This window comes from Falco cherrug, chromosome 12, assembly GCF_023634085.1.
Source record: "Falco cherrug isolate bFalChe1 chromosome 12, bFalChe1.pri, whole genome shotgun sequence".
Taxonomy (NCBI): Eukaryota; Metazoa; Chordata; class Aves; order Falconiformes; family Falconidae; genus Falco; species Falco cherrug.
In genome coordinates this window covers 21938734-22191409 of record NC_073708.1, presented here as the reverse complement: position 1 = coordinate 22191409, position 252676 = coordinate 21938734, and the positions used below count along the sequence as shown (strand labels likewise).

Genomic DNA, 252676 nt, shown 5'->3' with positions numbered 1-252676 from the left:
GTCCCCAGAGCCCAGATCCCAAACTGAGTTTGTCTGAAGGGCCTTCAGGGAAAACGAAAAGCTTACTAACTTTAAATAAGTAAATAAATATACAAAACACATTTACAGGCAATTCTGTGAGATTTCTATGCTGGATTTCAGACTGTAACTATTCAAAAAATAAGTTATCATAGTATAGAAAATACTGTTTCCTAAGTGTAGCACAGGGTGCTGTACAGTGACTCTGAGAACAATCTATTTCAGCTGCTCACTTTGTGCATGTAAAAATGTTAGAAATGCCCGAAGCATAGTTTGCTGCATCCCAGTCAAATTGTTGTTCTCACTTCAGTTTAATCACCTTCACTGGCACACTTACTGAGTGCTTCTATTCATAAATTGCATTTTAATAACCCACCTAAGTGCCTCCTTATCCCCAAGCAGGTAAGCTTTTGAAAAAGCAGCATCTTTGGTACCTTCTGCTACTTGCAAAATTCCATTGAGTTCTGTAGATGCTTCTATCTACCACTTCCTGCAAAAGATGGCTGGCTGAAGGAGGGAAAGAGAAAAACTGAGTAAGGGCTGAGGAGTACAATTAAGTGTAATTGCAACTGAAAAGCTCCATCAACTTCACTTTAGCCACTTTTTAAAGGATGAAAATACATGCCTATAAAATTGTAAAATTGATGAAAAATATTCATTACAATTTAAAAAGAGAATCAAAAGCTGGATTAAAACCTGAAAGCTAAGCAAATAGTCTAAGAAATTCTGCAGGATTCATTTCTGTATCATGTTTACACATATCTATAGTGTGTCTGCATTTCTGTACAGTCTGTCTACAACAGATCTTAGTTCACTGTTGCATTAGGAATAGCTGGGGTGGAGGGGGTGTCTGATTTTAAGAAAAGTCACCGTTGTATCAGATTTTGGATATGAAGTCATTGCTTTTGAAGGGTGCTACCCAGAAAACCCCCAAACCCAACACACCAACACCTTGTGAAGAGACCCAGAGATCCAGCACTAGGAATGCTGCTCAGACCTGTTCAACTCCTCCTCTCTGAAGGAGGCACTTCCAGCAAGCAGAGCCTTCATCCTTCACATCACGTCGCACCGTTGTCGTTTGTGCAGCAGTTATACCAAAACTTCTCATCAGCAGACTGGGAAGAAATCTCTGTTATTATTTATCACAGAATATCAGTTTACACAGCTATAGGGACAGTGGTGTAGGAATGCTTGTTTTAAGTACAGATTAATTCCTATTCCTGATGCTTAGCACATGCTACTGAAAACAATTCCTGCTGTTCACCAGAAAGCACAAGAGGTGCAGCAAGCAAGTGCTTACCTCCTGATAATGGATCATTTTGTACCTTTATCTTCTCCAAGCCTAGAAGATGTATGTAGGAAAAAAATAATAAGGTTTTAATACTCAAGAGATGTACTACACTGCTGTTTCTATTATTTTCTGACATCAGCCCTTAGAAACAGCTGGAAGCCTCAATGGCTGCCTTCTCTGCAGCCCTCCCAGTCAGTGTATACACACAGCTCTGACAAGTTCGCTACCCCTAACCCGAGGCTACAATGCCACAATCAATCTGAAAGAGAAGAAAAAAGGACAACAGAAATGTTTATGCACTCAGATTTCTGTTCTGTGCAATACGAAAATGCTCAATACCATACTCTTAGAAAAATATATTTGCTCTGATACTATGTGATTACAAGTAATTCCTAATAACTTCCAGAGATACAAATCTAGCATTTACATCAAGTATGCATCATGTAAGCTTTATTATGATTAAGCTAGAGAACAGGTTCCAAAAGCATACTGCAAAATCTTCTCCCTGCTGACAGACTCGTTTCTATACATGCACAGAGTTGCTCTTCTCTTCACTAGTATCAGTCTATTTACACACAAAATCCTTTTAGCATACGCTCATCAGTAAATATCCAAGAAGAACAAATCAATATGCCAAAACAGAATTTACAAGACCTAGGTGATAAAGCTTATTTTCCAAGGGCTCAGAAACTACAGAAAACAACAGTGCAATTTATAACATTTTTCATCCTCATGCCAGAATCTAATTTCTTCTGTGCAAAAATCCAGTGCACTGAAAATCCTGAAAATATCCAATTCCATATTGTACGGAGTGAAAATACAACGCCTGTGAAGGGTCTGTAATGGATATGGTGAAGTCAGTTTGACTTTTTCTGGCATTTTTTTAAGTAGATTCTGTGAGGTCATATATTTTTGTTTCACTTTTGCCAACTCATAGAATCCTAGACTCAAAACTGCCTAAGGTGAAATGACTGATCTAAGGGTTGTATTTAACAAGGAAGAAAGAAGGAGAAAAAAAAAAAAATCAATATATTCTAGAGTATTTTTATTTTTGTGAAGAAAGCTTTCAATACATCATGCCAAAGTCTGCAAAGTGGCTTAAGTTTTTATTGATAAAATGACATCTTAAATAATGTTCTGCACAATGTCTAGTTCTTTAGTGATAGGTTGACTACTTCTAAGATTTACTTTGAAGTACGGGAGAAAGAATTTGCCTATTTACCATACGCAATCAACCTCAGAAATTCTGTTACTATGTTTAGGTCCCTCCTCTTTTTCAAATTTAGCTGGAAAGAAAAATTGCTCAGAAAAACATTAAAATACATTTAAAACAAGACAAAGTAAGGAAAAAAAGTCTAACAATAAAATCATCTGTTAGACTCTTTACAAAAAAGGGGCAGAAGAGGTGACTTCAAAAGAACCTTTAGTAGAGAGATCTCAACACTGTTCTTCACTGCAGCCATAATAACACATACACAGAACTCCGATGACACCAACAAATCCAAAGTTCTTGCTTGCTTGAATTCAGAAGATGTGTTTCATGTGCTTTATTCCGTATGTTTTGAAGAAAACCATGATGATCAATGCCCAGAGTCCTAAAATAAATCCTCCAGGAGGATGCCAGTCCTTTTGTTTTGGTTTCTGAAAAAAAAAGAAAAAACCAGAGAAATACGAAGAATTTATACTTGGTTTTCACAATAAACAGGCACTGTCTTTATCAAGTCCAACAAGGAAGTTAATCCTTGCAGTACAGAAAAATTCCAGTAAACTGTATGTCTTCGTGAAGTAGAAGCATCTTCTCGATGTGGTGGAAAGGCTGATGAGGGGTGAAGCTGTCACTCAAGCAGGGAGGTTAAGTACCACAGAAAGGCCACTAGAGCTGTGCCTGTGACACCACTTTGACGGTGAGTGTCAGTGTTGTGGGACATGTTCACACTCATTTGTTTGGACAGAATTTTTCATATCTGGTCTCATGTTAATACAAGAGAAAAAAATGCTGTGAGTATGAAAAACAGTTGCTACAAGTGAAAATGTGAAAGAGAAAATAGCGTTGTTTTTCCACTACCTAGAGTGTTTGCTACAGTTTCTTTTGTACTCAGAATTATGTGAATAAACAGATATCAAACCACATAAGTTAAGATTCGCTGTAACAGGAATACCATAAAACAAAATAGGATTGTTTTTAATGTCAATCACGTTTCCCAGGGGCCTCATTGAGTCTAACTGCCTTTCCTTAATGTAGAAATATATTCTGCAATTCAAATACCTGTCTCTTCAACAATTTTTTCATCTTTGGTAAAAAGCAATACACTGAAATTTGTTAAGGCCTTTTCTGTCTCACACTTAGCGGCAAGGCAAGATAAAACCTATCTGTCCTCTTCCTCCTCCTCTTACTTAAAATTTCAGACACTCCATATTCAGTGAGAAATGGATTGCAGAAGATAAGAGCTGCTATGTGTCCCAAGATCTGTCTCCAGGGCTAAAAATAAGGTGAAGCTATATGAATATAAAATTTTAGTTAAGAATATCATAACAAAAATATCAGAATTACAATATTTAGAAGTATAACTCAGTCCCTCGTACCTCAGCAGGTATGTTTTACAGATCTTCTACACAGACAGATGATTTACTATTACAATAATAAATACTGAAGTGCTGGCTGAGCTTTTTATTCCTGCCTTGCTGAAAGATTTGCACTATTTTGTCCTTGTACAGAATGAGAAACAAGGGGCACAGAGTATTTTGGTTTTGTTGCATTTAAGTCAAATTTAAAATTTCTACCATGTGAATAACTATTACAAAAAAAGGTACTGTGTTCGATTTCTGCATGAATCTGCATATGGAAGCTTGTCGTTCTCCACTAAATGTACCAGGTGGCTGGTGAACTTTAATGCAATAAGGAACAGTTTGCAGCATCTGTTCTTTCAAAACAGCTTTCCTATCAACAAGAAAACAATGTTTGTTGATTGCTCAGCTCCTATTTTCTAAGCGACATAGTTTTAGCTTTAGGATTTTTCTTTAGGTACCATGCTTGTAATTAAAAACTGTAACAAATAGCCACATCACCTGAGACACCCAAAGAACTTGGCAGTCAAATATTAATGATTTTACTCTGATACAGGAATCACAGAACCAGCCTTACGATTTATATCAACAACAAAACCAAAGATACGAGCGACAATGGTGTCTATATATGCAAACCACTCCATTTCCTAAGGAGCACTCATCAGCTGCAGTGTATGTGCTGTTGGTAATCTGCCACCTCACAGATGCTCACAACCACACATCTCTGTATAAACATCTCAGAAAATCAGCTCTGCATGTTCAAAAAGGCTGCCAGCACACCTCGCTTCTGAAAGTAACAGCACACGACACTTCTCACACAAAGGAACTTTCTTGTTTAAATCCTCCTAATTAACCCCTAACTTCGCATGCATATTGCAGTGCCTGTTTCATCAATCTCTTTGTACTATCAATCTTTCCTTTCTTGGATCTCAGACAAATTCTTTACGACAAAGTGGCACCTGACCCTTCTAGACAAATGACTTCAATTTGCAGGCAGTGACATTAAAAGCCTCTCTCTCCTATTTTGTATAGAACACGTAATTTAATTTCTTTAAAGAATTTATATCAATAAATATTTATAAGGTGATCTATGAGTATGGTTTTACATTTTGTCATGCCTTGTACTGATGCCTCCATGGAATTCCACAAAGAAACAGAGGTGAGTGCAGCAATGGCTCTGTGCTGGGAAATCAAGGACACATATAGTTGGTTTAAAGCCATGGGACACAGTGTTAAAATGTAAAGGATTAAAAACATGAAGATATGACAAAAAAATACATATGAGGCTATTAAAGGGCTACATACTTAGTAATCTTAAAAATAATCTCAATGAGAAAGATTTACAGGCCCAGAAACTGAGATCTACATAGAAATATTAAACCATAATAAAAGGGCAAAGACATGCAACTCTATTGTACATCTGTAAGTCAATAGCGAGGTTAATTGAGCACAAAATTATACTGAAATATGCCAGTATCTTCCACCAGGGACATACAGACATCAAAACCTTATGAATACCTAAAATGGGATTAAACAGATTCCTGTTTAAACCTACAAAGTATACCTGTTAAGAGCTGAAATATGTCATTTTCTTTAAATTAACTTGATCATAGATTCCCAAGAAAGTTCATCACTGAATTAAAAAATGTAATTAGTGCTGAATTGACAAGTTAATCCTTCTAAAATTGTAACCTGTATAACACAGAAAACTTCAAAAACAAATCTTTGTCCAGCTGGGCACGTCAGCTAAGCAGCTAACAGCACTGGAGTTCCTTTACAAAAAGCTGTATTTTGCACCGGTGAATCACACCCATCTACATGCAAGACTTGAGTTGTTGCTTCCATGAATTATGTCAGCAATTTTTACGTATAACATAGGCTGGCAGAGAGCTTTCAGCTGGCACCATTGTAACACCAGACCCAACATTTCTTTCTTCTTGCTACAATTGTGTCACTGCCAAAAGCACTGCCAGTGTAGCCACGTCAGCAAGGAAGCGCGGCATGACGCGGCACCGCCACCGCTATGCCAGCAGTGCCGCACAAGGAACGGTGGCCCAGGCAGGATGCCTCTCCGTAAACATATGTCAGCCTCAAGCGTATCGCTGCAGAAGTTGCTTTGACCACTTTGCGTGGGCAGGCAGGGAAGAGTCACAGAGATCTCTCCTAATGGGAAAAATTATTGAAGTAATAAAGCAGCACTCTAATAGCAAATGAAAAAAGTTTCCTTTTTAGATCCACATACTGGAAAAAGATTTAGAAAAGACAGAATTTCTTTCTACACTTATACCAGTTCTGTGGCTATAAGCAATCCCTACATAAACTGTCCCTTTATAACAATTTTAGGATTGATCAGAAAGCATTAATGAATACAAGTTTTTCCCAGATTCCTAAAAAAAAAAAATCCGATATTTATCTGATAAACAATGCCTCATACAGAGTCTTATTTCAGCAAGTTTCTGTGCAAGTCAGGCGATTTTTAGAAGTCATTCATTTTCTCACTTGCGAGAAAATGCTAAATGGACAAAAAAAAAAAAGTTGTGTTGAAGTATTTTAATTTGCAATTAATTATGTATCTCTATTATGCCTAAATTGATGTGAGAACGTGTACTATTAAAAGACTACAGAATGGCTGTAGTACTTACAAATCATGCAAGCTTTCTCATATTTGGGACTGATGTGGAGGAGCAAAAGCAGTAGCTCTTTTGGCTACATTATTCTCAATTTCATTGTTGTTGTTCCCACCTAAGAACTTGGTATACCATGTACCGCTTATGTAACTAACGTACTCAGGTTTTGTGAGTTACATCACAATGCAACCCCATTATAAATGCCCTGTTTATCCCTACAATAATAGCAGTAACACACAGGTGAAAGGCACATACAAAACAGTACAATGTGTCATGAACAAATACATTTCACAGCTTAAGGGCTAGTCATTATCGAATTGCTGGAGATTCCAAATTAAAAAGATAGGTAGCTAAGCAACAGCAAGCTTCCTCCTGTGAACAGTATTCTGTTGTACGCTCTCTAGTTCTGGTAGACTCATTATCCTGTGGAACTTAAAAACAGTTAACAGAGAGTCGCTTCAAGTACTGTAATTAAGAAGAGGATAAAACAGTGTATTTTCAAACTGGATAGGTCTGTAGGGACCCGAATGGAAAGTATCCAAGACTTTCAATGAACGTGTTTCATGAAACATGCAATACTTGTTACTCCAATTAAAATGAGTTTTATGCAAAAAATAATATAGTATTAAAGCTTTAGTGCTAATTAGATTGAGAACGGTTTAATTTTAAAATGTTACATAAGAACAGAAATAAGATTTAATACATCCTATATTAACATTGCATGTGGAAAACACGTTAAATATCATTATAATGCAACCCTACAGTCCTTTTCCAAGAGAACACCCTTTGCATTGGTGTCCTCAGTAAGGACAAAAATATCAGTACAGAAAACTTTGGGTTAAACTCAGAAACCACATTTGGGTGGTAGCAGTAGAGAAAGCAGTGTAGTAATGTAGTAATTCCCAAATGGAAAAGGGATACACAAATTCTTCAGTCTCCTCCAGTATCTTATTCCAAACAGAGCTTTAAGAAAGTGGGCAAAACCTTAAAAATTGATGTGCATATTATCCCCGGTATGGGGGACGTCCTCCCCAACCTGAGGCAGATGGTGTGTATGTGTACCACGAGTGCAAAATATCCGTATGTAACTGCACAAAAATAAACCATTAGAAGAGCTGTGTTCCAACGAGTCCATTAAAGTGGCAGCTATTGTATTACAAATTAATCCCTGCTTAATTCTCTGGAGTTTCAGTGCAGAGTGCCCTAGACCCAGTTTTGGCCTATTTATTGCAGCACACGTGGTAGGCGATGTCACCCAGCATTCTGGGGCTGCCTGGCACACAGCAGCAGCTGCGGCACTGGGGGGAAACCCTGTGCACGCTCCTCTGTGGAGTTTCTCCACCTCTACTAGTCCTGGGAGTCAGCAAGCACTCTCAGGGAAGTGAAGCGTGCTTGTCTGTGCAGTGCTTGCCACTGGGGTGAATTTTATGTATTTTGGGGTATAAATTTCTAGGTTTTCTTCTTGGTCATTCTCCATTTAAATGAATGTTTGTATTTCTTCCATTGCAACACTAAAGGTTTTCTTTCTTGTTTCTCAAAATACCTGATTTTATGTTAGAGTATGTGTTAAAGACCAGTACTGAAATCTGGAAAAAGAAAAATCCGCATTTCAAAACAGGTCTTTGAACTCCAAGGCCAAACTCAGATCCAAGACTGAAACGACCTGCCTGCTTCTCCTCTCAGAAAAAATCCCCACTGAGCTCAAACCGAAGGACAAGGAAACTCCTTGGAAAAGCCAAATTCTGCTCTGCAGTGCACCGTGCACACTATGTATTTCCTAGAGGCACTCCATAACAATTCAGGTTTACCTGCAATTTAAAATCTCAAACTGGGCAATCCTCTCAATTCTTATGACAAAGCACACAACAAAGTTTTAATTGCGGAATGAATTTATATGTATCACAAGCAAATCACAGCACAAGGTAGGTCCTCAAAGCTTTTAGTGGACGTATGCACTTCTAACTTGTCAGTTACAGTTTGGATTTGGGGTCCTCACAAGGGGGTGGGCGAAATCAAATACCTCCAGCCATCTAGTAATAGTTTAATCCTCTTTTGTGCCCACAGCAGATTAAAGTCATAAGAAAACTCTGACAGAAACAGTGCCTGTTAATCTGCAAAACAATTTAAAGCACTTTTGTCTAATCTCCCAGTCTGTATTTATTAACCGCAGCGCCATGATTACTGATATGTTCAATATTAATAAAATAATGAATAAAGGTCACTCGCCAACAACAAAAACTCACGAAAGATATGGGAAAGGACAGCAGTTAAACTAAATTAACATATCAATGCCAACAACTGTATTAAAAGTATTTAATTTGAAAACTGTGTAATCACTGTAATATAAACTACAATACTGTTATGATAGTTTTTAATTTCCTTCTAAAATATGTAATCTATAAGTCCTTTTAAGAAATTAACTACTAGTTATTATTCTCTACTTCCAGTGTTATCTCTCAGCATTTCATAGCACTTTAAAGTGCTTTTAGAGGTTTAACAATTATTCATTGATTTCCCAACCTGTGACACAACACACAATATACTACTTCTAATCAAAGGGAGCTTTCCCAGCACCTGGGACCCAGCGCAGTTTAAATCCCAGACAAGCCAGTGCTCAGACGAATGATGCCCGCCTGGCAAATACAATAGGGATTGTACCAGGGGGCCTCCAAACCAAGGCGTGTGATGTGCTACATCCAAAGCTAACACACACAGCTCCGTACGGCAGCAGTAACCATTTGCATCCATCTTCGACAGAGTGGCACAGCACAGGTCTTGCCTCTGCTGAGGTACAAGAGCTGAGCTCTTACCTGCTCAGGTACCAGTGAGTTCCATAATGTAACTCATGTATGCTTTAGGGTAGAGATGAAAAAAGTCACAATATAAACTCGTATTTAGGAAAACACTCAACTACATCTATTTAAGGTATATTAAGCAGACTGGGGTTTTTTGTATTTTAATCAAATTCATACTATTACATGAATATATTGTATGATCATGATTTTTCACAGAATGGCACGTAAGACCACAGCAAATGTATGAATTACATTTGCAAATACAAAGCTTCGTGCCAGCTGAAGCATGCAAAAATAGAAGATGAGCAGCTTAAGCAGACTCAGCATTCAAAACTTGGCCACCCTTACTTTGAGAGGCATCCTTCTTTTTTAATATGTTTACATTTAATTAACTTAAACAAGAAAAGGAACATTAGCAAAAACAAGACTAAAGGCATTCAGTGCACAGTGCCATGCCACAGACAGAAAGATAAACTGCAAGGTCCTTACGCTGGAGGGGATCAGACAACGGCAAAAACATGCACTAGCGAGGCAGACCTCAGTGGAGAGGAGCATCTAAAAATGACCAGATGTAAAAGCAACTCACTCTCTGCTACCAAAACTTTGGGTGAAACAGACAGAAACAGCAGCTGCAAAGAACAAAGGAGACTAAAAGGGTGTGTAGGAGCTACTAGAGGGAGAAAAATATTTCATAGTCACAAAAATACAACTGTAAATAGGGCCAAGCTATTCTCAGAGTACTGTTCTTTTAAGCACGACACCCAGTCTTTCGAAGGAGCACAGCACTCCCACCTCCTCCGTGGAAATCTAACTTGGATTTCCCATAGCGTCTCTCTGGAACAACTCTCACCACAAGGTGAGTCCATTCAAATGCTTTTAAATCAATATGCTTTGAGGCAGGTTTTTTTTCTTAATCTTATAAAATTAACTGTATGCCTTAGAACTTCCATTATGAAGTATAATTTTGACCATTCGAATTCAAATGAAGTTGTTCCTGTTTATATGGAGTAACCATGATGTTCATAAATTATTATGCTATTCCTTTCAAGGTAGTAGTAACGCTTCTAACCACACATTTTTTTTCTGGATATCCCATGTGTATCTATTAATTTATTTCCAGGTGACAGGCTGTATTAACAACAGATGTTAGACAACATTAGATCTTACATTCAATATGCCATATTGAGTAAAAGACCTAATAAAATCTCTCAACAGCAACATTTTAAGAAACTGAAATCCAAATAAATATTCCTTATTCACACAGTTTTTACTGCTCGTTTCTTAAATCTCTACAACTATAATTTTAAAAGTTCTCCTTTGCCCTGAGCTGTGTGCTACATTATACGTGTGTGCAGCAGAGCTCCACATTTTCTAGCTCCAGCTTGCAAAACTCAAAACAGCATTAGATTTAAGAGGCAGGCATGAAAAAATGGATGGAGGGAGAATCAGGGCTGAGGCAAAAGCTGCCTGCACATTTATATGAGCAAGATCAAATATGGCTGTTTATTGCAAAACATTTTCATTTTCAGTGAGAAATCAGTGTGTTACAGCTGGTGATAGATTGGTTTGTTCCCCACTACCACCCAGCTTTTAAAGGCAATTTTGTATTCAGTAGTTTTGCACTGGTATGCCAGACTCAAGTTTACATTGTACGTACACTCTGTGTGAGCAGAGAAAAAGTAAAAGGAAAAAACTATTCTGAAACATCAACCTAATACTTTTGGCTACTCTAGCTGCTATACAACCTCAGAAACAAATCCTAAAACATGGACACAGCAGTAACACAGACACTTATTTAGTGGTTGCATGTAATTACACCTAGAGCAGAAAGCTGTTTCATTTGTGCTTGGTACGTCAAAGAACAAGGAGTCCCAGACAGCAGATCCATTCCTGCAAAGTTTTTGTAGGCAGCTGCCATTAAGGAAAAAAAAGCAAATTTATGGTATCGTAAATGTTCACTGTTCCTGCATGATATCTGCATGACACTAGGTTCATCAGTCAAATACCATGTGGGGCTCAACAAAGACCATCTTTCTGGAAGAAGGAATGAGCGTAGCTGTATACACACCCTCCCAGACTACCACATGCAATAGGTACAGTATCAACATCTTTCCGAAAAGGTAAGTCTTTAAAAAAGATAAAACCACAGATGGTCTTACCTTGTGGCAAACCAGTTGCACCTTTCCTGCCTACCATCTAAACTATCCACAGGTTACTGCCCTAGTGATGTCACGGTGTCACTCAGTCCCCTGTAAGTACTGCTCATCATCTGTTTGTCAGTCAGGTATTTGTAGACAGTCTTTCGTGTGAAGCACTCCCTGCTGAAAATATGCAAACACTCACTAGTTCAAAGAGCCCCACCACTGGAGTCACACTTCTCAAGAAACACTGAGCCAGAGGAGACAGCTGTCAACATCCAGGGCCTCTCACCCCGGAGGGATGCCGAGGGGAGGACAGAGCTGGCTACAGCAGGGCTCCACAGCCGAGTAAGAAAGCAGTCATTACAGAAGTAATCACTTGCACAAAGTCGAATCACAACCTCATACAGAGAATGTGAGCAGGAATGACAATGCGGAATGCTGTCTTGTCTGTCCAACACAACTGCTCCATTACTGGAGTCTTCATTCATTTACCCCTTCCATTCATTCTTCAAATGGAAATGATTTCATCAAATTTCAACCCTCTGAATTATTTAGGAAAACAATTCCAGACAGAGCACTAGAGAGCAGCCTGCCAATATCTCTATCTCTGGCCATTCATCAGTCCTGTCAAGAGCTTGTGAGTTACACTGCCATGCTCCACACAGCATGCTATTGAAGAGTAAACAAAACATAATTAACACAAAAAAACCACCAATAACACCTCACTAAGTTTACACGGTTAAGTGGGATAAATGTTTGAATATATGTAGAGCTAACATTGCCTTCACTTGAGGAAAAGTGTTCAGGAAGGTATCTGCCATCACAGTATTGCAAAATCCGTCAAGCTAAAACTGATAACATTTATGTTTTTTCCTTATCAATGTGAGCTTATTGGTAACAGCTACTTTTTATGCTGCATAAACTCAGAAAAAATATAGTAGATGGAAGAAAAAACCTAGCAAAACTGTTACTGCTAATTTTACTAGTGACTGAAAAAACATTTAAATAAATACTGTCTATCAGAGAAGCTTTCATGTGTAAACAATAAAAAAGTAATGATTAATAAAAACTGTTCAAGGTTATGTGAGAAATGAAAACGTTACAGAACACTGAACTGACACCAGAAAATGGAATTAAATCTTTCATCTTGGACAACCTACTATAACATACTTCAGTAATCTGCTTTATATAGAAAGGTCCTGCTCCTGCATATATTTAGTGACAGGTAACACAAACTAAGCCAAGCATTTAGTCTTACACTCAAATTACACGTGCTTACACACACACTGATGTTAATACTGATTGCAGTGAGCACAGAAACAAGCAATAAAATAAAGAATAAAAACTAAGAAATACTTTGCCCTTCACCTAAGGATCTAACAGCAACCCCGCCTTTCCTCTCCACTCCACATGCACATCCATCACACACTTGGCTTTCTTACTCCTGGCATTATTATTCCAGGGACACAAATACAAAACATCAGAAACCTGTAAACTGGAAAACTAATTTAACAGCCAGAATGGATGCTGACCCTCCTATCCAGGCCTCATCTCACAAAAACTGCATGACACTATTGTACTTTCAGTGAGATAGTTCCTGTTCACAGCTTTTGGGGAAAGAGCAGCTAAGGAAGAATCAGGCCACTCTAAAGTACACGTTAAGAGAAACTGAAAGTGGATCTTGACAGAAGCCATTCAGCAGTGTCAGGAAAACTGATAAAGCAGAATACACCTCATCCTTGTAATACAGCAGACCTGTCTTTTCACTAGTTTCTACTGCAGACAAAGCCAGAAAAATTCCAAACAAGTTAGGCATAATTGGGGGATGCCAAAGGCAGCTCCTTCATAGCCCCAAAGAGACTTCTACAGAAAAATTAGCTGCAAGCTAGGAAAGAAGCCCTTCCTCTGCATATAAAAACAGAAGTCTTACTAATCAACGACCACTTTAGGAGTATTGCTTACTTTCACATTTGCTAGTAAGCCTCATTCCAAATGCAAAGCTTGTTCCATCAAAGACGACTCCTATGGAACTGCAAAACTGATCACTAAAATGAATGCCACTCTGGAACAGTATTTCTTCTGTTAAATACTGTATTTACTAAAAGAAAAAGTGATTTAATTTACCATTAAAAGGTTTTGCTATATCAGTGTTCCTTTAATCAGGGAAGTCTTAAAAATTTATTCTAGGTCAAGCATAAATTTTAAATTACTGCCCTAGCACTTTACAGGCTGTTATGATATTGACAAGATTTATAATTTTTTAATTCAATAAAGATTAACAAAATAAACGTAGCAGTAGCTTTTCATTCCATGATATTTTCAGCTTTTAATTTACATTAAAAGACAATGAATAAAATTATTAAGTAACATATTTTTTTATGTGGACTTTTACTGCTACTGTTTACTATAATAATAATGAACATGATAGTCTCCACAACCCAAAATTCTACTGCTAGGAATTACGCTTTCTCACTAAGGTTTCTGTGGTTTAGTTGTCTTCATCTAATATTGATATTTGGTACTTGGATGTAATTAAGAATAGGGGAACCATTCTCAGAATACTATTCCAATCCATTAGGCAAATTTTCTCACTATGATATGAAAATTTTCATCTACTTAATTAGCACACCTACTTCTTCCAAGCCGAAGTGCACCTAAGCTATGTTTTATGATGGCCCAAGGAAATAAGAAAAGAAACCACAACACATCAATTACGCCTCCACTCAACTGTACAACTATTTTAAAATGTGTGAACAGTTAAGACAAAATTGAAAAATTACCATAATAGGCTTTTGACACTTCCCTGCTTAAGCAAAAATTAATTCTAACTCCCTGTTTTTATGCAAAGCCTTTATAATTTCTCTAATCTCAAGTTCCCATGACAGGGAAACAATACTTTCAAGTACAAGAGTGTAAGGCTTGGCATCTTCTCTTTTTAGTTATGCAGTTTATTTGATGGAAGTCTAAACCGCTAAGCCTCCCTTTGTGCTTAATTTAAGCCATCCTCGGTGGAAATACAAGTTAATTTAAGTAAAATGAAGTTTTAGGAAGAATGTGTTCTTTTGCACAGAAAGCTTGACTAAAGCAAAGTTTTTTTTAAAATGCAGCATCTGTTTCCTGAATTGCTCTAGAACCTGTAATAAAAATGAACTAAAAAGAAGCAAAATTTTGTAAATGCTAATTTCATGTGTGACACATTATAAACATAAAAACAGTCTAATGGATTAATCATTTTACCAGTTTTCAGTTTCATCTCGCATCATGCACGAAGACACTCTACCAATGTAATGAATTAGTATATTCTAAGTGTAAGACATTAAGAATCTTCTGCTTTATTAATGGTGACTATTATTAGAACCTACTGCTTATGTTACAGAAGTAAATCAGCTATATTGCTTGTACACACTTCCATACGCAATAAGGTGTGTGGATCACATACGAAATTCATGAGTTATTTCATACATTTCTTTGCCCTGAACCACATTTAAAGTATTCGTACATCAGCTACTATAATACAGTAGCACATGGTGTATTATGATGCCTACAAACCTATTAAGGTCACAGAAAGCTTGTGCATATATTTAGTCTATTCCCATGTGTGGCAAAGGTATATTATTTGCATACCATTATGCACTGAAAAACCTATTCAATTATCCCCACTGGAGACAACTCACCACAGTGACCTAAATACTATTCGCTGTTCCAGTATCTGAGGGAACAGCAAATAAATGGGACCCAGTGCAGACAAATCCAAAAAGACTCAGAACATGTAAGAATCCAGGCTTATAAATGACAAATGCAAATGAATGCAGAGCAGTGTATCACAAAAAAATCTCACGGAAGCAAAGAATAATGAAAAAAGTGAATTATAAGCTTAATAGAGGGCTGGAATGTTGAGAGTGAAAATGGCTGGAGAGATAATTTTAGCAAAAAAGCTCTGACATTAGCCAAGCTTATTATGACCACAAAGGACAGCGAAGAGTCTCAAATCACAGAATTCACTTTAAAATAACCTCCTTACATTTGCAGTGGCAGCAGCAGTTCTAGTATCAGCTGCCCAAAACAAAGTGAGACAGCTATTGATATTTTATCTATGGCACTGTGCAACAGTTCACGTGACATTAGCAACTGAGACCCAAGGGACACGTACATATTGCTGCTTCAGGAACAGCTGCAATATCGTGCATACTTTCTGTAATCACATATAGGTACTAATATGCCATAATTGTCCTCCTCATTTATATTCCCCCCGTAATTACAATATTTTGATTAAACATTTACCAGCTCTACTCACTCTCTTTTCTAGTTATCCTTCCTAATTTTCAATATAGCCACAAAGAAGGCAAAATTATAAATAAAGTATCTTAGGTACTTTGTGCAGAAAGTCAGAAGAGATTAATGTAACAGTCCTTTATGGTCTTAGTCTACAAATCAGAATCTCTTACTGTTAACCTCGTTTTGCTTTTTGCCAGCACAGTACGTGGTTTACTTTAAGCTGTAAACATTTTTGAACTCATCTCTCTATAAAGCTCTGAACACAGCTACAGCACAACAGAAACAGTAACTACAAAATCACAGTTGTGAGCAGGTTGTAAAGCACAACAAAAAGGAATCATGGCACAATCTGTCCAAAGCCAAAACAGAGACACAGAAAGATCAGTACGGCATATTGAAAGGTTTGGGCATACAGGATCTTCAAACACAGGGATGATTCAGCTGAAAAAAACACTTTTTTTTTTTTTAATATAAGAAATCTAATAATTTTTAGAGTTCATGTTCAGATAGCTACTACCAACCCTCCAAATGCAGTTATTTGAAGTTCAGATGAGTAAACCACAAAGATCTACAGCACTCAACAAAGCTTGACATGTTACAGTCACTTCCTGGACCTCTTCCTTCATTTTACATTTTAGATAGTGTTTATTAAAAAGAAACGATTACAGGGATTACCTCTCAAAGATGCTGTAGATTCAACCTGGCACCTGTAACAATGATAGCTACTACAGAGCCAGGGTACCTTTTCATGGATTTTGTAACAGTACAGCTGCTATATGCTGGTGGGTATGAAACTGATGTCTCATAATCCACGAAATGGATGACACTACATTCACATATAATGCCTCGTATTACCAGTATGCTCAAGGGCAAACTGGACAGTCCCATGATATGCACAAAAGCCTTAAATTTATTTCCATTTCAACCTTCCAGAGTAACAAGTATTTATACTCTTACGTGCTCATGAGAAAGATAAACAAACATTTTCTGGGACTATACATACACTTTATCAATTTTGGCTGATACTACCTGTTCTAGCTGGCTTCAGAAATTCTGTAGTCATGCACCCAGCCAGGCTGAAAAATGCCTTTTTTTTTTTTTTTTCTAAAGCAGTATTTTTCAGCTCATTGCTGCGCTTAATGAGCACAGGACTCTTAACAGGAATGGGTGAGAGCAGAGTGTGGCCACTTGAGGGGCAGCCCCTAGTTAAATTACTCCAAGCTGCCTGTCAAAACTGATCTCCCATCCTGTGCCGAAGAATAAGGAAGATACAATGCCAATCTTTAAATATGAGGGTTTTCATAGGTCAGGGAAAGAGAAAAGAGACACGACCTCAGAAAACCTGAAGTTTGGTGCTATACTCCTTTGTCCAAACTGCAGGACCTGTACAGCCTAGAATAGTCATTCTGAAAACACTACACCAGTTGCATCCGTTTCTGCTATTGCATCTCTCTGAAGAAGTTATTATTTTTGAAGGAGAGTATGATCTAGGGGTTACTATCATCTTGCTGGGTGCCACTTCTGTGAAGAAGCAGTAAATTTACATTCCAAGACATGACAGCAGAGACTGGACCCTATGGATGCCCAGACAAGCTAATAATGTGCACGCACGCCAAACAGAACATTTTGACAGTAACTGCTCAACTATCTGTTCTTAACAGAGCTGTGTAATAGGAAAAAAAGAGGAGATAATTTTATTGTTTTTAAAATATACTTTGGTTTCATTTTTTTAAAAAACGCAAGGAAGGAGGTAAAGTTATATTTTTTCAAGCAAGAACAGTGAAGAAATGATGGACCATGCCCGCAACATTTGTGGCAACAAAAAGCTACCACCCATCTCCAATGTCTCAGGGCAGCTGGAACAGGCAAAGGTTCCCCTTCTTGGCTTACAGAAGATGTTCAGTGTGGTATTTCTAGTAGGAAATCGTTAAAAACAAGAACCCTACAGCTGACTGTTCAGGTTCCTCATGCAAGATACCTTTCAATGCTTTTAGTTATTCAATCCATTGTATTCAGCTGTAATGTGAAGAATTTAATACCACATTCAGTTCCCCTGTAATGCTTGGTCAGCAACAAAAACACTTGCACTTCTTTTCTGGCTCTGCTGAGCAGTGTTGCGTGCAGACGAAGGAGCTCCCTATGCATGAATATTTTGGTGGTCTATCCTTACAGAAATGAATTTTCTCATAACTACTGCTAAATTTTTTAAGATTTGGGAGGCAACATTTGAAAGAAAAATAATTCTAAGGTACTTACTGTGCCTTGAAGACTAAGAGAAGAGCTTTCATCTAATATTTCATCTTAACAAAGAGATAAAGAAGCAGAACTTTCCCTGTGGTTGAGAAACAGTAAAATAATGACCCTAGATAAGCAGAAAGTGATCACCCACAACAGTCCTTTAATGAGAAGATGGAAGAACAAAGACTGCTTTACTAGGTCTCTGCTTCCAGAGGGTTTCCCTCATGCTCAGATGAAAACCACAGCAAAACAAAAGCAGCTGTGCCTTGTCTGTAAAAACAGATCATCAGTAATTTACACTAACTCCACATCATTGTATTCTGTGATTGGAAAGAACTAATGAGAAAAACAACAGCAAATCAAAAAAATTACAGTTTAAATCTTTTACAAAAATACTTTATGCTACACACAGAAATACATGCTATTCAGGAATGCTAAAACTTTGCTTATTAGATTTCATTAGGCTAACATGCTACTTCATTTCTGAATAAGAAAAAAAAAAAAAAAAAAGAGACACACAATATTGTGCAGACTACTGGCTTACATATGAACACCCTGAACACCACCACTGACTCTGCAGTAGCTCACTAGATGAAAAAATGCCTGAAAATGTTTCTGGTTTAATGTTTTGCCACCAAAAGATAAGTACCGTCTAAAACCAGGTCAAGATTATGTTTGGTGATTTCTTGGGAGTTAGTCAGAGAAACAGGCAACTATTCCAGTCTTAATTTATTATTTATAGAAAACAGTACTATCAAAATAATTAAACATTAATTCTCCAGATTTAAAAGTACACATTACATACATTACGTGACTCACACAGCCAGACTCTGCTACTCGCAATTTTTTAAATCAACCTTCATTTTAGAAGTAATACTATAGAATGAACTTCAAAGCACCTATATGCACCAAATGGCAGAGCGCTGGCAGGAATATCTCTGCTGCTCTATGACATATTTGGTGGTTGGCAAAACTGTGCAGTAATAGCTTGAGCACTGAGTTTTCTGCTAGGTAGCATTCAATTTAAATGAAGTAAAAAAAAAAAAAATTAAATAACCTCTTGCAACAGTAAGAGAAATTAAACCCACATGCTGTATATAATTTAAGGAAAGAAGCAAGTTCTTATTTCCTGGATAACATCCAGTCATGATTCCACTTGAGCCCACTTCATTAAGAGTGCTAAAATGCAAGCAAACCACCTCTAGGTTACACAATTCACAAACCTATTTTTAATACAGAAAAGGAATTGAAAAAAATAATCTTAGTAAAACATATTAATTTCTAACTACTATAGATCCCAAGTGCCCTAGACGAAGAAAACCCAGACCAGCAAAATGCGTAAAGCACACCTGGATTTAGTTCTGCACATGAAAATAGTCAGAATGCCTGAGCCCCAGAAAGGACTTCAGGTCAGCTTGTGAGGAAGAGGATGTCGACAGATTCCCATGGCACGCACCAGAAACAGCTTTTCTCACCTCTAGTCTGGAACAGACAGACATGAACTCTGCCAGAACGGGCTGCTGTTCTCCATATACCCCAAAGTGGCCACAAAAAGTGACAATGGTAAGGGGACGACACTGTCTTCAGTATTTTGATCAGAATTGCAAAAGTAAAGCCTGACCAGGCAGGGGTCCTAGTGCAAGGTGAACATGACACAAAGCTTTTTGTTGAGTAGCCACATAATGTATTTTGTTAAAATAAAACTAAATTACAAAATGAGAGTACTTTCTAATCTTTGGTACAAATATTTCAATTTTTAATCACCCTGAAAAAAATCAGTTCTGACAAAGAAAAACAATCCAGAAAAGATGTGTGTCTGGGCTAACAGGTACAGCAAAATTTGGACCTTTTGATGAAAGGTCATATTTTATCTCTGACATCATCTAGCTGAATACCATGATCAGAGTTTTAAAAAGCAAGCTATGCTTTAAAGTTATTTTCAAACACAGCTACAGGAATGGATTTTCATGGAATGTATAAATAGCTGTGTCTAAAACTTTACACATCCAACCTGACACGTCTAAGTATCACAAGTTGGGTTTGAACCTCTTAGCCTGTAAAGACACAGTAAAGCGTATCAAGTATCAAAGCACTTTAAAAACTTTTAATAAGTTATTATCCATAAACCAAAATTACTGTCTGCATCAAAAATATCAAAATCTGGGTAACTGCTGTGCTATTAAACACCCCACATACTTGGCCGAAGTTCTGAACACCACTACTAGTTTTTATAAAACATAAATAGGAACCAAGACTCCACCACCAGCACAGGTGTAGCCAGCATGAGAGGACCTCCTGAAACATAACTGCCAAAGGGCAGCTACAGGCCAATGGGCAAGGCACCACTGTGATCCCTGAATGTTCAAGTTATACTTTCAAGACTGTATCAGCATGTGATGGGTTAATTTTCATATCGAGCAATTCACAGATCACAAGCCACATAAAATCACTTTAATTTAACGTTTGTGAAAACATTTAAGTCTGAGAGCTAAAACTGTTGTATTATAGATAATCAAATAATACTTCAAAAAATCTATACAACATAGTGTTCTATTTTCTTAATACTGTTTCAACAATTTCTGCCACACGCTGCTGAAGAAAACCTCTCTCAATTAAATCAGTGTGAAACAGGAATAACATCAACAAATGCAATAAACTAACACCCCTCTATTATATGAGAATGAGGCCCCAAGAATGAACAAAAACTAATCCTCTAACCAAAAGGATATCTTTTTTTTTTTTTTTGGGGGGGGGGGGGGGTGAGGGGGGGATGAGGAGGGCAAACTTGTTACAGAAGCACAGAAGTTATGGAAACAAAAAGCCTCTTGCAAGACTTAATACAGAATTGCAGCTCTACAGTCATGTTATAACTCTGGAGATCCCCCTCTCATCATCTTTCTTAAATTTCTTACTTAATTTCCCTTAATGTGGACTGCAGTCAACAGCCTCAAACTAGACTGGATGTGGCAACCCCCTAACATCCTCTGAAGAGACTCAGCAAAGCTAACGGTGCTCACGCGGGTTGCTCAACTAGAATCAGGAATAAACACACATATTAGTCAACAGGGTTAGCATGATCTGCCCAGTAATCTCCTGTGATTACAGAAGGTATTTTCCACTGAGGGATCTACAGGGAGGCTACAGAAAGGCACTGGTTAAAAACTCTAAAAAAAACCCCAACAACTTAACACACACACCTCCAAAAGGAAACGCAATCTAATTTAATTAGAAATTACATCTAACATCCCATCCCCTCATACATTCCTCTACAGGAGAAAATACCTAGGAACTCTTATTTATAAGTAAATGTGCATCTGTAATTCATGTCAAATTTTAAGTCAATTGTGCGTGCAATCGCCACTATGGGCTGGATCTTAGTTTCCTGCAATACCATCCTGTTTTAATAGCGTATTAATTTATCTGCTTAATATTTTACAATGGACTAAAGTAAGTATGCAACTTCACTGTGGTCTGAATTTGCTGTTTCATTTTGTTTTCAATTATAACAACACCAGGAGATTTGGCATTTATCCACTGAAATGTGCCTCTCGTCCATAAAACATTCTTCCATCAGTAAAACAGCTGTAACAACTTAAATCTCTTCAGTATCCTAAATCCCAGTTAGTTAAAATACGTTAACGCATCATGACATTCAGAACATAAGCAATGGCACTAAGGTACTTTTATTAAAATACCTTGCTGAATTGGAAGGCCAGCAATGAATATCCTTTATGATAAAAGAAAACAATCTTCTCAAACGCAGTTTCCCCTGTTCTTTCACCAGACCTGTTTCAACTAAAGATAAGTGCAGAATTAAAGTAGTTTTTCCTTTTTCTGCCCCCTTCCCTTTTTTTGGCCTTACTATTCATAAACTTGATTCCAAATAGCTGCATTGTATGCATGGCTGTGCACAAAGAACCTCATTAGAAAAGCTGTCTTATGTGGGTGTTCCTCTGAAAGCTTAACTTTTGCCAATTTTTCCCCAAGTTTATATTATGAAATGCATTCTTTTACCAAGCAGTAACAGTTTATTTCAATTAAAAGCACCCATTTTTCCTTTTTGTTTTTGAAAACTGAGAAAGCTACTTTACTTACAAATGTCTGATTTTAATTTGTGTCTAAAAACTAGCGGCTTAAATGATGGCATTTGTTTTCATTCTGCTATTTAATTTCTTCACATTTGTCTTTTTAATTAACCATGGTCTAATGCATTAGATGTAACACATTTCTGAGAGTTAGAACTGTGAACTTTATAGGGTTGTTACGCTTTTGTTTTTATACTACTATAATAATAAATAGTTCCTAGTGCTATAAAGTTTAAGATCAATCCCAAAATCAGATTCTGCGTCTCCTTTCATTAAACAGTTTAGATGTACCAAATCTGAAATTTTCTTGTGGAATAATCAGATTAGAAATCAAAAGGTTATTTCTGGTCATTAGTATAATATTTTCTAAAGTACCAGAGATTAAGCACTCAAGAGAACATTAGAAATCACATATAAATGCCCAAGGAAAGCTTGCAAACTTTTAGTAGTGTTCAGGAGAATAAATTTACAGTGAAATTTGGATAGAATTAGTGGCCATGTTGGTTGCTAACTGTAATTAAAATGTACTTTGGCATTATACTGATTTAGGACACCTGTCTATGATTGTGAAATTTTGATGTATATTCATGCTATAAATATAAAATACTGATGCCTTTATTTCTGCCTAGAGGTAAACAAAACATGGGTTAACACGAAAGAAATCTTGCGTATGATACAGAACCAACAACAAAGGCCCAGGCTAAACCACAGGGATTACCCGTTTGGATAGAGGATCGTAACACCACAAATACTATTCACTAGTTTTACTCATTTTTTATTTCTTGTAATTTCTTTCTTTTTTCTTAACGCAAAAAACACTTGCTCGTAAAACTTACTATGGCCCTTGCACTGTGTCCCAGTTGTCACAGGTCCCTCAGAAATGATACATTATGATCTCTGCAGTACTCATTCACCAGGACACTGATGCAGAGAACACTTAACCGGCAACAGCTCCTAAAGGCTATAAAAGGGCATCGCCATCATACATCACCAGGGCATAACGCCCGACTCCCTGACACTACAGCTACAGTGGTCATTTTATTCTGTTTCTTTACATCAAAAACATTTGCAGTTCTGTTGGGTCTGGTTTGCTGCCTTGTGCAGACCACAGCTCTATACTACTGGTAAATATGTTTAGCAAACAGATAAGAGCACATAAAAACAGATTCTTGCCTTTCCACAGTGCAAGATTCTATTGCAGTATAACATACAGTAGCCAAATGAACCCTCTGTGGTTATTACCCACCTAATGTTGTAAAAATACTACTATGACATTTCGTCTGGTCGACCATCTTAAAGGTTAATTCCGTTTCCTATTTGAGATTTTCCTCTAGGTGAGCCATTCCATGCACTTTCTATTTACTGATTCCAAACAACCCCCAAACTGTTTCATTGCTCACTCTCACTGTTAAGAACATATTGACTGGCTGCCTGCTCTGCTGTTTAATTCATTTATGCTGAGAGGCAGGCATGAAGACAGAATTTTAAATGTGACATTTGCAGGCTGTTGGGTCATTTGAAGCTCTGACAACACCAGGGAGCTCCTGACATACAAACTGGTCCTGATTTCCAATCTTCCATGTTCTGAACACATCAGAGATTCTTCCTGGAGGTGCAGATTTCAACCAAAAGTTTTAAAATCCCTTGTGTTTACATCTTGCAGAAAAGACTTGTACACTTTAAAGTTCTAAAATAAAGCTTATGTTTCCTTTAAGGTAAAACCAGCTCTGCCTGCAGCGTGCAAACGAACTGCTTAAAAACACTGATTGACAAAGGTATTCAGAAAAATCTACAGTAATAATTAATACTAATAGGATTTTGTAAGCCACTTTGACATGAAGTGGACTTTAATTTGTTCTTGTTGATCTTTAAGCATTCAAAAAGAGTCCGATACCACAGCTTTATCTAGCGTTGTCTATCTGGCTCATTGCTACTCTGATCAACACAAAAAGTCTCAGTTTTCAGGCTGTAAGCTTTATCTCAAGGCAGTGAATGGACTGTACCATTTTATCTTCCGTGATGAAATGTTGTTATCTTCCCCAAATTTCAGGTCAATTTTTCAGACCATACCTGATTACCTGGAAGATTCCATACTGGCAAGGTACCATTAGGAAAAGAGTTATCTGATCTATTCAGTCATGACTTAGGAAAAATGTAGTTACTTCTCCCTGAAGCAAGTCTCATGTCTACAAAGTTTAAAAATATTTTTTTTAATAGAAAATTCCAAATGACTGCAACAGAGTAGGTGTTTGTGCTTTCTCTAAATCATCACCAAGCAGGGAGATGCTAAGTCTCAATACTCATTTTTTACAGTATATCACAAGTTTTATGTATATTATTTGGCCACGAGTGTTTCCATGAAATAGGCAGAGCCACTGTGGCTAACGGCAAAGAATAAGGCGGCACATGAATATAGACTGGGCATCTAATCTACCAGCAGGTCAGACTGAGAATCAGACCTTGAACTTTTAAAAACGAGCAAGAAGGGAGTACAGAATCTTCTGCACAGGAAAGATTTCTTCCTCCTCCTTGCCATAAATTGGAAGGGGAAAAAAAAAAGGGGGGGGAGGGGCACGCTATAATAAAAAGTGTAGCCTTCTATTCAATCTCAGCTCAGATGTCCACATCATCCCTCATTTGTTTACCTAAATCAATGGAAGAGTATTGATTATAAATAAGGACACAGTCAGAAAGCACAATCTAGGTGAAATCTCGACCTCTGGGTTTTTTTATTGTGCAAAACAAAAAGGAAACAAAAAACCCTGTGCAAAGCAGAAAGTATGATGACACTGCTATAGTTACAAATAGAAACAGTGATAATTCAGAACCGAATTAGGAGGGGAGATTGTTTTCCCAACTCAATCACCACGACAATTATTCCACAATAATGATTCTATACTTTGGCTGCTTTTTCAGGAAAGGGAATATGATTTAGGTCAAGATGCAAATTTGAAGTAGTTAATGTACTTTTTTTACTTTTATATCAACAGACACAACAATTTTAACAGCAACCTCCGAAGTGTTAACTGTGTCATACAGCAAGCATCTTTCCTTGCCATGCTCTGAATAAGACTTTTATAATTTAATAGTTGTCATCTGAACAAGAATATGTTGCTTTTACATACTTCCAGCATGAGGACATTGATTCTGTGTCACCTAGAAAAGCAGTTTAAGTATTACAGACCTTGTTTATTCTCAAAGAAAATATTTACATCAGAAAGACATACCTGGTGTATTATCTGAGCTACAGGAAGTTGTTTGGCATATTTTAGTGGTTCCGTTTCCAACTCATCCTTTGGAAGCCTGGGAAGAAAGGAAGTTAACATTTATCAAAGTTAGTACAACATTTACCAAGTTAAATTGCTGGAATGTAAGTTTCAGGTACGTTACTTTTAAAAGTATCATATCTAGGAGGTTATTTTGCTTAAGATGAAGAAAAAGTGCATTTTAAGACTTTAATTGAATATATTTCTTACAAAGTTGACTGACAGAGTAAATTCATAGAAAACAGAAATCAGTGTAACGTTGTGAATTTTCTTCCTCGACCAAAACACAAATTTAGCAGCAGAAACCTAAGAAAACCTTTAAATTTAGTTTCAGGCAAACAAAGTGCTGGTGAAAGCTGGATTGAAATCCCCACGGAAAAGAAGTCTTATGCATTTACAGAGCAGGTTCAGCGCTGCTAACAATACAAGCTTCTTTACTAAATCCTGCCAACATAATTCAAATATGACCATTGCAAAAGGCCAAGAGGTATTATTCAGCATTTCCCATTTTTGCTGCAAGTGCAGATCAGTGTTAGCTGCGGTAGAAGTTCAACATCACAAACATTTGTGCATTTGCCAGCACAGTGGTGTGTACTACTGGTTTCAAAAAAGCCAAAGAACTAGTGTGAACAAAAAGAGAATACTTCACAAAGAAAATGCATCACATCCCTTTAAACTTTGAATAAACTGTAGTTGCAACTGAATCCATATCAGAATCCATAAGCAGTCTCTTAAAAGGATATTTAAATGATAGTAAATTAATATGAAAGCATGTTTTAAACCCTTCAACCATAGTGCTTTCATCTACTGGAACTGCACAGCATGTGCTACATTTTCAAAGTATCATTCAAGGTTCCATCAGCCATTCCTCAGTCTTTTTGAAGAGTTCTGAATATAGGAATTTGAGTAATATGACAAGACAAGAAGGGGCGGGGGGAAGCCCCTACAAAAACAAGGCCTTTCTCTAAAGTTAAAGCAGAATAACTTTAGATAAAAACTGTGTCCAAGACATTATTTTCCAGGTTCAAATCACTACCTTATACCCATTCTAGTAAAAAATGATTAATGCTTGCTGGGTTAATTTACCTGCAGACCGACTGTCAGGTAACAGCCAAAAACTACATGCTCAGTCACTGCACTGGGAGTCAACAGGCTGTCGTAAGGGAGACGACAATAAATGCACATCTCTTCCCTTCTCCATTTCTGAATTTGTTGCAGTTTGAAATGCTTTTAATCTCCAAATAAGAGCCTGAATACCCAGAAATTTGTAACGAACAGAGTATGAGGAAGTAATGAAAATCTTACTGTATAAGAAATCTAAAAGCAGAGAATGAAAGAAACATGGCAGTACTTCAAAAGACCACAGTGACAGCCCATCTAGAACTGTTTAACATACTTAAGAAAAATTAAGTCAGCAAGCTCTTAATTACTGAAGCTGGTATACTGGAAAAGCTCATTTACTTATATGATTTTTAGAGGTTTTGGACCATTATGGCAATGACGAATTTGTACTTAAAACATGAAATAGACTGCCATTATAGTCCAATGCAACCATTAGAGCTTAGGGTGGGCTCAGCAACTCCACCACAGTGTGCAGAAGGAACCTTTCCACTCGTTTCCTTTCTGCTTTCTACCATTTGCGGGGTCCTGACTGGCAAACATACCCTGTATAGCTAGCCACGGTCTGTGTGAATCTGGGATGGCTTCTGCTCTTCTGGGAGCCTGTTAGCTGACACAACACCTTGATTTATGGATACCACCTATGTAAAGGGGTTTCTTAGCCGTAGTTCTAGATATGAAACCACTGTACACAGAACAAAATACTCATCAGTATCTTGAACACTTATCTCTTCACAGGGATGCTGCAAATCTTTAAAAAAACCCAACCACCCAGTATCTCAAATCCCAAAATTAAATACTCGAAGCTGCAAGTAACAGCTACAATTATTATAAACTGAAAGTTTGCAGAAGAGGGAAAAAAAAAAAAAGAAAAAAAAAAGGCTTGTCTGTTCTATCAAGGACTGTGCATATTTGAAAATGTTTTCTGTCTAGACAGCATCAGCATTCCCTTGCATACCCAAACACTCTCCTTGTCGATTGCAGAAAAAAGACCTTTCCAAATATCAAACAATTAAAAAAAGGTAAGAAAAATTATCAAAATAATTTTGAGCCTTAGGAACGTTTACTAAAAGAATAAGAAGGCGAAAACAGAATAAACATGTATGTTAAACTGATTAGATTTAAATTGAAATTAGGCTGACAGGAGCCTTTCAACATCAAGAAAGATTTTTTTAGTTTTTTCTAATTTACTTTCCGAAAAAAAAATCAAGTCCACTGAACTACACTACATTTTGTATATAAATTATAAGTTATAGAATACATAGCTGCACATTATAATATATATACATACACATGTCAACATATATATACACACCACAATATGCATACATGCACACACAGGTATTTTAAATTAAGAGTTCAAAACTGTTCTCTCAAAACTTTTGCTTCAGTGCTATGAACAAAGTCTACAAAAGAGAGTTTTGATTCTTCTCTCCTGCATATAAACCTCCTCAACTGGATGAGCACGTATCTCAGTCTTTTATATCAAACTACAAAAATTAAAGCATGGAAACTCAAAACTCTTGACAAAAAAGATGCATGAAGTGTTGCCCAACTGTACGCTTTACCTGGAGCAAGTCATAAACTTGAGCCAGCAGGTGTAATAAAAGTGTATCAATAAACTTTGTACATTTAAGTTTTCTAAATAAAGAGCAAGAATAACTCACAGTACCTCTGCAAATTTGACAATAATAGCATAGTCTTCATAATCATGATACTGCAATGGCCTTACTGACTTTGATCATTTTTTTTTTTTTTGCCTGAATTCCTAAGCATACATATGGCTTCACAAAGTTTTTTCTAAATGCTTTGTTCCCAACTCTTTCTCTGATCAGCTCTCAGAGTATTTCAACCCATTTTCCTAGGGTTAGTCTCATCTGCTACTCACGGTTCTGACCAAGAGTCTTATCTGAACTGTTTTTCTATTAGCTGTTCATAGCTATTTATACATTGGAAAATTAAAAGTATCTAATACTAGTGAGTCTTTTTAGCTAAAAAAAACAGAATTACCCTGAGAAGTTATGTTGTATTTTAATCAAATAGAAGTAAAACTTCCATGAGAAATCCACACTTTTTGCTGATTTATCTTTCTCATTTTCCTATCAAGTGATGATACCGATGTCAGAAATTGAACTCCATGACAGAGTGTCTTCCAGGCCTCAGTTTTCAAGTACTTATATACAGTCAGTTTGCAAAATGCTTCAAAATGTCCAGCATGCTAAGTTCTACCAGTATGATACATCAGTTAGGCATACCACTTTCAGTACTCATTTTAACAGATATAAGCAATATAAATTCTTCTGAAGAGAACTGTTTTACTATGAAGGCTCCATAGGTCAGCACAGAAGATGTTCTGCTTCCTCCTCTTTTCCAGGGTGGAAGAAGAGAACGGGTCAGGAAAAAGACTCCATTACAATCATCCTGACTTTGCCCCTCCTTTTCACAGAGGGATGCAAGTAATTTGGTTACTACTCGCCTTCCAGAGATAGTTTACAGATGCCTGAGCTGTCATTCACTTTTGTTCAAAACCAGTGATGTCGGGGGGGGGGGGGGGGGGGGGGAAGCAATTTTAAAAAATTCTCAATTGATCGAATTTGTGCTCAAATCATGTGTGGCAATTTGAGGCTGTAATTTCACAAAATTAGTTGGTCTCACTGTTTAGTTCATTTATATTTGACACTTAAACCTTTATAAAATTAAGGGCTAATTTGTTGTAACACAAAATCCTTTGTATATTTAATTTCTTTCAAAACAATCCTATTTATTACAAAAAAGTCATTTTTCATCAATTAATCTTCCAGTAAGAAATGGTCCTTTCTGTCTCAATTGAGCATGATAGCAGAGTGCTGCCAACAGTGCCAAAGCAAGCTAACACAGTGGCATATCAGCATATATGGCACCACGCCTGACAGCTGGTAACGTAAAACGTCAGGAGATCTTGATTTTCAGGGAGAAAACTAGAAGGAAACATAAAATCAGAAGAGAAGTGGGAAGCAGTAAGAGATAGAAGAGGAGGATCTTGAAAAATTCAATTTAGAAGTTATTTTTATACTGCCACTGTGATTGCTCTTAGATGATGGAAAGTAAGCATGAAACAGAAACTGTGGAAAGTGAAATCTAAATCCAGTAAAATGTGTCAAGATATTTAGTGAAAAATCTTATTTATTCTTTATATTTGCATGTTCGCTCTTATGGGAAAAATTCTGAGAGAATCAACGTGTGCTAAAGAAAAATAAATCCCTAGCATCAATAGGTGGCACATTTTGCCACAAGTGCTAATCTAGCCTACAGTCTGCTACACAGAATAGCTGCAGTGGCTCTAGGGCAGAGACGTATTTTATCTCATGCAAGTATTACAAAAATACAGGGGAAAAAATACCAACACGTGATCACTAACTGGTTTGCTCATGGCAGAAACGGGCTGTTAAAGACACTTCAAGAAAGAGAAAAGTCTAGATAACAGGACAAGCCATAAAACCTGGCACTCTGGGCAAATACAAACATTCAGTAATCATATGTGGCAACAGGACTAAGGCAAATACTTCTTTCTTCCTACAGAGTCTCTAGATTTGATGGTTTGGACAGGTCACATTCTTTCATGCACAGGTAATACCACACCTCTTTGAAACTACTGGTCCTTGATGATAAATCCTAATACATAACCACCTCTCTTGGAATTTACACAAAAACAAAGAGCGTGAACAGGGTATCAGAGACAAAAATGCATTATGGAAAAAGGGGTTTGGGGATTACCTTCTGTATATCCTGTGGATGTACATGACTCACACTGCTCCTAAAGTGCAGCCTAGTTTGACACAAATTCTACATAGTATGAATGAAAAAGTATGAACAAACAGAGCGTCCTACTTCTTAGAAGTGGCTTGAAAGCAGAAATACTGCAACTGATCACAGTCAGTATGTGACCAAAGGATGCAAAAACACAGCAGTGGCCTAAATCAGACACCCCAGACAGAAAGGTTGAAATTATAATCTAAATCTGTGTATAGCACTGATAATTTTATTGACTGTAAATACATGAACATGCTTGCATCTGGCAATAAAGAGAAAACAAAATACCAGAACTTTATGCACCACATCAGAAAAAGTTATTAGGTTTCCTATTAAGGAGAGGCTGAATGGGCTATATCAGGTTTGAGTGAACAGTTTTTAAAATTGGCCATTGAGAAATTTATCTACCATATCCATACTACAGAAGATTTAGAATTAGACCTTGGATTAATGCCAGGTACTTGATCTATCATCTAAATCCTACCTTCACACATATTTAAGACCAGAGTATGTTTAAACAACAGAAACACTAATGTATGTGGAAAACACCAGTGCTTGAAACAGATGAGATCATGGTTAACTCTGCTCTTCTCCAAAAAGCATGCTAATCAATCCTTTTCTTGTATTTTAAGGGCATGCAAGATTTGCCTATAAGCATGTTTACCAAGTGGATAGTCACAAAGAAAAGAAGCAAACACTCGAGAGCATAATCATTCCAGGGAACTTCCTCACATCTCTTTCATGGCATCAGTTTCTTCTAAGGATCAAAACAAGTCTTTTGGCTACTTAAGAAGCCATTCAGCATACACTTTGTTGCTGCAACCTTTGCTCAGATGAGTGTGGATGCCCCCCTCTAAAACCCTGTTATACCTAATAATGCAAACAACTTCACTCAGTACCACAGTACTGAGCTTTGGTAAGCTGGACAGCTGGCAGCTTACCTTGGGAGACCTTGCAGGACTGTCTAGCAGAACACTAATGTGCATCTTTTGCAGTTCATTGCTGTGGAGTCTGGAAGTCATGTCTTTGAATGGGTAAGCGATTAGTGCATGTTCAAAGATGAGGAGGGAGTTATGTCTACAGTAGAAACACACAGGCATTTCACAAATACAGCTAAGCACACCAAGATTCTTTGGTCCACAAAAGCTGTGGCCTCTGCTTCATGATGCTTGGAGAGCATAATACAGCAGGCGGCATACTATCAAAGATGGCTTAAAAAGAAGATTGTACAAAAATGAACAATACAATATGAAGATAAAGAAAAAAATAAATTGAAGGCAAAAATTATCTTTGATGCAATGAAAACCTAAATCAGTGTTAGACACAATCAGATTTATAATTACCTGAAGAAGGAAGCTACTGACATGCATTGAAAAGAAAAAAAGTATTACTTCAGTGTGCTGGTCTTTACAGAGAAACAGTCCTGTAGAATAAAACAGCAAAGCATCTTATGGTTTAGAAATGCAAAATACTTTCTGTAATCTGCATTTATTTTCAAATAATTGTGATGGATTTTGACCCAAACTAGTTGTACAGATTTATTCTTAAGAGTTTAAAGAAATATCTTAAGTCTCTGAATGCACAGTGATTTCTGTTAGACCTGATCATAAATGGGTCTGCTGATGTTCCCAGACTCTGCCAGACACATTGAGCTAAAATCTGTTGCTTCAAACTGGATAAAACCAGACTGTAACAAGTGTTTCCTCTGCCTTTCTGTGATCCACACATAATTTCTTATCTAAAAAATTCCAGGTGATTAACCTTTGTCAAGCCACATATTCTTAGCCATGCCAAGATCCTAAAAAGAGGTAATAGAAGTCTACAGTGTTTTAACCAATATTGTCTCTCTGTTCTTTTCAAGCCAATGACTTTTGTCAAAATATGTTTAATCGCTGAAGGGACTCTCTGTTCTTCCTGCTCCTATTTTTACACTCAGGCAAGACACAGGAAAGGAATTAAAAAGAATATTAGCTTAAGTAAGCAGAACTGACTTTGCTGCTACTGGAAAACACATGACCTGTAGGGCTTCATTTTGTTATCTCAAATATTCCACATTCTAGGTAAATTAGAAAACCTCTTTTGAATTAATTTAAGCTTCAACATGATGATGTTGCTGAAGCACAAAATGCTAATCAAAAATTTGAGATAAAAAGACCAGCTAAGTCTCTCCTCTATCACTGAAAATCACCATTTGAGTCTACAGCTAAGTTGGTACTCATTGCTTAATGTTAATTCATTCTCACAGCAGGCAGAGCCGGGGGGGGAGGGGAAGTGTCTCCATCAAATTTCCCAAACTTGGGGCATGTTTATTGCTGTGGTTTAACCCCAGCCAGCAACTAAATACCACACAGCTGCTTGCTTGCTTGCCCCCAGTCCCTGGTGGGACAGGGAGGAGAGTTGGAAAAAGGTAAAACCTTTGGGTTGAGATAAAAACAGTTTAATAAGTGAAATAAAGTAAAAATAATAACAGCAACAACAATAATTGTAATGAAGAGGTGAGGGAGAGAGAGGAATAAAAATCCAAGAGGGTGGGATGGGGAAGTGATACACAGTACAACTGCTCACCACCAACTGATGGCCAGCCAGTCCCCAAGCAGCAGTCTCTCCCGGCCAACTCCCCCCAGTTTATATATTGAGCATGATCTTCTATGGTATAGAATATCCCTTCGGCTAGTTCAGGTCAGCTGTCCTGGCTCTGCTCCCTCCCAGCTTCTTGTGCTGCCTGCTCACTGGCAGAGCACGGCAAACTTCAGAAATCCTTGATTTAAAGTAAGCCCTACTTAGCAACAGCTAAAACATCAGTGTGTTATCAACATTATTCTCATAATAAACCCAAAACACAGCACTGTCTCAGCTACTAAGAAGAAAATTAACTCTACCCCAGCCAAAACCAGAAGCCCAGCAATATCGGTGCACTGATGGTCCAAACCAGTCAGAAAAGAACATCGCTCACCTCGCTGAGCAAACATTCAATCTCATTTGAAGTGCATATGTGCTGTGTCTAGTAACTGATGCTGAAAGATTTCCCCCTTGGCCCCAGACCTTCCTAATTGCAAGGGAAAACGTTTACAAGTGTTTAAAAAAAACCCTACAGATTATTACTACTCTATGACTAGTAGTTTGGAAACCTGTGACTGCATTTCACAGAAATTTCAAAGAAAATAAAAGCAAACTCTCCCCTGCCACCACATCACACATCAGTTCAAATATTACTACCAGGACATGTCAGAACTATACTTTCAGCTGGATAAGACAAGCTTGTTCATTTTTCATAACTGAAATTTTACCAGCAGTGCCTAATCTTTACTTAGACTAATTCAACACCACCTGCCAGTGCACAGAAAGTCAGAAAAATCAGCAGGAAGACATTTTAAAAAGCAGAATTAACATGGGAATGTGCCAGGATAGCAGTTCCATTATTTAGAGACCACAATTAGTCTTTATAGCAAAGTTCATGTTTTGTTTATTACCACTGCTCCTTCCTGCTTATGTTGAAATGAAACAATGTATCTGCATTTGTTTATATTGTTACACTTTTCAACAAGCACCTTCTAAAAACCCTGCAATACACACATTTTAAGTCCCAGTATTTTTACACCTACAGTACATATTTCTATTTTTTCAGTTCATGAGTCATGTAATGTACCATCCAGCTATAATTTCTCACGAGACTGCTTAGTTCACTACAAGAATCTGTCCAAGCAGCACTGGCAACATGTTCTGCCCAACTCCATCCTCAGAACTTCTACATGACCCCCTCCATTTCAAGCTTCCTACTTTACTTTTCTGCCACTTTAATTAATCAACGTATTTAACTACACAGGATCACAGAAATGTTGTTTCAAAGGGACTTTCAGAGATCATCAGGTTCATCCTCCCAATGCCAGATCAGGTCAGCCATGGCTTTGCCTAGTTCAGTCTCCAAAATCTCCACAACCTCTCTGTGTAACACGCTCTAGTGCTACTTTACCCTCTTTGCAAAAATATTCCTCCTGATGTACAGCCTGAACCTCCCAACCACAACCTACAGACAATGCCCTTGTTACTAAAGGAGTTTAACTATCTGTGTAACTGTAAAGTTGCAGCCTGCTATTACATTTCCCACCTTTTCAAGGCTAAGCAAACCCAGATCTCTCCATCACCTCTCACAGGTTGTGTGCTCTACGCCCCAACCACCTTGTCAATCTCTCTCCACTGTGTCAGCTCCCTCCTTGAAGGGGAAGGCCACAAGTCCCATTTCAGGTGGGACTTCGCTAGCATCAAAGAGAAATAACGAGCAATACTGTTAACCTGCTAATCCTACTCCCCCTCATGTAGCTCTGTAGGCAGCTTGCCTTAGTGATGACGATGGCACTCCCTGTTGGCTCACATTGAACATAGTGCCCACCACCGCCTCCAGATCCTTTACAGCAAGGGCTGCTGAACAGCCTCTCAGCTTCCTGCCCCTACCGATAGAAATAAGAAGAAAAGACATCCATTGAACTTCTTTCCACAAGTGTACAAAAGAGCACATACTGGTACCAATAACAGACCCAGGTTTTCTTGGAAGAAACATGCTATACACTGGGCACTTAGAAAATTAATAATAATAACTACAGTTCTGGGATTTTGAGAAATGGTTTACTGTGCAGTTCCCCTGAACACTAGATGTTGTTTTTGAAGTTTTTGGATACAACATGATCAGTAACAAACTTCCATAAAGCAGACAACCAAGATACACCAAGAATTGCAAAACACAATACTACAAAACTTAACCAACTGTCTTCCCTTCTTTCACAGTACTGTTCCTCTCCGTAGCCGACTCCAACAGTCCAAAGAGTGGCCACAGCAGACAAAATGAGCAGCATTTCAATCAGCTAGCAGTAAATGCTTTAGATCTCCTGTCAACACATGTACCTAGGTAATATATTACTAAACATATGAGGAGGTCTTTTCCTGACAGAAAGCCGCACAGCATGTATGCAGCTCTTAAGTGTTTCATCAGTCTTATCCTCTGGACCATGATTTTCTGTTATTTAGAGATGAGATGACTTTGTGCACTTTTTAGGTCAGGATTCTGGTTCTGTTCTTGATAATGGCAGATGAAACCTCAAGTTCAAATACAAACACTTAGCTAGATAATATTCTCTGAGGTCAAGGTACTGCAGGTTACCGAGTCTGCTGATGTTGAACAATGACTCTATTAATGTTTGACCCTGTAAAGCAGTCACCCTTTTTCTTCAAATTGGTTTTTTATGGGTCCTCACTTATTTCATAGCATTAGGACTAGAAAAGACTCATGTCCTGTCCACTGCAGACCACTGCATATTAACCAGAGTGTCCTATATGAAGTTCAGTGACTTTACAAATTTTATAGCCTTTAAGCCTGAATGATTTTAGTGGTCTGTTCCCAGGAACAAAAGCAACAGCAGGAAGTCATACTTTTCCTGCATCAAGTACACGGCACACCACTTGCCAATATCCTAGCAAGCCTACAAAACTGAGAATTCCCCTGCTTAGCCAGGTAAGCCACAGTATGAGTCTGTGGGACAGAAAGGCAAACTATCTCCTTCCACTCAATTGGATGCTTTAGCAGTTCCAGCATAAACCAGCTATACCTCTACAAGAAACATGCCTGGATCTGAGATTCCTGGTTGCAAAGCCAAACAGTAGGCTGGACAAGCCAGTTCTCCAATGTTCCACGATGATTTCTAATCCAAATACTTGACATGAAATCCAGCATCTCGGACACCTGCCAAATCCAGATTTCTGATTACCTCACCCCCTCCTTGCTGGGAAGGGACAGATGCAGTAGATTGAAGAAGCTATCAGCTCCCTTTCTCTCTGCAGTCTCCAAGGGACAAGGCTCAAGCAAGAACGGAAGCAGTTCCGAGGGCTACAGGCATGTCCCTCTCCCATCTTTCCTTCTCAGTTACATTAAATTCTCTGCAGTGTTTTATTTGTCTTACTGCAAGAATGAAGAGATAAAATCATTTAATACGAAAAAAGCTGTTTTACAGAAGTTTCAGTGTATTTCCATACTATACTGATATGAATTCTGCAACATCTTAATCCTCAACATAAATGCTAAGCAATGTTTAAGCCATCAGAAATCTTCTTTACAATGTAATAAAGCAAAAGCTACTTCTATGAAATATTAAGTTCCTAAAATATTAATAAGTGCCTTTTTCAAGAACACCTATTTAGGTTGGACTTTGCCCACAGTAAAACTAATTTATGAGTTAGGAGAATTATTATGATAACAAAAATGTCTAATGAAGACTAGTATTAAATAACTATCTTTGAAAATGGGACTAACTTCTAAAATTAAACCTTCAGTATTCAGTCATAACATGCCCAAACTTATGTTGACCATGACTTCTTAAGACTGTCTTGCAGCAGAGTATATACATTAAATGGGTTGATTTGTTTTTACTTTCAAAAACAAAAGACAGAAAAAATCCACTTCACACTCTTTTCAGAGGATTATTCATGTTTTTTTGTTGTGGGTTTGGTTCTTCTTTTTTAACAGATGTAAGGGTTTACATAAAAGTGATTTGCAGTTTTAACTAAAATTGATGTTCTAGTATTATTAACCTAATCTCCGCCTTTATGTCATTCCAGTGGTAGGTTCTTCCATTATTTAAGTAATTCCCTGCAAATGTTTACCTTCTACAGAACATTCTATCAGTTACTCTGAACGTTAAGTATCATTATCAGTAGATACTACCAGCAAGAGACCGTGTAAAGCAGAAAACATCACAATGTCGATCTGTCACTCAGCTTTTAGAACTTCAGGCTGTCAATACACCTCATATAAAAAGAAGAAAATCTCCAATGCTGCTAAGGTCATTCACAATCCTATATATAAAATACATATGTGTCTGTGTATGTGCATACACATACAATATAAAAGGCACTTACAAAACAAAGAAAAGAAGCCAAAGTTCCTTGGTTCATTTAGTACAGATAATGAGGCCACCTGCACATGGAATAACTAACACAGAAACAACTGAACAGTTCTAATTGCACAGTAATATACTCAAGAAAAAAAATCCAAAGTGAGGGAAGCACAAACACAAGCAATAGCTGAAAGACATCCTTCTACAAAATTCTGCATGCTACATTTTATTCAATATATGAAGTCTAGTAAAGAGTTTGCATTCTGTCCTGTACCTTTTGACTTCATATTTTAAACGTTTTGTGGGACACAAACTTGATTTGTAAATCATCTGTATTCTCTCATACTTTCCTGACTGTTCAACGGATCTGTCACCAAAACTGTCAGAGTACTTTGAATGTAAGCACCATGGTAGCAGGTATGTATCTTTCTCATATACGTTCCTTGCTTACCTACAGTGGATCCTCAATTATGAGTGGGACTCCCACACCCTATTGCAATATAAGTAACCAAAACAATAGGCACTGATTTTTTTTCATCAGGAATATCGAAGCATTTTAATATACATATGATGAAGCCCTTCTACTTGCATCATCATATAATTCCACTCTGGTTTTGCAGTTAATGATAATCAAAAGTTTATGATGGCAATTGAGTATGCTGGTCTTCTACCCAAGGGAACCAAGAAAAAAATATTTTATTTCTACTTTTTAAGTCTAATACCTCTGCAACAGTATTTCTATGCCTACCCTATAGAGGCTATACACTTTAACAAAATCTTACTGTAAAACTCAGAGTATGTGTTGACTATTTGTGGCTAGTATATGTATTCTTTATGGCTGCTAGACAATTGAAATTTCATGGCACAGGCTTTTTATACTTTAATGTCTCCCTGCCTTATTTCCTACAAAAAAAACCCCCAAAATCCAAAAATCTGCTTCTGCTGCATTTATCGAGACTAGGATGGATGCAAACACACTCATCCCCACTGATGAATATATGTCACTTTGAAATGAAAAATTTCCATTTCACTGAATATACTGCACTGTAAAGTCACTACAGAGCTGCTAGTGGCTGCAGTTATTGTCTTATTACAGAGTCCTGGACTGAAACGTGATAATATAGTATTTACTGATGCACTATATTCATTGAGATAGAAAGGCCTGAAAGACAGATACGGTGGGGAACACAGCACCAAGAAGAACATCTGCTATCTCAGGCCGACTGCTATGCAGCCAACAACATTTTCACTGCAGCACTCACCCTTCAGCACAGGCAGGTGTTTCCTCAGTATCACAGCAGAACCTTGGTGCCACTGCCTTCTCAGAAGAGTTGGCAGTCTGGGGTCTGCTGGGAAGCCATACAAAACCTGGTAAAATACGATTTATGACAAGAAAACGACACTGCTGATGGCTCTCTGTCAGTGGAAGACCCCAGGAATTTCTGCTTATCTCAAGAATGTGGGTTTGTTCCTTATTCAAATACTTTTGCTACTTATCTCAAGGCTATAAACAGATGTTGACCAACTATCAGTCAGTGCAACTTAGTAAAACCACCATTACACAAGAGGTCTTTTTGGGGGGGAACAACAATAACAATTATAAATTCAGCTGCTGAGATTATATAGTCTGAATTCAAGACAATGGTATAGCAAATGCAACATAAACTGACAATGTTTATAATATAATCTCCTGCAGGAGTACAAGGAAGGAGTTTTTCCAGGTTTGGGGGTTTGTTTTGTGGTTTTCTGGTTTGTTTGCTTGGCTTTTTAAACAAAACATAATAGAACCACTGATCTATTAGACATACCACATTAACCCTTACAGACAAACCACATACATTATATTTAAAAAATATATTTTCTACCAGAACCTTATTCACTCCACTTCTATCAGGACAGTAAATTGACAGTACACTATTGTAACTTCCTATTTAAAATCTGTTCCTCGGAAACACATAGTTTGAGTCCTATGTACACAATACTGCTGTAAAAATAAACAAACTCAAAGTGAAACTGGCAGAGGATAAACCGCAACAAGAGAAACCCTGACAGAGAATTCTCCAAGCAGATGCTAAGTCTGAAAATGCCTCTGTAAGCCCCTAGGAAGTGTATTTCACAGCAGCCACTTCCGATAGCACAGCAAAACACAGTAGAAGTCCTCTGCATTGTGACACCAGCCTACACCATAAGAAAGGCAGGCATGCAAGTCAAGCCTAAGCCAAAACCAGAACACGCTTCTTTCTTCTATGCAGAAAGTGCAGTCTAACACAAGAGTTAAATGTTAAATTTTAATAACTATTGTACATAATCACAGATGAAAAAACAAAGATTGTATTTCAATTTAGTGAGACAGCCTTTCCCCACATTTAATCTGGAGAGAAGTACTTTGCAAGGTGATTTATTTGCTTGCACCACCTAGTGGGGTTTAGTTTAACCTACCAGAATAGTCCTGGCTCAGTCACGTTCCTGCCTTGTGGCATTAGTAGTGACAGACCACATTTTCTCACAACATGCTTAATACTTCAAGCCTGCATGACCCACTAACAACACTACACTTCCAAGTTTCCACAAATCTATAAAAACATAGCATAAATAGAATGCTAGAAAACAATACCTACTTTGCTGGTATTAATTCTGCAGGAACTTAACAGAGACGTCACAGAAAACTGTTTCACAGTGTAATGAGTTTCTAATTTGAAGTACGTGTCAACAGTACCTTGTCAGAGCGTACCATTCATAATCTTCAGAGTCGTAAGAAGTTGTGTTACGTGATAAAAAGGCTGCACATTGAGATTTGGAAGATTTCTACAGGACTGTAAAAAACTGATCAAACCTCTGGCAGAGGCAGGCGCACAGCACAAAGGCCGCTGTGTGCAGAAAGGAGGGCTCATCAGAGAGCAGCAGCTACCCCTGATGAAGTCCAACTGCAGCAGGAACAAGCACCTACACTGCCTTTGTCATAACGCTTCCTGGCTTTACACTCCAGTTTGCACTCACAAGCTGGCTGTTTATAACGCACTGCCCCAGCACAAAACTGTACTACGTGAAGTCCAGCCCACTGGAACAGTTCTTTTCTCAGGTCAAAACCCAACTTGATAATTCTTGTCTAAGAATTGATTAAACACACCATTTAGGACTTGTATTTAAACACTGACATGATCCAGAATACATTTTTCTCATAACTATTCCTAAGCAAAAATTCATATACTCTAGTAAGGAATCTGTTGAATTTAATCTGGAGCAGAAATCATGCTATAAGAGGCACTACAGAATGTTTTTTAGATGGGGCAATTAAAAAAACGAGATCAGTACCAAAGGTCTTCTAGATCTTCTACCTCAAGTTTCCAGAGTAGGGACCTTAATTCTTTTCTACATTCATTATTTCAGCAGAGCGTGGCAAACTTCAGAAGTCCTTGATTTAGAGTAAGCCCTACTTAGCAACAGCTAAAACACTAGTGAGTTATCAACATTATTCTCATACCAAATCCAAAACACAGCACTGCACCAGCTACTGAGAAGAAAATTAACTCTACCCTGGCCGAAACTAGGGACACAGTATCAGAGGGTAACTGTGCCACAGCCAAGCAGACACTAACATAGTCCTTTGAAGAGAAGACAAGTGAGGTGGACTGTATTTTAAAGAAAAGATAAAGTGCTTTTTGTTTCTCTGAGTACTCAAACTTTTGTATTGTTTCAATAATCATTCAAAGTACTCTTTCAGGACAGAACATTAAAGTGCATTTTTCATAATTTTCTTATTTGCCTTAAGTTCCAACATGGACCATTTTGCTCCATGAGGACTAAGGTAAAATTTAAGACTTAATAGCTGCATAGGAAGTAGAAATGATATTATGCTTGCAATTTTAGCCCACGTACATCTGATGATCGCCTATCTAAGTCTGCACAACTGTGAAGCGATACATAGGAAAACACTAGACTTCATACCCAGTATCAAATCACTGCAGAATGGTACCTCCACTCAGAAAGACGAAGACGGCAAAAAAACCCAAAAGCATCAAAGCTCAGCCTTTAAATCGGTCACTGATACTGGAACATCGGTTCAGACACAAGGACACAGGCAACTGGCTATAGAGGTTATTTTACGTAAACTTGCCATGTATGGGCAGCTTGCACCCCTAAATTTAACCAACACTGCTCTTTCTTGAAACGCTGATGTCAAGAATTTTAAAGCTGCCTTTGCCACTCCTGTACTGAAGAGTGTGCTATGTGGTCAGTTGACTCAAGGTACCATCCCACGAAGAACTCACAGTACCCCCGCTGTGGAACTATGTTTAGTAAGATGACTTTTGGTCGTGTTTATACCATGAAAGGTGTTTTCAGAGTCTATTCCACCACACAGGTTAAGACTGCAGTTACTCAGAAAACAGTCTGCAGAGAATAAAATTTTAAAAAAAAGGAAAAAGAAAAGAAAAAACCCAACTTATAAAACTTTCATCCATTTTTCACCAAATTCACAGAAGTATCTCCTTAACAGGGTCCAACAGACTCCAACACTAAAACTTTTTTATTAATAGTGGTCCTCATATTTTTAGTTTAAAGACAATCAGGGATTTCCAAGTGACAAAAGCTGAGTATTAATCATACTTGCCTTAAGATTTCATTTTTATTTTTAATGCTTTATGAAATGGCCCTCATATTTTCTGTTACATTTCTCCTCTTTTTACTTAGTTTCTGTCTAAAGCACTGGTGGTTACTATGGTAACTTTGGCTTTTTTCCTCCACTGTTCATGCAGGTTTTCATCAAACCCAATGACTTTTTTTCATCTTATCTGCTCTGTAACAATAGTTTCTTTACTAAGGTGCTGTATACTGTACCAGATGTGAATCCTGGTATTTCACAGTAGCAACTGGAAAAATGATGAGTTTTGCTAAATTCTGAAAACTAGCAATTGAAGTGGGGTACTTTTTTTTAGCGGGTTCATTTTTTTTTTAAAATGTCTGGGTACATTCCTTTCTTTCAACCTGGGTACTATTCAGGTAAAATATACTAGTTAACACATCAGTGAGTGCAAGTTGCAGCAATTTGTAAAAACAATAACACTTAAGAACAAAGGGCCTTGTGTGGTAACTTTTTGAAAGAAAATTGATCACAGTTGTTTCATGTAGACTAAACAGGACACACCTAAACAAAACGACAACTGAGTCATCCTCTACACTACCACTCCAGATTAACATCAGTTCAAATCTCTCTGTCACAGAAAAAAACCAACTACCTCTGGTCAATTAATAAAATACTTCTCAAGTATTTATTCTTTCAATTACATTCAGTTCTTTCAATTACATATACATTCAAGTATATGTGCTTCTCAAGCACATAGTCTGTTTTCAAGTTGGTCTACAACCTAAAGGAAACAAACCGCATATGCCAACAAACAAATGAAGTAGGTACAAAGGCTTGAGCCATTTCCAAACACTCTTCACTAAGATCCTACTTCAAATTATTTTTCCAAGAATATTTTAGGGCTAAATTCTTCAATGCAGATTTATTCTTCAAGTTTTGCTTTTCCTGGAATTAATGCACAGGAGATGCTCTCTTCATACTTTCTACAGGATAATGTCATCTTTTTCTGCTCCAGATGGGAAACACCTCTCAGGAGTACTTAGCACCTTACTCAAACACAGGGATTCAGTCAGACCAAGCTGATAAAAAAATTACACAAAATTCAACCAACATACAGGACCGAGCATCAAAAACATAAAACCACACCAAGCCATAAGCAACAAACACACTGGCAACTTCACATACTAAATAAGGTCCAAATGTAGCATTTCTGGACTAAAGTTTTACTTGATTACAATTCAGATCTGGCCCCTAACTTTATACTCCGTAATGTATACAGGCAAGGCCATGCTGGAGGCAGTTTGGTCCAGTTCAGTAGAGTAGGTTATTGAAACAACCTCTGGTAAAATTAATTCCCCTTTAATACTGTTGTCCTCTTAAGCAATATCAATAATATGAGCAAAAAAAAAATAGAAAAGCTTTACAAACTAAGAAAATTACTATTTCGTATTATTCAACCCTGAGAATGATTTTGCATTACTTTCTTTGGGGATGTATTGCATTCAATATCCATTTGCCTCAACAATAATAATTCACCTTTTTGTCATGTATTATGGATATGGAAATTTTTCTTAATTTCAGGTTTTATAACCAGACGCATATTATGATTTTTGACTTGGGTAGATGGCTAACGTGTATTGCTGTTATTTCCGATTATACTGATTTCCTGATTCCCTCTCCTCCTATTAGCTTTTTTCCCCCTTCAGTTCAGTTTGAAAAGAAGCACACCTTAAAACTACTCTTATTTTACAAGGACAACTACCAATGAGAATAAATAATCTACAATTTGCTTCATTTCAGCAATTTTGTTTCTTTTCAAATTTCTGGTGAAGTTAGCTTTATTATGTAATTATTCTTTTGTACAATTCTGATTACATTTAGCAAAATAATCTGATTACTAGATGAGCACAGTAGGCACAAAATGCGTTAATACATTAATTATTCCCTGTTTCAATTTATATTACACTATCTTTACTGAGACTTCAGTTTGTTACCACATACAGGTTGCATATTCGCTTGGCACATTAAAAGATCCTGAGATTTCCTCAGTAGGTGGTATTTCCTTTCTAATATCTTTACCATAGTTACTACAGCTTTCTGTTATGCTCACAGCCAGATATAGGCAACAGTTGCATAGTGATTAGGTCTGTTCCATAGCTGCATTTTATGATATAATCACTGACATGTAAAATGAGCTTCCCCCCAGCTTTTTTCCCCAGTCTCAATACGTCTTGTAAAGAACTTCATTTTACATCCAGAGAAAGTGGAAAGAAACAATTAGAAACAATTATCTAGGATATCTAAAAACTCGATTGTACTACCATAAATAAATTCCATCTCACACTATTAATCACTATTATTCTAAGTCATCTCTTCCATCTATTATTAACAGCCATAAAACTCACATAAGTGTACACAAAATTCAATATAGTGACAATGATAATCTTTTAAGAACTGCACTGTAATTCTAAATGGTTTATATTTACTATTAGCTGAACTTAAGAAGAGTCATCATTTGGCACATAATTACCAAACAACTCATGTATACTCTCTCATGGTGTTAAAGAAATTGTTTGCATAAAGCCCTGATAGTGCAATGTAACAAGAAATTTGTGACCAGTAACAGAAGCCGCCTGTTTGCAGAATACATACACCACCAGTATATATTTTTTCTGTCCCATATTCCATCACTAAACTGGAAGGACATCCCCCTCCATAACCTTTCAACAGCTGCTGGAAGCATCCCCAAGAATAGCAACTGGGGAACCTGTTTTAATGGTGCTGCTTAGACGTTTGCTCATTAGTAACCGAACAGACAAACACACATCACTTAAATACAATTATCACTATAAAATACTTGGAACAACCACTGATGTAAAACACCTACCACAGCTAGAATAATACTTTCTCCAATCCTAAATTACTTTATAAACCCACAGATTAATATGTAGTCTAATATTTTTCAGTAGTGCCATTAGATTTGCAAACCACATAGAAATATTCTGTTTTAAGGACAATTTTCCACCTAACCACATTTTCTGTGCACATACACAGTTTCCAGTTTTAAAACATTACAGCAGAGTCTAGATTTATTCATTTTACAGATACACCATATATTTTTATGGAGACATTTGTAAAAGCTCCTAAACATCTAATAAGATAGAAGTCAGCTCAGAATATTTTGTAATAAAGTACCTATTAGTAAAAACTGTATCAGAGGGAAACCACACACAAAGGGAAAAGGAACTAGGGCATTCAGTATTTGACAGCTAAGGAAGAAACAGAGGTTACGTCCTCTATGGCTGAGATTTAGAGCAGTTTCACTTAGTGGCTGTTCTGCTCCAATTCCCCAGATAAAATTTAGACCTACAGCAAGAAGTCTTCATTCCTATTTTATTCTAGTGGGAAGTCATGGTTCAGACTCTTAAGTAACCAATAGAAAAAAAATACTAGTCAGCAGGGAACTATGAAGTTTAAATATTATGTTACAGTTAAATTGAGATAAACCTTACAGTAACTACAGGGTTCATTATATTCTCACAAACTAAAATGAGCCATAAATTGCTAAATATGTAGAGATGTAAGTTTTGCCCTACTATTTCAAACAGAAAATATTACTGAGATTTTAAAGCAGCTGAAACATGCCTATGGCAACATGTCTCACTTGCAGGTAACACAGGACCAGAAATCATCCAGGAATACAAGTAACCCTTTCTGATTTTTATCTCATTTGAATTATTTCATACAATTACAATACCATATTCACTACCCCACCTGTCAAATTTAAATACATCCTGTGGAACTACAGGAAAAACACACTGTTATCTGCTTCTTTCACACAGTTTACACTGAAGTAATCTTCCCGATTGCATAGAAAATCTAACCATTCCTATCTTTCAGAGCGCCACGCTGCTCAGGAGGAAATTCAGATGTATAATCTGCAAGCCAGATTTGTCCCTAGTTTAGGAAAGCTTCTGCCAGCAGAACCATCACCCTGGGCTGCAGTTCCAGGAAGGCAGCCATGAGGAAAACATATTGGCACCAAGCAGCCCCTGCCCTCCTGTCCTTCTAAGAGCCCATATGGGCTCTGCACAAACTGAAAAGTGAGTCCTGCCACCCAGCAGGACACCTCCAGCCACTCTGGCTACAACGTCCCAGCCACAGATTAACTCTGCCCCCTCCATGATACAGCGTCCTCGGTGAGGAGCAGAAAGACCATCTGTTCTCTCCTTGCAGTTAATCTCCCTCCCAGTGAGGGCAGCAGTCTTTGCTATGCCAGTGGAGTACAAGTTAAACTAACAAATGGGGCCAGCTATATACCGTATACCAGCTACGGTATGGATATGTTATGTGGGATATGCATTTTAGTGGCTTACTCTGATAGCCAATTTGGATTTTCTAAGCAGAATAAACAAGCCCAGCTTTGGCTTAAGAACATGCCAAGTCCCAGGCCAGCAAACCTACTTTCAGTAACAGTTAAATTGATGGGGTTGCTCAGATTCCTCATGTTCAATGTGAATTCAAACATTCTGCAGAGCAAGGACAAGATGCAGCCCACTGCTACAAAGTACCCTTCCACACACTTTCTGAAGCTGAATCCGAACATCTGTCATTTATCATTCATCACTGAAAAATCTAACATTTTTTTTAATATTGAGATAAGAAACATAACAGTGAAAGCATACCATCAATTTAAAGATTATAATCTGTTGAAGATTATTCTGAAAGGTTAGCAGCATTTTTCCTTATCCCTCAAACAGTGTCTACAAACGTACCAATACACGGCCAATGTCATTGAGTCTTTTCCTCTGCATCTGGTCCCTACAGAATTGATTTTTTGTGGGTTTTTACGTAGCAATTACACAGAGAATTACACAGAAAATATCACTGTAATATCAAAAATGCAGCAACAAGAGGCAGGAGGAAGGTGCAACACGGTTAACTGTTTCAGTTTCTGATCAACCATTCCCTTCGCAGTGGAACAGATTTCTATGTCAGCTAGACTTCAGCAACAATTTCTTTTTAACCAGCAGGAATAGAAACTTAAAATAGCTATCATATAATTCAAGGAATTTATGCTAAAGCAACTACAAATACCAATACTCAACATTTATTCTTCCCTTCACCACAGGAAAGGAAATCCTAGTCTTCACTGTCGTCTTGCCTTCTCTTGGGAACTACTGGATTGAACTACTCATGCCACAACACGAAACACCCTCCCTCTACAAATCTGCTTCTAAATTCTCACTCCTACCAGTCACCAGAATGCTATTCAGGTAATGCTGTGCTCTCACTAATTCCATATACTATGTACAAAGTGAAAGTGGAATTCCCTAAACAATACTGGTGGTTTCAATCTATATTTTTTTGGAGGTCCAATGACTTGAACTAAGTCATAAGAAACATAAATATAGTTTGGTTATATAAAAACCTAGTAATTTCATTTTGCAATGAAAACATGTTCCATTTATGATATAAGAATATACTGCTTTTAGTGGCAATAAATTCTGGTGTTGTATTACAAAATATGAACACGTCTCTACACATGCACAGCAGGAACTTTCAGTTAATTTCGTAAAACAGAAACCCTGCCTGTCTTCATGTTCCAAGTTAGACCTGACCTCTACGCCAACAACTCAGGGGTTTTCATGCTTTTTCGTTCTTTTTTCAATATTACGTAAAGTTGTGGCCAATGAGTTTTGCTTTTCACAGTAACTGGCACAACAGAGATGGGCTGTCACCGTTCTATGAAAGCTGAACATCCACAGTTGCCACTATATTCCCTTGCAGCCCCAGGAACCCCTAAATACTAACTACACTGCCTTAAGCTTACTAGGATTCAAAAGACACTACAACACATCCAGCCCCTGAATACCTATTCCTCTAACTCCCCTTTGTATCCTACTTTTCTCTTTTTCCACATCAGGAGATGCAAAATGTTGTACTTCATTACTTCTTGTTTGTTGCTCCTGTTATTTATCAATACAAACCTTTGGTGCAATCATGGTTTCCTGCCTGCAAAAATGCTGAATAAAACCCATTTTGCACTAAGATCTTTGTTTACAGAATAACTTTCTTTTCCTGAAAGATCAATCTTACCACGCAGATAATGTTTTGTTGTCCTACAGATTTCATACAATAATCTTTGCAGTAGCTCAGGCACTTTGGTAGACATATTCAGCATCTGTTGTTTTCCTTCCTACAGTTTCTATAGATTTCTGATACCTTTGACCAAGCACATAAAACAATCTCATTTTATGAAGTTTAATATTAAAGTGTTCAGCAAGCCATCTGTAAACACCATTTCCTTATGTGATCAGAATCACCTTCTGTAATCACCTCTAGTTTTCTCTCCTCTTTTGATGCAGTTGTGGCTTCCTTGCTCTTCTGTTGCCAGAAATTTGCACTACTTCATTCAAACAGCTAGCTGAATAGAAAAGAGATACCTAGCAATTACGCAATGCTTTTTTTGGAGTTCAGCTTTTCTCCTCTCACAACTCACATTTATCTTTTTTTTGCTAAAGAACTAGGGCCCTTAGCATGCTCACTATGAAGCGTAACTTCTCTTAGTAAAGCCTTCAGAAGTAAGCAGTGCAGAAAGACATCTTACTACCTTCCAGACCATCATGCATTACCAAAATCAACAACAGGGCTTCAAGGACTTTTATTTAAGTAATAGATTTAATAGCTATATGACAAGAGCTGTGGTCCACCAAACACCAGACTTGAGAATTTCTCAAGTCTCTCCTATTGGAAGGGCTGTGAAATGCAGACAGAGATCATGTTACGGTCTTTTAGCCATCAGTTATATAAATGCGTTGTGAAGGCAGAACACCCCTTTCTCCCCCACAGCTTTGCACCAGACATGAATCTTCAGTGGCAGAAAACTCTGACCATCCATAAGGTAATCCCTCAGGTACTCAAAAACAAGTGTAAGCTTTCCTATGGTATCAAAACAGGGCAAGACTTAAGAGCATTTGCATATGCCTTAATACCATATTAAAAAAAAAAAAACCCACACGTTAATGTTGCTTGAGTCCCAGATACTTAGTGTGCCCACATTATTTTCTGGCACATAAGGAATGCTAATGTGTGCTTGGCCACTAAATTTCAAAGACCTAACAGTCCCATAATCACTACTTCAAGCTGCCTGTTTGCTCTTCACCACCAGTTTTTCTACCTCCTAGAAATTTTCTTCTTAATCACACAGAAAGTGTATCCTAACTAACATCAACAGCAGTTCCAGTAGTTCTCTACAGGAAGTAAATAATAGCATGATAATTTCAATACAATTCTATTACTATCTCTAAGTGCTGAAAACATACTAAAATTACATTAAAATATTTCCTGGTCAGACTTATGACAAATACTACAGCTGTCTGCATGGTCTTCTTGAGCAGTAACATACAGTACACAACTACAGAAGTACCTCTAAGAACAGACATTAACTTGTATTTAGTACCTGGACAGCAAAGCAAGATCAAGCCAGGACCTCCATATAAAGAGCACTAGAAAGACTAACGAGCACTTCAGAAGCCTAGAATTACAGAGCAGCCCATTCAACTGCAAAAACAGCATGTAAAGATCACACAAGGGAAAAGGGGTGAAGAAGAAACAAGGCAAAATGAGAGTGCTACATAGGAAAGGTATAAAAAGTAGTGGTTAAAGGAAAATGAGATAAAAAACCTAGATTGATCATCCTATGATTTCCTTAAATTCTCAGCTATCTAGATGACATTAAAATCTACAAGATTTACTTAAGACCTCGTTCTAAATCTGCCATGCAACAGTTTTAGACATTACCTGTCCATTACCTACCACTATGAAGTGCACAAGTCAATTGGCATATGCAAGTCATTTACGAAGAACATGCGGCTTTTGGACTTGATTCAAAGCTGAAGTTGATAAAAATACCGCCACTGACTTGCATGTGCTTCACAACGCCTCTACAGACCAAGGGATTTCTTTTGGTATCAATGCCTATTAAAGTTATACATAGGAATAACTATACACAGATTCAGCAAAGTACTGTTCTACTGAAAACAATGTGAAATAATAGAAGCACAACACGGTACTAATAGTTGAAGGTTTCTCATAGAACTAGTAGAAGAAATGCAGGATGTCCCACAAAACTTCACTGCAAGTGGAGGAAGAAGGGGGAAAAAATAAACAGCCAAGACCAAAGAAAACCTGACACAAGAGCCACAGTTTTGCAACAAAACTCATTGGGGTTTTGTTTTTTCAGTTTGGTGGGTTGTTGTTTATTTGGGGTGGGGGGGGTGGGGGATGTGTTTTATGGGGTTGGTGGGATTTTTTGAGGGTTTTTTTTCCCAAAACATCAAAATCTGGCAAAAAGTATGGTCAAAAAAAACCTTTCCAGTGAACAAACAATATCTTGTTCAAAGCTGCTTTTTAAAATATCTTGTTAAACAGGGACTAGGATTACTAACCGTAACACTTTAGTGTATTTAAAGGCTTCCCAACACAATTTGTACCTGCAGTTTCTTTTGATGCTGTCAATCATCCTTGTCTATTTTATACTGATATTATGTTAGTGAACTTGTACTCCCCTATATATTTTTTTCCCTACTATAGCCTTCATTTTAATTTTACTTGCATTGCTTTGAAAAGTTCTTCTACACTAACAGGTATTACAGCATATGTATATATTGATCTAGCTTTAGGCAAGCAAAGAAAAGCCAAATATATTTACAAAACACTTGAAGAAATATAGCAGTAACATTTAACAGCAAGTATTAGTTCACCCATCTTTTTTAATTTCTTGTAGACTATTAAAATACACTCAAAAAATCCAATCCACATTTAGAAATTCATTGTTTTAACGGTAAGACAAAAAAAAAAAAAAAAAAAAAAGAGGAAAACACACTATACGTGTAACATTACTATGTTTACTAAAGAAAAATAATAAATGAATGATGAAATCCATCTGAAGATGTTTCTGGAAAAACAATGCTACCTGGAATTAATGGCTTCATAATCCCACTGATAATTCAATGCAGATTAGTAGAGGCATGCTAATTTGTAAGTACTTTTTCTATTTCTACACGTTACATCTCCACAAGGATGCTGTCAAGTGGGAAAAGTGGGGAAAAAAATAAAAATCTCACATTATCCCCTCAAATTTATACCAAACAAGAAAAGTTGAGCTCCTCCTTTCCATCCCCATCCGAAGCAAGTTCAAACCGGTCACGGGCGGGGAGCCCCAGGACCCCCCACGGCCAAGCCCCCCTCCGCACTCCCCCCCGACAGCCCCGAGCCGGCGGCGGCGCTCGCCCGTGCCGATGCTGCCACCTGCCGGCGGCGGCCGGGAAGCGCCGCGGGGCAGCGCCGCAGCCTCCCCCCCCCCGGCGCCCGCCCGGCCCCGCGGTGCCGCACCGGCAGCAGAAGCCGCTTTCCGCAAGGCAGCGCAGGTGCTGCCACCAGAACCCAGCAACCGTCATCTGTCACAGTCTGCGCATAAAGAATAGGTGTAAAATACAAAGCGTGTGTGTGTGTGTGAAGCCAATGTGAATTTACCGCTGACGTAACAGCAAACAGGGATGCAAACGACAACTGGGAATTTCTTGGAGAACAAGAGCTTTCAGAAGTGGCCCTAAAAATTATTTATAAAACTTACAACAATTGCAAAGCTAGAGGCATTTGGTCAAGAAATGAACGGTGGTCTTGCAACAAACCCAGCCTTTTTATTTTAAGAAAAGCCCACTGTGCTGAACAGCATCTACTAGCCAAAAGTTACCTATTGATTCACAAACTCGATCCCCATGGATTCAGGAACACACAACAGCAGCTTTACTTATTAAGTACATCAAACTGAAAATAACTGGTGGAAAAGAAGAAAGGACAGGAAAGAGATGGAAAAGAGACACTAACACAGAAAGATTGAGAGAATATTAGCTATTAACATAACGAATCAATTACAATTACACTGTTACACAAACATCCTTCCTAACACAAGTGGCCAATTTATTTATTTTTAGGAAAACGGTCACTGCCAGTAGTACTACAATTCTTAACAGAAGTACGAAATATGAAGCCCAACTCTCAAAAGCAATGAAACTAGGATGGTTTTATATGACATTGTCTTTAATTCACTTCTTACTACCCTCAAGAGAAATATTCATCTCCATTTTTACCAACCCTTTCTGCTGACACACATCTTTCTCTCATGAAAGGAGCTGAAAAGGAGAGAGTGTTTCAACTGGCTGTAGAGTTAGAATCCAACTTTAAGAGACACACTCCTCATTTGTTAGATGTGCAAGGCTCCTTCTCCAAAGATGCACGATTTCTTCTACTCCTGAATCTGTACTTTTTGCTGTTGCACTGGGATTTAGACAAAATATAATCAGGTGATGCCCCAGAACCCCTAGACTGTCAGATTTTCTGCTAAAATTGGCAGCTACAAAGCCAGTCACAGCTGCAGTAGCTTCAGAATGAGCCCTCTGAAGTGAATATAGCTTAGATTGAAACTGCTATGAAGACAGGAAACAGCAGAGGATTCTTTTTATTTTTTAAGCCTTTTACTCACAATTATTCACCTACCACTATGTGGATAGAAAGAAAACCTTTTCTTTTGGTTAATTAGTAGTTGTTGTTTGCAGGAGTCTCAGCCCAAGCCAAAGGTAACTTCAAAGGCCTCACTCATCAAGCATGGCTTGTGCTCAACGTGAAACTGCCAGTTCTGATCTGGTGGCACAGCTACAGCTCATGCTGAGCTTGGGAGTGGATCCATATTATAAAGTAATTGCTAAGCAATTGTGTAACAAAAGAACAAACTTCTATTGAAAAGATTTGGCAAAGTCACAGCAGTGGGTTAGATGAAAACTTTAACAGTCTGCCAGCAGCAGTACTATCCCAATACATGTTCAGATCCCAACATTTGTTCACATCTCATATGATAGCATCTTCTTTACCCATTATCTGTGTATTCGGTGGCTTATTGCCTCGTTAATCTGTTTTTTAATGCCCCTATCTGCACATATGACACCTGTAACTTTAAAACAAACAAATCAGATCTAATGTGGGCTACTTAAGACTGCATCGCAAGAGTTGAGGTCTGTATTTCATTTTCTGGTTATGCTCCGTAACATGATTCTGAAGCATTCTACTGCCAGCAGTATGTAAAAGGGGGGAAAAAAAGGGATCAAGTCAACACTGAAGGAAGAATAAAACAAAGAAAAAATGATTGATAAAGGAATGAAGCCAAGAGACCATATCAAATATTAAACCAATAAAACCTCTGCGTATTAGCTTTTAGGAAAAGAAAGTAACTGGAAGATAATACAGAAAAAAAGGAAAAGACTTAAGATTCTGCACAGATTTTGTCAGAATAAAAAAAGATCTCCACACTCAGTGACCAATATCATACATCAAAATTTGTATCAGTGGTATATACTTGTGATCTATCAGATACTTCCTGGTAAACACTTCTTGCGAGCCCTTAGGAGGCACAAGTACAATTCTACATGAGTTTTTTCCTCTTCACAAAGGCTTTTAAAACAGTATTAGGCATGAACAAAAATAGAAATTATTAAAAATCCTGACAAATTAGTCACAAATAAGCAGCTTGGTTTAGATCTCTCCCAATGATGCCAAAAAAAATAAACCAGGCTGTGCTAGCCCATCTTCCCTAGCAGTTTTACATGGAGTGCAATCTGGGGTGTCAACGGCCGTCACACTGCCAAAAGGCACAGAATGGTTTAACTGAGCAGGTTAACAATACGCACTTACATGCTTTCATTCAAGGGTCATTCTTACATTAATATGGAACAATTTGGGTAGTATCTATTCAAAAACCACATAATTTGTGAAGTGTTCTGACTTCTTAACACCCTCAGAAAAGACGTGTGTAACATTTATAATATTCTTTAAATAAAATCAGAGTAACGAGTTCTTGCAGAGCAGACCCTCCAAAACTGCATTTTTAAAAATCGTTAACATTTTTAATTAATAAATTTGCTTCAAGCTATAATCCTTAAATTTGTTGTAGTGAAACAGATCTGTCATAGCAAGAGGTACTGACTTCAGAATTCTGTTTAAGGAATTTATTAAGCACTCCACATCACTATCCATACTGCTATGCTACAATTTTCCAGCACTCTTACAAAGTCCATACTTCTTCTCCATTAAGAACACATTCTCTATAAACTCTTCCAAAGTGCTAACAAAGAACTGAGAAATGAAGTACTTTGTTGGAAAATTGTATCTGAATATAGTGCAATGAGTAACTTACTCTTTTTACACAAGACCATTTGAAAACGATCACACATGTTTACAGACACGAGGCAGTGCTCCATAAGCTGCTGCTGTGTCCTTCTGTTCCTAGGCATACACATTCTCAAACTCTCTCAAGCTAAAGAAGAATTGGATTTAGCTATTAAACCAGCATGTTCCCATCCCTTCCAATTTCACAGACTTAACGGGAATTGCCGTTATAATGCAATACAGCTTTCATTAAATATCAGAACATTTCACCAGGATAATACTCCTCTCTGTGCACGAATGCCCGTTTCTCAACACTGCTTCCATGTGTCAAATTCAGTAGGGTGTCAGATATCTAAAAAACCTTCATATATCGGATTGACACCAAAGTAACTCAAAAATAAAAGCTAAAAATCCCAACCGGTCATTTCCTGTTTCAGAACAGTGAAGTCATCCGAAGTCTAGTTCTCCTTTTTATCATCCACAAATTAAATCCCACATAGGTCAGTTTTCATCATAGTTTTTGACTGGTAAAACATCTGTTATTTGCCAAAGGCTTTTTTTATTCTTCAGAGAAAAAACACATTTAGTGTCACTAAATACTGTTCTAAACTAAGGATTCACAAAATTAGCTTAAGCTATATATGGTTAGTACTAATGTGCACGATGCAGATAAAAATACAGTATGAAAATAAAATACATGAAATACACTAAACCATGTAGGATAATTATGAGAACCAGAGTTACTGTTATTTTTAAAATTAATAAAACTGCTATCCACTAACTTGTTCTTTGGTTTTAGCAACAGGAAACAAGGTAGACAATAATTTCAATAAATGTATGGATTGAAAAATATTTCATCCCTGGTATAGCAGACTATTTCAATCTTCCATCCCCCCGCCAGAGGACAGTATCACGAAACATAAAAGATGCAACAGAAATGGAAGTACAATGACAAATAAATTCTACAGAACAAGCACATCTTCCTTTACATGTTCCCAATAGGTGGCAACAGAATACCAAAAATATAAAGAAGTTTGTAATTCTTTCTTCAACCACAAAGTAATGGAAACTGTTACAACTTCTATTGATGAACCTGCACCAGCAATTTTACTCAAATGAATCGCTGCATCTCAGCAACAGAAATTCTCCGGACAGTTAAATGTCAAAAGCCAGAGAATTCACAGAACAGAAACAAAGCATTTATTAAAAGGCTAGTTGTTATGAAACAACTAACTGATGGCTTATACTCTAAGCTTATCCGAGGGAGTAAACTATTACAAGCAGGAATTTACAGTAACAAAATGTTTCTGCACATTAAAGAAGAAATGTTAAGTAAGAAAGTAAATTTTAGACTAATTTTTTTGTTGTTGTTGACATCCACACCTTGGTCTTTAGCAGCATTTGTTTACAAGCCTGAATAAAGGGGTGAGCATATTTAAACAAAGTTTTCAGCTGACAAACCCCAACTTTAAACACAGTAGCAGGTCCCTGCTAACTAACTCCCTGATTCTCTGTAAAAAATTACAGGAAATCAGATTTCTTCTTTCCTTGACAGTTATGGACTATTTTGTTTCTGTGGCACAGAGCTATACAAATCAAGTCTAAATAATGACTACTTACTTGCTTTCAAAACCAGCTAAGTCACGGTCCAAAGAAATTGTCTCTGTCGTAATTTCCACCTTCCTCACACTGCCAAAGAAGTCTGTTATCAGAACATTTTGAGGGTCTCGCTGAAACAGATCAGTTCGGTGCCCAGGCGTGGAAACGCACAAACTTTTTGGACAGACCTGAAACTAGAAACCAAGATGGATAATCATATCCTGTCCCACATCCATCAACAGTCCCTACATACACCTTCCAGAATGAAATCACTATAAAACTAAATACCACGCAGAACTTGCATTAAATTCAGTACAAGCTCCACAGCTGAAACAAATGATTGAACAAAACATTAAAAGGCATAAACATCTTAATTATGCTTTTCAGAAAACCTTTATTTCACAATTATGCCATTTGAGTTCAGAAATGCTTCTGTGAAAACCAACCATCAGTTACATCTGATTAAATGCACAAATGTATTTCTGAATATAGATGCAGCAATGCTGCTATAACCTTCCAAAAAGCAGAAGTGGGTATAAATTCTTCGTATTTACCAAAGGGAGGCATTAAAGATTAAACAAGCCTTGATAAACAGGTAATATTAAAGGCTTCACAAGAACGCAAGAACTAACATTTTGATCAAAAAGAAAAACATCTTAGCCTTATTTCCAGTTTATAGCCTGCAAATCAATGCAGAATTAGGATCTTCAAATATCAAAGGTGTTTTATGTACATTAAGTTCACAGAGACATCCTGTAAAACCTAAAAATTAGCTATATACTGTATTATTTATTTTATCCATGTATTTTGTGTACATATCGGATCCCCTATGTCCAGCATACACTGCAATGCCTGCAACAATACTAACAAACTGTTTTCAACTGACTCAATTCTGTATAAAGGTACATTTGCAGAGAATAAGACAATGTAACAGTGACAAATTCGTTGTAGCATTTAAAGTATCTGACAAGACAGCATGCCTATTAAATAACAATATTGTCCTGTAACCAGCAGATACTCAAGGCAAAACCAATGCATTTTGGACACAATGCTATTTTGCACAAGTCCTACCACACTTGCCACAGAAGTCTCTAATTAACTTCCCATATGAAGAGATTCCTTATTTCAAGGGATCTTGTATGACACAATGTAATATAATAAATAATAATTTGTCTGTATTTTTATTAATAATGCTACATAGCTTAAAGTGCCACGAAATGCAGCCCAAGGCCTCATCCTCTCTAGCCTCCTTGATGAGCCTGAAAAGTGAGTTCATGTCTTGATCATTAGAAGGCACTTCAGAACCCAATACTCAACCCTACTAAACACAGCAGCTAGACACACAACCCTGCAACATAGTGCAGCTAGCTCTACAGTGCTCGGGACAGTTCCGTAAGCAAATGTTGCTGTTCATTCAACTGTCTCACAGGCAGCCACAGACCACTTCGTAACAGCGTAGGTTACGCAAGTCCGGGTATATTGCAGCAACATAGAACATTTAACAGAACAGATTAATACATAAGACTACGAAGGAAGCTCTCCACATGGGTGCTTATCTTCCTTAATCTTAAATTGTCCAAGTGATTTTCACAAGCAGATCCATCAGTCACTGGATCTAGAGCTCATATACCTAATCACATCATGGGTCAGCTCTTAGAAGGCTGCATTCTTAGGACCTGTGGTTTGGTCCTAACTAGCTCCAAGCAGATGCAACCTCAATTATCCCAGATTACGACTAACAAAATCTGCAAGTTTCAGTCCACACTTCCAAGCAGAAATTCTGTGCTCCGTCTTGACATGAAATGCATGGGTTGTGTGGCTCCTTCTCTTAGGACAACAGAACCCTACATTCAAAAAGTTTCCCTGGCTTTTCTTCTTAGAGGACAGACTCTATCTCCCCGTTCCTCCCTTCTGCTCCATTACAGTTTCCCTTTCATGTTTGTCTTTTTTGTCTAAGCATATAGCATTAAGCTGCTGGTTCAGCTCACTTTCACCTTTACCTTAACTGAAGCACACAAGCACACAGAACCACGGAGCTCTTTTTAATGATTCCCAACTTCCTTGTTGGCAAGAGTATCACACAGCTGCTAAAGAAATGATAGGGGCATAACAAATCTTTCTGTTATCCTCCCTGTGAAGTGAAAACGAATTAGACTCATCAGCATCATGCTTCCCATACAAAGCCACTTGTCAGTGCTTAAGTTTCAGTTTCACCAAAATGCAATCAATTTTCTTCAACTCTACTCCAACTAAGGGCACAAACATAAAAACTAACTCTCTGAAGTAAGCTGTAATAGCTAAGTATTTATTTTAATCCTGCTATTTGGTACATAAACCTATGCTGCAGTTATACAGTTAAGTCTCTTCCAAGCTTCCAGGAGAGCACGAATGTCCCAAAACAACTGCATCAGCACTAGAAGTGGGAAATTGATACTGCACCCAGTTATTTCTAACCTGTCCCACAACAATTTACTACCATAAGATGTTACCATGAATCTTGGACAGAAGTGCGCAATGGCACTTAGAAGACCTCAGTATTAAAAATCTACCTATCCAGTACCAGTGTAAGAAAGGAAGGACTACAAAGCAATAACACCACAGCACACTAACACCAATACCTGAGGTCTTTTGGCAAAAAAAGGCAAATGCTGGCTAAATGAAACACATTTGTTCATGTGCTGATTTTTCAAAATTTGTTTACAATAATATACTATTTAAATAAAGGTAAACAGTTCCCCAAAATGGGAACTTTTTTCAACTTTTGTAATAACATTTTTAGCTATTTTATGACAAATGATATCTCATTTAAAAATCTATTTGAATCTTATTTAAAAAGTTCAAATTCAATTCAACGTTTCAATTTAGTCTTTACTTTTTTGGAATTGTGATCAGACTGGAAGTCAGACATTTGCACAGCTTTATGCTATCCCTTAGCAACACAGATGGAGCACTTGGGGAGTAGGTGGAGTGGATTATGAAAAAAAGATGTCTCATTCTTTGCAGGAATGCAATATCCAAATCTTAGGTGCATGTGAAAAGAAGCTGTTTTAAGAGTGATTGGAGAATAGTACAGAGGTGATGGGATAGAAGCAGTGTAAAAAATACAGAGTACTTCCAAAAGAGCAGACATCTGACGCATCAGAAGATAAATTAAAAAAGAAACCCAAAGATTACCTAATAATTTTAAAGCTAGTTAGTGAGCCACTTAATATGTTATCTTGAGTTTGGAAAGCATTAATTTTACAAATATTGGACTTGGACAAGCAGTAGGTCTTTGTTCTTAAACCAGCACAAAACAGTGCCTTTCCAGTGCCAAAGTATCCCCTGTAACTGTTGGCAAATAAATGGGCTTATAACCTTACCATGGACTAACCATACATCATTTTGGAACTCTTAGATGAGGCCCTGAAAAGCACCAACTCAAGATCAAGTGGTCACATTTGCTGAAGTATGTGCATATTATGAGTCAGTACGTGACCATCACAAATCATGATATATTTGAGTCCATTCCCTTCCCAGAGCAACAATAAGCAGATGGATGCACAACAAAATGACTTATATGATGTAAGGAATTTACCAGTATGAGAACTTCCCACGGATCCTCCTGAGTATTTGGCACATAAGCAAAAAAAAAAAACGCAAAGGAGTGTTTAGATACCTTCTCCAAAGAGCTCAAAAGGTAAAGCACCTAGCCAGCTAACAAGTTTTCTACACTTTCCACAACAATTGGATTAGGATCTAGCTGGCTAGACCAGTTATACCACTTCCCAGATGGTGTCTTATACAGTAGAAACTACTGTTTATTTTTTATGACTTCTTTTTAAACATGTATTCATTTTCTGATGTACAGAATAGAGCTCTTAAGTGCTGTTTTAAAGTTATCTGTATCCCATGATCAGAAGGTATTAAAGGACAGAATTTCATTCTCATGGTAGCAGAAGAATCTTGAATCTTAGTCACTGAATCAATTCTGTATCAACATAAAATCTGTCAAGTGTGGGCTGTTAAGAGGGAATGCTACTACACATCTAGCAGCCAGGCTAACACCATCCTCTGTAGACAGAGGGTGGCATAAAACTTTTGAGCAGCTGCTCCTTTTACAGAAATGAATCAAAGACAATGTGTTTTGTAAGTGGTGGCTCTTAGACCACTGACACAGCATGTCAGGATTTACAGCTACAAGGCACCAAAGCATAATGTATTACTACAATGAAACTAGTACTGGGACAGGTATAAAGGGTTAACAGAGTAAATAAAATATGGTTATTTTTAATGTCATGTCACCAGTGTATACATCTAACAGTTACAGAGGCATTTTCATAAATTTTGTCATAGGTTATACGGTTGGTTTGTGGGGTTTTTTCTCCTGTCTCATACCTGAAAGCTACAATTAATATTTACCTAAGATATAATTAACACCAAACACTGATGGATTCGGACATATCTTGCTCTGCAATCTATGCAGATATACAGAGAAATTACTCTCTGCAGGCATTTGCGAGTGCATGGCTAGAATTTTAACTGTTTAATCACCTTTGCAACACAGTATCAATAGCTGCCTTTCCATATCTGCAAAGCAGCTGTTATCCATGAAGCTGATTTTAGAAACTTCCTATAATTTTTCACATACAAATATTTCATTCTATTGAAATGCAACGTTTAATGAGTACTTTATCCATTTTTCAATGAATTAAAAAAAAATCTGGCTAATTTTGATTAATTTTTTCTGTAGCCAGCAAACCACTTTCACACTGAGGACAATCCTTGAAGCGTTACACTATGACAAATTTAATAATGGCAAAAAGACCCTTCCCCCCAAAGCTGCTTCCAAAAGAAACCGCAGGAGAACAAAAAGCATTTGGAGAACCCTACAGACAAAATAAATTAGTTTTCAAACTGTTAAGTCATTAGCATATTCATGAATGCTGAGTATTCTACTTACTAGGTCATTCATATTTGTCTGACTGGCTGGATGAATTTCTTCCAAGAACTCTAGCACATAGAATGTGTATCTGTCCATAAGATGAACTCCAATCCCAAGATCAGGTTGATGCTTAAAAACAACACACAGCAGTTATTGGGCATTTGCAGGACAGAACTCAGTATTTAGGAAAGGGAATAGAATGTTACAAAACTTAAGCATAATGGGGTTTTGTTCTTAGGCAAACTATGCAAAGAAAATAACCAGCCATGAAGAAACATACTGTTGACAAGCTGAATAATTCAGTATCTTCATTTTTCTAGACTATATCCTGGTAATTATGTTTGCCAGAAGGAACTCCTCCTTCTTACCACTCCAGTACAGATTTGTGGGCTGCCCTGGGCTTTTTAGGGCTTGAAAAACAGGGCTGGGAGAGACAGCTTATCTTACAGTACTGCACAGGTTCAAGTAATCCTGACCTGCTGGTTTTGATCTGGCTAGGATCTCTCTCCTATCACTCCTTCTGTAATTCAGCTGGGATATAATTACAGCAGGTAAAAGCTAGTGGGGTTTTTTTTTTTTTGGTGTATCAAGTGTAAGAAGTCCTAGATTCAGTATTCACCACACATATCTCTAAGCAGTCTTCCCATAAAATTTCTTCCTATCCTAAGCAATGTATATTTTGGCCAGCAAGCACAGAAATCCATCATTAGCCTGGTTCTTTGGGACAGCGCGCAAAAACAATCCAGAAAAGTACACTTACAGGTTTTGTCAAAACCATACTTTGTAACTAAATACCTTACACATTCAGCAATCAGAAGGGAAATTTTTAGCTAAAAGTCAATAGAACCTGTGCTTTTAACTCTGGCATTCTGAAAACTGTCTTCAGGATCACAGAAATCTACTTACTGATAAAGAATCCTCTCCTACTTGGCTGCTAGCCAAGGCCATTATATTAGGTGAATAAAATCGTTCATACATGGATGCTCCTTGACAAGTATCAATAATAAACAACAATTCATTGTACCTGAAAGAAATAAAACAGCCTACTTAACCGTCTCTCTTTAACCAACATATACACATACATGTTTTTTTAGTTACCAGGACAGCTGCCAGGAACCTAAGGAACAGAAGCTTTCACCCTGATTGATTGTAAGATGCAAGTTTAGTCAAAGCAATATATTTGAGCAGCTGTAACTGCAGGAAGCTGAAAAAACCTAAACCTCTTACTTCTGAATGCAAACTTGTACACAATTTTATGGACAACAGACAGTATCACTGCTGAAGGTAAGCAAGACCTACCAGTAAGGCTTCAGGTAAGCTTGAGAAATACAGCATTTAATCTCAAAATAATGCTTTTTTTCTTACCTTCTTTTCTGCCACATTTGTTCAAAGGCATCAGCAAGTTCTACATTTGTTATTTCTTCAGAATCTTGAAATTTTAGGAAACCATTTCCACCATGGCCTGACAGAAAAATCACAAGTTAGGCAAGCATGTAGATTAAAGAAAGATATTTAGCCCAGTTGACCATTTTGCTAAAAAAAGGCAAACACAATTCTCTTTCTCCAAACAGACTCCAGCAAAACAAAATATTAGTACAGTAAGAACAGTACATGTACATAATTTAAAACAGAAACTATACTTGCTAAGTACTGCCTTACAGGTTTTTTCTTAATTAGTATGACATGCTGAAAAAAAAATATTAATTCCTTTTGTTGATCTTTTTGTTTGTTTGGACTCCTGATGGGATCATGCTTTCAAACAGGCCCACCCCACTGAACTACAAACATCAGTAAATTGTACACAGAAACCTGTAATTACCCGTCATATATATCAGAATATTGCTTCTGTCATCAGAAAGAAGACGTTTAGATCGCGGTGTGCTTGGTGGGATTCTTCCTGTTAACACACGCAAGAAATTTTCAACAGTAACCTAAGAACAGAAACATAAAGTAGTTTTCTAAAGAGAAAAACAGTGATTAACAACTACAGTCTGGGTTACATACATTAAATAATGGAACACTAAAATACGTGGTGTATCTAACCAGATGTAATATTACAAGGTATAAACTGCACAAACGGACATTTTCTGCTTAAGGTTTTAGTGCAGGTTCACGATCGCATGCTACCTTTTACTTTATTCCATTAACATCACCCTGTTGCTTTATTAAAGCCAGTAAGTCTACTACCGTTACAATTTCTAAACACATTGTCATTGATCTGAAAACCTGTCAGTGTATAGCTTTATTCTGACAAAGCTGCTCACGTACTCACAAAATGCTCCAACATTAGTGTGTGTTACCATGGAAAAATAAAAGTTTAAATTTCCTTTGCAACTCAGGAAAGGAAAAACAAGATCAATTTTGGTTACGTAAGTCTGAGTAATCAGGTAAGACCCATCTGGATGGTAACTGTAAAACATCCTATGAAACACCACTTCCTCTTCATGCACATGTACACAGCTCAAACATTAACAACAAATCCATACTCAGGAAAAAACGTGATAAAAGGAATGTTCCTCTATTTCAGTGTTGTATCTTCACTTCTTTATGCAAAGATTCAGAGAAATAAAACATTTTCCATATACTTAAATATGCTCCTATAAACTTTTATTAATGATTATATAGCACTATTAAAACATGCAATTGATGCCCAATTTAAGACCAACTGGTAAAGACCCTGTCTTTTTGAAGGAATACTACACAAAAATGAAAAGGTGATACAGATTTCTATATAGTAATTTCAGTAATGATTAGGTTATGGCTTTTGTTTTGTTTTGATAAAAGCATACGTTTAAGGTTAGAAATTTAAGTAGGTCTTCCTAATAAACATTTCAGTTAAATGCCAAACTTTTCACAATGGTGTTAAATGTTTGGAAGATGAGACACTGAACAGCCATGTCCAAAGAAGAGAAATTTCAGTAATATGTCTGTATTCCTAAGACATACAAGGAGTTCCATATATTCTTTTAACCGTGGAAATGCCATTATATAAAATAGCCAACACACAACATATTTTTGTTATAGTAAACTTCAAATACAAAACCAAGTATCAAGGGAGAGAAAGGGTGTATGTTTTAAACCTATCAGTTGATAACAAAAGCCCAGCCCAAAACCACAACTTCACAGATGTTGCATAGATCTTTAAATGAACACTAAAAACAAAGACACGGTAATTTCATTAAAGTGCCAGTCACCTCGTAGCTTCTGTAATCCACTTCCACATCATCTCCATAGACATTCAGCTCCATGTTCTTATGACTAAACACAGTAGCTGGTTTGGGATTTCTGGGATTACATGCCATATCATCCGCCAGCATCAGGACAATGTGACTATGAAAAGTAAGACAAAAACATTTCAGCCATTCTACTTTCACATAACAGTCAAACAGAATCCCAAACAACACATCCCACAATTACAACAATAGCTTCTAACATTAAGAAAATTCCTGGAATTGTAAGTGAAACTTTGCTTGGTTATACCCTATTTCCTTATGTACATCCTCACTATTACAAAGATACCACACACAGAAATGCAGCTAGCTGTTATTTATCTACAGGATTAAGTGAGGCCAAAGATGAGCATGATAGTAGTTGACTTGAGCATACAGGCTTGCCTGGACATAGGCTGGCAGACCTCTTCATAAAACACCTGGAGATTTTTATGGGGCACTAAATCATTTCATGCAGCTCCACAGAAGAAATTCCAGCCTGTTTGCACGTTGTCAGACAGATAAATTAAAAACATTATGACAATTTTTAATTAAATTTGAGGAGCTCCTGAACATTTTTTAAACCATTACACATCTGATACACTACTGTATGAATACATGTTAATGGAATTTTCATGAAGAACACAAGTGGGTTGACACCAGACATTGTCTTTTTCATAGTACCAAGCAAAAAAAAAAAAAAAACCCACAACACCCAGCATTTTATAGTACCAAGAAAAAAATGCCAGCACATTATAAAGCTGTTCCAACTTGCATGCAGCCGAAGATCTGTATTTCACCTGCCACGGTCAGGTTTGGGTCAAAATATAGAATAACAAGTAGTCACTAGAGACTGTAAGCACTAGGAAGAATGTGCCAGAGATGTCTGGAACAAAGTGAAGTTAGTTCTTTCCTTGGATAACCCTGTCTTAGACACAGTTTCTCCTTGACTGTGATCTTTGTGTTCTTCCAAACAATGCTACAAAAGGAAAGCTCCATATCCTGTAAAGAATGCTGCTAACTCAAGAGACCCAGGCACAGAGTTATAAATTAAACTGTACTGCTATTTAAAAAGGAATTTAAAAACACGTGGATATGGCGCTTAGGCATAGGCGGACTTGGCAGTGTGAGGTCAATGGTTGGACTCTACCTTAAAGGTCCTTTCCAACCTAAATGATTCTGTTCATTTTTAAGATATGATTTTTAGGTTGGTTTGGTGGATTATTTTTTTTAAGTCATCAATATTTCGAATGAAGTTTTACAGCAAAGAAAGAAAAACAGGTAGAGGAGGAAAGAGAGAAACACTCAAATCCAAGAAAAATTGCTGCAAACAGGAAAAAATACGTGCTCTCTCTAGGTCTTCTCCAACATCTTACTCTTTACCTCAGCCTAAAACATTGCTGGCTTTTTGAGATTCATTTCCAAACTCTTGGGTATGGATAAGAAATGAATTAGGCTACTGAACAACAGAAATCTCCAGCCATGCTGCAGTTTTTGCAGTATTTCTAAAAGTGTCACCTATTTTGACCTTAATAGTGATGACAGATGGATGCAGAGAAGATATAAGTTCTCTGGTAAGGGCAGAACTAGTGAAAGAATTTCTAAGGTAGTGCCTAGGGCGCCTATGCTTCAAAGGCCATACAGGAGACAAGACAGATGCTTCTGAATGAGATGTGCAAAAACCCTGCCATATTTCTGCAGCTTTCAGCCCCACAGTGCTTAAGCAGTACATTCCCTTAGATTTATAGCCCCTCACACGCTTCCAAAAATTGGGTTTCAACACCCCCTTTAAACAACCAAGAAATCACTCACTCTCTTCTTTTTACAAATAAACATAGGGAACAGGATTATACTGCCTTTGCATTCACAGTTGAGTGGAAGCTGATTGGGGACTCAATACTATGGTTCTGGACTTGGACAAAAAATTGCCATACAAATTTAATCGGGCAGAACATGCGCTTGGCAATGATGAAGCGGGCCATGTTTCTTTAACCAGACATGCTGGAGAAACTAACATTAAAAAGCAGGACCACCAGGATTCCCATAGAAGGCTATGGATACATATAGCCTGCTGTTCAATGGATCTTGGTGCCTGAAATTCACTTCCACAGTTGTTACAAGTAAATTGCACTCCAATGCATCCAACCGCTGGATGGAACTGTGCCAATACCCCTACAACTTCCAGGAAGACCACAACCAAAAGACACTGCTGAACAGTTTAATCACCTTCCTAATCCTGTTGCCAAAGAAGGGATACTATTTTAACCATAGTTAAAACATAACAACTATTTTGCGCTGTTGCTATAGAGAAGCACAATTTGTACGGACAAAGCTTCTGATTTCTCAAAGAACATCAGGCAAAATGGATTTTTCAAGGCTACTCTCAGTGTGTAGGAGCTGCTTTGTTCAGGGCCTTTAGAGACTGTCCATGTAGTTGCAGATGTGGAAGTCTTACATTTTACTACAGTTACAGTCACTAACATCTCCACACTGAGAGGAATACAGCAGAAGCCATATCTCAGAGTAGTATAGTCATTGCTGAATACATTCAACAATTTTCACATTATGCTTTCACTGATTTACTAAATGGCACATGTTAGTGGGCAGATAGCGCCTCATGTTTTGATTCTAATTAGCCTATTCCAACTGGAAGTTTTATCATCTAACTTGTTGCTTTTCCTTTTCAACACTAGTGCTGCACTTTTCAACATACTGATGTGATAACATCCTTCCTTTTTACTTTTACCCAGTTAAACTGAGAAGAGAAATTTATTTTTATATTGCTTCAAACAGCAAGAACACTTCAATAGCACATCTCCAAGGAACTGTTTTCACCAGTATTCCCTCACCTATCAGGAATGCCCAGTCTCTTGACACTTCTGTATACTGAAAGCGTATTTGCCACATGACGGTAATTAAACCAGAATCGAGATGTACACACCTTGGGGGGGGAAAAAAAAGCATATTAAATAGAGTAAAAGATACAAATTGGCCTGGCACATTGCATCAGAAGACCGTGATTAAAGGAGTATCAACAAACTAGTAACAAATCAGAAAAAACATAGCAACACCAAGAAACATGACATAAGCTATATAAATCTTTGTTGCACCAAAGCAACAAATATAAATGAAATAAAGTTTTTTTAAAAAATCTTAATATAGTGACTCATGAAAAATTTATCATAAACCCCAACTAACTACAGAAAGCGGCACTTCAGGGAATAATTCAGCAATAGTAAGTGGATAATATAATTTTTTTCATTTGCTTTCCCCACATCAAATGGAGGAAAAATCAAAGAAAGAGTTCTCACAATAGCAAACCCATTCTGGGAGCATCCTTGCACAACGGCATAAGCGAATTCATGCAGAAGTCACACACATGGGAAAATACACTGAGGACATTTGCATTTGAGGAATCAAATACAATAAAGCAGCTAAGTGAGCTCTAACCAAAACCTGAATGCAAATTCTCAAAAATCTCAAAGGAGTTCAGGTTCTACTGTTCTAACAGGTGAAGGGCTGGGGAATCAGCCACTCTTGTACTTAAAAGTATTGCCTAGGTCAGATACTATTTCATCCAACCTCAAAAGCCTCAAACCAATGAGATTTCAAAAACCTTCAGAGGCAATGTGCTGTAGCTCCTTACTGCAGCATCTTATCATTGTCCTGAGTTCAATTTCAGTTTGCTGTTTTGTTTGTTCCACACCAAGGACAGCAATTCTCCTTTGGAGACAAATTTCCTTTGCTTTTACATGTCTCTCAAACAAAGGAAGAAGCATTTTAGAAGTTACTTTAAAACCACAAAAGTAGAGAAGCCGGAACAAGCATTTAAGACAGTTTTTTTACTTGTTCAGCTTTAAACGTACAGTTCTAATGAAAATACAAACATCTTTAAGTTACGCTATGTAACGTCTTTCTCTCTAGCCTTTTCATAAAAAGAAATTAGTAGTAGATTAAGCAATAACAAAAATTCATCCTGAAATGATCCCCTTGTGTCTTGATCATTCCATCAGTTAGGAATTCCAAAAAAGCCTGCGGGAATCGCTCCATGAGAACATTCACTCTTCAGCAAGATTTAAAGCTCTGAAAACGAACCGTGGCCAATCTAGCTGTGACATTTCAAAGTATTATCATCTGCCCCTTTCCTCCATTACCTCCCTTACAGCACGGTGAAAAAATGCATCTATGCTCTAAATATAGCTATTCACACTGCAGTGTATTAATTCAAAGTACTGTATGAGGTGGGATTGCAGTACGATCCCAGGCTTGAGGTGCCTAATAGCAGAAAAATGCTCCTTATTTTACTGGCATTAAAAATTAGCAGCAATTGTTAAAACGATTAATCATGAACTACTGAAAAAATATAACCAGCAAAGAATCTGTTGAGGACAGAAAGCACAGGTCCCTGGACCTACTTTTCCATCTTCTTGGTGTGTTTTATGGGTACTAATAAAAGCACCTTTTTGTTAATAGCATTGAAGTAGTACTTGGTATTTTAATAGTTTCAAGTTTCCACACTGTAGAATATAGAAATTATTCCTCCTAATTCAACTAATTACTATTATCTTTCCTTTTATGTTGCTCAATTTTTGTAGGTGTAAAACAAACAGCTGCTGAGCACTTACAATAGTGTTCTGAGACAAATTATTCATAAGACCTGAATTGTGATTAAGAACCAATTGTGCAGGATGATTCAAAGGTAATAAAAGATTCGTGGCAGAGAAAAAAAAAATAAGAACAGCTGATAGAAACATTATGTTGCCTAAATTTATTCTATTCTAAACCTGTAATCACCAGTTAACCGACTGAGTAAGAACAAAAATCAGAAATAAACTGTACCTGTCTGGTCAAAGAAATACACTTCTCTGGTATCAGAACTACACTTTTGTTCAATATGCAGTATGGTAATTTAATTGTTTTAATGCCATCAGAACTTTTGTTTTATGAATCCTGTCATGCAGCTAGATGTTTTGAGTGCCTGAAATGCAGTCATACTGAAAAGATGATTTTATTATAGTGTAATAGGTCTGGAGGCACCATTTCAAATATATTTATTTCCAAGTCTTTATCTTTCCACTTCTTTCAAATTAACAGAATTCTGAGTGACTGTTGCAATTATGGCTCTTGATGAAAAATTGCCAACTTTATTGGAAGAGAACAACCTGGACCATGCTTACCAAAACTGCCCAGTTATTTGTATGTCCGCTTCTGAAGAATTGTTCTGCTTGATCCTGAAAGATGGAGACAATATTATATGTTTTTCAGCAATAAGAAAGAAATGACCGCTTGTACTTTTTGTTGTTTGCACAAATCAGTATTCAATGTATATGTTTACCACACCTTAACACTGAATAAACCTTACAAAAGCTTCAAGAGGTAGTTTTTCTTATTCCGTTTTGCACATTTCATGCAGTTAACGACTCCAGATCTTTCCCTGAAACTTGCTAAATAACAAAGTGGAAAAAACCTATTAGTCACTTGCACCTTTGTCAAAACAAAAAACAAAAAGCCCACACCTGCCTATTTCAAAGTACGCTCAAGGAACAAGATAAAGTGATTTATCAACCTACAGTTTCCTCCTTAATAAGAAAAGGGGCTTGGATTACTTTCTATTTTCATTGTTCCTCTCATCTTTTCAAGAGCAGGTAAGTGAACCTGCAATTTTAACCCATTTTAAATCTAAGATGGGCACATTTACCTTCAAAAATCAGGAGCCATAACTATAATAACCTTCTCTATAATGTGTTCTTCATAGTCCCCACTGTGCTTTGTAAAGGAGCGGGCCCTTTGTCTTTAACAGATAGCATAAATCGGGACACAGAAAGAGGGTAAGACTTCCCAGAAGTAAAGCAACAACTCTGTCACAGCACAAGAATTCAGACTTACTGATTCTTAATCAGACTCTCTTAACTCTGAGGGGCACTGGGCAGATGATGCTTGTGGTCTTACACAAAAAAAGAGTAACAGAAAAAGTGTTTCTTAAAATATATGTAAAGCATGGTGTACTTCAAGTAACAATTTGCAGTTTAATTAGTAATCCAAAGACCCTACAAATATTTATATTGGCTATTTTTTGTCCTATTTGTAGTTTATTTCAAGTATAACCATTTGTTAATAAAGCAGAATACAAAGGCAAACAACACTCCAGATGCAGTGTGGGTACTGTGCAAAAAAGCGTAATTACTTAAATATTAAATTATCCCGCCTAAAAAAATATCGTGAGCTCCTCCTCCTCCTCCTGCACGCCTCACAGCTGCGAGCAGCTCAGGGCAGCGACGCCCCAGGAGCGCGGGCGAGCGCCCAGCACCACCCTGGCCTTGCACCGGCGGCTGCCCGTGCGCACAGTGCCCGGCCACGGCACACGAAACACCGGCTACTGACAGCCGCACTGCGCAGCCGACGAGGAGCCGAGTTTCAGGCACCCGCAATCGCCCTAAGAGCCTGGGCTTTTTTCAAACTCGAGGCGGTGTCAGCAGGCCAGCCTCCGGCCGCGCCGCGGGCACGTGCCGCCCCAGGGCCCGCGCGGGGGACGCGCAGCCCGCGCCTGGCGCCCGCGGGGCAGCGCGCAGCGAGCCGGGCCGGGCCGGGGCAGGGCAGGCACCGCCCGCCCGGGGGAGGCAGCGCGGCGCCGGGCACCGGCCGCTTGCCCGCCCGGGACAGCCGCTCGCGGGCCGCGCCCGCCGAAGCCAACGCGGCTCCTCCCCGGGCACCGCAAGTGCCTCGGGGCAGCCCCACCGGCGCGGCCCCGAGAGCGGCGGCGGAATGGGCTTTGCCTGCGGAGGGGAGATGGGGGGGAACCAGCAGCACAGAGCCTGCGGCGTGGCGCGGTTCAGCGCCGCCCGCCCTCTCTCCCCGCCGCCGCTCCCACCAGCTTTCGTACCTGGATGCCGCTAGCGAGCGCTGCGCCGCAGCACCCCAGGAGCAGGGCGGCGGCGCGGAGCCAGCGGACGGCGGGCACGGCGGCCGCCATCTTACCCCGCCTGCTCCGCGGGGCCGCGGCCGCCGCAGCTGCCGGAGCTGCCGGAAGGGGGGCGTGGCCGCTGCGCATGCCCGGCACCGCCCCCGCGCGCTTCCCGCGCCCAGCGTTCGCGCCTCCGAGAAGCTTCTCGGCGCTGAGGGGAGCGGTGCTGCCGAGCTGAGCCACGCCAGGCGCCTCGCCGCCTGCCAGTGCTCTCTCGAGCTTGCCAGCCCCTGGAGAGCCTGCTTCACATTCGATTTTTAAAGAGCTGAGGCAATAACATTAGCAGACCTCACCACTGCCCTGAACATTTCTGTTGGTTGTGTCTCTGTGGTGAGGTGCAATGCAGCCCTGCCCAGCCCTTGTCCATCCCTCGGATGGGCCCGGTTGGCATAAGAAAACACCATGACGGGACCTCGCATCTCACCATCGGTTTGGCAGGCCCCTGGGGGTGTAACAACAGCCGTTCCAGCCGCTTCACAAAAACGTGCTGAAATCACTGGGCCTTGTCACCACAAGGGCAGGGCATGCTGAGGTGTGGGATGAGGGTGGCCTCAGGCTTTGGTGGCTGCAAGGCAGAGCTGTCTCGGAGCAAAGCAGAGTACTGGGGAGAGGGGCCGTCTTTGGTGGGGAGGAGAGAGGGATCTGGAAGTAGATCTTTTTTCAAGATGCCTTGCTGTAGCCTTGCCTTTGGTACATACATCCCTCAGCCGATGAATCTTCAGGTTTCTATTTCAATCTGTTGAACCTCTTTGTATGATTCTTTTACTCCCACCAACTCATCTTGTTGCCACCTTAGTTCAATTGCCTGACGTCTTCCATTAGTGAAGATTCAGAATCTGCCCCAAACCATGGAAGCTGTTTCCTACTCTGTGTACTTGTCATCAGTAATGACTTTCTCAGACAGGAGCATATTTCTTCGTATTGATGTTGGAATTTCAGTAACATCATGTTTGCTGTTTGAAAGCATCACTGGTTTCCTCGATAAAAATCATCGCTTGTAATTAGATTGCCTTTTCTTTTTGTGCCTAAAGCTAATGAACTTAATCCCTTCCGAAGACTATAGCCACCAGCCTCTGTTGCGTCTGAACACATCTCCTGTGTGAGCCTTTTATGAACCTACTGAGAAACATAACAGGCGTCTGTGTCACTTGGTGCCTGTTTCTAAACTGCACTGTTTATCTTGCTCCAGAAAACTAAATGTATTTAAGATTAGGGCCAAGCTTAAGCTTTTTCCTTGCCCTTTCAAATGCCTCCACTTTGGGCTCTGATCATTCTCGGATGTGTTTAAGGTGTGTGAGTAATTCTAAAGGATAGGCAGCTGTCTTTCACAGTGTGTACTCAAAGCAGTTTTATAAACTGGTGAGTTGATCTCATGTACTTTGACTTGGTTAGCTCCTCATTACCTTTCAGCTCCCATGTGGAGTTGGTCAGGTAACATGGGACAGAAGGTCTCAACCTTTGACTGAAATTCTTTCTGGTAAGCTTCTTTGCTCTTTGCATTTAGTGCAGATATTCATCCTTTATATCATGCATTTTGGTCAGCAGCTTTTCTGGTAGAAATAACATCATCAGCTGTGTGCTGATGATGCATCTTTGAACCAGGGATAAGTTGTGATGTTGTACTGAACGAAAACTTAGGTCAAATGTTACAAAGATGTAACTTCAGCTTACCAAGAAACATTCCTGACATGAGACGTAACGATCATCTTTACTGTGAATAAAACTTCAAAGCATTCTATTCACTTAACTCCTGAATGTTCTGTAATTTGTGTCACAGGTGACCTTAATTTTGTCATTCTCTGGAATACTAGACTTTGTAGTTTCAGTAACATTCTTTTAAGGTCACTGCCTATGATTTGCTACGTAAGAAAAAAGGTAATGGAAAAAAAATTTAAAAATTTTCTGTCATGTAGCATTGGAATGATGTAAACATACATTATCACTTACAGACTGTCCAAGCAGACATCTACTACTTCTCCTGAGCAATTAAGAACTGTAGCAAATTTTCCTTACATGAAAGATCATTTGTAGTGGATGAGACATTTAAAATACTAGGTTTCACCAATTATCAGAATAGTTAAAGCACACTTGTCCTGTCAGTATTGCCGCTATTTCTCATGGGTTGTATGTAGTTGGTTCAATCTACAGGAAGGTTTAGCTGGCTCTTGATGTAAAAGCATAGCTACAGACTCGTCAGTCTTGTGTCACATGCTGTCTGCTGCAATGTGTGAGCAATGTTTGGATCAACTACAGTCACACTGCAGGGTGTTACTGTTACTCTTCAGTTGTTGGTGTTCAGGTCATATTGCTGCCTTTCCATCTCAAGGCAGAGACAGCACTGAGTCAGGGCATACTCAGTTATCACAAGCTCATTGGAATAGTCCAAAAGAATGGCCATTATTCCCTCTGACTTATTTGCTGTGTAATACAGTGCATAGTTCACTTTCTTTGATCTGTCTCTGGTTTGCCTTCTGGATTCCTTTAGCCTGCTTAAGTGTATTTTGTAACAAATCTATTTCTTCTTCTACTTCTGGCTTTTCTTTCCTTAGCGTCACAGTCTTTCACAGGTGTTAGTATTCATCAGACATGCATGAGTGTGCCAGGGCTTCAGAAATTATTCCTGGAGGTGGTATCACTTCCTTTTTTTTTTTTTTTTTTTTTTTTTTTTCCCCCCTGGTAAGAGAGTACCAAAAGCTTTGCCTTCTTTTTTTCCATCTTTATTCCCTTAGGCAGCTCTCAATACAGACCTCGCTTCCATGCCTGTACAGGATTTTTTTGGTCTAGAAATTAAGCTGTATGCTGCCTGCTTCTGTTTCTTCGTTCTGCTTTGTTTTCATGCTAATCACAGTATTTTCATGCTCTTGAGTCTCTTTAGCTTGACCTTTGACACAATGTTTTCTTGTACCTCATGCTGAGTAATTAGAAAGGGCACCAAACATATATCCTGAAATGATTTGTAATTAAAACAACTGTTTAAAAACCTGCTGTAACTGCAACTGGTATTGACATTGGTGCACATATTGGTGCCCTTCCAGATTCTTTCCTCCTCCAGCAGGTTGCTCGGGCCCTAATCCTCTATACCCTCTAACAATGGCCCTCTAAGAGCCATCTGCCAACTTGTTCCTGTCCATCATGGAGCAAATGAACCTAGCCTTCCTCTGAGGGTGGGGCAGCAGTCCCAAATGTAAACCCGTAAGCTCCTACAACAGGGATTTGTGCCTACTAGAGTTTACCTGACACTTTTTGACCACAAAGGGTTTTTTTCTATACCAAAAATACCAATTAAGTATCTCTAATTTTGTTGGTATTAGCCTTGATTATGTTACCTATATGTATCATAGTGTATGTCTTCTTCCTTCTATATTCTCGATCCTCACTCTGTGTTTCTTTTCTTGTTTTTATCAGACTTGCATGTACTGGTTGATAATTTTCTACTGTAGAAGATAAAGGAATGCATCTTCTCTGTATTTATTATGCTTCCAAAAGAAAAATGAAAAGGAACTCTTGCAATGAAGCACATCAACAAGACTGATTCTTAAGGAAACATCAATAATAGCTCAACTGTATTTACCTCACTAAAAAAATGCAGATTTATTACTTTCTTCATTTTGACTGTCAATACAATAGATTAACAAATCTGTACTGACCAAACAAGTCTACCACGGTTTGGTATCTGAGCTGATAAAATGGCTGTCTTCAAATATGGAACCTGAATGAAACCACAGTAATCAAATTAATGATTGATTGTATTCATTTGGGATTTTTTCCATTTCTTGTCCATCCCCTTGTTAGGGGAGGACTGGCTTGACTACTAAATGTTTGTACCTTGAAAAGATTTGGAATAGCAAAGTAATACTGACAAAAAATATGCAAAAAGACTATGGTGAGAGTAAGAGATGCAGAACTTCCAAAGGAAAAAACCATGAAGTCCTGCTTCTAATATTATTGAGCTGAAACAATTGCATTGAATTGTGTTTATCAATAGATTCTTTTTGAACACTCGCTAAACACATTGGAACCCACAATTTTGTTCCTCCATAGCATCAAGTTGCTTACCTCTACATCAGAATCAAACTAGACAATATTTTTTACTGTTATTTACAAAGTGAGATTATAGCCATCCTTGTTTACAGTGCCTTTTGAGACCAGAACACAGGCAAAAACCTGGAAACTTACAATGAAATTCAGTTGACATTTGTTCTTAATGAATTAACCATCTACCTTGTCATTGGTTCTGTTCTGTCATTAATAACACAAATATCACCAGGCACGGAGTTTATGTAATGTTGAATTGTGTAATAATCCAGTATTTCATCTAAAGAAGACGTGAGGTTACAAACTATTCCAACAGCTTATACTGTTGGTAAAATCAGTAAAACATGAGAAAACAAAACATGAAAAAACAGTGGCAGCTTGTTTACATAGTTTGTTAGGTACAATGTCAGTCATGAAATATGAATGCACATCACATTTGGTCTCAGTGCATCAATATTTTTCTCAACAGAAAACAATGCTGAAAACTGCTGTCAAAGCATTCTCATTTGTTAAAATAACAAAATATGGGGGGAAACAGCAGTAAAAAACCACCTCCAAAACCTTGTATCTTTTTAAAATTACCCTCTCCATTGTATTTTTCCACTAATATTTAAAATGGGTTCATTCTCAAATAGGAAATTCATGGGCTTCTTGATTAGGAACAAGGTAGGAATCTTCATTAAATTGCCCTAAATAAAGCTAAGTTTATAACCGTAGTTTTACTCTTGATTTCAAGCAGTGGATATAACACATTTTGCCTTAGAAACATTAAGAACTCCTAATTTTTATTTCACTACTAGTTCTGACATCTCTATGATAGATCTGTCGTGTTGCAGACACACCAAGTATCTGAATGTCTCAGGAAAGTCCTCCCTGTGGTGACTGAGCTGAAGCAGTCCCAGCTCTGCTGTTTAAATTAACTCAGGTAAAGGGCTGTGTTGCTGATGGACTCATTTTAGCTCCCAAACCGTTACTTAAAGCTACTGTGTGTATTCTCAGACTGCTCTACAGCCTGCAATCTAAATATATCCTTTTGTCTTCCAAGTAATTTTCTTTATTCGCAAGCAAGCGATTTTTACTCCATTGAGGACTAGTCATCAGCTGTATGAGAAAACAAACACCTAAGTTTTGAAAATTAAAGGCTGAATGAACGCACATCAGCTTTAGCTGAAAAAATACTAGATTTAATATTATGAAAATTTTATTAGAAATAAGATCTACAGTGAACACTGAATCAACTTTAAAAAAGGTTACTCATACACCAAGTACAATAACACTGATTAACATTAAATATTTGAATAGTGACTAAAACTGAATGTAGTAACTTGCCAGAAACGGTTATGTAGATCACTGTGTGATGAATACTGAAATGTTACTAGAACTGATTAGTGGAAGATTGCACTTGAGATGCAAAATTTAAGACAAGTCCAAAAATAGGCCATTAAGAAATTTAAAGAAATATTCTCAGGGGAAGGAATAATTTAATTTTTAAAAATTTAAATATGCACAATTATTTCTGTTTTTCCAGGAGTTATGGTGTTGAGTAGATCAAAACAGCCCGAAATATTTTTAGACAAAAGCTCAGTTGTACTTTTTAGAGCAGCTGCTAGGCTATGAAGAAAAGTGGCAGTGGATCAGCAAACCTTAATGATTTCCCTGACTACTCAAACCGTATAAAGCAGAGCATCTGGTTCCCTCTTTGGCTTCAGTTAGCAGGACACTGTAAAAGCTGCTCTGGATCAGGTGGAAAGTACTTAATGCTGAACTAAGCATGGAGTATCTATCCTTCGACATACTATAAAATCTGACTCCATGCTCTTTGAAATTTTACTTTTAACCTATTTCTTCAAGCACATTTACTGGAAACTGTTCCCAAGTAGAAATGCCAGAATAGCTTCATAAATTGAAATCACGCTTGGGAGCCAGATTTTGCTATGATTTATAGAAATGCAGTCTTGCTGAAATTCCTGTGCAAAAGCTCCGTAAAGGGCCTTTTCACCATTACAGTGCTGGCACTCGGTGCAAGGTGGAATTTTACTTAAAAAATTAAATGGACTTTTGCTAAGCAGAAAGTCTGGATGAAACCAAATAACACATTCAGCAAGAAAGTTAACTGGTGACTAAGCAATCCCCCAAATACTTTCTTTCTTAAAAGCCAAATTGCATGGCCTAAGCTGATCAGTATATTGTGCAAACTAAGAACTGCCCACACAAGAAGGCATTCAGTTACAAAATCTATGAAAGTTTTTCTACATTGTTTTGCAACACTTTCATGAATAAAAAAATCCAAACACTTTCTTTTTACCTGTCTTTATCTTTGTGTTAAGGAGTATATCCTGATGAGATTTTTCTAACGGAAAGAGACTGTCAAGAAACAGTCCTACATAACAGCAATTACCAATACATAAATATGTGCCTGTCATTTCTATGAATTTGTCCTGCTCTATGACCTGAACTAATTGTTTTAGCTGCTAAATATATATTACATGAAATTGTAAAAGCTACATTTACTGCAGTTAATGACCTTTTACATTTTAAGATAGGCATTTGAATTTACATGTTCATTCAAGGTGATTGATTTTTATAGGGAGAAAAGACACCAATGAGTCAATCAGTTTCAATAAATAGTGCCTTAATGGATGCATTTGCAAAAGTATTATCTCAGCGAAAATCACCTTCCTGCACTTTTAACTCTGATAGTTACCACAGATTTCCTTAAACAAAATTCCTCTTATTATAACATTATGTAAGTGCTGGGGAAAAAAATCTTGCACTTTAGCTGCACATTCATATTAAATATATATCTCAAGGAAATTAACTATATATATTTACCAGGTACAAAAATGTGTGCTCCATTTGTAGACTGTAAGAATTCCAGATTGAAGTTTCACAAACAGTACCTTAAAAAGAGCAAATTAAGATTATCCTTTTCAGAATAATGAAATCAAAATCATGATACAAGGTGAAGTGTACATAACGTTACTTGCCACTTAACTTTGGAATAAAAATTATAATAATCAACTTTTTAAAATATAAAAATAATAAATGCTTTGCATGTTTACAGCACCTCTCACTGAAGGATCTCAAAGCATTCAGTGTTAATTTCACGTTATCTTGAAACCAGGATACTTCGAACACTATTCGAAAATTTGGGGTGTGGCTACTATGTATTCATTTTTCTCTCATCTGATTCTGTTTGCCTGCATATTTCTGCAAGATAAGGAAAACAATTTCAAATTTTTTTGCTTGTTACATATTATCATGTTATGAGAAGCATTTTTAATACAGATTCTTTTCCATGGATGGATTTTTATCACAAGATTCTGAAAGAGTATTTAAAATTAAGGAGGCTGAACATATTTTGCCTGCCTTATATCATCAGCTAGGAACCAGAACAATATAAGCCATCTTTACCATTTCCTTCAGTAATTCTTTATCTAGTTATGATCTAAAATTGCCATATTGGTTTTCAGATCCTTTTGTGAAATAAATTCATCCATTAGGCTATTTATCTGCTCAGAATTCTAGAACCCAAATGTATTTTCTCTCTCAGAGGGTATCTTCCTAGGTTCATAAATGAAAAATTTGTTTTGGAAAGGGAATAGTCTGTGTGTGTATTAGTAGTATTGAATGGTAAAATCAGTCTTTTTCCCAGAAATTGTTCATAATGCCGTTTCCATAAAAGAAGTCAGCTAGGAAAGCTGAACAGTCTACCTCTACAAGTCATGATTCTCTTTTCCCTAGCCCAGAGGCTGAGGGAATAAAGTTTCAGCAGAAAGCCAGGAAAATGCAGTAGAATATCATTAATTGTCAATCAACTTACATAGAACAATAAAATGTCAGCTACGCTACAGGGTAATTTTAAAAATTCTGTCCAAAACTGACGTGGAGGTGATTTAGCTGTATAATGTAGATAAAGAAGTAATTTAAGAGATCTTTGAATATTCAAATCTTTTCCAAATAGTACCAACTCAGCTGTAAGCCAGCAACAAAAGAAACAGCGAAGACTGTAGCAAAATACCTGAAGCTGATCCATTTGTTATCCTGTAGTGGGTTCATTCTGTATAAAAAACAATGAAAACAAAACGTCAAAGGAAAAGCAAACCCAAGAAAGGATTACTTTCTTGTTGTTATTGATAATAAAGTGATTTCTGATTTATCAGTAACAAAATATTCAAACGTGGTAAACATAACATCGTAGTTTCTCAGTGTCTCAGTGTAGTATAAGAGCTGTAAAAGCCATTTTAAAGACTGCAGACTTCAAGACAGCCATACTTTCAAATTTTGTAATAAATCAGGACAAGGAATATATTAGTGGTTCCATTTTTATAAGATAATTTCAATAAAAGGAAACAAAAGAAACTGTCAAGGCTTGCATTGGGAACCCGCCAAGGTCCAGCATATACAAGGAAAAACACTTGAATCAAGTGATCATTTTTCAAATACATGAGTCAAAATAATATTTTAAAAAATTCCTGAACATTTGTGGATAAATATTAAAGCTGCAGCCTCAGAGTTTGTCGCTTGTACAGCTGTGTCATTTTCTAGTAACTTGCCTCTTGATACAACGAGTTCACACAGGAGCAGAACTTTGTAAGGAGTTCTCCTGAAAACAACTATCCATAACAACCTTCTCCTGACCCCTGCCTTGTGCCATGGCCTCAACACCCAGCTGGGGTGTATTTGCTTCCCAGAACACAATTGCCTCACCTCTTAAGGGACAGCGGTAAGACAGGGCCAAGGGTCCCGTTCAGCTCTGCAGTTGAACGATGACTTAGTTTTTATTGCATAGCATGGCAGGAAAAAAAATGTCTTTGTCATTCAAGAAGTGCTGATGATTATTAATAATGTCAAGTGTTAAAAACTATTTGGTATCAAATTATCCGATATCAGGCCAAACTCTTCCATTCAGCCAAAAGTTTTCAGCCCATGCTTTGTTGAATCTGAGTTCAAGTTCAACCATCTTACGACAGTTTCATCAACTGTTCTGTTATCTTTGCTAATAAGCCATCTGGCAGGGTGTCGTCTTCTACTGAAAACAGGTGTTTGATCCAATTCTCATTTGTTATACTGTCAAGAAAGCATTCACTGAAGTTAGTGACTAAATTCAGGCAGTGTTCTTGCACGTCAGCAGAAAGTCAGGTTGAATTTCGAATTAACATTAAAACATTTCCATGGTTAAAACATTTGCCAGTTTCTCTCATGTCTCTCAACTAATCCCATTGTGTCTGAAGATGCAATTTCTTTATCTTGTCCTTCTTCTGTATTCTGATTTTTATATAATTATTATGTAATATGCATACTTTAATCTCTATATATTGCCTGTTATTCATGGCAATGCAAGAACAAAAAGTTAAATGAATGAGTTCAAGAACTTTAGATCGTTGAAAAATTGCTTCTGTCAATCAAAATTAAAATTACTCCCACAGAAAAAATTGTTCCTCACAATAGAATTCAGAGTTGTGAGCCAATACCTGCCTAAGTTACAGTCTTCCTGGATTTAAAAAAGAGGGTTTGGACAGTCATTTCCCAGTTTAATATGAAATAAAAAAAACAAACAGAGGTTTAGCTCTAAAGAAACTAAAATCTTTAACAACAAAACAACAAATACTAGCGGCTGGCTGACATTTTGACAGCTACTGCTTTGTGGTGAATACTGAATACACACTGAATATGGAAATAGGTGACTCTTCACTTTTTACCAGAACGCTACAGTTACGGCCATGTTCGCTCTCAACAAGAGCACATGCCAACATTATTCCATTGTGAATCCTAATAATAAAAAAAAGGCTATATCACAAACCACGATTTTTTTCTTAACAGTTCGCTTATTCTTTGGCATACATGTGCAACCTGACCAAAATTAATAGTAATTTTGTTTGACTAAGTGAAACAAAAGTCTGTATTTGTAAATGTCCTCTGGGCCCTTTTCTGCCTGAAAAAGGCCCAGTCGGGAGCACTTCTTGACCCTAGGTAAAAAAACCAACGTGATATCAAACTAACTGGCACCTCTGTAAAGACAGAAGTATCAAAAAATGTTGAAGGTTTCTCAGTGTGAACAATCCTTGAAATCATGATATGACTCTTGTAAGCCCTGCATATAGGAAGCTGACGTTACTTTCAATTCATTTAGGTTTCTATTAAAGAAAAAATCATCAAGAGGCTTATTTTTTCAAGAGCTGTACTTTGTATCAAGGTGATTTTCAAGTAGGGAAGATTTTCACTGTATGACTGAATAACAGGTTATAGAAATAATGTTGTAAGGCACTAGTCCATTATGCCACTGAAATAAAACCCAAATGATAAGTAGCAGGGGCTCATACTTTCTAAGAGTCTTACGCCTTGTAGCATTCCCAAGACAAAGTCTAAATGCTGTGCTTGAATTCTTTTCTATTCCCACCACCACGCACAAGTCATTATTCAGGTCAGGCCTATTTTATTAACTGAATTTTGCTGTGTTTCTTTGTGGATTTTTTTTTTTCTACAGCTACCTGCATTTTCTTAGTTCATAAAGAATAAACACAATGAACTGAAATTTCTTTATTATCAGTATCTATCTGGGGACAATTCATAGATTAGAACCTTAAAATCTGTGGTTGGATCCCTAGGATGAAAAGGCAAGGAAATTAAGACTTCATTGGAAAAAATAGCACAGCATTTCTAAGTCATTGAAAATTCAGTATCAAATTATTTGGAGCGTTTATTAATCAGTTACTGAAAAATGGCAACTGAGGAAAAGAAAGTAATCCTCCCAAAGAGCAATTTCTGTAACATTGGGGAGAGGAGGGAGGGAATTTCAGTTTAACTGCCATAAAATAAAAGCCAAAAGGATGAGGAAGCTGTGACAGATCAGACTGAAAGTCTGTGTAAGCCCCCGGTCTGTGTTCTCACCAGTAGTGACCAGTCTTCTAAGTGACTGAGTTAAGAACAAGGAAAACCCCTGCAGGATCTCCTGCCTTCCATCTCACAGAAGCTTAAAGACTTTCTGAGGTGGTAACCTTGAATTTATTAAGTTACATAATACCTGTACAATATCCTCATACTATCTAATTACGATGAGCCAGATCAATGATAAGGACTTCAATATGCATGATAACTGGGAATTATTTAAGAAATGCTAACAAAACAGCCAAAACACTAACAACCTATGACTGAAAAAGCACTGATTAAAAAGTGATTTGGCTTGAAAATAAAGATACATAAGAAAAACATCTATAACAAATACTAGAAGCTGCAAGAAATACATGCAAGAGATTTAAGAACTGTAAAAAAAAAAACCAAGCAAGGAAACAAAATTACATAAAACCCAATAGTCAGACTGGTGGAACAGAATTTAAAAGAGCTGGTTTTCTGAACAGAAGAAAGAAAAGGGTCCTAACAGCATTATTGGAATATGCTTGCATGGATGCAACAACAGCAATTGGAAGACTTCACTAAGTATTTCTGTTCTGTATATACGGAAATAATCAGATGATGTAATTATACCATAGGATGATGATGAAACATTCTCCATTACAACTGTAGTCAGCTAACCTTTATAAATAGTAGCCGCTAAAACCAACTGAATAAATCTGCGTATTTGGGTAAGTTTTATCAGAGGTTTATTTAGCTGGAAAGGACATCTTGGGCCTCTAACAACCCTTGAAATATTTGCTTTCTGGTAATACGTTAGACCAGTACTTTAAAAGAGTGGTGTCATAGGGAATTACAGGCCTGTCCATCTAAAATGTAGCAGTGAAAAAATCAGAACTGGTAAGAACATACCGGAATGTAGTTTATATGGAATTTAAATAATGCTAGTTAATGCCAGTTTTTGAAAATTAGATCCTCTCAGATTTATCCCTACACAATTGTTCAAGAAGGTTTGTTTTGGCTGATGAAGAAAAAAGTGATGATCTGATGGTATTTATTTAGCACTGCGGGATATCTTGTTCAGGAAACCTGAATGAATCAGAATTCATGCACATGTATTTAATGAGTAATTGGTCTCAAAAGTGAAGTATAAATGAGAAATATTAAGTTTCTGGTTTGGTCCCATGGGAACTGTGTTTTGGCCATGTGCTGTGTAACAGTTTTATTGATTACCAAATAATAATACAAAAAAAAAAAGAAAATCACTGGTACCAGTGATACTTGGCAGATAACAAAGACTAGGAAAGTGGTAACTCACAAAGGGTGCTGAGCATGCTGATCTCTTAGTAAATTGGCTGCAAGCAAATATATGAAGTCATGCATCAAAGAATAAAGAGCAGGTGTTGATCTTAGAGTCGAGGCATCTGTGTGAGAAAACCGTGGAAAGCAGAGCTGCTGGGAGCCTGCTAGATAACCAGCTAAAGGTGAACCCCATTGCAACACCAAGGCCAGTGCACAAATTCAGTCCATCGGTGTGAAAACAACAGAATGAGGACTGTGAGGATGTTATAGGCAGGCTGAATCACGTCAGCACCTGGCACTGGTGTGACCATTTCTGGAACAGTGTGTCCTGTTTGATGCCTTCACTGAAGATGCCTGTTGATAAATTGGAAAGAGTTCAGGGAGGGGTCATAAGAAAGATTACACTGTAACTGGAAAATAAAAGCTACAGCTATGTAGCTTATCCAAACAAAGGTTAAAGGGACTTGATCACAGCATTATTTTTTTCTTCAGCAGATTGCAGTCTGCATCCTCACACTTTTAAGCAGCACAATTGTCTTTCTTCCAGGTTTTATTCATGCTGGTGTCCTCAGAACTTACATAAACTTACATAAAATGGCAGTTCTAGGGCACAGTGAAAATTAGATCCAGAGGTTGGATTTTTCTAGGTAGATTTTTCACTATCTTTCAATTAGTGATTTAATTCACTTAAGTCACATGTTTAGGTATCAGTAGAAAAGATAAAAAGATTTAGCAAAATGGAAAAGAAAGGGGAAGGAAAATAGCAGGTTTAAAAAAATGTTAACACCACTGTAGCAGAAGACTTAAAATGAAAAGTTTGTTTTAGCAATCCTGGATTAATTTACACCACACTAGGCTCAAATATGGGGCTGCAACTAAGTTCTGCATTTACATTACAATGCATATTATTTCTGGATCATAAGGATGTAATTCAGCATATTCTATTAAAAAGGCTGCACATAATTGTTTTACTTACAGAATCTACACATTCAAACTGTCCACATATCTCACACCAGCCTGTGTAAGCACATCAGTACAAGGGCATCGGTTCTGATTTAATAAAGACATTCAGCAGAGCTTGTGTGAAAAATGCCAGGCACTACTGCTTGAACAGATGCTAGACAAAAGACTAGAAGATGCATAAAATACTGGGGGATTCTGAAGTGATTTTTGAAAACATAGAACCTAATTAAGCTTTGACTGAAGGCTATGGGTGTTAGGTAATTGATTTTACCAAGAAGAGAAGGCCCAGAACAGCATATTCCAGCTGATCCCATATAATTTCATATTAGTTCAGATTCATGTCGTTACTGGAGGAACCAATGAGAATGGAATCAGCGCAATGGGATAGGATTCATGTAAGTTTTCAAGATGAATTTCCTGAAATATTATCATTTTGATAGCAAAATTTTGCTCTTTCTGCTGTAGTTTCTTCCCCTCCAAAAGAGATAGGAGGTGGCAGAAGTATAACCAAAGTGATCCTTCAGCCTCACCCCAGTACCATGAAGAGCTGCCTGTACCTTCAGGAACTGGCAGTGCTCTGGAACTCAAATCCATGTTCTCATTTCTGTGAACTTCCTTTGCATCCCGTGTTCTTTTCCAAGGCAGTAAAACCACTTCATTTCCAGCCACACTCTTGATCAGACACTGTCAAATGACAGTTAACCTTCTAACAGCTGCCTTTACGTTACCTACACACCTGAAATGACAAATACCCCAGCTTTGTATGCCCGTTCAGCTAATATATTCTTAATCCTTTGCTGCCAATGTTCTTCAGAGCCTTTGTGAAGCGTCCACCTGTGACCCTGTTTCAACACAGGGATTTTGCCAAAGGCAAACACATAACAGATCACTTCTAGAAGGAGGTACCATATTATTAGATCCAAAAATATCCTTTCCAGATACATTTCACACATTCAGTCTGACAGATTTCCTAAATGGACATATTTTTGTCTGAGGCAGTAGTTTCTGCGACATAGAATTTGATTTTGTGCAACAAGAATCATATTAGCTTGAAATCACTCTTTTTTCGAACAATAATTTAGATGTGCATAATGATAATAGTTTTATGACAGAACAGTCAGAATTTTTATTTTCTGTTAGCATTATCTAACTGAGCAAAATGCCTGGAAGCCTACTGTAAAAACCAAACATGTCAGACAAGACTTTACACAAAAATTTTTCAAATTCCTGAGGAGGATGCTATGGAAAGCATGTGAAAGGAAGTATTTTTCTCTTATCACTCCAGGACATTGGATGAGATACTAATTTACCCGTAAAATTGATTATATAAAAATACACATGCTGAAAGCCTATACACGGAATTTCTCTGAAACAATGATAATACAGATGAATTTTTCTGGATAAACCAAAAAAAAAAAAAAAAAAAAAAAAAAAAGAAACACACAAAAAACCCCCACAAAACCAAAACCACAGCTCTGTCTTCCTGAATATAATGGCATCTTCCATTAGCCGTCCTTAGGTAAGATCTTATTTCAAGAAAATATCTCTTTAATTTAATTCAGTCTTCCTCTTGTCAAACTTCATTTAAGGTCTTTTAAAACCAATTGTCTCTCAGATCTTTTGATTAGGACTTTGGAGCCTACCCTAGTTTTTACTCAATCAAAATGAAGATACTGTACTTTTACAATGAATTTACATTTGGATGTTTTAAAATCTTAGCAAGAGAAAGTAGGGTTAAAGCCACATCCAGAGTTCATGGGAGGATCAGAAAGACTGCAGATGAATGCTGATTAAGTTCTCCAGCAAAGACTAAAATCTTCCTTAAACATATAAGCAGTGCCAATTCAGTGACATTACTGCAGCTTCCCTAAGCGGACACCGCTGTATTCAGAGAAAATGGAACTGGAAAGGTCTTAAGCTGACTAATCCCAACTACTTTCCAGAGATACTTCAGCTGAAGTGGAGACCAGGCCGTCCATCAGTTGACTGCTGCAAAGGGACGTTAGTGGCTGCCCTTCAGGTGGAACCTGCTGGGAGAGACTGGATGCCTTGCAAAACCTTTCAGTCCAATTTATCAGAATAAGATCACGGCACTACCCCTGGGGCAGTGTTAGCAGTTTGGGGAATGGACAAGGACTGGAAGCCTCTCCAGGAGAAAGGAAATGGTCTTATATAAAAAGCTGGAGGCAGGGCAGAGGAAAAAGAGGGCAGCTTAACTACAGAAGCAGCAAAACAAGGAAGACGGCTGCAGCTGAGAGGGAGAAGCTCGTCAGACTGGTATTGATCCACAAATAACACACAAGGGGGAGAAGCTTCTAAAAAGACTCCTGAGAAGACCTGTCCTATGTCTGAAGAATACTGAGATACAGAAAGCTGTTGCTCGCTGTTTGTTCGTAAGCTTGCAACTTAGGTAACCTATTTCTGTTAGGCTATGCGTGAGACTACGTGGATGTTGTGTTACAAAAGATCAGCAACAAAGTTAAAATCTAATTGGAACATCAGACTTGATACAGGACAATTAAGCAACTGAAATAATTAACCCTGACTTCCAGTATGCTACCAAGTATGACAGAAGACACCTCTCATGTGGCACTTCTCGGAGCCCATCTAGAATAACGCATCCCATGTTGGGCTCCCCAGTAAAAGAGATGTTGATAAACTGCCGCGGCTCGACTGGACCAAGATGGTCAGGGATGAGAGCCACTGCCCTTGAGGAGAGGGCTCAGGGAACTGGGCTTGTTCAGCCTGTGGCAGGCTGAGGGGACATCATAACAGCTCTCCAGTGCTGGTGAGGAGGTTATCATGAAGATGGAGCCAGGCTCTTCACAACGGTGCGGTGGTGGGCAAGAGACAAATTGAGACAAGGGAGGTGCCAACTGAACAGAAGAAAACGTTTTTTCTGCATGAGGCCAGCCAAGCGCTGGTTGCCCTGAGAGACTGTGCAGTCTCCATCCTTGGAGGTTTTGCAAGATGATACTAGATGAAGCCCTGAGCAACCTGGTCTGACCTCAGGCAGGAGCTGTCCTTGCTCTGAGCAGGAGACTGGACCAGAGATTGTCTTCAGGTCTCCTCCTGTGACCCGACCATCGCTGACCACAGAAGCTCATGAGCTATCACAGTTCGTGGCCTTTTACCAGCCATAGCACACGAAATGCCTCGCTCTCCAGAACGCCGACAGACGATGCCGAGGGCAGAGCCCGCCGTGCCCTGGGAGGCGCCACCGCCTCCGCGCTGCCCTCGCGCACAGCCCCCCGCAGCCGCGGCCCCCCCCAGCGCGGGGCGCGCCTCGGGACCGCACGGACAGACGGCGCCTCCCGGGGAGCCGGGGCCGCTGTCCCCCGGGGCAGCCCCGCCCGCGGCCCGCAGCCAGGCACAACGCCACCGCCTCCGCTCGGGTGCCTCACCGCAGGCACCCCCTGAAACTTTGCCCGGCAGCCTGCGCACGCTCGTCCTCCCCGCCCGGGGAAAACGTGCTCTCGCTGCCTCCGTGCAGCGAGGACGGGGAGGCGGGCAGCCTGCCTCCCTCCTCCCCCCCCCCCGCCCCGGCTCGCCCGCCCGCGGAAGCCTCGCCGAGGCTCCCGCATTGCACCGCCGCTCCGTGCCGTGCCGTGCCGTGCGCGGGGCTCGGCGCTGCCCACCCGCGCCCCGCCGGCGCCCCCGTCCCCGGCTGGCGGTATGAGCGCCGGCGAGGCGAAGGAGTATCTGGCCCGCAGGGAGATCCCGCAGCTTTTCGAGGTAGGGGCGGGGGGCGCGTTTGGCGCCCCGTCGGGGGGGCGCTCCGCGCTGGGACCCCGCGGCGAGCGGCGGGGCTGAAGGTGGCTGGAAGGACGGAGCCGCCAGCGGCTGCGGGGCGGGGAGCGGCGCCGCGGGGAGCCGGCCCCAGCGCGGCCCGGGGGGCTCCGCCGGGCTGGGAGCCGCCGGGCTGGGCGCCGCCGGGCTCGGAGCCGCCGGCCGCGGGGCCCCGCCTGCCCCGAGCCTCCGCGGGCGCGCAGGCGGCCGCGCCCCTCCGCGGCGCTGCGGGCGGCCGCGGCTGCCGTCCCTCAGCCGCCTGGGAGGGAGCGAAGTTGGGTGTCCGCAGGGCAACGGGCCGCCGCGGCGTTCCGGCGGGGGCTGGCTGCCAGGTTTTCTCCAGATTTTCGTCGGTCGGGGAGAAGGAAAAACCCGCAACTGTTTAGTGGGGGTTTGTTTGGCTTCCTGCGAGTTACCCGCTGCTAATGGTTGATAATCACTTCTCTGTGCAATGTGGATTATTTTTCTTCCCCCGTTCTCCCGAATCAGACATCCTGCCATCTACATAAAAGACACACACACCGGGACACATAGGTGTTTTCCCTGGTCTGTTCTGGAGCCAGGCGTTTTTTTAATGTAATTGGAAATTACAGGACATAGACCACGCTGATGTTTTACTAACACGTTTAGAATGTGAATGGTTTCACAAGAGATGCGGACAAAACAGTTTTTCTGTAGAGGCTCGAAGCCTGAACTAACAATTTTTAAGAATTGATGCGTATCTTCTGTGAAAATACATAGCCAGTTGCTGTGATCATTTAAGTAGTATAAGGGCATAGGTGCATACAAACAATAACCGATTTTATAAATTCAAATGGGTGTAAACAACAGTTACTGTATAAATGTAGACAACAAGTAACTGAGCAAATCCTGAATCGGAGCTATTTATGTTTATTACTAATAACAACTGTGACTCTCAAGTTAATTTGCACAAAAATTCGGATGACCAGAAAGGAACAGAGATCATCCTGAAAGACATTTATTGTTAAGAGAAGGTTGGATGCAGTTGCCTTGTGGAGAAGATGATGACTTATGTATCACTTTGTTAAGGAAAATCAATTACCATGCGTCAGAGGAGGGCCTGACATTCCTCCCCATAATGCTCATAGGTACAATGGGTACAGAATTAAATACCGCAGGCAGGGATTTTCTAATAGCTGGGAAATTCCAGTCAATGAAATCTGGAGGAACCTATGAACTTGGGGTTTGGGGTTTTTTTCCAATATCCAATCAAGAAGGTAATTTGAGTATTCCTCTATTTCTCGTGATCTTTTAAAAATCTTTTTTTCATTATTCGTGTAAGCGTTGACTCAAGAATATGGAGAAGATACTTGTGTGTGCATTGCTCTTTAAGGAAAAGGTACATTTTAGTGGTCTGATAGGCTACACAGAATATATAACTTCTGGGGCTCTCTAGTTTATGCATTGGTCTGCGTATAGTTGCCAGTGGTAGTTCTAAGAAAAATGTAGGGAACTTTTTTACTATTTTCAGTTTTTATTACAGTGTGAACAGAAAAATACAAAGACATAGCCACAAGCTTCCAGTTCTGAATCCATTTTGTGACATTGGCAAACCAAAATCCTACAATTTTTGCAGGCCTCACGCTCATGCATTGGCTTGAAGTAAGAGTCTGAATATACAAGGAATATGATGTCTCTCAGTGTAAAGTAAAATGCAGAGTAAAAGTGCTTGTTTTTCCTGGCATCTGTCATAGTGTGTATTTCTGATCTTACGTTGCAGAGTCTGTTGAATGGATTAATGTGTTATAAACCCGATGACCCAATTGAATATTTGGAAAACTGTTTGCAGAAAGTGAAAGAGCTTGGAGGGTCAGAAAAAGTGAAATGGGACACTTTTGTCAGCCCAGAAAAGAAGACCCTGCCTCCACTCAATGGAGGACAATCCAGGAGGTCTTTTTTCAGGAATGGTAATGTATTAAAGTATAAAAATGTTTGTATTTCTTATCATGTGGGTGGTTTTACATCCACTGCTGAATTATTTTATACTTCTATAGCAGATCATGCCTCATGCTGATTTTCCTTAGGCAAAGGACTCTAGGATTCTGTTTCCTTGCATTTTGGCATTTTTCTCCTCCCATAATGGATGCTGTGCAGGAGAGGAATTTGTGACCATTTTGCAGCCTAATGATGGGTATTTGCTGTGTAAATGTTTAACACATCAGTGGAAAGATTTATTGTCTCCTACTTAAAACATTTGCAAAGATAAGGGCAGAGTTGATCCAGTGCACTTGGCTTCTATTTTTAGTTGGTCCGTATGGATGATGTACATACTAACTTCAATGCAGTTACACTAGACTGTGTTTCTAGTTTATATTGGAGCTCTATGCTAAATACAATGTAAACGATAAACTCTTTGAAAAATGCACATCTCATAAAATCTAAGCAGATGTCATACCAATACCTGTAATTATTTTATTTGTAACGGTAACAAAGAGTAATTAGCTCATCTTTCAGTTGCCATAGTTATTGTTCCTTGCCATCCAGCATTTCATTAAACTAATTAGCAAGAATACTGTCTCTGTCTCTCTGGACAACATGTATCACCAAAAGAGTTCAGCTTAACAGTACAGGTTATCGGCACAATACAAGGCTTTTAGTTGCAGAGGACACCGCCGAACTGTGGGTGTTATGGGCAGATTTTCACAGGAAAGCTGATGTGCTTGTAAAGAAACACCAAAGAAAACTTGACTCCTAGTGGTTCCAATTTAATAACTGGGCTAAACAGAAGGAAGAAACATTTAATATAGTAACAGCAAGCACATTGTAAAATTAGGAGATATTTATACTTTATGTTTATTGATTATACTGATTTAAATTTGTGTACACAGTAAATTTTGAGTTTTCTGTGTATTTTCATAATTCCCAGTTTGTCTTACTATTTTACAGTGATGCCTGATAATTCTAACTTCCCATACCGACGGTATGACCGACTCCCTCCAATCCAACAGTTTTCCATAGAAAGTGACACAGACCTCTCTGAAACTGCTGAGTTAATTGAGGAGTACGATGTGTTTGATCCTGCAAGACCTCGACCAAAAATTATTCTTGTCATAGGTATGAAGGCAGAGTCATTTTGACAAGATCTTATCTTTGTTACTTTGCCTTTTTATTTTTTCTGCAAATACATGGAATGCCTATATGTATTTAAATACAATTTTCCCATCTGCTGTAGCAAGTGGTGCAGCCCAGTTAAGAGTGTATCAGATGAAATTGTTAGTGCTGAGGATATAACATTCCAACTGTAAGCATTTTAGGGGTTGCAGTGAGCACCTGCGGTCATGTTCTGTAGACTGGATGCCTGTTAGCAGCTGGAGAGCTCATGGTTTGCTTATGGAGCACATCTGCCAGTTTGTTTTAATCAAAACCAAACCTGGCTCATGAATTTCGAGACAACTCCACCATGTGAACCAAAGAGCTCTTCTAAAGTGTGCTGCAGATCTGAATTAAAACACTATCGTAGATGTACTCAAAGCTGCTCACAAAAAAGAATATTTAAAAATAATGCATGAGGCACCTCAAAAAGGTTATAGGGAACAGTTGTCCTTTATATTTAGAACCTTGAAAACTGATCGATATGTCCAGCTGGAGTAAGCATACATCGTCACTGGTCCATTGCACTGATTAATTAATCCATAGATCTATTTGGTGAATTAATCCTGTGCCAACTTCATGGAGAGTAAGCGATCAGCATCAGTTGATTCTTCTGTCTCCCCCGGTTCTCTCTTGCGTCACGTTTAGTGTCCTTTCTAAGCAACTTGTGCTTTCCACCTCAAAGCAGCATACTGTTTATTAAGAAATAGCTGCAGTTTAAGTCTAAGTCAATGTTTTATTTTGTTTCTGAATTTAATTTCTTTGAAATAGTTTCCTTGTCATCTGGGATGTTTGTCTTTCAAAATTTTACCACCAGGCCTAATTCTCTGACTCTCTGGACTGTTTAAATAGTTACAGCACAGGTGCCAGGTGATGGAGAGTCACATTTTTAGTCTATAAAGCATTATTCATATTAAAGGGAGATACTGCTTCCGTAACATAGTATGTAGTATAGTAAAAGAGAATAGAAATGTCTTCACTGTGATGTAGAGTGGAATCTCCCTTTACAAGAGTATGTAGTGATAGGACAAGGGGTAATGGTTTTAACCTAAAAGAGGGCAGATTTAGATTGAATATTGGAAAGAAATTCTTTCCTGTGAGGGTGGTGAGGCACTGGCACAGGTTTCCCGGAGAAGCTGTGGCTGCCCCATCCCTGGCAGTGCTCAAGGCCAGGCTGGATGGGGCTTGGAGCAGCCTGGTCTGGTGGAAGGTGTCCTTGCCCAGGGGAGAGGGCTTGGAACTAGATGGTCTTTAAGGTCCCTTCCAACCCAGACCTTTCTATGATTCTATGATCAACAAGAACAGCATGTCCTCTATGCTCTGCATCCAGCAATTATCCAAAATGTGATACTGGAATATACTGAAAACAGAAAGCAGACATTTTTCTAGATATTTGTGGTATACCACAAGAATTGCCTGGGCATTTGAATTTTCTTAATCTTTTGTTTCGGAATTACAAATCTGAGCATGAAAATCTCTCCATGCACCATTGAACTATAAAGCTTGCATTAGATGGAGAAATAACACGTCTGTCTTTCATCTTAATTAATTAGCTAGCCTTCTTTTTCATAAGGAAAAAAACCTGGCTCCTTTACAGTGACCACAGAAGACTTAATGCATTGAAATCCATGTAGCTCTGTTGCAACAGAGTGATGAATGAAAGTTTGATCTAGGTGGGATGAAGAGGGATTGGCTTTCACCTCTGGAACGGAGTGCAGGGGTGTTTGAAGTGAAATCCTTGAACGCCAGCATGTAGTGAACAGACTATGGATTTTATAGAGCTTTTCTTTGCCCCCATTTATATAGGGAACATTGTAAACATTCCATAAAGGCTATTTCACGTTTATTTTCCAACTAAGTTCCTTTGAATCTGTCCATTACAGTGTGATCTGATAGAAACACAGTACTATATGTAGCTTAGCAGCTATTGTCCAGTTTTGTACGGTATCAAGACAATTTCTCCCAAATTCAACTTCCTGTTGAGAATGCATGTAAAAACACACACCGGCAAGAATAAAAGAATGGCTAATACATTGAATGAAAGAGAGAATATGAAAAAAAGTGTACTATTATTTCAATAGATAAATGTTCTACATAAACAGTGTGTTGCATATTTTTCTGTTTGCATAAAATGCCAGAGAAAACGTCAGTTAAAAAAGGTATTTATGTTCAGTGATAACTAACCGTACTGCCTGACTCAGGTGGTCCTGGTCCCATTCATTGTTGGGGACTGAAATTAACAGAAGTTAAAGACCTGTCTTCTGCTTTGCCTATTAGGTGAACTTTTCTTTAATAATGCATTAGCCCAAGACCTTTTTAATGCTCCCATAAAGGTTTTTATAACTTCTTTGCTTTATGAAATCTGTCATCCTTATAATGAACCAGGTAGCTCCAAGGCAAAAGAGAGGCCACTTATTAAGCTGGGGGTTTTTGTTCTTTTCTGTGTTTGCAGAAAAGGCTTCTGGTGGCATGTAAAGCTATAAAGCTGCAAAGTGAGTATATGACTGGACTTCAGAAAGTCAGGTGGAACCAGCCAAGATGGCACACATCTGAATCACTGGAAAATTAAGTTTCTAAGGCATTATAACACTAGGAAACTAGATTGTGTCTAAAAATGTGTTTCCTAACATATTTTGACAAACACATTTTTACTACTGGTACAGCCTGAGTACAAAGATGTTAAAAAATTAATTACCTTGTGTCATTAGCCTCAGTTCGGTATGTTTTTAAACTGCACTTAATTAAAAATATTAGTTATATTAGAAGAATACATTTTCCTTTTATAGTCAAAGTTTAAAGGATACACCTAGGATAGTGCTGTCAGCAGGTGGCTGGTCCCTTGGTTCATCATATCCAGCCCACAGCTAGATTTTAAAATCATAAGTCTTTTCATAAATTTTATTATTATGTGAATTTGGTTTGATTTTACAACAGTATAAGCAAAATAGAAATTTTATACTTCCATTGACAAAACTAGATTCAAACAACTGCTTTAGTAAAACTTTTTGGGAATACAAATCTTCCCTTGAAACCAGTTAGCAAACATAATTTTAGATGCAACAAGTGTTCTCTAGCCTAGACATCTTCTAAGAAATATGTAAAATAATCACTCTTTTCTTGAATAATGTATAATCTCAGAATAGGTGAAAAGAATAAAAACCAAAAGTGATTTGATTTTCCTTTCTTGTGAACAGTTTGTCAGTATGATTTATCAAAGAAGCGGGAATGGATACATTGTTCAATAAATTATAATGGTTTGCTGTGGGAAGTAATTTTGTGTTATCACTTTTCACTTATTTTATTACCTGAATGTTTTCCCCTAGATTGTAAATGGATAATCCCATTTTACTATGAAGGGATGTTTTTGGATTGGGAAAAACAAAATGTATGAGAAGTTTGTGAACATTAAAGTAAATACTTACTAGGGTTTTTTTCTGCTTGCAATTCAAATTCAAATTGAAAGAACAGAAGTGCCAAACTACACCACTTCTGCGCCACAAACCCTGCCCCCCCCCCCCCCCCCCTCTTTAATGGCAAAGCAAAGCTCTCCCTAACAGAAGTGTGAAGTCTACGTAACTGGTTTCAAAACCTTTTTTTTTTTTTGGCTATTGTATGGTTTTACAGAGCCTGATGTTCTGGCATCTTTTGTATCTCTGCTGGAATGCAGATACCATTTTCCTTGTCAAATTTTAAGTTTCTAATGTGCTATATGTTACCTATATATATATTTTGAATCTTTATTGTTTCTGGGGTGCAACATAGACTTTTTCAAACTTTTCTGGAGTCTCCAGTGAAATAAGCTGAATTTCCTTCCTTGGAAGTTTTATATCTGCAGGAATTAAGCACAGCATTGGCTTCAGTATGTTTTATAAACCCTTTGCTCTGAAGCACAGTCACAACCTGCTGCCCCTTTTTTCCTTGTAGCTAGGATTTTTGACTGTAAATAAAGCCACATAAATTCATAGTAATAAATGTTACACATATGTTTAAACACACATATATGAGGTATATTATGTATATGTTATGCTTATTAGATTGCAATATGTGGCTCTATATATAGTAAGAGGTTGCTTATGGAAATCTTTACACGGAGTGAATAGATGTTCCAGTAATGACTAATAATCCTATTCATTCATCTGGCAAACTCTGCTCCATACAAACTGTCAGCAATCACTGAACAATTAGCTGTACTTCTTTGTGCTGTTGTTTTCATCAACGTAAGAAAAACGACACTGGGAATCAGTTACTCCAATTCTGCTGTCATTCTAGATTACCAAGAGCCTGTAATAAACTGTAAACTACATGGAATTATCTTTTTTGAACATTTGTATCAGGTGTGTGTTTGATACAGGAGTGAAACACAACGTAAGGTTTGGTGAAATGCAGTTTGTCGTGGGGAAGGCTAAGCGTCCTGCCAAAGGGAGCGAGGACAGCTGAAGCAGAATTGCTTTGTAGCCACTTTAGCGGAGGAGATGATTCCTAGTATATCAGATGCTTGTGTATCTGCAAAAGGGAAACATCCTTTATTCTAACAAAGAGGATAGGTGAACTGTCTGTGAGAGAAAGAGTTCAAACTGAACAATCTGAGCCTATCTAGATCACCTAGAAGAACTGAAATGGAAGAACACTTGCAAAACCTAATATAATCTGCCAACAGAAGAGAGAAAGCACATGCCTTTTTAGGAGAGTAGCAGCAAGCTGAATGAGGGAAAAATATTTTTCAGTTCTAACCTTACTGTGCAGAGATAATGTATAGTTTTTCTTTCATTTGTGTTTTGTGAACATCTGTAGCTGTATTGATTGTTACGGATAAATGCTTGTATTTGCATCTGTCTTAACCTGGCTTGATTTAAGCATTATTTAAACTTAAAAAACCTTTTTTCCCCAAGAGTATAACTAAACTGTGGGCAGGGTATGGGAACACCTTAACAATACACAAGTTTCCCTGGGCATTCTGTTCAAATGGTTCCCGATCTGAGTTACAGAGGCCAAGTGGAGTTACCATCACAGCATCAAGGGTACAGAACAGTTCCTGGTGACTAATGGTGACACTGAAAGCTCTCTGAAATGTAATATTGGGACACAGGTTTGAACCTGGTTACACAGACAGTGTCATAACCTTATTGAAGAAATATCCTGCAGTCAAGTCTGTATTAATTATATAAATGTCTAAAAGCTATTTAGGGGAGTAATACAGATAATATGAGAAAGAGTTCCATGATTACTAACAAGAAGCTCATTCTATTCATATTTACTTTCATTACATTGCTGTATTTTTTAAAGTTCATAGAAAATGTAATTTTATTTTTAATAAATCTTAATTCTTTATCTGTTGAAATAAAATTCAATGTTCTCACACACAATTCTCCAAAATATAGCTACTTAGTGTTGGGAATTAATATAAAAACATTTGTTTTGATTTTGCTTTGTTGTGCTATTCAATAACGTACACTTTTCCACATAAAACATTTATTTTTTTCAAAACAATTCCCTACTTCTACATACTGGATTCCAGTTTCTCTGTTCTTCACATCATAATGTGTCCTTTCGGTTGAGGTGTAGTCTGACTTTTTTAACATGTGTGCTTGCTTCTGCTGTCCAGAAGCATTCCCTGCTATGTAATGGAGCTGTTTTCTGTGATTTTGACACCTATTCTGTCTGTGCTATATTGAAGGGTCTCTTTATTCTTCAAGTTGTCCAGAAAGGTGAACCTAACAAATTGCTTCTCTATCAGATGCTTCAAGCATCAATACCAGAAGTATGTGTGGTTCAATAAAAGTCCTTGTACCAAATCACTATGGAAACGTCTCAGCTGATTATTTAATTTTATTTTTTTTTTGTATTTTAAAATTAGAAAACCTCAGAAACTCATGCAAGCATATTTAGAAGCAGATTTTATTAGTTCCATTTCATGACTACTCCATTGATTTAATTGGCTTATCTAACCAAGCGTGATTCTTTCTGATATGAGTACACTTCAGAGTATCTGACTATCTTTGGATTAACAGATTTCAAGAAGGGACCAGTTCATTTGTCTGCTCCTCTACTAGCAATGAAGAAAAATTCCTTTCCAGGAAGCTTTAGAATGAAGTCAAGCCTAAAAGAGTGTTTTATTTTTAATTCACAAGTAGATTTGTATTCTTTTGGGTTTTTTACTTCATTATACAAACTGTTACCTTTAAGATCAGGTAGATGAAACCTATTTCTAATGGCTGGTAAAAAGTCATGCAACTGCAAGATTTGGTCTAATAATGGTTGGAAAACTGGTGCTGATAGCAAAGATTTCAGGTGTGATTGGGTACTTCTGATGAAAGGTTAATTTAATGTTTTGCTTATCATTAACAATAGGTGGCCCAGGAAGTGGTAAAGGAACACAGAGTTTGAAAATAGCAGAACGTTACGGATTTAACTACATATCAGTTGGTGAATTGTTAAGGAAGAAGATCCACAGCACAAGCAGCAATAGAAAATGGAGCCTAATTGCCAAAATAATTACTACTGGAGAACTGGCCCCTCAGGTACAGTGTATCCTGTGTTAGTGTTTACTTTTGAAGGAATTGTACATGCTGTATTAATGTGCACCAAGAAAACCTCCTTTACAATATTAAATAAATAATTTCTTTTCTCTGTGAAAGGAAACAACCATAACTGAGATAAAGCAGAGATTAATGCAGATCCCTGATGAAGATGGTATAGTGATTGATGGATTTCCTAGAGATGTTGCCCAGGCAATCTCCTTTGAGGACCAAGTAAGAGATTGTTTTTATTCTTAAAATAACTTACACATCTCTACAACAGTTAAGCTTCTTGAAATCATCAGTCAGATTCCAAGAAAGACTAGATGTTATTTCTAAATGAGCATTGCTCTTTAAATCTTTGCAGATCCATAATTACAGGTTGACAAAAGGTTATTCTTTTGGTTTATGTTATATTACATCCTGTCTGAAGGCAGAGTATTTTGTAAAAAGACAATGTGATAATAAAACCAATAATCCAGGCCTCTCTTCTCAGTATTGAAAATTCTCTCATGAAGAAGAAAATAACAACAAATCTAACCATATTTTTTTCTCTTAGTGATTTAGGAAGGAAGAAGACATTACATTTCCATATCTATTTGTTCAATTTAATCTACATTAAGAGAAACATACCTAAATCGATTTATATCTTCACAATGCTTTTAATCTCACATTTATTACAGTGCATTGAAAAGGCTGGAATAAAGTAAGGGATAAAACTGCCTGTGTTTTGCAAGTTTTTGTACCAGAAATGATGCTCTTTTTTTAGAAATTTAGATCATTTTGTTTATTCTAAACTACAGTTCTAAGGTTTAGTCAGCTAAAGCTGCATTCCCAAGTTCTATTCACATGTTGTTTTTCATGTGTGTATTTTAAACTAATCTAAAAATACTTAAATGCAGTGGAAAAACAAACAGCTTATGTCATTTTCTGATCAAGTGCTGTTAACATAACAGTTACGGTCACAAGTAAAGGTTGCAGTTTCAGTGCTGAATTTTTAGAGTGCCTTCATGCAGAGCATTTCAAAGTCCTTCACAATTGCTGGTGTGCTGCCATTTCTGTACTTTGAATTCTAAGTGGCATTGCCAAGACAGAAGTAACGAAAGAAAGCAGCTAATGAGGCATTTCATTAGTGTGCTTTTATGAGGTATTATTCTGGGCAAAATTTAGAAGACTGAATTGAGGAAATTAAAGGAAACAGACAAAACAGTTATTACAGAAAATAGCAGTGACTGCCAGCTATATCTCCTTATAATTAACAAAAGAGAAAATTGACTATTTTATAAATGAAACAGCAGAAATTTAGGCTTAATGGTCATTTCCTTGCCTTATGTTTTTGGTCCAGTATATATAGTGACCCAAGTGCATTTCTTGGTGTTACAATTTCGTGCTGATGTTGTGTTTGATGAAAGAATGGGGGATGTGGAACTGGAAGAACTGACAGGAGTTACATTGAGTGCTTTGTGTTATGCTAGAGTCAGAATCTCCTTCTACAAAGAAAACCCAGTTAACGCTTGAGCACCCATCATAGGGTCCATTAGTAACACCACTCAGAAGTGGAGTCCAGGAGGTAATAGAAAAAGCTCAGGCGGTAAGTACTGTGCCGTAGAAGGGGAGAAAGATGGACACTGTTTCATGTGTGTTTGAACCCTCCCTTTGCACCGATTTAATATGGTTTTATTTTCTTTTTATCTTTTAACTTGAACTATTTAACTTGAAATATTCCCCTCTGCCAGCCAGGTTAGCTCCTGTAGAAAACTACATGGAAAAAAGATTGATACAATGACAGATCATAGAAATCCGAAATTTGGCTCCTTCTTAGTATCTGCTGTTGCTTCAGGGATGCTGAAGACTGGTCTTATTTTTTTTTAGAGAAATGAGAGGATGGATTTAGTCATTTGAGACCTGACTACATATATTCCTTCATATATTCCTTCATTTTCAGTCTAATGGGATTTACTAAATCATACTCATCAAAACCTGATTCTGCCTGAAAGATGTATGACTATACGATCTCTAAAGAAATCCCAGAACACTTCGTATAGGGCCACATTTCAATCTTACCTGTTCTAAAATAAATAAGGAAAAGGAAAGAAGGAACCATAGAGTTTTTGTAGGAGCGTGGGAAAGAAAATTTGGTATGTTTAAGCTCGTCATTTTTCACCTATGTTTGCAGTAAACTCTTACATGAGCATATATCTAAGGCCATGGAAATAAATTACAAAGATGTACATATTGCAACAGACAACATCTATTTAATCCTGTGGGATAAATGAAGTGTTTTATCTTGGGTTGAAATCTTAAGACAATAAAATACACTTGTTTCTTTAAAATTCTCTGTTTAGTAAGCCGTAATGCTACAAACAAAAGTAAAAAGGTCTTGTGGTAAGGAAAGGGGTCTATCAGCAGACATGGCACCCATCTTCACAGGATGAGGCTGACAGTAATCCGTGGCATGTCAGGTTATTTACATTAACATGCTAACATTTTTAAGGCATTCAGGGAACCCTTAATGGGAAGTGCAGTTGAGTTGTGGAGAATTCAGTAATTAACTGTTATGATAATTTGTCCAGGTCTGCAATTAAAGATGCTGCGGGTGTTTTCCACAGCTTATAAATGTTACAGCTTTCTTGCTAGCAGTGTGTAGGAGAACAGAACGGAATTGTTCTCATTAGCCAGAAGTGAGAGGAGGAGAAATAATGAGTTGAAATTTCAGCAAAGTAAGTTTTGATTAAATAGTAAGACACTTTATAATTAGAAGATCTATTAAGCAATGGAACATCCTTCTGAAGAAAACGGTGAAATCTGACAAAATGCAAATAGTTAAATCACATTAATCTGTAATTGTTGTGGTTTAACCCCAGCTAGCAACTAAGCACCACACAGCTGCTCACTCACTCCTCCCTGGTGGGATGGGGAAGAGAATCAAAAGAGTGAAAGTGAGAAAACTTGTGGGATGGGATAAAGAGAGTTTACTAAGTAAAGCAAAAGCTGTGCACACAAGCAAAGCAAAATAAGGAATTCATTCCCTGCTTCCCAGCAGCAGGAAGGTGTTCAGTGGTTACTTGGGAAGACAAATGCCATTACTCTGAACGTCCCCCCCTTCCTTCTTTTCCCCCCAGCTTTATATGCTGAGTACGACATCATATGGTATGGAATATCCCTTTTGTCAGGTGGGGTCGGCTGTCCCAGCTGTGTCCCCTCCCAGCTTGTTGTGCCCCCCCAGCCTGCTCGCTGGTGGGGTGGGGTGAGAAGCTGAAAAGGCCTTGATGCTGTGTGAGCACCGCTCAGCAGTGGCTAAAACGTCTCTGTGTTATCAACACTGTTTTCAGCACAAATGTAAAACATCGCCTCATCCTAGCTACTATGAAGAAAATTAACTCTGTCCCAGCTAAAACCAGCACAGTAATACACATGCCTTATTCTTACAAAGATATCCCCTGTAGAAAACTTGGGATCTGTTGATAAAGAGTTCTGAATAAGAACTGTTATTGTTGTCACTCATTTTGTCATGGGTGAAAACTTATTCTTACAGATGTTCCCTTTGAGACCGCTGCATGCTTATGTGCCTTAAAACAGCAGAAAAGGTTGTATGACACAAGCCATTTCAAGGCTACATTTAGGGCAACTGCCAAAAGATCCATGAAGTAGGGGTTAACTATTTATTTAACTGTTTTCCCTCATTCATGATGCCTTCACCAGCTGTTAATTGTTTTGATTAAAAGGGTTCTAAAATGCCATTGTGTGCTTTTGAACAGTGACTTTACATTATTACTCATTCCATAAAGCAGCTAGAACACTTTCGGCTTTTCACAGAACCATAGAATCAAAGAATGGTTTGGGCTGGAAGGGGCCTTAAAGATCATGTAGTTCAAACCCCCCCCTGCCCTGGGCAGGGACACCTTCGACCAGACCAGGTTGCTCCAAGCCCCATCCAGGCTGGCCTTGAGCACTGCCAGGGATGGGGCAGCCCCGGCTTGACGGGAAACCTGTTCCAGTGCCTCACCACCCTCACAGGAAAGAATTTCTTCCCAATATTCAATCTAAATCTGCCCTCTTTTAGTTTAAAACCATTAACCCTTGTCCCGTCATTACAGTCCGTACTAAAAAGTTTGTCCCCATCTTTCTTACAAGCCCCCATCAGGTACTGGAAGGTCGCTATAAGGAGCCTTCTCTTCTCCACGCTGAACAACCCCAAGTCTCTCAGCCTGTCTTCATAGGAGAGGTGCTCCAGCCCTCTGATCATCTTCCTGGCCCTCCTCTGGACTTGTCCCAGCAGGTCCATTTTATGCTTTATTTTATGATGTAACTTAAAATAATGATGGTAAGTTTGTATAAGGGTAAACAGAATATGCTGGCTTTCTCAGTTCTTTCAGCCATATAGGATATAGAGCAGGTGCCAGTGGGAGGAATGAGCAGCAGGGACAAGGGTGACTGTTGATTTATCCTTTGTCATATGTTGGGATGCATATTCATCATCTGTAATCCCATGGAAGTTTGAAATAAGCAAAGCAGCATTCATTTTAAAAGTCGTGTTTCCCACTGTATTGCCTTTCTCCTTTGCCTTTGTTTACACAGACAGAAACAAACTCCAAGAATATATGTAGTAATACCAAAAATAAACTGTGTGGGGAAAATGTGAAGGACAAGTTATTAAACTGAATGGAAACTGAGATGAGTAATACAAGATATTGAGAGAGTAGGTAATGCTGGAACAGAAACTTAACAAATGTGAGGAAAAAAGGAGGCCTATAAACAAAACAGGCTACAGAACCCTATCATTGTAGTTCAAGAAAGCATGTCTGGTCTTTGTTGTTGTTCCTGTTTTGTGAGGCATGATGCAGTTGGGGTCAAGAAAGTATCTGGACCCATAAAGAGCCAAAAGGTCAAAACTTGGACTAGATGTGAGCTGGCCGCAGTGGTCAGAGAAAGGTGGACCAGGAGAGAGCCTGTACATTTTTTCATCTAAGCCATGTCACATCCCCTTTCTCCACCAGTGCGTGTTGTGGAAAGCAGGTGATGAACAATGGAAGGACAAGGCACAAAGGACATGAAGTCTGTCTGGGTCCCAAACATTAACACTGTAGTTCCTGAACGCTACTTAATGAAACTTTTTGGATATATTACTACATGGCTTTCACCAGCAAGAACTGTGCTGAGTTATTCGAAAGACAAACTAATTTATATTGGAAATAGTCCACCATAGTAGTGGCTGTCCTGGTTTCAGCTGGGAAGGAGTTAATTATCTTCATAGGAGCTAGTGTGGTGCTGTGTTTTGGCTTTGATGTGAGACTTTTCAGTTCCTCAGGCCTTGTCAGCGAAAAGGCTGGAGGGGCACAAGGAATTGGGAGGGGACACCGCCAGGTCAGCGGACCCGAACTAGCCAAAGCGGTATTCCATACCACGGGGCGCGTGCCTGGTGTATGTGCCTGGGGGGTTGGCTGGGGTGGGCAGGTCATTGCTCAGGAACTGGCTGTTGTGTACCATGTGTTTCTTTCTTCCTTTCCTTCTGGATTTTATTCTTTACCTTCCCCTTCTCATTATAACTGTTACTGTCATCGTTATTATTGTTCTTTCATTTTTATTCTGTTTCAATTATTAAATTGTTCTTATCTCAACCCTTGGGTTTTACATTCCTTTCCAACTCTCCTCCCATCCCTGGGGGAGAGGGGGCAGTAAGCGAGTGGCTGCGTGGTACTTGGTTACCAGCCGGGGTTAAACCATGACAGTAGTGGAAAAGGAGAAGGTCAGCTAAGGTGCCTGGTTTCTTTCGCAGGCCCATGCAAAATCTAACTGGGCTGTGTTTGCAGACATCTCTAATGTGACAAACTTTCTGCTAAAATAATTTCTTCCGGTTTATGGCTCACATAGCTGTTAGTGAGACTTGACACTATTTGAGCTTTCATAATCTCTTTATTTTGTGAAAATATCAAATGGATAACGTATGTGTCTGAACTCTAGTTACAGTACGTGTCGTGTATAATGTTCTAGTATAGAAATACTCAATGATAATGAATTCTTGTTGAACTTTGCTTGCAATTGCTCTTGGTACTACCAGCACATTTTTATCCCTTTGACTAATCCAGAAGCTGAACTTTTCTCTGGGAAAAAATGTTATTTTTAGTAAACGAGTCAAAGCAAACCAACCTATGCTAACATTCCCAAACATAGGTATAGATAAAAAATGACAATTTCTTCCTTATTATGTTGCCAAACTCTCATGTGGACAGTAAGTTCTCAACGTGTTGCTAGGCAGAATTGCATTAAGACGCATCGCATCTCAGTGACTAAAGTCCCTAAGATAACGTAATGTATCATTTGAAACACTCACAGTATTTCTCTTTCTGCTCAGATCTAGGAACCAGAAGTAACAAACACTGCTTCCAAGCAATAATATCACTCTGGAATAAGTGGATTAAAAAGCACTTTACGTATCTGAGGAATTTTACATTTGAATTACAAGCTTTTCTTCCCTATCTTTCACTGAGTTTTGTTAATATCACTGTTCATATCATCCACATCTTTTGAGCAGGAAAGAAGCCTTTAAGATGTATTCAGTGATGTTTTCAGATTTTCAGCAGTGCTTGCCAATCAACAGCAACTCTGCCATTCTGGTCACTTACACCAGCTTCATTCCTTAATGGTCAGCTACTCGTTGCAGACTCATTGCTGCCTGTGAGAACCCATAGCCATGAGCACTGCATTTTTCTCTCAGTTTCAGTTTTCTTGAAGTTGTTATCTAAGTTAAAATAAATGGCTTTAAAATAAAAAAAATATTTTAATTATTATTAATTGTAATAAAGTAATAATAAATCTAACAGTAATGATTTTTAATTATTATTTCAAATACAGCCTGTATTTTTCTCTTTGAAAACTAAATACATGACACATAAGTTCTGTCATTGGAAGTCTTGGATTGTTGCCAATTCCTGACTCTTCCCATTCCTTAATTCCAGAAAGCAGAGTCAATACTGCCAACGCTTCCAATAGGGGTACTTTTAATAAAGCCCTGAAGTCATGTGACTGTGAGAATCTCAGTTCTCTCTTTAAAACAAAGTTCCAAGCAGTCATGGTTGTGAAGAAAAAATGAAAACATGAATTTAAATGTCTTAAAAGCAAACAGAACTTCCATTTTATGTATTTGTTTTAAATATATGTTAATTTCTGGATTTTGATAATTTCAAAATCCTTTTGCCTAGTAGTACAGATTTAGTATTAATTTATTTAGCCTTTCAATTTGAGCCTAGGCATAAAGCTATCCTAAATCACAAATTTCTAGTGTGTCCATGATCTCTGCTGAGTGCAAATAGTAGTAAGGTGTTTAGATTCCAAGCACACTTGAAAATGCCAAGGAGAAAATGGTTTATTTACCATTAACCTGTCAGCTTGAAATTCAGCGAGTCACCTACAGTACCAGCATGCTCGAGCATGCTAAATATCTTCCTCTCCAGTAAGACTGTAATGAAATGCCTCTGTGTGTTGAACTCAAATGACTTGTAAAGAAGAAACTTCAGTTTGACTTTCTGCGTAATCTCTCACATGGCAATAAGTTTTTACTATTCCCAGGAGAAACAATTTTTTCACTTCAGTATTTTACAGTTAATTTCAATTACTGCTTTGGTTTAGTTGGTTTTTTTTCCCACTTTCAGTCATTCATAGTATAACTTTCAGTAATTCCTTCACCAACGTTAACCTTGTTAGTTTCAATAGAGTTAAGTACCGATTAAGTTTGCTTAAAAAATATTAATTGTAAATTTTGTTACTAGTGAAAGGAAATGTGTAACAGGTATTAGAATTAATGACTATTCATTAATGAATATAATTTAATTCCCGGATAAAAGATACTGTTTTTTAAAAATGATCCTAAAAATATTTTTGTATTATGTGGTCTGACTGACAAGACTATATTTGAAGAAGTAAAATCTTAATTTAAATGATAAACAGAGGCAGTAAATTTTATCTCATTCTTTATGTAAAATGTCCTTAAGAATATTCATAAATGCACTACACCCACAAAGAATAACTAGTTCATCTTGGCTGTGATTCAAGTTAATTTTTTAACTCCCAAATATATTCCCTATGAAAATTATTATGGGAATTAATTGTGCTAAAGTAGAACTATGTAGACGGCACAGTACAGGATGCTGGGAAAAACTGACTTGTCCTCTCACAGCCTCACAGGCTAAGGACAGCAGTACTCCAAGTCTGATACTTAAACCTCCAAGCAGAAATGATGTCTGCAGTCCCCTCAAAGTTTGATATAGGTGTTTGTGGCTGCCTGACCTATGGCAGTCCAGCTGCCAAGCTTAAGCTCTGCTGAGAGCTCATAGGAAACTGCTCTGTCACTGGCCAAGAGTGTGTGCTCTGGAACAGCTAGGAAAATGAGTGCAACCTTTCTGTGAGTCTTCTTAAGGGGAAAGGGGAAACCTTTGCAACAGGTTTTTGTTCTGGTAGAGGTGTTTCTTCTGCATTATGGTCTGTGTGTCTTCTCCATTTCATTCCCTGCTAAACTTTATCTCCCTTTTCCCAAATCTCCACTTTATTGTTCCAGGCTGATAAGCCTCAGGTACAGTCCTCTCCACTGGATAGATGTACTCAGTCATCTGTATGGGGAGTGGGAGGGCTAGCACATCAGCAGGCTGCATTGCTGTGGTTCCTCTCATTCGTTCTCTTTGGCCCTGTGAGTTTTACATTGCTTTCTTAAAGCCAAGACTGAGCAGGAAGCCTGTGGAATGGTCTTAAAATTGTTTCTCTCCTCCCCTGGAAGCTACACAGTCTCCTCAGAAAAGCAAGCAGTAGTTCAGTTTGCTGCTGGGTAAGAGATCCTAGACCTCAGGTCTCTTATTTTTCTGGACAAGGGCTCTTCTCTGTTAGCCAAACTAGCCAAAGGAGAGCTCATCCATTGCTGTTCTTTAACCCTCAGGAGAGGGCCTGATGTTCTTGAGAGCAGATGGAGGTGCTTGGTGAGCAGTTCTGAACCAGAGGTCTGCTTAGACCTTTGTTTATAGCCTTAGCCTTAGTGTTTACAGATAGGGCCTATTGACTAGCTGTCCTACACAGGTGAAAATCTGAACCAGTTGTCCCTAAAGACACATGCCTCTCTTACCTAATTATGTAGTCTGAGCAGTTTGCTGGAAGTTTATCTCTTGAGCAGTGTAAATATAGTTCAAAAGCAGTTAGCAGAAAAAAATCTGTCAGCAGGATTCATTCTTTGACAACATGATTAATGATTTTGTTTTACTAAAACAAGAAAAACTTATGCAAACAGTCTAGTAACCCAGCAGAGATGGAACTATAAAAAGCAAATCAGTAATCACAAGGGAGAGCACCCATGCAATGGACATAAACTAGCTTGCTAGTAACCTTTACCAATTAGAATAAAATGCAGTTAAATTAATGACAATTGTTCATGAGCTGTCAGTTAAGTTTTCTCTAGAGTATCTAGTAGAACATACCAGGAATTAAGAAACAGAGCAATTTTGTCTTTTGCCTAATGAGGCATAATGAGAGAGAGTGTAATCATCTAATTTCTAGCAAACAGCCACACTACTGTCACTAACAAGAGAAGATGTAGAAGATGTCCCCAGAGAGAAGAGAGCATCTTTCCACTTATACTGCCTTATGTCAATAACACCACTGACTTGCATGGAATTACTCTCAATTTACTCCTAGTTCCAGTTTAGGAAGGAGATCTAGACCCAAAGAGAATAGAATTTACTGTTCTAAAAAATGAGAGGATGTACCGACCAGTTTTATTCTGAGTTGTACGCCATATGCTCTTTGTCGCATTTAAAATTCAGAAGGTTGTGAATAACCAGAAAGCTGTCTGCTCACACAGGCAAAGATTCTCCCTTCTGCTGAGTTCCAGTTATTAAGTAGTCAAATTCACTTCCCTGAGCCCCACAGTCCTTCCTCACCTGCATTTCTGGACATGAATAAGACCTTGTGCCTTCAGCACAAGATGAGCGTGCTATGGGAAATCAGCATGAGGGAATCCAGTTCTTCTGTCTGTGCTGGTTCTGTACACCTTTTCTACAAGCTGAGTCTGGGAATAAAACTGATTCCCTAGTCATAAAACTCAACAACAGTTAGTTCTGAGTTTAAAAAATAGGTTTGTTTCCAAATGAGTAATGAAAAAAACCTTTCCTTTGTTAGGAAAAAGCAGATTGTACTTATATTTACGTAGAAGAACTAGATATGTTTCTGGAGAAGTAATCCCAGATGTCCATATGTTCACGCTAGCCTGTTACATTCCAGTTTAAAGTATTTATAAGCATGCCTTGCAGGCAGGTGCAATTGAGGTAAGTGGAAGCAGGGTGGTTCATGAGAACAGGAGTGAAACATCAATAGCATTTCAAGGGTTTACCCTGAAGGCTGTAAATACATGTAGGAGAAATATATTTAAGTGATGTAAGGTCTGTATGCCTATGGATATAGAAGAGATGTTACACTTTTATGCATCTAAAACCAAGCAAAGGCTTCTATTTATTAAATGGTTTTCAACTACTTTCTGATGATAAAGTTGCATATTCTGCAGGTAAAGGATGAATTTATCACATAATCAGAATCTGCTTCATATTCCTACCAGAAACATGCTTGAATTACTTTTTTTTTCCACTTCAGAAAACCTTTCAGACAACACTGCATTTGAAACTAGACTTCTTGAACTAAGGATTTTAAACCATTGTTTTCATTGACATTTTATTTCTGTGAGTGAAATGTATTTCAAATTGCAAAAGCCAGAGTGGAAAAAATAGTTTTAGTTTCTTGGGTTTTGATACTATATTTTGGTATTGTTGCCATTACTAGTCAAAAAATTAAGAACAACAGTACTCAGCTCCTGTAGAGAATTTTCCATTTTAAAAAGCAATAGGAAATAATTAAAACCTTATTTATTTCACCCGTAATTACTGTGCTGTACCTCATTATTATCCTTATTTTAGAATTAGAGAAAAAAGAAAAATTAGGCGCAGGTCGTGCTTTCCTATTTTCTTAAAAAGGAACTGACCTTTGAAGCTGGTGCAGTTTGTGGGAACTAAGCAGATGAGGACCTGCACACCTGGTGGTGTCATGGTGGCATTCAGATCCTTTCCCTGCTGTGGGGCTGCACTTACTCAGCCACAGTTTCTTTAAAGACCTGAGACTGACTGTGGAAAGCTGCACTGTCATGTTTGTGTGAAACAGGAGACCTTCCCTTTGTCTCCTTCCTCTTTTTCCTTTTGGGTTAATAATTTCATAAATGATCTATTTATTCTAATTTCTCTAAGGTTTGATGCTGTATGTGAAGTTATTTAATATGCAAAAGCTTAAGTTCTATGCTTGGGGAGGTCTGGTATGACTGCACAGACCTCACAACGTGGTAGATGCTAGTCCTGAAGACATTTGGGAGTGAATGTTGAAAGTGAGAAGGCTGGCTACAGCTTGAAGCATCTAAAGATTTCTTAATTTCTTCACTGTTATTAGGATCCATGGAAATGGAAATGCTAAATAAAATTACTCACTTGTATAAACTCCTTTTGTCCTTCACTTTACTAGATCCCTGATTTGCAGTTATAATCTCTGAGTCCCTGTGTAATGTGTGTTAGGAAGCTCCAATAAGCTGAATACCCACTCTGGGACTTAAGATGCCTCCGTCCTCAGTCTGCTGCAATGTGCATCAGCCATTCCCTTTCATGAGATAGTGTTCCGTGACCTAAAAGGCTTTGAAATCTGTAGCATTTTCTTTCAGAATCTACCTGTGTCATAAGTTGGATTTCTTTACTACTGTATGCTCTTTACGTTCCCAAATTCCTCATTATGCTTCTACTATTAATGAAGCAACCTTAATTTAACAGAGCTACTTTTAATAATGCCCATATTGCATGAAAGCCTTACATAGAAACTTACTTTCATAGTCTTCCATGTGAATAACTATGTGCCTTAAAGTTCTTATGTAATAGTAAAATAGTCATAATTAATTCATCCCGTGAAAGGACAGAATAACTCTATCAATTATGTATTTAGAGTAGTCTGAAAAGGGGAGGAAATATACTCTGGTTTTGTTGACCTAGAGGTACATGTGTTAGAAGTAGGAGAGAGCTTCTGTCCCTCTGGCAGTTATTTAAAAAAAATAATTTCAAGGTTAATTGTTTCAAAATCTAATAGATACTCATTAAAAATAACCAGAATTAGTATTTTGGGGGTTTTAGTTTGTGTCCTCATATCTGCGATCATCTACAAAGTGTGCAAAAATGATTTGGTTTTCTTTAAAGCCCTATTTAATTATCTGTAATGATAGAGGCCACCATCCTGCTTGCTAGTGCTGCTTGTCAAACTGTCCTTTATTGTCTGAAAATGGCTTAGCTTTTTAGCCACTTTCTGCTTCCTAATCTCTGTATTGTACTCTGTCAGTGACCTCCTTTGTAAAGGCTAATGACCATCACCCCAGTTTTGAAAAGTTGTTTTGTTTGGCTTTAGAAGAACCTTTTTGTGTTCAGACTGCCAGGAGAAAAGTCCAGACTGTGCTTCAGGTTATGTTCCCTCAAATGACAGAAGCCCAGCTAGATGGGAATTTTTTTATTAAACTTGGTTATTAATTTTTCAGATTTTCCACCTGTGAAGTCTTGACTATTCACTCTAGTATATGGTTGTCTTTAGGCAATTCAACATCCTTGGGTAGAGGGACCTAGATATAAAGAGTATTCAGAAGCATAATTGGTTTGTTCTGGCCCTCAAAAACAATGTAATAATAACAACTGCAAAATGAGCATAAAGATATACATCAGTTCCTTCTTTATGCAGTGGTAGTTAGAATCCAAGTAGATGTTTTGCTGATTCTTTTGTTTAGCTCAAATTTGACTATCCAATTTACATAGTATCAAGCTGAACAAAGACAAAATTATTCTGTAGATAGGAAACATGAGAAAAATGGCTATTTAGTATTCTTGGGCATCTGCCGTCATTTGTAATGTAACTAGATTCTGTAATTTCTAGAATAGTAAGCTATTTTTTTTACTGATATTAGTTAAAGTATGAACTTTTTTTTAGGTAAGTAAAATGAGCAGAAATTACTTTGTGCTTGTATGTGAGAACAAATAAACCCATTTCTAATCTGTAATCAGATAAAAACTTGCTCAGTACAACAGAGTTTGTTTTTATCTCAGATGCTTCTTACAGAGAATTCTAATATGTCTTAAAAGGCAAAACTAAGCTAGCGAGAAAAAAGTTTTTTAGATGAGTTTTTAAAGAGAGGTAGATTTCTTTATAGCAACTGGGTAGAGGAAAGAAAAAAATCTTACGATCTTACGAATATGGTTAATATATACTTGTAAACCCATTTTTTAAATCCTGTGAATTCAGGTGTCTGAGTGACTTTACAACAAGAGGAGATGACCTCAAGTTGTGCCAGGGGAGGTTTAGATTGAATATTAGGAAAAATTTCTTCACAGAAAGGGTTGTCAAGCATTGGAAGAGGCTGCCCAGAGAAGTGGTTGTCTCACCGTCCCTGGAGATCTTTACAAGATGGGTAGATGTGGCACTTAAGAAACATGGTTTTGCGCTGGACGTGGCAGTATTAGGTTTGTGGTTGGACTTGCTGAACTTAAAGATCTTTTCCAGCCTAAATGATCCTATGAGTTGTGGTTTTTCCACCACATGTCCTAAATAGTGGTGACCTCTGAAGATTGCATGTGAACATTTAGCAGGATTTCTAAGAGAGCAGGCCTATCATTGCTTTTCCCCCTTCAGGCACCAGAGGTATCTCTTCTGTAACTGTTTGATAGCATGAGTAACCAAAATTTATGAACACTGAAAGCCATGAAGGCAACTTGAATTTAACTGGGAAAGAGCTAAACTTCCACAAAATTGTTTTCTTGTTGCTGTAAGGATGTAATTCTTGAACTTTTAAGTGCAGGCATGGCTGTGACATAAAACTGCTCACCACACAGACCAAAAAGGATAGGAGAAAATAAAATCCTCTTGACTAACACACCTAACCCCGTGAAAAGTGCACTGGGACAAGATTCAGAGAAACAGAGAAAGAATTACAAGAAACTGTGGATCTTGAAACCAGGTGTATTTTCACCTGGTCCTAGGCATCAGTTAGCTTCATAGTGGCCGCTGGATTTTAAATACCACCTTACTTAAAGGCTTTTTAGGTGGTAACCACACAACCACTTTCCTGCACAATATGAAACATTTATATTTAGCTTGTTTTAAAGATTTTTAATTTTAGCTAGAGGAACTTTCTGGTAATGCAAATGGTGAATGTAGTCTAAAGAAGGTTTCTGGGGTGAGGTAAAATTTTTTCATTAAACTTCTTCCTTAACATCTCAGGTGAAACAAATTGACTAACCTTCACATAAGATAAACAAGCCCCTCCTTAAGTCTTCCTATTTCCCTTAAAAAGAACGACAGAAAATGAATGACTTGACAATCAGGTTCCAACTTACGCAGAAGTAGTGTATCTGAGCTTCACCTAATAATGGAATTGCTCAGTCCTGTTGTGCTGGGTAGTCAGCTTAATCACAGACTTCTTGAATTGCTCTTTCCACAGATTTGTACCCCAGATTTGGTGGTGTTTCTGGCATGTTCCAATCAAAGGCTGAAAGAAAGGTTACTGAAGCGTGCTGAACAGCAAGGCAGACCTGATGATAACCTGAAAGCCACTCAAAGAAGACTAATGAATTTCAAGCAGAATGCTGTCCCGTTGGTTAAATATTTCCAGGAAAAAGGACTAATCATCACAGTAAGTCCTTTAGTATATATACACCTCTGAAACCGGAATTGTTGTGGTTGTACTTGGCTTCTTGGACCTTTTGCTTTAAGATAGGCTAGACAAGTCAAATTATGTTTTAGGTATACAGCATGGTTATTGAATGCAAACTTCCAGTTTGCTGAGAGAGTATTTTCTGCAAAATGCAGTAACAAGCAGAATTAATGTGCATGTAGATGACACGGTAAGCACTATGTCAATTCTTTGCTGCAAGCATGAATTGCTTCACCAACTAGATGCAAACCCTTTGCTCAGAAATTACTTGTGTGAAGGAAGAGCTTGCTTTGGAACACTGGTTGCTATTCCGGTGCCAGCAGTTTCATCCCTAGCAAATAGTAATGTACTTTTTGGATGGTTGTCTTGAGAGGGGAGGAAAGCAGAAAACAATTACATTCCAACAGAAAGTGCATCTTGTCTTGGATTTAATCAATACAGATTCTTCAAAGAAATAGATAGATCTGGCTGTTGACTGACTCCAGTAAATAATAAATCCTTAGGTTATCTTATCATGGTTTAAATATGCCATATAGTGTGGTCTCCTACAAGCTTTAATGTTTCAGTTAAAAATTTTGATGACAAGAAAATGGCAATGTAAATTGACCACTTGGATATCAGCAAGAATAGTCATTTCTGCAATATTTGGGACATGAGAAATTATCTCTAAACACAGAAGATACCAAAAGCTGCATTCATTAATAAAGCCAGAAGTATGTTATGGAAGTAGGGCTTGCAAGTACTGCTGAAGTATTTAAGTGCTTAATGATGACAAATTCAACGAACAGTTGATAATGGTTGCAGTATTGACATGTTCTACATTACAGACTTGTCTTGTAATGGTTGTAATAGCTCACAGAACTTGGTACCACATATGGTACCATGAGAGCACAGATGGCAGATGGCCTATTTTTTTTTTTTTTTTTGATAGCCTAAATAACCTAGGTAGTTCAGATTGTATGTTCTCCTCATGGCAAATAAGACTCATTCTATGTGCTGATCAGATTCATGACAGGCCAAAGCATCCTTAATTGCAAAGTCATCTAATGATGTTGGTAACCCTAATAATGCAGTTCAACACCTTTCTGAATTTCAGAATACAAATCCCTGCAAATTATTGTGTTGTTTTCTCCAGAGAGTACCTGTTCTGGTTGAGGATTTTGATTAACTCTGTTCACAAGGAGGAAGGGACTGAATTCTTGGAAGTCGTTCTTAATTATTGAAGAACTGCGTATTTTGTGACATTTCTATACCCTCTACAAGTGCTCCTCGTATAGAAAGTGTACTTAGCTCTTCAGGGAAAATGTACCTTTGTAGGTAAAGCATATGGGACATTGGATAGAATTACTTCTCTCTGATAAGACCTGTAAACCAGATGTTTTTCCTGTTGAGGATTTATCTTTTACTTTTTAGCTCTGTTTCTTGAGAGTTCTAAAGATAATTTAAATTGCAATGTTTACTTTAGATATCTCTTTTCTTTTTGAAGAAAGCAGATGTTTGTGATGGGTATGGAAATGGTAACATGCTATGTGAACATTATATTACTATCGATTACAAGACAAGGAAACAGCATATGCAGAAAATACTGACTTGTCAACATGTCAAAAAGTCTCTAATATAAAAAATCTGTAAGATTTGAATTTTCTCCTTAAGTATATGGTGTCTACTCAAAGTATGTTAATATAATTTCATAGTGATCTAGAAATTACTCTAGTTCTACATCAGTGTAGAGAATTAGACTTTGGAAGGCAGACTCTGTTGTTCACCTGTCATTACAGCTGCTACAGTGTCGTAGCATTTCGCTTGGTGCAAAACCAGGATGCATTAGTATAGCCAAGCCCTGAGGGTTAGATGCATAAGTAATTTCACAGCCAGTGATAAAATGATCCGTTTCTGTAAATGATGAAGATGATGTATGGCAGACCTAGTTTCCAAAGGATTTCACTGCATATGGAAGATACGTTTTGCAGTTGCCCAAAGCAGCTAAATTGGTGGGGGATAAGTGAGAAAAAGGAGTAGCTGGGAAAAGAGTGAGAAAAAGAGATAAGGCATGCATGCTCCAGAGCAAGTCAGCAACTGAAAATGTCTACAAAAGGACATTTTTAAAAATCACGTGATCTTGAAACAGAGGAAACTTAGGATAAATCCACATAGAAAACTACAAACTACTAGAGTGAGTTGTAAATTTAAAAGTAATGTTTTTTAAAAATGGTTACTTTGTCACCATTTGTTCCTTCTCTTAGTGCTCAGTTTATAGTTCAGCTTATTTATAGAGTTTTGACATTGTTCTGACAAGGTAATTTTTCACATGTTCATTCTGTTGGAAATTCACTCTTCCAATGGCAAATTTAAGTATGTCTCTGCCAACTTCCTGTCCTATTCCTTTAAGCAAACATCAATGGAGATAACAGACGTCTGTTTTCTTACTCCAAATGGCTTTGATCCCATTGTCTTCTTCACTGGTGAACTTGAGCTTTCTTTTTTTTTTTTGAAAAAAAAAAAATCTTACAGTTTTTCATAGCCTTCCATCACTGGATGAGACAGTTTTCTTAGAAAGCCATATGATCTAAGAACCATTGCAGTCTTCATCACCACCTTCTCTGGATGGAAGCCTTTTATCTTCAGCTTGCCTTTACTAGTGTGTATCTGTATAATACACATGTAGTATTAACACTTCTACATACGTTTGATGCACTTGTGCATGCTATTTCCCTACAGAAGGAGGAAGCAAGAAAGAAAATCCCATGCACCCTGCTGATCATAATGTTGAACTTGGAAGGCACTGAAATATTATGTGGATGAGAGCAGTGTAAGAAATAGAACAGCATAAAGTAGAATTACACTAGCTTAATTCCTAGAGGACTGAATCCTTGAGGCAAGGTCAGTGTTGACTAGGAAGAAAAACCCCATATCTGCATTTTTCTGAAATCCCTATCTGCACCTTGTCACTGCTATTCAAATCTCTAAATCTCAGACACTTCTTCTATCCAGCATCATGATTCTACTCAGGGAAAAGAAACAGAACCATTTGTCTTAGGAGGAGTTACAATTTTAGAACCACAACTCAGTTTTACACATCTACTTAAATATGTTGTTCTTCATCAATGAACAGACCAAAAAAGAAAAATTCACTGAAATCTAACTAGATAAGATTGATGAGGAGACATTATATGTATAGTCTACTGTTAGACACCGTATGAGTGATAAATCTAAATTCCCAAAGAATATTAATTTTCCTGCTCCAGCAGTTGTTCCATACTGATTTTGACATATTTTTGTTAATAGAATTAAAACCCACATTCTTAATTTCAGATCTTACTGGTTAGGTTGCTTTAGGTGTGTTTCTTGTCCTTCATTTTTTTTTTCACTTGGTCTTTGATAATTTTATACAATACGTAGCTTGTACTTGTTTGCTGCTCTGTATGCCTTATGTTTTCAGTATGTGCATGGTATGTCTGCCCTCAGAGTCTGATCCTGGTTTCTGTTTTCAAGGAAAGAAATGAGGGCCCCATCTACAGTACATCTAAGAGTCGGGAAGATATAACTCTGTCCTTTCTGGAAAACTCCTTCTTTGGAATAATGAAGTTGGACTATCCAAGATTTTGAATTGTTGTTCAAATTGAACAGACCTGTAAACTTCATTATAATTAAGAAAGAGAAGTAAATATCTGATATTTTTGTGAACACACAGTCTGTGTTTAAGATTCTCTTTAGCAATCTTGTCAGTAGGTCTAATAAATCAAAACCTGACTTTACATGAGGTGAATTTGATTTCAGAAGGTATCAAGACAATAGTAATAGGTATCACAATGTTGGACATGGAGTATATAAATAGATGCATATGCTTGCATTTATTTTATCAGTAACTTTTAAATCTTAGAACATTATATATTGTTTATCTAGATAATAACTAAGCCACAAATTACCAGAGTGGAGAAGATATTAATTAGATGAAATTATAGAAGGTAAAAAATGTAAATGCCTAGATGATCTGCAGGTACTCTAATGTTTAGCAGAGGACTTCAGTTCTGAATAGTTTAATCCATTCCCATATCCCTCCTGCCATCTAGCAATTATTTAGATTAGTATTATTAGAATATTCTATATTTGGTCTCAGGTGCTGACATGACAATTGGTATGTATACACAACCATGCCCAATAATCCAAGGCTACTATTGAGGTGTGGCCATGAGTAGAGAACTCCAAAATAAAAGGGTTTGTGCATGCGAACTTCTAGACAGTGCTTGCTATTTGATTAAAAATACTGAGGTGTTTAAAATGATTAAAAGGATTAAAATTTAAAAGCATTAAGAAATCATTCACCTATGAGAATCATTGTTAGGTATTTTGTTGTTTTGGCTATAGTACTCCTGGAGATGGAGTATCATTTCACTTTCTAACACTTATTTTCAAGAGTTTCTCTTGGTTTTTTTAATGATATAATTGTGAAAAAGTAGGGTAAAGAAAGAAAAAAGGCCTAATCCCTGTGTAACTAATGTGCTTTAATGTTTTTAGTGTGGTTACTGCCCTGAGAGAGTGCTAGCTTGCTCTAAAAATTGTGCTGTGAGTTAAAATAATAAAAAAGTTAATCCTCCTTACCCCTGGATAAACTATTTTTCAGGAGAAAACTCGTTTGTGTTAGCTGAAGGTCTAGTCCAGCACATCTTTGTTTTCTGGTGAGAACTTGCTGTGAAAGATTACTATTAGAAGAGTTCTTTAAGAATCAGCTGGAAAATTCAACTGAAAATTGTTTTATTGTTTTGTTAATTTCAAGATATATTTCTCTTCTGGACATATATTTCATCATTATTAGACCTGCTGCTGTGAACTACCTAGCCCTGAAGAACTGCAGGATAAAGCTCAAGGAAATCATATTTACTGACCTTTGAATTAACTACAATGTAAAAATATTATAACTAGAAAACCTCTTCATTTACATCCCATCAGATGTAATTCATCCTACTGCAGGGAAGTTTAGAGAACACAATACAGCATGGTAGACCATAATGAACAAACCATTGTAGCACTTGTATCATAATGTCCCTAACTGGAAGTTATAAACAAAATCTCCCACAGAAAGCAGCCTTTTTGCCTACAAGAAATGTGTTTTTTTCCACTCAACTGATTCGTTAATTTGTTCTCAGTCACAGGGATGAGCTATATTCTGGAGAGAATGGAATGAGAATTCAGAGGATAGTACATGGTGCCCACACAGTGAAAAATACTAGAGTTGTACTTCTTTTACTGCTAATTTACTGAGGAAAATGCAAGGAAAAAAACACAGCTACATATTTTTATAAAGTAAGCCATTGGTATCAATCAGCCATATTCGGTAAAGTAAAAATTTTGACCATGCTGTGGTTATTGCTGTTACATTTTTATCTGAGGAAAAAATAGCCAGAGGTGAGAAGACAAAGACAACATGCAGGACTTGTATCTCCAGATAATCTGTATTTCAGAAACTAGTTATTTGGATCAAACCAAAACTAATTGTGGGAAGATGGTAGGATAGAGGAGAAGTTGCGTAGAAAAGAAAAGGCAATTAAACTTCCAAGTCTCTACTCCTCCTTGTTCATATGGATTTTAAATCTCTGCTGTTCCCACCCCAGTGATACCCATCACCCAGCTATTGGTTATTTTGAAAAGGGTCTCTAAATCTCCACTTTATCTGGACTCTAATCTGGCATAGATATTGGGATAGTCATTGGAGCGGAGATCATTGGGTTACAAAAGTCTTTCAGTCTCAGTTATTAAAGCTGTTCTCGGAGAGCTTAGCTGTTCTTTGTAGAACATATCCATTGGTCTAGACGGAAGAAAAAATTAGAGCTCATTGCCCTAGCAGCGGAAGTTTCTCTCACTGGAGACAGGGGTAGACCTGGTCTGCCTTATTTATAATAATTCTGTGTAAGCACAATACTTCAGTGTCAACGTCATTATGTTAATAAGTCTGTGCGTATTTAAAAAAAAAAAACAAACCTAAAAATGACTGCCTTTCATGAGACAGAAATGCTAAACATCAAAAGAAGGCTCTGGACCTTATTTAAACAGCCAGAACGGGACAGCATCCTGTGACATAAAATGCTGATTTCACTGATATCTTCATTATCTCACTTGTCCTTTTAGGGAATTTACCATGCCTGTGCAAAACATTAGAATGACATTCAGATTAGTCAGAGAAGTAAAGAGAACCCAGAAGGAGCTGAAGCTGGAAATGGATTTTGAGCACAAATTTAGAAGTTAAATAGTTGTGGGTGAGGGAAATAGCTTATATAGCTGTCTGCCCTCATTAGCATCAAACAAGCCTAGTGGCTGTCAACTGTCACAGAAAAATTCCCCACGGAACTGTGTTACATAAATTTTATCTTGATTTGGTTAAAAAAGGGGTTTTGCTGTAGCATTGCACACTGATGTGAACTTTAGCTATTAGACTTACCAATACACTGACAAAAATATCAGTTATAATAAATTTCTAAAGTTTCTGTGCTATCATATAGCTGTCCAACTTGAGGGTTTGCTTTGGGCTTTTTATTTATTTATTTATTTAGTGTGAATGCTGATTCCAAAGTACTTTCAGTTACTTGTTCCTCCTTTGATTCTGATTGTGATCCTCCCCAGAGAATGTGGGTCCTGCATCTTTTCAGCAGTTCTCAAGGTCAGTCCAGATCTTATCGATAGCACCCATTATGCAAAGGCATGATCTGAACCTCTATGATGCTTCCAGGTCCTGATGGCGGCCACTGCCAGGCATCTCTCCCAAACCAGAATCCAGCTGCAAGAATCATTTCCTCAGTGGAGGAATGTGCATCTGGATTGGCAGAATGCAGAATGAGTAGCTGCTCTTGTTTTTATGGTGGTGATATTTGCTCTCATCCATGCAGTTTTGCATTAAACAATCCTTAAAAAGAAAATTTAAAAAATCCCACACCCCCTTCCCTGAAGTAATGCTAGGAATAGAGACTGTTAGCCACCACCTCCCCCGCATGCTCTCACTTCTCTCTTGCAGGCTCAGGATCTCATTTACGTGCCATCTGATGCCTTGGATCTTGCATTTTTGGCTGCAAAGTGATACAGACTCTGCAGGAATAGTTTGACTTGAACCTAACCTTATCTGTATCTGGGCATAGCCTTTTTCCCTACAAGTCACAGATGTGGGTTTGAACTTGCTTTGCTTTTTAGAGGGTACTGAACTGAGATTTCCCATTGATAGGCCCAATGCCATCAATGTATTTTTAAGTGCCTCTCAGTTTTAAAAACAGAGCAGTCATGAGCACAGTCTTGTAGGAGCGTGTTAGATATGCTTTTAACATAATACTACACTGGCTCTTCAGGGTACTTCTGGTTGGGGTGTAGAGAGGAACCCAGGTAGGTTTGAATGTCAGCTGGAGCAAAACTGCAATGTTTTAAGAATTTTTCAAATCAAACAAGGAATGTAGGCAGCTATTTGTAGGAACCTCAAGACCAGAGGTTTTGTTTGGGGTTCAGGAGTCTTCCTCTTTTGCTTCATGGTTCCTAAGTCTTTATCTGGCTTCATGAATGTATATGCTTATACAATATTAAAAAAAAAAATCTAAACATTGATAAAATGAGATGTGGGATACGAGATAATCACTATCACTTTTTTTGTGTTTTGGTGAATGATTCAAAGCATGAAAGCTAAGTTGAAGCCTAGAACAGGTAACCAGATCTCTGCAAACACAGAAAGTCAGCCGGCTGTCATTGCAAATTAAGGGTCTCTATCTCTCCTGCAGAAAAACTGGGATATGAGAAAGAACCTGGAACTTCTTCCTGTGGAACTGCTGAACTAGAGAAAGTTTATGCATGCTCTCACTGCTGCTAAGTTTTAGGCTGTATCTCAACACTAATTAAGTGTTACTATTTTTTGATATATTTTGAAGAACACGCAAAAGAAGGTATATACATGAAATTTATGTACAAATGTGTCTAAACAACCTTTGTAAATATACACACATTTTATAAGGGAAGGATAGATGAGTAATTTGTGCATAGGTGGAAGCATGTGCACAATATACACTTTACAAGCTTCAAAATATTTTCAGTCTCTGTTTATATGATTTATGTCAACAAGTTAAGTATATCAGAAATATAATGTCTGCCAGAGAATGACCAAGCTTGGAAACTTGCCATCCGTGTATATGCAACCATGTACAGAGAAACCCTGAGGGTGGGAATTCTTTGCTGAGGTGAACAGCATTGGTGCAATACTATGTTCTTTTCTAACTTTGGAAGCAGGATGACTTAAGTAAATACCAGCTTTTTAAAATCTGCCCTGCCCCTTGTACACCCAGTAGCTTGAATGAAAAGCAGACTTTGAAAAAAGAAATAGACTTTGACAAGTCTGGCAATAGAATTAGCCATTGATGAGTGCATGGGCCAAGCTGGTTTAGGACCTCCAAAAAGAAAGAGGGAATGCTGTTTTGGACAGCCATACTATCCCAGATTTTATACATTTGTGGCACTGTGAAAGCTGATAAATATTTAAAATTAACAGCGAGAGTTTTTACAGATCTGAAGCTAAAGCTGAGATAAGTAATTAAGCCAAGTTATCATGCAGAGAAATGAACTGTAAGAGATATTTAAAATAACATACCCTACTTATTCTTCAAGCTTTTTTAAACAGTTCATCTTAAGGTAATTAAGCTGTGTCCTTTGGGTGAATACTGGCTTCTGATTTCGTTTTTGTAGTTAAAGTGAGTCTTAAAGATTATTTTTCTTACTTAGAGGAGACATGTTAAGAAACCAGCTTGGAAAAAATACCTTGTCTCTGGGAAGTCCTTTTGTATTGAATAAGGAATACTTGGCATCCTTAAGCAAACTTTCCTTTCCTATACCACACCTGATTTTGTGAACATCCAGCAGAAACACCAAAGCTGCATTTCAGCCATGCTTTGCTGTAAATGTTGAGATACCACTTTCTTACCAAAAGTTCCATTAGTGATTTCCAGCTTTGATTACCACTGGTGGATCTTACCTGTGAAAATTTATAGTCAGTGACTTCCCAATTTTATGGCAAAATCATTTTGCTGCCATTTGATGAAACATTTTGGATATCAACTCATGCAAGTTGCCACATCAGTAGAATCAGGACAGTGTTTCAGCTCTCACTCTCACAGTCCTAATAAAATATTATTACATCTGGTGGCTTGTGCCCTACAATTTCAGTATTAAACATCCTTATTTCCTGAATCTGAAGTTGGTATCATTATCTATTGTTAAATATTTCTGTTCCCTTATGCACATACCAACTGAATATTTGTTCTGATATCAGCCATTGATTCAAATGGGTGAAACAAGACTGAGTGAACTAACCTCTAGTCATACAATCTAGTATCATTCTGAACTTATTCAAGCATTTGCTCCTGTTCCTCCTTTCCTATAGTAGTAGTAGTACATGAAAGAGAGGGGAGACTTATTAAAAAATTACACTTTCTTATTTTTTAATGCATCATAAAGATAAATTTATTCACATTTGGGAATGCTTAGGTATTGTAATGATGGAAGCCATTTAAGTATCAAAATGAAGAAGAGATGCTCAGACTGTCAGCAGAAAGTCTGATGTAGTTAATCTTCTGGACCTGTTGTGGCATTTTTCTCTAGTGTTCTGGAGTCTTATTTTAGCATTTAGGCTCACCAAGACCTGCAGCTACAGTGTTGGTGAAGAACTGAGAAAGCTGAAAAGCTACTCATCCATTGTGTGACTCAGGGAACATATCACGTATCTCCTTTGCATAATATCCTTTTGAATATTTCTCATAGCTCTTTGGAGGAATTATTTTATTTCTAATAGAATTAAAGAATATCCACCAAGCATTGAAGTGCTTTGAAGAACTGTGTGAAATACTTCAGAATTAGGAAACACTGCTATTGTGTTAACTTAGCACTTCACTGAAGCAATATATCCTTGCTTCTTAAATTCACTGATATTTACACATCAGGTAGTCACTAAGAATGGCTATTTTGTTCTTGTGACTGTGGTACATCATTTAGTGTTAGCACAAACATCTCTGCACAGCGTTTCCTTATATCATGTAGACATAACCTAAAATTCTTGGCAAAGAATCTCCTGTGAATCTTCTGCACTTTGTCTTTGCTATAACTAAGCATGTTTCCTTTGTCCTTTTGCACAGTTATCATCTTTCCTACTCCCAGGGGTAACACCTGTACCTTTCCATCTGATACAGGATGCAGTTTATTTCATTAATGGCCAGTGAATATAGCTAATCTGTCCACTTCGTTGTCACTATATCATATACTGCAATTCAGTAGTCTACTTAAATAATAAAATGCAAAAAGAGGCCTCACAAGACATGACCATAATACTGCAATCACAGTTATCATTGTAATTTTCTGTGAAGTAAGAACTGTTGTCACCATTCTCAGTCGTTAATCTCTTTTCAGTCATTCGTGCCAGTCACGGCATAGCAAACAGAGGACTTAATGTGTAAAATGTGGCATCTTTTCAATGTAACATGCTCTGATCATTTATTTATGTATCTAGGATTGTTCATACATATGTTACCCCTTGATCCATTTTGTTAAAAGTATTTCTTAAATTATATTGGATTTAGGCAGATCTTTGCATTTTTTCATTTATATCTTCCGCTAGATTTCTCCTCCTGTCTTTAACCAAAATGTCAAATTGAAGCTTCACATTCAAGTTTTCAGTACCAGTACTTCAAAATTTTTTGCTCTGTCCGGCATGTAAAGTCTTGTCTTTTCTTGCATTCTACCATCCATAGTGTTTTGGTAATAATACAGTTTTTGTAATGCCGAAGTCATCTACCTCTCCTACCACTGCAAGGTGCCAATTAGGCAATTTAAAAATATACTTTCCTCTAGTTGCCTACTGTGTCCTGCCTTCTGTGCTTTTTTGGTCTGCTCCACTAAAAAGAACAGACTTCTGTGTAACTGTAGAGTCCTTACTAAAGGGAACCTAGAATGTGGGACATACAGTTTTTAGTCAAGTTGCTTATTAAATTTATCAGTCCTTAATATACTGAAAAAAAAAATAATCCAGTAATCATTTTTGTGTCTGCACCTTATTGCAAGAATTTTACTATGTAGATTCTATATAATATAGATTCACACAAACCCAAGGCAGCTCATTTCTGTTTCTTTTATGAGAACATTATTTCTGCTGTCCTTCAGGCTGTATGTCGCCTCAGTCTGCTGTAATGGCCATTAAAGTTTTTGTGGGTACTTTAGCTTTCATCTCTGACCCTGTTCATGGGGTGCAAGACACAAATGAGCTCAATTTCAGTACTGTGAATAAAGGCTTTTCTTAATTTATGCAATTCACGTTCTCTCGTATCTCTTGAACTTTAGAAAGAAGGTCAGGAGCCATGTGAATTCTGAAACGAGTTTGGTTTGAAGAACTGTTCATTATTGTCGTGGATGGAGTGACACACTTTGCTTGTAAGGGAAAAGTACCAATATGTTTATTGGTATGAAACAGCAATTTACCAAAGTTTGATAGTAAATGTGACAGTGGTTTAACAAGATTTGATGGCAAGGTACCCTTGATATTTACTGCACAGAGGACAGGGCCAGACGGAACTGTATGGGAGACCCTCCCATTGAGTCATGTGGTTCAGAAAAGACCCTCTTGCATTCTAAACTCCTCCTCAGAGGGAAGATTAGGTGCAACTAGATCCAGACTTAGTCTCAGACTTGGTCAGTGGTTTAGATCTAAAGGATTATATGTGCACAATCAATCCTTTATACCACTTGGCTAACATTTTGAAGTTTAGCATGCTATGAATCACTTACCAAGAATCTATTGCAGCAAGGAGTCTCTCAGCCTGAAAAAGTAACCTTCAGAGGCATCCCTACTCTAGGGGAGATCCTGGCACGCAGCCTGCTGCCATGCAGGAAAGCTCAGCGGGCTCTGGGCTGTCCACTATTAATTGACTCAGTCATTTTTGCATACCGACTACAGAAGTTAGCTTTTTTCAAACTTGGCTTGAGTCAGACCTTGACCAGCACTGTTAGGTGGGCACATTGTTCAAATTAGCCCTTGTCTATTGTGTTATTATCTGTCTCCCCCAAATTCACTCTGAGTCAGATACAGCCATCCTGACCAAACACATCCATTTTGACCACCACAGGTGGCTATCACTTGAGCATTGCCATAGAAACAAAGGTCAGGAGGGGAGGGGGAATACACTGCCACAATTATATACTTGAACTACAGCCTAGAGACCACTCCTCAGAAAAATCACTGAATTTAGCAGGGTGAGTGTAATACAGAATAAGTTAAACATATCTGGATATTCTCTTATAGGTTAGGTGGGGACTTGGTAACAGAGACCATGTCAGTGTTTCTTGGAAGGATGTCTCTACTAAAACCCTTAGCTTAACAACCAGTTGTGTTAGAGAGAACTTTAAACAGAGTTTATTTGATAGCTTCTTATTCAGGCTGCACAACAATTTGTTATAAGCCCGTTCTGATATCATACCTTATAAATTTTAATTATTCTTTAAGTTAAAGGTTACAGTTGCTCTTTTTGCATTGAGCAAAGTTCAAACAAAATTGCAAAATTCCTTTTTCCCTGTGAATTGCACAAGCATGGTAAACTTTGTGGGTTTTGTTGTGGCTTGTTTTTTTTTTTAAAAAAAAAAAAAGCCCTGAAAAAAGATTTACTGGAAAATGACTGACATTTGACTCATAAATCAAGACCTAAATCTAACCTTTTTCAAGCGCATGATTTAGCTTGAGGATGAAAAAGAACAAATAAAAATGTCTTAAACAGGGATAGGAAGTTGCAATAGTTTATTCACTGGAGTAAGGATGGGACATAACTATGTAGAAAGAGTCACTCTCTACCTCAGTGACTATCTATGTGTTTACAGAAGTTGTACAGCTTAGAGAAGAGTATGTAGGAAACCTTTTACAAATTAAATCACAAGCAAGTGCCCAGGATCTTCATTATGTAAGGTAAGAGCGGATTGAGTTCACATCAGGGAATCAGTTAAAACTTATTAATAAATTTGTTCTACCCCTATAAGTGGAATCTTGACACTTCCTTCATTTACTGAATGTATTAAAAATAAAGACTAAGTTGCTTATATGCATTCACATTGCAACTTTTTTAGAATATCTTGGCCGATATGAACTATAGATAATTTTAGAATTTTTCATATATATATATATATTTATATTTTCATGACTTGGAAGCATGCAAGAATACCCGTTTACAATTTGAATTACTTTTAACAGTGCTTCCATAAGCTTGTACTGAAGTAGTTTTTAACCACTAACATAAACATGCATTAATTCTTAGTCATAATTGTATAGCTGTTCCTTAACTGTTCAGAAGCAGAAAATATAATCAAATCAGTGTTTTCTCCTAAAGCCTATCCTGAATCCAAACCACACCTCTTTTCCAGGGTCCATAAGTGTGTCAGAACCTATGCCATTCACTCTGTCTGGATAACATGAATGGTTTTGATAATACTTTTATCAACAGTAAAATTTTAAGAATAAAAGGCAAATATAAATGAAACATTTGTTATACGAAGGTAAATAAAAAACAATGGATAATTGCTAGATGTTCTAAATATGTATTCTAGTCACCATTTGAGTTCTAGTCAGTACGACAACACTGGTGACAGTTGAAAGAGGTACAACTTCTGTACACTTTAAGCTGACTTGTATTATGCAAGCAGATACTTTGAAAACAAGTTTGTAATTTGCTGCCCATATTTTGCCAGAATCCTAGTAGAAATCAGTATAACTGCACAGCTGTAAGACAGATTATTTTGCTAAAATAATCAAGGGTTGAAACAGTCAGAAAAAACCCCATACTAGCACTACACAGGAAATGGAAAGGTAGAAGCTTCACAGATATTTGTCTGCTCTTTCACAAGGTGACACTGAAAACAACCATAGTGTTAGAAGTGCCATGATGTAGTCTCATCCAACAGAAAAACAGAACAGTGGTGAAGGAACTGCAGTAATGGAGAACACTAGCCAGAAGCTACTTTAATACCGAAAAAACAACCCAGTTCATAAAATAATTACCATTTAGTAAGTGTAAAGGGGCATATTCTTCTTTAGTATATCAAAAGTTTGAATTTTCTGTGTAAATTGAAGCAATGGTCAATTATAACAGTTTTTATAGATAATGTTGTATAAATACTCAATATAGGGTGTTTGGTTTGCTTTTTCAATTGATACCTCAACAATGTATTAATACCATGGTATTACACCTCAAGTGTTGGTGTTTCAAGTATTCTGTAACTCACTTAGTCTGTAACTTCAAACAAACAGGTAGTGGACAGCGAAAGGTAAAGTTATAAAATTATGTTAAAAGCAAGGTTATGGAGACTTCATTTTGGTCTTTTTTTGGGTGTTTTTTTCATCTTTGGGGTGTTTTTTTCATCTTTCTCCAGCAATACACACTACAGTTTAAGACATTTTTCCGTTTGGGGGTTGGGACAATCCCAAGCACAAATAAAGCACCTTTGTTGGGTGGAGACTGAGAGCAGCCCTGAGGAGGACTTGGGAATGTTGGTGGACAAGAGGCTCAACATGACCTGGCAACGTCTTTCTGCTTTCTGGCAGCCCAGAAAGCCAACTGTATCCTCGGCTGCATCCCAAGAAGTGTGGTCAGCAGGTTGAAGGAAGTGATTCTCCACTCCACTCTGCTCGGCTCTTGTGAGACTCCACCTGGAGTGATTCAGGTCTGGGGCCCCCAACATAAGGAGGACATGGACCTGTTGGAGTGAGTCCAGAGGAGGGCCATGAAGGTGATCAGAGGGCTGGAGCACCTCTCCTATGAAGACAGACTGAGAGAGTTGGGGTTGTTTAGCCTGGAGAAGGCTCCAGGGAGACCTTCTAACAGCTTTCCAGTACCTAACGAGGGTCTACAGGAAAGCTGGAGAGGGACTTTCTATAAGGGCATGTAGCGATAGGACAAAGGGTAATGGCTTTAAACTAGATATTAGGAAGAAATTCTTTCCTGTGAGGGTGGTGAGACTTGGCACAGGTTTCCCGGAGAAGCTGTGGCTGCCCCATCCATGGCAGTGCTCAAGGCCAGGCTGGATGGGGCTTGGAGCAGCCTGGTCTGGTGGAAGGTGTCCTTGCCCAGGGGAGAGGGCTTGGAACTAGGTGATCTTTAAGGTCTGCTTCAACCCAAACCATTCTATGATAGTATGATTACATGCTTTTCTTGGCAATATCCCTGTCCCTTCTTAGACCTCATTTCCCTAGTCAGGGTAAGTGAGCTGCTCCAGTCTTCTGATTTGTACTTTCTGTTTCCTCAATCAATATAGTGGCCGGTCTCTGTACAGCTTGTTGACAACACATCCCTTGGACATTTCTCATGCTTTTTTTTTTTAATAAATCCATTATGTTACTTAGTGCTTCCCTAAAATTATGTTTCATTTAATAGCTTCTGGGTAGAAATACTGTCAAAAGCTTTTGAAAAGTTAAATTATGTCAATCTATTCCACCTCATCCACTTTTTTATGATATTTAAAAAATGCTTTCAGCCTACTTAATCACATGGGATTTTCTCCTACATTTGTTTCCAAAAAATACATACTAGATGCAAGAATGTCATATTCCGTGATGACTAAAGCAATAGTTTCTGTCAGTATCTCCTCAACTTGCCAGCTTTCATTTATAAATCAAATAGTCTCCTTTGTGCTCTGAAACAACATGCTCCAATAATTTAGACAGCGAAACAGAACTTTCTGGTGCAGAAGTTAAAATAGCAATGGCTCACTTCTTGCTGCAGGAAAAAAATTCTTGTCCTTCCTGAGGCAGCACAATTGGAAGTTGTTTTTATGAGCCCATCCTGAACTCAAACTGACAGTTGCTGAATATTATCCTAAGTCTGGCATGACTTATGCTTCCAGAGATAAATAATTTATTTCATCAAAATTTAGCACTCTCCAGCTCAAGATGGCCAAGGGAGGGCTTATTAGCAAGGATTCCAATTGCATTTACAAAGTTTGTTAATATAGAGACCACCACTGGAAACACTGCGTATCCCGGGTCAGAATTTATTTAAATATACAGGAACTGTTTAGCTGGGAAGTAAATTTTTGTCTTCCAAGGACGACAGAAAAGCTAATGATTTTTCAAATGTTCTGCTTATTACAGTCTGAAATTCCACCTCAAATAACTACAGCTATTGCAGATGAAATTATCTATATTGCTAAGATTTTAGACACCTGCAAATGTCACATTACGTCCTGAAGTAAATGCAAATTTTGCAAAGACACACCCCCCCCCCCCCCCCCCCCAGCAGCTAACGTTTAAGCCTGTGGTATACATTATGCTTGTACTTGCACCCGAGTCATTAGTTCTCATGCTTTATTAACTAGTTAGATTTGCAGTTGAAATTAACACAGCACTTTTCTTGTTAGCTTTCAGTTGGTAGCATTCTTCCTTAGAAAACCGTGATGATACATAGGCAAAAACTGTATTTTTGGTAATAGTCATTAGGACATCATCTAATGGTAAAAGACATGCCTAGAATATTTTCATATTTTTTCATTTAAAATCTCTGCCACAAGAGCCAACAGGAGAAATGCTATTGATCTTGAAAGGGAAATAGTTGGTGTATTTGGCAGCAGTATCAATGCTTTTCATTGAAGCAAAGTGCAAACTATCACTGGAAGAAAACAGTATTTATAGGAAGAAACTTATTTTATTTCTGAGTTTTTCTAAGATTTGTTTTAGTTGCCATATTTGAATTACAGTTGTTGCTTGGAGGGACCTTTTCTGGGAAACCAGTGCTACTATATATTTATTTGGAGTGCCTGTCTGCAATCCATACATGCTGTGGGAGCTGGTGCTAGAAAACAATTTGGTTTTGTTTCAAACAAAAGGACAGTGACATGGGAGCTCCAAGAGCAGGGCAGGCAGGGGAAAACATATTTTTTACACCTCATTCAGGAAAAATCTTTCTACACACAAAGATATTGGTTACTGTAACTCATTCCCTCTGAGAAGGTACTGTTGCACTCAATATTATAAATGAAAGGTATTGAGGAAAGAATTTATTTGAACACATTAGTAATCAAAGCTGTTTCACTGAACTGGAAGCTCTGGGGATGGGAACATTCCAGTACTTTTCTCATGTGGTACTGGAGGGAATAGGGGAATTATGCTGTAGCAACTGGTCCTTAACTGGTTTATTCCCAAAGAGTCTCTTGGTTTATATGAAATAGGGTGAACTCCCAGGAACTTCTGAAGAACAAGGACACTTCCAAGTCCTATCAGAAGTCTTCCTAGATAAAGGGGGAAGAAAAACTACTGGAGGACAAGCATTATTGCTGAGGGATGAAAAGCAAAGGCATTTGGGGAAGAGTTGGGTAATTCTAGGTCTTCCTGAAACATCACTGACTAGTATGTAACAAACTGAGAACTATGACTGTTACTGACTGAGCTTCATGCAACTTGTTTGTACTGTTCTGCCCTTTGTCTAGGTTTCAGGATACTGAATTTTACATTGATGTTTCATAATTGCAGTATCACAGTGAGCTCCAATAACGTAAAAGGAAAGAAAGGATATTGCAAGCTAAGACACAGAGGGCTGTTAAAGCTGTATGAGGATTTGGACAGCATCCAATGATACCTGACTCTGTAATCAGTAATGTCTTTTCCTTTCCTTTAGGGTTAGCTGCGTTAAAGCAAAAATCGAACAATTTATTCTAGACCCAGCAGAGGTGAGAGTAAGATGATCTCTCCCTCAGGCTTTATGTTTTCCTGGGTTCTACAGGAACAGAGTAACAAATATATCATGGAGCATCTCCTAGCTCAGACTGTAATTCAGTTTTCCATTTAAGTTCTTCAGTAGTGATCTGTCTTGATGCTTGACTGTTCTGGGGTTTTTTTGTAATACCATTTGCCTCTTTAAAGGCAATTTCCTTTAAAAAGTAAATGCATAGTGAAAATTACTCCAATGGTGGAATGCATGTAATTTAAAATAAGAAAAAGTGCTTATGCTTTCAAGGTAGAAAACATCTCTGTATGTACATGTGCTAAAGCATCTCTTTGTTTTTAATTAATCTTCAAAAAGAATTAACGTGTTGGTATAGAAGCTGCTGGACAGATGTAATGCATGTCAAGGTTCAAGTTTTCAATCATTTGCAAAGTGAATATCATAGAGAGTTTATATGTAGAGATGTTGGCTGTATTTATAGTTTGAAAAATTACTTGTAGAGGTTGACAAGTCAGATAACCCAGAACAAACACGCAAATTGTGTCCCTTAAAGACTATGTGAACTAATGCATATGCTGCCTAATTCAGTTCTGATTCCTAATGACAACTTCATATAGAAATAGGGTATTTATTTTAGGGTCATAGAAGTGTAGAGAAATGACTGAAACATTTTGAACTGTTCATTACTATGTTAAATTGACTTCAGCTTAAAAAAGTTAGAGAGATGCAAATACAGTGCAGGACAATGTCTATTGGAAGCTCAGAGCCCCACTGAGGAAACTGAAAACGTGATGCAAAAATGCTTTCAGAAATAAAATAACAATATATTTGCTTTCTGCATAGTAATAGTCACCAGCCATCCAGATGAATATCCTCACTGGGAAAAAAAAAATTAACCAGCCAGTGCTCTTTATCTGCTCAGACAGAAAGACTTTGCATCTTAGTATTACGAAAAGCGTCTATGTTCCAAAACCACTCTGTGGCACCACTCTCTGCCTCCATCAGCTTCCCTACCAAACAAGCAATTGCTTTCCCCCCAGTTCATTTTCTACCTACCATGCCACCAAATTATTGATTTCTCCCCTCACCACCAATCAAGTCTAGCTCTCCTTCAATTTGCCCATTTTCTGCTCTACAAGGGCCCATAATTGCATGGTGTCTTTCCCATCAACTCTCACCACTGCTTTGCCCGAGGCACTCATTTTTAACAGCTGAAAACTGATATAAGTCAGGGTATTGCTCAACATGATCACAGCATAAAGATAGAACTTCTTCCTCTTTCTGCCTGCACGAAGTTATTACTCCACATAAACCTACAAAGACAGGCTGTTACTACTGCTTACTGTTAATTGTTTCTTCAGATAAGACATACCATTTGCGTGGTGTCATACTTCCATATTACAAGTATGAATGCTGGCTTAACAGAGTTTTACCGTGAAGGGAATTAAACCATCTGAATATCTCCGCATCTGTGTGCCATGACACTAAGTACTTGAGTTTAACTTGAAATAATGGAAAATCAGTTTAAGAACAAAAAAATCCTAACCCTCTCTTTTGTAGAAATTTCATTGTTTATGTACTACCAAATTAAAAGAGAAAGGAGATGATAAGCAATCAAACTACAGGTGACACAAGATATCCTTTTTTGTACTAATGTGGGAATGGGCCAGAATCTGACATAATTTTTGCATTTCATATTAGCTGTAACAAATCTTTAAACCTATTCAGAGTCCATCTCTGTTTCTAGAGGAGCAGAGCAGGTTTGACCTGTCCGTGTGCATGGCTGTGCATGTTTGTATTTTCACATTTTGTGGTATAAAGCAATTAAATTAGCCGATAGTTTCTGATGTAACTGTGTATTTACTCTTTTGGGGGTTCATTTAATTTCTCACTAATGTTACTGGAAGATGTTATTTGATGGTTTAATTTTAATATTTTCTTGCCATACTAGATTCTGTCAATGCACCTAATGTGTTCAAAAATTATGCGAGTTAGTAGTTTCAGACTACCTATTTTGAGTAAATGGGTTTGGCATATACAAAAGCTAGCAGCAGCCCCTACAAAACTGTCAGCTCTGCTCAGGGCTGGTGAGCATTCACCGTCACGCTTGTTTACAAGTAGCACTCATAGCCAATAGACACTCAGATCAAGTGGAACTTAAAAAAGTCTAACAATAGAGGTATCATTACTCTGCAGTGATTTATGAATCCTCTGTGGAACTCCTGTGGTAAAAAATAAGGTATTAAGTGGTTTATTTTAGATAACTCAGAGTATTGCTTAGGATTTCAGTAATAGTGATAGACTTCCCAATTCAGTTTCTTTTCTAAATTTCTGTCTGATGCCCATTTATGACCTCTGCTAATTGCATATTTTTTTATAAATCACTGGTGAGGTCTAGCGTAATTTCAGTTGTAGTTTTTCTTCTGTACATGGTACAATAACATATAAAAAATTAATCTGAGATTTCAGAGTATTTTATATACAAGATAGAAAATATTAGAACTAGAGAATGGATTACAAAGAAATATTTCTCCCCTATGTACTCCCCCCCTCCATTTTGTGGTGTTTTGAAAGTTTTTTTTAAAAGAGTATCATTAAAAATACTTTATAATAGGGGAATGTTCCTGAGCTCCCAGTCTGCACATTTTAGCTTCATTCCTCAGTTCCTCTGCTTATTATTTTTCCTATACAAGGCTTCAACTTTTTTCCTGGCCTCCTTTCCCAATAGTTCTTATCCTACCTTATATATTTTTTCTCACATATTTCTTTACTGTTTTCCCATGTTGCAGGTTTTTTTTTCTTCTACTTTTTCCAATGTTCTCTAGAAGTAACTGCATAAGTCAAATAGCTTGTAATTATTAAGAGAACCAAAGTAGATAATATAACAATAATAAAGGGATTTTTGTGTGGGTGTCTGAAAATCATGAAGCAGCACCTATACACTTGTGTGTCTCATTTCATCTTTTAGGATTACCAAGTGTAAAATAAAACTAGTTCTTATTTGTTTTCACTCCTTCAGAGGCAGACCCCTGTCTAAACCAATCTGAATAAAAATAGTGAGTTGTTCTTTGAACAGCTGTAGCCACCGCCACCTGAAAATCATTATAACTTTCTCAATCTTATGAATCTCTTTATGTTACTAGCTAAAGAATTACCAACGTCCAACTAAAAAATACCAACACTTCAAGGACAGTGGTACAATCTGACTTAGAAACCAGATATGTCTTTTAAAAGCATGGGATAACTGTGATACAAGAAGACATGCTCTGTTTTTTGTGGGTTAGCCTCTTTTATTTTTTTTATTTAAAAAGAAATTTTTCCACTTTGCAGGTGATAATATGTGGATGCATGTCTACTTCCTAAACAATGATTGTGTTTCATTTCCACATATAGCTGGTTAATGGATTATAAGGCCAGATGTGACAGCTATGTAGAACGATTTTTAGACTGCGGACTTTCCTGAATTAATTCCTATTTGAATTTGAATGTAGTACTATTTTTCTTTTTAGGAACAGCCTTAAAAATTTCTAATTCATGGACAATCCATTGCCAATTATCATTAACTAAGCAGTAAAGAAACTGGCATCAGAATAACTTGCTGCTTGCTTCAGATTTGAATTTGTCTCACTTGCTCTTCATCCTTGTGTTTTACAGTGTTGTCTGCCAGATATAATAACTTCTCAAGTTTCTCTTTCCCATGAAAGGGTACAGGAAACAGATTTATTTTTCAGCCTTCTCTGATCTCAGCCCCGTTCTTCCCTTATTAGACATGGTAGTCAAGTAATCATTCTCATAGCGCGTCTGGAAGTCCCTCCAGTTTATCAGCTGTGAATACTGGCACTGCATTGAGCATCCAGGAGCTATCACCGCTGCACCAAACACCACAGTGTTATTACCTGGTTTATATTCAGCAGTCCTGTTCATACATTTAATTAGATCCTCTGACTAAGCAGCACAACCCAACTCCTGTTCACTTTATTGTTCACTATAAAACTCCCTTCAGAAGTTGCTCTGTCTGAGAAAAAAAAATCCCTTATCCTATTTATATGACTGGAGGTCTGACGGCCTACTTTCCACAGTCAAACGCCACAGAAAGACCTGTACCTGATGATGTGACCTAAAAGAACAACTCAAAGCAACTCTGTGATTTTTTTTTCCCTTGACTACAATGGTTGGAGGCTTAGCACTCTGTACTCACTCCTGCTTTGAAGATCAGCAACAAATAACTTCCTACTGAGGCAAGAGGTCAAAAGAGCATATATGAATACTGTGTGGTATGATAATCAGATCACCTGTACCTTTAAATGTACAGTATTTGGGGCATTTCTTCAAGTGACATATGTTTCATTACTGAGAAAACACTCAGACATGCAGTTATTGTTGGAGTCTTTGCCTGCAAAGAGAGCAAATAGAACGTTCATCATCCGGTTCCTGTAATCCTATTTGATTTTGAGGTGGATGGGAATATTGCCATAGAGCAATTAGCCCAATGTTTTTATTTTAATTTGGACATTGCTTATTTTCATTGACTTCGATCATGTTCTAAAATAGAGGATATTTTCATCTACTGTTGCAAATGCTATTTAACTATACCTGTTTGCTTGGGGTTTTTTTTTATGCTTTCTACATTTCTAACGTTATTTAGAAGTGCACAAGCAAGAATTCCCTGCAAGTATGCTGCAGCCAGATTTCTTTCTAGTCTTCCTGTACTCCAGTTTGAAAGGCTATTTAAGATCTCGGGGCTGTCATTTTGGATAAACCACCTGCAAAGATCAGCAGTGTCATTAGGGGTGAATCAGTCTGTAGGGCTGCCAGGCTGAATGACTTCACCCTCACCCAAAAGCCTGGTTAACTGCAGTTCCCTTGATGCTTACCCTCCTGACAGATGTGAGGAAAAACCTGTGCACTTTTTTCTTTAACTCTTTACATGGTATTACCAAACCTCCATTTCTTGTCATTGACCGGTGAGATTCACAATGTTCAACAACTCAGACAATTTTTCTTTGAAGCTCTTTCTGTTGTCTATGATTTGTGGGTGCCTATTTAGAAATACTAATCATTTTCTCTCTCAGAACAGCAAGTACAACCTGCTTTCTCTTGAGCAATTATTTACAATGCAGATTACAATGTAGAAAATATTTTCCATTATTTTTATATATAACACTATGCCAGCATCAAATCCTCCAATTCAACAATGTTCACGTGAAACTAGGATAAACTTTCCAGAAAATTCACTATGCCAGTCATCATTTATTAAGAAAAATACAAAATAAAAAAATCAATATATATAGAGGTACATGACTTCAATTAGTCATTTCTTTACTAAATCATGATGTCAGAGCAAAACAAAACTACCTGAAACTGAGCTAAAAGGAAGCCTTGGAGACTTCAGAGATCTTTAAAGTTCCTACTTTAATCCTTGGGATGTGTTCCCCCAAACCAGTTGGGAGCAGAACGGTGTGTGGTGTAACTACAGTGTGTGTGTGTGTGTTAAATTCATATCCTCCTAAATGATGCTGTGTTACCTCTTCTTCCCACAGAAGCAGCATTATTGAACAGACTGAGGAGAGAGAAGGTAGAACAAGCCTCTTGTACTTTCCTTTGTCTCAGGGAGATAGATCTTAGAAGCAGGACCAATCATGGAAGTGATGTGGACATTGCTGCCCCACAGCTTCTATGTGTTGGGCAAGGGAAGGACGTTTCTGGATTCTTACCAAACATAGCCCCCAAAACGTATTTCAGAAAGGTTTGTGAAACCTTTTTTGGCTCAGAGATTTAGGCTGATTTCATGAAGAAATGAGATTCTCTTGTCCTCTGAAGTCTTCCGTCATCTTTTCCTGCCCCCAGAAAGCAGAGATAGCAAAGTACAAAAACCCCCATTAATGCGTCATTGAGGGATACGCTGTAGAGTGAGTTCAGACCTCAAACCCCATTGCCCTCACAGGGAAGAGATACTTCGCTTCTTCCTGTATCACTGATAAAGACTGTATCAATTCAGATAACAATGCAGTTAATATGTCTTGTGTATTGCAAATGCTTTCAGTGGCATGTTTAATAAAATTGTATTTCTATAAAACATAGCCCTTGACTATTATTGAACTGAGCCATCCATAAAGACACCAGTAGATAATTTAGTTGCAAAGAGCTGTGTTTTGAAGCTAGTAGGGATTTGTTTTCAGTGGGGAAAGCAACCTATTGATTTAGACAGGTTCTGCTAAAAATGAGAGTTTTACTGCTGTTTGTTCTTTGTGAATAGGGTTGTTTGAGTACCTTTTATGTTTTATTCAAGCTTCCAATAATTATCAAAGGATTTAATTTTAAAATGTTTAGTAATTCAGTGAAGTGCAGAACTCACACGGTTACTTAGTTTCTTTCAAAAATAATTTCTCTGTGACAACTACCTTGCCTTCCTGTGGCTCAGGTTATTAATTCTCATTTTGTGAGGGGAAAACTGAGTCTATGTGCAAGCTTCAGATAATTGGTTTTCTTTGGGTGACAATATAGGCTTTCATTACAAAGCCCAGATTTTTCAGAGTACTGAAGCACAGCTGGTGTTCCTTGAAATGGGGGAAGTTGATGTTTCAAATTCTCGGAACCTTCAGAACACTTCAAAATTGATCATATGTTTTTTCATGTTAAACTGGATTATTCAAAGGAATGTCACTAATGAGAAAGCAAGACTGTCATCTTTCCAAGTGTGGTGTGACCTACACAGTAATGATCAGACACAACCTGATTACAGTTGACTGGTTTTTATGGGTACACATACCCACAAACATCATATTATGTATCTTCCCTAGCATATCTAATGAAGCACATTTTTTTTTTCTGAGAAGCAACAGAAGAAAAGCATATCCCCACAACTTCCTATGATACAGACCAGCACAGAAGAATTCAGAGATCAATCAACAAGATCAACCTTGTTCTTATCAACAGGGAAATTCCAAAGCTGCTCTTTGTGCATGGATAATAAATTGCCCAAACAGCAGCCCAAAAACTTCATTTAAGACCTGTTCTTCCACAAGCCTCAGTTTTGACACAAGTTAAGATGTAATCCTTCTAGTAGGTAAACACAAACAAATTTGTGCTTTATAAATAAAAAATAATGCATTTAGTGTTGATTAACACTGAATGGCAAAAGAATAAATGTCTGCCCAGACAGATCGACAACTGTGCTGTATCACAGGATGAACTTCTCAGTGGTTCTCGGGGTCAGAGCCAGAAACTCCATTTCAAGAACCAGTCAGAAAACTCCATGTGTTGATACTTATAGTACACTCATCTACGATGGAAATTAACTCTAGGGCTAAGCTAAGCATAAAGCTCAATATTAATATGGTAAAGATTTAAATGGAGACTAATAACAGTTAAGATTTGAGTACTTGGACAGGTGCTGAGAGTTAAGCTTGTTGGCAGCAAGCTTTCTACAATAGCTGCCTCTCTCTAGTATACTCTGGCCTCCCACAAGCTTCCAGTTTCTTTTGTTCACACAGACCCAGTTTGTAGAGTTGTTCTTTGTCTCCTTCATGTTCTTTCCCTATTTTTGAACTATTTCTGACATCTGCCCCTCTAAATAATTATTCTTGGGCTGATATTTGCCTCTGAGTTTAAATTGAGGTGATGTATAATTCCATAAGAAAGCAAATTGCATTACCAGTGACAAAACAGCCTCAGTATTATAGGTAATATATGTCATCATAAGGCATAACGGAAGGAGTGATACTGATCCTGCAGTGGGGGGTGTTAGACAAGCAATTCAGTATCTTTCTAAAGGTAACTTATTAAGTACCATGTTATATTCTGAAATAGATATTTGGAAAATAACTTCATATATATAAATGTTAGCTTCTGCAGCAAAGTTCCTGGTGGGGTTTGAACTTCTCTCTCCACAGCTTTTCCTTACCTATTATTTTTACCATGAGATCCACAGCTTTGGCAAGACAACTGAAAACTTGCTCAGTAGCCGTGGACTTGGAAGAAAAAAACCCAGTGAAGTTCATGAGCTTGGAATTGCTAGTGTAATGCTTTCCACCCTGGGGTTCATTCTGCTTCCTAAAACATATCACGCTGAAGATACTGAATGATTGAAAAATAGTGACTTGTATAGCAGGGCACACACTGAATGACAGCCATCTGGTGTGACCGTTATTTGCTTGCTTCTGTAACTTGAAGTTAGAGTGTTCCCCTTTTCCACAGTAATGTACCTGGCCTCAATTCAAGAAATAAATCAAATAAAAAAAATCCAGAGCAACCGTAATAAAATGACCAGTTTTTTCACAGAAAACCTCGATAAGTGATGATTAAATCAGTGAAGTTTAGTAAATATGGCAAGAAAAAACACAAACTCACTGTCAAGCATGTCACCTGGGCATAAAAAGAACTTGTCAGACAGAGCTGAGCAATTTTGGGAGAATCAGTTTCAGAATTCAAACAAAAGATAAAATTAATGAAAATAGTTTAAATGGTATGAAATTAATTATTTGGCATTTTAAAGGAGCTTTGCTTTCCTGATTTTATTAATTTATCACTGATCCAATACACTTTCTGCTAGTGTGAGAGCAAGGAAAGATTTCTTTTCTATATAATAGGGGACTTGCAAAAGTATTTATTTTTTCCTAAGAATTTTGCTCAACTATTTGCAGAAATCATACACACATTACAAAAATTGGTTTCAGACAATTCAGAAGTTGCTGAAAAATTTTCATTTGCAAATTGAATAGTTAATTATGTTAATCTCTGAAAAGAGCTGACAATAAAGTAATTACATTTCTGGTCTCTCCTCTGTCAATTTTTTTTTTCAACCATCCAGTGGCTGGAATAGTAATATACATTATTAGTTCTACTTTCTGCTTTGAAACTTCATTCTTTGGGAGCTAGTCAGTTTTACTGTAGCTTCTGTTTCTGACAAGCTATTAAAACCACGCAAAATGGTTTAAAAAATTAGTCTAGTTTTCAGACAAAATTAAAATGATTCCTACCTACAGAAATGGACAGCACACAGAAAAATAGAAAGGTTCCTATCAAGAAGTCTTGGGGTGAGAAGTCATGTTACATGTTGATTCAGCCAAATAGTAAGCAGCATCTGATTGCCATTTTTTTTTAATAGTTTGATGCAGACAGAGATGAAGAAGAAGTGTTCTTTGATATAAGTTCGGCTGTTGACAGTAAACTATTTGCAAACAAAGGCGCTGCAGCAGGTGAGTTAATGTAAGATTTAAAAACCCACATTTTTTGTACTGCATTTGACATTGGTGGAATGCCTTTTTGATATTCCTCAAGTATGGATTTATGTACTATAGCAAAGTCTTGACTGACCTTAAACATTTGCACAACCAAAGCCAAAACTATCTCTTTACACTTAGAAACTTCATACAACCCACCTAACATCTTAGTTATCTGCAAGCTCACCTTAAAAGACTATGGATAGTCCGCTAGAAAACTATAGTATTAATACAAAAAACTTAATAAACTGATTGATTCCAGTTGTCTGTTTCAGTACCAGATGATACCTCAGTGTTCACCAGAAAACCAGTCCTATGAGATTAATGATCATACTTCCTCCCTAATAATTGGTACTAATTGTGAAACAGTGTGTGAATATAAGCCAGGCATTTGCAGGGTTTATTTATTTATATATTCATTATTTGTGCTTACTGAGGCTTGAACGTCTTCAAAGAAAAAGCTTTTGAGGGACAAAGGACTGAAAAAGAATTGAAGGTAAAAATCAAAGCACTGAAAATCTGTAACATCTGTCAGAAATATTTTGTTTGAGGGAAACAGGAAAATGTTCCTTGGTAACTTCACAACTTTTTCTTTTTAGAGATTGCATCCCTGGCTACCTACCACATAGACCCTGAGGGTTATATAGGTAGATGAGGTTATAAACGTCTTATGAAACAGCACAGAAAAAGAAAATTCTAGGTGAAATACTTTCCTGTAAAATTTACTAGCTATATTAAAACAAAGATTAGATAAGTATAGTAGAAAAAAAAATAGTGTATCTGATCTCTCCTCTGTTTAAGTGAAAATTCATATGTCATAAACTGGCAGACAGGGTTGTAATCGTGAACAATCATCTGGGGGCTGCCAAGGAACTGATGAAGCACAGTGAAGTCTAGTAATAGCAATACATGTATTATCTCTTTTTGACAAAGGGGGGATTGGTTTTTTCTACTAGCAAGACATTTGCAAAGATAGTGGTTCAGACAGAAAAATTAGGCGATATTCTGGAGATTTGAAAGGGGGTTCCAAGCTAGCTAGCCAACAAAGCCCATAAGTCTATTTTTGATAATGTTCAAAATGAGATAAAGATGAATTATCGAAGGGGATGGGGACTGAGAATGATATGAAGTGCATTAGCTAAAAGAACAGGATTCTAGTGCTCAGCTTCGAGGTAAGACACACACAAGAATAAAGACTGCTGGCTTTCTTCGTCAAGTGGCACACTTACCTCTTTTGTACTTAGCCTTATTCCTAGAGGGAAGAGATCGATTCCAAACCTAAGATGGCATTCCCACTGTATAGCATTATTTTGATAATTGCCTTTGGATTCCCTAATTAAATGAGCTAAGTACTGACTAGCAAGAAGAAGAAAGAAGTGGCATAAAGGTCCTAGCTCTGACAAACAGATTTACAAAAGCTAATCTATTTGCACAAATTGGTTATGATTCTGGATGAGTTCCAGTCAGTTCCTTGAAAGTCTGATCTACTTAATAAATCGCTCACCAAAATAACCGGAGAGCTATGAGGTTTATCAGACGCCACGCCACAGTCATCTAATTGGTGCCTAACCTGAGCACTAATAACAGTAAGGAGATTCAAAGTAGGATTTCTAGAGATCCTATCAGACTAGATACTTAATTTCTAGAGGTCACAATTCCAGCATTGCCTTGATCTCACTTTTGTCTTTTAATCTTATTAGTGATACTGCAATATATTTTGGTTCCTGGTGGCTGACGTAAACACAGTATTTCTAATGTTTTCATGCCTTTACATCAAATTCATATGTTATACCTGTAAAATCCAGTTGTAATCAGCTGTAACAATATATGCTGAAAGAAAACTGAGTATTTTTATAGATTAAAATACATTTTTCTCATTGTAGTCTTCTACAACGTATTAAGACTGTTGCTAAGAGCAACCTGTCATTGAACTCAACAGTGTAAGGTTGCAATAAAATTTGTATTTGCATCTTCTGAGAGCAAAATTATAACGTAATCATTCTAATGATAATCAGTCCTTCAGTAAATTATTTCTATTATATTCCACTTGAAATTTATCTTCTAAGCATTTGTCTTGTCCAAGTGCTTATATGCACCGTGTATTAACTGAGTTATTAGACAGTGCTTCAGAGCATGTTCCATAACATAAAGAGACATTTTTATTCTATTGAGCTTAAACATGCTACTAAGAGAAGCAACAAGTTTCACAGAGTAGTCTTAGATTACTTTTATGACAGTATTGAACAGTGTAAATATTATAGTTGTTAAAATAAGGGTATGGGGATATTTGATCCAATGAACCATATTGAATAGAATTGCTACCAGGATTCGAAGTAACAGATTTAAACAAGGATTGGGAAGAAGTTAGCTGATTTGCCAGAACACCAAGGTGCAGATGTAACTCACATGCTGGGGTACAGCTACTCTGTAATGAGAAGTTAAATCAGCTGCAAATAAATCTAGACAGATCAGTGCAATTCAGTTTCGTTGTATAAATGGATTTAGTGAACTGTGAAAAAGCAATGCTTGGCATTTGCATTTATGAAAACTTAAGGATGAACACACTGCCAGGGAAAGTGACACGCACCCAGGCTCAGAACACAAAGTTTTATAGGACCAGGGGCATTTATGGCCAAGATGCCACTGGGTTCTGGGGTGCATTTCTGTGGTAGGAATTACACACCTGCCTGTAACAGCTATACCTTCTCAGCTTTCCATGACCAATCCCGAGCAATTCAGCTTAGAAGCAAGAAACAATATGTAAAATACAGCATAAAATTCCAAAGTACAGCTTCATGGTGAAGGAAACAACTGAGCACAGCCCTGCACCCCTCCAGGAGCAGGGAAGTCATTCTCCCTGACTGTCAGACCTGGCAGGGGTAGCTCCTGTCAGCGCACCCTTGTACAACTGCAGCCACCCATTAATTCAACTTGTCCCTCAGTGCTGTGTCATTGCAGTCTCTTGGGTTCCTAGCAAGACAAATCTTGTGAAGATGCCTTAAGTGTCAAGATACAAAGCCTAGGAAAAAAAAGAGGATGCAATTCTAGCTGATCTGCTGTTCCTTTTTTAAGCAGCCTGCTCCTCCCTGGAGAGCTGATTATTCAATTAACGGGGGTTTAATAAAAATTTCCAACTGATTTTTTAATTGTGCAGTACTGTACCTAATAAAATCCTATCTGTTTTTTCCCTAAGCACATGAAAATGACCGGGTTTCCCTTACCTCAACTTTATGCATGCACTGAAGTTGAGGAAGCATATTTTAAGTTTTAAGAGTACCTTTTCAGGTCAGGTGCCTGCAAGGTATTTCTCCACAGCAGTAGAGCTTTCATGCATTTTCTTCATTTTTATTTTATTTTTTAAACTGTTAAGTTTCCCCTTTTGAAATTGATACTGTTACTCAGATTATTTGCAAGAGGTTCATACAAGCACAGGAAGGCTCTAAGATAACCCTCTGAGGCTGACTTAACTGAAAGATGAGATTATCTGGTGGAATGGGGCATCCCTTCGAAAGAAATTAAGACAATTCAGGCTGTAAGACTTTCCTCCTAATGGTAAAGCAGTATTACATTTTTTTAATGGCCTAGTTCTCAGTGTACCAACTTATCAAAGGAAAAACAATGCCATTTACTAAGAAAAGGCAAAGAAACTTAGAATCAGGTCTTTTGTTTTCAGAGCATGAGATGTGCAGTCTGCAGACACATTGAGAGCAGCAGGACATGTTTGCTTCCAAACGCTTTAACCAATCCTCCTCTTTTCCTTAGCCAACATTTTTAATTTCTTCTTTGAAACATTGCCACAAGTTTGACATAAAATGTAAAAAATCTGATTGAAACTTGTGCTTAGAAAACCTGAGCTGAGTTCTGAATTATCCACTTTAACACTCCCCTTGGCTTTAGCCTTGTCAGTAGCTTTGCCTGGCTCCAGGATTACTGACTCCTAGTACCTCACAAAGTGGCTATCTGGTACACCTCTGCTGCCACGTGGACTAGCAATTAGCAAGCCTGTTGTCCTCCCCTAGAAGACTTGTTTTAGCAAGGTTTAGTCCAACAACAAACTGAGCTGTAGGGTAGCAAACTACTAATGCTTATTCATACTACACCAGGGATGTCACAAGTGCTCTTATATGTCCCCTCATTACTTTATCTTGTCCTGGGAGTAGCCTTTGCTTCAAGTAATTTCTGGTAGGTTTGTCTTGAGGCAATTTGAGAAGGGTAGAGAACTCTGTAGACTGTTCAGTGATAGGTGGTTTTGGGGTTTGTTAATTTTCACAGAACCATGAAAGAAAGCAAGCAAGCATATTTTCAATTTTGCTGACCTTCCTTGAATATACCCTAGAAAGGAGCTATACTTCCCCAGGGAGACTGGTTTTCTAGTTGAAGAAAAAAGGCCTAAAGGTGCTTGAACATATTAAAATTGTATAACCACTATAGCTTTTGTCACTTAAGATACATTATACATGAGTATTCATTTTCAGACTGACCTTTACATTGAAGTCTATGGCACCATATTTCATATTAACATTTCTAGCTAAGGACACGTACTGCTGTTGGTAGTTAAGTGACAGTTAATCAAATACTTGCACACAAGTGCCTTTAAAAGTGATTGATGTGTCAAGGTAGGCCAGTGCTGGTGACAACAGAATCTTAGTTAAATTATGTTATCAACAATGACACAATGTTAAGAGTGAGATACCAGCTTTGCAAAATAAATCAAAAAATTTAGATTCTCTCAGCAGTTATAGATGTATTTGGTTGCATCTATCTTTCAAAGACAGGTATTTTTAAAAGACCATAAAGCCAGAGAACATGATGCATATATACATATGAAATTGTACAGTAGCAAGAGTATAATCCCTTTCTGTTATTTTTTAATAGCAATCTGATAAAGCACACATGAACATTAGGGGGAAAAACAAAACAAACCACCACCAGATGGTAGACCCTAGTCTTTCCCTGGTATCTCTTACATAGTCCAAAGAGTTGCGTCAAAGATGAATTTGGCAGCAATTGTAATATGGATTGCAAACACCCTGGAATCATCATCTCTACCAAGCAGTTATGGTTTTAGTCATCATGACATCCAGTTCCTCTCCTCTGTTCTCCTTCTTAGTTCACCATCTACGTAGATTACTACTGTGTAAACTTTAAAAGAAAACAAAAGCAGATAATACATAATTGCTTCTGGCACAAACTGAACTGCAAAATCTGTTATTGATAGTGCTTCTTACAGAGCGCCACCCATACAAGCATCTCTAATGGTAAGAAAACCACTCCAGGTCAGCAGTAGTCTTAAAACTGTGTATCCTCAATGCCAGTGCTTGCAGGAACATCATACCAGGTAACCTGTAACCCAGGAGGGAAGGAGTTGTATTCTTTTCCTCATCAGTGGTCTTGTTTGACTGGGGACATGGAGGCACAAAACAAAGCACATCTTATACTTCCCGTGGTGTTACCTGTTACTTCTCACATAAAGACATTGATTGGACTTCTGTGTGGCTACTGGCTATTTACAATTTTTAGATCTGTGTGTCATTACAGTATTTTTGTTATTCTCATTTTAATAATGCTGTGAAGAGTACTCCTGTAGCCACATGCCTATTGACATTTTAACATGTGTTGAATACGTGCAGGATTTGGTTTAGGGCTGCACCATCTGGAGGGCACAGGAGACTGTTTCCTTCCTCATTGCTCAGGAGTGAGAACCAGAATGGGGTGATAGTGCCAGCCTCTGAGTATCATGTCCATGCCACATCATTCCTATGTTTCTATATAAAGATGATAAGTGGTTTACCCTCACATTCTAGTTTAGCAATGACTACCCCCCTACATGACTTCTTGAAATACCAAGCCCAATTCTGTTATCCTGCACCTTCAGCAGTTCATCTGGAGCTAAACTGTAAAGCTCAGCCAGGTCAAGGCTTCTCGGCAACTGAATTTTGTCATCCCAGGTGCAAGAGGCTGCATAACTTGCTCATCCTGTGACAAAAACATGATGGGGAGAAGAGGCAGAGCTACACCGTTGCCTTGGAAAGGGGTAGGGTAGGATAGGAATGGGGACTGTTGCTGCTGGAGGCATGCTGCTTTGGTTCCCCATCAACATCACTCCACCATCCTTATCTGCTAATCACCAATTAGTCAGTATTTCCTTTTTCTTTCTTAAACACAGTTTGTATTCTCCCCTAAGCCAAGATCCCTCTGGCAATTTTACAGTTGCAAGTCATGGCACACAAAACACTCTGCCCAATAAATTCACAATCTAGCTAAAACAATTCACCATTTAGTATAACCATTCCTTATTAAGATTTGTGGTAGCTTTTATGGATGCTTTGGAGGCTTTGTTAATGGAATACCATTCACCTGGGTATTCTAGCACATCTGAATTGTTCCTTGGATCACAGTTTTTGCATATATGCAGACAATTGGAAATCTTACGGTGTTCCATCAGATAAAATGAAAATTTCAATCCATTTCTGAAGTCTAATTTTCTTTCCTATTTTAGGGCCAAATGAACTGGATTGCAGTCTGATTATGGATTCAGGAGATACTATTTATACAGAATTTGACTTTGAAGACCAGGTAATTTTATGTGTATATGGCCTCTCTTCAGACAGTTTCCTAGTTTACGTACATACCATGCTATACAATTTGTCTGAACAAGATGATGGAACTAAGCCAAAGGGGTTTTTAAGTGCAATATACATCAATTCATGATGCACAGAGGTTGCTTTCTGGTTATGAAAAAAAAGTTAATATTATTGTGGTATTAAGAGCCCATATCTTCCATTACTGTACATTGCTGAGTTTCCTCCACAAATTTTAAAATGTTGGCAATGTGGCAAATGGAATTGTTGGAATGCACTGTCAGTCTCCTGTATATTTAAGAAGAGGGAGTAAAATATTTTTCAAAAGAGGGGCATGAAAGTACAAGAAATGTGACATGTAACTAAAACCAAATCATTCTCCCCTTGAAAAAGAAGTCTTCTGAAGAATAAAGCAACAACAACAAATGCTTACAGTGTGTTGAAACCAGCCTTTCTACTGATCCCATTCTATCCATATGTAAAAACTAAAAGTTGATAGTGTTTTCCTTGTACAAAGGAAATAAAAAGGCTTGGGGGGGGGGGGGGGGGGGGGCGTGTGCAAAGAGTTGTACACATCTTTCCCCTCTAATCTTCACCTCAGCACTGGTAAAGCCACATCTGGAGTACTGTGTCCAGTTCTGGGTTTATCGATACGACGTATGGAGATACTCGAGAGAGTCCAGCAAAGGGCCACTAAGATGATGGACAGGGCCATCTCTCCTATGAGGAAAGGGTGAGAGCTGGGAATGTCCAGCCTGGAAGAGAGAAGGCTCAGGGGGGATCTCATCAATGTGTACAGGAATCTGAAGGGAGGGTGCAAAGAAGGTGGAGCCAGGCTCTTTTCAGTGGTGCCCAGGGACAGGACAAGAGGCACTTGGCACAAACTGAAGCATGGGAGGTTCATGTGGCTTGGATACTGTGCTAAAGATAAGCGTTATTTTTCTTGTTACTGTGCTGTGGATAAGCATTAAAAGAATGACATAATTAAAAAAAAATATTTCTAAAGCTATCTGCCTATCACACCCCCATACCTAAGGGTGTTTTGTATGTTTTGCTTTCTGCCTTTCACTTTTGCACGACTCCGCTTGCACTTTCTTCATGAATACCACAAACACTTCTCTAGATTTGTGAGCAGCTTGGCAAAGAATGTTATTTTGTGTTTCTGTTATCATTCAACTAAATGCAGTTGTGAATTTTCTCACGTCTTTCCTCATTATTCACAGAAGATATCTATTCTTGTGAAATTTTAAAGCTAGTGACAAACTCAGGACCAACAAAACTGAATATTCATTCAGTATCATCCATTTGTTGGTGTTCTTTCACAGTATTCAATGCAATGCTTTACCCTCACCTGCAACATATATTTTAGCCCTATTAATTTCTGTTAATTTCTGATCGTTTTGCTGGTTTTGGCTCAGTTATTTCAGTTTGGCTTAGTTATTTCAGTTTGGCTTTTTTCAAGCAGACAGCTTGCCTCTGTCTCCAAATCCCATTTTAAATCCTATTATTTCATAAATCCCTCTTAAAATATTCTCTGCCCCAGGAAACTCTCTGAAATTTTTCATCATCATTTTTGTTTGACTATACTACTTCTTTATTGCAGGGTTTAGGCCTTTATGCCCTATAAAGCAGAATGTATATTTGAATCATATTTGGATTATACTGATATTAAATTTTGCATTTTAATGAAATTTTAAATACATTCTTTTAGCAGAGTATGAACACTAAAGAAATTATACTCTTGATTCATAATGTTTGAAATCCTGTTCAAATAATAAGCACAAGTTTTACAGTTACAGAATTAAATAAACAGAAAGAAATACACAGAAATTATACTAATTTATAATTTCAAACTATACAGTTCACTGATGATACATTGCACAGCCTATAAAAGCACTGATGGTAGTTTTGAATGAAGTTGCATGTCGTTCTTACATGAGATTAAGCAAGACAACGACAATGGGACATTATTGTCTTTGTCAATTGAAAATAATCTTTCTGCTGGATGTGGCGGTTAGCTTTTCTCATTATTTTGCCAGACCAACACATTGCCATTCTGGCAAGAGTGCAATACTGTTACCAAACAGAGAAGGAAAAGTAAAAACAGTGCTAAATACCCCTCAAAGAGAAGTACACAATTAAAATGTGGCTAACAAATCACTCTTTTCAACTGCAAGTTGATATCTTTGATACTTATTAATGACATTTAAAAAAATTCTATTACTAATAAATATTTTCATACTGAGTTCATATGAGAAGCCCTGTACAAATATAAAAATATAAAGAAGAAAGCAATTGCAACTAGAAGCCCTTACGATCTAAGTTTTGAAATTGCACAAGAAAATATTGTATACAGAAGCAAAGAAGGGAGTGGAGATTACCATAAAGTCATAATACCATCTAGCTACCCAGTCTGAAAACATTAGAAATTACTCTCAGGAAGAAAAGATCAATAACTAAATTCAGGAGTGAGCTCACATTCAAAACCTGAGCTCATTTTGGCTGTGGCAGTGATTTAATACTTCAGTGATTTACCACGCGCTGTTTACGAATTGCATGAACCACCACCAACCTTTACTCGGAAAATCTCAAGTGGAAAAGGAATGTGTGTCTGGATACAAATGTGTCATGAAGTGATGTTATTGCATAGGAAATCTGTCATGAAATGTGGGGGATGAGAAAGCTGGTTTCTAAGCAACCTTACACAGCTGATATGCTAAAAATGGCTGAATTTTAGCAGAACATCTTGGTAGTCACTGAGCAAGAAGAGCTGGGGATTAGAGCAGTACACAACCTGTACTGAAGACAAAGCTGCAGCTGGGGATGAGTATCACTTGGCATAGCTGAAATGGACATAAACAGATACCTTTGCATTTTCTTATTCTTGGAATAAGCCAGGAAAATCTCCAGCGTAAACTATGCCAACAAAGAAGTATCTGGGTTCTTCAGATGTGTGCTGCTTTTTCCAGAAGAACCTCTCTTACTGGCAGGCAGGAGTGAGAAATGAGTGATGTGGTTCCAACTACCAATGTAGCCATCAGCTCATCTAGCAGCGCTCCAAAATACAGCAAAGTGCTTTAAGAAACACTTGGTACCTGTTGTGGAAACAGTCCAAAGAAACACTAACACAGGCTAAGATCTGGCTTTTCTGGAGGAGTGCACAGGGAAAGTTGAATTAAAAACAATTCAGAAAAAGCTTGAGCTTTGTATTGTACATTTTATACATGAATTTAATTAAATGTTCTTTTAACTAAATTAAAAGCAAGTTGATTGTTTTCTGCTGGCTATGCATGAATGCTTCAAGAACTTGGAACACTTGTAATCATTAAGTCCCTACAGCATTGAAAGGCAGGAGGGAAAAACTCACTTTAAAAAATAAACAACAAAAACCCCTCAAAACACCACAACAAAAAACCCCAAACAAACAATTTTTTTTCTCTAAATCACTAAAAACTACTTTTCTGTTCTTTCTCAGATCTGTAGCTGTCAGATTCTGTATTACAGAAGGAATAATCTAGGTTTTTAGAATTACTGCCCAAAATACATTCTTCAAAAAAGTAAAAATAAAAGCAGACAGTACCTCTCATTGAGAACGCCTTGTGGAAGAATCAGCCGAAGTTTTGTGTGGTAGCAATCTCTATAGCCTTTTATAGAGTAATGATTACACTACACATAACCTGATTGAACAACATGAAAGCACAGTAAATTGAGAAGTTTCAAATGCTTTTACCCGCAGGAAGATACCAGGAATACGTTTCCAGCCACTCATTTTTGGGTGCAACAGCATAGCTTCTAATGAGGGAAAGCTTGTGCTTTATAGAATATTCTCAGTTTGCAGAACTGGCTGTCATGACTAGTGTCTGGTTTAATAAGGATTGTCTTTTGCTGCTGGAATGCTCTCAAGTGTGATACAGGTTTTCACTGTGCACTGTGTTCATTTATACCTGCCATTCAATTTCTCAACTTTGCCAGGGAGGCTGTCAATATGATGCCACTTATTTCCAGAGATCAGACAAGTTTTATCTTTAAGAATTGGATTTTTAATTAGAAATCTACCATTTGGCTTATTTCAAGAGCATTCAGGCCCAAAGAGAGTACTGAAAAATTGGCATCAGTGAATCCTGTCAAAGAGTTCCAGAAGAAAAGAGCACCCAATTATTTTCTTGTGAAAACAAGGCTTTCAAGAAAACCTTAGCTAGTCTGAGGAATATTTAGACTAATTAGAGAGAAAGTTAAAACACACAGTCAGACGACTGTAAAGTGAATATACTCTTGAACAAGTGCTTATAGAATTGATAACTTTGAAATTTGGGAAACATGAAAATCAAGTAAACTTCAAGTAAAAACTTCAAAAATATACTTATCCTCTTCTAATATTTGGGGTGTAGTGGGTGGGTGGGAAATACATTTCACAGCTACAAAACATGGTAATGCGTTTTTGTGCCTCAGAGGAAGCTACCAGTCATAACTGAGGCATTTCGATGTCCTTCCAGTGTACAGACTGAATTTACTTATGCATTTAGGTAAATGCAGTGGCATATGAAAAGGAGAGACTGCCCTTTTTTTCCCCCCCAAATGTGTCAAAGACCTAGGAAAAGTAGATGTAAAACAGTCTGAAATATAATAAAAGGTTTTCTGTTCAGCAGTGGCAGCAATCTATTGAATTAAGAAAATTGCATAACCCAATCCTTGCTGCAATTGCAGGATGTTTTATAATTAGAAAATGTGACAGCTCACTTGAAAAGCAACAAGCAAAACCAAAATGAAGTGGAGGAAAAAAGCCCTCAAAAAGACTTAGTCTCATTCTAACGGGGAAACAAGCACTTGATTAAAAGTTGTTGCCATGTGGTGACAATTCTTCCTTCAGCTTGGTGTCATTTCCCACCCAGAGTACATACAAATCTGGGCTTCAGGGGAACAGGAGGAAAGCTTTAAGTGAACTGATGAAAAACAGGCTCCACTGCTACCAAGACTATAACAACATTTCTGGCCTGACTGATTACCATAGCTTGAAACTTAAATATTCAAGAGAGATAATGAAAAGGTCCTAAAAATCTTTTCAATGCAGAAGCAGAATGCAAATATTCCTAAAACATCAGTTTGCTGGCAACAGCAAATAGAAAGCCTTGTTTAACTAAAGCTCTGTGGATTAAACCAAAGACCATATTTCTCCATTTACTATGTTTCATGTCAGTTGTCACCATGTTTTGACTCCTTTTTCTCTACATTGAAGATTAAAGTCATTTGTTTAACCCTTCAGACCATCCAGACAGTTGACATTACAATACAACAAAGAGCAAACTGCTTATCTCCATTAGAAGAAGAAATTTTCATTGGGATTTCTAAAGCTACCTCTCAAAATTAGATAAACATTGATTAAATTATTTAAGGGGTCAGATCTACAATGTACTATATTAATGCTTTTTCTTTACTTGAGAACATAAAGAACTTCTGGTATAACAGCAGTTTTATTCATATATGCTGTGCAGCATTAATCGTACCGGTCTTAGTAAAATGACCAGGAGTATCCAGAAGCCATTTTGGCTTTTAATGGTGAACACTTCCATGGTGTCCATTTCTCTTTTGCTGATTGGCAGTGGTATCAATGTGAATAACAGATTCTGGGTCTACAGGGAAACTGATTAAAACAGGGGTACTCAATAGAAAATAAACTCTAGGGAACTCAGAGAATGATTGTGAAACTCTGTTCCCTCAACCTTTGTTTTTGTTAACAGGCACAGAAAGGCGGAGTCCAATCTGGTTTAAGGATATCTGCAAAAAGAGATAATGAATAAGCATCCAAAGAGATGAAAGAGCTGGAGAGGCAGGCCTAGCTACAGAGAAAAGATGTTTAATAGAAATGTACTGAAGTCAATGAACAATCTGTTCAGTTCAAGTTGCCATGGAAACTATCCTATTAAATGCTTTTAAAAAATCAGTTCTAGAAACAAAGTACTACAGTTTGCCTGTTACAAAGTGCTCCCTCAATAAGCTCAAACCAAGTGTATTTTGGTGCTTCTATATAATTTCGTAAGGTTGAAAAAATTTTTCTCTTTCAAAATCACCATTGTAAACTGTAGTAAAGGCACATGAAAGAAAGGCTACTGCTTTATTTCCCCCCATGCAAACCATGGCGAAACGGGCAAGAAAAATTGCTGTAGACTCAGTCTGCATTTTTTCTTTGGAATGCCAGAAACAGTTGTTTGCTCCTACTTTCACAGACATTACTTGGATTTACTTTCTGGTGATACAGATAGTAAGGGGGAACTGAACCGCCAAGGTTTGAATCCCCATTTCTTTTCTGATTTTGAAAAGTTGCTGCCTGCAGCTCTGGTCAGCATTACAGGGCACGAGGACTCAGTTACAAGGATGGTGAGCTCACACAAGTTACTGGAGATTTGAACAACAGTGACAACATCGCTCTTCAAGGTGTGCTGCATTTATGCTCTAATGAATACTTTTGCAGCAACTTAGGAACCCTCCTCTCTGTAGCTGTGGAAGGTGTCTGTAGAAAAAAAAAGCATTACAATTTACAGTATCTCAGTTTTCTGGGCCATAGCACTAGGATAGTGGACCTCCTTTCCTCACACCAGCTCACCCTTCTGCTGGCAAACTGAGGCCTTATCCTTTCATGCACAAAGTATAACTACAGCTAAATTTACGAGTTCTTCTTTTTACATGTCTGTCTTTACAGCCTGGAGAACCTGCATAATTCTTGGGGAATATCAGGCATCCCACACAGCTGATGGAAATAGGATCCACATCAGAACATTTCTTATTGCATCTAAAGCTGATAAAGAAATGCAAAGGTGTATTTTAAATCTCTACCTCCTAGATTTAGACACCTTACTCAGGGCTGTGGTCAAGTTCTGTAGCCTAGCATCCGTAAAGATAACTACCAAAAGATCTTAAAAATATTTGTAGCAGCAATTCCTATATTTTGAAGCACTGAAGAAACAGCCTTTTATAAAACATACTAATATTTCTTAATCACTGTCAAAGTACATACTATAGATTTTTATATTTACATATTAAACTGGTGATTGCAAGAATGCTATTTTACTATATGAGATACAAAACTGCTCTTTAAATAACTTGTTTTTAGTACGCTGAAGCAGAAGAGTGGCTTCTCTGGGAACATTGGAAACACCTGAAAAAACCCAAACAAACACCTCTATGTATTTTCAGGAAACCATGCATTTCCTGCTTGGTGTCTTTTTACTCCTTAGGTATCCCGTGGTTGTGCAGTCAACTTTAGTCAATTTGGGCTTAAATACCAGTCATTAGGAGTGAAAAGTGGACTAGTTTTAGAATTTGTTCACACTAGTGGATCTCAGATCAGTGGACTATTTTTTCTTCCCATAGTTAAATTCCTAACAGAGTAGTTTATAAATACTGTAAAAGTCCCTTATTGAAAGTTATAAAACTACCTAATAAAGCATAAATAGGTGTTTTAGTAAACCTAGAATATGCATGGTCAAACGTTAAGCAGAGAATATCTTTGAGAGGTAAAATCTGAGCACAGCTGTCAACTTTTATCTTAATAGCAGCAAATCATAGGATCTGAGGCCACATGCTGGTCTTATTTTTACAATACCCTATTCTTGTCCTTCTCTGTGCCAAGATCTTTTTCTTTTTGGAAATTGAATTGAGAGTAGCCTGCAGAAAAGTCTTTTTCATCTGAAGGTTAAAAAAACAACCAAATAAAAAAACCACAGAAAACCCCCACCAAACCAAAAAACCCCAAACCACTGAAATCCAGCTCTCAGAAGGCAGTGCAGTTCAGGGCAGAAAAACTGCATATGGTGCCGATGGTGTATGATCTAAGGGATCCATTCATTAGGATTGTCATTAGCCGTCTAAAAAAGCTGCTAAGCACCGCTGAGTTTGCAGTTCGAATGTGCTGGAAGGTCCCCTGCTGCACTTCTTTGCTGCAGTGGTTTGATGTAACAGGATTTATACCAAGCAGCATAAATACTTCACATAGAGAAGAATCATTTAAGGAGTCATGGTGATTTACAGAAAAGAAGAATGCCAGAGAAAAAATAGTGATAAGTTCTGGGAAGAATTTTGTAGAATTTGTACTGGCAACTTTCTATAAATATAGATCTACTGAGAAGTAACTGAATACTGTCAGAAGTATTTTAGAATGAGCAATAGATAATAACTATGCACAGATAATACAGATGTTGAGCATCTCAAGTGTCTTCAAAACACAAAGATATTCAAAAATCAAGCCCCAGTTCTTCTTCAAGTTAGATGTGGTGCTGTCCCCTCTAGTTCAGCCTTTTAAACTTAATATAAAAATTGCAAATGAAGTATTTGGGTTACTAAAATGCTGCTGCCCTGCTGGGAGGAGTGTTTTTTGTGCATACCTTGTTGGTAAGTTTGCCCTTAAAAGTTAATTTCTTTGAAATTTTTTTCCAGTTTCCCAGTGTCTGGAAATCAATATGAAACTAAATAAACTTTGTTTTCATTTTCATGTTTAATAATCACATTTATTTTTTGTCATTAAAAAAAACCCCTACAGAAGTTAACAAAAACCTAACCCCCACACAGTATAGCAAACAGATTGTGATTTTCCCCCTCTAAACTACTGATAGCTATTATTCTTTATGCTATTGAAGAACAAGAATGAAAAATCTGAAAAAAAATCTTGCAATCTTTAAAAGCCAGATAACTCTACATTGGTTTACAAGTGTTAAAAATTAGTTACTCTCTACCTCTGTGTAGGTATAAATTTGTCTTATTTTCAGAACTGATAATAAGGTTTATTTTAAAAGAATAATTGCATAGAGATTCTGGTATTTGCTAGAAACAGAGAAATAAAAGGGAATGATAGTGATCTCATAATTTTTCAGCATTTTGTAGATGTATTACAAACACGGCTATTTTTTTGTTGTTATTGCATTTTAGTCGTTTGCATTCCAAACAAACAAAAATCACCTCAAATAACTTTAGCACTGTTCTCTCATCTTAATTACTATTAGTCCCTTTTGACACAATTTACTGTGCTGAGCAGTACGAACTGTACAAGAAGATAGGCCTTTTGGGGAAAAAAAAAACCAAACAACTTTGAAGTCTGAATGTATTCATACTGTATCTTACCTTATTTACACATACTCATCAGCTCTGGACCTGAGGAGGTCAGAGCACAGCCACCCCTGCTTTCCAGAGGCATACTTGGACACTCAGCTCACAGAAAGCAGCTCAGTCTCAAAAAGTGATTTGAATCATAAATCAAATTTAATGGCTAGCAACTGTATGGCTCATAAAATCAGTTCCCAGGGACCATTGCCCATACATAAAACCTGCAGCTAACCCAGCATATCTCATAAAAACCAAATATTTGCTCTTACAGGAAGAAAATGGAATTTAGAAGTCAAATTCCGCAGCTGAGCTCTGACTAGCCCCAATTTCCTCTGATACTTAACTGTGCCTAGCTACAGGTTGTGTAGGGTCTTTACATTTTACAATATATGTAAGGACAGAGCTCAGTGATAAGTACGTTTTTATAAATAGAAGCTGCATGTATCTAATCTGAAAGACCATCCTCTGTGATTGGGAATATGCCTATTAAATCCAGTTGCAAACACTTCAAACTCTAAAACCACGCAGACTGTGACAGACTGTGCTGAAGCAGACAAATTGTATATCCAGATGGTGCTCAGCAGACATCTCATACTGCTTTCTGATTCTCTAAACTATTCTTAATCAGTGAGTTTATTTAATTGAGAGCTAAGGCTGATTTTAAGGGTACTAGATATAGAAGTATCATCTGCAAACATTTGAGTTTGCATTTAATATTACTTTATTAAGGACTAAGAATTCAAGGTAAATATACTACAAGCTAAAGAGGTGAAAGTGGAAACCTAAGTCCTAAATCTAGTTTGGCTTCCATATATTACTGTGTTTACATTGACAAGTCACCTAATATCTCTGCTAAAACAGGAATAATGCCCTTGCCTTTATTCCCAAAGGAATTACAGGGAAGATTTACGTGGAACTGTAGTGTTCTTTGAAGAAATAAAGTGCTACAGGAGTACAAGTGTTTTGTGTATCTAACAACAGCAAGGGGAGCATTATACAGCTACAGTGTGCTGAGAAATCAGTGGTTGTGTACCTGCATTCCCATCAAAGGGATGCTGATGAGGTCACCACGATGAAACCACATAGTCTGTTCTTGCCTGTGCTTTCTACTGTATACGTTATTTCATTCTGTTTTAAAGTTATTTTTGTCTATGCTGGGTTTGGGGTTGTTGGTTGGTTTTTTGATCACACATTAAGTTTAATTTTCAACAAATATTTTTAGGCAGAGAAACATGTAGTTTTTATTTGTTTAAATAATTTGTACCTGACATGTTCCTTTGAATGTTTACATTTTCAAATTCAATCTTGAAAATCAAGTATAATTTTAGGCAACAATCATGCTGTATTTTAAATCCAGTCTCACTTGACTGCCTCTTTTAGTCTTTAATCCATGCTTACTTATCCTCTTCAGTAAATTTCTAGGGGGAACTCTTGTTATATCTGTCATAAATCTGAATAAAATGTATCAGGCACTTTTCACCACTATTTTCAACAAGCATTCAAGCAACAAGGTGATAAGAGAGAACTCTTTTCTTTTCCATGTTACAAAAAAAAAACACCACCACACTAAAAAACCCCAAAAAATACCAAGGACTGGAACAGGGGTTATTAACCGGTAACAGAAAGGCTCTCACATTTTGTCAGGTAACAAACATTCACAGCAGTTATCACTAAATCCTAATGAAGAAAAAGTGCTATTACTGGATAAAAAGATGAAACACATTTTATTGTTTTGTTTAAAGTGATATGACTTCGAAGTGATATGACTTCCTTTAAATTATATGATTTTTTACTGTGACTTACTGGTAGGGTTTTTTTTTATTATGGAAAGTACTTCACAACCTAGCAGTGGCAGACATTAAGTTAAGCTCACTAACCTATGAATTACCTACTACTAGTCAGATATTTACTAATAACGAGCTAAATGACAAGAATTCAGAGTACAGTTAGAAGCCCGCATTTTCCAACTCTAAAGGAAATTTCAGATAAAAGATTCTTTACAGGTAGCAAAATTCTCTATTTAGCAATCATTTTAATGTACTGTTGATATTGTTTAAGCAATTACACAGTCAGATATGCCCCACTAATTGGTAAGTTTCCAGATAATATTTGCAGATATAACCTGACTCTAAAGACATCTGAAATTATAGACTACCTACCTTTTTTCAGAGCTTATTACATATAAGATTATAATCTTCCTCACCTTGCTTTCAGCTAAGTGGAAACAGCTGTATCAGCAATACAGAGACCATTCTGCTGCTAAATCACTGTATTCCTAATGGTGACATGGTGTGAAATAGCATTAGCAATCTAGTAATTGGTGGGACTTTTCCTTATGTGATCGCTTGCTAAATCCAAGTTCCTTTCCAAAGTACTTTGGTAACCAGGCAAAACAGTGCTTTCAGGCCTATGTGGGTTACGCCATTCACAGTTTAGAGACCTACTTGCTGGCAAGACACAGAAATAAGTATTGTCACATGTAAATATGAGGAGGGTGGCATTAACCAGGATGCCAATTGCTGCCACTCTCTACGAGGAACTGCAAACCAAACAGCAAACCTAGCTCCTCTCACCCACACCAGCAGAAAAACTGGTTGTACCTTTGAGGAGATAGAGAGGAAAGGGGTGAAGGAAAATGGTTCTAAATCAAGTTTAGGTATATAATAGTGAAACTGGGTAGGAATACCTTGTAATCAAAGCCAAATTAATTGTAGCCCAACTGTTCTAATTTGTTCCTCCTGACTTTATCTTACAGCTTCCCTAGAGACCAGGCTTTCAGGACCTTTTTCTACCCCAGCTGGGTGCTGTTCAATTCTGTCTGAGAAAATGTTTTGTATGGAATAACCTCTCTGAAACAGGGGGAAGCTTATTTTGTCATGGAAGTTCAGCAGAGCTGGTGGTCTCACTCACATCAAGCTGTGTACTGAGTTGGCTTACAGAATTACGATACAGACGCCCTGTGGAAAAAAAAGCAATTCTTTTGAAAACTATTTCTGCACCTGAAGAGTGAGAAGTTACAGATATAAACAGAACTCATTATTTTGATGTTCTGGGTTCTGATCTCACTGTCACACTTCCTGTTTACCTACTTTTGAGTTGTAATTAAAATTCACTTTAATGGCTTTGCATAGCACTTGCTCCTTATCCAAACATAGCTTGTTGGTTAGCTAACTTATTGTTCTGTTAAAGCAGATATGGTCATGGTCAAATAAAAGCAGCTGCTGGATTATTTAGCTTCATTTCTGTCTGTAGTTTTTGCATATTTCAGCTCTTACAAATTAGAGCTGTTCCTGACTTAAACTGAACTTTATTATCACCTGCTGCTCTGAGCAGCCCACCAGAATTACGGAAGCAGTTTCATTCTGCAATTACAGAGGAGAGCAAGGAGCAATACTTGAAAGAAGTAATGCCTCTTTCATTTGATTGTAAACTTGAGACTGTGATCTTGATTTTTAAAGAAACTTTACTCTTAAACTTTGTGTCTGAAATGATTTTGATCCATAAACTTTCAAAGGCTTGATAAGAAGCTGAATCTAAAACCAGGCCTTTTATATGTCATATATCCATTGCAGGGTCAAATATTCTATTGTATTATTACATCAAAGAAAAAGCATGGAGGGTTAATACTATCACTTGAATTGTAGGAAAGAGATTGATCACTCATTTGAAAATGTTTTTTTCTTTCTGAAATACTTTCCTGCAAACTTTGTAGATCCAGTCGCTGTTTTAATTTTAGCACTGCTCTTTTTTTTTTTTTTTTTTCTTCTTCAAGATGTCAGTTCTCCTGCTGGAGTGTAATAGGCTGAGAATTACTGAGAATCAAAAAATTAAAATGTTCTATGTAGCCAGCGTAATGGTTCTTCAGCTTAATGAAGAGTACTTCTGTTTCAACAATAATGGGAACACAAGGAGAAACTTGGAAGGGTAGTGCAAGAGCTTTGCAAGTTACAGTGGCCAGCAGCTTACCCATTCTATTCACTGTGCTGTTTGTTTCACTTTTATCTATTCATGCAAATATACAAGTTTCTAGCAGTGGCTATTTCTGACAGCATACTGAAGCAGAACTGTAAGAAACTACAGCTTGATAACCCTATGGTATTTTGAGAGGACTAGTATAATGTGTTCTGTGCAAATGGGCATGTTACTGTCAATGCTATTATTGATGTTTTATAGACTAAAGTATTGATGGTGTGAGTATATTGACACTACATAACCTAGACTATGTCCAGCATATATATAACTCTGATTTATAAGAGCAACAAAGAATTCCCACTCTGACACTCTTGCCGGCCAGTATTTGCAATTCCTTATTGTTGTACTATACCATACATGACAAAATAATTCTAAGGGGCCGTGTATCAGGAAAAAAAACATTCCAGTTTCCCCATTTCCCTGGTGTAATCCCTATCTGTAGTTCAGCAGCCTTTGTAACAACTTGTAGCTGGTGGTGCATTCTCAAGGTAAACACATTCAACTTGTTTTAGACCGAAGACTAATTTCATCTTTATATTGGAGCACACTTCTAGAATTTACTCTGGTGTTGCTTTTCCACTACTACACAGCTTATCATACCGTATTTACTTCAGAAGCAATTCAGCATGCACACTGGTTGCTTATTTATTGTGCTGGAACTGTGCAGTTGGACACTGAAAAAGGTGTTCCATGCAAAAATAACATGGGCCAGTTAATCATCTCAGAGTTATCTTGGGTTCTCCATGCTCATGTTCTACCAGCTGAAACAGTACCAACAGCATTTCTGTGACGCTGTTAACTGTATCTCAACATAGATTAAAACTGAGTGGTTAGAATATGAAGAAGATATTAAAATACACAGATAAGCAGATAGAAGAAGAAATGCAAGCTATGCAGAATGTTAATTTCAATTTGTCAATTAATTAACAGGAGGAGGATCAATCAAGTTTTTCTGGTTATGAGAGCACAGGAGGTGAGTTTCTTTTTCACTGTCATTTGCCATTTAATTTTGAAACCTTTGATTTTCTCTTGTATTTAAATAGTTACTTAGAAAGTAAAGTGAATTCATGTTATTTATATTGTCAAAGTTATGCATCAAAGGATTTTATCATGTGAATTCTCTTTAAATGCAAGTTAAAGCTTGTAAAATACGTTTCAACACTCTTTAGGCCAGTAGATCCAAAATTATTAGAAAATATTGCTGTTAACCAGTATCAGTTCTTGTAGGTGTTTTCAGAAATTGGCAGTTATAAAGAGCTTGTTGGAAAGTATGAACCGCTAAGAGTATAAGAGGAATGAAAGGATTAATCAAAACGTTTCATGGCTAATGTTATTATGTAATAAGAGATGTACATGCCACATAATAAAAAAGAAAATTGGATGTGGTAAATTTATGCATCTTCTAAGTGATTAAGTCAAAGACATAATCAAATTCCAGCAGGCTTAGATGGTGCAAGATTGCCTTCTGTACTGGTATAATCAGGCTAATGACTGGCACTCAGACTAGAAGGAGCTGCTTTTTTAAAAAATACAATTTCAGTAAAAGGCAAAGCTGCAGTACATACAGTAGTTTTGGTGCTGAAATGACAGTAATACCTGGATTTAAGTTATGGTGATTATTATTTGGCTGAATCTGAGGCTCAGGTAAACTTAAGACTACAACTCAAATGTAGTGCACCAAATACAAAATCTGAATGGCACGTGGACAAACTGCTATTGCAATTCTAATGTAACAACACATTCAGAGAAATATGCAATGGCTCAGGAGGCACATTATTACATCAAGACGCATTTGCTTCTCTTTTTCAAAGAGCTGATGTGTATATGCAAGGTCTAATTTTCAGGTAAAATATTTTTATCATATCTGCGGTGAGAACTACAAACTTGAGGGATAAATAGGCTTGTGGATGATAGTTCCTTTTGGAATGCATAACGTTATAACAGAAATTAAATCTGGTGAAATCAGATCACCTTGCATAAGTGTTACACAATTCAGTGTGGGAAGTAGCCAAGATTAAAATTAGTAGCTCTTGCCAACTAAAGAAATTTTGTTTTCATTTTAGATTTTTCAGAAGATCTGAGGAAATCAAACATCATTTTTGTTGTTGGTAAGTAGAATTCCTAATTTAATTGCTACATTTGAAAATTACCATGTTATTTAGCTTTGATTGAAAGATTCCTTGTTTGGTTAAGAGTTATGTACAATGTTGGTTTAGTTTTTTGAAAGGGAGCTAGGATTTCCTATCATGTTATCAACCTCAGTCTGACCATGCTAACAAGAGTTGTGTAAAGCTTGGAACAGGAAAGTATGTTTACGTGTGACCATATTCAAAATTACCTTAGGTCTTGTGCAGTTACAGTAGTGCTGTGTGATCTCCTACAGCAAAGCTGCCTCACCAGCATTACTTAAAATGTTAATAAACTGGATTTATAACTCGGAATTTTGAGGTTTAGGTGAAAAAAAAAAATCAGGTCTTTTCACCTCTTTATGAAACAACTTTTCTAAATACAGGTTACAATTCTGCATGTGCTCAACATGCTGTTCAAGTCAATGGACTTATTGCCATGCATGATGCTTTGCGCATTCAAGGTTTACTTTATATTGCTTTCTGGAAGTCCACAGAGGAAAAGGACCATGTTAATGCCCATTATTATGCTAATTAAATTTGTCACATTTATATAAACTTTGAACAGCATTTTAAAACAAATTATAACCAGTAAGATTTGTAAGGTTCAGCTTAAAGCTTGGTACTAATTACTTGGAAAGAATAATTGCTTTTGTATCAAGCAGAGTTTTTCACAACTGCCTCACAAGATCTAAGTATAGATACCTAAATATGGGTGATTTTATTTAAAAGTCAGTCACTTCATGCATTCTTTTTCCTAATGAAAAAAAAGTGAATTCTTAAATTAGACATAAATGAATGGAAGTTTCATTTGGAATTCAGGAGACATCAAAAAAACCATCCTAGTACCAGCAGGCTGAGGTAGGTGATCCTTCCTCCCTATTCAGCACTGGCAAAGCTGCATCTGGAGTGCTGTTTCCAGTCTGGGCTCCCCAGATCAAGTGAGATAATGACTAACTGGAACAAGCCTGGTGAAGGACCATAAAGGTGTTTGAGGAACAGGACTGTCTTTCGAATGAGGAGAGGTGAGAGAGCTGGGGCGCTTCAACCTGGAGAATAGAAGGCCCTATGGGATCTTAATCAATATGTATAAATAACTGATGGGAGGGAATGAAGATGATGGAGCCAGAATCTTCTCAATAGTGCCCAGTGACAAGACAGAACAAAATGGGGGCGATTTAAAATACACGACATTCCATCTGAGTACAAGACAACACTTTTTTAGTGTGAGTGTGGTCAAATATTGGAACAGGTTGGCCAGAGAGACTATAAATTTCACCCCTAGAGATTTTCAGAACCCAACTGGATGCAGTCCTGAACAACCTGCTCTTGCTGACCCTGGTGTAACAGGGTTATTGGACTAAATGATCCTGAGAAGTTCCTTCCAACCTAAAGGATTCTGTGAAAAGAAAGCATGTTTATGTGTTGTACTTTTGTCTCACCCTATCTTATACAAAATACAAGTTTACTGAATTTATTGCAAAGCTATGGTGGATATTATGTGCTTGAAAAAGTAAAATTGGGTTATTGAAGAGTTCACTGGAGACTTTTCTTGAGGGAGAGATGCATAACACTTGATTTTCAGTCTTTAAGCAAACTAATTCCATGCTTACTGAAGTACATCTTCCTGCTGTTCACTACAGCAAGAAATTTTCATTCTCTCTGCCTCGCACATCTTATTGGAAAATTAAGTTTGGGTTTGTACAAACACATTTTTTTTTAAAAAAAAGTGAAGATGCTCTAGGAATTGTGCCTCTGAAATTGTCCATAGGAAGGCTCATTTTTAATTTACCTCTGGACTGCTTTTTCTTTTTCAAATAGTGGTTTTTAATTTTCACTTTTAATTTTTTATCGGTCATCTACTAGCCATCTTCCAGCTTAAAACTGAAAACACACCTTTTCCCTATTTATTCCTGCTCTTAAGTCTGTCTCAGACTTTCTAGTAAATGTTTCCTAAGAACAGAGGAAAATTCTGCTTAATCAAAATTCTAAGTTTTCTTTGCTGAAAAATTTATAATGAAAAGTTTTACTAAGTCTAAACATGTGTTACTTCTCATCAAATTATGCAGAGCATTTTATACTTTTTCCCAAAAGATCCCCATTCCCACCCCATGTCCTTCCACCCCTGAAAAAGCTTCCTGAAATCTGTTGTAAAGAGTGAGGTTATTTTTCTTCTGGTGAGGTTTTGTTCTTTTTGAGGGGTGGGGGGTGCTTTGGTGTTGTTGGGTTTGTTGGGTTTTTTTGTGACTAATATGAGATCTTCGTGGTTGCTCACTTGGCTGCAAAATCTTGGCTTTACTCCATCTGGGTAGTTAGGGTAACTGATATTTCTCAGAGACAAATTTCTTGCTGCTGCTAGGTTGGAGTGGCCACAAGTTCTTTTTCCTTATGGCCTTTTTGGGCAGGTCAGTCTGCCCAAATCATTTGTTAACCCACGTGCACTGCAGGTTTATCATTACACACACTAGCCAAATGCAAACCATTTGCCTCAGCAGTAAGGTTACCTTACATGTCACTCAGGAGCTGAAGTCTGATCACTGTGAATTGTATGAGGACAAAAGAAAACTTTGAAGAAGCCTCACATGAGCAGAAGACTGTAAAGGGTGGGGAGGCGGGGGGGCAGTAAGCACCACAGATTCCTCGTGATTGAGTACTCCATTGCAGCAGACAGTGCTAGAAGTGTTCAGCCCATGATGCCTTGACTAGCAAGAAAGCAAAGAAGATCGTTGGAGCATGCTGCTGTAGATACCTGATTGGGAAAAGCTGTCTTGGTCTCAGATGTCATTAGGAATGTTTATACATTACATGGATATGTTCATAAGGAAAACAAGGTGCTTATAAAGATGTTTTAAAACTGGAGTTCAAAAGATGTACATTTGAAGTAGTTTACAAACTAATTGAAATACACACACCATCTGCCACTGCTGAAAAATTGAGATACTGTTTATAAGGCAAGGGGGGAAAAAAAGGAGATAATTCCATCCCCTACTAATTTCCCTTGAAAATTGTCCAAAAAGGGAAATAAAAAGATCTAATTAGCAAAGATTTACATTAGATCTAATGTAGGAATTAACTGGAATAACAGTCAGCTGGGGTTAATTAAGCAACAACGTCAATGTCTTTTATCCAGACAGCAAAGCAGAGACATAGAACCAGAATGTCAAAAATATGGGAGATAACAGCAGGGTAATAAGAGAGGTAACAACAAGTTAAATTTGGCCTGTAAATTAAAATTCAAGAAAAAAAAACAGGTGTAAAAATGAATTTGGGGGATGCTGTAATATTCAAAACTTATGTAATTATTGCAAGTCACTTAAAAAGCCACAAAAACCCCCACCCTTCTTCATCAGAGCAACATGAAAATAAAATCTTAACCACAACGAACAATGTATGATTTTATCATTCTTAACTAATGCAGTACTCTCTATTGCATCCAAAAAATTGTCATGTGTTACAAAGTTACTGGGAGCATTACTCCTCCTTTTCCTCTATGGGAGTTTCATAAAAAAGCCATATTTGGCTTTGGCTGAGGCTGAAACTAAGAGTTTTCAGGAATCTTTCTGCCCTTTGGATCAGAGACAAACTCCCCGTATACTCTTAAATGTGGTGTTTAAAAATCAGTCAGTGTGACCAATTTCCTCTGCAGAATCCTTGTCATATTCTTGCTGATGAACCAAAGCTGATAATGGTTTAAGCTCAGCGTAAGTAATTTCAGCTGACACTCTGAAGATACTGTCACCACCTATACTTACAGGTAGAACATTATCAGCTGCAGAGACTAGCTTCTTGTACATGCAAGAAAAACAAAACAAAACAAACCTCACAAACCCCAAACTTCTTCATTTGTCCAAGGTATGTCATATCTTTAACAACTTGATCTAACTTTGAATTTAACCCTGCTTTGAGTAGAGGGTATTACCAGATGCAGTCCTTTTCCAACCTAAATTATGCTACAGTACCTGTAGCTACAGCTACAGTACCTAGAGCTCTTTCTACAATCAGATAGGCATAGGATGAGCAGTGCTGATAAATAAAACCCCAGGCAATCCAAATGCTAAATGTAGAAGCTAATGAAGGCTGCTTTCGCTGACTTTCCATGAAATGAACTCCATGTTTTTCTTTTAAGAGGGGTGAAGGCTCAGTGATATCCCAGGACATCGTATCACTCTGCCAACATGTGCATCAGGTTGTTTTCTGATTAAAATCATCTTTCAGAAAAGAAAGAAGAAAAAGTTGAGTGTTTTGTGTTGCTATTTTTAAATAACAGCATCATTCCCATATGGTTTCACTTGGACTAAAATCATACGTGAACAAAAGCGAGGTGCTGTTGAGAAGCCTTCAAATGCCATATTCGAAGCTAAAGCTTGCTTTTATTTGTATAAACAATCTAAGTAGCACTGATATTATTTGTATAAACAATCTAAGTAGCACTGATAGAATTACCAAACTGATAAAGTCCTCCAAAATCATAGCTTGAATATAAGGATAACTTGACTGTTATTTTTATTTCACTTTTTACTGAGGCTCCATTGTGCAGCTAGATTTTCCCTGCAAGCACTTTCCCATGATACAGGGATGATACTCATTATGAAAATAAGTTCTAGAAATTGAAACATTTTAAAATGAATGGTGGGACTCTCTTATAAATCCTGCTGCTGGCATTTTATGTAAATGTTCATATTATTTTGGTATACGATAAACTCAAGATTTGGCAAGTTTAAAATAGAGACATCCCGGTCTGTCTGTATGGCACTTATGCTTTATTAATATTTCTAGCAGCTGGTTCACAAACTGCTCATATTGCTTGTTCCTGTCCCTGCTCACTCGCAGCAGCAGTCCCAGCCCCCTCTAGCATCATTAATTCATCTGCTTGTGATGTTGTGCTCTAGGCCAGACAGGTACATTTGAATCACGTGCCTAGGCTTGGGGTCTTTCATAGTCTGAGGGGGATTGGGGCATGAGGGAGAGCAGGTGTTAAGAGACTCAGTTTCTTAAACTGAGATCTTTCACTGATCTGAGGCAGGCTGCAGCTGAACATTCAGAAGTGCTGCTTGGGCAGTTGTCACTTTCCCTACCCACTGAGACCACCCTTTTTCTCCCCTTGAAGTGCTGTCTGTGAAGCATTTCTGTAGCCAATAATTAAATGGGGAAAGGTGACCACCTAAGTCAGCAGTACTGCCAGAAAGTTACTTACCAGAAGATCCCCTCACACAGTTGCACAGGCAGCTGAATCAGCATAATGGAAGGAAAAACCATGCTAAGGGAGTGCTTAGACCTTTTAATCCAGCCTTGTCTACAGAAAAGCAATATACAGAACTGCATCTAATTTCTACGCTCTGTCTAGTACCCTGGTTCCAAATTCTTGCTTACTATTTGTATCAAAGCGCAAAGGGACACAAAAAGGACTCAGTTTGCAAGAATAACTTCACTGACTGACACAATGTCCTTAATTTTTTAATCGGCAATTTTTTCTTTTTATGAAGTTAATGAATGAGCTTTAAAGCAAGATGTACTACCCTTAGCAATACTAGCATAATACAAAAGCATGCTAACATTGGAGAACTGCTGGTAGTTCTTTTACATTCTCCTGCAGGTCACAGCACACTTGTAAGTCCTCTGGCCATTTTCTAGACTTTAACTCTTTATCTTCAAGTCGTACATGAAAATTGGAAGACAACACTATTAATCTGAATAGCAAGTTACCATGAATCAGTCTGTCACTGGTTAGCATAATTTTTTTCCCCAAAATATACACAGGCAGAGTGAAAGATGACAGCACACATTAAAAAACAAGAGTATTCACAAAGAATCTTACTCCTTCACAACAAAAGCAGGGGTATATTTTCCTCCTCCTAACAACTGAGCTATTGGGAAAACTTCACTGCCGCTTTCAATGCCTCAAGTTTCTTCTGTTCGAAAAACAGCATAACAAGTTGCAGTGAGGCCTTCTTGACTGAAAGATCTTTGTGTTAGCTTTTGTTACATTTTATATGCAGCTGTTGTTTCTTACAAGCTTTCTTCAAGTAAATTATTTTTTCTTTTTTTAAATTTTTTTTAGGAAAAAGCATAGATTTAATAAAGCCACCCTCTAAAATAAAAAATACAAAAATACACTACAAATTGATAGTAAGCCTCATGACTTCAGGGTTAATTTGGTGTTAAAGGTGCTTATGTAGCAGTCCTATAAGTATATACTCTGAGCAGGAAGGAAGTATCTAATGAGTAAGGAAATGTACTTTCACATTCTTTCCCACTTAAATAGCTTGTTTTCAGTCACATTAAGTATTAGGCTTCAGAGGGAGACAAGACATTAATTAATACTTTAACTTCAAGCACCTAAAGTAATACTGGCATAAATGCCAAGTATGCGTTCGGCTCTCAGTGCTGAAATCCCTGGGGGCATTCAGCCTTTTTTCAAATCAAGCCAAGCAAGAACTGTGGTCTCATTTGTTGATAAGAAAGCACAAGACTTTACAAAGTGGGTCATATACATTTGTCAAGCAGCAGGATGCTTTGCTACTCATCAGATGATACTAAATTAATAGCAGTGGCCATAAGAATTACCAATTTCAGCATATAACCATTATTTAATTATGTCTTTTCCTCTTTAAAGAGCTCAGCATTTTCATCTCAGCTTTGTTGGAACTCTTCTGTAGAAAACAAACATGGTCAATTTTAATTAATATTTTGGAGGCACAGTAATTCTCATTATGGTGTATGCCCTGCATGTTGTGTCATTCTGGCAGCATACACTTTTACAATACTAATAGATAGAGGTATTATAAAAGCACATCAACTTTTCCAAGTATTTACCTGCTAAACAACCAAAAATTGTCCTTGTATTGTTATTTCTAAAAAGAGATCCAGTTTATTTAGTATATGAAGGGACATTATGAAAATTCTGGTTTGTATCTACATTCAGAAGAGAAACAGTTGTATAAGAAACAGAATAAAGTAATCTTTATAGCTGTTTTTTTCCTAATACTGTGCATATACACCAACTAGATAGGATGAAATTACTGCACTGCTAGTATATTTGAGGCTAGGAGATAGAATGTGTAAGCAAGCATATGCATACACAAAACTAATCTAAAAAACTCAAAACAGACCAGAAATAAAATTAATTGCCACTAGAGATATTTAATGGTCTTATTTCAGATAATTTGCCTATAATTTCTCTATATCTGTTTCTCTAGCCACTCATTTATTCCTTGTTTTCTTTCAATTGGTGCTTTTACAAAAGAATAACGCTCTTATTAAAGCAACAGAAAAATAACGTGCAACCTACATTGGCAAGAAAACGAGATGGTGACAAAGATATTTCTAGCTAAAATTGTAGCACAAGTGTGATTCTCACGCCACAGTTGGATAATTGTCTTTGTGAAGCTGAAGTAAAAAACTCCAGGTTATGGTAGACAAAACCATTCGTTTGATGCTACTGCCTCATGACCTGATTTTTATTCTCAGCTACGGTACTGTAACTTTTCTGAAAATTACATGCTCAGAGCAATTATTTCTTAAATTGAATACAAAAGTTAGAAGAAAGTTCAAGTCAGGAGGAGATGGCGCCAAATTCACTCCATTGTGAACACGTCACTCCTATATTTGTTCATGAAAAAATGAACAAAAAGGAAAATCATGTATTTTCTAGAATCTTAAACCCACATAGTAGAGCTGTGTAGTCATACTTGCCAGTACAACAGTTTGATACACATACAAGACACATGCTTAAAAAATTTAATAGAGAAGTTATCTTGGTCTTGCCTCTCTTGATTTTTGAGCACTGTCTCCCTGCAAGGGTATAATTACCTCCTGCTACAGTAGGTTTTCTGAATAGATCTATCAGAGATTGTAAAAACGCTGCTACACACCTTTAATTTCTCCCCAGAGCCTGATATTGTCATAACAGAAATCTGCTGTCCCAGCCCCCCGCCAGCCCCACACCAACATGGCCCCTCAGCCCGCCCTGCCCTGTTCACCCCTCACAGGGCGCTCACCTCAGCTCTGGAGGCCACAGCTGCGGGATCCCCGAGAAGGAATTTCCATCGTTTTCCATGGACTGCCCACCTCTCCAGCCAGGTCATGGTGGTGGCTTGCTGCTCAGTAAGCAGCTGAAAGGGCATTTGGCATTTCACAGGGTCAGCCGTCAAGGTGAGGAAGGAAAAGCAACCACCTCCACTGGGGACGCAGGACAGGGCAACACCAGCACCTGCAGAGCAAGGAGGTGTCCAGAGCCTCTGAGGCAGCCCTGGGAAAAGGGCACTTGCAGAGAGGCATCCCAGAGAAACAGAGTTTGGGGACTCTAGGTGGTGGTGGTGGCGGCGGCTCTCCTGTTGAAGGAGGCTTGAGACACCATTTCTGTTGGGAGGACAGCTGCAGTGTTCAGCCCTTCCCTCTCCACTCTCTCCACCTCTCCACAGGCCCCAGAGGCCTGGCCCGGCTGCAGGTGCTTTCCCTTCAGTGAGTGGAATAATCACATGAGCAGCTTCACCTGAGCGCCCTGCCCGCTGACGGTTGGGCCTGGGCCAGGTTCGGAGGTGGCTTTCCAGCTGCGTGCAGCTGTGGGTGGTGGAGAGTGGCTGGTGATAAGGTGTCCGCATGCCCGCTGCAGCCGAGCGCTTTGCTCTTACACTTCCCTGCGGCACAAAGCACCAGCCGGCACTGCAGCCGCAGGGAGCGGCGTGGCCGAGCTGGCGGCGGGCTCTGGGGCAGCGGCAGACACGCTAGCACAGGGCAGCTATCCAGCTCGAAGGGAAAGGGTGCAAGCACAGTGAAATTTTAAATTTTGCTGTTAGCGTTTACCACAGTGCAAAGGGACTTAGTGACTGTACACCTATGTGCATCCCACATAACAGAGGCAGGTCTCACTATCTCTTCACCTATACCTTTCCGTTCCATAAATGGGGGCAAAATACTTCCCTCGCAAGGACGCAGTTTGCTAATATTTGTTGCAGCTATTAAGCTGAACGTATACTGAGTCGAATACCACTCCTCGCTGGCTGGCTGTTTCATGTTTTTCCTTTGCACCGCAATGGTGCTTGGGGAACAGTTTCTCTTCTGCAAGAGATTTCACACTGTTGTGGCTCCTCTGACTTCGGTATGTATTTTTGAGTCAGCAGTGTAGTGTATCAGAAGGGAATTATGTGACTTGTTCTACTGCACAGGGTGACTTTGCGGAAAAAAAAATAGCAAAATAGGCTCTCTTATCTATTTTCTCCCATTTGACAAAAGGCAGATATTTATTATTTTCTAATTCTAGATATTTTTCCCTCACAAAGGTGGGCCTGGCTCTGGCAAAGGTAGCCAATGCGAGCAGTTAGCCAAGAAATACGGATTTACTCACCTGTCCACTGGTGACCTTCTCCAAAATGAGTCATTGTCATTTTCAGAGAGAAGTAAATTGATCAAAGACATCATGGAATGTGGTGAACCTGTGCCTGGTGTAAGTGACAGTTTTGTTTGGGGCCCTAATGGTTAAACAAAGGCAGTGGGAGGTAGATTGTCTAAAAGGGTGGAAATAAAGAGACTAGAGCTGATGATTTCCATTTAAGTAAAATCAGTCTGCAACTTGAGGGAGAAGTTTCCTCATTGCCAGATCTGTGACACTTCTTTCCCCTTTTTATGCCAATATTTCTTTAATTTCAGACTCACAGAGGCAACGAATTAGTCATGAAATACAGTGAGACAGATGCTGTGCTATGCATTGCAAAATTTAAGAACAAGTACATGAAACAGAAGCTGTATGTCCATTTTATAGCTTCACATTTCAGATTCAGAGCTGGTCTTCCTGGCAGCTATTCTAATTTACAATACCTGTGGCAGTTCCCTGCAGAGCTGGCTGACATCCCAGAGCAGCTGGCCTGCAGTTTACTGGAGGCTATGAAGACAGAGCATTGTTCTCAGCTGGACTTGACTTGTACACGGCAGGTCCACAGCCCCAACTCTTGGTGGGTCTTCGGCGAGTGTAGCTAGATCATAGGATGTGTTTGTTAATGAAACATACCGGGAAGTGCTGCTCAGGGGAACCTGAAAGGTGTGCTGAGGCTTGATTTTGATTGCTTTGCTCTTCAGTGTGTTTGGTCAGATGGAGTCTCTTACCACTTTCCATGTACTATAATTACATCAGTGACATAGCAAAATGCAATCAAATTCCAATCAGATTGCAAAATGCTGCCGCAGTACTCCAAAGTTTCACAAGTATTAACATTAATTTGGACACCACAAAATATTCCCAGGTATCCAGAAGGCACTTTGGGAACCCTTGGATGGGTTGCAACACTGGATTTGTGTAGCATAGCTGGTCCTGAGAGGAGAAAAAGTAGAGTGCCCTGCTACCTGCAGGACAAGAAAAACACCTGCATTCACAGGACCTGCTTTTAGCAGAACAACACAGTTCTCAAGGGCATAGGACTAAAGTCAGCGTAACAAACAAAGGTATCAATCTTTCTTATTAATTAACCAAGTCCCTTTCTTTCCAATTCAGGGTATTGTCCTAGAGTTACTGAAGGAAGCCATGGTTTCCAAGTTAGGGGACACAAAAGGATTCCTGATTGATGGGTATCCCCGGGACCTGAAAGAAGCAGAAGAGTTTGAGAGCAAGGTGACTATATAATCGTAATGCTGTTATAACTACCATTAAGATACAACTGTACTTCTGATGCTGCATGGGTCCCCATCTTTAGCTGATTGCAGCAGGAACGTGTAAAGAGCCAAACCAACAGCACTGTGCAGCTCATCACTGAAACTTTGGCACCCCGTTAATATAGTAAGTCCAGCTTTTGCCCTCACCTACACAGACTCTGTAATACCAGGATAAGTAAAGGCTGATTTTACCCAAATTTTATATAAATCAGGAACAATTCACATTTAGTGGAAAGCACTATTAGTTTTCTCATTCTGGTGGATGGCTGCTGTATTTCTCATTAAAATCTCATCAAGCACTGCTTGATGTAGGTTCATAAAAAGCATGTATCTTCACAGCGATCTCTTTACCATCGAGCCAGCTCTGCTAAAACTTGCTGCCACTTTGAAACAGCAAAACACAGATCTAATTTTTGTGATGAGTAACAGGTGGCATAGCCATAAAAAGAGTTTTGCAAGTGACTGTGTGGCAGTTCAGAGAGTTATCAATTCCCTCAGTATGTGCTAAGACCTGCGAGAAGTCTCGGCTGTACATTTCTCAGCCTGCAGAAAACACTCTATATAAGCCCTATGAATGAATTTGCCTGTGTTTAGGAGAAAAGCAGCAGGGAACTAGGAGAAATAGTTAAGTATATATTCTATCATATTACACTCCACAGATGTCCTGTAGAAGTTTGAAAGGTAACAGAACTTTAATGAATCATCTCTTTTCTCCCTGAACCTTTAGTTGCTTTATTTGATTACAACAAAAGCCTAGCAAGATTTAGGCATCAGAAGATGAACACAATAATGGGCAATAGGATTTGCTATTGAAGCCATACATGGAAGTTGATCTCTTAGTTCCTCTACTAAAATGCCACCACAGACTATTAGAAAGACATTGGAGAATTCTTTCATTTTGTGTAGAAGGAGGAACTATTTCAGCAGTGCTGCTTTTCTGGCAGGCGTGCATGTCATGTCCTGTGAACGCTGGTATATACTATAAAGTAAGCCTTAGAGATTCCAGTGTCGTGGGCTGAGGCATTGCCAGGAAAACAAGTCTTGATGCATCCAATGCAAAAGCAGAGTCCCTTTCAGTTTCCGTAGGCACAGTAGCAGCAAAAGATCCTGTAGTCCTGAGCTGCTTTTGACTAAATTTTAGAGTAAAAATACAAGGACCCCAAGTGGTAATTTTGAATGTGCTAAGTCATCCCTGTTGTAACCATGTATCCACTTAAGTTTTCGCAGGGTGAACTTGGCAGGCTATAAGCTGCTTGGTTAAGTTAGTGAATTTTTTTAAAACGAGACATTACTGAGATAATGCTTTGCAATTCTTTCTAAAGGGTGATGAGAAATTATTCCTACATTATAACTGAATGAAAAGAGATGGACATCAGGCTTTATTAATTAATGGCAGCAAAGTGCAAATGAATAATGCTACATATCTACATAATGTGTAAAAAGCATTATAATTGTTAACAAAAAGCTGTTTTATTTAGAAGACATCAGGAGTAGTGCTTATACTTAACAGCTTGACAGCCCTAAATAGAATTAGCTATGTAGAAACAGTTAATTCTTCAGCCAGTTTTGCCCAATTCCTTTCTATAATATAACTGTACTTTTATCTAGCCATAATTCTAGGGAAGCATGTCTCTGTCCCCTCATTGGTCTTTCTGCTACATAAGTAGAAAACATTTTAAGCTCCACATCACCAGGTGGAAGATATTCACTAAGACGGAGTAAAGACCCAGTACATTAGAGTTGTTTGGCTTCTTGCAGATGTCTCCACAGCATGCACTATTTAAGCTAAATTGTGTCAGGAAAACAGTAATTTAAAAAAGAAAACAAGTAAAAAATGCTGTAATGTCCGATAGGGGCATTACATTACTTGGAAGAATTACAGATCTGTAACATTTTGAATTCCAGGGAATAGCAACATTGAAACTTTTAAGAGAACCATATAGATTTTTCAAAAGTAAATGAGACCCACCCTGTCGAACAGGATACTATTATCTGATCCTACTAGTCAGTAGAGTCCTTCATATCCTCATTGTAAGGTGATGATATGGCCATAACTGATGAATGGAATTGTTGCTTATTTATTCTATTATAATTTAGAACAGACCATGGAATTCCTCACGTGGAGCTGTGAGGAAGTAACTTCTCACCATTCTAGTCCAATTATACAAAAAGGACTTTTGTTTAAATCATTGATTAAGCTCACATCTTTTTTTTTTACTTCTCAATCTAAGTCTCTTGCACTGTTAAAACCGCCTTGTTGGCTTTTTAAATCCCCAAACCCAATACTGCTGCTGCTAATAGCATTAATGTTTTCTGAGCTGTGTGGAAAAAATGGATGCATAAAAGCCTGTCATTGAGCTGTCTGACATAATCCCTTGTCTTCAGCTGTCTCTTAGAAAGTCATTAAGGTAGTAGATAGGTCACCGTAACCCAGACATCCTCAGTCAAATGAAGAAGGCCTAACATGAAATATTTACCTTTAGAATATTTCTTCCTTCAATGGCTGTCAACAAAGGTAGCAATGGCAATTTCTATATGTCAGTCATTTAGACCTTGCTGCAGCCATGGTAAAAGCATGAGTTTCTAATGGTCACTAGTGTGAAGAACAGTCGTCTTTTCTCAAGACTTCTCACTCTTCCCTAAAAGGTGTTCTCCACACATCCCTGCAAGAAAGGGAAGGAATGAGAAAAGCCTGAGAGCGTCATTGAAGGATTTAATACATAACTGTATGGAAAAATTATCGCATTACTTTTCTCTGATCCTCTAACACCTCTATTTTACTTGACAGAGTAGAGTTTATCCCTTTAGACTCAGCCCAACAGTTGTTGATCAGACAAAACCTTGTGTCAGAGAAGGCTCTGCCTGAGTGTGGATGACAGAGTATATTGCAAGATTTATGCTAAATGACGTGCGTATTTTTCAGCATATAGGGGAAAGAATGATGGGGATTTGTGTTTAGAACTTCTGGCTCTCTTCTAAAATATTATAAGGAACATTCTGCTCTTTCTTGCCAGTTCTTTTTTGCCCATAAAGTACTGCAATATCTACAATGAAATGTAGATAGTGACATTTATTTATGAACCTTGCCAAGGCCTGGGAATAAAAAATAAATAAATCCATATTTATTTTCTTTATAGAAGGGAAAGATGCTCCCTTACGACTAGTTTGGCACTAGCCAAAAAGCATTAAACGGTGCTTATAGAATTCTCATAGAATTTGGAAATAACTCACCAATTGGAAAATGCAGAGAAATATATCACATCATGCCTTTATGGCACAGGTAGTAATGATGTAGAGTTACACTACAAATATTGATATAAAATAGTGTCTAACATAAAGTAATTCACAGGATGTATTCCTGTGAATACGTCCAATAACAGGCACTTGATGGTGTCCCTGAGCCTGTCTGTTGCTACTCATTTCTGTTTCAAGTGGGCACACTTAAATTTGGACATTTCTTTCTATTGCCTCTTGAAATTCTAAGCTATAGTTTACCACTCCCTGAATGAAAACACACTTTTCACAGATCAAACAAAGCAAAGGCCAGAAAAACAACTGTGTCAAGCATTCCACGAGGCCAGTGTTGTTTGCGTGAAACTTTTATCAAACAGTTGCAAATAATGAACAAACTTATGCTTGTCAGTCCAGGTAGCCAGAATTTTTCAGATCATAACTCTTTCTCTCTGTATGTGTAAAGCCCAATCAAGCACAGCCTTGATCCTGAATACGGGGATATCTAAGTGCTGCTACAATAAGAGGTGTTTGATAATAAGCATAATCTATGCATAGACAAATATGAAAAGTCATTTGGTAATAAATTCCTTGATTACTCTTGCGGTAGCATTTTTTTTTTAAATTATCCAAACAAAACCAGTTTACCAGGCCAGTGGTTTGGATGCTTACAGTTTTATTCTGTCTCTAGATTGGAGAACCAAAGCTTGTGTTCTGCCTGGACTGCTCTGCAGAAGCCATGAGCAGTCGCCTTCTGATCAGAAATCAGAGCAGTCAGCAGTCTGATAGTGCTGAAACCATCAAGGAAGGAATCGAAAGCTATTACCAAGCATCAAAACCTATGATTGCATACTATGAAAGGAAGACACAGTTATGCAAGGTAAATTGCTTGACCTTTTTAATTAAATTACTGTTTGTTACTTCCATTATGTGAGCAATATTTGGAAAATACTGACACACCACCATTTATGAACTGTATTAGTTTCTGCACTTTCCAGTTCGTTCTCATCTTATGCTTCCCTGGTTTGTTTGCAACTTTTACAAGCTTCTGAGTTCCACAGTACAATTTGAAAGAATAAAAACACAGATTTATCCTGAGCCTGAGAACATACACTGAATCACTACCTCATCTGTACAGAATCTCTTGTTGAACATTAATGCTGGAAAGCTTTTCTTTAAGTATTAGGATTTATTTCTCTATAAGGGCTTTCAGAATTAGGATGAAAGATTATGTTAATCCAAAGCCCTTTAGTTAAATTTTAAAAATTGACAGTGTATATCCTGAAATAAAACGGACTTGCAAACAAGAAAGATCTTTCTGCTGGAATAAGTGACATAGTTACTTTAATTTCAGTGAAATACCTCAGTTTACACCTGCTCAGGATGTGATGTTTAAAGCATTCTTATTATACTCTGATAGATGCTTCACAGAGAAGCCAGACAAATTCCATCAGTGCAATTAACTGATGTACATGCTGGCCCATCTGTAAACTCATTTACATGGGATGTTTATATTTCTTTTTATATCTTTCTCTGCTCCTTCATGGCAACTGTCCCTTCAGCTACAGAAAGATCTACTCATACTGGTCCTTCTTGTCCTAAATCGAAAGAATCCAATAATAGTTTCTGGAAATATTATGGGAGCTTTTTTCTAGAGTCTCTAGCAAACATGGAAATCACATACCCAAAACATTTCCCCTCTGCAAAGTTCCTAAAAGAGAAACATGCAGCTAATTTATGCACCCATATCCTGACCTGAGAACAGAGTAAATGACATAGTCCTGAGAAAAATGATACACCACAGGAGAGTCCTGTTTGGTGTCCTTTGCTAACCCCACAATAAGTGCATAGAACTTAACTCTAAAGTGGCAGGAAAAAAATCCCCCATTACTTTTCTTTTTTAAGCTTAAGAACAATTGTCTGGTTTTATTTCTATTTTCTTTGGCAAGCTACCTTGACAACATGGCAAGGATGTGAATTCAGTACAATACACAATACACCAATACTGCGATGCAAAGGAAAACTGAGCTCTCTGTATGGCAAAGATCTTTTTCCAGTGACCCGTGCCTACCACAGTGTTTCTGTTTTTGAAGCATCAGGGAAGTGACAGTCCTAAAGAGAATGAAACTACATTAAATGCTTTCACACAGATTTTGTATTCATGGTCTGCCTTATTTCACTTGACCTGGACCCTTCTTGCCCTTCTTTAATACTTCTGCTGCAAGTTTCTGCTCCATCTCCTATGCAACCTGTGCAATGGCAAAACATGCAGTCTTTTCTGGAAAGCTTATAGCTCATTAGCTCCTTAATGGACTTGCCTAGTCTATGAGTCAGAACTGGATACGTGCTTTGTAGTCTTTTATCATTACTTTTGGGGGCAACTGACATTGCACGGTAGAAAATATTTGTGTATTGCTTGAACAGTGCTTACACTGTTTTGTTACAGTGTGTGTACATTGTACTTGCTTCTGGTGAATGTAGGTGTTCAATGTACTTACATCTTCTGGGCAGAACTGCTGGGCATGAAAGCTCTGTAAAATCAGCTTCATAAACATTATCATGTAAAATGACCTTTTAAGGTTGAAAAATATGTTCTATTTTTCTTGAACACAGGTACTCTGTATTGAAACGTGTGCCTCATCTGCTTTTTACTAAACTGATAAAATGCACATCTGCTATCAAAGGTGTGATTCCATTATGGATTTAAAGTAGGGAGATGCCTTCTCCCCCACTCAGCCCTCATGAGGTAGAGAAGTACATGCTCAGTTATTTATCAGTATTTAGAGAACACTGCCAAAAGTCAGCAGAGGTAGACTTTTAAAATCAATCCTTCCAAGGCTGTCCTTGTCACCCCCAGCCAGCCTCAGGTACAAACGTGCAGCCCTGGTGCCTGTACAGCAAAGAGCAGAAGAAAATGTGGTTTCCATACAAGAAGCATGTTAACATTTTATTGTTCATGGATGAGAGAAGTGATTTTTTTTTTTAAAAGTGTTGTTGGACATTTGTGGGAATCTATGTTAAAGTTTACTTTGCACATACAGTAGAAGTGGAGAAGTAGGTCTGAGCACTCCCTTGCACAGGGCGGTTGACTTCAATAGCTATTCTGACCCAAATACTCCCTCAGTTCTGCAGTGGACAGTGCTGGAATGAAAAAAACGTTCAGTTTTGGAAATACACTAAATACTGTGAAACAAAGTGATTTCTTTTCTGGAAGTAATGCTTGATTAGGAAATTTTTCTAGACAATTTTCCTGGATTAGTGAACTCAAAAGGTTTATTCATAGTCTGATTTAGTCAATGACACAACTCAAACATAGTACCTGGCATAGTGGCATCCTTCCAGTGCCCGGCCCTGCTTTGAGCAGGAGGTTGGACTAGATGACCCACTGAGGTTCTTTCCAACCTGTATTATCACGTAAGCACACATCTTATAAACCTATACATTATTTGGCTCAACAATTTGAAAACTAAAGACAAAGAAGAAACAGCTGAGATTTGGTCAACAGCTGTTTTGAAACAAGAAGGGGTATATAATGCAAAATGTGTAAATGTTAGCTATGTGGGAAATTAAGAGAAAATAGACATTTAGGTTTACAGTTTTAAAACTATTTTAGCAGTGAATATGTTTAAGCTGCATGTGTTGAAAAAAGCTGAGAGAAAGGGGGAAATCTGCAATACCCAGGACACAGGGTTAGTTTCTTATTTATGGCAATATATTTTACAAAGTGCTAAGCACTGACATTAACAGCCACTCTGATGTTCTCTGAATGAAGAAAGGAAATTCAGGTGGAAAGCAGAAAAACTATCAGTATTACTTCTGACTGCATTTTTTTTTGGTGTAGGCTAGGCTAAAATAGTCCTTGGGTTTTGTTATTTATAATATCATGTGCATACACAGAAGGCTGCGACTTCAGGCAGTCTAACATATTTAATATTTTTCTTCCTAGTTTTAATTATAACAGCACACGTTTTCAGCTTTGGGGATCTGTTCATTCCTCAGTGGGTTTTATTACTCTCCAGCATTGACCAGTGCTGGCTGAAGATGTTAATGCTTCTGTTAAGATGTTCCTGCCTCTGTAATTCTGCTCACGGAAAGAACTGTGTATATGCTTCCTAACCCATTTCAGGAAAAGCCACCAAAGTTAATTTACAAGCTTTTATTTGATTCGAAGACCCCTTAAAATAAATTATCTCATCTACATTGATGGATTTTTTAAAATAATCCATGGACCTTCATGTAAATACAGACCAGAGGCTTGTGCCCTCTTTCTCAGGCAAAGCTGGTGGGATCCAATAGCTTCAGGGAAGTGATGTCTTACCTGAAGGTGGTGTTTGCAGATCCGGATCAGTCTGTGATCCCAGAATAAGTGACGGCCGAAGCATCTGAAGAGAAGCTATTTAAGAGAGGAAGAGAAGCAGGATCTAAAAGAATCTTCAGTTGCCGCCTTCTGGAAAGTTATTCCTTCCCGAGCTTGTTTTTTCAACAGAAGCAGCTCTTCAGTGAAAGGCCCATATGAGCTTTATACCCCTTGAGATTCCAGCCGTGCACTTTTTTAAGAATTCAGAGGAGTGTATCTTAAGGTTTTAAGAGGAATATTAGAGTCTAAATCCCACCTAACTGCCATGAAGATTCAGCATTAACCTTTTCTACCAGCTTACTGCAACGTGCGACTAAGCACCACTAATAATTGTAGGTGAAATAGTGTGTAAATGATCATGTTTTGTGGGGCTTAACTGTAGCACCCAGTCCCTGCTTTGCCACAGAAAAGAAAAATAAAATTATTAAATAGACTTGTTTAACAAGAAAATAGGGTTGGCATATTGGTATTACTTGATTTCTCCATTTTAAGCCTATTTAGGGCTGGGCGAAGTTTTCCACAGGTTAGGAACAGCACATAGCGATGGCGGTATGTGTTTAACTTGTCCTATCCAGCTAAAAGCTTCCAGTCCTGAACCAGGCAGATTAAATATGGAAATGTAAAATCCAGTCCTGGGCATAAGGCCAGTGAAAAGTCTGGTGTGGGAATTAGGTGTTGGATGAGCGCTCAGTGGAGAAGAAACTGATCCTTTGCTCCATGTCAAGGTGTGCCTTGAGAATACATTGTCAAATTAGCTTTCTTATTCTCTGCATTGCCATGGGTGTTACAGCATGGATGGAAGGAGCCTAATAAACACAGCAGAGACAGAAAAACTCAAGTCTGGCCAAGCTTCCTCTGCAGTCATTAGGAATTCTCTCATTGCTTTACTTGTACAGAAGAGACAAAGGTATATGATTGTAAGAACATTCCCATTTTAACCAATGGCCTTGTCTAAACCTAGAGTTGTTGTGCATAGATGCATTCATAAATAACTAATATGATGTTTGGAAATGGAATATTTTTCCGTTCTGCTGATCTCTGAACACGAACAGTGACCTGATGAAGCTGCCAAAAGATCAGGACTCTGTTTGAAATTTCCCTTTGACCAAGATTACCTGTCCGTGTTTCTGCTCAGCAGTGGAAGTGTGAGGAATACACAAAGGCTGGAGACTTTGGGTGCAGATGAAACATCTGTGAACCTGACAGGAATAAATAATAGTGATCCTTCCAGCCATCCAGCTGAGATTAAGAACTGTGATATAATTCACGGGGAATTATTTACAAGGGAAGATAAACTGACTGAAGAAGGAAGGGCAAAGAATGACAGTGTCCTCTGCTCACTTTTCTGCTAAGGCATTAAGTTGCTGAATTGTGTTCTGGAATGTAAAGTAGTTGTAACAGTAAATTAGAAATTTTCCAATTTTTTTAAAAATCATGTTTGGGGAATATAGTTTAATATTCCATAATTTCTTTCATATTCAGTTACAGAACACCCACTTGCCCCCAAGGACAGCAAGCGGGGGTTTTTTAACAAAGACCTTGTGCTGGAAATGCAAGGACTGAAAGCACTCCTCACAAAAACAACAGTTGCAAGCTGCCTGATTCTGTGGGAATCAGATGTTTCAGATTAATGAAATTAAACAAAATACACTATGGTAGCTGTAGTAAACAGGTAGATACTGTTGTGTTTAGATTTATTTCTCAGTGATTTCCAAGGTCGCTGGCCAGAAAAGCGCATCTGAAAATTTAGTCGGCACCTGCTTGTGTTTTAAAGTGGCTAAATGTAAATACCTCTGAATATATGTCCCTCTGTCAATTGAGAAGAAAGAGAGACAAAAACCTGATTGGTTTTAGCATCTGACTCATCCTTTAAAGCTTTTTTCAAGTGACAGTATGTGGGAGGGTAATAACTAATAGAGAAGAGCAATGCACTGGTATTCAAGCAAGACAAAACTGATCCTACCTAGCTAACTTAAGACACTTGGTAGGTGTCTGACATACAAGTTGCCTATTCAAAGTCATCTGAGGAAAAGGGGCACGAGTGTAACCAGGAAGGTGAGTGGTCCCGAGCAGAGGATTTTCAAGGATGTCCAAAAACCTTCACTGTTTCAGATCACAGGCTATGGAAGCTTAGCCTACAAAGTTCAACCAAAATGCATTTCTCTTTTTCTTTCTTCTTTTTTCACAATGCTGTTCTACTGTTGCTTTCTAAAATCAGTTGCAGTGACATGCTGGGCAAGCGGTAGTTACGAGATTCTTAGCACAAACATTTCCCATAACCATTATGAAAGAGCAAGTGACCATCCAGCCTCTCACCGTCTTCCACTTCTAAGCCTTCTCAAGCTGATCCCCTGCTTGAAGTGTCTCCGGGGAAGGGTAAATGTGTACTTTTCCCTTTAGAGAAGGGATAATCAATGGTAATAGTGATAGCAGGTATGAAATGTATTTCCATCTTTTGAAAGGTTGTCAGAGAATCATTAACCCTGGTCGGTAAGTAGGCGAGGAACAAAGGAACAAGCATTTCCATGTCATCCCCCTTGGTGCCTTGTGACCTATTAGATGAGACACTCTAGATGTATACGTCAGAAACATTATCAGGGGATTACAGATAAAACACAGTGGCAAATTCATACCAAATGCCAGCAGGTATCAGGGCAGCATGTTTCACCTGGTTTTCCAGACAGCTTGATCCATTGCTCTGAGAAGCAGGTACTGCGCTGTCTCAGAGAGGTTTTTAACACTCTTTTTAATGACAAAGATAAAAATGTTAGTGACAACGCAGCTGAACTTGACTGACCTTCACTAAGAGGCTTCTAAGTAGTAAGTTTATTCCAGAGTCTCTGCCTATCTTTCCAGAAATGGTGGTCTTCAGCTAGCCTTTCTACAGCCAGCTGGGGTTTTCTCAGTGGCAGTGTACATTTAGGCTTCTAAATCCCAAAACCTACAACAAACAGAGATTTGATGACAGAAAATTTAATGGCTGCTATTAATGCCATAAGGAGCAACACTGTACTATGGAGATGATTACTCCAGTCATTTTTCATATAAGTTCATTAAACTTCTCAGTATTTGAGGTTACCTAAAGCCACAGTGGTGTTTCAATACTGGAAGCACTATGGAAAACTGTATCTGGTTCTTGCTTTTACGAGAAGACAGTAGCCTTGAATAACCTTGGAAACAGTCCTAATTTATGAGGTTAGAATCTAAGAAAGAGAAGTACACAGTTTTCTCTCCTGGAGCTGCAGCAAGTGTCATTGAATTACTGTGGTACTAGCTGTGAATTATTGTCACATTAAGTTAGTTTTGTGCCACGACTTTAAGTTAGTTTTATGAATTGGACCTTTGTTATTTAGGAGGCAGGCATGGGACGCACTGGGGCTGTCATTAGTCGCACTCATCCATATTTTACTGTGCCTGTTGGGAAGTCAGTGTTCCAGCCAGTCATAAATGGTGGCGGTTTCCACGCTTACAAACCTATTTCTTCATCACAGCTGCCTCCATGTAGACCTGAGTATTGGTCCCAGTTCTAGAAGAGGTCACTGAAAAGCCAGTGGCAATCAGCTGTGCTGATTAGTTAGATCAGTTAGCCAGTGCAGATATATTGATGGAATAAAGTGATAATAAAAATACACATGAAGATAAGAGAGCTTTGAAGTGGCTGTGGTCTTCACCCTGTGTGAAGTAGATTTCCTGTGGGATAGCTATGTGAAAAGAGGTGTCTTGGCAGGTGAGACAGACAAAACCAGTGGCTTTATAGCAGCCGAGGTGGCAGTTGCTAGTTTCCTTGTAACTGAAGGAGGCAGGTGTTTGGTCCAGAATGGTTCACCGTACCCCTTTTCTCTTGGCTGCTCTTCAGTAACCCCCTCCTAAACCCTTTGCTTCTGTGGCTTAGAGGGCTCTTGAGAGACACGCAGCCCTTGTTTGAGAGCTGCCCTTTCCCGGGCACCGCCTGCTGCTTCACAGACTGCTCCAGCCCACGCGTACTTCAGCATGACATTGAGCAACAACGTCGGTGAACACCAACATGACAGAGAACAAGGGGAGCAAGAGAACTGTGCTTCCGAGAGCTTGCCAGGAGGGGAGAGGGTAGTCCTGCTCGGAGCGTGAGACACTCTTGCAGTGAGTCCAAGGAGACTGGACCCAGGCAGGCATGGCTCCGTAAAAGGCTGGCCAGGCTGGGCGTTTCCAGTGCTGGAGCTGCCGTGTGTGGAGGTATTGTGGCTGGATGTGCCAGCACTTCTGACAGGATGCAACAAGGGACCAAACTTTGCAGCACCTGCAGATGCCACCAAGAGCAAAACGAAGCTGCAGAGCGTGAGTGCAGTCCCTTGCTGGATCTCTGCAAGGAGCAGCTGCTGACTCCCACATGAGACTTGGTACCGAGGGACTTAAACGTACATTAAGTGCACTCAGACTGTCCAGGAGTGGGCTGCAAGCCAACAGCGTATCCGAGAAGAATTTCATAGCCTATTTCAAAAATACATTTTGTTTTAGTTTGAAACTCCTTTTATTCTCCTGCAGAACAAAGAGCTGGCAGAAAGTGTGATGGTCAGGAGTGTCCCCTTCAAACATTACAATTTGTCTGGCATCCTAGACAGCAACTTGGAGATGAAAATGCAGCACATATTCAGAAAAAAAGGCTTTAGCGAAGTTATCAGGGGTCCATTTAAATGTGTGCGTGCTTCATGGCACACATGCATGAAGAGTAAGCATGGAGAAGCCAAGGGGAAGCTTACTTGAGTTGAGAATCAAAGCTTTCACCAGGCATTTGAGAGGAACTGAATAATTAGCAGATGCAATCCGTGTGGTGTGCACAGCCAGCGTGACAGCTTCTTCTGTCACTACCGTGAAGACAAAAGACATCTCTCCTTCCTCAAGTAATGACCTGCATGACACTCACTGCATGGGATGGACAAGGAACTCACTGCTCGGAAATCCTGGTGCTACATTACGTTTTCTAGGGAACACACAGCAGCATTACTGGCTACCAACATCATTCCTCTATGCTAAAATGCAGTGCTCTGTTTCTCTAGGAGCACAAATTGGTCTTGGTTTTGTTGAGGTTCAATTGTGAAAAATAACCTGAACAACCTGGACAACTGCTGGCCAAAACCGAATCTTTGACGTGTTAAAAGAAAAAAAAATTCTTCAATGAAAGTGAGTTCTCGTACAACATAACCAGTGCCGCTATGAAACATGCGTTGGCCAAAGGTCATCGTAACACCAGAACCAATTCACCAAGCTTGCAAATAGAAATGCACAGAAACACACAACCTTGCAAAGTCAGTGCCATGTGAAAGCTTTTAGGTCAGTCACAGCGTTACATACTGTGACACTTTAGATGGCAAGAAACAAGTCAGTGCAATTCTTCTCATTACTGGTATGATATCCAAGTTACTCTGTTAGGTTTCTTTTGGAGAGTATTAAATGTTAAAAATAGTTTCTAAAAACCTTTCAAAACTGTTCTGTATACACCAAAGGTGTAATTTTACTTTAAAACATGAGTACTCAGGAGAAAGAACTTAAGCTCCCTCATTTGATTAATGTACTTTGCTCCAGACAACAGAGCCTACAGAAACTTCTCACATAAATCTGTGGAAATGGTGAATAATTTGGTTTATGGAAGCTGCCTCTCTACATTATAATGCTCATAACATGAAACAGAACATCTTTTATTTTATATGGGACTATTTTTTTGTGCCAGTGTTTGGGTGCTGAGATAATTCTTTGTAACTTAGTCAAAACAATGGTTTTTGTCTGCTTCACAGGTGGATGCAGAAGGAACACAGGAGGATGTTTTTCTGGAAGTCTGCAAGACAATTGACTCTTTTCTGAAAAAGGAAGAAGCAGCATTTTCTTTTCCAGCAGAAACGCTGTAGCGGCATGTACACAGCCTCACCTCACGGGCACTTGACAGTCACGATTAAAATGCTGTTCAAAGCAATACTGCTTTCTTGAGAGGTATCTGGAATTTGTGCATGTGGTACGTTGTTACTTTAGATGAAATCTTTTTTCTCTGTTCTGATAATACACTCAATAGAAAGTGGTCTGTATGCTAACTCTACACTAAGAATTGTACATATTGGTTGTTTGCTCTTCACGGGTTACAAGCAGCATGGTGAACAGCAGCTCCGGTTTGTATTTCATGGTCTCATACATTTGATTGGAAATCACAGTGCCTGGCCAGCAGCGAGCTCTTCCACCACATCATTCACCATTTAGCATATTTAACTTTAAGATCACCGCGTACAAGTTTCCCATTGGTTGTTATTTTCTTTGGATTAACAGTATTGATTTTTGTGGTGCCATTTAGCTTGTTCTTGGGCTTCAGTGACTAAAATCTGTTCTCCATTACATGCAGCTGTGAGACAGCTGGAATTAGTCAAGCTAGAAGTTAAAATAAACTTTCCACACATCCCCAGAACACTATTACAACAAGAAGCAGAGAAATTAATTCAAGGTGAAGATACCATTGAATATTGTGGAAGGCTGTCAAGCCGTTATTGTGGAACAGACACCACTTCTGAGATAGCCTTGTCTTCTGCTGGGAATTGTAGGCTATTATGACAACTTCTCAGTTTTGTGAGCTAAGTGTGCAATCCCATAATTATTCGTATTAACAGCAGGTTTATTGTATTATTAAAGTGTACATATAAAGATGACTATAAGCCAGAAGGTATGGAGATGTCTTTAAATCATACTTTGGGAGTATTTCAAAAGCAAAATTCAGATCATCTGTTGTGTTGTACTGACATGGCCAAAACTATTTTGGGGGAAGGGGCCGGTTGTCACCAAACCAAAACAAAAAAGGATACTGTCAGGGATTGCTCCATATTGCTTGCATCTTTAGCAAGCCATTTTTCCATAATAATCTGCAAAAAAAGTCTGTAAAAGTTGTACCGTATTTCTGTTAGGTTAACCAAAATGTCGTGGAGTGTCTTTGGTATACTGATAGCTAAATAAAAGTGTGTTTGACATTCCTGTGAAGTAACTGCATCCTCTTACTGGAACTACTGGATGAATTCCCAGTTGAAGTGGGCTGCATGATTGCTCGTGCTGTCAAAGTTGTACTGTATGCAGCAGATTTGTATTTTTGAAGTTACCTTTCTTGTAATGAAGACATAGTACAAATAAAACATAAAAAAATGAGGAGTAATGATTTCTGTTACAGTATATGTGGGTTTAATCCTTTTCAAAGCACAGTACATGACTTGAAAATATAGCTCAGATCAGCATGCTTACAGAGTATGTCCTTTTTCCATTCAGGGCAGATTCTTCTGTTTTCTTTTTCTTCCTCAGCATTTGCCCTGTAAATGCTAATTCAATTATTTTTAAGGGACTGTTTTAAGATACATTCTTATCCTTCATATCCTGGATGTTCCTTCTTTCCTGGGTCCTTTTATAGCCTACATTTTACCTCTGATGCTCTAGGAGGTGCTTCTCCAGCTCCAGACCCGTGCTGTTAAGTGACCAGTAACGCCTGCAGTACAACAGCTTTAAGGAAGAGACTTGCAGAATGCACCAGCATGCGAAGGCAGGTTTTTCTGAACCGAGCCTGGAAGCACTAGCAGCTGGCTGGTGTAGTATTTTTTCCAAAAAAACCATAAAATACTCTGGAGCTACCATGAAGCTGCAAATTCATCTGGGTAGGTTTTCTGGAGTATTTATTATTACTTCTAATTACAATGTAAGTTTAAAAGTGTGGAGTATCATACTTGTGCACAATGGGGAAAAAGACAACAATCAGCTGCCTTTTTTATTTTAATTCAAATTACGAAAATTATTTAACATATAGTTTCAGTTTAATCTTCCTGCTTTTTCTGGTCTTTTTTGTGGAAAAAAACAAAAAAAATCCCATGCTTGACTGGGTGTATGTGCATTAAGTATCTATTTGCGTATGTTCATAATGTATGCAGGAGAAATAGCTGTATATGCATGCATATGGAAATATAAATATTTATACATATTCAATAAAAAAGAGGACTTATCCAAGACACTTCTTTCTCAGGCGATTCAGACTTGAAATTCTCCTTCTGCTTCCAAACTCATTCACATTACACCGTGGCTTTTCGTTCTTCCCAAGCTATGCTAAATTGGTGACTAGATATTTTCACTAATGTACTTCCATTATTTTCTTCCACTATTTTTTCAGGCTATCCACAGAAAACAAGTATTACTGCAGATTCTCTCCCTGATAATACACCTTCAACAACTCTAGCTTCCTATAAACAGCAGGAATAATGTGGAAAGCTCTTTTTGTTTTTTAATGGTATTAGAGAGCCCCTCAGAGCAGTATCTTTTCCAATTAAGAACTAAAATACAACATGTGAATTTGTGTTGTATTTTTTTAAAGTTTATTAAATTATCTAAGTGTACTAGATATGCGAGATATGTTTACATAGGATACTTGCTCAGTGTTTTAGTAACTGCACTGTATTACCTTCTAAATAGATTAAATGCTTAAATTTTTTTGTTTTCTGAAGCAAAAAATAACTACACCTAAAGTTATTGCAGAACTTAATACTCAGCAGTTTATAATTAAAGTTATTAGGTGCAGCCAGCCAATGATCCTTCTTATTGCCATCTTTTAAAGACAGATTAGTTACTCTTCTAGCTAATTACTCTGAGTATTCAAGTTTCAAAGCAACTGGAAGTCTATTACAGTTATGAAATATCAAGTGTTTCTGAATCACAAGCTACACATATTTCAATAGAAAATATATTAACTAAAATATGTCACAATAATTACAGAGCTTCTCAGACAATGGTATACAGTGTACCAAGGGTACTAAAATCTGAATTTTATGCGATCTGGAAAAGAACAGTCTGCAAGTAAGATATGAGAAAACTAAAATGCTAATCCTGCAAAAAGCAAAGCATGTTTTAGTAGGCGCAGAGCACCATCAGTTCCCATTGAAATGAACAGCAGAGGAAGGCGCTGGGCATCCTGCAGGTCTGCATAGTGCATATTTGTATGACGTATTAAAATGTCCTTTTAATGTTTTCCGTCTTGATTAAAAAGTCAGAACTACACAGAAAGGAAGTCACAGCAAGCATTCTATATATAAACAGACTGTATCCACATAGTTTATTTCTCACAGTTCTCCTGACAATTGAACATTATTTAAGAACATACTGTATACACAGATAAGAAGAAACATACAAAATGTTTTAAATGATGCACAACAAAATCCAGCAGTATAAAAGAATGCATGTGAACCCTTGCTCACTGCTCAGGCTAAATTTAATCACTGTTTAAATAGTAATAAAAATACAATCTTTCATGGATCTTGTGCAGACTACAAAAGAGGAAAAATTATTACCATATATATGATTTATATTAGGCAGTTTTCTTTGATGAGTTGCACTAACAACTCCAAATACAGAGGCAGAAGGCTGTGTATTTTATTTTAAAGGAGTTAATGTTGAGTATTAGAGAGTTTACACAGTTACTACCACTGGCACTTTTCACCATATTTTGTACACATCACATGATCATCTTATATAACATTACATTTAAAAAATATATCTGAGTGACAATTTTATAACATTCACACACCATGAGCTGGTTAAGGAAGCAATGCCACAGTTGCCCCCTGTAGTGCTTCACTGTTGGTAAATAGAGTTCATCGTGGTTTACAAAAAAAAAAAAAAATTAAATTGAAAGTCAATGTGATTAAGCAGCTCCGATTTAATAAAGGCCTGTAACCAACCACCGCTGAGACAGTGAGTATTTTTTAGAGTACATCCTAGAAGCAAACACTGTCATTGGTTAAAACCTTGCCTAAGGAAGTCAGTTACTGTGCTGAAAACTATTTCACAACAAAACTGCAAGCTACTAAACTGTTTTTATATAAATACTTCATCTCCTCTGGATCTCATTATAACCAAGTTCTTCAAAGCCTTTGGAATTTACTCTATCTTTAATGTGTGCTCTCATTTCTGGCTCACCCTTTTATATGTTTTTCTTTTGTGTTTAGATTCACCACCTAAAAATGACTAACGTGGTGAAAAAAAGTCTCCCAGTGAAACCTTCTGCACACTAGGAATGTTCAGCTGCTGTTCAGTGATCTAGAACCATGACAGCTCAAAGCTGTAGTTTGACAAGTACACCCAGGAAGCTGTCATGCTGTGAGCGACATTTCAGGGAAAGCAGAGTCTTTCCAAAATGTGCACAGAATTAACAATGGTGCCATTGTTATTTTTCAAAGAGGATAGTAGGCCCAAGATGGTAGATCTGCTTCCCATGTCATCTATTTGCTGGAAAGTAGTTTGGGTCAAGGTAATTGTAACTGGTGCCCTGGGACATGCAGTAGTCTCTGTCTAAAAATGTCTCTGCTCTGTAAATAGGTTCTAACTGATGATCTTCCTTATGAATCTCTGTTTCATGCAGACTGCAAGGGAAAGAAAAAGATAACAGTTTAAAAGTTAAATATTTTTCATATCTTTAACTTCCAGAAACAGCGATCACATTAACAAATTCACACCAAATTTGATACCAATTACTTCATAAAGTGTAATTTCCCCCACTATTTAACAGTGGCAAACCTATCTGTCCACTTTTAAGAAAAAAAAAATGTATACATCCAGAACATGCTTACAAAATATATGTCCCACAAATACATGCTAAAGTATCTTCCACTTTACCCAATACAGGATACGCGTCCTATGCTGCAGCAAAGAATTCCAACATAGACAGCAATTAATCCACATAGAGACATTCAAGCTAATTACAAATAACAAGTAGAAGCATATGCTGCTCACCAGTCAGAACAAGCATCACAGAAATCCAAGGACATTTCTTGAGGGCAGTCTTGGCAGTGCCACCGAACACCCTGGATAGGTTCAATTCCGCAGTTATCACACTGTGAGGCAGATGGAAGAGCACTGAAAAAACAGCAGCTGCAACCACTTACGTTACTAAGAGTATACACCAATATACCACACAGAAAGGCATGTACGCAGGTCGATTACTGCTAGCCCACACGGTTCAACCCTTCTCACCACAGACCAGAATGTATTCACGGATAAAAAAAGTCTCCACACTCTAGGGGAGGCCCTCCAGAGCCCTGAGGATTGACCAGTCTTTGCTTCCCGCTCCCCGAACGCTCCATGTTGTCACTACCCTCCTGCTCAACCAAAGCAGACCTGGTCCTGCCTGCAGTCACTGCTTACCCTCACATGGCTGTAAGAACTGCTGTGACACAACACATCAATGTGATGTTTCTATAGTTTAAGTCCAACCATATAAAATGGCTAAATATAGACCCACTTTCCATGCCAGAAGCAAGCAGTAAGACCAGACCAGCAGAGCTTGTCGGGAGGCTGCAGATCAGGACAGGAGAGGTCAGACTGATGTACTTTCACACTCGGGAAATACAGTAACACATTACAGGCGGGCTGGAACTAAAAGCTAGGTGGCTGGGAAGGAAGTAGGACAACATGTTCAGGGAAGTAAACAGAAGTCTAAAACTAAAGCTGAGCAAGAATCCCCTAAGGAGAATCAGGGACAACTCAACAGCAGCTAAGTGCAAGAAGAGTCTGGCATGAAGAGGAGGAAACTACGACGAAACATCAAGACTGGATGAAAAATTCATGATGGTAGAGAACAGAGGCAGAAACGCAGAAATATTTGATAAAAAAAAACCCTGGAAAATGGGACTTGGAGGCAAGGAGAACTTTTCAAAAATCTAAACTATGAAGTGTGCTGCAGAGACAGGATTGACAAGGAAGAAGAAATGTGGGAAACAAGCCTGTGCTCCCATAGCTCCTCCTCCTTCAGAACCTGACGTTCTCTCACAGCATCTGTGAAAGCCACTTGCACAGCAGCTTGTTCCTGGCCACAACTAACCCACTCAAGGTTACTAACACCTTACAAACAGATTTGGCACGGCTGAATCCCTTCCTTCCACAGATGGCTTTCAGAATTTGAGGGCTGATAATGAGGAGGGACTAAGCATACTCTCAGCTGTTCTCTGAAAATACCAAATTCAGAATAATGCTAAATCCTTAAAAAAAATAATAATAATTGGTTCTAGTTATCTCACTTTGAGAACCAAGACAGTGGAAACCCTTGACCTTAATTTCCGTGCTCCAGCTTCCCTCTCCCCTGTGAAACAGAAATACCATGCCCTTGATTTCCTAAGGGGAAAAAAAAATGTTTGCAAAGTGCTCTGATATTACAGCAATGAAAGCCATAAAAGCCCACAAGAGATTCAATAATTCAATATTCAGAGTTTGAATAATGTGTAGTAAATGAGGCTGAAGGCCATGCAGAACCAAGTGTTACGGGGTGAGCTCTGTCCAGCCCATGCACTGAACAAGGCAGCAGCACTCCTGAGGGAAAACAGCATCTAATCATGTCATTTCCTAGTTTACTATAATGTATAATAAAACGAAATTCAGATTGCAAAGAAACTTTCAAACTTCTTGACACTGCAGAATGCCATTTTACTTTTCAGAGTAATATTATGTAGAAAAAGCAACTAGTTTGTTACCTAGAAGTCTGGTCTGCCTGATCAGCTTTGATTTTTCGGGGAAGAAAACACTAAGTTAAAAAACAAAAGATAAAACCAGAAAAACAAACACACCACACTAACTTTGAAAAAAAATAGCAAAAATAGAAAGCACCTTGGTGGTCTAACAACATGATTAAGTCTGCCAGTGTCAACTGATGAGGCTGTCTTAATTTTCTAGTCATTTTGAACTGAACTATAAACTGAGTATCTTTGCATTCTTATATAAATGGGTATTACAAAATAAATCTAGCTGCATAACAGTAAACAAACTGAAGAAACCGTTCTAAGGTAGCAACTGGTCACACAGAAAATCCCTTGCAAACCATAAAATATAATTTAGAGAATGCCCTTTCTTTCTGGTCACCTATTAATGGTTGATACTGGAACAACACATTAACTTAACATTCATTTTTGTAATTTCATGTAACCATTGTTTGGTGTCCTTGCTTCAACTTCTGTGAGTTATTACTTGATAGGATTGCAAAGGTGCTACAAAACAAAAAGATCATCCACCTATTACTGTTCTTATTCAACAACTTTGTCCCTTCTTTGGCCTCAGGTGGAGGAAAAATTACTGCAAACTCATAATCAGAGAATTATCATCAATGAATCATTGTCAATGCACGGTGTGGTGTCAAATGGAATTCTATAATGATTTAACAAGGCTCTAGAGCTTTATTTTCATGATATGAATGAGGAAAAGACAGTATGCATATGAATTTTCATACAGTATCAGTATTCAGTGAAACCTGAGCTATTGGAAAGACTGAATTACTTGGGTTGTTTTTATTAAAGATGAGGGAAAGTAGGCCCAGTGACCAAGAACTACGGAACCAAACTTGGTATATTAAACAAAGCCTTTTTAGGAAATCCAAACCATGTTCTATTTGAAAACTTCTACAATCCACTGAGTAACAGAAGAACATCTCTTAAACTCACCTTGAATCCCACATGCTGCACAAACCCACTTTCTGCATGCATCTGCTGGAGTTTCTGTTTCTTCAATTTTTTAAACTCTAACAGTTCTTTGTATTCAGGTAACTCTCGATATGTTATTGGAATACTCTCTTCATCCTGTTATGGTTTTAAAAGAACAACGAACAAACAAAACCAAAAAATATTCTTTAGTAATATAATAACTAGTAAGACGTATATTCCATAAATCACTCTCTGTGATTAATAATCTTTGAGAAAATGCTGGCAATATATTCTAACTAAGAAACATACTGGGAAATTACTTCTAAAACCCACACAAAACAGCACATACAGCTAACTTACATTTTATTCGATATTATTTCTACTTTATTATTTGTATTAAAACAAAACGCACATTATCCTACAAACAAGTGTCTTCTGGTGAAGAGCTCAGTTGTAGTATAAAGGAGAGAGAAGTGTCAAGTAACCTAAATTCCTAAGGTTTTTCTCTCCTTTTAGATACCTAACTGCAATTTGCAGACAATCCACTTGTCCATACATTGGCAGCTGCAGTAGAAGACTTAGCTTTTGTTCAAGACAAAGTTTATTTTAGTTTGAAATACTTAGCAACAGATATTATACTTGCGAACTGACATTTCAGGTCAGTTTTATCAAGTTAATTGATCTTTCTCTCTACTATTCTGTGGAATGGTATAGAATATTACTATTCTAAAGATCAGAACAGGGTTTGTAATTAAGTACTTTCAAAGCTCTGAAAATAATGAGAACAAATAATACCCAAAAACATTTTACAGTTTGTTTGCTCAAGCTCAGGTTTTTAAAAGACCCATAAATAAAGCCAGTACCAAGTTTCTACTATATGTATTTTTTATTTGAAGACAGTCAATCCTAACAGTGTTAACTTCTCACCTTTATCTGTAAGAATAAGAAGTGATGAGAAGCATCATTCCATGACTGGAAAAGTAGAAATCTCAGTTATCCAACCTCTTAATCCTTTTACTTTGTGCAGTCTCTTAACAGCTCAGGAAAAACATTGCTTTTTTTCCTAAATTACAAAAAATTTTGTCTCCCTACAGGCTGGTGCATACAATTTTGCCAGAGACTTACAACAAATGGTTCTCTCTTTTTAAAGAAACACACCGTTTCTGGTTTTTCTCATCTAATTTTCTTCAACAAAGGTTGAAGACTTCTATGTCATGAGAAGACAGAAGCTCTCATTCTAATTCAGGTGCCCATTTCAAGATGGCTATTTAATTGTAGCAGCTGTATTTGGTAGATATCAGCTGTTTTCAAAGATGGCAAGTCTATTGATGCAGAGCAGTTTTCAGATCCTATACTGATAGCAATGTTCAGTTATGGGAAACAACTACAAGATAGTAATCAAAATTCTTCTAATGTAGCCTACACACATAATTTCAATTTCTTTTTATGAATCTGTGAAGATTAAAGAATCTGTATTATTTAGTAAGTTTCTTAAAGTGAGGGAAAGAGGTTTGCTCTTTAGTGTTAAATTTCTAAAGGCCTTATCAATTAATTAATTGTAATTATGAACCTATAATAAAGGAATAGGCTGTAAACATTCAGAAAAATCGAAGTTAAATGACATGATCAAATTGTGCGTTAATAAGCTACATTTCTTAATATAAAACAGGAAATCACCTTCCACGCAAATCTCTAAAGTTTTTCTGAGGAAAAACTGTCTGGCACAAAATAACTGTATATTGAAAAAACTGTGCTGTAATAGCTCCCTGTGTGGACACTTCATTCTGGAATAGTAAGTAGTTGTATGCTAGAATAATTAGACTACTCATAAAATGAAGTAATCATCACTGAAAAGTAAGTTCACTCTGTTGGGAATAGAAGGTCTTCACTTGGGAATAACTCATTTATATTAAAACCATTTTTCAGGAATGGTTATGCCAGTCAAGCTGACTGGTAATATCGAGGCAAAATCTTTTGTCTTCAGAAGGGAACCTGGTACTTCCATTGTAAAGAAGTCAAAGAAAACCCTTCCTATGATTTTCTTGCTACACTGAATCTATTCCCCACCATGCTGATGCAAAGTGTTTTTCTCCAAGACAGTGACAGTGACTGAGATCTGACTTTTAACATTAGAACAGAATCCTGTACATTCATTTCTAATATAATTCATGATGTCTTTTCTTTCAAACTGGTTCTATTTTGCACTGATAATAGGGATCTTTTTGGTCACCTGTGTCTTTCTACATTACTGCAAGCCCGAAATATATCCATCTGGAAATGCTGCACTATTGAAAAAAAGAAAAGATGAAGCCAGATTTTAAAAAAAATGGGGGGACCCCCACAAGTCCACCATTATCACTGCAAAACCGTAAAAGAGCAACTTCTATCCAAATTAAAATAAATCCCAGTTGATTTATGGTGCCCGTATTTATTAGTGTTAGGACACCATGGCAAAACCAAAATGTTTTAGGAAAATATTCAGAAGTTAGAAAGTATGTATTTAAAACCAATACAGAACAAAAGAATGCTTGCTCAGAACCAGTTCAATTGACGTAATAGTAATCTGCATCTCTTCTAATATGCATTTTTCTTTCCAGTTTCTTTTAAGGTCATTATTAGAATATACGAAGTTACCAGGAACGTCTGTAGATGAACCAAATGACCATAAAGACCATCAGCGAGAGAATACAGAACACCAGTGAAGGCTGAGTAATATACAAGCAACTTTAGTAATTTAAAGAAGACTATGCAGTGCATGCGAAAAAGTCAATAAAGAAAACGAATGGACTTCTGCTGGGTGGCCTTAATACTTCTGTTATGCAACAGGCTTTTCACACACAAGATGTCACCAGTCTCACAAAAAAGAAAAAGAAAAAAAAAATAACAAGTCAGGTTCCTCCAGTAAAGCCACAGTGATTGACACAAACTGTGAAACTTGCCCAGCATCCCAGTGGTAGGATATAGTCCCTCTAAGATTCTATATGGAAGTGGGAAAGACGTATGCCTAAATTCTTATAGCACTGCATGTGATAAATTAGGGAAGTGGAACACTACATGATGTAATAATATATTGGGTTAGGATTTCTGCTAGAATTGCTTCTAAGAACATACATTCGCTTGTTGACCGACAACACAGTCTGTTAGTTCACACTCTGAAGCAGATTTTTTAAAAATCCATAATTAAATTAGACAGTGAAGGAAGACAAAAACCAATGATGCCAATAGCTTTTAAACTTTACCAGAGCTCTATGTAACTCTTCTAAAAATTAATCTTTGAACAGAATCATAACTATATAGTTTATATGACTTTCAAACATGTCAGATCACTTTTTGGAAATATGCAACTGAAACTTTCTAGAGCTGTTTCAGGAGAAAACTGTTTATTACTTCTTTTATGAACTTCCTTTCTGATTTGGTCTAAGTTTTCTGCAGCTGGAGACCTTTATATTAAAGATATGTTTGTAATTCAAAATGGCTCATGTTTCTTGCCACAATTTAATACTTAGTTGATGATATTCATTTTATAGCAAAGATGCTTAATCCTTATAGTATTCATACAGTAAGGTTAAAATGACAGTAAGCAAGAAATTCTTGGACTTATTTAAAAGACGTACCGATACTTCCTCTTCTGCTGCAGTATCCATATGGCTGTGAAAACTGGATCTGTCATCATCTTCATCCATATAAACTGGAGGTTCATGAGATGTCATAAAAGTTGAAGGTTTGAAAAGATGTTTATTTAAAGGATGCTGCCGTCTACTTGATGACTACAGTGAAAAAATGATATATTTTAAAAAACATTCCTTGGCTATTATTTAAGTAATCCCCATCGATAAAAACTTGCCAGAAATTTGCTCTTTTGCACTAAACAGTCTATCATCTTTCCAATTATTTTTACTTAAACCTCTACACCAAAGCCTCATACAGGTGGAGTTTTTCTTCCCTGTAACAAGTGAAATCAGATGAACAGTGCAACGCTTCTTTGGTAAGAATGCAGTAAGAAAGAGCCCTTACCATAAAACCCCTACCATCTAAATAGATTAAATCGACAACAATAGAAAAACAGAAAATAAAGGTCTTCTGATTTTGAAGACTGAGAACCAAAGTGCAAAGAGATTTAAAGATTTCCAAGCGTCATGAATGGTATGAGCATGAGACTAAACAAAGAAGTAGTTTTGCACAGGTCCAAGAGCCAAGAGACCAGTCCATACTTGACATGTATTATCAACTTCTTATATTAATTTGTGCCTTAGAAAATCTAATCTAGGCTAATTGTCCAGATTTCTTTCCTAGTCCAGGGAGAGAAAAGGCAATTCATCCCACCACAAAAGAGGTTTCTAAGACTTAGAAAGAATTGTCCTCTGAGGGTTCTTTTTCATTGTCACTGACTGGAAAAGGAACCTAAAAAACGTTAGATGAGATAAATTACTCCATTAGTATGTATCTAAAACCTTTCAACTTTAATGCTGTCTGAAGGTGTAGAATGCATGGCAGTGTTAAAATAGATTACTTAAAGGCACTCAGCTTCTATTACTTATTCCCCATGGAAGGATGTTAAATATCAAAAAAGAAGAATTTAGGGTTAATGAAACTGACTCAACTTTTTACCTAGCTACTTTCCAGACCAGCATTTTGACATCCTAAATGTCAAATCTTATATTCCTCAATTTAAAGAAAACAGTGTGAATCAAAACCCAGAAGTATGAAAAGTGTTTTTTTAATAATCATAAAAGAAGATTGTCTTACACTGTGTCTAGCTTCTGTCATGCAGATAAAGCATAAGGAATATTTACAACAGTTAATACTTTCTCTTTTTCTGCAAGACTTTTTATCCCAAAGGCTCCTATATCAGTTACAAACTCGTAATAATATAATACAACCACTTATCTCTAAAGAGGGATTCAACCTCTAAAGAGGGATCTAGCATTATTTTACAGTTGTGCATAGCTTAAATAGTAAAGGCAAAGATCACACAGATCCTCTCTGATGGAATGTATCTACGCAGATAGAAATATAACAAGGAATTGAGATTAGCTCCATTCACTCTTAAGGGAAGAGATGAAGACTGTAGGAACGATTGGAAGCTGGTACCTCAGATCTGCAGAACTACAGTGCACAAAATAAAAATGAACATTTTGTTCTAACACTAATGTATTATTCATTGTGTTGAATTTCTTCACCTTCTGTCTTATGATCACTGACTTCCCGTGTTTTGCTGCTGTTCTGGTTTCCTTTAAGATTTCACCCCCGGCAAAATACCTCTATTTACAAGATTAGATGGTATCTCATCTTGAGCTGACACAGTCATTTAAATTTTCTCTTAATAGAAACAGATAGAAAACAGATCTGCATTCAATGATAGATCTGGGAACCAAGAAAAGAAAACTGTCTATGCTTGAATAGTAGCACTATTACACATACAGTTATGACCTAGGAATTTAACTGAGAATTTGAATTCACTTTTTAACATGATACTACTTCTGGTGAGGAATGAACTAAAATACTACATAAAAGAAGACAGTTTGAAAAAAAAATCATTTTTCCTGTGGGAAATATATTTTCTGGCTTAAGCTTAAAAGCACATGCAGAAATGATATTATATAAGCATTACATTGAAAACGATAAGCCATAATTGAAGAACTGAATACTAGAGTCCTAAATCTTTGATTCAGTTTTATTTTCACCACTAGTAGATAACTGTTATACAGGACAACAAATTAATGCATCCTGTTCAATTTCCTGTATCACTTATCAGATGAGACACTATGTCATACAAGGAAATATACACAGTAACTTCCACAAGATGTTCAAGAACTGAGTAGGCTTTTCACCTCCCCAGTAACCATTTAAAATAAGCATCCCGGGCCATCCCCATGGAGAAATTCAAGTACCTTCTTGAGAAGCATTCCTTTTGACAGTTATCTACATTAAACATGTCTGTGGTTTTTATTCTCTCATAGATACTTGCTTTAAGTATCAGCATCTGAATTCCATACTTCTATTACTGGCAATAAAGCAGATATCGCTGTTTACACCATATGTGCATACTCAATATCGAAATAAGGACAGCATAAGCATGACCCAGGCTTCCAACACCCCTTGCATTTCCTTTCTGCCACATTATGATATCTCCACTGGAGACCTGGGAATAACTACAGCCTGGTACAGTGCTGTCAATCTGTGCTCTAAGTAGACAGCTATATCTTAGCAGACTGAGAGCTCTATTCCCCACATACACTGTGTGATTTTTTATCTGCTGTATTTCTTATGTAGGATACAAATAGAAAATGGAGACACTGCCTTAATACAAACCAGGGCATAATGACTTTACTCCTATGACCTGGTAATAAGGATATGAATCATACTGTGAAAAAAAGACATTAGTAGTAGATTTGTTCTACATACAAGCTCAAGAAAAATCGGCAGGATAGTAGCACTAGTGCTGTAGTGTAAGAATACGAAAAATTTTATTAAAAAATGTTTCACTCTTGGTTATACACAAAGAAGTGGGGTTAAAGAACTTATGGATTGCTGTTCAAATTAGTGAAAAATGGTTACAATGTCATGTACTGATTAAGTATTCCCACTGTTTATCAAATGCAGTGATCTGCTGCCTGGCAGCATTGCTTACATTCTGTAATAACAGTCTTTCCAAATAGAACTAGGAGGAAAGAAGAAAAGATATGTGACTAAGGCCATTTAAAATGGTAAGGTGACATAAAGAACTCAAGAGATTATAATTTTCAGAACTAAAATTTCAACCCCTTTTGAAATGAGCGCCACAGTATAGCAAATTGTACAAGTAATTTAGAGTTCTGACAGATGAATCTCACAACAGTATTTAACATTTCAATGTTTCCAGGTGTTTTTTTGGTTCTTCTGTCAGAAAGTGCTTTTCCAATAGAAAATGCAGCAGAGTCATGTCTGCACCTTCCCTGCCTCTCTTTATAGAGCAGAACAGTAGAGTAAAAATCCTGGTAAAAGTAAAATGGTATTACCATGGTGGATGGCAAACTGGAATGCCTGTGACATGAGCACTTATTGTTTGCAGTAACTTCAGAGAATACTAGGAGACAACTGGGGGTGTGTAACAATTTAAATCATTAGAGATGAGCTGTGGTGGATCTTTCTATCAGGCCCCTCTGGCAGCAACTTTTGTTCTCAACCTTTCAAGGGACTAAAATCTGCAAATCTGCCTTCTTGCACAATCAGTGTAAGGCTTACTCTACTCTTAATCAGCAAACATCACGGACACCTGGATGCAAAAAAGCAATGTTACTCTACAAAATGCCATTGTAACAGGTTTTAAAGAACTTTTGTACACACAATGCTAATAAAAAAAAAAACCCAAACACAACAAACAAAACGCCCGCAAAACCTGAGACTGCCCTCTTCAAATGTCTAGGGTCCTCATTAGTACCCAAGAGTACCACATTATTTAAATCAAAATACATCACCGGTCTGCACAGAAATCTAGTCTTTTCTTTTGCAAATTAAAAAGAATCTTCAGGACCATATTATTTTCTCATCCATTCCAAGATCTGGAAAAGCATTGCATTTTAATGGTCATTTATATGACCATTCTATTTTTATGGTCATATATGTTATACATAATTTTCTAAATTTTTGTTAATTAGAAGATGACTGTACAGTGTGAATTATAGGGCTCCTTACCCTCTTCCAACAGTGTTCTCATTATCCTCTTCTAGACCAATTAGAGTAAACTTAACAAATGAGGAAAAAGTACCCCAAGATCAATCATTCAGCCCTGTTAGTTCAGCCTGAAAACTGACTGCTACATTCTGACACTACATTCCGCTACATTTCTGACACTTCACATCCCTGAGATTATCTGACAGAGATGTAATTAACAGATGTTGATGTGAAACTAGAATAACACCCAACTCACTCTACAGTGCTAATAGCAAAAGAAAGACTACTTAATTACTTAATAAAAGAAATGCATGCAAGGTGGAACTAGTTAGTAAGAAAGCACTAATTCAGACCTGAATCTGTTGAGAATATTAATGATTTAAACTCAGTTTGCATGTAAATACAAACAGAAGTATGGATTTTCTGCTGTAATATTCTCTCACCTTTTTGGAATATAAATATAAGTTTGGAGTTCTTCCTGGAACTGGAATACCAGCTTTAGTCAGTTTAATAAAATATTTTTGCACTCTACTGGCAACCTAGAAAAAACAACATGCAACAATTAAATGTCAAATGAAATGTAACAGGCCTTCACTTCGAAGTTTTGCCAGCATTGCTACATTGGTTCAGAACATAAGAACAGGAAATCCTAATTTTCGACTTTGCAACAATTACTATAACCATTATTTATCTTGCAGTGGTGCATTTTGGTATTTCCAGACACTTTGAAGGCTTTCAGAACTACCGCTGGAAGTACAACAGAAATCTAGCAAAAATTGTGATAGAAAAGAAAGAATTTTAGTTTGATACCTGCTGAAGCTAAACTTACTCTTAAGTTTATTCTTATTTCTTATTATTTATATATTTCTATATTTTTCTTATTCTTAAGAATGACAGATAAATTATGTATAGTTAGCATACAAAAAGTACTTCTACATTTTAATTTTTCAGGTATGGAGAAATATATCCATAAGTATAGATATGATCAGAGATGAGGTAAATCTTGTGTACTTGCTATATTCAATAATACTGAAGTATACTTTTACCTGAAAACACACAGCTTAAATAGGAGAAATTAAAATACTGTCAAAACAGAACATCAGCATTTTTTAATCCACAAAAGGGAGAAATAATGTCATTTTAGGGGGAAAATGCCAACAATTCAGATGCAGAAATACTCAATGTCTCCACATCTGTGTCCTTTTGTGGATCTTGGCTTCAGTACAGAATTAAATCTGTGAATATTCACATCTGCCCATTCTGCAGTACTGAGGTGCACAAAATTCAGCACTCCAATGTAACTCAATCTGAGAACGGTTGGTATCATTATACTTACTATACAGAATTAAATGCATGCTCGGTCTGGCAGGTTTGTCATGGGCTTTGGGGCATATTTAAAATTCTGTATTTGAGATGAAGAATTAGAGTTTCATTGTTATTAGTGAAATGCAGGCCCTGCTGTTACATTTTTAAGAAAATTATTTATAGCTATTAAAAAAAAAAAAAAAGACATCCTCAAATAAATCTGTGAATCTGTATCAACTGCTAGGATGCAGTGACTGACATCACTACTACCACAGAGCAAGTATTCAAAAACAATGCCCCAGCAGTCAAATTTTTTTTCTAGAAAAATAAATTTTATTGGTTTAATTATGAACATTATAAAAAATAAACCATATTTTTTTATTCCCTCAGTTAATGAATTGTCGGAGTTTTGACAGAAAAAACACCTCAAATTAGAAATAAATGACTTAAGTGTTGAAGAGAAATCCGGATGTCATCTCTTAGCAGTGCTTCCTAAAAAGCTTAAAAAAATAAAATCAAAAAAAGTCAAGGAGAGTGCTCACATCTCTAAAGTGTTTTGCTTCTTACCTGCTTAGCTGTTCTGTTTCCCAGTTCATCAGCTATCTTCTGCCACCGTCGGGACTCTACTTCCTCTGGTGGATACTTCAAAAGCAATTGCTCAAGTTTTTTCTAAATCAACAGGGGAGAAAAAACCAAAAAACATCTTTCCTAGCAGAGGTATGAGTTGTCAAAAGATGAGTATCTACATACATGTGACACTGAACTTCTAAGTGCTTTAAACATTATTACACAATTTGCTTTTATTCTCAAGTACATTACCACAGCTCCAAAATGGAAGAATTTCCTAATACCTACCTGTTCCTCTACAGTCCACAGCTGGTTAAAAGTTTCGGGTTTGGTCTCATCACAAAGTCGTCCTCTTATCATCTGCTCAAATATAGTATATAAAATGGAATACATGTTTAGAAACTAAGTACAGCTAGGATAACTTGATTTTAACCCTTTTCCTACCTAAATAAATCAAAACCAAACAGACTAAATGCATGAAAATTTGAACTAGAATTTGCCTAAACCAAAAAAAAAGTTCTCCGATTTGAGCACATGAATGACATCATTATCAACATTAACATCAGAAGTAACAGTTAAGATTATCCACATACCCATGTTAAAAAAGAAAAAAAAAAACAAACCCAAAAATTAAGATTTTATAAAATTTTATCCTTCTTTTTGTAACTACCTGTGGACGACTGTTTGTAGAACCTTCTGGACCATCACTTAAAGGCAAGACAGAGTATGAAACAGACTCTCCATCCTTCTTGGGATCCAAAGGACTTTTTGGTCTTGCAGGTATGCCTACTGTAAACAGCACAAAAAAGGAATTATTAAACCTCCACACTGGTCATTTCTTTCTTGTAACGTATGCTCTCTTTCCTTTTACCTTTGTCAAAAATCAGCTTCACTCTCCTACTGTTACGTTTTCGGTTTTTGAATTCTCTCTCAAAGTTTCCAAGGCTAGTGGTGTATTGGTCCCAGGCAATCTCAGGGAGTTGAACAACTCTCTGAGGATATGGAAGACCCATATCGACCTGAAAAAACAAGAACGAAAAGTGAAAAGCAGTATTTAACACAATTGCTGTATATCCAAACAAAAAACTATGAATGCCAAAAACTTAAGAAAACCTGATACTGCTTTTTAGATAACAGCAGAATTCAAAATCAGAATGTTTAAAGTACCATGCAGCACAGTCTTTTTAAGGAGAAGATATCTTTCAAGAATAATACACAACAGTGAATATAAAATATGCAGCGGCACGGTCAATGTTGGCTTATTGAGCATAAAACTTTATAGCATGTATTTCACAGCTGAAATCAGGTGTTTCTAACTTCAATATCCTGTTACTGTCTATCTGTCTTTCATCTTGTTTAAGCATACTGTCTGCCCAAGATCTGTACCTTTCTTAACATGGGAAACTATAAGATTTGGAGTTTTATCATCTGATAAACTTAAACTTCTCCCACCAAAGAAATCAATGTGTATTTTACACTGATGTTGCTATCTTCTGCCTGGAACACAGCTGTTGCAAAGCTCACCACTTTATTTAAAGCTCAACCTTAAGAGTATCATTCCTTTGATCTGGAGACAAAAATGCACCAGATACTTTCAACTATCATTAGTATTTCCCCATAAAATTACTATCAAGTGCAACACTATTATATCACGCATGCTATTAACTAATCTCAAAATTTAATGGAAAAACATCTACTGAAATCAATGGGCTTACATCAGACCTCTCCTTAAACCTAGGTCTCTACAGACCTAGGAAAAGAGCACCATGAAATACCTACTTCATTCTTCACTGAAAGAGAAGGTGTTGCTACAAGGCTAAAAGGTCTATCGTGTTTGTCACTGGTAGAAATCAGCAAGAAAGTGTTCAAGCTTTAAACATTTTTTTCAGTTTTGTGTTTTGGTTGTTGTTTTTTTTTAAGTTTGAAAAGAAAATGTTTCCTTATCAAAATTAATTCTCCTCCATCAGAAATATTCTATTACGTTGACAAGAACTCAAGGTATATTTCTAGTGTTTGGTTTCAGGCTATGAACCACATTTCCTGCTCTTTTAAAAAGCACCCTACCAAATTCACTCATAGCACAGCATTTAAATTCTCTAATGAGAAAAGTTAGTAATTCTTGATCTAATGCCTTACTATGCATTACTTCCAGTCACCTGTAGATTTCAGGTTGTCTTAAAATACCTGCATTACAATTAAAAATTTAAAGATTACATTTCTATATACAAAAAAAAAAAAAAAAGGAAAGAAAACATATCTAATATAATCATTGAAGACCTACATCTTACAGATTTAATAAGAAAAGAAAGGGCCATTTCTGCTCAGCAGGTAAAGGATTTTAAACTCACGATGTTTACACAAGTATATACAGAATTCTCTGATTTTTACAGAGGAATTACTAGCTATTAAAAAAAAATATCCGAGTAAGACTTAAGAAAAGCCCATTGAAATACCTTCTTCTGGAGTCTTTCCACAAATCCAATAGGATCTTTCAGTGCTTCTCTCTGGTGTCTGCCTAAACTTTCAAGGTCTTGAACTGCTTGAGTACGTTGAGCCTCGAGTACAGCAATCGTCTGTAACAGTCTCTGATAACTACAGAGACAAAGGAAAACAACTCACTAAATTTGTCTTTAAAAGTGACACCCCCCAACTAAATACTGGCCATGATTATCCACTAGTATCTACACGATGTCATACTTTATCTGAAACAGTTCATAGACATTTTAACTGAATTACATAAAAAAACTGTATCACATCTATTTTAAGTAGTAGATGAATTTATATAAACCCATTAAATTAAACACCCTACTGACTTCCTTTAAATGTAAGTGCTATACTAGCTAAAACAATATGGTATCAGGGACAACCTATTCATATGCTCAACAGCTAGGACCAATAAGCTTTGCTTATGAAGTTAAAAAAACACAAAGAAAATTGCCTCATTTCTCTTCCACTTCAAAACCAGCTTCCTTCTACCCCAACACAAACGACTACCACAGAATTTTACCAGTTCACTCATCCACCCACAGGATGGACAAGAATGGCTTAGAAACTGTATCTGAGCTTTTCATAAAAGCCTCACCATAGAGCAGAATATGAGAGTCATTTATGAAATTAACAATTAGCCAAGGAATAAGTAATTTGCAAAATAAATACATACAAAACAGATTCCTCTAAGAATACAGAAGTTGAATGAAAAAGTCAGCATTCCCTCAGATGTGCTGTCCCAGATTCACACAGAATTTTTATTGTCTATTTAACAGATACATTTGAGAGTCACTGGTGTTGACTATCATACTTGTACCCAATAATGTATGCTTCCCAAACTGTTTTCCATAAAGCTAACTCAGAGTCAGGAAATCATACAATATTGTAACACAGCCTTTAAAAAAATGGGTAACTATATTTAATAGCTTTTATTAGCTTTAATGTTAAGTTGTCCAATTCAGTTTCTGAATCACATAGTGACCCATGTCTCCTGTTGTTGCAAATTATCATGTATCAACTCTTTTCATGAAAATGTTTTCTGGCATTTAATATTACAACTGTATTTCAGTTCAGCACAAAATGCAACCTAACCTATTAAAATCGGGTAAGATCTATTTGCTACTATAGTATTTCAGTAAATTTTCTTTCTATTCCCTTATTGCTAAAAAAAAGACAAGCCTAACATGATGAATTCCACATTTAGTACATAAAAGATCCAGAGGTTACTGAGCTAATGCAAGTTTTTCAATTGCCTTCACTGGTAATTGGGTAAGACTTTAAGTGGAGAGAAGTAAACAGCCTCAAGGCAAAATAAAGGCTTTGTACCATCAAATATTTTAAGTTTCTACCTAGATATTAAACTGCTGCCTCCCCATGAAAAAGGGTAATTTTCTTTCCACTCAAATGTAATATTTGAAAACATAAAATATAGCCATACATTCTGAAGTTTGAAACTAAAATACTGAGCTTGTTCAAAAACAGTAGGATACAATTCTGTTACGAATTTATTATTATTTAAATTTGCCTGCACACATTGAGGCTTATATGCAACTAAAATACTTGTTAAATAGGCCATTAATATTGCAACAGTCGTGGAATATTTTCCCTACTGGAAAAAGGGTCCAACTTCCTCTAAACAAAATAACTTCTCATAAACCAAGATAATTAATGGGTTTAGTTTTCAACAGGTGAAAAATGAACTTCAGAAATAACTTACAAAAGTAGTTAATGGCACATCAAAATTGGCCTGAGACAATTCCACAGTCCAGATTGTTACAGGCTTAGAGCAATCGTCATAAGTGGAACTGAGATCTTTACTCAAGTTCTTTACAAATAGCATCCGATTTTTGCCTAGCTTTGTGCTGGGCAACCTCTGTCCGTGCTCGGGTGGACTGACAGCACTTCTTATGCAGAAGCCTGCCTTGCACACTCCAGAGAAATGAAACACAGGCAGGCTGCAAACGTGTTCGATGTAGATGTAACAGCACAGAAGAGCTTAATGATATCTGGGGGAGATGACTTAACCCGGACAGCAGAAAGCCTTTTTCTAACAGCAGGTGCCAAAACTTCCATACAATACTCTGGAGCTAAATCTAGTCACAACAACAGAAGCTCAGTAGTGTGCATAAAACTTTGCATCTAAGACGCTGTTAACTAAATACCCGCCTTTCTTTTTATGAGCCATTTTACCTCATTTATTTGAATTATATTTGTGGCAGCTTTTCCAAATAAAATTCAAAGAAATTAGTAATTTAACTTAAAACATTTACACACATAGAACAAAAAAGCAACAAATGCTGGCGATTTAGATGAAATGCTAATTTAATGATGATTCACATGTGTAAAGTGAGGGAAAAAATCACCTTAATGAGGTGGTCTTAATTAAGTCTGAACGAAAAGAAAAGAAATTATATTTGGGGAGAAATAACAAACAAGAAAAGATATTGAACTCCAATTACTTCACTCATTAAAACATTCATGTGACCTCACTGAAGTGATCATGGACTTGAAGATAAATGGTTCAGAAACGATACCTCTGGTCTTCATGGGAATACATAAAATATTACAAGAATGTCGGGATCATTTGAAAACATTTCATGTGATGTTGATCTGTAGCTACACAGCACTAAAGTGAAATAATTCAAGAGAGAAAAAGGGTTTTTTTGAGAAAACTGTTCAGACAAAAAGATTTCCCAGCACTTTTTTGTACCTCCACTACAAAAACGTATTAACTTGGAGCTATTTAATGTCCATATTCAATTTTTATGAACTAATACATTCTGAAACCTAGAAATAAAGACTGCAATTTCATCAAGTGAATATCAGAAATATTGCAGTGCATGAAAGCGTGTATTTTGGAAGTCTTTCATTGCCAAGAAAAAACTGAGAATACTAATCCTGAAATACAGTTTGCATAGTCCATAATCAAGTACTTCCGATTTGCTGCAGTACTGCATTCTCTCCGAGCCACTGCACATCCTTTTGAATTCCAACATGACTTTTTAACCGACTGTATTATATTAAGTCTGCATATATTCTTTCAAGTTTTGAACCATTGCTGTTTTCACAGGTTTGTACAAGCTTTTAGTTCTCTGGCTCTGCATGACTGTAATAAAGCCAAGTATTTCTCTGAAAAAGCAGTAAGCCAAATAACAACATGCATTGAGCACTTTCTCAAAGTCTCACCCTGTTCTGGCTTCTTAAGTTTCAAACAGCAACATAAATACTTCTGCCACATTAAGCATAAGACACTATGTCCATAACTTCCAAGACTATTTAAAAAAAAGTGTCTAGCAATTTTACTGTCAATCTTTCAAGGTTCTTCATAAATAAGCACAACGATTATGATTCAAACTACCTCCTGCAGTTGCACTCACATTCTCCAAAACTGAAACAGCCTAATGAAGGTAAAGAGAAAGTAACTGGAACTCTGCTCGCTAGTCTGCTCCAAAACTGGCTTTGTTCTTCAATGAGGCAATCAAAGAGCAACCATCTCTAAATTATCCAGCTACAGTTACATGGTTTTCTCTGAAAGATCTGTGAGGAATTACCAAGGAAAATAATCTCACATCCTCTGCCAAAACAAAACAAACTCATACAACTAAAAGTACATAATTTCAGTAAACACACAGTCAGTCATATCCCCTACACTGAAGTTACACTTTTCTCAGTTCTAATAACTAAATCGTTAGCACATACAAAACCCAAAGCAGTCGTCTTTGCCGGAAAACTTTCATTCTACAGAATGTAATTCTATGTTTCCACAATCCCAGTATCAAAACACTCCCACAATTTCTTAAATCATGTTAACTGCCAGGAATCTTCCATATGAACACTTGAATAATTCAGTATAGTACAGAAACAGTCTCAGTATCTCTATGCTGAAAAACATTGATTAACATGGGTGTTTGAGGGATCAGTATTTAAGAAAGGAAAGCCACTTCTTAAAGATTGATACTGATCAGCAGGGATTCCTGCTGATTCAGTTGTTCTGCTGCAGTGATAACTACTCCACTCTTTTGAATTGCTCTGTAAAATAATTATCATATAGCAGAGCCATATTTCTGGAAGTCCTGCCACAAGCAATTAGTTATTGCACTATTCATCCCCATTAACCTTGTTGTAACAATGATTAGGGAAACAGCAGCCTCCTCTCTTGTCTGTGATTAAGCTTGAAAATAGCATAGCTGTACCTTGATGACCCATTTCCATTTTGACCCAGTTTCCTGAGATCTACTTTAAAGATGCTTTTTTACCCCCTTTCTTTCCATCTTGTGATAACACTGTTTATCTTTCCAGATCTAAGCATCCAGAGTTACAATGCAGATTTTATTTTCTTTGCATCAGGAACAACAATGAGCTTTAGAGATAGATATAGATATATATAGATATATAGATATATATATATATGGAGTCAATCTGCCTTAAGAATAGCATGTTTCTTAAGTTTACTCTTATTTTTACACTAAATGATTCAACACTACCCTGTACAAGAGGCCACATCATTCAGCATTTTTAAATAAATTCATTTCAGTATCACAATAACAGTCATTAAAGTCATAGAGGCTAGTCCCTCCGTGGTTTCTGAAAGTTTCTTCTCCCTTCAAGAGAAGAACATACTGTAAACTTTAAACCTTCAGTGAATGACTGATGTGAGAACCTGATACTATAAAATGAAGGTTGTAACTTTTAGGTAGCTAATTCAGATTAGTGGATGGAATAAAATGAAGAAGTGAAGCTTTTCAGTTAAATTGCAGTAAATAAATGTGAAGCAAGTTTTGTCCTGTTGAACAATGTAAGGAGCAGACATAAAAGTGGCTGTTGGCAAGATTCACCAAACACCACAAAAATGCCAAGCCTCCTCTAGAAACAATCCCCCTACAAAGTCTGAATGCTCAAACATTTAAGAACACGAGAAAATTTTCTGCCAGTGGTCTTATCCATGAAGAAGAATAGTTTTCATCTTAAGTGTCTATCCAAAGTAAACTTACACACAAACTTGAAATTAGCAATAAGTATCTCAAAACTCTACCATGCAATATTTGTTGGACTTTCTTATCTAATATTCCCACATAATTAAAATGTATTTTCTCACCTGTGAAGCTACAGATTTGGAAATGAGCAGTATTACTTCCACTTTTCCCTCAAATTAAAACAGATGGAAAGATGTCCTTGCCACTCTAAAGTTCAGTCCTTATTTCATCTCTTTCAACCTTACACAATCACTTCTGAAGTAATGATATAATGAACATTCTCACATTTACTTATAAGCTCATGCAACTCTGACCACCTCAGATTTTTACATAGCATTCAGACAAACTTATAAACATAGCTAAATGTTCATTACTTGCTTCTAGCCACATATGGATATAAAACACTTGTATTGTTATCAAAATGGTAATTCTTTCCCCTTATTAAAACATTTATCATTTTAGATCACTAATGCCACTCTATTCAGTGTGGTACTTTTAAGTTAACAATATATAAAAGTTTTATAAAGCTAGCAGGTGACGAAGGTGACACTTATTAACAATGCAAGACTGTAGCAATACATTTTTTGTAATTTATATAATAAAATCAGCATACAGAGTTCCTTGCAATTTGTTATCTGTATGCTCAGAGAAATTATTTGAAATAAAAGAAGTTACTTTGTCAACTGTACTTGCCCTACAACTTAGTACCTTGCAAAGATCTGTATTTTGATGCCTAATTAAAAAGAAGTGCCTTATCCTCTCAGCTGATAAAATGCTGTGCCACTGGTGGTCATCACTTTCAACTCCCAAAACTAACTGCACTTCTACAGTTCTACAGTTCACAATATGATAAAAAGTATAACAACATCAGTTTTGGGGATTAGAAGGTAAAAACATGGGTACCATAATTTAAAATTTATATTAGAAATCCTGATTATTTCTTGTGCCGGTAGGATCTGGTTTAAGTGAAGGAGTATATACTTCCCATAATAAAACTTGGCTAAAATATATGTAGAAAACATATCTACTTTAAAACAAATCTGGTTTTCATATTTCCAAGAGCTGTGACACAAAATCGGTACCTATCAGTAATCAGGAAGATTTGAGCAAATCTTTCTTTTATTGCCATCTACTGGCACTCTAGCAAAGTACAGATTAAAACCAGCCAGCTCTCCCATACTCGAGCCATTTATCACTCTGGACTTTGGTCTACTAACAGCGATTCAGAAAAATTCCCTTATTAAATGCTAAGCTAAGAAAGTACTGCATATTAAACATGTTATATTTGCAGACTACAAATTACTGTAGGAAAACAAGAACCATTAATTGCACTCAGAATTTCCAATTTAACCCAAGGGTGTTGTAGGAAGAGATTGGCTTCCTAGAGAATTCTTTAAGTCAGATCAAACACAATCGTCTCATTTCAAACAAGTGAATGCTTTGTTTTGTTTAGGTTTTTTGTTTATCTGTTTGTTTCATTTCAGAAATACCAGATAATGCTCCCAGCTTTTAAGCTAGGTCTGAAACGTTTGCCACTTGCATGATATAGTAATTTTGACGCTGCTGAGTTTCTTGCAAATTAATCTGGTCTAAATCTGAGATTCAAAAAAAATCTGCTGCTGCACTGGGGCATAGTGCTGGGATTCAATGTTACATTTATAGAACACACAAGACAGCAATGAGGAAGCAGAAGAGACTAATGAAGACTGGCCCTTCTTTGATGTCCCTTCAAAAACAGAAAGAGTTTAAGGGCATAATCAATAAGAGCACGTATCAACTCCTGTCAGGACTTATGAAAGCACCTTTGCCTGAAGAAAGCAGCATATGGTAGGGTTTTACTTATCTAATGCTTAGGTACTATAACCAAGGTAATCTACTTATAGCCAATTCTGCAACTCATGATGAAACTGTTTTCCAATCTAGCTTAACCTTTTTACATGTACTGTCATTTACTGTACTTTCTCTATCCATATTTAATATTTGTACTTCAGACCTTTTAAAAGACTTCCAAGATAAGTAAATAATTAAACTCCATCCCCATTTTATACATGACACAACTAAAGCATACATTAAGTGGTTTCTCCAAGTCTACCGTGCTAGTAACAGAACAAAAATCGCTATTTCTGAATGCCAGCCGCAGGCTATAATACACACCTATTTAAAAAGAAACAGAACTAAGCCAAAAGCTTATTCATTTTTTTTAAAGGGTATTTTAAAAATAGTAACAAACTCTAAACCAAAACAGAAAGCCCTGTTTACTGTGGTCTTTAACCTGGATGCAAAAGAGCCATTTTCCACCCTAATTTCAACTTCCTTCTAACTTTCACAGCTCCAGATTCTGCATTTCAAGCATCTGAACAGTATTTTATTGGTTATGATCTTGTGATGTCCCTTTCTTTCTTAAATCCTCAACTCTGCCCCAGAAACAGAATGCCCAGTCATATATTTCTATAGGCTTCATTCTTGTCAAGAGCTGTCCACCACACTTGGCAGGATTTAACATTAGCACAAAAGACCCTTTATCAAATATCCGCATTTCCAGCAAGTTTTCATAATTTTCAGCACCAATTACGTCTCTGTGTCCCTAAATAAACACATAACTTGTTTCAGTCTTGTCAACATGAAAGGTTAAAACATCATACATCAGTCCTCCCACAGTTAACACATTCTAATATAGCCTTTTGATCTTCCTTTAACAGCAGTTTCTAAAGTATTTGCCTGCAGGACAGTGACATTTAGTAGGGAAGAAGATAGAAGTCCCTGTCACTCCTCTATTTTCAAGGCTTGGAGTGACATGAGGAAATGGCAGTAAAATTTGTGTTCTTCATAAGGGGCACAAAGGCAGACTGACAGCACATCCCTAACTCCTCCTCCCTTCTTATCATCTCTAATGAGAATGGTCCCAATTCATTTACTGCGAGAAAATACCACAGAAATCCAGTACTGCCACTTAGATATTCTTCTCTAAAAAGATGTCCCAGAAAGTAATCATTCAGAAGGGGCTTTCTTCCAAAGATAAAATAGGAGCAATTACTACCATATTACTATGAAACTGACCCCACTGTACAGAAATCCTCTGAACAAAAAAAAATTTGAGAAAGTTGACAACACTGATGACTGAACTCCTTCAACTCACTCTACGTTAGCTCATACAGGTAGGCATTCACGAAAACCCAAGGAAGAACCACTCTGATTTTTCTTGCCATAGGAACAAATTAACATATTTCCTCAAGTATTCTGTTACAGTAATATCTGAAGACTATAATCTGATTAGAAGAACATGATAAGCGATCATCAGAAGCTGAATGTTTTAACAGTAATACAAAGATTTACTCAATCTTTTTTGGCTAATGAAGGGGGAAAAAAGTTAGAAATATGGAAGAAAATCAGTAAAATGTGTATTTTTATTAGTACTCAATAAACCAGGGACAAACACAGTTGGACCTTGACTTAGGACGCATAAAACTTTCAAAGGCTGTTATACAAAACAACAGCATATCTTTGCCTTGAACTAAAGATGTGCAAAACGAAAACCTAAAAGTTAGCTGGCTATTCCTACCAAGAACAAAATGTAAAGGAAAAAGTAGGATCTTTCCTCCTCTCAAAATAGCACGTGAATACTTTCTAGTACCAAAGAAACACCTATCCTGATTAGAACTCAACTGCTGAGGCTAAACCAAGCATTAATATATACTGCTCATACAATTCCTTTCTTAAAGATTCTGCCAGTCAGTTTTGTAGTTCACGATGAAGATGTTATCAAAACTTCATGTATGACCAGAACAAATACTTACTTACGACTAGTAACTGAGTTATTTCAAGCTAGGTTACTTAAACTTGATAAGTAAAGATACCCGCAGTCTCACAGCATACGCCAGTCACTGTGTTCTTGTTTTCTTGGTGGCATCATTATGCTTACTAACATATTAGTGAAATAATTGTACACCCCTACCAAGTAGACAACTTTGGTAATATAATTTATTCCTGTCCCACCTGTTTACATTGGTATAACTGGTATAACCACACTTTACCACATCTGCTTTTGTTAAGTGTCCCTTGTGTAAATAGCCAAAAACCACAGCCTTACTCTCCACTCAGCTGTGCTGGGTAAATACATTGCTACCCCAACTTTTCCTTTCTCTTTTTTTAAATCAGGACCATGAACTTCCTACAACATTTGGGGTTTTTTTCAACTGATAATTCCTACACCTCAAAACCATTTTTACTGTTCACTAATACTTAATTTTCCAGTTTAGATGACTTTACTAATCAGGATACTTAGAAATGGTAAGCGTTTCCAAATGACCAGGTGGGAAAGTAAGTTTCCATCCTTTTCTGCATTAAAATAGTAAGTTTGCATTTAATATTTTTTAAATTGTGCATTCCCTTCCCCATGATTTTTGATCCATGTTAATCAAAGAAGTTGGGAAGACGAGTTTCTACATGTTATATAAAAATTGGCAGTTTGGAAAGGGGAAGACACCGTAACTACTGTCTCCAAGAGAAAGGCAAGCAGAATTCAGCTGTTAACTCTCCAAATTTTCCAGTCAATCCATCAGCACACACATCCACATGTACTACCAAGCCAGCCAGCAGGGAAGCAGCTCTGACCTGGCGAGCTCACGTGCTCCCTTCCAGTACAAGATGCTGCAATAGAGGACTCTTGGAGGTGAGAGCAGAGCCAGAAATGAAAAGCAGGTATTAGGCAAATCACAAGAGAATTCAAGGAGCAAAGGACACAAATCCAAAAGAAATCAAGCTCTGCTTTCCACAGGATGCATTATTTAAATGAGGATTGCACTGTGTTTGATAGTGCTGTAGAGTAGGATTTTGCTATGGTTGACAGCAAGATAACCATGTTCAGAGGAAGAAAAATGAATCTGACAAATGACTTGACATTTAATGGCTCCTAGAGTAAGCCTACTACTAGAGAGAGAAAAACAGATGCAGCACATGCCCAAGGCATTATTCTCTTGCAAATTAAAAACTCTAGTGTTTATTAAATGGCTTATGTAATTATAAAAAACGATTCTATGAGTACAAAAATACTCTTAACTAAACCTTAATCTTCAGTCTTGCAATAATCCTGTGTCACTTTTATGTATTTATAGATAGAAATGGCCTTATAAAACATGACAACATAATAATGCTGGCAGTAAAAATTTCTTGAAATACTTAATATTTTAAGTTGGTGTAGAATATAACAAGGTTTTCACTAATAAATGCGATTGTATGCCCATTACACTATCACAACAAGTTTTAATAACAAAATTATCTGCAATACCAAACTGCAGTCCAACAGAAATTCGTATTAGAAGTTTTTAATTGATTTCCATTATATTTCTATTTTGCAGATGAACTTGTCACAGCATTCAACTTCTACCTGAAATGAGAATTTTTTTTTACTTAAAGCCGATTTAATTTTTTGTTACTAACAACACAGAACAGTCTACTAGACAGTAGAAACCTCTCTCTGAAAAGGGTACCAATTTTCCATATGTTTAAGTATTACATTAATGGTAATTTAAGAAAAATATCACTGTGTGCCACATTACTCATATGAAACAAAGGATGAATCAAAACACATTGTAATATAATATTTATGCCATATATGTATTTTTACATGATTAACTTACATTATGCTTCAACACTAAAGATTTATACTTCATCAATCCTTCTATGCTGATGATATATTCTATAAAGTACTTGGAGGTTATATGTTTACAAAATAGATGCCATCTCATAACATTCTTGACTCCAGTATGGATTAAAACTGCTACAACAAAAAGTAGCTTATTTACTTGATTTATACCAGTTCCCCTTTGTTCCTTAAGATTGAACACTGTAAGAACCAGTCTCCTCAGACTAAAACCATGTGTCTCATAGGAAAATGAGACAAAGACAAAGGTGTCCTTAAAAATAATATAGGAGGATAATTTATTCTGTAGTATTAACTACTCATAGCTACATGACGTCACTACAAAGGGATTTTAGATTATCTAACTTATCTGTATATTAAAATAAATCCATACTGTGTGATAAATTTGACCTTAATTCTGAGACATATATGAGATTTTATCTTTAAATATATTAATGAAAAGTACTTTAATTTTTAATACTAATTGTCATCCACTTAGGGAAAAAACATGGTGCAGGTAAAATCAGAAGTTCACCTTAGCAAAAAAGACTGCTACAGGATTACATTGCAATTACACTTTAAAAAGACGCTGTTTAAGGCAGGTCTCAAATAATTGTATGACAAGGTGCACCAGACTCTATTCTAACAAGTGCAGTAAGATTAATTTTATAGAGAACTGTTTTAGCCTGATTCATTAGGCAGAAACATTTGTGACTAAATAAAATATAAAACCTGTACCACAGGAAATGCCACAGATGTTTATTTTCTTTCTCAGGTTCATATAATATTAAAAGTGCATCCAAAGACATTAACATTACTACTATGAATTGTCAATTATATATTATATATTAAATTGTCAATTATATATTAAATTTGATTGTATGGTTCTCTGACTTCCTAAGGCCTCTGCAACAATACAAGTCATTGCATGTAAGAATTTCCAAGACTGGGTTTTCAGAGATGTATTACAATATTTCATTTTAATCTGTCTTCAGTTTAAATCTCCGTACAACTTTATGAAGTAATAAATGAAACAAAAGATATATGAAAGTATCTATTTACTGGACAAGGGCAAGGTCCTAACTCTTGCAACAGAATATGCCTGTAGGCAAGGGCCCAAGCATAATTTTTATATTTCAGTGGGCTTACTACAGGCCTAAGTGGTTCCCATATACCCAACCACAGTTTACAGGATCCTAGAAATAAACTGTGTAATGCATAATATGCACATGAGAACTCAATTCCTCAATTACATTTTCACCTAGAACTCTGAGCTAAATGTTAAAACAAAAACTTTCCCTCATGCAATCCAATACCTGCCAAACACTGCAATTCTCCAGAGTAAGTAGAGAAGAAGAAGAAAAAAAGGGCCCTAAATGAAACACTGGGCAATGGGTAAAACGTACTGAGAATAAAATATTACACAAGAAAGAAAATTAAAGTAAGCTACTGCACTGTAAGAAAGAATTAAACCATAAAAAGATACAGCAAAGAGATAAAAGAAACTCCTGAAGAAAGACATGGAAAACACTAAGTACAGCATATAAAACTAAGCAGTGTAAAAAATTTAAACCAACAAGTTAGTTTTGATGAAAATATCTCAAGAGAAAATGCAAAGGTTTCTGTGCTAGAACATACAAGCAACTTTCTCAAATATGCAGCAAACCATATTTTTGTGAGAGGAATCATAATACACAAAATTTCAAATTGTGTGCATAATAACAGAAAAATTAACATTAACAATACTTTAAGTTAAACGACCCCCTAGATCACACTGTTATATCTATGTGAATGTCTACGTTGCAATAAAATTTCTGTTAACAGATCTCCAATCTGTCTTTGTAGGAGTGATCCATTTTCTTAGAGGTTGTGGAACATTCATCATTTCAGCCTTCTCTCTGAATACCATAATTCGCTTTCTGTGCTGATTATTTTTCCAATTATATCATCCATCTTTCTCAGGAATATTAATATAAGAATGTTGTTTAAACATGACAACATTCAAAAAGCAACAAAATTCATACAAAAATGCCACAATATACATGTAATTGTTTTTCTTATAGCAAGTCTTATCAACAGCTGCTGAAGGTTTCAGTATGTTCATATTTTATCAATGTTGTAATGACTTCATGAAGTTTGAAAAATCAGCTGTATGAATGTGTATGTGGTCAAGCTATGCAATGTAACAATAACATAACTTTACAGACATACCAAATTGCTTCTACAACACAGAGGAATATAGCCTTTTTCTCCCCTCTGCGGTACATCCAAAGAATGATACTAATGCCTTCTTGGAGAGATCTGCCTCCTCAACCTAGCCAAGATGCTAAGGTCTCTCTGAATTTGCTTTTAAAAGAGAACAGAAATAGAAACCAGGGAAAAAAATCATCCATAACTAAAAGTTTAATCACAAACTGACAAAGGACAGAAAAACAAGGCTGTGTACCATTCGGAGATCTGATAAGCAGAAGACTGTCATACTTTACTTAGTCAGAAAAATCGTAGGCAAAGTTAATAGCCTTTATCTCACAGCGGGAACCCTGGAATTCTTTGCATCTGACTAATCAGGGAACACATTTGTGCTAAAAACTTTTTTTTTTTTTTTTTTTAAGTTTAACATTTTAGAAAATAAGCACCAAATGAGATTAAACAAGGGTATAATTAATTCAAGAACTGTAACACGTGAACTATCCTCTAATGAACTTTGGTCTTTTTAAAATTTGAAAAAAGACGTAGTGCACTGTATTTAACTCCTGAACTATGGAGTTCTGGATAAAGGACAACTGCACTCAAATATCAAAATATAAACTTAAGTTCTTTAGAAGGACCCTATTACCATGTGGAATCATTAGAATACTACATGTATTTTCTTGCAAATATAAACAACAAGAAAAAAAGATTGTCCCTAATTTTCCAATTATATCAACAACTTTAAAGGGAAAAAAAAACCCAACCAGCTAACACTACCTTCAATAGCATGCTTCCCTTCTGAAAAATAGGTATTATTTTTTTCTTATCTAGAAGAAAATTCTAGTTTTGACTATTGTCACCAAAAATCAGTAAAATTTAAGACAGGGTAAAAATAACAGCATTGCTTTCGGAATTCTGCATTCAGGCAGCTGCAATTTCAAAAGCTCCCTAACTAGCTCTCACAACCAGGTTGGCAACTCTATAAACAACTAGTTGTATCTTCAGAGCAATTGTGTATATTCAAAAGCTAACACTAGGGCACGTTCCTGAAATTTTTCAAGAACAATTTAGATCTGTGTTTACTTGTAAGAACAGAAAAAATTACTGCTATTTTTACAGCATTTAAATGCAATTGCATGTTTTGATTTTTAAAAGCTGTGTATTTCAGACATGATTAATTTGAAAGAAGTAAAAATTGTGGCTACATCTAAAAGTCTGGTATGATCTTTATCATTCTTTTCCTAATAAATAACAAAAAAAAGAGACACATTACTAATGTATCTTTGTACTAACCTAATTATTAAAGTCATCCTACATACAGATACAGAGACATCCAAAAACTGTCAAAACACAACAGTCCATTTTTCCCCATTTACAATTTAGGAAACAGAAATCTATCTACCAGGGAAAGTGTCCATACACTTTGGGCGGATGGCTGAAACTGCAGATATTTCATTGTTACTCTGAAATCATAGTTTACCTGAACCATGCTCCAATTCACAATTTTATCTGATTAAAATAATTTATGCATATCCAATACTGAACAAAATTTCATTATAGAAATAATGCAACTCTAATACAAAAAATAATAGTCAAACTTCTGCTGGATTAATCAATCATCTGTGCCTTGCCCATTCAAAATAATTGTGCTGTGATGATTTACAGAAACTGTTAGCAGTGGTTTAACTCTTCATATGAATCAAACTGAAGATCATCTCTATTTGGCCTTTCTATACTCACAACAAATAGAATATCTACTAAACAACAAAACATGGAAGTCAAAACAGCAAAACAAAGACTGTGCAATAAAAACTGTGGCCTGATTTATCATCTAAAGACAAATTTTCTCCATGTAAACTTTCTTCACTGAGAAAATTGCCCTTTTGTTTCAAGAGTCTCCTTCACAGTTACCACAAATGTATTATTACCACAGTTCTACTGATAGACATTCAGACATAAAACCAAGATAGTGATTGTTTCTAATAATAATTAGAAATTAAATCTCATACATTAAATACATGTTATGTATTTACACTTAATGAATATGAACAGCAGTACAAACATATTTTACTCTGTAGAAAGTTCTCAAACTGCTGCATTTGATCAGTTTATCTTCCTTAATATAATAATGGTAAGTCTTTCCCATGACACTCTGAAAACAGGTATCTAGCCTTAAATTCTGTGTACAACGGAATGACAATTTCATAGGCTGTATGTGCTGTGCCTATTGGATATGCTGATAAATAACTCAACTCTAATTAAGGGTTATAATTCCTTCGGTTTTGTTTCCAGCTAGTTTTTTAGAAAAAAGAGACGAGATGTGTTTTTAAAAAAAAAAAAAAAACAAAAACCAAGTTCTGGCTAAAGAACTCATAATTAGAATGTATAAACCACATTGCTGTACCATACTGCATATTAAATAGTTTAATTTTGTTTGAGGTAGAAACAAGGAAGTAAAATGAAGACCAGAGAGTACGAAAACTATAAAGCCCTTAATTTTTTGTGAATGTACTTCAAATACATATTAATTTATATATTTCTGGTAAGAAACAAAAGCAGAATTCATGGTTACCATAGTTACACATACTCTTTGTTGTGTTTCAATGCCACATGATCTGATTCAAAGTAATACACATCAGGCTCTTCCTCATCATCCTCTGCAGTGTGGATGTTGGCACTCTCTTTGGCAGATGGTACATATCCAGCAACAAGCCTAGCCTCAGAAAGTGGCTTTCTTAGTCCATCACTCCCATGATCTCCCGTATTACAATTTCTCTCTTTTTCATTCTGTTTAATTTCTTCAGACTTTTTGGGAGATCCATTGATATTATTAATACCTACAGGTACATTCTTTTCAGTGGGACTGAGATTATTTTCTTCAACCTGTCCGTTTTCTCTACAAGGAGAGTTATTTTTAGTAGGGCTACTTCTGGCAGGGGCAGCCCTTCGTGGTGAAGTTCTCAATGTGTATCTGTGTTCTTGAAGTTCTGACATAGATGTCACTTGAGCTGAAACACAGTCCAGCACTGAAGAATGTGGTTCAGGTTCACCTGAGATTGATGCACTGTCATGATGAGTATTCGGGTTGCTATTGGTGTTTTCAGCACACTGTTCCTTAGAGGCACTAGTATCTCCTACAACATCTACCTCCTCCTCCGAATCCCTTAACAAAGATGACTGGATTTCAGAAAAGGACCCTGTGGCTGGCTCGTATGCCTGATGAGCATGGTCCTCAGGCAAGCAGTCATTTATTGTTTTGTGGTCCTCTAACTTTACCTGTTCTTGAGAGTTTGTGCAAGGCACATAATGGTCTACAACACTGTCCTCCTTGCTGCTATTAAGCAACAATGAAGAATGGGCAAATGAGTTTCCGTTTTCTGCTACTGTTTTGTCCTTGGGTGTACAGGAACCCGCACTGTTTTGCTTAGTGTTCCCATCAAGCTGACAGTCATCACAGTTAAGAGAATTTGAGTCTCTCTCACCAACTCCATTGACAGTCTGATAGCCTGCGATCTCATCAACTATTGCAGAATTATTAAATCCTTCTGCACAGACATTCACCTTTTTAACTTCCCTTTTGTCACAATCATCCAATATAAGACATCGACAAGCTCGCTTAGTCCCTGTGGAGACTGCATCATTGTCCGACACTAAGCTTTTATGCTCCAATGACTCCTTCTCTGTTTTAGTAGGCAAGTCCTCTTCTGAACTGTTGGGTGCCTCTGAACGTAGACAGCGCTTAATTCTTTTCAAAACTGGTGAAACAGATTCTGCTTGTTTTTTTTCACAATTTTCCACAGTTTGTTTATCAACATTATCTTTTTCCGAAGTAGACAGCCCTCTCTTTCTAGGGCTCACCCATGATTCCCGAGCACTCTGTTGTTTCAAATCAGTAGTTCTTCCACCATTACTGCTCTTCTGAGTTTGCACAGACTCCGGCCTCTTCTTTGGTGACCTTGACCGTATTTGAGGATGGGGTGAAACTTCCTCTGGATGAGCAATACTACGGTTTCTTAATGTTCTACCACAAAAGTTTTCATCCAACCCATTTAAACCCACTGTAGATCTTGTAACACGAGTAGATCGAGAAGCAGCCATACTATGGCAAGTCCCTAAAGTATGTTCATCATGATCCACTCATTGGGAAACCTTCAAAAAAAGGTAAACAAAACAATCAGAAAAAATATTTAAAAAACACCTACAGACATAGCAAATCTGAAGAATACATTGTCAGAAATGTACCTAATGTAAAACTTAGTATGTCTATGCAATGTATTAATACCCCTTCTTTCTGTGGTATTTCTTTATGGCATTAAAAAAGTTTTCCACCTAAGCTCCAAACTAGCTGACTCGGTTACTGTGGTCGTTCTAGCTTTAACGCTTGTTTGTGAATGTTGTTCATACTTATGGCTTATATAAGGCTGGAATGTTCCAGTTAGGCTCCAGTTACTAAAATACACTACTTTATGCACTGTACATATGATATAATCTATTATTATTTAAGTTTGTCTGGTCAAATGAGAGGTATCATATCACGGTCTTAATATCCCAGTTTCCAGTTACATGGTTTGACATACTAAGAAGGAAACCATTAAAATCATATGTTTACTCACTTGTTGCTTAGAAAAAAACCAAATTGCTCAAAAATAACAAAACAGAATTGCAATTTAAATTAACAGTGGATTAAAAAAAAAATAATTCACACCAGTTAAAAAAAAGTTACAGTCATTAATAGTAAAACTGAAATAAAACAAAATGCCTGAATCAGAATTATAAAATCATTCAAGTTGAAAAGGACTTTGGGGGGGCAATCTAGTCCAACCTCCTGCTCGAATGAACATATAGACTAAGCTCAGATTTGTCCAGCTGAGTCTTAAAAAACTCCAAGTACAGATACTCCACAACTTCTCTGGGCAACCTTGTCCTTGTAGTGAAAATAATTTTTTCTAATACCCAGGCGGGGCCTCCCCTATTTTTGCATCATTTATGTCAATAAAAAGCCTGGCTCTATCTTCTCAGTAATCTTCTCTGAGGTACTAAAAGGCTGTTTCCCAAGCCTTTTCCATTTTTAAACTTTTCATACAGTTGGTGAAATGAATCATCACATACATTGGATTTAAGTAAATTCAGACTCAAAGTAAAGTTTAAAACATCCAGTTTGAGAGTGTCTGTATTTCAGATTTCAGGGCGAGATGTAGGAGTACTCAAGTTGCCCAATCTCAAAATAACATTTTTAATAGAAATCAGTTCAGTCTTATCCTTCTATTAATTTCACCTTTAAAAATTCAATCTGTCAAACTGCATACCACCACAAACCTGTCATAATATCCATGACAATGAACAGATTCACATTTGTACATAATGGCATGCCTTTCCTTTTCCATCTACCAAATTCCAGATTATACAAAATCTGTTCAAGTGACATATGTGAAGACTTCAAATTTCAAATACAGAGTATCAAACCTTTTATGTGTTATTTAGAAAGGCTGAAAATGACAAACAGAAGAAAATTGTTTCAACAGGTGTTTCTCATATTCAGCAAAGGTGAGGGAAGGAAAAAAAAAAAACCAAACCAGCATGAATTCTCACAAATCTACTGTTTGGGTGTCAGATGGTCCTAGAGCAAAAAAGAGAATGGGACAAGGCCAGTACAGTTCTTCAGCAGTACAAATATTTTTGATGATTGACAACAATTACTATATTGTCTGTTTAGGAATCCAAAATGCAAGTAGTATTTCTTAATGAAAGTTAATGCATCCTAGAAGTATAGAAGTATTGCTTGGTATAGTTCCAGAAACAACTGTATAAGACAGCACATCATTTTCTGTAATGAAGAAAAGACAATTACAAAGTGGAAATTTCAAACATTCTGGAAAACTGCATTGTATGTGTGCTGCTACAACCCTCCTGCTTGTTAGCTATTCCCACTGCCTTACGTGAATGCCTGGAAAGGTACACTGTGTGTACTGCTACTGTACTAACTTCCGTTCTGCTTGTTTAAAAGTAACAAGGCAGGACAAAGTGTGAGATGTCCAATGAACTCTGTCTTAAGAGAAAATATAAATAATACAGTAAGGAGTGAACAGGCAAAGCATCAGTAGTTGAGTTAAAGACAGAAAAAAAACATGTCACTGTGTTGTCTATAATGATTGTTTATACCTATTTTCTACATGGATAAACTTGTCTGTATGTTCTCCCCTTTTATACACAAGCTCAACACCTTCTGGAGTGATCTCATTTGGGGATGAACCCAAAGATGAAAAGCAGGGTCATTTAGATATTCCATTTCACCTAGATGGTTTAATTAAAGGCTAGCACATGTTAAGGACGAGTAACTTACATTTCAAATGGATACCAATAAAATAAACCAGATTCCAATATACACTTTGGTAAGTAATTCTGAACTTGAGAGACATTAGAAATAATATGCAAGATAGAAATCTTCATTGATTTACTGGTATGTTACTTTCTAAAGAAATATAGCTTATATAACAAGTTAAAAAGTTATTATTTACTTAGTACAAAATGAACAAACTTACCACTGCAAAACCAGAAGAAATATAAACTTCTGACATTTCATACAGTAGACCCTTACTGTGCCACTCGAATAATATCAATCACCATTGCTGATTTCCATGATGTAATCCACATGCCTTTTTACTAGTTTATGTCATCACATTAACAAGATTTTGAAAACTGTTGAGAAAAAGACAAAGGCATCAATAAAACACTGAAATTATTCCATTAAAAATTAAGAAGAATGCAACAGGACACATAAAGAGTAACAGCATTTTAAAGAAGCAATTATCAATTTTACAAGTGTCCTACATAAAGAACAGTCTGCTATAAAGTAATTAAGAATGTGAAATGCTAATTTGGGTTTCAAATGTAAAATATCTTTCTTGGTTATCTTTAAGTGATTCAGCATATCACAACTAAAGATGTGCAAGCAAATGAATTCTGTTCAAATAGAGCGCCATGCATTAGGGTGTTCAAACCTCAGAAGATATCTGAAGAGACACAGGAAAACAAGTAGTGAAAGATATTACCACTAATGAATTATGAAACGCATTGTCAAATATATGTTATAATTAGTTACACAGTAAAAAATATTATTTCTGCTATTTAATTTTAATCAACTAAGCAGAACTCAAAACTTACATTGGCTCCAAATCCCTGAACAACCTTTATCTACATAAACAGGAGTGAAATGCTTTCCAGAGTTCACATTAAACCTATTCTTCACCCAAGGAAAACAATGTATACTACTTTGTTTATAGTGGAAGTGAACCAATTTTGATACTGAAAGACAAATAAATATATGGATCCAAAAGCCAGACAAGGCTTTCAGTTGTCTCCAGAGCTTGGGCATTAGTGCCAATGCCCAACAGCTATTACTTGAAAAAACATACCAGGAATCGCATTTCATTTAAGGACATCCAGTATTATGAAGGCACCATAAATCACTAGAGAATAGTGATTACTGAATCTTTCTTCATATTCTGTAACTACATAAGCAAATTTATTTTCATATTGACCATTCAGAAACTTCATGATGCATAACACAAGCTGACAAGTTTCTCCACATTTTTCTTTCTACACAGTTATTATATTCAGAATATGTATGTCCAAAGCCTTTGGAAATTGTCTTCTTTACTTTCAACCTACTTATGATTTCATATTGGTAAGAACAGAAAATGAATTCCCCATGAAGTTAACAAATCCAAGTATAAACTTAGCCAAGTAAGAGAGAAGAGATAAATTATGTCTAGTTATAGTGAAATTCAATAACAAAAGGTATTTCTACAATCATGTTACATGAAGTAACATAAATTCTATTACATGGATAACTAAATCATTATTAAATTAGATTTCAATTATTCAGTGGAATTTCTTAATTTAACAAACAGCAGAGAACTGTCATAAAGAAAAAAGAATGGAAAAATAAGAAGGCAAGGAAAAAGACTTGAAAATGCAAGAGGTAAATAACCAAAAGGAATGAGCAAAAAGGAACAGTTGAAATTTAGCTGTACCAGGAATGGAACCAGAAACAGTGAGAGATGAACTCCATAAAGAGCTCCAGTATCAAGTGAGTTCAGCCTGTCATCCCCTGCCATCAAGTTTCTTCTGTTTTTACTATTCTGGTATGCTCTTAGTTACTTAAACTTGCATTGTTACCTTCCCTATAGATCCCTTTAACTGACAGGAAAGACACATGCAGATACCAAAAGTAAAGAGAGATTTTGACAGTTTTTTGCAAAATCCCAAAAACGTAGCCCAACAAAAATCCCACAGTTCCGTATCTGGTAAAACACAAAATAAATAAAAAAGCCTGAAACAATGTATCACAGTGAGTCAAACAGAAGCAAGCCAGTCAGTAAGAACAGCCTCAGGAACACCTAAGATAGTAATGTCAGACTTTCCTCAGATTTGTACGCATTATCTCCCCTAATTTTCTTGCCCCCCAAAAAACCCTGTTTTACTCACAGCAGGAAAGACACAACCCCTGCTGTGCCTAGTGACCTTCGGGGAGAGCAAGAGCATTTTAGAAACAGAAAAAAAAAAAAGTAAATATCACAAAAGGAGAAATGAAGGTCAGGGGGAAAAAGTTCCACCTCGATAGATTTTTTTGTTTTGTTTTGGGTCAGGGTATGGGATGGTGGACTTTAATCAGGATACACTGAATTGACTGCACCTTAACTACTGCTTAAAAACTAAAAAACAACATTCACAAGAGCTTACTAAGTAAACAACTACATAAATTCTCCCAGAAGTTTCCTTGGAAAAACTGTCTTGAAATTAAACTATTATTTCTTTACTTTTCATAACCAATTAGAATCACTTTTTTTCATCTAGACATAACCACATCTTCCACGGCAAAGAAATTCAATGGAAGAGTTAATTTAATGTTTCATAAACCACTCATTTTAGGAGATATTTATGAGCTGGAATATGGAGTGCAAGGGAATGGCTTTTACATCTAAGCCATTCTTCATATTCAACTACTTTTTTGTCTTGGTCTTCACCAGCAAGTGTTCCAGCATGTCCTGGTTTGGGCTAGGATAGAGTTAATTTTCTTTTTGGTGGCTAGGGCAGTGCTGTGTTTTGGATTTGATATGGGAACAGCGTTGATAACACGCTGATATTTTTGGTTGTTGCTAGGTAGTGTTTGTACTGGATCAGGGACTTTTTGGTTTCTCAGGCCTTGCCGGTGGGAGGGCTGGAGGGACACAGGAGACTGGGAGGGGACACAGCTGGGACAGCTGACCTGAACTAGCCAAAGGGGTATTCCATACCACGGGATGGCATGCTCGGTATATAAACTGCGGGGGGGGGGTGGGGGGGTGGGCAGGGCTGCTGATCCTTGCTCTGGGACTGGCTGGGCATCGGTCAGCAGGTGGTGAGCAGCTGTATTGCGTGTCCCTACTTTTCTTCCTTCCCTTTGGATTTCATTCCTCTTCTCTTCTCCCTCCTTTTCATTATAACTGTTATTATTATTATTGTTGTTGTTCTTTTGCTTTTATTTTATGTCAATTGTTCAACTGTTCTTATCTCAACCCTTGAGTTTCGCATTCCTTTCCGATTTTCCTCCCAGCTCCCTGGGGTGGGGAAGGAGGGAGGGAGCGAGTCCCTGCGTGGCACTTAGTTACTGGCTGGGGTTAAAGCACAACCCAGCCACACTGCCCAAGTCGCAGGAGGCAAAGGCAGGGACTGTGCGAATGAAGAAGCACCTGCTATAGCAGAAGATCAGGGCAAGCCATGCCTGACAAATTTGATGGCCTTCTATGACAGGGTTACAGCATTGATGGATGAGGGAAGAGCGACTGATGCCATCTACCTGGACTTGTACAAAGCTTCTGACACTGTGCCACATGATACCCTTGTCTTTAAAGTGGAGAGACATGGATTTCATGGGTGGACTACTTAATGGATAAGGAATTGGCTGGATAGTCGTACTGAAAAGAGCTGTGGGCAACAGCTCAATGTCCAAGTGAGGACTGGTGACGAGTGGCATTTCTCAGGGGTTCACACTGGGACCAGTACTGTTCAACAACTTTGTTGGCATGTGGGCAGTAGGACTGATGCACCCTCAGCAAGTTTGCCAATGACACCAAGTTGAATCATGCACCTGACATGCCAGGGGGAAGGGATGCCATCCAGAGGAAACTTGACAGGCTTGAGAAGTGGGCCCCTGTGAACCTCATGAAGTCAACAAGGCCAAGTGCAAGGTCCTGCATCTGGGTCAGGGCAACCACCATTATCAATACAGGCTGGGCAGAGAATGGATTGGGAGCTGCCTTGAGGAGAAGGACTTGGGGGTGCTGGTGGACAAGAAGCTCAACATGGCCCAACAATGTGCACCCATGGCCCAGAAAGCCAACTGTAACCTGGGCCGTATCACAACAAGCGTGGCCAGCACCCCTTTCTGCTCTGCTCCTGTGAGAGCCCACCTGGAGTACCGTGTCCAGGTCTGGGGCCCCCAAAATAAGAGGACATGGACCTGTTGAAGCAAGTCCAGAGGAGGGCCAGGAAGATGATCAGAGGGCTGGAGCACCTCTCCTATGAAAACAGGCTGAGAGAGTCAGTGTTGCTCAGCCTGGAGAACAGCAGGCTCCAGGGAGACCTTATCAGTGGCCTATCAATACTTAAAGGGGGCTTATAAGAAAGATGGAGACAGAATTTTTAGTAGAGCCTGTAGCAACAGGACAAGGGGTAATGGTTTTAAACTAGAAGAAGGTAATTTAGATTAGATATTAGGAAGAAATTCTTTCCTGTGAGGGTGGCGAGACACTGGCACAGGTTGCCCAGAGAAGCTGTGAATGCCCCATCCCTGGAAGCGTTCAAGGCCAGGATGGAGGGGCCTTTGAGCAACCTGGTCTATTGGAAAGTGTCCCTGCCCATGACAGTGCAGCTGGAACTAGATTATCTTTAAGGTCCTTTCCAATGCAAACCAGCCTGTGACCCTAGGAGCCACATTAACATTTAGGAAAAAAAATATTATAACAAAGACTCAAAGTCTAGAGAAGAATCAGCTAAGAAACAAAATGGTCTGGTTTGCAAAGCCCACTATAAATGAAGAAGTTACAAATGAAAGCAGAATATAATGCAGAGACAAAGCTTTGAAGTAAGAAAGAAACTCTGAATTTGTCTCTGGTGAGGAAGGACCTGCGTAAGAAGTCAGCCAGTGAGTGATGATGCTGAAACCTTATAGGGAACCGTCATACATTAATCAGTATGGAACTTCTTCAGAGCGAGACTGAAGTTCGACTGCTTACAGAAATTGACCATACATCCCATATACAATCAAGAATTTGATGACAGCACAGGATGGAGTTTCAGGGTATGCATTTTAGCATTTGAGAACTCTTAAAAGTGTTACATAGCTTTAGGCGGACTCTACTGATACACACCGTAGTCATATAATTACACTAGAATTTTTATTTAACTTAACCAAAAGCCCACTTAGCAGAGCTAGTGAATGATGAACTGCGTGTGTGAAAACTGTTAGCAACAGAGGAAACAAACGTACGTAGAGATGGAAACCAACAGTTAAAGACAACAATGAGTAAACTCCTTCCTAAATACACAGAATAACCAAATTCTTCACTGGGTTAAACCAGTACTGGCTATCTGGGAACCAACTACAAGTCGATTGTTTAAAGGAACCCCAAGAATTATAAAACACATAGGCAGTTAAAAGTATGTTCAATGTGGCCCTAAGCTAGAAAAGAAGTTAATATATGAACATACTGGGTCTATCAGCACACAGGACCTGAAAGCTGCAAAGCAATGGAAGAAGCCTCTACTATAATTGTGTGATGGTACTTCTTATATATTTGGTACTTATGATGGATGTATTATCATTACATACAACATTTAACAAACTAAAAAAAAAAAAAAATCATGTATTTGGGGCAGGGGACACATGCAGACTCTTGCAACAGGAAAAAGTCTCCAACAATTATTTGATGTCACCATTTTATGAAAATGGACAACAGTTACAGCCTTCCACCACAACTCTGCTCTAGAAAACAGAATAGTTTGTTCACCTCATCTAGTGAATCATCATCTTACTGAAAAGAATGATCCGTTCTCTTCCGGTTCTTCTGAGTCTCATCTAACAATCAGTTTCCATTCATCCTCAGATAATACTACATGGGAATAAAGATTAAAACTTTTTCCAGTGTTCAGTTATTGCAATTGTGGATACCTGATAGCACTAGCATTCCAGTCCCATACTGCAGTAAATCCCAAAATTACTTCAGAAACATTATCTGTTATCGGTGTAGTTACCATTTACAAGAGCAAACAGGATGCATACATAATTGCCCTCTCCTGTTTCATTTTCTTTCTGCTTTAGATCTGTGGGACCTTGCCTGTCTCTGGCTGAAAGTAATATTGCAGAATGTTTTATTTCAGGCATAAGACTCTTTGATCGTACTTATTTCTGTCATCAGAACTTGGGAGTCCTTAATATATATTCCTTTTTCAAAACGTTGTATTTTATTGTTTTAAAAATGTGTCACATTTCACATTATCTTTTTCAAATTGTAAGACCTCAGAAGAAACACCACTTTTACATACACCTTTCTAATACCAAAAAGCAGAACATTGTCTGGGAAATAAAAAAATCAAGACAAATCTGCACCAATGACAATAATACGGTGTGATTTGAGAATGTAAGACTGTGCATAATTTAGCTAGTTTGAAACAATGTACACTCATTCTGTATCTTATCCCAAACTATTTAATTTAGAAATCCTGCTTCCATTGACCTAATGATTTTCTAGACCTCTGTTATAATGCACATAACATAACTCTATTAAAATAACTGTGACTTTAACATAAGAATATAGTCAAGTCTGTCATATTTCTGAGACCTCAGAACCTCTCAGAAACCACTCTGAGCCACTGGCCACTATTTACATTTTGGAAAACAGTAATTCACTAGGAACTTGCTACTGGTCTATCTTAGTGCAGATATGAAACTGATGGCCAAAACTGGCTTCTCTCAAGTTTCTTGAGAGTCTCAAGATTCTACTCTCCCAAGACTCAATCACAGTAAACAAAACCTGAGTCTGACCTGACCCTGTATCTCTTACTCGGTCTTCTACATTAAAGGGGTTTAACAAAGAAAAAACATAACATTTATCACGGATCTCCTGTTTGCCATTACCTTCTGTTGTGAGCATGTCATAGATTTTTAACCAATTACTGCATCCATACACTCACCATGCATGCACACAATCTTTACTCATTAGCAGGACCCCATATAAGCTTCTTGATACTGCCCTTGAGGGGTGGGGGAATAAAAAACTACATCTTTGCATTTTCCACAGAGAATTACACCAAAGGTATCTTGAATAAGCTTTTGTGTTCAGATTGCCTACAGACATCCTGATCTTTACACCATTATCTTTCTTCTTATCAGCTATACATTCCAGACCACATTATTTCAGTGATTCAGAAAAAAACCCCTAGACTTTATACATTTTAAGCATGCATAGTACTACTTAAGTGTGTATCTCAAAAGAAAAGAATACTGATAGGTGACAAGCTAAAAATGAAACCACTGTATCTCTGTGGTATAAAATAGCGATTCTTAAACTCTCTGCAGAGCAGTAGTAAGTTATTTAAAACAGTACATTTTAAAAAATGGAATGGTGATTGTATAAAATGAAGACTGCTGAAGCTATTTATGTAAACAGAATCTAATCCCTTAGAGAAACATTTGCCCAAGACAAAAAATTTGCATCTTGGAACAGAAGAGAACTTGCACAGACATCAGGTTATCGGGACTTTGGTTTATCTCCACATACAAAGCACATCACTTCCCAGCAAAGTAGTATTACTAAATTAGGTATGAATTTCATTTAACAAATTATATTCACCAGTCTATCACATCTAGAGTACGCCAGCATCTCTTCCCACACATACTGAGCTTAGCAGAACTACAGTAGCAAGAAATTAGTTTTCTGGAGAAGGCACTACATTTTTCTCATTTTACATGACATCAAAATAAGCAATACTTTCAAGTGATAGAAATAACCTCCACCAAAAGACATTACAAAGATCTTACGTGAAATAATACATAACAATAAGCAGCTTAAAGCTATAATGGAAGTTTAAATGCAATAGAAGTAAAAATAAATATATATTACGAGGCTCCATGGTCTGGAATTACTCTGAGATTTCAGCCATCTATGACACAGTAAGATTATATTACATATAGTCAAGTTACAGTTTGTCAGAATGGGACTACTTATATTTACTTTATTTTATATATAAGGATAGCAGGAGTAAATAAGGAAAAAAAGAAAAATTAAGAAGAGTAAGAAAAAAGTATCAACAGGTTTTATAAGCCAGCAAACTAGCAAGGGACACGCTTTACCAAAAACTAAAACTGGCAAAGAACCAGAACAGGTAGTTCAGTATACTCATTTTCTTCCTGAAAATAGATGGGTTCACCAATCCACACAACTTATTCTTACATAAGGGGCAGGGGGCGGGGGGGGTGGTGTGGAATCTTTAGAGAGAACCTTCTTACAGAAAAAGTTGTTTCCAGTTCTTCCAGGGGAGGGGAAGAAGTAAGGGTAAGCTGATTCTGGTACTTAAATAATAGGATGTGTGAAAACAAACAAAAGCTTACCCTCCCCCTCTCCAACACTCTTACATTGACTTCTCTTTCTCTAGAAATACAAAATAAAGAAAATGGTCAAACCAACAAGTTATATGACAATGACTAGCAATGCACATTTGTTCCTTTGTATCCCTTCCAGTCAGAAGCAAGTTATGAAAATGGCTCACAGCATTTTTTTTCTCTTTTGGGCTACCAACATGAGGAAATTTACTGGGAGGATGGGTACAACAGAGGTGTCACCCCCTTTCCAGTCAAACATTCCAAGATAAGGTTGTAAGGTTACTTCATATAAAGCTAAACATGAATTATACCAGTGTAACTGTACAGCAGAACTCTAGAAAAGTAACCACTCTATCAAATTTCTTCTCCTTACGGACAAACCCTAAATTGCTTTCAGTTTCTTGTATCTTGGCCAAATTAGTTTGCACTGAAATCATACATTGAAGCATCTGCCTCAAACTGATATTCCCACCCTGCTGCCTCTCCTCTCAATTCTCAGTCAAAATAATTAGTCATTTCTGTGCACAAATAGGGACATATTTTAAACCCTCTTAGTGCTTAAGGCACATCTGACTTCTTCAGTAAGTTTTTCTACCTCAGTGTTTTGGAGTAAGAAATTGGAATTTGACGCACAGAAGCGTCTGCTTGAGAACAAAAGTCCTGGCGGAGCTGTGATGAAGGCAGACTAAGGCGAATGCCAAACATGAATGGATAGGTAAGGAGAGTGGCTACATTAGCAAAATGAGTGGATGCTGACTGGAGAAAGGCACAGACTGGGAATCCTGAAGAACTGCTATGAGACAGAAAGATCACAACTGTGAAAGAGGGAAACTGGAAGCAGAAGTAACTGGAAGACGCAGACCGGCAGAATCTGGAATCTTACCTAGTCACAACTAATCTATACACATCACCGCAGTACCCATCCCAATTATCTGTCACAAATACTTACGACAACTCTGTCAACACAAATATTCATGGAACTACGAAATGAAACTACAAGTAGGTCTTAGATGAAAATAACACCTTTTCTTTTTTTCTTTTCATCTGGGTCCAGGTGGATCAATTTTCCTGTGGGCCATATTAGAGGACAATGTGCTGCAGCACAAGTGGTATCATATGGCCAGAACCAAAGGTGAATACGTGAACTTTGTAAGGTGGTACCACAGCCCTAGAACAGCAAACTACATTCCACACTTCAACACCGGTGTGCTCCTTCATCTTAACTTATTAGAAAATGCAAAAAAAAAAAAATGATCAATCACCTTGATATCATTTAATACAAATTGCATTTAGCATGAATGAAGACAGTAGTGTTAACTAAACACCCTTACTGAACTTACTGATCAGTCAATAAAGTGACTGTTTTCTGATGCAATTAACTTACCAAGAAAACTAAAAAACAGATTACACAAATAACTTCTACGTCCCATTTCAAAAAATCACACTTAAACCTCACTTATTGGCCATCAGTCTACATCCTTCTCACTCCACCTATCCACACCACTACATCATCCTCGGTAAAAGTCCCACTACATTGTATTTTCATGTGAAACCATTCAGCTGCTAAATAGCTTTGCTCTTATCCCAAGAACATCTCCAGTGCAGGATTACCAAAACATGTGACTAACATCTTTGAGATACGTTAAATTAAAGAGGTTCTTAAAAAGCTCATTATAAAATTAATTACACTAACTTGATTACAGTAACCATTTCTCAGAATGTTATTCTAGCAAAATAGACTCCAATAATATTTGACCTCTTAAACACAGCTAGAACATAGTTTTATACCAATAACTAGGAAAAATATTACTTATTTCCTAATGAAGTTGTTATTGCAATATGCAGAAAATATCAAGCACAAAAAGACATTTCTTTTTTCCTACAGGTAGGCTGCAATTGTAAGGGGTCATCATTTACTTTATAACCCTAACAGCTTAAAGATGAAAAGGAAGTTGATGAAGAAAACCAGTGCTCCTTAATTTCTTAAAAGCTCCAAGATAAACCAGTCTGTTCATTTCTGTAGAACACTGCACCAGAAATATCTACTCTGATTTACTTTCAGAAGTGACTGCAAACATGCTACCCTATGAAGTACACTGTAATGTGTATATTGTATGAAATACTGTGCAGAATATATTTTTATCCCAGATGACTTTCTGTCAAAGGCACGCATTTCAAATACACCAATTAATATACTTTTTAATATGCAAAATTACAGCATCAGCTATATAAGCCTCAGACAAACACTGACATACAAAACAGAGCAGCACTACATATACACAACCAGGTACTCTGCATGGGTTGTGCTTAGAAATCCTGTTGCATGGATACTAAAGCAAGTAGCATACCAGAGAGTTTAGAAAATGGGAGCATGAGGCATGCAATGGTTCCTGTAAAGTATTTTGAGGGTTGTATCAGAATTAAAATGTTTTTGTACTCAGTTTTGCCCTCAAAATTTAAAATACGCCCACTGTACCCAAAGAAAAAAAAAAAAAAAGGCAAGAAGGAAGGATGTTTTTCCAGTTATCTCCATTCATGAAGAATGTTTTAACCACTTATTTTCCATCTGGTAATACTTTTGACTCTATCTGGGAGGTCAGCATATTATTCTATAAGCAGACTGGCAAAACTGCTATCCCATGGGCTGGTTCTTTGCAGTCCTAAATGCAACACAGTTCTGCCAGACACCTCACCTCACCTCCAACATTTTGAAAAAATTCATGTTGCTCCCTCTGGTCATCTCCAAAACTCAAGGATGGTGTGGCCAATTCCAATCTACACGTGCACTAACTAGACTGCTAGCAAACCACACATAGCAGGTAACTTCAGGGCTCAAACTGCAACCCTTCTTAAAAAGGGGACTTCAACTCCCATGAAAGCTCCAAACTTTTTACACATGAGATCTTCATTCCCAGCAAAATTTAGGGGGATTGCTCAGTTGGTCAAAGGGTCCAAATGTTACTCAATAATGGTAAACAAATATAGGGACATCTTCTGGCCTAAGCTAAAGGGTTGATGTAAATTATGACTCTAAATGCTTAAAACACATTCTCGACAGACTGGGGGTGGGGAGAGAATCCAGAACTATCCTGGCATCTATGAACAAAAGAAATAAAGCTTGCCACAGCTATGCTGTGGCCCTGCTGTGTCTTCTACCAAGGTGCATTTTCATGGTCCCACAATTACAGGCATCTCTTGCTGCATAAACTGATACATACATATGGTGCGCATACAACTGTAGCACCCCTCACAGCGTAACCAAACAGATACATTCTCACATGATAGGGGCTCTGGAAAGTAACAAAGTAGCTTGTAAGACAAACTATGCTTTAACCTTGAGTTTAAATACTGTAGTAGCCTGCTATCACAGAATCATTTAGGTTGGAAAAAGGCTCTTTAAAGATAATTGAGTCCAACCATAAATGACTTGCCTTATGTTGCTTTTTGATTGGCAGTTATTTTTAAGAGCCCTAGCTCTTTTAAATGCTCATGTGGCTGTGTTATGACTGACTCTGATATATTCATAAAATTGTATAATGCAACTGACTGTTATACCAAGTCAAGTCTCTGGCACACAGCCAGCAGAGAACCATCTATTTTCTGCGGAAACGGTCTGAGATAGAGCTACTGAAAAGCTTCGCTGTTATACCTCTATGCTAGAACCACAACACTGTTGCAGTTGTCAAAATACCAATTGGTAGCAAAAACACCCATCCCTTTTTTGTTTCAGCCTTCCATCCAGGATATTGTTTACATTCATTGTCTCTTTTTGGCCTTTGGTCTAATACACAGCACAACTGCTAGCTACATTTAGCCACACATGATAGTTTTGACATTGCAGATAGCCTTTCGAAGCAGTTTTGAACACGTTCCTGCCTCTGTGAGCTGGATGTCAGCATCATCTACACCATGAATGAGCCTGTCTCCCCAGAAGTACTTGAAGGCAGACAGAAATTTTCTCCCAGGGCTTAGGCATCCTGACAGAACCACAAATATCAGCACTCACCATGTTTTACTGTTTATTCTTAGATTCTTTCCAAATTTCGCTTTGCAACTGACACTGAGCGTGTTAAGCAGAGAGGTTTCATAACCCTCTGCAGTTTGATGTTCTCACTCTTTGTTCAGTCTGTATTTTAAGTGTTCCGAATAAGACAACCATTATGCATATTTCAGTTTACCCGGATTCCTAAAGTTTCAACTGGCAAGTACTGAAGGTGTTTTAAGTGCACTAGGAACTGCATTTTTTAAAAGCTCTCAAAGTAACAGTGACCAGCCAATTTATGTATGATTGCTGTCCTGTCTCTGGGCACAGAAACCAAAACTTCCAGTATGAACATTATTGCATACCTTTTCCTTTTAGTTACCACATACCTACTGGTAATAGAGGCCTTGATTTAAAAAACAAAAAAACCCCCACAAAACTTTATTTTAAGAATGGTTCCAGTTTAACTAGTACATTCCTTTTTCTCACTGCTTTTGTCTACACATCCAACTACTTCCAGATCAGATAGCTGGCCAGAATTTCTTCGATTTACCAGTACAATGGTAGGTTATTTCCCTTTTTTATTATACTTTATAGTAATTCAAATAGGACTAAGATTGCATCATGTGCAATTTGGTTTCGCTTGATTGCTATTTTGCTTTCTTCTCTTGCTTTGCTCAGAAAGTCTTCACAGGCCAGTACATTCGCTGCAAAACAACATGCTGCATTTTAATTCCTGGGTTTTCTGTGTTCTATCTTGCCTATGCTTACAGGACTGATGGAAAATACAAAAAGTTCTGTTCAGAGTGCATTTACATTTAAAATCTCAGCCTTTTAGTTACTGCTTACTTTCTCAACACAAACATTTTTCTTGTTTGAACACTCAGGCATAAAATGATATTACCACTCTAAAAAAAACCCAAACAAACAAACAGCAGAGTAAGAGGCGGTGTTTTTTTCTACCATAACTACAGGTCTTTGCTTTTCTTGTGACCACTGATAAATAATCTTTAGGCTTGCTCAACTTACATTTTTCATCTAGATGCAGGCTTGCTCATCAGTTTTGCTCATCAGCCCTTCACACAGTAAAAACACAGACCAGTCTGATTCATACTTTCTTAATCTTTCAGTCATAAATTAATGATCTTGAAAGATTCAGTCAGAAGAGAATTTTTTCACACCCATACAACTACACATCAGCTGTTTCTTCTTCTGGTATCTTATTAACTTGATGAACATATGTATTTTATAGATTAAAAATTCATTTTGAACCATTTCGGAGATTTTACACTGTTACTCTAAACCCACCATTAACCTGTCAACACATTGCTGAAATACAACTACAGTTTACTCTCTGTATGCTTTTCTTTTTGATTCCTTTACTCAACTTTGTGATATAAATACCCAGGTATTCTGCATTGTTTTGTTTTGCAATACTCTGTTTATGATTTCCTGCACTGATATGAGACAATTTACTTTCAAAACTATGCTCACTGTTCAAGCATAAAATGAATGACTGCCTACAAAGTGAAAAATTTAATTCCAATTCTATTATCCCTTCCCACTTGCCAAATACTTTATTAAGCACTGAACACGTTCCATGCTCCAGATATTGAGATGTTGCACTACATTTACAGAGCAAAAGGGACTCACCAATTACCACCTGATCACCTGAACATACCTGTCACCTATGCACATACACATTCAGTTCCCTTTGCATGTTAATGACTATCCATTTCCAAAACTTCTTCCTTGTTAAATTTAAAAGCAAATCAATTATTTCAAACTTTATTAACTTCAAACTTCTTTTCTCACATCCAGCCAGACCAAAGGTCTATCCAGTCAGTACTTTGACAGCAGCCATAAGCAGATGGCTAGGGAAGAGCTGCCGTATACAATACTTTTCCAGCTTCCAACTATTTTTACCTCAGGATTATCTTAAGTCGTATGTCACTTCTATTTACTAAACTTCAGTGTATTTCTCTTCCATGAATTGCCCCTGCCTTCCCTAGCGCTCCCATGTGTTTTTAGCATTCAAGCTATCCCACGGATGTGTTTGTAAAACAGAATTCTAATTTTTCATTTTTACAAATGGGTATAAATATCAATACCTTGGCAAAAAGGAAAGGCTTTGAAGTTAGATACCCAATGCAACTCTTACAGCAACTCATTTTAACCCTTTCTCCTTACTGCTTTCAATTTTTTTCATTGGCAGAGTAAAATTTTTGTGTTTTACTTGGAGCTCCCCCTTCTGCTTCACTTTTTATGAATTTGCCTACATACATTGCTCCAGGAATAAAGAAAAAAAATATCCATGGTATTATCAATGATGGAAAGCTACTGCATAAACAACTTATGCCTTTCCAACTTCAATGTCAGAGACTTTTCAAATGGATACACTCAGTACCAGTAAACTAGGTATATGTTTGCAGTTGTATCCACCCTAATGGAACATATGAGACTTCAAAATTTTTAATATTTAATACAAAAACCTCGCCTTTTGTAACTTTAGTTTTCTGGAACTGAAGTAATTTCTGACAGTTTTGACTTTCACGCTTTGTCTCAAGACGATAGGACGCGACTACAGTTATGTTTCACTGATGTCATACTGCATCAGTTATTAATCCAGTAACAGTGTAAACTATGACCACAATTTACTAAAATAACAATGAGAGCATTTAACACTTTATACAAAAATATACATCTGGCTATGGTATCTAAAATGCTTAATAATATCTATTTCCAGAAATAAAAAGAGATGCTCATCCTACTGTTCCTTGCAATTACCCTGTAACAGCAGGTAAAAGGACTGGAGAAACATTAAACGGCTATTCAAGTTCCAGGTTCAGCCACTAGAGAATTTCTCAAAGCATAAGAACAAAGGAAAAGAGAGCTACCTTCAGCATATTTTTTTTACCTCAGATTCAGGCAACAGGAAGGGGCTGCCAGAAGCTGGGTCAGAGAGCTTGAATTATATAGTTACCATACCTATCCTAAGCAAACATGAGCAGATTGCCAGAGCTCAGCATTTCCTAAATGGCTAACCCATCACAGCAGTACAAAATCTGCACTTGCAGTTAAGTTCTTGCTCTCCACTGGCAAGGGCTTTGCCTCCAAAATGCACACAGATTGCCCACACACTGTATCAAATGCCAACACACTTTAAAATACCCAATTTGAGGAAAGTAGATAAAGCATAGACTAAATGGCTAAGTTATTTACTATGGACTTACATATTGACTTATACAAATATAATGTAAAATGTGTATTTTTTCTGATTTTTATCCCTCTCAAGTATTCAGTTACAGAGATCTGAGTGTTCCAAATGTTTCTATCTTACAAGACCAAAACCGGTCTGACCAGCAGCTTTCTCAGTCTGCCATAGATAGAGTTTGGAATTTTCACAGTATAAATTTGAAAATAATCAATAAAAGCAGTTACAAAGTTAGAAATCTCATTCATTCACTTTGACAGTCATATGCACGTTTGCATTTACAGAGTAAATCAAGCAGGAGACTCTACAGAGCTTTTTATTAGTAATAAATCACTTACCATTTGCCAGTGATGTCCTAAAAAAGTCTTACTGACCATTTTGAAGGCACAGTTTTTTCAGAATTATTCTAAGGAATTTAACAGTGAGTGCTATGTCAAGCCAAGTGCTATGCTTATTACTTACTTAGTACCTCCGAAGAGCTGAAATCAAGTATTAAGTAAGGATTAACTTGACAAATGTAATTTCCATGCCACCCATAAAATTGCTTAAACATTTTTAAAATATTATAAAAAAATAACTGATTGTCAGTTCTCTTGGAGAACACCTAAAATTTCTGTATAAAAAAATGAATAACTGTATTACCCACAGCGTAATACTGTAGCCATAAAAAAGAAAAATAAATACAGTAAGAATATAGCCCCTAAGCAGCCTTCATTATATCTTGAATATACAAAGCCCTTATAACTCAATGATATATTATCTCTCCCAGAACAATAAGCAATTAAACACATTCCTTTCTTGATAGCAGGGGAAAAACAAATACGTAAACCCCCTGTACCTTTAAAAATTAGTTTCACTGTATCTACAAAGAAAGTTCTGAAATACAGTGACCACGTATGGCATGGCAGATGTGAGGACATACCTTTGTTGTACACCCCCAGAATTAATGGATGTTTTATTTGGCTTTTCTCCTTGGTGTTCTGCATAGAGAAGCTATCCCAAATCTTTTGATCGTTCTTGTTGCCTTTCTATGGACTGAGTCTAGCAGACAGATCAGTGCGGGATAATCATATTCAAAGCATGACCTATGTATGTAATGGATTTTTACCACAAAATACTAACATTTAACATTATGACCCCTTTCTAAGAATACTCAACCCTATTTTTTATTTTTGACAACTAGCAAAAACAGAGTTGATGCTTTCACAGAAATCTCTATCAGAATACTTTCCTGAGCAGTAATAGCTGATTTAAAGTCAGGGTTGGCGTTTTTTGCATAAAGTTATTTTATTCTTATGCATTACTTCACATATCTGACAATGAGTTTCTGTTTCTATTTTATCACCCATTCACTCAGTTTTGTCAGATCCTTCTACAACTCTCACTCAAGACAGTAGTGAAATAGTCATCAGATATGTATCACCTGTAGAGTATTACCAGAGTAGAGGGGTTTTTTTCTGCAATCACTGAAATAATTTTATTAAAATATCACTCCTCCACAAGTATTTGACTGAAATTAACAACTGTGACCATCCTCTAACATTGAAAACACCTGCCTATTTTGACTGAAAAGCCCTCCTTAAAAATCACGTGCCAACTAAGGTGGGCACTGCTTCCTTTCTGGAGTTCTACATGCATGCAGTTTGGATTATCCTCACACAGCTGAGGAAAATGTTAAAAACATTTTTTTATTCACTCTTACTGATAAGAAAGAACAACTCTACAACATCCATGTACTTGAACAGCCTTTAAGGAAGTAAAATTGTAAATCTCTATGTGAGTTAACAGAACCATAATTAAAAGTGTGTTGCGCCAGTCCAGTAGCCTATGTTGAAGGATGCACATTCATTGACAATGAAGGTTACAAAGGTCCAATGGCAAAGGGGTTTTTTCCTTTCAGCAGTTGGCTTGATTTAAAAAGGTTTCCACTGTTACCCCAAGCAGGTAACTCTCATGAGGATCTCACCATTTTGCATCCTAATAACTGCAATGCTCTCTTCTCTAACCCTGCTCCACTTATATCCATTTAGATACTTCTCCAAAGAGCATTTCCTTACTTTACTCCTTTGTCCAAGGCACCACTTTCCCTGTATCTGTCTAACACAGCAAAGCCACACCTGTCCATCATCTCACTCCTTATCAACAGGGTCCATTCACACTCTGGTAAGCCTTCAATCATTCTCTCTTTAATTTTGCAACAAGACTTCCCAGGTGAGGTTTCGTTTTACTGTTAAGTGATTTATCTACAAAAAGGAGCAATCCCACCCCGCTGTAACTCTCAGGCGCATCATCCTGATTTTTCCCATGCATTTGCTTTAGTATTCAATCCAATCTCACAATGAGCTGATTTAGAAAATACAAATCCCTACAAGAGAGCCATTATTTTTCTGCTGGTTTAGCTCCCCAAACAGGCTTACTGTAATAATCAAATGAGCACAGGTGCCAGTGGAAGGCAGGAGTCACAACTATGTATTTTGGTGACAGACAGCCGTTGGATCAGGTTAGCTGTAATGTGAAGCCTTACTTTCAGGCTCTCCCTGATGCTTTGTGAGTGTAAGAACCACGGTTACTTCTTTTAACGTGGAACTCTAATCTTCCATGATGAGGACAAAAATATTTTATAACGGATGCACAGGAAATAATTCAACCATCCCACTGTTTCCATCTACCTGTATTACCCAGCTATAACCTACATTATACTGGAATTGTAAACTCTTGTGAGGGAAATATTCTTCATGTATGCTTCTGCAAAGCAGGGGTCATAGCATCATCTGTTTTACTTTATTTTCATTGTTTTACTGTTCACTCAAATATAAAACTGTTAAAAATTCTACTGAAAATTTAACTGAAATCCAGCTGATACAAGTCTTCACTAACAGAACCTGAGGCATAAAAAAGCATCAGAGGGGGAAAAAAAAAGTAGACCACCTATATTCTCATGTGTTACCTATTCAAACCCTTGGGGCTCTTTTTGCCATCTTATCATTATGGAAAAACAGTTGTCCAAACTTCAACAGAAGTTAAGTTATAAGTACAAAAAAAGTACACTTTTGTTTAAAAGCAGTAGCAAGAGCTAACCAACTAGGGAAGCTGTAACTATAGCCCACACATAGTAAAGTGACAAATTTGAGGGAGGATAAGCAAACAGAACTTAAATTCTAACTCATGCCAATTCTGCATACCAGGCCTACTGACAGAACAGATAGGATGAGAAGAAACAGCCACATGATTATTTGGTACAAATCATATAACAAAGCTATAGTGAGACATGAATCAAAACGGAAAACGGTACTGAGATTATTACACAGGAAGCCTCTCCATAGCTCTCCTGTTTCTCATGGAGAACCTCCTGCCTTTTTCAGATGGTTTCTTTTGAGAAATTTCTTGGGCCAAGTAAATACAGACATACAACAGTCTAACAAGAGGGATTTTTAAAAGGCAGTTGATCTAACTGCAACTAAATTAAATTATGAGCTATACTGTAAAAGCAGGACACAAAGGTCTGATAACCAGAGTTACCTCCCAAGTGGAAAATCAATGAGACATGAGTCACACTGGATAAAATTACATTAACTGGCCTGCCTTTACCTCCATATCCCTGCAAAAGATTCCCTTTCCACATTCAGAATTTCGATAGAAGAAAAAAAAAAAAACCCACAACCCTTCAGACAACACAGGAAGTTTCAATAAAACCACTTCTGGGCTGAAATTAACCAGGAATATTTTCTGATTATGAGTGACATAACTGAAATTCACAAATACTAACAAGAAATTAATTACCTGTATTGTTGGTGTGGGATTTTTTCGACAGTCATAAAACAACAACAAAAAACCCCCATCTAGATCTTAACATCAAGGAATCTATTCCTTTACACTTACACACTTGGATAATTTGAATGGTCCGGACAGGAAACTGTACTCCATAATGCAATCCATTTATGAGAATAAAATACAGAGGATTCTTGAGGATTTGCAGAATTCTCTTTGGTTCAAAAAAACTAAGACCATCAAACTACATGTCAAAAACCACACTGAGATAAGACTTAAAATCTAAAAAGTCTCGAAATTAACTGTAAAGTAGGAAGAGAAATCTGAAAAACACAGGCTTCACTTTGGGGCGGGGCGGGGGGGGGGGAAGCTTTATTTGCACTAGGACATCATACAAAGAGCAAATGTTTCTCATTCTCCTTTTCAGCACTGGCTGTGAGACAGCAGCTATGTAAGAACCTTTTCCATCTGAAGTATCTTAGGAGCCTTCTTAACAAAAGGATCAGTGGATTCCCAATTGTATGATCCAGAGAAGTCTCAGCTGACCTAACTGTAGAGAAATGACATAACTACACTTAGTTCTGTTAGAAACCACTTCCTCACAGATGGATTTAGAACTATGCAAGCATATATGAAAAGTAATTGTATAACTGCAGTTTCCACAATGCTACTGTAAATAATGACTTTTTTCAGCCTTTCTGCTTTTTTATAATGCACTGGATGTAGCAGAATCTCCAGAATACTGACACAATAAACACCATGATTCTGCTAAAAATAGAAAACTAGTATAAAAAAAAAATAAAAATTATAAGCTGTAGTGGCTTTCTATTTTGTCTATTTTTTCCAGGGCAAAATAATTTGTAAAAAAATACAGAAAAGTTGCAGACTGAGAATTTAAAAGAACTTGGAACATCTGGTTAGCTTCCTTTTTCCTGAAGCCTAGCTTTTGAGGAAATATTCAAAGAACAGTGCTGGCAGCATAGCAAAGTACAGAAACATTGTTAAATCTTTTCAAGTGACAATTTAGACAGAGCAGTTACTAACAAAAGCAATATAATCATGCATACCTAACCAGTAAAACTCAGTGCTAGTTATACTCTGACTTTCAGACATGTACAGAGAAAGCATAAGTAAATGAAAAGAAGGTAGTGGGCGGAAAAGAAAACATAACAATATATTCTAACTTTAGAACTATTAATAAAATACAATTTCTAAAGTTGCTGAAGAAATTTTATACACTTGGAAGCAGAAAAAAACCCAAGCAAACAAACCCCAGCATCTGTTGAAATGCTGATAGATTTCCACTCCACTTTTTTCAGTCAGTCACTGCCTATACACTCCCCTAGTACACTCTGCAAGAAACGCTTCTCCAAACTCCAGGTTAAAACAGTCTTTTTCAGACAGTTCTGTCTGACAATTTCTTCTCAGTTCAGCTCTTCAGGTGGAGCTTAGGGAACAGGTGATCTGTCTCTGCCTAAGACTTAAGCCTTTGTGCCCTTACTGCATGAGATACTGTGACCCCTTTATAATACTCTACAAAAAAGCCTCTGTCCTGCAGTGATACATACAGGGAAAATTCCTGGAAGACTTAAAATATTTGAGGAAAGGAACAAGTCCCTTTTCTGACATCATACTAATACAACAAACAGTATTTGCATTCTTCCTTTATTGATTTTTGGAAATAAGATTCTCATTAACAGCTTTGAGATCACATTCATTTAACTGAAATAAAGTATACAAACCCACTAGAATTAACTTCCACCATGTCCTACTGCATTTACATGTCCTACTGCATTTCTATGTAAGCAAACACTGCATCAGGATCTAAAACCAGTGCCATATCAGTTACCAAAACTTTTGTTTCTCAATGGTTTAGTGACCAATTTCCCATCAATTAAAACAAACAGAATGATGACACCCTGAGAAGTTAAAAGTATATATAGTTTAACCCATACCACTGGTGAGATGGAAAAACGCCCTAAAAGCCTAATTACAATAAGACAGTAATAGACTGAAAGCATTATTTTATCTAAATCCTCTACACTGTAGATGTTGAGAATGTGACAGAATTTGTGTCACTTTAGCCTTTTCCTAATTACAGAGCACATACATATGTGAAGCTGAGCCTACCCTTCATTCATCATCAAGCCCAAGGCAGCTTTGTCACATTTCAAAAATCAGAAAAGCTTGAACAAGGTCACATAGAGTGTAAGCAGATGATTTTGAATAGAAAAAGTGCAGAATAATTCATTAAATGAAATTTGGTTGAAAACAAAGTTTTATCAAGTTGTCCAGTACTTTTAATCCTAAAAAGATTTAACAATTGATTTGTGGCAAGGTTAGTTCTTCCAGTTTAATCAAATATTTTTAAATCACCTAAAAAAATAATCTCAAAGGAGAATTTTTTTTCAAAACTAGTATATAGTAGAACAGATACATTTCTATTCAGACTCTTCCATATTGTGACTATTATATAGCAATGGGCATGAAAGACCGAAATCTATTTCTAACTCACAGAACACAAACCAATTCTAAAAGATATCATATTTATATAACAAACTCTGCAGGAACCTGAAGGTACTTTATAAGTGACAATTATCCCTTCAAAATACATCTCTCAGATAATAAGTGTTAACTATTTTACAGGAAGAAGGTGAAGAGGCATGATTTCAGAGCCTGGAATGCACTTCATTCCCTGGCTCCCTAGACTTAATCTTTTAAACTTTGCTTCTCTTCAACAAACTTCTGAAAGACTTTGACTAGTTCAGTTTCTTTCTACTGGATCATAAAAACCACAAAGGTAAGTCAAAGATCTTAAATCTACAATGAAGACTCTATTAAAGTTATTTTCAATATTACATCACAGAAGGCTTTAACATTTTATAAAAAAACCCTTTAATCAAGATATTTGATGATTTTTTTATAACTAAATCTTACAGGTTTGGTTTGTGGGGTTTTTTTTGCTCCAACATGAAGTTCTGTTTTGTTTTCTGAAATCATGGCCAGCAAAATTACAAAAAACATAAAAACATGGAGATATAACACTGACAAGTCATCCTACCTCTTGTTCCAAGGACAGAACAATGATACCTAAATCACCTCTAAAAAGAGGTTACTTAACCTCTTATAGAGCACTTTCAGCAATAGATATCCCATCACCTCTCTCAGGTATTTAACCTCGTGATTACCTATCTGTAGAGCTGGAAAGTTTTTCCTAACATCAAAATCTCCTTTTGTGCTCTTTAGGACCATTATTTTTTATCATATGTAGCCAGAACAATTTGTTACATTCTTCTCTGCAGCCATCTTTACCATATTTGCAGCCTATTATTAAGTCTCCCCATCCCTGCCACTGCCTAAGCAAGGGCAATTCTTTTAGTCCTTCCTTAAAGGCCATTATTGCAACTCTTCTCTACTCTTCAATTGGTCCAAATCTGTTTGGAGTAACAAAAATGAGGACAACACAACATGCGAGGCCTTACACTGGGCAGTGCAGAAGATTTTCTTTATCTTACATGCAACAACAATCTTGTTCATATATCCCAGTATGACTCGGGTTTTTATGTAACTGCCGTGACTCCTTCGTGTTCGTTTTTGTGATACAGCTGCTTATTTGCAGAATTGTTGCCCAGCCAGGCAGTTGTTTCTCATATTTAAGTTTATTATTGCTATCCAAACATATTATTTTGTGTTTCTCTTTACTGAACTGCATCCCATATAGTTCAGGTCATTCATGCAATTTGTCAAGACCATTTCACACTCAAAGACTTGTATTCCCTCTCAGACTTGTACTGTCCCGGCAGTCTAGCAAATCTGCTTTGGTCTAGCATTCAGGTCACAAACTGAAAGACTAAACAGGATTAGTTTCAGAAAATATACCTGCACAATTCTACTCAATGCATGTCTTTAATTTGAACTGTCCTTAAAGCATTTAATTAATAAGTAACTAACCAGCAAGGCAAATCTTCCCTGACAGTATCTATTTTTGGTGCTTCTAGATTCTTTAGCTGTGGAGATAAAATCCCTAACTTCAACACTACTGTACAGGCAAAGTATCTTTCAAACACAAATATACAGGGGAGGCTCTACTACTCTCATCCCCCTTTAATGTATTTGTATGTGGCACAGTAACCTAGTTGCTTAGCTCCTCCAGTTCTCAATTTGGGCTTATACACCTGTGTTTCTTTCCTGTAGCAGAGATACTACAGAAACACTTCAATTCACAAAAAAATCACGAGCCCTGACAAATCCAGATCTTACATACCTATATATACACATACACCAATAAAACAAAAACCACCACAAAAAGCAGGATGTTACCATTTATGTACCAACAGACAAACTCTCAAGAACACTCATTTCCTTCTTGACTTTTACATTTTCTAACTAATTGTTTTATTTAAAGTTCAAGTCACTCCATTTTAGGCACACAAATTAGGTATTTCTCATGACAAAGCTGTAAGAGACCGACAAGATCCCACTGCTCTACTACTGTCATATTCTCTGAAAGGGAAATTTTTACCCTTCTTACCATTAGTTTGTCTGGCACATACACACTCACCACTAACCAAAACAAATATTTGTGTTAAAGTACTGCATGTAAATCTCAACTAGTGAAAAAAATCTCTAAAATTCTGGACAACCAAATTGGCTATCTTGCCAACATTCATATTCCTATGTCCGAAGAAGTTCAAAAAACTAGAAAGAATGGAAAGCAGCTAATGGCAGTCTAATAGATAAAACATTGCTTTCTGTCTTGTTGCTTCAGAAAACAGTTGATTTCCCTTGTAGCAATCACCTTAATGAAAAGCAAAAATATTTAAATTGAGTATCAGGCAAACTTTAACTATGGGGCGATGAGCTGCTGAAACAAGTAACACAAAGAGGAGCTTTGTCATCGGAGGGAATGATCTCGGTATATTTCCAAAGGCCAGAGGACTGGACTAGCTGACCTTTCTGTATTTCTACATTTAACCAAATTCATTGTAAGCATCAAAACATCAAAGTAACTTTAAAGAACAGTTATTGTAAGTTAAGCTACTAAGCTTTTTGTTTGAAGATACAAATAACTCTTGTATGAAATTGCCTGTATAAGGAAAAGCAGTTAAATGCAAACTAATACAAGAATTTTGAATACAAACTGTACAAATTATCAATCTACTATGCCACAAAACCAAACTCAAGTATTTTTATTACAAAGCTGCACTTAATCAGAGAATCTTCTTATAAGTCTTTTTGTTTGAAAAGCAGTGTCCAATAAAAGAACACACTATTTAATGTTGAGCTCTGCATTTCTTAAGTGTGTTTTACAAGTTACTCCAACAGAAAGGTTTTCACAAAACTAAAATAAACTCTCATGATGGTTGTTCCAAACCAAACCAGTTTTTGAAGCAGAAAACATATTTACAAGGTTTTTAAAACTAGAACAATATACCCTTGAGTGTTAAAGAGTGTAAAGTTTACCAGAAGCAAGTTCTTATCATCAGTAGCTTGATTTCCAGCAAAGAACACTTAATTTGGAAACTGAAGGGAAAAAAAAACCTCTCAAAAAAAAAACCCAAAAAATCTTCATCACTACAGAGGTGAGAGTTTCTCACTTTCTGCAACTTCACTCCCGCCTACAGAGTGGCAGAATTTTTCTTGCTCAAGGTTTTTAAGGACAAGTTCTACAAATATCTGTCTGAAATAATCTAAGTATGTTTAAACCAACCCTAAAGAAAGGAAACAACAGGTCTTACTGTACTGTATTTCTAGAACTGTGAGTGCAATGTAAATCTATGGATATAAGCAAGCGCTGAATACTTGAAAAAATAAGTTATCTCTTGCAAATCTGGTTCTTTATGATGGGAGAGACCTGTATCATCAGTTCCCACACAATGCAAAGACTTCCATTTTTGGGAACACCAAAACAAAGCAAACCCCAACAGATAACCTCTGAAGACTTTAAAGAGAGCTTTTCAAACGTGAAAGACTCATTTCACAACAAGAAAAGAACCACAATTGGAAGCAGGGCAGACTGCAAAGACTTCTGTTCCAACTTCCCAAGTACTTTTAGAAACATTAAGAAAACATTTCTTATTTCCCTTACCCAACAAAGTGGTGAAAGGCCAGAGTGAAAGTCTTTCCACCTTGTATCAATCAGACAACTCTGACTGACCAGAAGTCAACCTAACCAAAGTACATAGAATGATCTGGAAGAACCAGAAACAAAAACACCTATAAGTCTTTTGGAAATATTGAGAGAGTAAAGCCTTCATTCTGTGTGAGACTATGGACAGCAGACTGGAATCTCACTACATAAGTATGTTAGAAACACTGATAAATATCAAAGCAGTCACATGCTGTCCAGCTGTAGAACAGAAGCCCATACTAGGATACATTCCCAAATTTTGTGAAATAGATATCTAGTTATTTTTGCACATTAAATCCGTAACAACACTGAGCTAAAAAGTTCTATTTGCTCTTTCTCTTCTTCCAGAAATGTTAAAAATTATGAGACAAAACATACGATTGAACTTCCTGACTAAATAGCTTAGTAACTAAGCTATTTAATACAGCCTGTCTCTTGGTAATTATACACTTGGAGCATGCAACGCGAAAGAAAAAATAATTTCAGTTAATAGTGGTACAACTGAGAATTACAACAACTACTTATATTGGAGTAAATAACTAGACACATAAATTATCAGCAGTGTTTCAATTTAAGGTCCTTACAGACAGACACGGTTGTAGCATGCAACAGTTCTTCACAAAGTCCCTTACTGTAAATCTGAGACAGAACGCTTTTGTGAAATAAGCATGACAATGTTGGAGAAAGGCTGCAAGCAAAGTTGTTCAGGTTCTGAATGGCTTGCTAGAAGTCACACAATAAATCACCAACTGCTAACTCCTTCTAGAGCAATGGGAGTTTCATGAGTGACTTCAACTGGGTGAAAATTTCACCTGATAGCTATCTTGTTGTACATTTTATCACATACTCTTCACTTTAAAAGAACTGCATTTTTCTCCCCTACTGTTTAACACATGCCATCTTTTTTTCCTTGAAGAAACTTTTTTCCCCTTCTGATTAAACAAGTATTATTACTCTGAAACAGTACAGTAAGATTAAAAAATACTTGAAAACAAACTGCAACAGTAATTTGTCAGCTTATTTTCTGAAAAGTTATACTTGCTTATGAAAAGAATCAAGTTTTGCTAACCCCAAACCTACCGGTCCCTACTAGATCACCAGTCCTTGCAGCAGCTAGGAGGCAGGGGGTAAGCATAGTATCTAACCGCAGGACAGAAATACACCCAAAAAGCGTATTCTCAGAAGGCTGCACAACTTAGTATTTAATATGAAATACAGAGTACAATTAGAGCTTCACCCTAAAAGCCTCAGTAAATGATCACTATGCTATTAGTACAGCAATAATGACAATATCAATGGAAAACAGGCAAATATCTGGACAACCACTGAAGAGCTACTACAATTTATTTACTAATGATTACCGCAAGGATATTCCCAAAATAAAGCTTGGAACTTCAAAGCCTAAAGAACATATTCTCTTAGAGAAAATTAGTATCAGCTATGTGCAGCCTAAAACCAGATCAGTAAAATGCAGAGTTACACTCCAAGACTACAAAAACTGCCACCGTTCCTGTCTAGTCAGGGACAGAATACAAGACACCATAAGGAAGAAGCAGAACCATATGCTCTCCCTTAAAAGAGAGATCAGGACTAGGAGACAAAGGGGATACTGCTGAGCTGGGACACTTGGATGTTACTGGAATTATTTTTTCAAATACAAGAGAAAACAGAAATCTATTTTACAAGTTTGGGACAAAACGGGACATACATCATAACCTCAAGAGAGATCTGATTTGTGATGTTAAGTATCTCTCTTTTTGGACCCCCACATCCTTAAAACATCAGTGTTCCTACAGGGTAGGAGCAGTTTGGGTTCAGCAGCAGAAACCTGAACGAGTACAGAAGCAGCAGCATGGGCAGGTGGGAAAAGCAGCCGAGACAACAAACACCACGAAGTGCTGAGGGGGGGGGTACGGCCCAAGGCTGCAGGTTGGCCGAGGAAGGGCAGAGGCCCTCGGGCCGTGCAGCCAGGCTGGAAGCCGTGAGGGCAGCCGGGAGCAGCCAGACGCACAGTCAAGCCCGCGCCGCGGCGTCGGGCGCCCTGCCCGGCAGGTGACACGGCGGGACAGCGGGGGGCAGCCAAGGGGCTCTGCGGGGCACGCCGCCCGCCCCGGGACAGCACCGGCAGCGCTGCCCGCAAGCCCGGCACTGGCCGGAGGGCCCCGACGCAAGGGCAGAGGCGGCGAAGGGCGGAGCGAGCAACGGGACACGGCACGGGCACCGACGCGGCAGCCTGCGCTCCTCTGGCGAGCCGCCGCAGGGGGGCCGCCGCGGCGCGGCCCGGGCGCTGCGAGGGGCAGCGTGAGGTGATCTGAGGTGAGGCGGGGCAGGGCCGGGGCGGGAGGGAGGAGGGAGCGACGCGGAGCCAGTCGCGCTTCCCCGGGGCGCCCAACCCCGCCCCGCTCCCCGTGTGGCCCGGGGCACGATGGCGGGGAGGAGGCTGGTCCCAGGGTCCCCGCCCCCCGGGCCCCCGTTACCATTACCCAGCACGCCCAGCGCTGCGCCGCCATCCCGCAGCCGGCCCGCTCCCGCAGGGACCGCGCGACCTCGCGAGATTTCCTCTCCTCCCACGCGCCCGCCCCGCGACCCGGCCCGGCCCCGCGCGCGCGCCGCCCGCACTCAGCTCAGACCCAACATGGCGGCCGCGGCGCCGTGCACGTGTCCCCGGCCCCGCCGTGCCGCGCCGGGCGCGCGCATGGACACACGTACGCACACGTAACGCTGCGGGGGGGGGGGGGGGGGGGGGAGGAGGGGGAACGGGGGGGCGAAGGGGGGGGGCGGGGCCGTCGCGCATGCGCACGAGGCGCCGCTGCGGGCCAGCTGATTCGAACGGGGCGCGCGAGCCGCCACCTCCTCCCCGCACGCGCTGGTCACGTGGGGGCTTCCCCCCTCTCATTCCCTCCTCCTCCTCCTCCTTCCCCCTCCCCTCGCGGGTTCCGAACTCGGCACCATCCGGGTCCCCCTTCTCCCGGGGCCGGGCCCGCGCCCTCACCTGGCGGCCGCTCCTCGGCGCGGCGGGCGCGGCCGGCCCGCGCAGCCCCCCGCGCGGCTCGCTCCCTCCGTGCCGCCCGCACCAGGCAGCGGCGGCGGCTCCGCACAGCGCCTGCTCCCCTCAGCGCGGCGGCGGCTCCTTCCGCTTCCTTCCCCTCCCCCTCCAGCCGCTGCGGCGGGGACCCGCTCCCTGCAGCTCCGCCTGCTGGCAGAGGGCGGAGGCGGCCGGCCCGGCGCGGGCGGGGGGCGGCCCGCTGCCCCCGGGCGGGGTGGGGGCCGGGCGGGCGCCCCGCTGCGGCATGCCCCGAGGGGAGGGCCGGCCCGCGTGCCGCCGGGGACGGGACGTGCCGCCGCTCGCTGGGGGCAGGTGCCTGGCGGGGCGCCCCGAGGGACGGGGACGGAGGGCGGGCGGCTGCGACGGACCGAGGAGGAGGAGGAGGAGGGCGGCGCGGCCCGGAGCGGCGCCCGGCGGCGGTGGGTGCTCCCGCCGTGCCGGGCAGCGCCGGGTGACTCGCAGGTCGGCCGCGGCGGCGGGCGCTGCCCCACGGCCGGGCTGCCCCCGCGGAGCTCTCGCTCGGGGCTCACCGCCGCTCTCCCGCCCGCCCCGCGTCAGGCGGTGCCCCGGGAACAGGCGCCGCGGGGTGCTCCAGCCCTCTGGAGCACGGCCAGATCCGGGCCAGTCGCGCTTTCAAATCTCTTAGTGCTGGTGGTGCCGGGCTCTCCGCTAACGCGTACGTGATCACCGGCAGTTCCGACCGAATGCGCGCAGCCTGCTCCCGCGGCTTCCTTACCTCCCTGCTCCTGCAGAGGGAGGGGAACTACTGCGTGTATCTTACTGGCCTTGTAACCTCTCACTGTGGTTTTCCCGATACACCACGGTTACAAC

At 37.8% G+C, this 252676-nt stretch overlaps 3 protein-coding genes across 5 annotated transcripts; 1 reads left to right on the top strand and 2 right to left on the bottom strand.

Moving 5' to 3' along the window:
• Positions 1-2337: 2337 nt before the first annotated feature.
• On the bottom strand, positions 2338-70636 carry PIGK (phosphatidylinositol glycan anchor biosynthesis class K). Its single transcript, XM_055724758.1, has 11 exons — positions 70507-70636; positions 68804-68857; positions 66476-66567; positions 63612-63747; positions 62237-62348; positions 61783-61879; positions 61324-61441; positions 60436-60546; positions 55515-55687; positions 25263-25338; positions 2338-2950 (listed from the first exon to the last, which is right to left on the bottom strand). The coding sequence occupies exons 1-11, from the start codon at positions 70594-70596 to the stop codon at positions 2834-2836; spliced, it is 1176 nt and encodes a 391-aa protein (XP_055580733.1). The 5' UTR covers positions 70597-70636; the 3' UTR covers positions 2338-2833.
• Positions 70637-86995: 16359 nt separating this feature from the next.
• On the top strand, positions 86996-186991 carry AK5 (adenylate kinase 5). Its single transcript, XM_055724743.1, has 14 exons — positions 86996-87474; positions 89270-89456; positions 90436-90603; positions 96988-97157; positions 97275-97388; positions 111688-111879; positions 138703-138793; positions 145317-145393; positions 159391-159433; positions 160524-160568; positions 169865-170028; positions 171070-171186; positions 175150-175338; positions 184584-186991. The coding sequence occupies exons 1-14, from the start codon at positions 87415-87417 to the stop codon at positions 184692-184694; spliced, it is 1728 nt and encodes a 575-aa protein (XP_055580718.1). The 5' UTR covers positions 86996-87414; the 3' UTR covers positions 184695-186991.
• Positions 186992-187878: 887 nt separating this feature from the next.
• Positions 187879-251934, bottom strand: ZZZ3 (zinc finger ZZ-type containing 3). Of its 3 annotated transcripts, none has more exons than XM_055724740.1 (13): positions 251792-251934; positions 223604-223760; positions 219652-221213; positions 204230-204368; positions 202648-202795; positions 202447-202562; positions 202065-202136; positions 201777-201878; positions 200348-200443; positions 195866-196018; positions 192273-192407; positions 189580-189680; positions 187879-189209 (listed from the first exon to the last, which is right to left on the bottom strand). In XM_055724740.1, exons 3-13 carry the CDS (start codon positions 221160-221162, stop codon positions 189065-189067), a joined length of 2718 nt encoding a protein of 905 aa, XP_055580715.1. In that variant the 5' UTR covers positions 221163-221213; positions 223604-223760; positions 251792-251934; the 3' UTR covers positions 187879-189064. The 3 variants fall into 3 exon arrangements, with proteins under 3 accessions (XP_055580715.1, XP_055580713.1, XP_055580714.1); XM_055724738.1 differs by having other exon boundaries at positions 202447-202565; positions 251792-251933; XM_055724739.1 differs by lacking the exon at positions 251792-251934 and adding an exon at positions 251283-251408 and having other exon boundaries at positions 202447-202565.
• Between the last annotated feature and the right edge of the window lie 742 nt (positions 251935-252676).

What these genes read in the sequence shown, in the direction of transcription:
- PIGK (XM_055724758.1), bottom strand. Translation starts at nt 70,596, where the DNA reads ATGGCGGCCGCCGTGCCCGCCGTCCGCTGGCTCCGCGCCGCCGCCCTG. An exon ending in CGCTCGCTAGCGGCATCCAG is followed by an intron (nt 68,858 to 70,506) that starts GTACGAAAGCTG and finishes TCCATCTTTCAG; the next exon opens with GATCAAGCAGAACAATTCTT. An exon ending in AGACAAATATGAATGACCTA is followed by an intron (nt 55,688 to 60,435) that starts GTAAGTAGAATA and finishes CTTGGTTTCTAG; the next exon opens with TTTCAGGTCTGTCCAAAAAG.
- AK5 (XM_055724743.1), top strand. Translation starts at nt 87,415, where the DNA reads ATGAGCGCCGGCGAGGCGAAGGAGTATCTGGCCCGCAGGGAGATCCCG. An exon ending in GAGGTCTTTTTTCAGGAATG is followed by an intron (nt 89,457 to 90,435) that starts GTAATGTATTAA and finishes ACTATTTTACAG; the next exon opens with TGATGCCTGATAATTCTAAC. An exon ending in AAACAAAGGCGCTGCAGCAG is followed by an intron (nt 138,794 to 145,316) that starts GTGAGTTAATGT and finishes TTCCTATTTTAG; the next exon opens with GGCCAAATGAACTGGATTGC.
- ZZZ3 (XM_055724738.1), bottom strand. Translation starts at nt 221,162, where the DNA reads ATGGCTGCTTCTCGATCTACTCGTGTTACAAGATCTACAGTGGGTTTA. An exon ending in CAGCAGAAGAGGAAGTATCG is followed by an intron (nt 192,408 to 195,865) that starts GTACGTCTTTTA and finishes AAACCATAACAG; the next exon opens with GATGAAGAGAGTATTCCAAT. An exon ending in TGTGATGCTTGTTCTGACTG is followed by an intron (nt 189,210 to 189,579) that starts GTGAGCAGCATA and finishes TTTCCCTTGCAG; the next exon opens with TCTGCATGAAACAGAGATTC.